The following is a 241,486-nucleotide window of genomic DNA, read 5'->3' as shown; positions in this document are numbered from 1 at the left end:
ACTCTCCCAGGATCGTGAGGGTCCAGACTGTCGTCTGGCATCACAATCTCGACTTCGAAAATGAGGCCGATTTTTTGAAAATTTAATGATGGTTACATCATGATTTTTTGCGAAAATCGTGAAGAAATGGATGTCCTTTTTTCCGATGGCAGTCAATTGGCAGGACTCTTCTGATCACGCAGAGACATGTCTCGCACAGATCGGCTTCCGTAATGCAGAGATATAGCGTATAAAAGAAACCAGTATTTTAACGAAATGCAAATCCAAGTCTTCGGAAGGCTATATCTTAGACAAATCGGGCCAGATCGTTGAAGGAACCACTCTCCCAGGATCGTGAGGGTCCAGACTGTCGTCTGGCATCACAATCTCGACTTCGAAAATGAGGCCGATTTTTTGAAAATTTAATGATGGTTACATCATGATTTTTTGCGAAAATCGTGAAGAAATGGATGTCCTTTTTTCCGATGGCAGTCAATTGGCAGGACTCTTCTGATCACGCAGAGACATGTCTCGCACAGATCGGCTTCCGTAATGCAGAGATATAGCGTATAAAAGAAACCAGTATTTTAACGAAATGCAAATCCAAGTCTTCGGAAGGCTATATCTTAGACAAATCGGGCCAGATCGGTGAAGGACCCACTCTCCCAGGATCGTGAGGGTCCAGACTGTCGTTCGGCATCACAATCTCGACTTCGAAAATGAGGCCGATTTCTTGAAAATTTAATGATGGTTACATCATGATTTTTTGCGAAAATCGTGAAAAAATGGATGTCCTTTTTTCCGATGGCAGTCGATTCGCAGGACTCTCCCAATCACGCAGAGACATGTCTCGCACAGATCGGCTTCCGTAATGCAGAGATATAGCGTGCAGAAGAAACCAGTATTTTAACGAAATGCAAATCCAAGTCTTCGGAAGGCTATATCTTAGACAAATCGGGCCAGATCGTTGAAGGAACCACTCTCCCAGGATCGTGAGGGTCCAGACTGTCGTCTGGCATCACAATCTCGACTTCGAAAATGAGGCCGATTTTTTGAAAATTTAATGATGGTTACATCATGATTTTTTGCGAAAATCGTGAAAAAATGGATGTCCTTTTTCCGATGGCAGTCGAATGGCAGGACTCTTCTGATCACGCAGAGACATGTCTCGCACAGATCGGCTTCCGTAATGCAGAGATATAGCGTGCAGAAGAAACCAGTATTTTAACGAAATGCAAATCCAAGTTTTCGGATGGCTCTATCTCAGAGAAATCGGGCCAGATCGGTGAAGGACCCACTCTCCCAGGATCGTGAGGGTCCAGACTGTCGACTGGCATCAAAATCTCGACTACGAAAATGAGGCCGATTTTTTGAAAATTTAATGATGGTTACATCATGATTTTTTGCGAAAATCGTGAAGAAATGGATGTCCTTTTTTCCGATGGCAGTCGATTGGCAGGACTCTCCCGATCACGCGGAGACATGCTGCGCCCAGATCGGGCTCTAAATTATCGAGATATAGCCAAAGAAAATATGAAAAAGTCGGCCATTTTTGTCGCAGGTTGAGGATTGTTGTTGTTCAACAACAAAAAACGCTGGAGAAAATTATTTTTTTCTAACTTTTGTTGTAGAGCAATTAACAACAACGACAGACTACAACAAACCATGTGGCCATGGCCCGATGTGATGACTTCCTGTGATCGAAAAAATGTACCCGACTTAATGGAGCCCTTATCAAGGATCCAGAATATTGTTCCCAATCAAACATATTAGTATTTATTTATTTATTTTATTGTTCGACAACGGAATCAAAATAGTCCTTAACTAACTTATTTCTATCTTAAAAATAACAAAAAACAAAGAATTACCAAATCATACATGAAATAGGAATAAGTCTATAATCGCAGTCTGATGGCTCCATTCCCCTGGCAGGAGTCGAATCGCATCCCAGCAGCGCATTCTGCTGGTGAAGAGTCCAACAGATGGGCTCATTACTGCCATAGTTGGTCTGGTGCAGATTAACCACAAAGTTGCATGGGTCGTTAGGCTCCTGGCAGGCGTACTCGAGGCAGTCCTACTAAGGGGTTACAGATAAAGATCTGAGCAGCAATGGTCCTTCCATCCTAGAGGGAGGAGAGCTGCACAAGGCGATATCTGCGAACATTCTGGATTAGATTCCCAGGCCCTTCGGCTCTGGCGTTCGGCTTTCGTCACGTCATCATGAGCCAAACGCCGAATCAAAGGAAAAGGGCTACAGCTTCGAAACGAGTAAGTGAATTAGAATACGATTGTGGACATATTTTAAAATATATCCTCCTTCACAGAGGACCTATGTACCCTACGCTTAGCCACAAACCGAGTTGTACCCGACTTCCTCCCGCCAAAAAGGAGTCCCATCCAAGCATTACCAAGGGGTATTCGAGACAGACCGAGTTCAATCCCAGCCAGACAGAACCGTATCCCAGCAGGACAGAAGCGCACCCCCTGCAAGATCCGAACCTAACAAGCCATCGCCATCCTTCGACCTGGCCATCGACAGCAAGGACTATGGCAACCAAGGGAGGAGCTACGCGGGCTGGACTCTAGATGATCTCGTTGTTGTTAGGTTTAAGGATATATATTAGATAGTCCATATATTTAGATAGTAGATACAAATGTTTTGCACTTGTTTGTTTATTTATCCTAGGCTAAGTTATGATGAATAAAACTATTGAAAAATAATCCTTGCTGTATCCTGTTTCGGGGAGACTATCCCGATTAAAAAAGGAGTGGCACACTCTGATCGGTTCGCAAATAGCGCAGAAAACTAAATATTTTTTATTGGGGAAAATGTCCTTGATCCTTGATAAGGACTCCATAAAATCAGGGATACTTTTGCGACCACAGGAAGCCGTCTCATGTCCAGATCGGCCAACAAATATCCGAGAAACTAAGTATTTAGGGTTGGGGTTATTGGAGTCCTTAGCGAAGGATCAAGGACATTTTTCTGATCATGGCAAGCCATGGCTCGCCACGATCGGGCCAAAAATAAGGAAGAAAAAGAGATGTATATGTCTGGAGAAAATATCCTTGATCCTTGGTCCTTGCATTCCAAGGAATGCATTAGATCAAGGAAACTATTTCGATTACAGGAAGCCATCGCACGTCCCGATCGGACAAGAAATGTCGGATTTATGCCATAAACAACAAATTACAACAACCACATCCAGTTATTACAACAACAACAACAACCACTAGCCATTTTGGGGCACTCAAAACCGAGATTTTTCGATTTTCGATCTGGGATACCAGGCGAACAGAAATCAGCAGAAGGTCGCTAGTTTTTTTAAAATTTCTTTAAATTTAGTTTTTCCCTTGTTGAGCCCCCAAAAGTATGCAACGTCTTTTTACATTTTCTTTGACCGCCGTTTTATTTTAAATTTTATTTTCTCCCAGTTCTCGTTTCTCGAACCCCTACAACATTTTTGCAATCGCTAAAGTTGCTTGCTGCTGACTTCTGTTCGCCTGGTATCCCAGATCTGAAATTCTCGAATTTCCCCATTTGAGCGGTCGCAGTTTACAAGTTGTTGTTGTACAACAACAAAAATTTGTTGTACAACAATTGACAACAACAACATTTGTTGTTTTATCCGTTCTTTGTGGCCCGAACTAGGCGTGCGACGGCTTCCTGTGATCGCAAAATTGTCCCTGATTCGATGGAGTCCTTATCAAGGAGAAAGGATCAAGGATATTTTTGCCAGAGATATACATCTTGTTTTCTCCCCTATTTGTGGCCCGATCGTGGCGAGCCATGGCTTGCCATGATCAGAAAAATGTCCTTGATCCTTCGCTAAGGACTCCAATAACCCCAACCCTAAATACTTAGTTTCTCGGATATTTGTTGGCCGATCTGGACATGAGACGGCTTCCTGGGGTCGTAAAAGTATCCCTGATTTTATGGAGTCCTTATCAAGGATCAAGGACATTTTCCCCAATAAAAAATATTTAGTTTTCTGCGCTATTTGCGAACCGATCAGAGTGTGCCACTCCTTTTTTAATCGGGATAGTCTCCCCGAAACAGGATACAGCAAGGATTATTTTTCAATAGTTTTATTCATCATAACTTAGCCTAGGATAAATAAACAAACAAGTGCAAAACATTTGTATCTACTATCTAAATATATGGACTATCTAATATATATCCTTAAACCTAACAACAACGAGATCATCTAGAGTCCAGCCCGCGTAGCTCCTCCCTTGGTTGCCATAGTCCTTGCTGTCGATGGCCAGGTCGAAGGATGGCGATGGCTTGTTAGGTTCGGATCTTGCAGGGGGTGCGCTTCTGTCCTGCTGGGATACGGTTCTGTCTGGCTGGGATTGGACTCGGTCTGTCTCGAATACCCCTTGGTAATGCTTGGATGGGACTCCTTTTTGGCGGGAGGAAGTCGGGTACAACTCGGTTTGTGGCTAAGCGTAGGGTACATAGGTCCTCTGTGAAGGAGGATATATTTTAAAATATGTCCACAATCGTATTCTAATTCACTTACTCGTTTCGAAGCTGTAGCCCATCCTTTGATTCGGCGTTTGGCCCATGATGACGTGACGAAAGCCGAACGCCAGAGCCGAAGGGCCTGGGAATCTAATCCAGAATGTTCGCAGATATCGCCTTGTGCAGCTCTCCTCCCTCTAGGATGGAAGGACCATTGCTGCTCAGATCTTTATCTGTAACCCCTTAGTAGGACTGCCTCGAGTACGCCTGCCAGGAGCCTAACGACCCATGCAACTTTGTGGTTAATCTGCACCAGACCAACTATGGCAGTAATGAGCCCATCTGTTTGACTCTTCACCAGCAGAATGCGCTGCTGGGATGCGATTCGACTCCTGCCAGGGGAATGGAGCCATCAGACTGTGATTATAGACTTATTCCTATTTCATGTATGATTTGGTAATTCTTTGTTTTTTGTTATTTTTAAGATAGAAATAAGTTAGTTAAGGACTATTTTGATTCCGTTGTCGAACAATAAAATAAATAAATAAATACTAATATGTTTGATTGGGAACAATATTCTGGATCCTTGATAAGGGCTCCATTAAGTCGGGTACATTTTTTCGATCACAGGAAGTCATCACATCGGGCCATGGCCACATGGCTTGTTGTAGTCTGTCGTTGTTGTTAATTGCTCTACAACAAAAGTTAGAAAAAAATAATTTTCTCCAGCGTTTTTTGTTGTTGAACAACAACAATCCTCAATCTGCGACAAAAATGGCCGACTTTTTCATATTTTCTTTGGCTATATCTCAACTATTTACAGACCGATCTGTGCGAGGCATGCCTCTGCGTGATCAGGAGAGTCCTGCCAATCGACAGCCATCGGAAAAAAGGACATCCATTTTTTCACGATTTTCCAGATTTTCGCCTTATTTCACATAAGGAAAACCAATTAAGAAAATACTTAAATAGTTGCTAGTTCTATGACAATTATTATACAAATTCTTTAATATTTCTTGCTCTATTACGACTAAACCAATCCCAAAAAAGAAGAAACTGAATAAAAAAAGTTGGAATCCTTCGAGCCGGATTTGAACCAGCGACCTATGGATGTCTACACTAGGAAACTCTCTCTACAGTCCACCGCTCTACCAACTGAGCTATCGAAGGTTTATATTCGGACGGCGCAAAACGAGTTCAAAAGCCAATTGGATTAATGGCGACTTATCAGTGAGAGAGGCAGCGAAGAAGAGCGGTGAGGCGATCGTTTTTGGGGTGCGGCCTGGAGTGGTGTTCGGGGAGATGAAAGGAAGGCGCCTAGTGTAAACAAAGAAGGTGCGCATCGGGGGCGACAATTAGTGCGGCCACCTAGGAAACGCCCGGCCGTGAGTCGTCGTCGTCCCCGGCGAGCGCAGCATCGCCTGTGGGCCAAAGTGAAACCCAGGTGATTCATGCCCGAGACGCGCACAAGACACGATCGGGCTTATCAGTCAAGTGGTGGGCTGCTAGGGTCCGCTTCTGAGCCTAGGAGCCGCAAACTACCGCAGCAGCATCTACGTCCCTGCCACGGACAAAGTGTGTTCCTGATAAGCCAAAGGGGCAATTTTTGACGGGTCCAAAAGGTGAAACGAGAGAAATACTTAACAAACCAATTAGGATGCCAAAAACGCGGAAAGTCATAAAAACACACACAACCGAATGCCGACCAATATCAGTTAATCTATATATGTATATAAATTAGGGATGGGAGCGTGATTCACGAAATCTCCAAGCCGTCTTGGCTTGGGCTAAAAGCTGTGGGAATAGCATATCTTAACATCTATTCGTGTCCGAGTATCGTTTCGTTCCCATCTCCAGAAAAAGGTTAGCCAAGAAGTGCATTGGATGAAGCGGAGCGAAAAAACTGACAGCTTACGGATAATTACCGACCAAAAACCCATCCAGCAGAGAGAGCGAGCGAGATGGAGAGATGTTGCGGCAGATGGGTTGGAGGAAATGAGGGACAGCTGAGATGGCGGTCCAAGCGCCATGAGCGGCAATTTGTTTGTGATCCATTGAGTAAGGTTAGAAGAGTGCCGTGCCGTGCCGGGTCCCTGTGTGCGTGTGCGTGTGGATCGATTGCTCAAAATGCCTTGTTAGATAACGAAAAATGATTCCCGCGGCGAGGGCCCGAGGTCCGAGTAACCTCTGGGTTAGTTATTTGTAATTTGCTCAGGTATGTTACAACAAATTCTCATAATTTTTAAGAATGACTCGAATCGTTTCTCCGCTTAGTTTCTTCTGGAATCACGTCGGGGTCACCAAATTTTATGTGGAGATAATGTTTTTTATCCCCAATCGGCCGACTAATTATTTCGAACTAAACAAAACTCGGCGCAGAAATAAAATTACGATATGTTCTTTAATGCGTGACATCCAAATTGCAAGTGTGGCTTGCCTGCCCTTTACATTGCCGCTCCGATCGCTAAGCGCAGCTTCGCTCGGCCGACGTCGGTAGGCAGACGCAAAGCGGAGATAGCGAAGAGCGAGCTGGCAGAGAGCGTTTAGCAGGGCAAGCAAGCGCAGAGCTTTAACAAACAAATGAGTGACATAGACATAAGTAACAAACAAAATAAGCGGCTGAGGGCCAAGAATTAGGTGCTATTTGGCAAGCAGCTAATCGGCTGGGTTCTGCTCCGAACAATAGACTTATTCCTATTTCATGTATGATTTGGTAATTCTTTGTTTTTTGTTATTTTTAAGATAGAAATAAGTTAGTTAAGGACTATTTTGATTCCGTTGTCGAACAATAAAATAAATAAATAAATACTAATATGTTTGATTGGGAACAATATTCTGGATCCTTGATAAGGGCTCCATTAAGTCGGGTACATTTTTTCGATCACAGGAAGTCATCACATCGGGCCATGGCCACATGGTTTGTTGTAGTCTGTCGTTGTTGTTAATTGCTCTACAACAAAAGTTAGAAAAAAATAATTTTCTCCAGCGTTTTTTGTTGTTGAACAACAACAATCCTCAACCTGCGACAAAAATGGCCGACTTTTTCATATTTTCTTTGGCTATATCTCGATAATTTAGAGCCCGATCTGTCTCCGCGTGATCGGGAGAGTCCTGCCAATCGACAGCCATCGGAAAAAAGGACATCCATTTTTTCACGATTTTCGCAAAAAATCATGATGTAACCATCATTAAATTTTCAAAAAATCGGCCTCATTTTCGTAGTCGAGATTTTGATGCCAGTCGATAGTCTGGACCCTCACGATCCTGGGAGAGTGGGTCCTTCACCGATCTGGCCCGATTTCTCTGAGATAGAGCCATCCGAAAACTTGGATTTGCATTTCGTTAAAATACTGGTTTCTTCTGCACGCTATATCTCTGCATTACGGAAGCCGATCTGTGCGAGACATGTCTCTGCGTGATCAGAAGAGTCCTGCCATTCGACTGCCATCGGAAAAAGGACATCCATTTTTTCACGATTTTCGCAAAAAATCATGATGTAACCATCATTAAATTTTCAAAAAATCGGCCTCATTTTCGAAGTCGAGATTGTGTTGCCGAACGACAGTCTGGACCCTCACGATCCTGGGAGAGTGGGTCCTTCACCGATCTGGCCCGATTTGTCTAAGATATAGCCTTCCGAAGACTTGGATTTGCATTTCGTTAAAATACTGGTTTCTTTTATACGCTATATCTCTGCATTACGGAAGCCGATCTGTGCGAGGCATGCCTCTGCGTGATCAGGAGAGTCCTGCCATTCGACTGCCTTCGGAAAAAAGGACATCCATTTTTTCACGATTTTCGCAAAAAATCATGATCATCATTAAATTTTCAAAAAATCGGCCTCATTTTCGTAGTCGAGATTTTGATGCCAGTCGACAGTCTGGACCCTCACGATCCTGGGAGAGTGGGTCCTTCACCGATCTGGCCCTATTTGTCTGAGATATAACCAATGAAAATTTACAAAATAAATCTGATGTAAAATGGTCAAACACGAGACATTTCAAAGTAGTTCTTGCATCTGTCCCACTGGTATACGATTCTGTCTGGCTGGAGTAGACCTAAATCTGTCTCGAATACGCCTCGGTAGTATTTGGCTAGGACTCCGTCAGTTTTTGGCAAAGCGTAGGGTATATAAGTACTCTGTGAAGGAAGATATATTTTAAAATAAATATATCTCCTCTCCTCTTCCAGTCCTATTCATACACCCATGTACCTCCAATGGGGCGATGTGGGAGCAGTGCATTGCTTGAGATTAACAGTTTTCATATACGGCTAGAAATGGATGCAATCGATATCCCGCAGAAGGAGTGCGTACTTACTAACTGACTCGACAAACGTAAATCTACCATTTAAATTAAAACCATTTATTTTCCCACGCTAGAACACACCACGAATAATTGTCCTTGTGAAAAACATATTGTTCTCAAATCTAATCTTGCCGCTCATGTATGAGGATGATGTTAATCTCTATGTCCAGTATACAGTATATTACAATCCGATCTCAATAGTTTTCAGTCATGCTGTTGTGGAAAATGATTACACTTTATTGTCTCGAAGTTCAAATTAATGTCATTTCATCGTTCCAGCCCCTTGTTGGCTTCTTACACCCTAGCGGTGCTCCCTTGGAGACAATTATCCTGGTTGATGATCTTCGTGTTAAATTAGACCCCAAGTTAAAGTTTTCTGAACACATTTCTTCAATGGTAAATAGGGCCATAAGCGTGCTTGGGTTTTATATAACGAAGACTCTCTATATTTCGCTAGCTCGTCCTATTTTTGAATGCGACTCTTGTGTATAGTTCCAGCAATACAAAGTACACCAGGACCGTATCGAATCATTCTAGAAAAACGTTGTGCTTTGCTCTCCGCGGCCTCAACTGGGATGCAAGTGGGAAATTTCCATCTTACCCAACTACATTGCTTTTAATAAACTTTCCATAAGAGCATATCAGCGTCCAAATGAATACAAAAAGAGGGGGAACGTTGTGATTCGCAGCTACGGCCACGGCTCTACAATTATACCCAATACTCAGTCAATATGACTCCCCTACCTCAGAGGGCGCACACTGCACGATGAAAGTGTGTGTGAGAGTTAGAAATAATGTATAAGCGAGTTGCTGAGAGTAGCGTATCGACTTCAAATTGATTTGATCATTCTGGCTATAATAATAAATCTGATCCATAATCTTGAGATTGAGATAATCTCAATGATTCTGCGTTTTCGCTTTTCACATATCTTCAAAATTGTGGATGCCACAGATTTTTGAAATACACTTTTAACAGTGCGATATCACAGGAGTCTGGACAGCTGCATCTCCATTTGGCCACAGATTCCGCACACTATTTCCTTCTTCGGGTTGACCTCTCTCTTGTTCAAGTTTCTTCTTTTAAGTTTTAAGAGAAACTGCCCTTTTGGCGCTGCTACTTTTTGATGGCCGCCTAAAGCCAGTGCAACTAAGTGACTTTTTAGTTATTTTTTATCAATTTTTGGTGTCTATTTTGGTATATTTTCTAAGGCTTCCGATATATCGAGTATCAATTCAGATTTATACAATTATTTCTTATGCAGCCAGCTCACTAAAGTGGTTTCTTTTAATGATTATTTTTCGGTTTGCAATGTACATAATACTCATGTCCTGAGATATCATCTATCGGCTTCAAACTGAGTTGATGGTAACATCTTTATATACTATTTTTATTTGCTTTCTGCAGTTTTATCAGTTGATCAGATTATCAGATCATCAGTAGTTTTGTAAGCTCATTCTTCACTAGACAAAATCAATAAACTCGTACGGTGATATATGGGTATTCCCTTGTAACTTGACAAAATCCATATAGGCTTAATTTTTGTCTACTCGGACTATTTTCCGTCAGTCAATTGGTTGTCTGATAGCATCAAAAAAATAGGTAAGCATGCCCAAGGATTCACATAAGGAAAGAAAAGATTCCGTCAGTTCCTCTTTAGTTCCTCTTTATTCTTCTTAAGGCTTACACTTACGCTTGCTCACCTACACTCCATAAAGCTCTAATTTAGGGCCTACTTCTTAATATTCATATTTACAGAAGCAACGAGGCGGTTCTAGCTCCTTACCTTATAGCCCTTACCTCAGCGCGTGATAGCAATCCATCTACGTCATTAAATATGCCTTTTAAATAGAGATTTATAGAAAGTATTTTGCATTTTGTTTTCAGCTTTTCATTTTTGATGAACAATGATAAAAACATTGAAAAACTTCTTAGCGAGGCCCTTAAGTTGCATACGAAATTCCTTAAGTAGTTCCATACAATACTTCCACATCCTGTTTGGTTTCTCCAGCGATGATGCCAAGAGCTCCCCGCACTCTTCTTAGGCCCAACCCAAGTGAAAGATAGTTATTACAGTTTTCTACCAGGCATTTAATTTTCAATTTCAATTATTTCCAGTTTTTTGCGGTACAGGAAACTACACACGAATGTAACCTCTTCGATACACACATCTGTAGTCTCCTATGCCGAATTTCGCAGGTCCTTTCCGATTCTCAAAGAAACACACACACACATTTCATATCAAATCAACATAATTGTTTCTTTGACAATCAGTAAGGACGTATAACGTTTCCAATATACATATATTTCTTATACAGAATAAATATCATTGTTTCTTTGCCAATCAGTAAGGACGTATAACGTTACCATTTCATTCGTTATTCCGTACAAGCAAAATATTGTTTTTTTTGAATATGTTTGGACGTATAACGGTTCTATATTCATTTCGTTATACAGAATAAACAAATTTTTCTTGTTGTATTTTTTCAGTTCAGACGTATAACGGTCTACAGAAGTAGTATATTCGTTATACAGAAAAAACATATTATATATTTTTTTTGGATGTGCTCAGACGTATAACGTTTCCATTTTTCACATATTTTTTTTTCGCGGGATTCTCTCGTCGCGTATAACGGTGCTTTTTTGACTTGCTTGTTTTTTTCTATGGAAATGCTTTTTTTGCTTAACACTTTTTGTATATATTTCTTTCTTTCATTTTTTTTTTTTTGTTTCTTTCTTTTTTTCGAATTTCGTATAACGATGCGGCAAGTCTTTCATTTGGCAATGTTTTTTTTCATTTCCATTTCGAATTTACGGCGCGCTCACGCTTAGCCGTTTTTTTTCTTTTTTTTTTTTTGTTATACGCAAATTCGAAATTTTCTGTTTCGGAAAACGATTCAAGACCACGAAACGCTTCGACGCGTTTTCCGAAACCCGAACGATTGTGTGTATGCGATAGTTTATCTGTGTGTTGATCAGTGTGGGGACTGTGGTGTGGGTGTCAGGAGTCTTGGGGCAGTGGAAACTAAAAAGGTGGAGGTACACATATTAATGGGAAAACTGGAAGCTTGGGCTTAAGTGGGAGCACACAATGGACGGGGGTTATCAAACAGACAAAACAAACAGAAACCGGTGTCCTCCAGGCAGAACCTGAAAGTTTTAAAAATGGTTTTTGGTTAGCGGACTCTTCTCTGAGATGTGGCAGAGCTTCTTGGCTGTGGCCGTGGTTGAGGGTGGACGGGATCGATGGTCCGGAATCCTTTGGCTCTGCTTCCATATCAAATTCAGGCGGGAGAACGGTCCCCCAAAGAAACCCTTCAGCTGCAGGACATTTCGCCTAAGAAATTGACTAGTTAACAAACAGAAATTTTGAAAATCACAAGGCTCAGCTCTAAGCAAGTCACCAATAAAGACTGCATTTTTTGTAAACGGGTTCTGATATTCAGTAGTTTTTTTCAGCGAATTTCGGGGGCAAACGTTTCGCCGGCCACCATCTAAAGTATTGCGTTGCCTCTGCGGTTATGTTCACACGATTTGTCATAAGTCATAAGTAGGTTTCTTCATTATCAGCATAGATTGTGACGGTTGCCTTGGCAAACCAACTGCAGGTCGAACGATTGACCAACAGAGGGTTTTTTATAATTTTGCTCACAATGAGATCTTTTATTAAAGATCGTAGAACGCTTCAATACATTTTGTATTATTTTTTCTTATGACAAATCGTATAGCGATTCAGCATTAATTTTTTTGCTTTTTATTTTATTTGTTTACTTGGCTTTCACTTTTTTTGTAGTTTGTTATATATTTTATTGGTTTATTGGCTGATCTGTAATCTTCTATGATGGGGGCCGGCTGGACGGTTGTCCAAGGATCGACTAGATGTTTCTAGACTGTGCTATGATTTAAATAGTTGGTGATTTTGGTGACTTAACTTGGCTTTTGAACTCTGCTGGAGGCGATCTAAGGGAATGTGTGGCTGATAATGTCCTGCAGCTGGGCGGAGAGCTCTGAGAGTTCCGAACTCCCTGTGAATCTATGCAGTGGCAGCTTCTTCTGGTCGACAGCAAAAGCCAGCGACTTGACTAGACTAGCACTAATTTGTAGGTATACCTGAAATATCTATAGTCCCCGCACCCTTGTCCGTTCCCTCTGGCTACCAGGCAGCAGCTCTTTCCGGGCGGAAAGAAATCATCGCTTGAGACCCGAGAGACTTAACTCTGACAATATTTAGATATAGGCCATGGATGCGGCTTGATGAGGTGAGGTTTGAACGTTACGATGAAACTTACTAGTTTATACGATTAATCTTGATCACTCTGTGAGGATGTTATGGTTAGAGCACCTGCCTGGGCAGATTTTTGCTCTTGTGCTTTATATTAGAAGCCTATCGCCCCTGGCAGCTATCCCGATCTCTACGTTTCGACAGACCGCCGTCGTGCCTGCGTGCGTGCGTGCATGCGGCGTGTACGTGTGTGGGGAGGTGAGCACGCCCACTGTTATACACATCAGGGATGCGTTAGCTTTCTTGTGGGATGTGGTTGTATTGCGTTACCGCTCTTATTCGGGCTATGCAAACCGCTCTGTGGCCGTCCTGCTCTGCCGCTTTCGATGGAATCGTTTGGCCGGCGCGACACGAGTGGCTATCCTTTTCATTCCCATGACCAGTCATGAAAGAGAGGAGCGTACTCTCTTGGTCCCTCTCACACATGTTGCTATCTCTGTCGCTTTCACGTAGTGCCACACGAGTGCTTGCACCGCTTTGGTAGAAGTATGTGGTTACGCTTCGTCCCGCACGATGTTCGCGTGTATCCCGTGTGGCACCAAGTGAACGCTTTTCATTCTTTATATTCGCCTCTCGCTCGCGTCGGTCAAACTCTTCCACCGCCAGCGGTACTCTTCGATTCTGTGGGCCCTTGCGGGCCCCCATCGCGGCCATAGATGCAGTTGCAAGCATTGGTTATGAGGCAGCGCCCACCAGCCGTCACACCGCCGGTGCGCACCACCCACGCCGCTGCGCTCCGACTCCTGCCGCGCCCGCAACTGCGAGTCGCCCGAGGACGCCGCTGTATTGAGCGCCACCAGGGATGGGCGCCAGAGACCCAGGGCCATGGCCTCCTCTGATCGATTAGGGGTTTTCTTGCTTGGTTTATCGGTTGATGGAGCAATGGGGTGATGCTAGTGAGTGGGTGATTCTGGCCATGGCCATAGGTGAATATTGCAGCACAAACAACACGAAAGATCTAGGCTGGGGGCCTGGAAAGTTCCACTGCCATGGCGTCACAACCGTCCCGTTGCGTAGGTCTCCTTCTGGTACAGTTGCACTAAGCTCACCAAATCCCCACTTAAAAATTTTCACAATAAAAAAAAAACGCACTGGTCCTCAGTCAGTCGAGGTCACTGGAAAAAAATGGAAAAAACAAAACGTTTCACTTTTCTGTATTCGTTTCTGGTGTCTGCAAAATTCCTTACAAAGGTTCCCTGGTGTTCTCCGCGTTCGCCATGTCGCTGGCTAGAGCACTTTCAATCGACTGATGCTCGACTCGGTGACGGACTCGGGCTGGTAGCCTCGGTCTCCTAGGACACGCCATTGTTGGGCCAGGTAGGTGCACATTCGCTTCGGATACCATCCCCTAAGCCGGTAGTCGGCTTGGGTTCCCAGGGGTTCGTCAGAGGCCTGTTTTCGGCGACCCTCCACCTCTTTTGTGCAGTTGCAGCTGCCTCGGGTCAGGGCCTTTTCTTTGCACTTAGGTAGTTTTCTTCGCCTTTATTTGAGGCCTGGCTCATTCGATTGCCTGAGAATTGGTTTTTTCTCTAATTTTTGTATAATTTTCGCTGCTGGCAATGCTGTGAAATTGCATCGTGACGTAGCGCTTACGAGACATATGTCTGTATAGCCACAAAACTATATTTTTCTTTCACCTTACAGCCCCCATGGAGCTAATTAACTTGCTCGTTGATTACCCACTTGGATTATGCCCAAAACTGCATTTTTTCGCAGATAATTTAACGCGTTCATAAATTTGTAAGACGCTCTCCTCACTGGCTTCACCTTTTCTGGGGATGATATGTGGATACATCGATAAATATACTTTGTAATAATATATTTTCAGGTTTATATATTTTTTGTTTGGCGAAAATATCAATAAGGACTTTTACCTGGCATATATTAACGGAATAGCTAGTTTTCTGAATAAAAAGAAACTCTACACTAATTTTTCACTTGTTTCATTATCCGCGACACGAGAAAGATTCCGTTCACATGAGCGACGATGAGCGAAGAGTCCCCAATATGCACGCAGTGGCGTTGCCAGATGGGGCCGCCCCACTGCAATTACAGAACAGAGTGTATTGATGCAAGGTGTCGCACAATGCCTGTCACTGCACAGTGGTATACATTTGTTGTATTTCAACCGATTATAGAACTTTAAATGAAGCCATCTTTAAACTCGAAAATCAAAGTAGCAAAGAAAGAAGCGTTTCTGACCCCATAAAGTATATGTGTATATTGTTGATCGTCCACAATATGGCGAAAATATATAAAATCATTTCTTCCATCTTAAATCAGCTCGGATGATCACCATATCCAGACTGAAGAGACCAAATACCAGTGGCTACACGGATATGCGGAATGTGCATATGGAAACAGCTAGAACATTTGTGATTAGGTGAAACAGGGACAGACAGAGGGAAGGAATATACTGGATACGTTACATGAATCATAACATAAACTGAGTGGCGGGTATTTAAGTGGCGACTGGTTTTGGATAGGTAAGAGAAGCAATAAATAAGTAAATATGACCAGCTGTGCATATTTTCAGTTTTAAATCCAATTCTTTTTAGAGTTTCTGTCAAAATGTTTGGCTTTTGAACCACTGTGCACTGCAAGGACATGCCACAGATATTGAGTTAGTAAGCGAGTGGCAAGCATATAAAGGCACTCAAATTATGGAAGTACCTTACCTTTGACAATTACACCTTGGAGCAGCACTTGTCGTGCGGCCCCATTTTGGCGAAGGACACTGTGCTGGCTGCAGCCTTCGGCGCCCTTCGGGGCCCAGAACTGGACAGCGCCCTCATCCAGGCTGCATCTGGGCTGCAGCACTTCCAGCAGATACACACTTTTCGGGAAACGACTGTCGATCGTGCGCACTAAACACCTATCATCCCTCATCCAGGCTGCATCCAGGATGCATCCAGGCCCCTGACCTGCAGCACTTCCAGCAGATACACACTTTGCGGGAAGCGAGTGTCGATCGTGCGCACTAAGCTAGTTTCTTCTCTTTTCAGCGAGGTGGCAGCACTGCGTATTAACATTAACATTAACATTAACAGTAACATTACAGACGCTCTAACAGTCAGTCCCAGCGGACGTTAAACTTAATTCAAATTTAAAACGTAAATGTGTTTATACAAAACAAAATAGGCACAATATAAAAGTACAGATTAAAAGCGTACATAACTACAGAAGACTATAAATACAATACAAAAAGTAAAATAAATACGAGAGCGCCTAAGACTAAATTCCATTGAGGATTCGCTGAGAATAGCATTGATTAAGTATCAGGCTGATGAGGAGTTCAGGCTTCCGAGATATCATTATCGTAGGCATTGTTGCGATAGGACCCATATCCCGGCTCATAATACATCCCACCCCCTTGTCGCAGATTGGACTGATCCTTGGACTGCGACGTGATCTCAGACGTTTGGGGCTTGCCTACAGACTTGTCATCGTCCGGGATCTCGCTTTCCTGCGCTTGGTCCTTGTACTGATAGTTGCGGGCCAGCCAAAGGAATAACACCATGTCCACCAGCATGAGGAAGGCGAAGAGGGTAAACTCGCCCGACTGCGAGCTGGCGAGCTTGAACTCTGCGATTACCACCACGATCAAGTTGCCAATAGCCACCGACAGGAGCCAGCAGGCCTGCAGCACGCTCTTCATGCTCTGCGGCGCTTGGGTGAATGAGAACTCCAGCCCCGTCACCGAGAACATTATCTCCGCCGTCGTCATGGCTATAATCTGCGGCAGCTGCCACAGTATGGATACCGCAGTCGGCGGCGGCACCACCTCCAGCAAGTTGTAAGCCTGCGAAAGAAAAATGTACACGAATATAGCAAGATTCATTCTGATCAATAGTAGATGGATGTGGCTTTTAAAAACATAGCCCGAGTTTCTGGCTGGGGTGTAAACTTCTTCGCGCAAATTTGTCTATACTCACATAGCCAAGCGCTGCATCGCCGTTCACTAACAGGCTGTAGAGTCCCCCGTTCTTGGGCTGAAAGCTGGCGGCCCGCTTCCCATTGATATTCAGTTCCCCAAAGCCAACTTTATGCAGCTCGGAGAGACTGCGGTTTTCCAGAGAGAGCGGCTGGAGCCAGTCGCCCGATCCTTTGAGCATGATGGGTCCCTCGTTCTTTGGCGTGTTGATGAGGGCCCGGAGCAGTGGTGGACTGTTGATGTTGGGAATACTGTTCAGACCGTCATCAAATTCGTGTAGCCCATTGTCGTCCAGGAAGTAGCTGGTAGCCTTGCCCGGACGCAGATGTAGCCGGCCTTGAATCTTGGCGCATTTGCCCGCCGGATCATGGGCCGTGAAGGTGTATTGTGTCGGCTCCTGTACGACCAGCGAAAGATCGGACCACATATGCAAGGGATCGATGCTTCGGGAGGATGGGTCTTGTGCAGATGTCCTGGGGCTCAGGTTGCTGATGAACTCGTAGCGACAGGGCATCCCATTGTACAGTCGCAAATGGGCAATTTGGGGACTGTTGGGCAATGCGCCACTGGCGGCCTGTTCCATCTTCATTTCAAGGGCAGCGGACATGAAGAAGCCCAGGGCGGCCAGCAGCAGGCCGACAGTGAGCTTCTGGAGTGGCCGCCGCAGGCCGACCTTGGCCAGCAGGGGATAGATAATGTAGTCAAAGAGTGGGATGAATGCCAGGATGAGCAGGGGATTGACCACTTGCATCTGATCGGGCTTGATCTGGAAGCCCAGTACCAGGCCATCCATGCGCGTGGCCTGGAAGGTCCAGCGGGATCCCTGCTGGTCGAACAGGGCCCAGAATATGGGGAATGGGAGGTAAAGTATGAGGATCCTGGCCAGGCTCTTGGTCTCGTGCACCATCTTGGCTCCCACCGAGTGTCGAGCGTAGTCGAGGAAGCTGGGCATCGGATCGGTCTTGCGGAACTTGCGCCAACCCTTAAATGCATCTATTATGCACTGCGAGACGCCGAAGATCATATTTCCCGCGGGCTCATTAATTTGGTAGCGCTTCTTCCCAGCCACAAAGATCACCACCGAGACGATCATAAGAATGGCAGGAATCCCGAAGGCCAGCGAGAAGCAGTCGCCCTCTCCGAAGCAGTGGACATCCGCTCGCAGGATTGGCGTCACCGTCGTCGAGATCATGGAGCCTGCGTTGATCGCAAAGTAGAACAGCGAAAAGAACTTGGCCAGCTGCATGGTCTGCTGAGGCAACACGAACTGATCGCCGCCAAAGGCCGACACGCAGGGCTTTATACCGCCCGTTCCTATGGCGATCAGTGTGAGGCCCAGAATGGTCACAGCTCTGGCGGGGTGGGAAAAAAGGATTCGATTATGTGATCTGCCATCGCTCGAAACTACTATACTCACTTGGTTGGCATGGCGCTTAGCGGAATGGCGCCAAAGGACACTATCAAAGTGCCAACACTGTACACCATCGAAAGATACAGTATCGTCTTGTACTTGCCCAACCAGCCGTCGGCGATGAGGGCTCCGATCAGTGGGAAGATGTACACCAGCATGGTGAAGATGTGGAAGAGCACCGTCGAGGTCTCCTCGTTGTAGCCCAGCTTGTTGGTGAGGTACAGCACCAGAATGGCTGCAGGCAGATAGACAATGATTTCGGTCAGAAGGATGTGCAGGACATATATCGTACTCGTACTAAGAGATGGTACTCACTGCGCATGCCATAGTAGTTGAAGCGTTCGCAGAACTCATTGCCAATGATGAAGCCCACCGACCTGGGATACGCTACCTGTTCCTATGAGTCCGGGAGAAAGGGAATTACAAAATCAGTTAACAACAGCAATAATCTCAATCTAATTACGAGTCACATTTTCTTTATCAGATCAGCCCTATCTCTGCAGAACCATTCCTTATCGATAAGAAAGTTTCGCCTCACTCGGTGACTGGGCTATTTCTGATCAAAGTACTCACACACACACACACACACACAAGTATACCCTCGGACTGGTCAAGTAGAAACAGTTATTGAACAGATTTTCTAGTTCTGGCTGAATGCTATTTGATATGGGTGTTCCGGCCTCTACCTCTATTGTTTCTGATTGTCAAAGCCCTTCAAACTTTCTAACCATTTATTGGAAATTTACAGCTTACAGCTTGGAGTTTTTACAAAGGCCAGGTCATGCGAGCATAGGTTGATCTTTAGGTGGGGTTCGCAGTGAAAGCCTCACAATTAATTCACTTAATAATTCACAAAATCACTTTGAAACTTAAAAACTAATTGAAAGTGGAGGAGCATTGATGGATCTGCTGTTACCACACACCCATAATATCCATTAGCCCTGCATTGGGGCCCATTTCTGCTAGGGTATTGCAGTGTCGGCCAGGTGTGGATCCCTCGACAGGCGTGTCTCTTTTGATGGCTTTTCTATGTTTATTCTCATGGTAATACGGCATTAAGTTGTCTCTCGTTTTTGCTAGCCATTTCGGTTTCGTTTGGCTTTCGATTCTGTTTTGGTTTTCGTTTGCCGCGTCTCTTGGCCAAGGTGAGCAACGGTGTGCAAACGGGTTATTTGTTTGGCCCATGGGGCTGTTGTTGGCTGTTGGTCCATTGATGGACGGATTAAGAATTCTGCTCACACCACGGCCTAGGCCAAGCAGCCAGTCCTCACTTGCTCTCCTTCTCTTTCTCTCTCTTTCTCTAGGTACCCCTCCCTCTGTAGCTAACTCACCTTTGCTGATTTGCAATTCTCTATGCCAACTGCATGGGTGATGAATGCCATAACAAACTTTATATAACGATCGCCAGTCAGAGTCGGAGATGCGTCTGGGGATTCCGTCTAGCGACTGCTTGATGGATGAACCGATGTTGGTCGTGTGCCGGGGATAGCGTTTGGAATCGAACTAAGAATGAGCTGATGCTGGCCTCGAGCTTTAAAGTTCGATTTGCCGGGCGCCTCCTCTCTGCCCCCCCCCCCCCCCCCCCCCCCCCCCCCCCCCCCCCCCCCACTCTCTGCTCAGAGGCAGCAACAGTTGTTAGGCGTTGAGTTGAGCAAATAAATTAACAAACAATAAAAAAAAGAAGCTGCTGGGCGGAGCTGGGGCTGGGGCTGAGCAGATGATGGTGACATCAAAGCTCCAGCGGATTACAATGTAATGAGCAGAAGCTTATCGACACTTCAAGCGATTGTCTGGGGTTTGCTTAAACCAGCAACACTCCAGGGGCGATGGCCCTAGGGGCCGGTGGTAAATGCATTGGCCCACGCGACGCAACTAAGTGGGTCAGCCTCATTGATACCCTCTACTGCACAGGTATGATCGTTTTTAGAGTGGCGAATCATTGTACATATAATAAGACTGACATATGAGTGGGTTGGTTGGAAGCAACACAACCTAACACCTAGGGACTGGAACTAACAGAATTTGAAAACTCGTGGTTAGGTTTAGGGTATTTCGGCGTCGAAACCGCTGAAGAAAACCCATCTCCCCGATTCTTGTTTTGATTTTCGCACTAGGCGATTGATTCAATCAATTTGCGGGCAATAAAAGGATCTCGATTCGGTTGACACACATTTTGAAGAACGGCCGCGGCCATTCAAGGTCGACTGCGGTCGCTGTTGCTCGGTTGCTCGACAACCTTGGAAGCAGAATCAGAAGCAGAAGCAGTGGGAAAGTCAAAGTCAATGGAACCACTTTGTAAGCAATCTGCTGCTTATTCTATATATAAAGTACTGGTAAATTGCATTACCATTACATACTTACATGTGTTCATACATATGTACGCGTGTTCAACTACATAAAAACGTGTATATAGCGTACTTTCTCAATTGACTATTGAAAGTGATAATCAGTGCATACATACATACATATGTAGATGGCACTGCCCTCCCCCATTTCTCTTGCGCTGTATATTTTCTCTCCTTCTCTCTCTCTGTCCTGCCCTTGGAGTGATTTCTTTTTATACCCTTCTAGAAGGTATTATTTAGTAAATTTCGCACTGTTTATATAATATACATATGTGCATAATAGCACATAGCTGTCAGTTGAGCGATCCCACAAGACTTTGTGTAAGAATATTTTGTATGTATAATCTAACCAAACTTATTAACAAAATCTTCGGCCCCCTAGGCTACCCGTCCTTCCTTGTCCTGTTTTCTATTTTCCCTCTTCCATGACTCGAATTTCTTGCGTTCCTTCTCCTGCTCTCTTCCGCCGAACTGTTTCGTCTTTTCTGCATTCCCGTCATTCGCTCTGCCACTTTCTTGACTCAATTTTCGTGCATTCCCTGATAACCGTAACGGTACTCCACTCCACTCACCCCACTTTCATCCAGTTTCTTTTGCTCAGTCTGAGCTTTTGCCTTCTCCTTGGCTGTTTTATCGTTGCCGCCTTCCTCTGCTCTTACTTCACAAGTATTGTTGCTCGCCATTACAAAAAAGGGCCTGTGCACATTACGGTACTCACAGAAACGAACACAGAAGCAGTAACACAGTCTTTTGGAATTTTATCAAAAGTCCGAAAATTCACGCACGTTCAATGATTATTTTGGACAACAATTAACAACCGGCGACACAGGTGCAATTAAGACGAGTTGGGTTGGTCGATAGTGACAAGACGATCACACAGCGAGCGGGAGAGCAGAGGCTGGGGTCGGGCCACGTTGATGCCTGCCGTAAATGAGCAGCACACAATTGCCAAACAATAAATGATGCTCTGCCCCCGTATAAGCTGCGCTTTTAAAGCGCAGAAAGACAACGGTGGAGAGGAAGCAACGGACAGTGGACAGCAGCAGCGCAGTCGGCAGCCAAAAAAAAGACGAACAAGAACAAAAATCAAACTAAATTTTTAGATAAACAGCTTGCACGGGGAGAGAGAGACAGCAGCAGAGCTGACTCAATTAACGGAGATCGGCAACGAAGCTTTGACACTGGCTTTGCTCTCGTATCAGATCGCTCTCTCTCTCTCTGTCTCTCTTTCTCTTAGAGCTTAGTGCAGCTGCGACGCAGCGCTGCAGCTGGCGTCAAGCTTCATTTGCACATCAGTCGTTAGTGACCCACTACACCCCCAGAGAGCTTTTGCAGTCAAGTTCAATGCTGATCAACAAAGCTGTACCCTTGATTCTTATTCCGTCTCTTTCTGCATCTGTATCTGCCTGAGCCCAGCGTGGGTGCAGCTATGACTCTCTTGCCTCAGGCAATATAGCGCTAAGTGTATTCCCCAAAGTAATCTATCTTGCCTGGAACCCCCCCTATAACATATACTATCTAAGGATCCCAGGGGTGTTAGAGGGCTGCTATCTTAGTTTGGTTTTCTTTACGGCTTTGAGTAACTTTGAGAGGGACTTTCCCAGGCAGCTATAAATCTACCCCGGTCGTAAAGATTTACGATGCGCATTAGTTATTGTTTCAAGATTGCTGTTTTTCGCGTGAATCGAATCTCATCGTTCCGAGCTGGGTAGGGAATCGGATAGTTCGGCTTCGACTCAACTGAGCCCAGAAAACTTCATCAGTAACGCTATATATGTACAAACAGTCGATTCGAATCGATTCTAGTGCATTTAAGGGGATAACACGAGCTCCCCAGAACCACATACTCACCTCAATCGGGAGAGATTTCTTGAGGTTGTCCATTGTATCTGTTGCATGGGGCATTTGGGGCAAATGACGGCTCGGCCTGAGCACTGCAAGAATGGAAAAGATTCTAGAATTGGGGAGGGTTTTAGTTGGAAGACTCACCCTTGCCGTCAGATTTGTTTAGCATCAACTCCAGATTGGAAGTCTGAAAGGTGTTCGCCGAGGACCGAGACCGAGACCGAGACGGGGACCGGGTCAAGGACCGGGACGCAGTGGTAGACGTCTGTCGTTTGTAAGTTCCCTTCTTCATAGTGACAATTTGATTTCCGATATTTCTGACAGCAGACACACGGCCTCTCACAATCAGGGACATAAGAGTAGTTCAAATTCAATTCATTGAGCAAACAGTTGATATCAGCTTCGATATCGATCTATGACGGGGTCGAGCAGTGCCTGCAACTCCTCCACTTGAGACATCGACTGTCCCAGTGCGAGTATCTGAACCAGGGACAACTCTTCAGTGTCTTCATCGACGAGTATATCTTTATCTGTATGTGTATCTGTATCTGTGGAGGCACTCCAACCTCGACAGTTTGCTTTCGCTTGAAATTGATAGCCCCGTTACCTCTCCATGCCTGGGGGCTAATCGCACTCCGATCCGATCTAATCGTCACCTGACCGATCGACCGATAAGACACCCGCTAAGGCTACTTGTTAGTGGTAGTACATTGTCATGCCCTAAGTTCTTGGCAGACAGCCGTTCAAGGGCACACAGGATTGCTCCACAGCTGAGGCAGTCGAAGATCGATCTGTCGATGCTTGTTGCATGCTGCAGATGCAGTTCCCCATTGAGCCTTACGTTCCGCTACCCATTAAAGTGATGGCTATCTCTGTGTGGTGTGTCAGCACGCAACCCGATCGACTGATACACATAACGTAGCCGTATCGTATGCGCATACTCTTAATGGCTTTAATTAAGTGTTACTCAATCGGGCGCATTGCATACCATAGACACCATGTAATCTCAAGCCGATCGGGCCTAGCCAGGCCGAATGACAATCGACAATAAAATCGAAAGCAAGAAGCACAACAACAAAGAGTTCACTTATCGCCCAGCCACCCCTCTCCGGCCCCGGCACCGGCCCCTCGAGTTACAAAGCAATAGTAATAACAACAACACTCGCACAATGAATGGCTTTTGGGCCATCAAGTATAGCCAATAGATGTTTATACTTGTTTCTGGGCATGGCTATAATGATAGCGAACAATAAATACTATTTGCAGTTATCGGCTCGGCGATTAAGTTCAGTTCATAAAACAAAACCGACACGAGCCCGGCCCGATTAGATGCCAATCGATGGGCGTAAGCGTCTCTGCTCTGAACTGAATCGAACTGAATTGTTTTCCCATCCATCCATCTCATCCATCATCATCCTAATGCCCTTAATCCTGGAACAGCACTTGTAATCGTAGTTTAGGTATTAGATTGTAGATTCGCCATCGGCCATTGGGGTAACGTGGGGATCCTTCATGCTGGTCCTGGATGTCGTCTGTTCTTTTTGTGCCCGTGGCTGTGGATAAGCCCTAATATAGTACGCAGCTTAATTATAATACTGGCACAATCCTATCTAATCCTATTTATAGATCGATATGATAACGGATATTAGCTCATGTTTTAGCCAAATATTCACGCAAGTAACTATGTTTCCATGATAGTATGCTTACAATACAATGAATGTGTTCTTCAGACCTGGTTTTAGTATTCTTGATCGATTAAGTACATAATAATGCTTGCAAGGGTAATCGATGAGGAGTATGTACTGTGGTAGCTCTCCATCCCTGAGAGCTCTCCATCCACACTCTCTCCCCATTTGGCAGATATGTGCAGATACGTGATAGAGAAACGAAAATACTATATTTAGTAAATGACTTGACTGGCTCTCCCGCCCACCTTCGAGTAGGTGGAAACAGACGAGGCGTGGCACTGAGATAAGTTACTGGCAGGGCAATCGAGATGTACTATGTGCGTATTTATGCACCTACGATACGATGATCTTGCGTCGTCATTGTCATTGTCATTGCTGTTGGAGCCGCGATGAACAGCGCTGAGAGACGGGTCATAAATAACAGGCGGGCACGGCGAATACCACCTCTCATTCATTACGGGGACACAAAAGAGCGAGGGCCGTAAATACTCGTACTTGCCACAGACTGTCGATAACACAACGATTAGGCTTATCGCAGCTAACGCTTTTGTCATCCTTCCAGTGCTCCAGCGACGTCGACAGAGGCAGCGGCAGCAGCAGCAGCAGCAGCACCAACAGCAGCAGCAGCACGCGCGCAGTCGCAGCGGGCAGCGGACAGAGCCAAGCAAAGCAGCGCAACAGTTAACGGCTTCTTAGCAAAGCTTGCAAGCAGTCGGCATCAGTCAGAGTCTGTTGATCGTCGCTTACGGACTTGGACCGTGCCACCACCACATCGATCGCACTGCACTGCAGCTTTTGTTTGTGCCCGTTTTTTTTGCAGTTGTTGTATATTTAGCTCAATGTTTTAATGTGAGTTACAGTGCGGAGCGGGCAATGCAATACGATAAATGTACAATACGTAAATCTAAAGAGACAAAAAATCTCAGACCAGAGAAAACACAAACACTTTCTTGTTGTAAAAACAAAATTTATGCACATTTTGCTACCTTTTTTTTATTGTTGTTCATTCTGACCGCTTTGTGTGCTAATTGAACTCTGAAATATTTCGGGCAAAGGATGTCATATATGTACTTTTATGAAGCACGTCTTGCGAGTCGCTTTTTCTCGTGTTCTTGATTGAATCAAAAAAGAAAGAAAGCGCGAGTTTATATCTTAATGTACATGCAACACTATAAAATTCGCGAGTACGAGTATATGTACATAAATAACAAATAAATACAAGTATTTCTATTCGATTTCAAGTGACGCGTAACGGATGCAAAGCGAACTCCAGCGGAATCCCCAGCACTAGCAGCACCAACATGACGGATAAAGAAAATGGTATTGTTAATTATTCTATAAATGTCCATAATTATACATGTGCATTGTACACTCGTAATTATATGATTTCCGATTCAAGTAAGGGCTACGGATTTTTGGTTAAGATTTCATTGGCTGATGCCTCGAATAATGGGTGGATTTCAATGGAAATACTTAGCAATTATTGGATGAATCAATGTGAATTAAGAGAGTACCAGAATTAATGGGGTTCTGTCTGAAATCCCTCCTTGAATTATTACAACAGTAACTCTAGAAATTAAACCGTGAAGGCTTGATCAGCCCCTATGTCCACTTCATCCTAGTACTCAGAGTATGAAGCTCTCCACTATCAGAGCTAAGAACCGTTGAGGCCCCCCCTGTGATAGCCTCCCACCTGGAGGCCCGTACATATGTAGGCCGTTGAGTAACGAGCAGAGCCATAAAGATTAACCTGTACAGTGTGCAGTGTACGATTATATTTATCTGTCAACACTTGAATCGGTATTAGTGGCAAACTGCAGACGGGCGTTCTTCAGCCTTTCCCCAGAACTCTGGGCCCTGTGTGCAGGCCTACAAAATCTAATCGGTCCGATAGGGGAGCCTGAAGTGCCGAAATTCGAAAGCTGCTCCCCTCCTCCGACTTGGCCCAGTCGTGTTTTACTGTCAATCACTGATTGGGCCCAAAAAAGAGCTGCCAAAATTGGTCAATCGGCACATGCCTGCCTCTCCCCGTTTGGCATTGGCGCAACCCCGTTTTGTGGTAGATATATAACGAATAAATATTCGTATGTACATATATATAGTGTATAATTATATTCAGTCCGATAGTGGTGCTTGGGCTAGTGCGCTTGCACTTCAATGCCAGCCTACAAATCGGGCTAACATCATTTGCATATTCCTAAACGTCGCGTCGAGGCGGGTGTGCGATGACTGCGACTGCGATTTAGCGTGGAATTCCCCTCCGACAAGCAATTGCTGACAAATCGCCGGGAATTGTGGGAGTTGTGTGCAATGCACGGAGTTTGCTTAAACCAATGGATACTGGCTTTTGTTTTCGCTATTTTATCTTACTGCCTTCGGCCCAATTAGTGAGCCGACTGGGCTGGTGCTGAGTGGTTTGAAGATTGTGTCATCAGTTGCTCAGCGCAGAACCTGGCCAAAGTAGCTACCAGATAGGTGGCTGGTCGGTAGTTGTACATATATGTCGGGGCCAGCAACAAGACAATCAGCGTTACGCTACCGAATATTGGCTGCCATATCTAACCAATACCGACACCGTTGCTTTGCTAGATGTTGCGACATCCCCCGCTTGCGCCCGCCAGCTTCAATCACACATTCCGGGAAGAGCAAACTGAAAAACACTCGAACATTGTAATTAAAATTGGTTCGATATCAGGTTGCTGCCTGCCCGTCCCGGGCCGCCTATCGCCTACTACCAGGCCGGGCCGGGCCGGGCCGGGCCGGGCCGGGCCATAAACCCGAACAAACAACTGATGGCCTAATCGCTTGTAAATCAGTTGCAATCGCTCCGATACATGACAAACAAGTGGATAAGAACAGCCGCCGCAGAGCTGTTTTATGGTTCTTTGGATCTTTGGTTCTATGGCTCTATGGCGATTGTACGCAGCTCATTCCGTGGCGCTGCTAAATTTACAACCGCTACGCCGGCCAATCGGCAAACAATAGCGAGAAATACGGCCGGAGCGATAGCAGGAGCGATAACAACGATGGTAGTACCGATACGCAGTGTATGTACATATATCCTCATTCCACATTCCATGTCAGCCATCCGCCGGGCCAGTCAATTGACTTCAGGCATGCACGTACGCTCTGAGAAAGATTTGTGTGTCTGAGATTTTGGATATGGGATTTGGGTGCATCCGCACTGTAGCGATAACATTTCCCATTCAGGAAACATCTGAAATGTTTTTCAGATAAGTGGACAAATGTTCGAAAAAACAATTTCTAGTGTTAATCATGTGATTTCCGATTAGGGTTCAACGTGGAGCAGCGCTGGATCCGCAGTAGAGTGACCTTCAAAAATAGTGACCCCATGCCGCTGGAATTTAAATGCAATTTGAAGAGCGTTACAGCTCCGAGTTCCTCTTACCGAATCCCTTTCTTTCCTCCATAAACTCCTGTGAGATGCACACTAGCCGTGGTGTCCCAACGGTGGCATTGACACACATCCAAATTACGCGCCAAACACGTACATATAGATGTATGTGGCATTTAGATACGACTACGAGTCTGAATGAATTGTCTGGCCGAGAGCCGAGGCTGAGAGTACTCGAGGAACAGGCATGATTGGCATGCGTGCCTGCCCGAATTCCCGCTCGACTTCAAACAACCACCGCAGCGGACTCTAAACGATAAGTAATTTTATGTTAATGGATGTTGGATCACTGTCGGGGTTGGAGTAGTGTGTACAGCATTGTTTCCATGGTTTATTGATGCCTCTAATGGCAGTCGTAAATGCTGATAAAGCATCGATCGATGTACCGTAGGGATTAGCCCCAGGCTGCCGTTCAATTCCAGACCCAGACCTAATAAAAATCATTCAGTCATTTCCGTCTGTTTGGATATTTTTGGAATTTCCTTACCGACTGGTAAATGAAAGAATTTCCTACCAAAAAACACTCGTACTCTCGCAACTACTCTCGATATTATGATTATTGATCTGGGCTGAATAGTACTCGTAACGCCATCGATAAGGGCATGCTCATTATCAGACCAGACTCTTCCTGGCTGCCCACTGCTCGGTGCACAGTGGGATTTGGGGCAGTCGCATCTGGTTATCTGTAGATGGACGGGCAAGTGCCCGCTTGTATTTACATGGACATGTATTTGTATGTCCATTGGGGGAGCCAGTATCATCAACATGCGGATCAACTAGAGCGTCATTGGGCGCGAGGCGAGACGAGACGAGACGAGGCGATTATGGCGTGGAAAGCCGTAGTCCAGGTGAGCGGTGAGAGAGCTATCAGTCGCGTTATCTGCCACGGCTGTGTTCAGTGTCTGTGGCAATGAGGGGCTATGGTTTTTATGGCTCTGCATCTAATGCGGGAAAATTTATGCCAAGCCACCGAATTCACACGCCCCAGGGTGGACGCACTCCCAATATAGACCTGCTAGATCTCTTATCTGTTGGATGGGTGTCAAGTACAAGGCTGTCTTTTCCATTCTGATGAAATTCTGACGAAGCCTGAGCCTCTAAGATCAGTAGCGATTCGCTGGCCAAAGTAGACAATTGGAATGGAATCCGCAGCGGAGATCGTGCCGCTCCTGGGTGGGATCGCTTGCTGGTTGTCAACTGATCTCCCTTGATTAATATACCTCTTCCTCCACAGAAATACTGCCAGCCGCTGAGCCCAGTGAGACAAGTGCCCCAGCCGCGGCTCCTGTAGTCCAAGCTGCCCCCACAACCCCACCCCCAACCGAGTCTACCCCGAGCGATGCTCCGCTCGAGGTCCCTGCCATTGAGGCACAGGCTGAAACTGCGGCAGCACCCACGGACGCAGAGCCAGTGTCCGAGTCCAAGGCTGAGACCAATGGCAAGGCGCTGGTGGAGGCCAAGAAGTTGCCCGAAAGCGAAACCCAGCCGGAGAAGAATGGCAAGGAATGGAAGGAGGACAACGACTTCAGCAATGTTGCCGAGGCCGAAGGACAGGTGAAGGTAGGATAATCCTTGCTACTTGCTAATCCCGCCCGCAGCTCCTCTTAAAATCCCCCCTTTCTTTCTGCCCATCCCCCAGAAACTTCCGTACCCCAAATCCGTGTTCTTCATCATCAGCAACGAGTTTTGTGAGCGCTTCAACTACTACGGAATGCGAAGTGAGTTGCCAGGATCCCCAGGATCCACATGCAGGTGCGGCCGACTAGTACTACCAATAATTGTGCTTCTTTGCAGCTGTGCTGGTGCTGTACCTGAGCCGTCAGCTGGGATATGCGGAGGACACGGCCACAGTGGTCTTCCACGTATTCACCATGTTCGTGTACTTCCTGTGCGTGTTCGGAGCCATCATCTCGGACTCATGGCTGGGCAAGTTTAAGACGATACTGTACCTGTCGATGGTGTACATCTGTGGATCGGTGCTGCTGACCCTGGGCGCCATCGGGCCGCTCAACCTGCCCGTGGAGACGTTTACGATGCTCGGACTGGCACTGATTGCGCTGGGCTCGGGCGGAATAAAGCCGTGCGTGTCGGCCTTCGGGGGGGACCAGTTCAAGGTGCCAGAGCAGGTCAAGCAGATTACCTCGTTCTTCTCTCTGTTCTACTTTTCGATCAACGCTGGCTCGCTGATCTCGACGACGGTGACCCCGATCCTGCGCGAAGATGTCTCCTGCTTCGACGACATCAACTGCTATCCACTGGCCTTCGGCGTGCCCGCCATCCTCATGATCGTCTCGGTTGTGATCTTCGTCCTGGGCCGCTCCCTCTACAAGATGAAGCCCCCGGCGGGCAACATGGTGGTTCTGGTTTCCAGCACCATCTGGACGGCCATCACCACCAAGTGCAAGGAGAAGAAGACCAACCCAAGGGAACACTGGCTGGACTACGCGGACAAGAAGTACGAGCGCCATCTGATCGACGACGTCAAGGTGCTAATGCGGGTCCTCTTCCTGTACATACCGCTGCCCATCTTCTGGGCACTGTTCGACCAGCAGGGCTCACGCTGGACCTTCCAGGCCACGCGCATGGACGGCGACATGGGCTCCTGGGACATCAAGCCCGACCAGCTGCAGGTGCTGAACCCGCTGCTCATCCTGGTCTTCATACCCCTCTACGACGTGGCCTTCTATCCGGCCCTGAGCCTCGTGGGCATCCGGCGACCGCTGCAGAAGCTGACAATGGGCGGCATCCTTGCCGGCATCGCCTTCATCATATCCGGCGTTGTGGAGCTCAATCTGGAGGTAAGTGCGATCCCCGATCGATCTCTGTTATGGCACCTGCACCTGCACCTGCACCAACACCTTCTATCTATCTATCACCGCTCTCTCCACCTTCTCTTTCGTTGCACGCTTCGCTGTCGCTGTTAGAAAACCTATCCCGACCTACCCTACAGCCAGAACATCCAGCTGCGCGTCTTTAACACCGAAAACTGTGCCTTGAGTTTCACCAGCAACCTGGCTGGAGCCGAGAGTTTTGAGGTGCCCGCTCTGGGAGCGTACACGAACAAGGACCTGTATGTGGAAGGCACCTGGAATTTCGACTACAGTATCAGCAGCACGGACCCCAACTGCCAGGACCCATTTGACACAGAAATTAAACAGCTGGCTGAAAAGAAGGCCTGGTCGTTGTTCATCAACTCGCAAAATGATACCCAGAAAATCTACTGGGAGGAGGACTTCGTGGACAAGCCCTCCGAGAGCCATCCGCTGGTACGGACCATAGCCAATGTGCCGTCTCAGAGCACGATCGTCTGGAAGAACGCCAACAGTGGTGATGTGGCCTACCAGCAGTACGCCAACGAGACGCTGCTCACACGGGTCTATTCCGCCAGCTACGCCGTGTCCATCGATGATAACCACTTGGGCTTCGTCGAAGTCCACGCCGGAGGAGTGTACACGCTGCTTGTCAGACAGACCGGCGCCAATTCGTACGATTACGAACTGATCGTGATCACGGAAGCCAACTCGATGAACATCCTCTGGCTGATACCACAGTACGTGGTAATGACCCTCGGCGAGGTGATGTTCTCCGTCACCGGACTGGAGTTCTCGTACGCCCAGGCTCCGCCCAGCATGAAGTCCGTGCTGCAGGCCTGCTGGCTGCTGACCGTCGCCTTTGGCAACGTCATTGTGGTGATCATAGCCGAGGCGGCGCTGTTCGATTCACAGGCCAGCGAGTTCTTCCTGTTCGCAGGCCTCATGTTCGGGGACATGTTGATCTTCATGGTGATGGCCTACTACTACCAGCCGAACAACCCTAACAAGGACGACGAAGTTCAGCCACTGACTGGCAATGCCAAGACCGAGATTCCGCCCCTCGAGGATGGTGTCGAGAACAAGGGCAAGGACATCAGCGAGTAGGCTCTCCTGCTGCTCCTGTGTTGTGTATTATATATGTATATGTGTATATGTCAATCCCTACGATTACGATGCGATCCATATAGCCTGTGTCCATTTCCAATCTAAGTGTAAGTGAAGCTCTGTCGGGCTGTTGTTGCATATGAGAAGACATTCATTTAGTTAATCTAATAAAAAGAAAACTGTTAGTAAGCCCCCGCCTCTTGCCTTTCCTCTGTACTCTGCTGTCTGCCCCCTGTGTCTGTGTATCTGTGCATATTTATGTGTGGTTCTATCTAATTTTATTGCATCTGAACTATAACCTGTATATACTGTACTTAGATGGGATAAAATATTTCATTGATCTAACAAATGCATCGAAGAAAATCTATTACGAGAAGCTATTTAATATGTGAATTAGTCACAACATAAATATATACTAGGGAGCAAGCTCACTGTAGCCCTGGCACCCTCGCTTCACTCGATCGCTCGAATATCGGACGACAACGACGATCCAAAACTTTTGTATTTAATAGGGGGATAAGTATACATCTATAACTACCGGTGGGATCGTTTCAAAGCAGAATCATCAATTAAATGATATGAAACTGGTTTCGAGTGGGAAATGCAGTGTTCTGATTCTGATGGAACTAGTTCCGTTAATTACCGTTAGAAAGTTCATGATTGTTCCGGGCTAAAACTATTTGCCTGAAGGTTCCCTTCAAAAATTGATTCTTTATCCCAACGAACTGGTCTCGAACTTTGCAGCAAACCTACCCTGTCATACCCAGCAGCGGGAATACCCAGTTACGGGTCTTCAGCGGCATTCCCGACTGCTCCTACCGCTTCAGCACCAATCTGAAGGCCCGCGAAAGCTTTACGCTGCAGGGGCTTGACATGTACTACTCGGGTAGCGTTGCCACCAGCAACGGCACCTTCACGCTCAGCTACACCATCGAGAGTCTTACAACAGGTGAGTCCCCCCCAGGAGTCCCAAGAAACTTCAACATAACACGCTTGATGACCTCCGAAAGATCAAAAAGCGATCATTTTGAGGAGGAATATATTATAGATATATTATCCACTAGTTTAAGTCGCATGGCCTAGATTCGAGTGGGAACTTAGGAAATCATAAAAAATATTTACGACTGGATTGAATATTGAACTTTAAAAGAATATATTTAGTAGGTATGCGAACAGGTGGTAAAGTATTTTTCATAAATACGCTTTGATCTTATTTATAAGGATCTCAGTGAATCGTTGGTTTTCTGAATGCAAAGAGAGGGTTTGGTTGTCATTGAAAACTTAAGAACAGATTTTAGGGGAAGTCAGATCAGAGTGACTCTTATTGATGCCGATCAATAATACGTACTCGCACTATTCAATATTCCACAGGCTGCACAGAACTGCAGGATGGCACCCAGGAGCTTTACGAGGCGACTGCACACACACTCTTCCTGCGACCGGCGCACGCCATCACCAAACACTGGTACGCGGACGACGTGCAGAAGTCCAACCGGTCGCAGTCCTTCGTCCGGACCCTGGCCAATTTGCTGGCTACCACACGTGTGGTGTGGACCGAAGAGGGCAGTGGCAACGTGGTCCTGGACATGCCCGCCCGCAACCATGACCTCTACGAGCTGGTGACCGGACACTACAATGTACAGGTGGGGGAGCAGCCACTGACCAATGTCAGTTTGAGAGCCGGCGGCGTCTACGCGCTGATCGTAGCCCAGAGCCGGGACACCTTTGTCTCCCGCATGTTTGAGGTCACGGAACCCAACTCGATGAACATCCTCTGGCTGGTACCACAGTACGTGGTTATGACCCTCGGCGAGGTGATGTTCTCGGTCACCGGACTAGAGTTCTCGTACGCCCAGTCCCCACCCAGCATGAAGTCCGTGCTGCAGGCCTGCTGGCTGCTGACCGTCGCCTTTGGCAACGTCATCGTGGTGGTTGTGGCGGAGCTAAAGATTTTCGATTCGCAGGCCAGCGAGTTTTTCCTCTTCGCGGGCCTCATGTTCGTGGATATGCTCATTTTTATGGTGATGGCATACTTTTATATACCCTACGACGAGCAAGAGGCAGTGCGACGCTGAGTGTCACTGGTAGTGGCCGTCCTTGTAAAATATCGGTTTCAAGTTAGTGAAGTTTTGGGAATCTAATAATATTCTTACTAAAATAATGAACATTTTAATAAATGCATTAATACATATTGACGAACTATGCAGGCGAAAATGTGGCTTGTTTTTTTGACACCCCCAGAGACATCTCCACGGAGAATTAAATACTATACAAAAAAAATACAAAATCAGATTTTGCACTTAATGATAGGAAAATCATAATTTTATATTTAAGAAGAGAAACTTCCATACGCAGTTTTTTTTTAATTTTTGCCCACAAATCGTACTAACAAGTATCATTTATTCCGATACATTGCATTAACATCCTTTTCGCTCATTCACTTTCAAACAATTTCTATCTGGCGCGCACCACACGTATCCAGTAGATAGTATCGATAACAAAACTTGAATCGGGTAAGGACCTCTTTTACCCGGTTGACAACAATGAGACTAATTCAATACACAATGTTGCGGGCAACATTAACTTGTAAACCGTGATTTAGTCAAAATATAATACTAACAAGCAATTTAAAGTTGTTAAAAATGTAGAAAATGTATTCATCGATGGGATAAAGCTAAGTGGGCAAATCTGAGAGCTCTAAATAGCTTGAAATATTCGACGGAAAATAAATTTGGCAATACCCGGTTCGCAACAAATGAATTCCATACGCAAACATGTTGCTAATTCCATGATCACATACCCTGGGGGAAGTGGATGATATAGAATTGCGGAAATGTGTGTCATCCCAAGCTCGTACTGATGCAGAAACTAGTCAGTCTCTGTTTTAAACAATATTTTGCAATTAGTGGTCTTCATGATTTATATACAAACACCTAATCAAATGAATGAATAGGCCTTAAATATGCAATCTTACACAAGGTCTTTATTGATTACGTTTGAAAGCAGCTTGGAAAACAGTATCTTAATATAATATTAACGAAATAGGGTATACAAACGCCCATACCCTGGTCGACAACAAATGAGTCTGCAAATACCAGCAACATAGCACTGCGACTTTTGAACATTTTTGTTGAAACCGTGTTATTGTCAAAATAAAAAACATGCAAGTACTTAAAAGTAGTTAATCCTGATCAAAATTAGTTCATCAGTCATATAAAATTATCTGGGCAAAACTCGGAAATCTATATAGCTGGGAATATTCGACGGAAGAAAGAATAACCAGGAATTAAATTTGGCAATAGCCGGTTGACAACAATGATTACCGGCAACATTAATTTTCATACCCTAGGGAAAAGGATGTTATAGAACTGAGAGAATGTTTGTCATCTAATCCACTATAAAGGCCAAAACTATTCAGTCTCTGTTTAAAAGTATTTCAACGATATTTTGAAGGTAGTGGTCTACTCACAGAAACCAAGAATGGGTATCGGGATCGAGATATATTTACAAGACCCTAATCATATGCATTAATATGTCCAAAACATAACAATCTGAGATAATTTCTTAACTAATTACGTTTGAAAACAGTTTCTTCATATTATATTAACCAAATAGGGTATACCTATGCCCAAACTTTGTCTTAAAGTATTTCAACGATATTTTGAAGGTAGTGGTCTACTCACAGAAACCAAGAATGGGTATCGGGATCGAGATATATTTACAAGACCCTAATCATATGCATTAATATGTCCAAAACATAACAATCTGAGATAATTTCTTAACTAATTACGTTTGAAAACAGTTTCTTCATATTATATTAACCAAATAGGGTATACCTATGCCCAAACTCCGGTTGACGTGACATTCCATACTCACTTACGTTGCCACTGTTTTTTTGTTGATTTTTTGTTTAAACCTTGTTTTCTACACTATACAATAAAAGAGAGTACTTAAAAGTAGTCAAACAGGTAGAACATTTTTTCATTAATGGCCTAAAACTATGTTGGTAGAGCTAAAGGTTTCAGCTAGACAGCATTATTCAACAGAATAAAGAAATTGAGCAATTGGAACGATTTTTCTCTTACGTTTTATTAGGGTTTATTTGTTTGACCTTTTTCGCTAAAACCTTTTTTTACGCAAAATGAAATAAAAGTAACTGTTTAAACAAAACTAGTCACTTAGAAAATAGATTCATTAATCGTATAAAACTATGTGGGCATGGCTAAATGTTCTATATAGCTGGGAATATTCGACAGAATATCAAAATTGATGAATATGTAAAATGGAACTTGAGCTTTTCAGTGTATTTACGGTATATTTTTAAAGTAAGATGGTATGTTTCGGTTTATTTCTGATGGTCGGACGTATATTTTATCGATAAGTCCACTGTTTATTGTTGTTGTTGAGGCACGTTGTATTATTCAGAAGAAATATTTTATTTTTTATAAAAATGTCAACGGTGGGCACTGCGAAAAATGCCAGCGTGGCCGAGGCTCGTTCGGAGGCGATTTTCCGGGAAATAAATGCCGATCAGACGGACGAAGTTGTCGAGATTGAGTCGGCCTGCATGAGCTGCTTTAAGAATGGCATCACCCGAGTGCTGCCCACCAAAATTCCCTTCTTTCGCGAGGTGGTGATCATGTCCTTTAAATGCGACAGTTGCGGCTACTCGAACAATGAGATGCAGTCCGCATCCGAGATCCAAAAGTCGGGCATACGCATCGAGCTGGAGGCAAAGACGGCAGCCGATCTTAATCGCCGGGTGGTGCGGTCGGACAACTCCAGTATCAAAATACCTGAGGTGGAGCTGGAGATTCCAGTGCAATCGCAGAAGGGAGAGGTGACCACGGTGGAGGGAATCATCGAGCGCACCATTGCCGGATTGTCGCAGGACCAGGAGAAGCGCCGCATCGACCATTCCACCGAGGCAGCATCTATTGATAACTACATCGACCGACTAAAGCAGCTCAAGGAAATGAAGAAACCATTTCGCCTGCTGCTGGAGGACATTTCCGGTAACAGCTTCATTGAGAACATTGTGGCACCAGCCACAGATCCACAGCTAAAGACAGCGTTCTTCACTCGGTCCAAGCAGCAAAACGAACAACTGGGTAAGTGTTAGGTGGGATTGTCTGTCTCCATGCCCTCAGCGTTCTCGTGGATAACTCCCACTTCTTCTCCCCACCAGGTCTTTACGAGCAGAATCACGATGATCATCTGCTGCAGCCCATCGCCGAGGACGAGTGGCCCATCGACAATCTGCAGGGCGAAGTTCTGCAGTTTGCCACTAACTGTCCCAACTGCCAGGCGCCGTGCGAGACGAACATGAAGCTGACTGAGATACCCCACTTCAAGGAAGTGGTCATCATGGCCACGGTTTGCGGCAGCTGCGGCCACAAGACGAACGAGGTGAAGTCGGGAGGCGGTGTCGAGAAGCAAGGTGTGCGCTTCAAGGTTAGCATTTCCTCAAAGGACGATCTCTCTCGAGATGTGCTCAAGTCCGAGACGTGCAGTCTTTCGATACCCGAACTTGATCTGGAGGTGGGACCCCATGCCCTCTGTGGACGCTTCACCACCATCGAGGGTCTACTGGTGGCCATGCGCGACCAGTTGGACGGCACCTTCTTCCATGACTCGGCCGATGACAAAACAAAATCGAAAATGGATACATTTCTTGAGACATTCGATGCCGTCATGAAACTGGAAAAGGTCCTCACATTGGTGCTGGAGGATCCGGCTGGCAATACCTATGTACAATCGCTGAGCGATGATGATAGAGAGGCGGACGACAAACTGATTGTGGAGAGATATGATCGCTCCTTCGACGACAATGAGCAGTTGGGTCTAAACGATATGAAGACCGAAAACTATGAGCAGGATGCGTGATAAACGATGTCGTGACGTTGCCCTACTCGTACACTAGGCATTTATCTTAAATCAAATACAAGTTAACTCTATTCAAGGCCACATCCAGTCGTTCATAAGAATATATTAAAAAAAGGTTATTTGCAAAAGATTTGTTTAGGGTCTTTTCCTTTTCTTAGTCACACACCTTGCAAAATGACATGTAGAACTCATGTAAAAACTGCCATATGGCAGCATTCCGATCACCATTTCTATCTATCGATAAATCGTATATTCAACATCATCCCTACGAGCAGCTGCTTGTTGTGTAACTGAAACGGCAATTTTGTAAATATTTAGGAAATATCCCTTGAAAATGCACTAAAACAACGTACTTTTACAGAGCACGAAGATGTCTGCACCCGCCGCCCGTGGCACAACGTCGCTGCTGAAGCGCGCCTGGAACGAGATACCTGACATCGTCGCCGGCTCTGCCCTGGCCATTTGTGGCATCGTGATGGCCGGAATCGGAGTGGCCAACTATTATGCCAAGGACGGCGACAACCGCCGCTACAAGCTGGGCTATGTCGTCTTCCGTCACGACGATCCCCGTGCCCAGAAGGTGCGCAACGATGAGGACGATTAAAGAAAAGCCAATACAAACTAGCGGAAAATGTCATTCTCACTGCACCTTTTTTTTGCTTTATGCTATAGCTAAGTAAAACAAACATTTAAACGTACACACAATGGAATGGAGTTGGAGTTATTGGCTTTACTATACCCCATGCACGAATCTGCAATGGAATCTACAGGCCTTTGTCGTGTGGAATCGCTCTTCGCAGAATCCGCACTTGATGCTTGTGCCATCCTTTGTCGGCGTGGCCTCCGTCAGCAACTCTAACGCTACATCTGTGGAAGATGGTGCTGCATGAGAGGTGGAAGATGCAAAAGTGTTGGATTACGTCATTTTGATAAGATCAGTATATGCGCTGCTACCAGTTTCAGGCTCTATTTTGAAGACCACCGTGCTGGGGGAATCATCAGTCTGATGAGCATCCTCGATCGCATCGCCTCTGGAGGGGTACGCCGGGTAGTCTACCTTGGGTTTCGCCTGTGTCCGGGTAGCCAGGCTGCGTTTTCGTCTCTGCTCGAATTTCAGTGCCACATTGAATTCCGCGTGGGCGGTTATCCAGGTATCGTGGAACTCGTAGGCCAGGATCACTTTCTTTACGCAGATGCGACAGATTAGCTTGGGGTAGTCATCGTCTTCATTTAAGGATGGCAGCGACGAGGGCAAACAGGTAGCAAGTATATCCAGTAGCGTCACTTTCTTATTAAGGACTGTGACCTTCTCCTCAAAGATGTTAAGGGCCTCCAGGCATTCGCTCCCGCAAGTCCGACAGCAGCTTTCGAATATTTCCATCATACTTTCTTGCCAGTCCTATCTCTTCTATTATCTATAAATATTCCTATAATATTGTTATGATGCTTCTTGGCTTGCGTCCATCATGGAAGCCGGGCGCTACATTTGGGGTGTTCAAGAAAATGTGGAACCCCTGATACGGTTCGATCTATTTTGAAAAAAATGAATGCTATATATGCATATTTGAAGATCAGACAGGTCATTATTTCTGTAAGTTATAATATCCATCTAATATCATTGGTAGGATAACAGTTGTAGTTCCCTAATAGTCGTGTACCATCACACTTCAAGTTAATGGGGAAAAGCATACTGTGTGCGTGAGAAATATATCCTATAGTTTTAATTTTAAGCCGTCTGAACGCAGCACAGCAGCAGAGATTATCGACTCTTATATTAGAAAATAACGTGTTGGAAAAAATAGTATGTATTATTATTAAATAATGCTAAGGAAAATTAATTTCAAGGATATTGGATTACCATATTCATATTGTCTTTAGTAGATCCATTGCAAGGATTTTCCGTTTGAATGATTGAAAGATTCCACACTATCGACAATACCCTTACTGAGCTCAATAAACAACGCGCAGTGAGAAAAGCACTAACGCGTAGCTGTCATCGTCGCGGCCATTTATAGTGGTTCTTTTTTTTTGTGACAAAAGCCGGTGCAGTGAAAAAAAGGTTGTCAAATATGTGGAAATATGCACTAATCGCCCTCCTGGCCATTTATAGTTGCAATGCAGTTTTGCAGACAGATGCCAATACACTGGTGCTGCTCGACAATCTGGCCATACGCGAGACACACTCGATTTTCTTCAAATCGCTGCAGGGTAAGAGTCACCGCGCCCGGCTTCGGCTTCCTAACCTATGACGTGTACAAATTTTGATTGGGGAAAAATTGATTCCATTGCAGATCGCGGGTTTAAGCTAACCTACAAGCTAGCGGACGACTCCAGCCTGCTGCTGTCGCGCTATGGCGAGTATCTCTACAAGAATGTGATCATCTTTGCGCCCAGTGTGGAGGAGTTCGGCGGCGACATCAGTGTGGAGCGTCTGGCCAAGTTTGTGGACGACGGTGGCAATGTTCTGGTGGCCGGCAGTGAAAAGTCCGGTGATGCGCTGCGGGAGCTCGCATCGGAGTGTGGTTTCGAGCTGGACGAGGAGAACGCTGCAGTCATCGATCATCTCAACTACGATGTCAGCGATGCTGGCGAGCACACCACCATCCTGACTTCGGCCAAGAACCTGATCCAGGCCGACACCATTGTTGGCAAGGAGAACAGCAAGGCTGACTCGGCACCACTTGTGTACCGAGGAACGGGCCTAATTGCCGACAAGGAGAACCCACTGGTCCTAAAGCTTCTCACCGCCGAGAGCAGCGCGTACAGTTACAATCCTCAGTCCAGTGTCACCGATTACCCGCATGCTGTGGGTCGCGGTACTCTGCTGATTGCCGCCCTCCAGGCACGCAACAATGCCCGCGTCGTCTTTTCTGGATCCCTTCTCTTCTTTTCGGACGAGAGCTTCACCACGGCTGTCCAGTATGCTCAGAGCGGTGTGTTCCACAAGCTCTCCGGCAATCGCGTCGTCGCTGAGTCCATCAGCCAGTGGGTCTTTGGCGAGACCGGCCGCCTACGCGTTGCCTCTGTGCAGCACCACAAGGAGGGCGAGCTGCTGCCCCCAGGGGAGGCGTACACCATCACCGATCCCGTGATCTACACCATTGCCATTGAGGAGCTGGTGGCTGGCAAGTGGCAGGCGTACAAGGCGAGTGACATCCAGCTGGAGTTTGTGCGCATCGATCCGTTCGTGAGGACCTTCCTGAAGCAGACCAAGACGGGCAGCTATGAGGCCAGGTTCAAGATACCCGATGTCTACGGCGTTTACCAGTTCAAGGTGGACTACAATCGTGTCGGCTACACCCATCTGTATAGCACCACCCAGGTGTCGGTGCGTCCGTTAGAACACACACAGTACGAGCGCTTCATTCCCAGCGCCTTCCCGTACTACACGAGTGCCTTCTCCATGATGATTGGCGTCTTTATCTTTTCGTTTGTGTTCCTTCACTTCAAGGACGAGCCCCTCGGCAAACCGCTCAGGGAGGACAAGAAGTCGCAATAAAATGAATATTTAATACTTTAAACCAGCGTGCTTGCATCTTTAATGCAATGCAATCAAAATTAAAATCATTTTACACTGCTTTTCACCACTAAGCCCCTTTTTTTGATATCATTGGGAGTCGCGGCACGCGTGCCGTTAGACTATTCTATCCGGTAGAATTATGTATAAATACTATCTTATACAATATGTTTCTTATAGATCTTTCCACCGAATATTCTAGATGTTTTCATACTTTTATATCTGTCTCACTTATCCTGGAGCCGGCGCTGGACGAGAAAGAGCGAGAGAGCTCTTGTCAAAGGTGTGGGGTGCGAAATCTATGTACTCAAAGGGGGGTTTTAGAACATTCGTTCCATAATTTGTACATGCTTGTCCCACCATTAATGGAAATTTTGTATATTCAGATTTGGAAGAAACATCGATGTTTCAATATCTTCAGTGCAATAGCCCGAGCCTATATTTATCTCGCTCACTCTGCCGGCTTCTCCCATAAGGTTCTTATTGGTAGTCTCACCGCCGTTCCAGTCAGTTCAAGTCAAGTTTAGTAGAATGGCTATAATTAATAATTTTGTAAGGAGCAGGGCTATCGAGCAGGATCTGCCCAGCTTAACCAAATGTCTTTTCAAAAGCTCTGGATATTGCAGAAGGTATAGCAATTTATACAACATTGTTGCAACTGATTTTAGTGCGCGCCAACTTAATGTAGAGACTGAAACAACATCGAAATAGGGTATAAAAAAGACCATACTACATGAAAATGTAGTTGATATATAGAAAATGTGTATATACCGTGTATTTATCATGTACAAATTTACATTTCTGTTAACCGTTTTTGTTTCAATTTTTTTTATAATAAATTCAATCAATCAAGGACTCCCTTTGTCCTTACAATTAGCCAATCTTGTTGAAAATTGATTCATCAATCAAATTATATGTTCAGAGATGAGGGTCACTGCTAGCTAGTTGTGTACATCAAACTAAATTTGACTTTCGATCATGGACAGAGAACAATTAACCCATTGTCGACCAGTGGGTACTAAAATACTTTCCACGAAATATATGAATCTTAAAGAATTTTAGCGCAGTTCAGGTGAAAGATATCAATGTTTTTTCGGTATATCGGTATATAATGGTATATTTTGTCAATTTCATCAATCTATTAAATTTAATTTTCAACGGTATATACAAATCCAATAAAAGCAAGTATTTAAAAAAAGCCAGTCAAGTAGAAAATTGATTCACTAATCGGATAAAATTATGTGGGCATGGCTGAGGGTTCTATCTAGCTAGTAATATTTGACGGAATATCAAAAACGAGGAACATGCTAAATAGAACTTGAATTCGTCAGTATATTTACTGTATATTTTTTAAGTGAGACCGTATATTTTGGTATGTTTGTGAGGGTCTGCTGGTCACATTGGGTCATTGTGAAATCGTTTTTCGTCGTGTGCGTTCTCTGTGAAGAAGTCTTGAAATTTATAGTTTGTTCAACTAATTAAACGGTGAGTACTAAGTTAAAATATATTTTCTGGCTTTAGATTAGCTTGCTAGTAGCTATGGGGGAATGATTTGTGAAAATAACATGCGGTAGAAATTTATGGGGATGTGTTTTGGTTTGCGTGACTCCGGCGGCCATCTAGCGGAGCCCCGTTTTTACATGTCTGCTTGCATATATATATTTGTACCTGGTTTTGGGGTGCTCCGCTGGCCAACCGTTGGAGCTCTAAATGTTAATTTTTCTCGTTTTCGGGGCTCTACTTGACGGCTGGCGGAGCCCCTAACTTTTGACGTCCGTCTGCGTGTTTTTATTTTTGTGGTTCCGGTGGAGGGTCAGCGGAGCGCTGATTTTTAGTGCCGCTTTACATATATTTTTTTTTTTCTTGGCCGACGGATACACACACAAATGCACGAAGACGACGTGAGAGGTGACTTCGTTTTGCACGATGGATGCATTGAAGTGGGGTACCGTTTGTTGTTGCTCGAATTTTCAAAATGGCTGCCAGCAGGAGAGTAGCAACAAAATAGTTCAAGTATTTGTTATAAAGTTTTGTGTGTGTATGGAAAGATTGGATCATCAAAAAGGGCGCCAAAAATATTTGTATATATTTTTTTGTAAGATAAAGTAATTTATTTATTGTTCAGGCGGTGTCTTTTTTGGTATGAATTTTTACACACATGCAAACACACACTCGAATGCATGTACGAAATAATGTTTTAAAAAGTGATCTATTTAAACAGTTCTGTGAGAATTTTCGAGACAGTTAGAAACGAAAACAGCGCATAAGAGAGCACTTAAAATTTCTATATATTTTAACAATATCTAAATTTGTATGGGCTTGTGCTTTTTGTATGGGTGTCTGTACCAACACATACACACATCCATATATACTCATGTGATTGTTTTATATTTTTGTTGAGTGCTGTACGAGCACACAGTTGTTCAAAGACATACATATATGTATATGTATATGTGGGCAACGAAAGTTAATAATCGGAGGCAATGAATACAGTTTTGTGCAATAAAAAAAGGCGCGCAAAGAATAAAATACACGTGCATATGCATATGTAGATATTAAGTGCAACTGCATATTTGTGTGACTAGTCATGCGCATTGGTCTTGGATCATGATTTGTGCTTCAAGAAGGTTCTCCACCCACCCCGCATTACAGTTAGTCTATTATAGTCCCCCCCACCCCCCTGCTTGCATCATTTTCTCTTTTGTCTTGAGTTTCGTTAGGATGTGCAGCTGTCACACACACACACATACAGACGGACCCGCACGCACACGAATTCACATGTAGGCTGAGAAACGACGCAATTTGTTGGCTGGCCTGGCCGCCACAACCACAGGCGCTCTCTTTCTAACGCCAATCGTAGTAATGCCATCCCTCTTTGTCTTGGCGCTTTTTAATGCTCGCCAACGCAATAATTTGTTTTGTTTGTTTACTTTTTTGGCGCTTCGTACAATTTTACGTTCACACGTACAAACCACCGCTCTGGAAAGTAAGTGTGTTTGTTCCATGCATATTTTTCCAAGCCAATGCAGATCGGGAAGAGGAAGACGATGAAGAATGTTGGGTAAAATTAACAGAAATAGAGGGAAATGTAAAACCACGAATCATTACTTCAACTTGATTGATTCCGCATAAAAAAAAAGAAATAAGTTGAAGAGGCGCGCAGCACGAAAAAAAAGAAAGGCCCAGCATGTCACGGGGGAAACGACTCACAAAAAATATGGAAAAAGATCGAATCATGTTGTTTGCTCATGGAAAAAGAAATATATGCACTCGCACAATGGCTCAAGAGCGCGCTGAAGAGGCACTCGAAGCGAAGCTGCTGCTTGCTGCCTCTGCCGCCGCCGGGGGCCACTGCCATAGCTACGACTGAGGCTGCAAGCCCAAGTCCAAGCCCACCAAGACACCAGACGTCGTACGTCGCCACACGAGTGGATGTTTCTCAAGTGTTACCCAGAAAGCGCCGAATGCCGGCAAAGGGAAAATGTAGAGGCAGCCGGCAGCAGCAGCTGGCCAAAGATTTCAACCCTCGCTGGGGTTTCCTCTGGGCCACAGCGGACTCATCGGCCACAGTTGGCTGCCAGTGCTCCGGCGCTGAGCATCGCCCGTTTGGGCTCTGCTCTTCTAAGTCTAGAAAGTGTAGAATAGGATCAAAGTCAGTGTTTATCCTGTTATTGAAGGAACTTCACTCAAATTCACAAAAATCATTTACTAGGTTAGGTTAGGTTGAGGCGGCTGCCGGGCTCGCTCGGAACCCGTCACACTTAGGCCGGTTTCGGCCCGTTGTGATTATCATTTACTAAAAGTCAATTCAATTCTTAACGATTTTGCAGTTTTTGATTTAAATAAAGAAGAAAAATGGCCCGTACTAAGCAGACCGCCCGTAAGTCAACTGGAGGCAAGGCTCCACGTAAGCAGCTGGCCACCAAGGCTGCTAGGAAGTCGGCCCCGTCCACCGGTGGTGTCAAGAAGCCACATCGTTATCGTCCCGGAACGGTTGCTCTTCGTGAAATCCGTCGTTACCAGAAGTCGACTGAGCTGCTTATCCGCAAATTGCCGTTCCAGCGTCTTGTTCGTGAGATTGCTCAAGATTTCAAGACCGATCTCCGTTTCCAGTCGGCTGCCATTGGTGCCCTTCAGGTGAGTCTCGTCTCATAACGTCCCCCTCACCCCCAGATGCTCCTCCACGAAAGAGAAAGAAAGAGTTTTCTAAAACTGCCGATGTCTGTACATTTTACAGGAAGCCTCTGAGGCCTATTTGGTGGGACTTTTCGAAGACACCAACTTGTGCGCTATCCACGCTAAGCGCGTCACTATTATGCCCAAGGACATTCAGTTGGCGCGCCGCATCCGAGGCGAGCGTGCTTAAGGAGGAGTATGGCCACAGTTGAGTGTAACAATTCCCTTTTCAATGCTCGCGATAGCGCTGTACTGCTCTCAACAACAACAACAAGCAGCACAAACATCATGCAAATGGTCACGCCGCATTGAAGGGGAAAACAAAAAAAAGTTGATTAATCATCCATTCATACACTTACATGTATACACTTACCATCTTTGTTTTCGAGCTAAGAATAGTTTAGGAAAAACAAGTTTTTTTAATTTAATCATTCTAACTGGCATTCGGGCACACGAACACACCCGGACGCCCGATTCGTATCAACATATGGTCCCTGAAGATCTAACTTAAACTTACATACACATATGCGTAACACATTATTATTATTGCTATTATTATTGTACATTAGTTTAAGTTTTTTTTTCTATATATACATTTATATTGTAAGCCACCGTCGTCGCTGCGTCGCACACTATGGCTCGCTCTCTCACCCATCAAAAAGGTATGACCTTCTGGCCCGCCGCTCTTGTCGTCTCGAACATCGCCACCACATCTCCAACTGCCGTGGACGTCGCGCTGTTTGCTGGCAGATCCCATAAACTAATTGCCCTGTGGAGTGGTCCCGAAAGAAGCTGCTGCATGGGGCATGCCGCGCCAATCACCAAGCGAGTGCGAATGGGGACTGCCGGCAACAGCAAGTGAGCGGCGTTTGCGTGTGGCAAGGCGACAGGACGGTATGCTCGGTTTGGCTATGCCGGGCGAGGGAGCGATGTCCATGTGAAACGGCGAGCGAACAGATGGTAGCCACACACCACACTTTAAAGACCCAACTTCAACAAAAACAACAACAACATGTGAAAATGGTATCCAACATAACACCGAAGACCGAATTGAGTACACTTATTTCTAAACATATATACATATACCACGTAAAAAAAATCATACATACATACATCTTGTAGACACTAGATATAAATATATATCTTGTTTTTCTTCCTTTCGTTAATCCCGCATACTCGCGTAACCGAACAGCGTTACAAGAATAGACGACACACATATACCATCCACCATCCTGTGTGTTGCGGCGAGAGTAGGGAGCGAAACGAACGGATTAAAACAGGTGGCCCCCGGCTCGCTCCGCTCTCTCTGTGTGGGGAGCGGGGACGAAGGTAGTTGATTAAATAAGTTTTAGAATTACATGCATTTTATACGTTTAGGCGAGAGAGAACGAACAGAAACAGAACGCTAACCCCTTGGATGGTTGAGGGTTGGGGGAATTCAAAAACACACATATTGCAGATACAAGCGTAAAATTTAACAACAAATTACCCAATATTATATACATATGCTATATACTAAAAACATACATTATATACATACAAACATACATAGAAATAGTTTACCACAAAATTCAGCAGAAATCTTTATCCTTAAGATTACATGAAAAGCGTATAAGAAGTATGAACCTATAGCATTCGATAACATCCAAAATTACCCAATAGATACAACTAACGAAAAAAAACAAACACCCAACAAATGGTTAAACAAATTGTAAACCCTAAAACTCTTTTAAACTACAAACAACAACAATCACACACAAAAAATAAACGGTTTTTTCTAGAGAAGAAACCAAAAAAAAAAAAATTCTTGAAAGTGTTTCATTTGTTGGGGTTGTGGGGAGGGGCGTAAAGAGCAAGCTTCATGGTACAGTTGCCTACAAAATATGAGCAACGTCATTTGCGCTGCTCTGTCGACGTGTTTGATAATCTCTGCGCAGCTGTATGTGTGTGTGTTTATGAAAGAGAGAGACTTCTAGTACGGCCTGTGTGTTGGTGTGTAGCGTGCAAGTGGGTGGATGGATTGGCGGCTGGTCGCGGACTAACTGGGCGCCATATGGCAACGGAGGTGTACAATTAAAAGATGACCTGATCTGACCCCGCCCCTCCACTGCTTTGCAATTTGCATAAGTTCATGTGCATGTACATATGTATATGTATGTACCATTTTTGACAAAGTTAACTGTTTCTTTCACATTAAAGCTTCTCGTTTAGTTCCAATTATGGCCACAGCTTAAGCTTAAGTTGGTGGCGCCACTGAGTTTGAATTTGGCGCGCTTGGACAACCGACTCGCCCTACCGCCAAGTGTAGTACCAAAAGCAGACACCACACCACAGCACCAGGATCATGGCGGGTCACTGGAGTCTAATAAATGCATTCCCTTGTATCATATCCGATCCGATCCATATTCTAATGCTGATTTTTGCAACGCTTAGCAGCAGAAACACCAGTATCGGGTTAGCTATATCATTTCTCTTAATTCTCTTTAAAAAAATATATAAAATCAACCATTACAAATTGTATGTTTAATCATCATTATACAAATATAACTCAGCAAAAGACATCCGTAATTCTTATTTAGCTCCCATAGGAGCAATCAATCTATCTTCCTTTCATTTTATATTTAATTTTTAATCGTATATTTCGTCGTAATCGTCTGGATACGACCCACAAAATATAATATTCAGAGCTCACAAAAAAAAAAGAGGGGGGGCAGGTGTATATTCCTCCACTTATTAAATAATGAAACTGTTGTGTCGTCCCACATGATCGGGTAGGGATGGAGAGATATGCGGGGGTCAATGTTAGGAGAGTCAGCATCTGGGAACAAGACGGGCGGGAGGGACAGCTATGTTACAGCACGGGGCGCGAGTCGGCGCGTATCAAATAGAGATGTATAAAATAATCTAAAAACTAAATCTAGGAGCTGATTGAGATGTGTCCTAGGCATGGGTATGGGTATGGGGTAGATGGTACAAGTCCCAGTTAGTCCGCCGTCTCATGCTTCTCCGCATCTCCAGCGTGCTTGCTGCCAGGTGGTGCCGCCGCTGTTACGGGTGTCGCTGCTGCATTCTCGCCGGTTGCCGCTCCGGATGGTGGTGGTGGTCCGCCTGCTGTCGCTGCCCCTGCTCCTGGTCCGACGCTGCTGGGAGGCGCTGTTTGCTGAGGTGGCGGCTGTTGGCCATAGACTCCCACTCCCACACTGGCTCCGGTGACTGCTCCTCCACTCGGCTCGTGCAGGTGTCCCGGAGGCGGTTGCTGCTGCTGCTGTTGTTGTTGCTGTTGCTGCTGCTGCTGTGGTGGCGGAGGTGGATTATTGCCGTGCTCGGGTGCATAGTGCACGCCCGGACCCGGATTGCCATTGTGCTGTGGCGGTGGACGCGGCGACATGTAGTGGGAGCCGGGCGGTGGTCCGTACGATTGCTGATAGGGGGAGAAGGGTGCATAGTAGGGCTGCGGCGTGGGATGGCCCCCGTACTGGGGCTGATAGTAGGGCGAACGTGTTGGACCGCCCGGCGGCGGTGGACCGTGCGGCGGTCCCCCGTAGTTGGCATAGCCCGTGTGAGGTGGTGGCGGCAGTCCCGGCATTCCTGGCGGCGGCTGATGCGGCGTCATATGGGGTGGCATGTGCGGATGGCCCGGTGGCGGATGGCCCGGATGTGGATGCATCTGCGGCATGCCTGGAGGAGGAGCCGCTTGCTGTTGCTGCTGCTGTGGTGCCTGCTGCTGTTGCTGTGGCGGCAGAGGTGCCTGTTGTTGTTGCTGTACACTTATTGGCGGTGGCGTTGGCGTCGTCGCTGCTGTTGGAACAGATCCCGGTACTCCTGGGTTAGCGCCCACTACCTCGCTGACAGCCATCGGCTGTGGCGGTGGTGTGGGCGTTGGCACGGGCGTCGGCGTTGGCACCTTGCTGGGTGGCAACACCTTCAGCACATCCTTGGGTGGTTCTCCTATCGTTACGGTCGACTGTGGTGGCAGTGCGGCGGCCATTTCCAGCTTCTCGGGCTTGATGGGTGGCGGAGGAACTGAGGGCTTTGGCGGTGGCTCAATATCCATGGGCTCTGGATCCGTCTTGCTGGCAGTTTCATGGACATGCACAACCGGGGGCGCAGGGGCTGGTATTGGCAGTGGATTAGGTTGCGGCGGCTTGACCGTGACCACTGACGTTTCTTTCGCTGGGGTCAAAGCTGGTCCCGGTGGCGCCTCCTGGGCTGGTGCTGGCGCCGGTGTTGCTGACGGCTGGCCGGGCTGCGTCGGTGGCTGCTGTTTGGAGGCCTCCTCGTTCCTACTGGCCACCGCAGTGGGACCACCACCGCCGGGCGCAGAAACGGGGCCCGTCAAGGAGCTGTTGTTGTTGGTACTGTTGGGCTCGTCAAGCCGCTGACGATCACGCTTGATGTCCTCGTACATGCGGTGCACCATCTTCTGGAAGGTGTCGTCATCGACGGCGGGCTTGCAGTGGCGCTTCAGCTCTTCCTGGAAAGCCTCACTAGACTCCACCATGCGTTGCTTCTTCGCCTCGAACTTCTCCTCCATCTGCTGCAGCTCCGCCTCCAGTTTGGTCTGGTGCATCGTCAGGGAGCTCACCTGCCGCTTGAGGACCTGCATCCGTGTGGTGGTGACCACGGATCGGACGTCCGGCACCACAGCCTCCGAGAAGATCTCATTGATCAGGCGATGATTGCGCAGATACCGAGCATAGGCTATATGCTTGGCCGTGTAGCCCTCATCCAGGTCATCTTCGTCCTCCGCTGGCTGGATGTCGATGCGACGCTCATGGGATTTGCTGCCACCGCCGCGGGACGGCGTCTCGTGCATATCCACATCTGATTTGAACTTGCTCTTGGCGGACATGTACGACTGATAGGCGGGCGTCTGGTGGTATGCCTTGAGCGCCTTCTCATACTCCACCTTCTCCGCCTCGTACTCGTCGATGAACTCCGTTTTCTCCTCATCGCTGAGCAGCTTCCACATGGCGCCGATCTTTTTGCCCAGCTCCCACAGCTTCAGCTCCGGGTTTTGGGCCTTTACCATGTCCCACACCCGCTTTGAGTACCGCATGTAGGGCAGTATGGGTTTTTCTGGCGGCTTCGGTGGCTTGGGCAGGCGTGATTCGTTCTGGTTCTTGCTGCTGGATGATTTCGTCACCTTTTGTGGTGTAAAAGCCGGATTACCATAGTTGCTGTGCGTGAAGATGGGCGTTTGGTCCTTGTTCCGGTCCCCACCGCCACCGCCGCCAGACGAACGAGACCGGCTGCCGCCTTGGAGCGGTGTTACCGGTCCGGGGCCCGTTGGCGCACCCACTGCTATCTGCTTGTAGTTGCTCGGCAACGCCATTATCATTCATTCACAATGTTTTAGTTATTTAACGGCAATTGCATCTAAACTATACACGATTCAATGGTTATTTCATCGACAACAACAGAAAAATTTTCATGTGGACGCCATTTTTCTCTGGTTTGCGTCGGTGTGAGGTATTAGGGATGGTTAAAAATACACTACTATATCAATATATCGATATCTTTGAATAATAATAATACACTTGGATTATTATGGATATTATGGATTGTGTTAGGGGATGATATATCATGGAGGGAACAGATCGACACTATTTTTCTGTTGTTTCACTGACTACTTGATGCTTAATTGGACCTTATTGGCAGAAATTTTGCATATCGAATATATCGATGGTTACGTCAATCGCTAGTTGCAAGTGTGACCGTACTAAGTGCTGCTCTGACAATCAGTTTTACCGAAGTTGGCAGCATCGTTCACGTTAATATTAGAATTATAAATAAACAAACCCAATGTTCACCAGGTGTGTAGTAGCTCGGCTCAGCCGCTTAAATACACGTTCTGCTACCGCTGCAGGCTATCACAGCTTATGCAGGCCAAACACAAACCAAAACCGAGTTCCTAGGGCAACGACGGCCTCTGAAGTCTTCAATCAAAACAATGGACCTTTGAGACGGCGGCTTTTTAGCAGCCAAATCGAGACGGAGAGCTCCCTGGATACGGCCACCTACGAGCGAGTGTGCTCCGAGACCCTTGACGGCCTGTGTGACTATTTTGAGGAGCTGACCGAGAACGCCACAGACCTCATTGGCACCGACGTGGCCTATGGCGTAAGTGTCTTCAGATTTTCCACCCAATGGTTACATCACGCTATATGGTGTTTATTTTTCGTTTGCGGCAGGATGGTGTGCTCACAGTGAATCTGGGCAAGAGCCACGGCACCTATGTGATCAACCGCCAGACGCCCAACAAGCAGATCTGGCTAAGTTCCCCCACCAGCGGTCCCAAGCGCTTCGATTACGTTGGCACACCCAAGGCCGGCAAGTGGATATACAGGCACACAGGCCAGTCGCTGCACCAGTTGTTGCAGCTCGAAATACCAAATATTGTAAAGTCCCAGACCGTGGACTTTATGCGGTTGCCCCACTGTAGTTAAGAATTTAGTTCCTTGATAACATAAAAAGAGTTGATCGATTACCGCTTTACATTTTCGCTCACTTTATTGGTTCTGCTAAAAATTGGGATGTTTTAAATGTATTTTTTATTACAAAACAAAATATTCTGTACACTTTGGAGCGCAGATTGAAAGGTCCGCCCAATCATGACATACATATGTATCTTTATTGCTCTGGCAAATAAGGGGACGGGACAGATTCTCACTGATTCATTTATTTGAACATTTTAAAGGTAAAAATAGGTTTTTTCTGCAACGTATCAATAGGCTTGTGACCGGTAACAGTACCGCAAAGATCTGGGCGCTTGATACAAACAATTTCTTGTACAAAAGTTTACACCTTTACGTATTACTTTTCAGTTTATTTGTTTTACCGAAAACAATGTGAAATTTTATTCTTATTACCTACTAAACAAACAAAAAAAAAATGATGTCGGCAAGACGTGACCTTTCTTTGACTTCAATGTGGTCGCTGTACGATCTTCCGAACCGTTCCGTTCCGTTGATATTAAGTCGGACTAGTGTCCTGAAAATGTTTCGCTCTTTATTTAATCTGCTGACGCATGTTCACTTTCGCGCATCCTAGAGTTACGTTTTACAAAAAAAAAAAAAAATTCCCATCTCGTGGCAGGAGCAAAACTGATGATCGATATCGAGGAGATGTCGCCAACAGTTGGATCCCGTTAATTCGAACCTCTTCTCTAGCAACTAAACTGCGCACACACTCATGCGAGTGTGCATGAGCGTACGCAGTATGCACATATGTGTGTATGTAGATTAAATCGCCTTAAGGTTAACTTAAACTAACCAAACATATTGTTGTACTGCTGCGATGGGTGGGGCGGCTGCTGGTGCTGTTGTTGCTGCTGCATGTTGTACGGCGGCAGCTGGGGGACGACACCATTGTTGGCCCAGGGATTGAGTGGTACACCGCCATAGCCGGGCATTTCCTGCCCAGGTCCCTGGTAGTTCGAGTAGCTGGGATAGGAGTAGCTGCCGTTATAAGTGGTGGCACCATGCATCTGCGGATCCTGACCAAAATGATGCGACTGCATATGGAATGCCGGATTGGCATCCTGCTGGTTATATCCCGACTGCTGCTGCTGCTGCTGCATCATGGGATTGGTATTGAGCCCACCCATTTTGTTGGATCCTTGTTGCTGCTGCAGCTTCTTTGCGGCGGCACGTGGAGACTTACCCGGAGTACTAGCACCAGTTAGATTTTCATGTTCACGATTCGCCTTCTGACCGCCACTGCCACCGCTGACGCTGCCTCTGCCTCCGCCCCCTTGCTTGGTGAGCGTGTCCATCAGATTGGCTATAATCGATTCAGTGTCCAGCGAAAACTTTGAAGCGGCGGCCGGTTTGAAAGCCAAAGCATTCGGCAAAGATGGAACCGGTACCACAGACGGGAGGCCGCTGCCGCTGCCGCCGCCGCCATTCGAGTCGCAGGCCTTCATCACCAAATCATCAAAATTGTAATCGTCGTCGTCATCATCGTCGGTGAGGAATTCTGGGGAAGAGCGTCCGAAGCGACGCTGCTTGGCGCCCTGCATCGCGGGCATCTCACGCTCAAAGCTACGACGACGGGTATTCTGCGAGGAGAGAGCAGCGGCCGACTTGGACGATGAAACAGTTGCCGCAACGGCAGCAGAGACGGATGAAGTATTTTCCGGATTGATGGTGCCAGCGACGCGTGAGAGAAAATCACTGCAGGACTCCCCGTCGCTGCTGAGCTCCGCCAGATTCACATACTTGCGTAGACATTCGACGCGCATCGGTTCCTGGACCTCAAGCTTGCGCAGATGCCCGATCAGATGGACCTGTTCCTCGCTGGAAAGGAACTTGAAGTTCTGTAGCAATGTCTGCAGATCGGAATCGGTGAGGGACTCCATGCCAGTGGAATCCGATTTGGACGCTACCACCGTTTCGACCTTCTCCTTCTTGTGCAGATGACTTTCCACCTCCTTCATCAGCTCGTCGATATCAATCTCAATGGGATCCGTCACAACCTTGTCCTTCGCCAGTCCCAGCAGATTGAGGACTTCGGAGAAATTAAATTTCTTGCCCGCCAGCCGACGGCTCTTCTCGATCTTTGCCAGCGTGGCATAGAAATGCAACAGCCTGTCCATATCCTCGCTGCTCATATCATAGTAGCCCTTGCCGACCAATGCGCTGGTCAGCTTCGCGCAGACAACATTCCGATCGAATGGCAGCTGTGCGGGCGATGGCGGTATGGGATTCGCCTTGCTTTTTCCGCCGTCTTTCTTGGCTAAAATGGTACGTGAATGCACCCATGGGAAACGGGCGAAAAAGAAGCACAACACAAAAACAAAAAAAAAAGGAAAAAGTTAATCGTCAATCAATCGTCATGTATTAAACACAAACGTGTGTGTGCGATTCAGTCCCCTTCAGAGGAGATCAAATCAATATCGAAATACAGTACAACAGAATTACTCGGAAATAAATTACATTTTATACTTATGGATGGTGTGGCGGCGGTGGTGGAAGGAATCTTGCTGCTCTCGCTTCCACAGGGCGTTGCGGGCGTTCATTTTACACTTTTTTTTTTACACTAACCAAAAAGGAAAGAAAGCTAAACTCGAACGCGAAAAGGGTCCGAACGAGCGACGGGTTCATTGTGGTGTTCATTTTCCATCAGGAATGGAAAAGCAGAAGTACAAAATGGTGTCCCAAAATGCGCGAGATACCGATACTGGACCGATTTAAGTCGAAAAAAAAACAAGGAAACTACCATGTGGTATGCATTTGTATATACACATTTATTGATCAAGTATTTGCTGAATAACGACCTTAGGCCTCGCGCACACTATAGCTGAAAGATAAGCCGAAAACGGAACTGAGCCAAAAGAAGCTTTCAATAGGTAGATATGAGCTTTCTTTTAGCACAGTGAAAGGCTGATCCGTTAGCTACATATATGTATGTACATATGGCTATATGTTTGCTGTTCCCTACTTTTCCTGCCCGCACTTTTCCCCGGCCTTTCCGTAACTTTCGATAACACAATTTTAATAGCCTCGAACACACCTTATCCCCTCAAATATCCCTTAAAATTATTGCTTAAAATATTTATCAATATGTGTATATTCTTTCCTTTTTTCTCTCTCCTATATTTCCCTTTACATTTAATATTAAAAGCAGGTAATTTTTTATTGCATTTTTTTTTTGGTCTGATAAATTTGCTTTAATATTAATTGAATTATTTTTTACTCTCCTATATTTAATAGGATTAATTGTTAATCAAATAAATATTCAAAATATTTGGATATTATGCCTGTACTTTGCGATCGCGCAAACAAAAACGAGTAAAACATTTCAAGAGAATAAAAACAAAGCGGAGCTTATCTAATTGAGCTTTTTAAGCTCTCAGCCTAGCGTATAGAAGCTTTTGCAACTGCGTTTGGCTCCGGTTTCGGCTATTTTGTGCGCGCGTCTGTCCCCTTAAAAAGAGAGTTTAAAGACTATTGTGGAGAAAGATGGACCCCCAGCATGTTGAAAACAAAAAGGTACAGATCAACGTTTTATTTCAATATCAACTTTGTTTCCGTTCGAATGTAATGTAATTTATTGAAAAATAATATATTATTCGTTTAGCCGAAAGATAAACTAAGTTTATGCCCCATTGCAACGGAATGACATAGGTTTTAAGAGTCTATCGATTGGTTTAAAGTCAATGCTTAAATACCTTTCTCATTCGATTACAAAGACACACACAAAATCGGTTTTCATTCGGGTTTTTAGCCAAAAAAAAAAAAAAAAGAAAAGAATAAAAAACTGAAGCCAGAGGATGCTTCAAACGCGACCGAGCTTCAAGGGAAGAATCGCGAGGGAGGCGCGAGATGCCGACGGACAAAACGAATGTTGAGTACTAGGACTAGGGGATCCTTTTACTTTACGGACTTCTCAACTGAGAACTGGAGACCAGAAACCTGGCGTAGAATGAACACTAAATACTTACCGCACACACACACGAATATCAAACGCGATAAAAGATAGGATATAAGGGGGATTTGTAGATGCTAGGCTTAGAGTACAAAATAAATGGGGGGTGTTTAACATACCTTTTTCTTTCACTTGAAAGATAATGGCCGCTATATTCGTGATCAACTTTTTCACAACGCGCACTTTTTGCGGATCATCCAGCACTTCGGCTATGAGGATGCCCTTCAGTTTCTCTTTGGTTGTCTCCAAGAACACACAATTATCTTCGTTCAGGAGCAGATCATCGGCAGCATTCGGCCGCACCATCTCCATGGCCAGAGCCTTGCTGAGCAGACTCAAAGCCTTTGGTCCGAGACTACCCAAATGATCCTCGACGGCTGATAGCATGCGCAGCACACTGACCACAGTGAGGGGTTCATCGTCGGCCACCGGGGACTCTGTATCCTTATCCGGCGATTTGGAGCGTGCCTTTTTGGGCAAACTATATTCGGGATAGAGACGCGAGTCCATCACACGGAATGTCTCCATGCGCTCATACGCCGCACGACCCGTACCTCGGCTAAAGCTGCCGCTGCGATAGAAATCTGCGTCACTGGTGCGTTCCCTTTCCCTGTCCCGCTCCCGATCGCCGCTGCGACGTTCCGCGTAGCCACCACCATCACGCGGTCGGCCATGATTTGATGACAAAACCTGATGATCCATAGGACGACGATGATAGTAGCCCGGAGAACGAGAGCGACGTCCCCGCTGAGGGCTGCGCGAATACGGGCTACGCGAACCGTTGTGTCTGCTGTAGTGGCTTCGCGACGAACGGCTGCGTGATCTGCGCCCTGTATGACGGCTTCCTCCTACCCCAAAGCTACGCTTCGGCGACTGCGTATGAGAGGGAGATCGTCTGTTATAATGGGCACGATTTCGCGATGATGGATTGGGTGTTTCGTCATCGCTAATGTCGATGACAGTTTCAGGAGCACCGCCACCTCGATTGTTGCGAAAATTCGGCTTACGGCGGACATGGGGCGGCCCCGACGAAGGGGCGGCTGATGCCTCACGCGGACTGGAGACACGTATCTTGTAACGTTCCATGAGATCCTTGGTCTTCTCCTCATCTTCGTCGGCCAGCTTGAATTTCGCCTTGAGTTCCTTTTTGATTTTGCCGACTGCAATATTAAAGAGCTCGACGCGTCTGTCCTTCCAGTAGCTAATCCATTCGGGCTTGTAGTCGTAGCTATTCGGATCGGTCTTCTTCTCCTCCTGCAGCTCCTTGTAGCGACGATTCCAGAACTGCTTCCACTCGTCCGGATAGTCGGGATGCTTCTCCGGAAACGATTCGTATGTCTCAGTCTCATCGCGCAGCTGCTTCAGCTGCAGCTCGAGCATGCAGCGAAATTTCTCCCATTTGTAGCGCTCCTGGGCAATGATCGAGGCCTGCATGGACAGCTCTTTGGGCGTGGGAAGCTGATGTTTGGGCAATTCACCGGGCGCCGGTGGCGAACGATTGGCCCCACGGCCACTCGGCGATTGTTCGTCGATGGGGCTTCCCTTTTGGTTTGTGCCAAAGCTTTCGTCATCACTCGAGATGGCATCAAGGGCAATGACGCTGCTGCTGTTGTTCTCTTTCGGCGCGATCTTGTCGCTGCTCTGCTCCTTCTGCATATCCTGCACCAGTTTGCGTGCCTCCTCCACGAAATCGGGGCCAGAGCACTCGTCGAAATGGAACTTGTCACGCACCTGGCTGCAAAATTTCGAACGATATTGACTAAATTGTGAGCTGGGAACCGACACAATACGACGCGCAAGTCCGCATTGTTTTTCAATCAATTGGCAAAGAATGCGGGTGGCAATGACCAGATCGCCGCCACCGTTGGGCGTGCGTTTCTGTATCTTTTGCAGGACCTCGTAGGCCTTTTGGAAATGTGTTTGCAAGTACTTGTTGCGATGGGACAGCGATGTCCAGTGTACAAACACCGTTCGCACATCGTTGTATTTGCTGCACAGGACACAATAGTAATTGGGCAACAGGCCCTCTTCGATCAGCTCGACGCAGTATTCGGTGCCAATTAATGGTCCGCGTGTGTAATCATCAAGTTGCTTTTGTATGATTGCCGGGCGGGACGAGGAGTCGTCTTCCTCGAAGCCGGGCGGCACTGGTTCGCCTTGCAAAACACTCATCGTTGCTGCCTATATGGGATCTGGGAAAACCGGCGCGCACAATCTCGAATCAATCTTTAAACACCGACAAAACCTGTCCGAATACGAAGCACATGGTAGTAAGAGAAATTAGGCCCGATCCCTACTTACCTTTTTTGGGTTTGTCCAAAACCAAATTTCGATCTGATTTCGGTTCCTTCTTGCTACCGCGTTCTCTCGGCTTCCGTCTTCTTTTTCTCTTTCTTTTCTTGTTTTTTGCAGCACTGTTTTTGGTTCACTCAACACACGCCGACGCACACACACACCTTTTCTGGAGCGGTTAGCGTCCGTAGATGTGGCTTCCCAGGTTAAATAGTGCTACTTACAATACTTGCGATTGACCTTTTGTGCCCTAAGTACAATGCAAAACACTGCAATATACGTTTCGCCTCCTTTTTCCTCGTTTTTAAAGCGGAAAAAAAAATTTTTTTACTTGTCTCGTACATCCACTGTGACCGCAGTCTTATCGATCAAATATACCGTCCGACCGTCAGAAATATATCGAAACATACCGTCTCATTTACCAAATATACCGTAAATATACTGAAGAATTCAAGCTCTATTTTACATATTACTCGTTTTTGATATTCCGTGGAATATTTCTAGCTATAAAGAACATTTAGCCATGCCATCATAATTTTATACGATTGATGAATCAATTTTCTATTTAGCTGGTGTATTCTTAATACTTGCTTTTATTGCATTTTGCGTAAAAAGGGGTTTTAGCAAAATTAGTCAAACAAAAAACAAGTAGCGAAATAGGTCAATCAAAACAAACGAATGTGGATAGTCGTTCATATTGCTCAATTTAGAGATTCCGTCGAATATTACTAGCTAGCTATTATCCTCAGCTCTCAACTCATAGTTTTATTCGTTTCTTAAATCGGTTTCCTACAAGACTGGCTAAATTTAAGTTTTCATCTTTATTAAGGTTTATTAAGGTTTAAACAAAAACAATTTCCAATGCATTTATTATGTTGTTACACGGTAATTACACGCAAACTACACATTTGCAACATATTACCTACATTTGTATGTAATTATCAAAAGCGACACCTGAAGGTCATTTCGAAACGATATTTACATTGGTGCATTGTTCGAGAGTGCGAAATATACGAATGATTAGCCCATTGTCGACCAAATGATTCTCTACGATAATGATAAATCTTCAATAAATATTTGGGGGGAACATTAATTAGGCTTCGTTTGTAAAAATCTATGGATAATTGGTTAACGCGTTGACCAAACCTTCTAGTGCAGGGTTTTACCGTTCATAGCCGTTCCGTACCTTCCCCAATGACAAGTTACCGTTAAAAAACTGTTACAAATAAAAAAGTTTGAATTTTTTTGTAAAAAAAAAAAAACGGTTCGAGAAAAGGACGAGAATCTGTCGCATCCACAACTTTGGAGATACGAAAACACAAAAAAGGTGAATTATTGAGAATTACCATATCTACCAGACTGCTGAATATGAATTAGATCGGATCATTATTATAGCCAGAAAGAACAAGTGAAATTTCAGTGACTACAAAATTACTGCAGTGTGTGCTCCTGGCGGAGGGAAGCGAGATAAAACGGCTGGTGTTAGTATGAGAACAGAAAAAAGAGACCGATGTAAATAAAAAATGTAAGCAAAAATCGAAACAGATAAAATCGAATATATATAGAAATCTATTAAACGGTCGGACTGATTTTTATGAAATTTTTTTTTCAAATTCTCAAATCGTCCCAAACCAAACGACATATCAAATATATTGCTTAAGTTACATAATTAAGCTCACTTTACTGACTGAGTACTTGGCTGAACTTGATTTAGGTACTTAAATTACGCCGTACAGAAATACACTTGCAGCCTTTCCAAATTGCCTCAAGTAGAAGGAGGAGGACAAAAAAAGGCATAAACAGTTTATTCAGAGACCCCATTACAAAATTATAAGAAATAATTATACAATGTGAATGATAAATATAGTAGCACGCCCCCATGGCCCCTACCATAATACGATTTTGAGCATATTTGGGTTATCTATAACTAAACAATCAATGATTGTGAGAAATGCCAGACACCCAGACGCAAGAATCCAAAATTAAATACAATATATATTAGCTAGTATCTGGGAAAAGTCAGAGATAAGAGCGGCGGAGCCCAAAGGGTGTTGCATTTTCATTGCACCCATTTCACGGGTACTCGCATATGGTCAATGCGGAGTAACAATTACGAATATTTGAATGACGAACATATGAATTACACATTTATGATGTATACTGTAGTCTAACGCTAAATATTAAAAATGGTGGTGTTTTTCTCACCAACTAAAAAAACGGCAATCACAACAATAAAAGCAAGAAATTGAAATCTGAATGGCTTAATGACACCCATAAGTCCCAATTTATGGCCAGTGATTCAGGAAAAACGCAACGGGAGCGGGGAAATTTTGACAGTATACGGTTGTACGGCCGTAATCAGTAGCGGCATTTCCAGTTTCAATTGTTTAATGTTCATCAACAGTAAGAAATAAAAAAACGTTCTATATTTTCTATATGCCCACAAACTCGTACAAAATCGAACTAAACAATGCACTCGAACAAAAAGAATAACCATTGAGATTATTAGAGAGGGAACTGACTTTCGATGGGGGTTGACGGAGGCCTGCTGTTTTCTCTTTGTTTGATTTTATACTCGTTTGTGGGTGTTTCTATTAATCTCTAGTAATTAAAAGGAATAATTACTTTAGTCTACGAGGGCCCCAGAATTCATAGGATGTTAACTGTTTTTGGGCATCTCACATACTTTAACATCATGGGGGTTTCGGAGTCTGATCCTTAAAACTTGTACATTTGGTACCGCCCTCAGCGGAGGTCTAGAATCCTATGAAATAATAAAGATAATCTCTTTCGGTGTGTATCCCTTTATCTGTAAAAGGTCACCACCTGTAAAGATCACAAGTTTCGAAACTGAATGATGGAAATAGTTTTTTTGGTGCCCCCTTTTGGGTCGTAGCTGGAATGCACCTGTCAAGAGGCAACAACCCCGCTTCCTGATAAGAGTTTGGGCTTTGGCCTACGGGTCTGCGGCCCGATAACGCCTATGTGCGACGGACAGACGACTGTCGACTGACGATGTTGCCTTTGTTGTGGCCCAAATCAGTTGGAAAAGCGACGCAGCCTGGACAACATGTCGAACACTAGACTGCAGCTCCTGGCATTGGTCCTGCTTGGAATCGGCGGGGCTCAGGCCAAATACGGGGACTTGGCCGGCAATTGGCTGGTGGATTACGGCCAGGCCGAGCTCCGTCTTCTCAGTGATGAAAGCGAGCAGCTTCAGCTACACATTTATGATGTCCATCCCCAGAATGCCACCTTGGACTACAGTTTTGTGGTACGCTCGAGGGACGATCGGAGGGCCATGGCGAACAAGACAGTGCCCGGCCAGGAATTTGATGCCGGCGGCAGTTGGCTGGGGACGGTGGACGTGACGGGCAAACGCTTCGGCTACAGCGATCTGCTGGTGGAACTGCACTCTGATGGCGGCGCAATCGAGGCGTTCCCTCAGCCACTGTCCATAGCGGTGTTGCGGGAACGCGTGATCGATGAGCGGATAACCACATATGTATCGGCGGCGCTGGCTTTGCTGATGTTCCTCAATCTGGGCACCGTGCTGGATCTGCAGCGCCTGCAGGACATCGTGTGCCGGCCCGTGGGTCCTGTGGTGGGCATCGTCAGTCGGTTCGTGGTAATGCCAGCCCTGGGCTTTGGCCTCGGCCGTGCCCTCTGGCCTGGTCAGCAGCCCCTCCAGCTGGCCCTATTTTACACGGCTCTGGCTCCCAGCGGCGGCCTGGCCAATGTGTGCGCCGTGTTCCTCAAGGGGAACATCAACCTGTCGATTGCCACAACCACCATCAACAGCCTGCTGGCGATAGCATTTATGCCGCTGTGGATCATGGTCCTGGGCCGCCTCGTCTACGACGATGATGAGCTGACGGTGCCCTTTGGCCAGCTATCGGGCGGCGCGGCGGCTCTGGTCGCCTGCCTGGCCGTTGGCCTCCTGCTGCGCCTCTGCGTGCCGAAGACGACGCGGTTTATCTTCCGCTTCCTTAAGCCGCTGTCGGTGTTGCTCAGTCTGTGCCTGGTGGGGCTGACGGTGGGGCTCAATTGGTTCGTCTTTGCCGAGTTCACCTGGCAGGTAAGTGATCTGCAATGTAAGTGTCTCGTGAGTTGGGGCTTCATTCTCTCTTTTGCAGGTGCTGGTGGCAGCTCTGTGCCTGCCCCTTGCCGGCTATTTGGCCACCTACTTGCTGTCCAAGCTGCTCTGCCGCTCGGCCACCGATGCCCTGACCCTGGCCATCGAAACCAGTGTGCTGAACATGACCATGCCCATTGTCCTACTGCAGGCCAGTCAGCTGGAGCAGCCGCAGCTGGATCTCATCCTGGTGGTGCCTATTACGGCATCACTACTCTCCCTAGTTCTCGTCATCGTCTTCTATGGGGTGCGCCGCTGTCTCGGATGGAATGTGCGCCAGGATGAGCATGCCTTCGATCACAAGCAGCTGATCGCCGAGCACGACGAGGCCGTCTATCAGCGACCTTGAGAGCGTCAGTTCCGCTCTGCCTGGTTTCCCCTTATTTTAATTCCTATGATAAGATATATTAAGATAAGTTGGTAAATAAATTAAATAGTTTCTTTCATTTTGCCTATTGTCTATCATGTCTATCATCTCTCTTCGCAGCAAATTAAGCAAAGTCTAATGTCATTATTATTGAGTTAATTAGAGGGGCAACCGAGGGAGGGGCTACGCGAACTACTAGACTTGTTTATTTATACTAAGCTAAGTTTTATTGAATAAAACTCTTGAAAAATCATCCTTGCAAAGAATCGGGGAAATATGACTGGCTGGGGTTGTTTTTGAGCCCTTACCAAAGGTTGAAGGTTATTTTTCCAATCACAGGGGAATATCCTTGCTTCTTAGTGCTTGATAAGGACTTCATCTGATCAAGGATGATATTTCAACAACCACTTTTAAGTTTGTGGCACTCAAAGCCGAGATTTTTCGATTTTCAGATTTTCTGGTACCAGGCGAACAGAAAAACGGCTATCGATACTATCGACTGGATAAGTCGAGTGTTGATAGATCTCTGATTAGTGCTGCAGTGTTGGCAAACAGCTAAAGACCGCGAAAAATTTGAATTCAAGAAAAATGAAAGCCTCGGTTTAAGTTTTTTTGTTTTTTCCGATGGAACACCACTCGAAATGCATAAAAGCTGGCTGTAAATTGTTCTGATGTGCTGGTGGCTGTTCGAAATGATGTGTTTTATAGCGGCTCAACACAAGCCAAGTGTTAAATGTGTTTTTAATGCACTCACTCGCTGGCTTAAATCAATCCCTGGCTTGTTTTTTTGCTGTTGTGTCGGGCAATGGCATTAATATCACGGGGGCCCCTCGAGGCCGACCACATGTGCAGTCACCCAGCCAGCCTGCCACCGAGGACAAATGTCAGCAAACGGAACGCATTCCCAAAACAATTTGTGCCGCAACCACCAAACCCACCCTCCCCACCAGCCAGCCAGCCAGGCTTGCCTGAGCCACCCCCTCTGCCATTTCGACGTGTCCTTTGTGATAGATGTAACACGTATCTGTAACTGGATGAAGAGCCGCATTAATCGCTACACGATGATGCTGACGATGGGCATGACGATAATGGTAATGGCAATACAAGCGACTTCACAATGAGCTGACCATATGCGCACATAGACAATAAAATACTGTAAAGCCGCCCTGTCCCCCCACCTCGGACCTAGCCACCCAAAACCATGATGCCCGAAGCTGGTGCATCTGACAGGAGTGGAGTAGCAGTGGCAGTAGGCAGTAGGCAGAAGGCAGTCGCAGTGGCAGTGGCAGTGGCAGAGGCAGTGGCAGTAGGCAGTAGGCTGAGTGGCAGTAACTGGACAAACGGTCGCACATTTAATGAACATGGTGACATGAGTTATGGCTCGTTTTCTCATATTTCTTCTCTGTATTCGTTGTTTTTTTTCATTTTTTTTTTTTCATTTCTGACATCGAAATATTGCGAATCCAGCACAGCTGTTGAGGTTTTCATTTTGCGATCTCTGCTGCTGCTGTTGCTGCTGCAACATGAATGCAAATGATATTCTGCATTAACTTTGAAGAGCCCTTGGGAAAACAGTTGGTGAAGGAAAGGGTGGGCTAGGGCAGGGAAGGGGGGATGGCGTCTCCCGTAATGATGAAGATGAGCGAATTCCGATTACTGAATCAGACTCGAAACGACAGACAGAATGGGGCGACACCACCACCAGCGATACCCCCTTGCCACTGTCCCATCGCGATTCGCAATTCTTGGTACTGCCGTTTCCCGGGTCGCGTGGTTCAGCCAGCCGGTGCGGTGCCCAAATATCACATCACATCAGAGAGAGATTTGAATGGCCAGAGGGGTTCATTTCGGTTGTGTTCTCGGTCGGCATATAATGTGTTTTAGACAAAGTGCCAAGTCAGACAAATGCAGACGTATCTCATTTACTATTCTATATTTTGTGTTCATCTTTTTATGGCCCGCCACCTCGAGTGGCATACAACAAGGGTATGTTGTGTTCCTGTAGACAGATGCAACAGCCATTAATACGTATCATAGCAGGAGCTTGAGAATGAGACTGTAATTTCTTCGACAATCATTAGTAGGAACTCTACGGGGTACACAGAGCACTTGTCCGAAGATAAAGTCACTTCTCTGGATAGATGGACATATCATAATGGTCTTAGATCTGGTAATGGACAAGATTTAAACCTAGATAAAAAAGTGTTGAATAGGTCATATAGGTCGCATGGCATTTCAGGATCTACAGTCGAAGTAGAGCCGTTAGGATCTCTGAGAATATAAGAGCTAGAGGTATCAACTGTTTCTGGTATATATCTAGATTTAATTTGTTTCAGTTCAGCGATGGACACGTTTTTTTTTTTTGGGACTTGAGAGCTGTTTAAATTTGTTTTTGGATTCGTGGGACCCCAGACCTCATAAACAAGAACTTGTCTTTTGTTTTTGGATGCAAAAACAACTATATCTGTATTAAGGAAGGTATTCACCTCAAAAGGTATCCCATAGTCGGGAGTAGTTATCTAAAACACTATAGCTTCAGGTTTTTTTGTGTGGTTTTTTTGTCTCTGGTTTGTTTGCTCGAAATATTTCTTGGCAAGTTGTGTGCAATTCATTAAAGCGAAATCTGCTCGAATGCGAATAATGTAAATTGCTCTATTTTCATTCACGTTGAATGGGGCGACGGCGACTGGGGGGACACGACACCAACTCCGACAGCAATTGCAACAATCTGCTTGAGTCGACGACAAATTTATTTGTGGCGCATGCATGCTACTTGCAACAGTGGCAGAAAACACACCAGACCAGACCAGGCCAGGCCAGGCCAGACCAGAGTCTCAAGGAAAACGGGGAGTAGGGGTACCCCGGTGGTGCCCTGATGCTGCAGAAGCATCAATGAAAATGCTGTTTAAGCAGTTGTCTCCGAGGCATTTGCACTAAAAGTTCAAAAATTCCATTAATTATTCTCAAGAAGTGGAGTTGTTTGCCTTGTTTCGCTTTCTTCCTTCACCCTATCCCCGCTTTTCGCTTTTGTTCTACTCTTTTTTTGGGTTGCTAATTTTTCAAGAATTTGAAATTTCTTAATGGGCTCTCGGCTGTTGCAATGGAAACCGATGATAGGGCAAGGGGTTGGGCAACGGAGGAAATGAAGCGGAGGGGGGGGCGGGCGAGTGACTGACTGACGGTCTGGCGCGGATCTAGAGGTTCGGTTAGGGCATCCACCCCACAGTAGCCATACCCCTATCCCGATACCGCGATTCCTATCACTATCCCTAGCAATATCCCTGACGAACCTCCCCGCCCCATCCCAGCCATCCTCCATCCTCCTCAGCTTTGGCCGGATGTGCTCATTGTGCTTCATTTTCATTTCTACTTACATATCTCCCCCTTTTTCATACCGCTCTCTGCTCTGCTCTGCTCTGCTCTGCTCAGCCGTAATGCTGCGCCGGAAGCACCCATTGCCCACCAGCTGCTTCTGCCGCTGCGGCTGGACTTTCCACTACGAAATGGGCAATGGCCAGGGTAGGGGAATGGAGTGGAATGGAGTGGAGTGGGTTCGCGGTCGGGGGGTACACCGATGATGGGTCGCACGGTAAAGTTTTTCCCCCAGTTTGGTCATGATTTCAAAAGTGCGTTACGCAGTGCGTAAATCAAAACTGAACTCAAGTTGAAACTAAAGCAAGAGTGCAATGCGGCAAATTACAGGGCTTGCTCTTACACTGCCAAAAAAAAACCAGGGAACAAAACGTTTTTTCATGTAGTAAAATATGTTGGAAAGTGTAGCTCGAACCGTTTCTAAACTTTTTCTAGTATCTTAAGAGCTTCCCATGATTTGAAACATTTCTTCTAGCTCTCATTTGCAGTTTGAACTAGTTCGAAATCGTGTTTTTGTGAGCTATTTTCATTCAAAGTGTAGATAAATAGTAAGAGGAGTAACGCCCATACATTTCAATGGTCATATGCCGCGAGAGTAGCGAGGAGGAGGTAGCTCCCAGTCGTACCTGAATGTAGTTAAGTGTTTCGGACCTCGCAGCGTAGTCCAGAAGTTTGGTGATGATGGATGTTGGTACGCCTAACCATTGGGTTTAAGTGCTCGGCTATTGGCAGGACGAGGCACCGGCGAGCATTAGTAGCGCGACTCCGAAACGGACCTCAGAGAAGACTACGGAAAAGACGATGTAGCCAAATTCCTCAAGCTAGAACGATATGTCAGATCGCGGTATGAATCTTCACATTATTATGTGGAAAATGGGAGCACCAAGTGTCCTTGTAGTCTATATCATCAATTTGTAGCTCAAGTACTTACAGGAAATTTCTGCATATATCTAAAGCACCAGTTCAACAGCTTGGGGAACCCTGATTCCATTAAGAGATCATATAGTAGCACTTTTAATACTGATGTTATTGGTATTGTGATAGAATGAATGAGGAACTTCTGCTATAACGGCTAAGCGCACAGGGCATCCAACTGTTCAGCTTGCTCTTCCCCTGGGTGCCCTTTTTGCGGTACACTGAGAAAAATGTATATCAAAGTGCGGAAGAAGCTCATTAGAAATGTGAAATGAAATGGTTCCTATTGAAGATGGGGAGGCCTTGAGCTAAGTTTTCTGCGTCACTTCCCTTTTATTCGTTTTGCACTGCCCTGCTCTCTCTCTCTCCCTTTGAGAAGAAGCAAGTGCACGGGGCCAGAGCTCTCTCTCTCTCGCTCGCACGATCGTTTGGGTTCACCGTTATGTTCGGCTTACTTCCGAATTGGTTTTTTGCTCCCGCTCTCCGTCTCCCTCCGCTTCCCACCTTTCCGGCCGCTCTCTTTTGCATCCCGTTTATTTATTGGATGGCGGCCACACGCAAACGACAAAGTCAATTGCGGCAGCCGCAAAATGAAAATGGAAATTCAAAGAGCAGCGGAATGAAATGGAAAAGGGCTTTTGGGCTCTGCGAACAGGGGTATGGGCTGCGGGCTGCGGGCTGTAGGGGCGCTGTGGCATGGCATGATGGCATGTGGGCCAGGGGGGGTGGGAGAGGGAATAGGCAAACGAGACTTGTTCAGAAAAAAGTTGGAGCACTGGCAAATGGCTCGCCATGGGCGCATAAATTTCGCAGCCATGGTGTATTTGCATAAAGGTGTGGAGCCATTTCCCGAGAGCTGTCTTACGGTAGTTGGCTATTTTGTATACGAGAATGGGAGAATGGGCATGGATGGCTCTACACCTTGTGTAAATACACCTTGTCCCTGGATACCATGTCCCTACTTCAAGGTATATCAAATGGGAGGTTAGGTGATTCCCCTACCGCATACAGGCCGCCCTCTAGCCATGCCCAACCTTGAGTTTATGGCACCTTGCACCAAGCCACCTTGTCCGTTAGTTGTCTATTTTTTCTTTTTGAGTTTTCGTTTTATTTTTCTTGCTTTTGTTGTTGTTTGTTCGCATTTCTTTTCATATTTTGTTTGTGAGTGTGTGGCGGTTTTTTTTTTTGGCAATTTCAAACATGCAACATGTTGCAATGGAGTTATAAACCAAGCCCCGAAAAATTCAAACTTTTCAGACACGGACGCTAAATGAGAAAAAATGTTTTTTTTTCCCCCCACTTTTTTGCGCTTCTCTCCGGCTGTAGCGGTGCCACCACACCCCCTCTCGCACTCTCTTCCTCTTCTCTAGCTTTATTAACGTTTTGATGGGTGATGGGGAGAGGGGGTAGGGTGTAGGGTGTATGGCGTTCGGGATATTGTTCGCTGGCAGCGCAGTCTGTAATATTTTTGCCGCATAAAAGTCAAAATATGCAAATAAACCTTCCCGAATGGTGGAGATTCACAGAGTATGAGTATGAGGGAATGTCGGGTGGGGAGAGTACGGAGGGTAGTGTTGGGGAGGGGGGCATCTTTATGCATTGAGGCAGCGGCAGCGGCTAATACGGGAAAACAGACATAGGAAAAGGGACATAGAGACAGGGACGACTGAAACAATGCGCATAGGGTGGTACGGGTAGGGGTAGGGGTATGGAGCACAGTCCAGTGTTCATAGGGACAGGCGGCTGTGGGGTGCGGTGCCCCCAGCAGCAGCATGGCTTAAATAATAAATGTAGTACACGCTTTGAAAGAATTTACTATACTTTGGCAAAATGGAGGTTATAAAAAGGCACACACACACATCCATACGATGTGGAACACACACACCACATACTCATACACACACACATGCTTGGCATATAAATAAACAATGCCCCTATGTAAGAGGGAAAGGGGTGGAGGTGAAGGGAAAGTCGAAAGGGGCCTGGACACAGAAGAGGAATGGCAAGAGGCAGGAGGCAGGAGAGGGAGCAGCATTTCCATATTGTTGCTATAATCAGCGGCCCGCTTTGATTCATCTGCATGCCTGCCTCGCACCAACCACCAGCAGAAGAAGCGGCAGGAGAGACAGGAGAGGCAGAGGCAGTGGCAGCAGCAGTGGCAACATGACGAGAGCAGCAAATACGAAGTCAAAGCCAAAGCCTGCTTGGTGCCTTGCTGCCATTGCCCGTTTTCCCGTTTGCCACCCCATTATCATCAAAGAGACGGAGCTCAGCTACCCCAACCCAACTGATTGCAACCTTAACCCCTCGAACCAAGCAACCAGCAACACAGCCAACCGACTAGCATATGTACCAGCCCGGCGCGATTTGCAGACTCCGCAACATCGAACTTCCAACTTCGAGCTCCTATCTTCGAGCTCCGAACCTTCTGGTTGCATCAGTGTTGACAAGCCAGAGCGAAGAAAAAACAAAACAACCAAAACACTTGAAGAACGATGGAAAAAGAGGTGTTCCAAACAATAGTTTGCAAAGCTCATTCAATCCCCATTGGTCGATAATAATAATACACCCGATCTTCCATTAAGCGAATCTCAAGGGAAATATTTTGCAGAATACAGAATTGCAGTGTTTTGGAAATAATTTTCTTTATATAGAAAACTTCGTTTTATGATAGTTCGTAATAGAGAAATGCGACTATAAAACATTTTTCGGATTGAAGACATGGAAAAAACGATGTAGCCAGGTTTCGGAAGTTAAGAGGTATGCATTTTCACATTATTGATGACCTCACTGTGGAAAACACACAGATGTCCTCCCAATTCACAATTTAAAGCTATTAGCTGAAGGAGAAAATGAGAGCCCAAAGGGTTTTTGTAGAAAAAAACTTGGAAGATGAGCACAGAAACTTTTTGCAGATACCTAAGGCACTAGTTCAACTGCTGATTTCATTAAAAAATCATATGGTAGCACTCTTAATACTCATGTTTTTGGTATTGTGGTCCGTAGATTCTGAACATTGTAATATAGCTTAGATCCAATGTGGCTAAGCGGACAACACTGCAGGGCATCCAACTGTTCAGTTGGCTTCGAGCATGTTCGAGTTTGACACCACTTTTGGATGAGACAAGCAGCGGTGTGCTGTGTGAGAGATGTTCGAGTAGGATTTGGCTGGTGGCCTTGCTGAAAAATAGCTTTAAAATAGCTAGATAAACAAAATGTGTTAGGGTATTAAATTAGATATACAGGAAATGGAAGGGTTTTTAATCAAAAATGGATAAAAGTAAGCAAATGTAGCAGAAATGTTTTATAGCTAAAAAAAAATTATTGTCACTAAATAATATTTTATAGCTCAATTTATCTATGGCTTGATGAAGCAGATGGATAAGATGCAAGAAACACTTACAAGACCATTAGGGATTTTCAGTGAGTACTTAAGAGGATGTCCTTGCTCAATATGTACCAATGGTTTTAGCTATAGCCATTTGGCCAGCACTGTCGCTAGCTCTGGTTTCCCGTTTCTGTGTTATCTCGCAGCCGCCCCGCCGTTCAGTTCTGCTTTCGACCTTGCGCCCGCTCTATCGTTGTTTTCATTTTACACTCAACGACGACGGTTGTTCGACTCCCGCGCGAACGACGACTGCTTCATCCTAGCGCAGCGCACATTTTTTTTAGAGAAAGACAGTTTTTGGTCTCTCGTGTTCAACGACGACGTCTTTTTTGCTGTTTGTTATAGTTGTTATTTATTGAAGTGTGACCGTGCTATATTGTTCTTGTTGAAGTTGTCTATTTTTTCACGTGTCTGCGTGTGAGTTATTGTGTTTTATGCGGTGCCAACTTACCTGAGAACCGAAACAGGAGCAAAAGCAGAGCAGCAGCCAAAAAGGATGAAAAAAACGGAGAAGGAAGGAAGGAAGGTGCTCAAATAACAAAGTCAAACAAACCCAACCTCTGCACGACCGACCCGGACCGCCCGGCCCGCCATTAGGCCGCAACGTCTCCACGCCCCAAAACAAATCCAAGCCTCAAAACCAAAGGCAACAGCAACAGTAACAGTAACAAAAAAAAAACGTAACAGTAACGAGGCAATTTTCGTTGGTGTCGCGCTGTTTCTCTGTGTATCATCATCCCATACTCGTGGGTCGTGTGTTGTTTTGCTCTCCGCCGCATGTGGAGTTACAGTTACACTTACGTTTACAGTTACAGTTACAGCCTCAAGTAGTTGTTGTTGTCCCCCCCCCATTCCACAAACATACTCTTGTTGTTGCTGTGTGACAATCGCCAAGGCAAATAAACGGTAATACGAGGAAGGAGTGAGAGAACGAGATTGTGAGAGCGAAAGCAGAGGCGTACATTGAGGGGAACTGCTCTGCTCCACTAAATGCATCCAAAAGCACGGGACGATTATGTCTCCACTTGATACCAAAAATAAACAAACAAAATCAATCAATTAATCAATCTGATTGAACAGATTGCTCCACGCCCACTCAACCCAAAACATACCTATACACACACGCACACGCACACAAACCCAAACACAAACTCACACTCACGAGCGCTCACACACGAGTCAACGCCCACACGTCCACACCCATTGATTGGAGTGGCGGTGGTGGGAGGAAGGAGAGAAGAGCAAGCAAGCAAGCAAAAAAAAAGGAGCCAACAAAGTGAGAGTGGGAGAGAGCAACAACAACAACAACAACAACAACAAGAATTGGAACAACAAGAACAAACATGTTCAATTCACTTGCTCTGATGCTCGCCTGCTGCGCACTTGCCGCCCTCTGTCTCGCCCACAAGGATGGAGGATCGACTGCAGATGGAACGGGAACAGCCACAGAACTGAGCTCATCCTCATCCCCATCCCCATCCTCATCATCATCATCATCTCCCTCCCCATCCGCATCGCCATCAATGCCGTTTGCGACGGGACCTGGGAGCAGCACCAGCAAGCAATTGAGCAGATGCCGTCAAAGCTGCTATCAGCAGGTAAGTCGCAGACGACAGACACCGAGAGAGCCTCGAAACTCAAACTCGGATCAGACTTTTTGGGCCGGGGAGATAAGACACCGATCCGATCCGATCCGATCCAAGCCAAAGCCGAAACATTTGATGGACAGTTGTATGCTCAACTGAGCAGCAGCAGCCGCATTGGCCAGGGGGCAGGGGAGAGGTAGGGGCAGGGGTAGGGCCTTCAAGGTTAGACATCGATGATGATGACAATGGTTCTTCGGCTCCGAAAGGTAAAGCGACGTAATTTTTTATGCCCTGCCCCGCTCTTGCTGTGCCTTTCTTTATCTTTGGGTTGACATCGCCCTGTCGCTCTGTCGTTTGTCGTTGTTGTCGCTGCTGCTGCTTCTGTTGCCGCTGCCGCTGCTGCTCAGGTAGCCACCGCTCAAAAGATGTCATCCGGGTGGTCGGCCAGTGTCATAGTGCTGCTAATAGAGATCGGCAGCGATCGGGGATTGAATTTGAATCGGCATAGAAAGAGAGAGGGGAGAGACAAAAGCCAAGCTTTTTCGAGAGCGACAAAGAGGTATTTCTTTTAGAGAGAGGCGAGCAAGAGTGACAGTTGGAACTGTTGGATGAATGTTCTGAAAGAGAAGCTGGAAGGAGCAGAGCACATACCTGGGTACAAAGGTGGAAGGAGCAAAGCAGCAGAACGTGAGGGGAAACAATGAAAGAGTTGAAATGGGAGTAAAAGCAGGAACAACATATGCGAGGGGAAATGGCTGCATGCCAGATGCAACACAAAGAAAAAAAAACTAAAGAAAAGTCAGAGTAAAAGAAATATTCACAAAGAAAAACACAAACAAATTAAAAACAAAAATCATAACCAAAACTCCTAATAGAAATAGCTTTAAAATGCGAAGCTCAAGTTTTGGAGTTGAACAAAAATTATGTTTTAAAGATATATGTTCGATATTCATAAACTATTAGAGAAACTTGATTCTTGGTCCCCTTTAATCCCCCTCTTTGTACAATTTATGTACAAATGTAACTGAAACCACATCGAAAAAAAGAAACAGAATTTTTGAATGCCCCAAAGGGGGGGGATTGAAATCAAGACGAAAAGATCTCGTTTGGAAAAGTTTTCCTCTCTATTGAAAGATTTCGAATTGTGATTGTCGTGTTATGGCGTGACTTCCTGGAACTGCGGATAAAAACCCCCAGAGAGCGCGTACCATGCCCTCCATTGTGCTGACACCTCAACGAAAATGTTAATAAATTTCAGTATCAAATGAAATCAACTCAAATTCAGAAATGTTCATATCAATTCCCGTACGGCCTGCAAGCGGTGCATAAATCAAGAGTCGTGTAAATATCATCTCCGATTTCCAAGTAAACCCGAGAGAGCCTCCCAGCTCGAGCGTTAAGGTGAGCTCTCGACCAATTGACATGAGGAGTGCATGAATCACTTGAGCAGGAAAGTGTTGTGGCATTTTCAAAGAAAATTCAATGAAATTTGAGAGGATGGCCGAACACAATGAACACTCTGGACTCGTAGAGTACCAGAATAGACAGAGCAGGGGAGTACAGAGGAGTGTTCTGTTGAGAAAATGGGAGCTTCCAAGTTGAACAGGGAAGTTCATGTAATTGAAACTCTGAATATAAATAATAATATGTATATGTATCTATAATTTAGATACAAGACAAACATTATTCTTGGTGTTGGGAAGCCCTCAGAAGCCGTGGGTAGGCTTTTTGAATTTTGGAGCAGTCTAAAAACCAAAAATAAGTTTATTAGCGAAACTGGAATTGTGCCGCATCATACACATGCCATATATGTTGTTTTTTTGCTCTCGAGTTCGAGTCCACCAATGTGCCGCGTCATGCGAGAGTGATGGGTGCAAATTAGAGCAAGGAATTTTGATCATCATCATCTTCAGCCGTACCATCATAATCATCATCATCATCATGAGCATTTGCCCTTTGAAGTCTATTCGTTGAAAGTCAAAAAGTTCTTAAGGGTTGAACGATGACAAAGCCCGTCGGTCTCGGTCTCGGACTCGGACTCGAGTCGAGCCGTGCGCGAAGCTAATTTCATGCCCAGTCGAAGGAATATACTGGAACTAATCCACCCATCCAGTCAGGCAGACAGAGCAGAGCCATACCATACCATCCATAGCATCCGAGGCATCCGTTCCATCCGTTCCATCCTTTATGAAGCCAACCCTTGATATCCCTGTAACCCCCGTCGAAAGCCGAATGCGTGGCTCAATCAGCGCCAAATTAACACCATGAAAGACTTTTCCGTCCCACCCACCAGTGGGTGGATAGTCTAGATGGGTGGCTGGGATATATGCACATGTGGGGGAGGTGGTTGTGGGAGACTCTAGCGATCTTGATGTGATATGCGAGGCACGTATTCTTTTGGCTGCTGCTGCTGCTTCTGCTGCTGGTGGTGGGAATCATCGAATATCTCCGTATGCGTACGTGTCTCATAAAAATTGCTTCTCCTCAAACAAAACAAAAAATAAGAGAAGTAGAGAAAAAGAAATGTGGAAAGAGAACGGGGGCAAAAATGAGTGAGTGACCCTCCCGTAAGTTTTTGTTTTTTTTTGTTTTGGGTAATTTATGTGGTCAGAGGAGGAGGAGGAGGGGGCACCGGCACTGGAACTATGGGTGTGAAAATGTCTGGGACAATTGCATGTAAAAGTTGTCGCTGCTGGCCTGCGTTTAATTTATATATGGCCCAAAACAGACGACACCCAGGGCCCAGGTAGAAGAAGTGGGAAAAGCGGCGGCGGCGGCAGAATGATTTGCCAGTTCAGCATTTTCATTGAGTCAAAGCCGTCTCTCATACCTCAATCTTCCCTCAGCCGTACCCTGGTTCATTCATTCTGGCATTCAGTCATTCATTCATTTGAACGCCTTATTGTTGTTACTTATCGCCCAAGTTGTTTCAGTCCGTCGTCTCCCTGCTATCCTCCTCCTCCTCCTCCTGCATCTTCAACTTTTGCGTCTCCTTCTTTTATTTATTTATTTTTTTTTTTGCAAAGAGAGGGCAAAAATTCAATTGAGCGGAAAATATGTTGTCTTTGCGATTTTCCTTTTCTGGAATTTGCCTCCTGCCCCTGCCCCTGCCCCTGCCCCTGCCACTGTCTTTCCCGTTCCCGTTTTTATCTGCCACAACTGCTGGGTTTTTCGACTGCCCTGCCCTGCTCTGCCCCGCCTCCTTATTGTGTAATGATGACAAAGTGCCGCCGCCCGTCGCCGCCGTCAATGTTGGGCCAAAAGGTGATGGCAGCCATTGTCCCCTGTCTGTCTCTCGGTGTGTGTGTGGAAGGATGTGAATCCTTAGAGATGGTCGTCTCCTTGATGGATGATCGCAGAATGCGTTTCAGGAAGTACTTAAAGGATTTCCACTGCTATGGGATTATCGCATAAGACAATCAATGGCAATTACTATCGTCAAATGTTTGAGGAAAGACTTTATGCAATGGGAATTGGAATTATTCTGAAAAGAGCACATTTATTGGGGCACTTTTTCTATTCTATATTTTAAATTATTTGAGGGGTATCTAAGGATTCGCATGGAATTTGTTTGATTTTCATAACTTGAAAGAGAAATGCCCAAAGGAAATCCTAAAAGAGTTTCAGTGAGGAAATTGATGGACAAAATTAATGAGTGTGTCCGTTCGCTTATGGTAAATTTGTACAGTAAATCAATGTCAGTCCCACAATGCGGACTGAATGTAGTGAAAATCTACAGTCCATGGAAAAACAACCCTGAGAAATCTATGGAAACCCTCAAGACATATGTGCCCATGCGAATATGTTAATTTGATTTAATTAAACGAAATATAGGGTGCATTTCTTTGTTGGAACTTTGGTACTTTCATTCTTATGCAGACATCTGCCCCGAGAGGAAGCTTTCTATTGTAGATTTGATGAAACGATCCAGTCACATCTGAGGTGTGTGTTGGGATCCAAAGGGGGCCTGAAATAAAAGATATATTATTAAATGAAATATTTTCGAAAGGTCCCCAAAAATGATTTTACATTTACTTAAAAAACTTTGTATTTTCGCGTTTAAAATTGATTAAAAATAATTAGAATGGTTTTATAAAATTTGTATTGGAGTATTTAAACCATTTAAAAGGATGCAAGGAATTATTCATTCAAGATTCTGGGTGTCCATAAAAAATACTGAGTGGCCCATAAAAAACAGCTGATTTTGTTACTTGCAAAGCAGTAAAATATTATTGCTCTTCAAATAGATAGAAATTGTACTCAAAACTCTTTAAAAAAACTCGTGAGTCCTTTCACTTATGAGACAATTTGTACAGCGAATCAAATTTGATTCAAGCGAGGCCTCCAGGAACTCCAGGGGTTGTTCATCGTCAATGAATCATTTAGTCAGTGCAACGAATTAAGTTGAAAAGTCAGGGCAAAAGATTGCACAAAATCCCCATGATGCCCATAAAGGCAATAAACATATATCAAGATGAAAAACAAAGATCAATGATGGGTTTTTTATTCGTTGGGGGATGGGGGGGGGGGGGGGGGGGGGGGGGGGGGGGGGGGGTTATTTAACCCTCGCACACGCAGACAGACAGCAGCGGACAGGGGGAGGACTGGACAGCAAAATGACATTGAATACACAAGGAGTTTAGATTTTTTAATATTGTAAAATTTCGGGGCAATAACAATTTGTCACGCAACCATCTCTAATCGTTTTTCTGTCGCAGTTTTTGCCATTCAATTGTGTGTCTGTCCGTCTGTCTGTCTGTCCCTCCATTCTGCCTGCTCATTCATAAAGACAGGACACGAATAGATATAGAAACAGAAATGGGAATCAGAGAAAGAGAAAGAGAGAGCGTCCCCTCCCGCTGTTCTGTTCAGCTGCGTTCTGTTTTGTCCTGTGCGTAAGGCGACAGTTGACAAAGGCTAAGCAGGCAGTCCAGTTTTGATCCCGATCTGTTCCGTGCCGTTTCGTGCCGTTCCGTCTTCCATCCTTATCCATTTGCCATGGCAATCCCCCTCATTATCCTCATTGCCAGGAGCGTGAAATTTTCAATTCTCCACAGGCCAACGTTTGTGGTCATTTATATATATCCTTTTACGTACATAGACTTTTAGATTTCTTTTTGCCTGCCTGCCTGCCTGCCTGTCTGTCTGTCTGACTGCCGGCTTTGCCTTTTATTACAAGTTACAAATTTGCGTCTATTGTTGAGGAGAAGCAAAGGACAGGACAGGCAGGACAGGCAGGACTCAGGACTATGGCTGTGAGGCAGGAACCAAGTCAAGGGATAGGACAAAACGAGATGAGGAGGATGACTCCTTGTTGTGTTTGTCCTCGCTGGCAGACCGCCTCGGGTCCTGTGCCTGATTACTTTTTCTTCTCGTAGCTTACTTAAAATTCGATTAGGCCACGCCCACTAACTAACTTTCGTCTCCTCTCTCTTCCCTTTACAGTTTTCGAGGGACTGGCATTATTGTACGGATTCCACTGATTGCAGAAATGTAAGTATCTACGCTCCCCCCCACCGCCCACCATCGCCACTCTACGCCTCTGGCATGTGACAGCCTCCTAACGATGTCATTAACCCATTAATGCTGGCTCTTGATAATCTTCCACTTGGAGAATGTCACATTTTTGTTTTTTGTATGTGTGTGTTTTATGGTTTTGATGGATGTGGGATAGATGTCTAATATTTTTTATGAATCCTAAAATGAAAGATAAAAGAGGGATGTGTAGTGCTGGTAATTCCACTGCAAGCTACTGCAAAAATAAAGTCAAAAAGTGATAGAAATTAAATGAACTTAAAACAGTTTTACATATTTATTTAACGAAATTTTGAAGGTATTTTCTTGCTTGAAATTGTTGAACTTTAATTAAATTCCGAAATCCCGTTTCGGGCCATACAATGGCTATACCTCAGGATATCCCAAGCAAAGCATGACCAATAAAATTGTTTCAAACCAAGAAAGAAAATGCGACTGTCCAGAGGGCCATAATGGGTTAAAACCGGGGGCAGGAGAATGAAAGATGAGCAGAATTTCATTGCCTACCTGAGGGCGCGCGACATAATTACAAACCCTAATTGACAAATAGCTAACTTTCCACTGTTTTTCCTCCGTTTTTGTCCCTCCCATCCAACCATCCATTACGCTTGCTGCCGTGCCGCGCCGTGCCGTGCCTTGCCTCGGGCCGCCACAGTGCTGGGAAAACTGTCAAAAGCAATTGTCGCCCTTCGAGCTGAGGATACACAGGGCCCAGCGACAGGGAGCACTCGTGCTCACCGACATTGGCTGGGACGAGATGATAGCCAATGCCTCGCGCCAGTGCCTGATCACCTGGGAGGTGTCTGGGGGCGGTCTGATAGGCAATCTTCTGACGGACACCTCTCGTGCCGAGCTCTCCCTGTGGCCGGACACGGTCTACAATATACAGGTCACGTGTAAGCATAAGGTGAGTCGTCGTCCCCCCTCCGTTGCAGCTCTGAGTGATCACTAATCCGTGGAACTCGGTATTTGTTTGCCATTTTCCGCAGCTTACTGGCATGATGCGACGCTCGAAGAAGCTCAATGTGGACACGCGCCAGTTGGTGGGCACCACCACAGAGAGCAACACCTCCACAACAACAACAACGGAGCGTGGACAGCCAAAGATGCATGCCCATCTGCATCCCACGGACCGGGTGTACATCATCAGTGCTTTGCCAACAACGAGCCAACTGAGTGGCGTTGTCTATCCGGCCTTTGGGGCGTTGGCCTTTTTCCTGTCGCTGTTGGTGATGTTCCTGTTTTTGCGTCCGCAGCGCAAGCGTTTCCTTCTAGATGCAGATGCCACGGAAGCGGACACGGCCACGCTGATCGGTGGACATCGGAGTTCGTCGAGGAATTCGCTGGACTCCTCGACGCTGCATGTCTAAAGCCGAGGACGACGAGGAGTGCCGAAAATTGACAACTTGTAGTCGTATATAGAATTATATGTCTGACTATGTGATATTCTGCACACACACACATAAAAACCCCCGCAAAACCTGTAAATACAACACTGCTATAGGCCCCCAAGCATTATCTCATGCATTTAATTATATCAAAACCAGATCCAGATACAAATCAAGAGATCGAAAGTCAAGCAAAGTGCTCGCTCAATTAAGTTTAAGTTTTACCTTTTACCGTTTACCACTTACCACTTACCTTTCTTAGATCCTAATGCCAAAATCAAGCGCAAGTCATACGAGTATATAGTATATGCTGCTAATATATAGAGTACATCGTTCATGCATTCAAAGAAAAAGAAAAAGAGGAAAACATAGCTATATATACAGATACCATACATTATATGCCATATACTATACATATACCATATACCTATATATACACTTACATACATATATCATATATCATAGTTATACAGCAGATACAGATACGGAATATACAACTATATTATACATATATACATATATATATACTAGTACTATAATGATAGTCCTAGGGGCCGATGGCCAACCACTACATACACCAAACTAAAATGCAACAAATTGCTACAAATTTTTGTCAATCGTCGTATCTCTCTCGCTTGCAAAATAACAAATAATTTGTTAATTAACTTAAGCAAACAAAAATTATAAAAATCACATTAAAAAACTAAAGAATTTTTTTTCTACATTTTTGTCTTAAAAAAAAAAACAAAAAACAAAAAGAATCCAAACCTAAAATCAAAAAAAACGAAATATTTTTCAAAATTTTTAAATGTTTATACCTAGACGAAAACAAACACTCAATTGAATTAAAAAAAAAAACAAAACAAATTGTAACAACAAAGTAAACTATTAATTAACTGACTTACACTGTACTTGAGAGCATAAGCAAAGAGAACGGAGAAGGCGTTAGAGCAGCCACTAACTAAACTAAACTAATCACTAAACTAAATGATTAATCAAAGGTCTAAAGCAAAGAGAGAGAGAGAGAGAGAAGAGAGAAAGCTTCGCTACGCAAAATGCCTGTACATATTTAAGCCCTAATTTATTTATATTTAATTGTTATTAATTTATTCTTTTTATTGCCCCTAAAAACACCCCCTAAAAGCCCTTTAAGGTAATGATCTCTGGTGAATCCTGTTTGGAATAATACCCCTTAAATTTTTCTCATAATGAAATCATTGACTCTACTATTTGAATCTGAGCGGAAGAAGGTCTAGGCTAGTTTACTGGGCCTTTCAAGATCCCTTAGGTGTGGTATCAAAAGATAGAGTCCACAATTTTCCCACAAATTCTGTTTGAAATCTTCATAGTTTATTTCAAAAACACCAGTATTCTAATTAAAACTTAAATAAAGCTGGAATTTGGAGTGTGTTTCGGTTTCTTGATCAAAATTTCGTTTATGCTCCCAACCAAAGGGAAGATTTCCTATCCAACTGGAAGTTACTTTGACTAAAAATGAAATGAAATTTCAGCTCAGCCCAACTCAAAATGGTTGATAAGTAATTATACATACTCGTGCATACATACTATATATTATATATATACTCGTACTGAAGTAAAGAGAGGCACCGCCTAGGAAAACTAAAGAAGAAAGCCGCTCCCATCTCCAAGGCGTTTTCCAAACTGGAAACCCAGTTGTCCTTCAAGAAACCATGCTATAAGCTATCTGCTATCCCCCCTACATATTGGAACAGCGGTGGACACGTGCAAGCGTCTGCTGTGCCACAAACAACATACATCTCGTGTGCATGATGCAGCGACTGCCCACCGCTGCATTTAGAATACAAGTTTGTTGAGTCTGAGCACCCATTGCCATAGAAATATGACTCATTTTCTAGTTATAACTTTTAGTTTTAGCCTTAGCTTGTATTGTAGTTAAACCAATGCATTCTGTCAAGGAGCGAAATCTCTTCCAGGTTCCCATGTTTTTTTTTCACAAGAATTTAAGACTAATTCGAAATGCCAATAATATTTTTAGATATATACCAATGTAGAAGAAAACAGTTGAATAATGGAAGGACGCGAAACCCTTCTAACCGAGGAAAATTTATCCCTTATTTGTTTATTATGTAAATACAATTTGATTTGTTATTGCAGCTCATTTTTGGCTACTTTTATTTGTTACTACGGGTTGGCATGGGAATACTACACCCTTGTTGGTGGGGGGGGGGGGGGGGGTAAAGGGCAGGGGAAGAAATTGGAATAATCAGAAAAACTAAGTCATCGATTTTCATGCCCCCCCCTTGTGGCCCACTCTTTGGTTCTCCGGGAGTCGTCCCTTTTGTCCGCCACTTATCATATAAATTAGAGTTGGGATATGCAAATGCATTCAAGACAAAAAAGGGGGGATGATTCCTACAAGGGATTGAACGAGCGGCTGGGGCAATGGCAGGGGATGTCGTGTCGATTATGAGAAACTTCTTTGAATAGATGAAATGGAAAAATTCCTTGGCAAGAGGGAACGACCAGGCTGACGGGGATGGGATGGGATGGGATGGGAGTGGGGTGGAGTGGAGTGGCGCGGCCCCGGAAAAGTATTCTCTTAAGAATTTCCGATTAAACTTTTTTCGTTTTCTTCATTTTCCGGCAACTCTCTCCACCTCACCCTTCAGCTGCTGTGCCCTTTCATAAATTTTTACGAAAACTTTTTCGTTTTTCTTTCATTATGTTTCTATATTATTATTTTTTTTTTTTTCTGTTTGGTTCCAAAAATTATTTAAATATTTTTTCAATTCAATTTGGCTTTTTTTTTTTTGGGGGATTAGCTGAGGGCCGAACGGGTTTTGGGTCCACCTCAGATGGATTTGGCGGCCACTTGGCTGCCATTAGCCCAAGCTTCAATCTGGCCCCATTCCACCTCTGGCCACTTGGCCCTTGCAACAACAGCATTCATCCAACCATCAATCCATCCCACACACACACACACCCGTCCCCTTTCAGCTGTTGTTCGCTGAGGCCACTTCAGGCCGCTTCAGCTCTCGTTGTTGGTCCATGTTCTCCGTCGTCCCATTCCACATTCTCAAGCACTTTTTATAAACCAAATTAAATTTATATGCCCCTACAGCCATCACCCGTCTGCCCCTGCCACCGGCCCTCGTCGGCCTCGTCCCTCGTCCCCACCCTATCCCAGTGTCCCATCCCTGCTGTCCCACCCTGTCCTCTCGGTTTTGTGGGGCAAGCCAATCCCAGGCTCTCGACGCTGTCAACTGCCAATTAGCTGAGCATTTTTCAACATTTTAAATTGTCTTCCCAGAGAGTGCGTGCGCGGGGGGGGGGGGGGCGCCCCCCTGCACCCGCTCTCTGGCTGCAGCACCCAGAAGAGATCAGGAGGGTGGTGGTTGTGGAGGAGAATGGGAATTAGGAGTGGATTGGGGGTATGCGATTGGTGCATTGCCTTCACTTGAGTGAGACGTCCGAGCGATTTTGCTTTTATAACCCCAATACCCATTAGGGGCAAGGGCATAAACGATGGACGAAACAAATCAAACTAGACAGACCCTTGAAATACCCTATAATGAATGAATACGAATATCGGGATTCAATAAAATCTTTATACACATGGCTGTACTGTTTTTTAAATCTATTTATGATCCATTAGATCGAAAGGGTTGGGCTTAAGAGGGTTTTTATAGAGAGAAGTCTTACGATTTTAGCACTACCTTCGCCTATATATCCCACAGCTTCCACCCCTTGGAATCGATTTCCTTTCCATACCCTTCGTTCCTTCCGAGCCTTTCCCACCCATCCAATAGAATGTGACTTCCAATCATGGTATTCCAAGAGATATCTTCTAGATCTAGATCTTCCAATCGTGTCTTCCAAAACTAAACTGATATTTGCTCAATTCCAGGGTAATCTCTGGTACGTTTATCGCGCCTTTAGGGGGGCTGGCATTCTTATAAGTTTGTTTTCGTTTTTTTATGCCTCTCCCTGGGATTTCCCCACCTTCTCCTACCAATACCCCTCCCCCCGCCAACCCTCCGCCGCCTTCTGTTTGTTTTAGTTGCTTTTGTTGGCTGTCAGTTGTGCAGCGCGTGCTTCATTTATCAAAAAGCAATTACAATGTTATTTCGATAAAGATGCTCCAATGCTCCCAATGGACACGCCCCCACACCCACACAAAGGCACAAAAAAACACACAAAGATAGAGAGGTGGGAGGCGAAAAGGAGAGAGATGGCTGAATGAAAGAGAAAAGAGTGGGGTAGAGTGAGAGTGAGAGGGTCGGTCGCCCACCTGCCAAATCATTTGCCAAATTCCAAAAAGCCCGTATGTCCCCCTCCCCCCCACCAGTCCCAGTCCCAGTCCCATCCATGCCCCTGGCTTTTTGATTTTTATTTTGTAATATAAATTATTAAAAACAACAACCAAAAAAAAAAAGCGTAAAAAAAGCAAAAGAAAACAAAAGAGAAGAACAAATTAAACAAAATAAAATATATAGAGTACCTCCAAAAAAAAAAAAAACATATTGTATTACAACAAAATGAATAAGAGGTTGGAAACGGAGAAGGAAAAAAAAAGGAATAAGATATGGAAACCGAGAAGAAAGAAAAGGAATAAGAAGTGCCCAGAGGATGGAGCAAAAGAGGAAAATATGAACAAAAAACAACAAAAATTATTAATTCTAAGTAGACAAAAGAAGAGCGAGAATATGGAGATGGAAATGTAGCAGACGAAGAAGTTGGAGGTGGAGATGGAAGAAGAGTAAGAAGCAGATGAAGCGACAAACAAAATAAAATTAGACTACGACTAAAAGGCAAAACGAGAGAAGATAACTTTGGCCCCCCCATAAAACTGGTGGGGCAGCTGGAGTGGGGCATGGGGCATGGGGAGCATGAAAAGCGAGCATGTGTTTGTGCCATAAAAGGTTTCTCATTACATTCTCAATATAGTACCCTTGCACGAGAGATGGAGCAAGGGCGAGAGACACAGAGGGTAGAGAGGGTATCACGACTTTGAACAGATGTTTGCCCTGCAGCGAATGATAGAATTTACGATCCTAGAAATTACACACATGCATATGTATATGCACATCTGCTTGATGAGATTATTAAATCAAAAACAGGTCCATTTTTGTATCTGAAACTTTTGCACAGACACAGTCCAGTATTTTTGAGGAAAATACCGACCAAACATAAGAGATTTCAGATTGTGACTCTGGCAGATTTCATAGCTCAAACAAATCAGATCATTATCGCAGTTCAAAAGTATGTTTTTAGAAGATATACTAACCAGCTTTCATTATCGTTGACATTTGGTTCTATGGATATCCAAGGGTATCTTAATCTTCGTCGCTGTCGATGTCCTTATTATTCTTGTTGTTCTTTCTGTAGCCACTGCTGCTGCCGTTGTTGTTTTTTTGTGTCGTTTTTGGCCAAGGGTCGTCGCATCGTTGCACAAAATTACTTTTTTCCTCCCAGAGTGCCAGGAGGCGCAAACAAGGGGGGGGGGAGTGGGCAAGTGGGAGTGAGGAGGCCCAGGGAATACAACAGCAGAGGCCACAGCAACAGCAGCAGCATCAGAAGCAGCATCAGAAGCAGCAGCCCGAAGGGCGATTGATGTACCGTACCATGGAGAGCAGTCATGCGGGGGCGTAGTGCCACGGGGGTTAACAGCAGGCAGCAGGCAGCAGGCAGCAGGCGGCAGGCGGCCTCGACTTGCAGCACAAAATTCATATCAATATTGAAACAAATTTTCCACAAATATCAAAAGATTAGAGCAACTTTTCAATTAAGAAATGGAAACTAATCTCAATCATTCTATAACAGCCCACCCCTTCGGGGCAGGCCCCGCACCGAGTCAAGTATTTTCACTACGCCCTTGACAGCAGCTGCTGAGGGAGGGGGCGGGGGGGAAGTGGCAGTGGCAGTGGCAGCCGTGGCATAGATATACATAGATGCTGATGCTGTTTATAGCCAAAGCCAACACAAGCCCGGATGCAGGGCAGCAGGGTGAGTGGATACAGGAGCACCACTGACAGTCATCGAACCGGGTTGCAAGCCAACACGTTCGAAGCGAACTTGTGCCGAGGCGGCCGTCGTCGTGGTCGTGGTCGAGTTGGATGCAAAGGATAAAAGCGTATCCATATCCATATCCCTCAATGCGTCGGCGCCTCTACACGTTGTCCCGCCTCGCCCCACACACACACAGAGAGAGAGAGAGAGAGAGACAAAGGGCAGGAAACGAGCTGCTGAGAACAAGGACGAGCTGCTACTGCTGTTTGGGCGTCGCATCTCTGTTTTGGCGTGGCACAATTCGCGGGTTCCGCTGTTCACATTTAACCTTACCAAAGGTTACCCCATACACCCACAAAATGAGAGAGTGGGAGCGGGCCCGATGAGGGCCGATGAGCCGTCGTGCTCTCGCCGGCCCCAAAAAAATCCTAGACACAGCTGTGGCCCGCTAGTCCTGCAATTGACAGCCGTGAGACATCCCGATATCCAGCGATGATTTCCATTATTCGCATTTTGTTACACTTTCCTGCTGCTGCTGCTGCTGCTGTGTGGGGATTTGGCCAAGGATTAGGATTACGATTACGTCTGTCGGGGGTACGGCAGGGTACGATGACGGTGGGACTTCCAAGTATTTATTCGTCTATCTTAGTGACTGACAGCCCGAGCGACTTGTGGCAGTGATTTACACGCCAGCCGCCACGTGGGACCATGGCTTTCCCTTTTTTCATAGTCTACTTTCCGGGGGCCGTTACTCAGAAGGATAGACAGAGAGAGAGAGAGCGTGGAGTAATCGGATCGCTTGTATGCGATTACTGGAGTGTATTCAGCATGCGATGGAATATTATGCTTGAAAGGAAGCCCAAAATAAAGATGAAACAAGTAAGAACGTTTTACTAGTAGCATAAAAATCAATTATTGTTACTCAAGATAGAAAAAGCATTCTTGATTTTTAGTACAATGTAGCCAATTTGAGTCACAAATCTTAAAAATTCTGTAAACCACAGGGTGTGCATTCATACATATGCATATCTATCGAGCATATCCAACCGAGGACAAGAGATCCTGTGTCGTCTTGTAAGATTATTCTCAGTTTAATATATTCTACCAGCTGCGTATTTTCTGCTCTTATGGGCCTTGTTTTGTCTCCTTTATTTGGTGTCTGTTATTCTGGTCCCTCGCCTATTTTATTGCTGTGGACCCAGTGGACCAAAAAACGATAGTAAAACGTAACTATCATAGAATGTTTGTTCGTAAACGGACTTACCAACGATACAAGTCCGAGCGAGCGATATGTGAAGTCTCGCTAAATGCTCGCAGACGGACTCAGAAAAGAGCATTTAGCGGGCAAAAGCCAAGCGACGACCGAACGCTCTGTCGCTGTGAGCCGTAGCTACGGCCGCGACTTTACATTTATACCCGATACTCAGTCAGTATGGCTCTCCTCCGCCAAAGCGTGCACACATTGCACGACGAAGAGTGTGTGTGAGAGAAGGAGTAAGCGCGTGGACGGCGTTTCCTAGCCACTACAAATTGATTTCTTCCTTTTGGTTATAATAATGACTTCACACCAAACACACGAGAGCAACATTCGTCCTATGCCGTGCGGCATCATATAAGGAGCCTATCCAATTTGACTATGAATATTTAATATATTAAATAATTTATAGGAGTTTGTTGATAACGAGTTGATACAGTCATGTCGGTATAGTGTCTTTATCTATTGAAAATAGTCGCTATGTTATGAAGAGCTTCTCAGGAATATGACGAATCAAACCAATCAATCGAACCAAGGTTCTATAGTAACAAAATATACAAATGTACATAGATGGCTGTGTGTCATAATCTCTGCCTAATTGCCTTTAGTTTTTAAGATATAGTTTTATTAGGTGTGTAATCTTCAAAGTTTTATTAACTTTAGCGCGCTTTCTTACTGGATCTTAATTTTGGCTTGCCACACGGGCAGCCCCATGTACGAAGTGCTTAAGAATTTATTAGGTGAAATTACTGCCAGGAGGTACTTCGAGCCAAGTGATTCCCATAGCTTTTGAGCGTCAAATGGCAGCATTCACCCACGACCTGAATTTTGTTAGTGCATACCTGGGCATTCTCTTTTCCACTAGTTTGTACGTGTCTCTGACGCCATCTGTCAAAGAGTAATTCTCGAAGCAAAAAAGGCATTTAGCTCCACTGAATTCTCACTGAATTTCCAGTATCAGTCGTTGATACCGACCAGAAGATAGTCTGGGGCTGTCGTGTCCTTCGATAAAACAAAATCGTTTTGTTTATTTCGACTCAAAAGGTTGATTGAATATATATATACTATATATGTGTTATATATATATATAAAAAATGATAATAATACAAAAATAATAATATATTGTACAATATGTTAATGTTATTATTATTTCTCTCTCTCTCATACAGCTGCATAATTCATTTATAATCATAATAATAATAGTAATAATAGTTAATGGATTTTCTTTGCTTTCCGATGCCCCCGATCATGCCCATCCCCTCCCATTCTCATTCCACAGCTCGCCTCCAGCCAGCCAAACTATTCAGTTATATGTATATATATATACATATATATATATATATAGTTATATGTATATATATATATACACATATATATATATATATGTAGGTTTAAGTGTTTTGTGTGTATATTTATTAAAGATAGTATCTAGTTTTTCCACAGTGCTTTTCTGGTTTCTTTCCTTCCTTTCTCCGTTTCAGCTCCTTTTATCGACTTTAAGTACGTGCTCACAGGAAATAACAATATACATATTTGTTTTTTGTGTGTACATGAATGTATATATCAGAGGCCTTATCCACTCGATGGATGCGCTGCTCCTGCTGGGGCTGGGGCTGAAGCTGAAACTCTTTCCCTGCAAGAACCTGATCTTCCGCTGTTCCTTTTCGACATTGTTCTATCAAAAAAAAAAAACAACAAAAACCATTTGGGGGCACAATTGCATTATAAATAGAATTAACAAAGTGCTTCTATGGATTCTTTATCAAATGGCCATTCAACATTTCATTTCATACCGCGTCTCGTTCCCATTTTCATTTCATTTAAAATGCTAAGCTTTTTCCCTTAAATGCCTTTTGCTACACAATTTCCGATACGTCTCTTCTTGTTGTCTGTCTGTTTTATGCTTTTTAATACAATTTCTCTTTAGTCGCCTGTTTACTTTAGTTTCTGGGGGGCTATTTATAAGGTTTGACTTTTATTGTCTTATAAATTAAAACTGAAAGTTGTCTTTTAAACACACACAAAAAACAAATTACACACGATACAGAATGCTCAAACACAAGAAAATAGGACAAGTTATTGGACAAAGAATGTGTGTGTTTTTTAAAATCTGACAAGAAATCTATGTAGTACAGTATATATATAAATAAATTAGCAAACAAATACGAAAGGGCTGGCCCGTTTTTGCTTGGGCGCTGGACTGGAGACAAAACAGTCTGGCAACGCTGGGCGCCAATCCGAAATCTAGTTTCGATTGTGTTTGTGTGTGTTAACTTAATTTACAATAAATGTGTGACAACCACAGTGTGTGTGTGTGTGTTAGCTTTTAGAATTGTTGCTCGTTTTTCCATAATTTCCTGCTGCTTCTGTTTCTGTTCTGTTCCTTCTTCTCTTTTGAGTTTTTCCGTTTCTTTGCGTTTGTTTTCCTTTTCTTTTTAGATATATTAGGCTAATTTTGCTTTAATACAAGTTACACTCTTTTATTCCGCTGTTCCTGGCTGCTGCTCTGGAAAGCCGCTGACCTCCGTCTGCTCCACGAGCTGCTGGCCATCGAGCGCATACTGAATACGTAAACGCATACGCAATACCGACTGGAAATTAGATTAAAGACAGTTAAATTATAGAGATAGCTCTTGGAGAACCGTGGAGACTCACATTTGATGTGGCCACAACGCGCATTTCCTGCGTGATAACACCGCCCGGCGGCAGCAGGTTACCCGAGGGCGTCAGCATTTGCAGCTGGAAACTCTTTTGAACGGCCGCCTGTTAACCAAAAAGAGAACGACTGAGTCAGAGAAAGAGACAGGGAGAGGGAGAGGAGGAGGAGGAGGAGGCATCGATCGTACCTTTAGCAAATATTGCTCTAATGTATTGTCTGAGCCGTTTGTGGTCGTCATATAGATCCGCATGCAATCATTGCCCGTAACCGGCACCAGTTGCACCAACAAACCGTTCTTGTCCAGCGCCGTCAGCTTGGGTCCCTGCGGTGGCTATCAAAAAAACAATTAATTAGCATTACAAATACGGTCAAAACTAAGAATATATAGGCACCACTGTCACATTGTTGGAGGCTGCTGTGGGATTTAGATCGCCCAGCAGACTGCTGCCATTGCCATCCGCTGCTGCTGCTGCTGGTGGTGCTGCGGCGGCGGCGGAAACAATACCCAGCATGCTGGCCACCAGATCATTGCCATTTATGGGTATGCTGCCAGAGCCATCAAGACCCCCAAAGCCACCCAGATCCAGGCCGCCCAGCATGGTATTCATGTTGGCCGCACTCGTATGGTGTTGATCCAGCATGATACCGCCCGCACCTGGCGCCGTCGCTGTGACAGTCGCAGGCGCCGTCATATCCAGGTCAAGTAAATCCAACAGATCCTGGTTATTGGACACGGCCACGCCAATGTCATTGGCATTCCGCGAGTTCTTTTTATGCACGGCATTGGACAGATCGGTGGCTGCCACCAGATCACTGGCGCCCGCCGACAGATCTGTGCTGCCCAATAGATCCAGCAGAATGTTCTGAAAGAAGAGAATATAATGGTTAAGAGATGGAATAGATGGAGGATAGATGGCATCCTTTACCGTATTGTCACCCAGCATATTCATATTGCTTTCGATAAGTGAATGTCCGACACCAACGTTGCCCCCTCCCTCCACACCATTCTCGATGACATCTGGACTGTTGTCATCGAAAGAGCCGCCGCTCTCGCCATTCTGCGAGCTTATGCGACTGATCTGCATGGCCGGCATCTTTTCGAGCAGCGCCGGACGCAGATGCTTATAGTGGCCAAAGAGTTGTGTGAATTCCACGCCTCGCTGCTGCAGATCCACATTGAGATGGCTGCCAAACGAGGTGATCAGAGCTTGGACTTCCCTAAGGACAGGCAAAGGATTAGAGAGGAGATCGTTGGGGACTAGAGGGCTACTTACTCCACGCATTGCTGCAGACGCGTGCTTAGCTTGGCTAGGGAGACCAGGGCATATTGCTTGCTTGTGGTCGAAACTTGAGCAGAGGTTAAAAACTTATGATACATGGCGATCAGATCGCTCTCAGAGGGACGTTCAAACTCTGAAAAAAAGACAAAGCAATTTGATAAATTAAATTCCAGCACAATCTACTGCTAATCATTCGAGATATCCACTCACCATCCTCATTTGAGCCATACATGAAGAGATCCCCGTACTCGCCTATGGCCCAGACGGCAACCTGCAACAATGGCTGCTTATCCTCGCAATGGTTTGCCACCTGCAGCGATTCCCAGAAACGATTCGTGATGTATGTCTGCTCCAACACAGGGCTGCTGGAGACCAGCTGTATAGTAGAGGATACCACATCGTCGCGCACATAATTCCCAGCGGCAATCAGGACACTCAGCTGTGTGTCCAAATGCCAGCGCGTATTGGGCGAATAGCGTTCGGCGGCCAAGATCATGCCAGAACTGCATTGAGCCTTAAACTCCGCATCGGCCTTCTCGAGGAACAGTAACAGCTCCTTGGTCATTGTACGTATATTTTGTGCATTGATCAGGGCAAACGACAATTCCATTGCCCGGCGACGAATGGACACATCGGGATCCTTGAGACACTCCAATATGGTGGTGCGATGCCGTTGCACAGCCGACGTGTCCGCATGGACAGTGCGGAGCAGCGTATTCAGTGCCACGTAGCGTATGTTCTTGTCCGAATTGAGTAGGAATCGTCCCAGTATATTCACAGCCAGGACACGTAGGCCACCCTCCGAGCTGCCCAAAGAGAGACATATAAGTATTTTGGAATCCATTAAAAGCAGCAAGCCTCACCGTATATCCATTATGGAGAGCACTGTCTCATAGAGTATGGTGTTGCCCACATTTTTGCTCGTCTCCGTGTTGGTCGCCACCTGTGCCAGTATATCGTTCATCGCCTCCGAAGCATCCGGATCATTGTGGCCCAATATGCGCAGCAAGCGCAGTATCTTCACCTGCAGGAACGGATCGCTCACACCGCTCACATCGTGCTCTGGCGAATAGCCGCCCAGAATAAGATTCTTCAGTATGCGCACTAGATTCGGGACGATCTGTTTGTGTAGAACGTATTAGTTTTCGGGGTTCAAAAGCGGTACACGCTATTCGACGGGAGAAATGCGGAAAGTACTCATACTAGTGTGTCTTTTTAAGAGTGTGCAAGAGCGAGAGCGTGTCTGGTGTGGTGTGGTGTGTGTGCGTGGGTCTTTGTAGGGTGCTTAAGGGAAAACAGAGAGGTGCAAACCAAACGGAGAGACCTCAAACCTTTCGGAGGTCCAAAAAAAACTCTATGTACAGGGGGTACGGGTACAGGTGTTGGTGGGGAGAGAGAGAGAGATTCCTACCAAACAACAAAAAATAGTAGATCTACAAAAAAACTGCTAAAAAGTGGAATTCTATTACATATGTATACGTCTTTTAATCGCTTAGAAATTACTTGTTTCGGAATATCAATCGTCCTTATTATACGTTCTGCTGGCAAAACGCGGACTGTGCGTGAAAGGATTACTGCCAAAATCACGATCAAAGAAAGCAGCGGTGGGGCTTTCTCAGGGATTCTCTTTTGCAGCATTCGCTTGTGCGTCTCGAGTCGAGCATCAATGTGCCACGCTCAAATAGACCCTTCGCAATGCCGTGTTCAAATATACTGTTGGCAAGGCTCGACTCGAAAGCACCTTGGCAATGCCACACTCAAACAGACGGATGGCAATGCCAGACGGATAAACCCTGCACGTGATACTGTCCGTAAGTCCGATCGCAGCCACAAAGCAGTACAAAGCATGAGTGATAATCGTTTCAAGCGTAATTAAATTTTGTTTCACATTTACCGCGACATTTATCAAGACATATACATAGGCAACAGACAAAAACTGGTTGAAAAAATATAGTTATAGGCGTATGTATAGAGAGAGACACATAGAGAGAGAGAGAGAGGGAGGCGTTTTATATAGGAATATTTCTAGTAGGCACAAACGATCATACCTCTCGATTTCCGCTATCCTGGCAAGCAAATTACAACAAATTTCATTTTGTGTTTGCGCGGTATTCGATCAAAAACAAACAAGCATTAAAATTGTAAGTATACAGGTTGTTTGATTCAAAAAACACAAGATCCGGGAACAGAAAAAAGGAATGTTTGTGTGTAATTTTGCAAATTAAAGAATAAAGATATATAGATATGGGGAGGGGCGATATATAGGGTTAGAGCTTGGCTTTATACAACTACAGCTATAAGGCCGCGCGACGGGCCACAAAACGATTCGACGCCAGCCCGTTTAGGGTGTTTATTTTCGAGCGCCACAAAAACAATTAATAAATTAAACAAAAGAGGGAAAAGAATATGACAAAAAACATAATACGAGTCATATGGAAGGTACCACGAGCAGCAGCTGCAGCATTAGTAGTAGTAGTAGTAGTATTAGGAGTAGGAGTAGTAGATGTAGCCTCTGCTGTGGGTCGGGCGGGGACACACGTTATTCCTGGGGCACACCTGGGGCTTACCTTCTTGAAGTGCATTAGCGTGTCGGAGCTGTTCTCGCACATTTCCGTGATGAGCGTTACGCCAGTGATCAAAATTCCTGCAAAACAGGGGGAGGGGGGATGGTTAGCATTGAGGATACGGGATATGTTTTGTTTGGGGACTTCACCATGATTCTTCTCGCTGAGCAGTGAACGCGTCGCCGGCAGGAATATCTCCATCAGCTCGGGCACCCGACGAATCACACGAAAGGCGCACAGCGTTGCCTTCTTTCGGATGTACGTATTCGGGGATTTCATCAGACGCTCCACTTCGCTGGCCAAATCTCGTGCCATCTCTGGCGAGGCAATGGCACCCAATGTGCACAGCGCCAGGCCGACCACAAACTGTGTCGAGCTGTTCAAGTCACTGAAAGATAAGTGGATTAAAATTGGGTTCGAATGTTTCAGAACTTCTGGAATTACTTCTTCAAACAATTCGTGATCAGCAGGTGTACATCTTGCCGCTCATCTAGCAGCAGCATGGCCCCCAGATAACCGATTCGCTTGTCTGTAAATCGCGTGCTGGCCGTCAGCTTAAGGCACTCCAGTTGTCCAAAGTGAGCCGGATAGCCGAGCATGTGTATGTACAGCAGCTTGGCAATGTTGCGACAGCTGCAAGTCCACAACGAAAGCAGTTATTAGCCGGTATGCAATTATGTATCATACTATATGTGAGGGGCAGACCTACCGCCAGACAGAGTCCTCTTCCCGGAATGTGCTCCGTATGTAGGCGCACTCTTTGTTGACAACGGCACGCTCCTCGGCCGCAGTGCGGGCGGCGCGAATCTGTCGGATGAGATCGCGCAGGCGTGTGGGCGTGGGCATTCTGACTGTGTGTGCGTGTGGGAGGTTGGATGATCAAGATAATTAATCGAATGCACTCCTCGTCCTCGTACTCGTACTCGTTCTCTTCACTTACCTCTCTCAACCGCCTCTGTAAATGCCTGCCGTATGGTGGCCATATTGAAGGCTGGATTGAATCTGTTTTTGGGGCGACAGAGGGATAGAGAATGGGATGTTAGAGAGAGGAGTAAGAGGTAACTGAAGCCGGTTGTGTAGGCCTACCCATGCTCGGAATTCATTGTGGAGGCAAAAACGTTGAATCACTTTTGGAGCTTTTTGCAGCAGCTTGCCTGCTCTGTTGGACCCCGCTGCACTTTCTGCTGACGCTGGCAGGCGCTCTCTTTTGATGTTGTTTGTTGTTGTTTCTTTGCTTTTGCTGTTTTTGCTGCTTTTGCCGGCCTACGCGTTTATGTACGCGTTATTGTCTGCTGGACTGTGTGGGCGGCCGTTTGGGCGTGTCGGCGAGGAGGCTGCGGCCGCGACAGCAACAATACAAAACAGTTTTTATATGCAGATCTTCACGCGACTCACACAACAGTACAGACATATGTCCATGCATACACAAGAAACAGCCGGCCGCTATTCCGTTATACTTTTGTTTCGCTCTCTTTGCTCTTCTGCTATAATGGGCAGCACACTCTGGTTACTCACTCGCTCGCTCGATCTTCTTCGCTCTTCACCCGTGTTACTAATCTACTGGAAAAGACCACTGGGTAAATGAGTGCGAGCAGTAGCAATTACTGCTGACGGCAGTAGATCAACGGTTGTTATGAAACTGGACATCTCTCATACGCGCGCGGGTGCGTGTGCTTCTCTCTGTGTTCGTGTGTGTGTTCGCTCAAACAAATGTACACATGATCTGGCCAAGGCAAAACAAGCAACATGAAATAGTAGTACTACCCTTCCCTCGATCTAGGGCTATCAGGTGTTAGCTCGGTTAAGAAGACACAATAGTCGAACGGACGGGGGGAATGCAAATTGATTAAGTGATTAATGCCTGAAACCGCACTTGAAGCATTGACACCAATACGCACGCACACTGTCGCACACAGGGGAAAAACACTTGCATATGCACTAAACTTAATTCCAATTGGAATGCTCGGAAAACCGCACACAGAACACAAAGGATGTACAAAATGTGGAACTAAACACAGAGATCTGTGCTTTTAATGGTTATCACTCGACTCGATCTACTTTTTGTCAAAACTAATGAATGGCCAGAAACCCATACAAATGGCCAAAACAGCTGCCGTCATCGATAGCAACACCAACATAAATATATCGATTGACAGAGAAATTAATAAGGCAGAATAACTAAAGGCAGATTTGTATACTATATGCGAATAGTTAACGAATTTTAACACGTATTGTTTGAGTAGACTTTGAGTTTTCTCTTGTTTTCTTTCCGTTTTTCCCTTGCTAATTTATGCCGTTCATTGGAAAGCCAACACACAGATACAACCACCACACATGCACACGCACACATGCATTCAGGCCCTATGGCTTAGCGTATGCTCCTTTTTAGAGAAGAAAATCCGTCACTTTTGTCGGTTGAATGCATTTAAGCTACTATTTAACACTTTGGAAACTATGTGCGCTCTTATTGGCTAAGCGTCATTCTGTTTCATTTAGTGTTAGGTTAACCACCTGCCCTCCGCCTCCGCGTCGACCAACTTCCAATGCGAAATTTTACAACGCGACAAAAAATTTCAACACAAGGGGACACGACACACTGGTGGCTTTTTATTGGCTGGAATGATTTCAATTTAGCGACAACTAGGTGGGCTACGCTCAACACATGTTCTCACTGCATTAGTTTATGCTATATTTTAATTTTAATGCCACAAAATCAACGTAACAAGTAAAAAAAATGTTCGTAGAGAATATGTTGATGATGAGCGCAACAGTAGTAGTGAGAGCGAGTGAGAGGGCAATATTTACAAGCAGCGCCAAAATACACTATCGCATTGATCCAAAAATACCCTAATTGGTTGAACCTAAACTCGAATGCATTCTAATTATACCTCGATATTAATGAAATAGAGTGAAATTAATATTTAAATTGCAGGCCAAGAGCATTAAATTCCGAGTGACTCAACGTTTTGCTCAACAATATACCAATATATACCAAAATATATCCATGAGCGCGAAGAATGTGCATACGGTCACACTGATCACCCATAACGTAATTTTTGAAAATCTAACATCATTTCCGAATATCCCTGTTCTTACCTGCGATTGTTTTCCGGTGGCAGCACGCTCCAATCCTGCTCATAATAGGGATACATGACTCGGCGTGCTCTGAGATCTGATTCTTTCGGGGGAGTAGCAGTAGTTGTTGGGGGTCTGGGATTGGGAGTAGCAGGCAGGAAGCATTAACTAACTTGCACACACAACACAACCCACGTACTTATAAACTGTCGCCGCACACTCTGTGCTCCAGTGACACTGGAATAATGATAAGCACGCCCTACTACAGTGCTCCACATAGGCGCACACACTGTCCGTGTTATCTAATGTACATTAACAGGTAATTCCGTACGCTCTTTTCTTTTATATATATAGGTATATTGATATATGAGTAAGTATATTCTGATGCTCTTGCTCTTTATTCGGTTGCTGCTCGTGTTAGCCACAGAGTCAGTGAAGGTTTAAGGCACTACTAGTTTAGGGGGATATCATTTCATTATTTTGTTGGGAAATCTAACGTTGTAAACGGAATGAAAAAAAACGGACTGGCCCGACCCGATGAAACTCCTGCAGAAGACTGAAATGGACTGCCTCATGGGGATTGGGCCCAGCATGAGCCTGGGCCCCAGCCCCCCTCCGTGACTGCAAGTGTTTGCAGTATTATATTGGTGGCACAGTCCGATAGAGGTGAAAACTACACACACTTATCTATTGGGAGCTGATAACACCACGCCGTGAGAACATATAACAATCTGCGTTGGGTGTTTTTTTTCTTTCTCTTTTGGATAAGCAAAGTCGTCATTGACAACCACCATTGAGGGACTGGAACATACACATACGTCTGGACACAGCGAGCGCGGAAGATAAAGCATTCAAAGCAGGGGCAGACTAGCGCTTGGGTTTTTGGAGCATTTATAACAAAATTATCTACAGCGCAGTTGGCCCCACACCACACCGCATTACACCACACACTATCCCGCCTACACGTAACCTCTGTACTTTTGGCCTTAAATATTAGAATATACATACGTTAATGCTATAACTATCTAAGGCTGCTGCCCGGCTATTGCAGCCGGCGTGTTTCGTTGCATCGTTCAATCGTTCTCTCGCGGCGGCCGTACTAAAGCATGCCGCTTGGTGGCCTCCACTAGCCATTTGATGCCCTCGTCCACACCCTCACCGGTTAGTGCTGAGACGGGTATGGTGAGGCAGTCACGGCGACCGATTAGGGCCCCCGCCTGCTGGAAGACTGGCTTAATCTCGCGCACTCCCATCACATCGGGCAGATCCTGCTTGTTAGCCAGTATGAGCAGTGGCACACCCGAGAGCAGCTCATTCTTTATCATTTTATCTGTTTGTGAGAGGGGGATCATATTTGGAAACGGATATTTAGATCGGATCTATGGACATACCAAAAATGACCTTTGACTCGTCCATGCGTTCCCGGTCATTCGAGTCTATCACATAGATGACGCCGTGCGACTCTTGATAGTATTTGTCCCACAGCGATTGCAGCTCTTGCTGGCCGCCCAGGTCCCAGAAGTTCAGACGGACAGACGCAACATCGATGGTGCCGATGTTAAGGCCAACTGTCGTTGTGATTTTCGTTGGATTGAGGCCCTTGTAGTTCTTTGTGAACTTGGTTTTGGCCGCCTCCAGGTACGTCTGTTGCATAGAAGAAGTTCATTTTGTAGGGAGAGTTTTGCAGACGTGTCTGTCGTTCTGTTTATGACGGCTGAGTGACATACCGTTTTGCCAGCATTGTCCAGGCCGAGGATCACAACACAGTACTCATCCTTTTGTGTGAAGTATTTGTAGAAGCCGTGTAGGAGTGTGTACATGGTAAATTTTTCTATTTATTTATTGTTGTTGACTTTGATTTTGTTGTCTCTGTCGTCACAGCTGCCTGCCTCTGTCGATAGTATCGATTAAATTGTTAGGCAACTTTAAGTGCGACAACCCTAAGCTTCTACATATGATTTTAAAGTTGTTTTTCTTCACTGCTATCTCTTTTTTCACTTGCATCGAACTTGAAATCCGGTGCGGTGGCTGTTCAAAGTGCATAATTAATGCAATATAGGGGCAATGCCAGGTTCTTGCCCTCCCGCTGCTTGTTTGCGCGTAATTTGCTAATTGTCGCTGCTGCTGCTGTCACAAGCCGCTCAGCCTTCGCCTCGACCACAACGTGCAAGCGGATCTTGTATTCCCCAACTAGAATGACAGACCAGCAGACTTGTGATTCATCATCGTACAGAGCCGGCAGCAGTTCGGTGGCCTTTGTGACCACTCCGGACAGGGAGTCTGCCAAGAAGTTGGCTCACGGCATCATTGACCGTAAAATAGCCGCCTGTGTCAACATTATACCAAAAATCGAGTCCATCTACATGTGGGAGGGCAAAGTCACCGAGGACGATGAGTATCTGATGATGATCAAGACGCGCACCGAGCGCATCGACGAGCTGAGCAAGTTCGTCCGCGAGAATCATCCCCACAGCGTCGCCGAGGTGATCTCCATTCCCATAGAAAACGGCAATTTGCCCTATTTGAATTGGATTGCACAGACAGTGCCGGAACTGGAGAAGAAAAAAGACTAAAATATACCCAAACATACAAATGTAATGAATATAATTCGAATAAAATAACCATCTCATCTGAAATATTATTTTGAAAAATTTGCAAACCCAATTTGCAGCCATTTATACATGGTGCTGCCAGATGGGTTATCAGAGTATCGATAAAAAAAAATGCGGCTACTATCGATACTTCCAACTCAACTGGCTGTGAGAAAGTGTGTGTGTGCGTGTTTTTTTTTTCTCCCAATATCTTTAATATTGTGCCACAATAATTAATCACAACGCAAAAAGGTGGTGTTCAATATCAGCAATAAGGAATACGCAAAGAAATCAAAGTAATGTCGCTGTCGAGTCTGCTGCCCACGCCGACCAATGCGGTTTGGGACCGAGAGGACGAGCGTCGCCTGGCAGCCAAGGGTGCTCCGCAAATCGGAGCCCTGGTCTCCGCCAAAATCGCAGCTCCCCCTTATGGCTGTCGCAAGGATTGGGTGCCCCGCACAGAGGCTGACTTTGGCGATGGTGGCGCATTCCCCGAAATTCATGTAGCACAATATCCACTGGGTGAGTTCTGGCGCTGACTCCACGCTTTCTCCAGGGCATTTTTCATTATTGGTTTTTTTGTTTTGTGCCGTTTTCTTAGGTCTTGGTGCCCCAGGGACTATGGGCAAGAAGTCCGATGCTTTGGCTGTACGGTTGGATGACAAAGGAAAAATCAAGTACGATGCGATAGCACGACAGGGACATGGCAAGGACAAAGTCGTCTACTCTTCCATCTCGCAGCTGCTGCCCGCCGAGGTGCTGGCCGAAGATGCCGACGAGCTGCAGCGTCCCGATGAGGAGAGCGTAGCCGAGACCACTGAGGAGACCCGCCTGGCCCTGGAGAAGTTGACCAACCAAAAGATAACCTCAGCACTGCCCGTCCGTCATGCCCAGAAGGCGGGACCAGCCCAATACATTCGCTATACACCGTCCCAGCAGGGCGATGCCTTCAATTCGGGGGCCAAGCAGCGTGTCATCCGGATGGTGGAGGCCCAGCTGGATCCCATGGAGCCGCCCAAGTTTCGCATCAATAAGAAAATCCCGCGAGGTCCGCCGTCGCCGCCGGCTCCAGTCCTGCACTCGCCGTCGCGCAAAGTCACGGTCAAGGAGCAAAAGGAATGGAAGATCCCGCCCTGCATATCCAACTGGAAGAACGCCAAAGGTGAGCATCCATATTAAAACCCCCCATTCCGATTGAAAACTAACGAAACTCTGCTTTAGGCTACACCATTCCGCTGGACAAGCGTTTGGCTGCCGATGGTCGGGGTCTGCAGCAGGTTCACATCAATGAGAAGTTCGCCAAGATGGCTGAGGCCCTGTACATAGCCGATCGCAAGGCCCGCGAGGCGGTGGAGGCACGCGCGCAGCTGGAGAAGAAGCTGGCCCAAAAGGAGAAAGAGAAGAAGGAGGACATGCTGCGGATGATGGCCCAGCGGGCGCGTGAAGAGCGTGCTGGCCTGCGAAACCCGGAAACAGCTAGCGATCCCATCGGAGGTGGAGCCAATGGGGTGGAGGCTCGCGAGCGCAACGATCTGCGAGCCGAGCGACAACGGGAGCGACAACGTGATAGAAATCTGCAGCGTGCAGCGCCCGAGAAGCGATCAAAGCTGCAGAAGGAGCGAGAGAGGGACATTTCCGAACAGATAGCCCTGGGCCTGCCCGCCAAGAGTGCCGGCAATGGCGAAACCCTCTTCGATCAACGTCTCTTCAACACCACCAAAGGCATGGACTCGGGCTACGGCGACGATGAGGTCTACAACGTGTACGACAAGCCATGGCGCGACGCTAACACCCTGGGTAACCACATCTACAGGCCCAGCAAGCAGGCGGACAGCGACAATTACGGCGGTGACTTGGATGCCATTGTGAATACCAAACGATTTGTCCCAGACAAGCAATTCTCGGGGGCATCACGTGAAACGGCCGGTGCCGTGCGCAGCGGGCCCGTCGAATTCGAGAAGGAGGAGGATCCCTTCGGTCTCGATCAGTTCTTAAACATGGCCAAGAAGGCGCCCAAACGTGCCGAGGAGAAGAGCGAGCGCAACAGCCAATCGGAACGCAAGCGCAGTCGTCGCGACTAGACATACAGCTGCATTAATAATAACCATCATCATTGATCATCATCCTCATAATTGATAATCGACATACACTTTGTGCAAATTGAATAATAATCACTCGATACTGACAAGAAAATAAGTCTCGACTTTAGCAAGGGGGTACTAGGGTAGATTCAGGCGGTAGCCTGGGGGAGTGATGAAACCCTCCCAAGCTCACTTGGAAGGGGGTACTATCTCTACTATCTAATTAATTGAACTTTTGTTGATCCATTTATGATATTAAGCAAAGGGTGACTGCCTTTCGTATCCTCCAAAACCTTGATAACGTATTCACATTTGAATTATTGAATTTTCGTGTCCCCCAAAGGCCAGACGAGGCTCAAGGAACAATCTGAGGAGTACCCCTCTGACAATTGAAGCGACAGAAGCTAAAGGTTAAACGTGGTTTGCTGCTTTAAGGCAGCTCTGTGCTTACAGGCTGTAGTTTCTTTCACAGAAATTAGTAAAGCTTCAGATGGAGATGCAGAATCGGAATGGGGTACGAGCTACAGATGGAGCAGATAAATCTCAAAGCTGTAATTGAAGCTCTCTACCTGATTCGTGTTCATGTTGGGCACCTCCATTTTTTTTAAAGATGGAATTTAAAATTTTCTTTTTGATACCTTTTCCGATAGGTATTTTTACTTATTTGATTGGTATTTTCTACTATTTATCGCTACTTAGCGTTATCCCGAACAGAAGTTCTATTGGTATTTTCTAGCCGTTCAACGATCTGCCTATCTATGGAAAAGGTAATATTTTTATTGTTTATTTGTAGTATTTTTTAAAAGCGATATGCGATATTATTTGTTGACCGTTTTTCTTTTAACCGTGTTTTATAATCAAACACAATAAAAGAGTACTTAAAATTGGATAATCTTGTAGAAAACTGCTTAGTCTATCGGATCAGTGCAGAGGATCCTAGCTAGATTTGCTAGCTAGGATCCTAGCCAAAATCGAGGAATTTGATATTCGACCATGAAAGAACGATTAGTAGTTCTTTTTTTTTTTGTTCGCTCATGAACGACCCATTACGATCTGCTCTGGTCACACTGCATGACATTGAGTTGACTTTTGGTTTGCTTTTTTTAATTACAATACATTTTATTTGCAAAGAACGGACAGAACATACATTGATATTGATTGTGGCATCTCGCGTTACTTCACATACGACTTCTCATCGAGAATGAGCTGGAGTGCAAGTGCTGACGACATTTCTAGCGGGTTCTAGAGGTTGAGGAAGCAGCGCGTGCAGTGGTCGGGACGGTCGGTCATCCTCTGCCTCTGTGTGAGGCACCTCTCACGGCCGTGAGACAACAATTGCATGCGTGCGTGCCTGCGCCACAGACAGACCACAACAAACGATTATAAATTATGTAAGTGATCATGTCAAGAGCAGCAGCACCCAACACACATTTGACGTGCTCTTTTTACATGTAGTTTAGTGACAACAGCACACACATATCCGAGATGCGTTCGCGTAGCAATTCGGGCGTCCGCTTGGACTACTATCAGCGGATTGTTCACCGTCTGATATTGGCGCACCAGGAGCCGGTGACCGGCCTGTTTCCTGCCTCCAATGTCAATTCGCACGCATGGATTCGCGACAATGTGTACTGCATCCTGGCCGTTTGGGGCCTGTCGATGGCCTACAAGAAGATCGCCGACCAGGACGAGGATCGTGCCAAATGCTATGAGCTGGAGCAAAGCTGTGTGAAGCTAATGCGCGGCCTGCTCATGGCCATGATGAATCAAAAAGACAAGGTCGAAAAGTTCAAGATGACCCAGAGCCCGTGCGACTCCCTGCATGCCAAGTACTCCAGCAAGAATGGCCTGCCCGTGGTCGGGGATAACGAGTGGGGTCATCTGCAGATCGATGCCGTATCCCTATATCTCCTGATCCTGGCCCAAATGACAGCCTCCGGCCTGCAGATTGTCTTCACCCTTGACGAAGTCTCGTTCATACAGAATCTGGTCTTTTACATTGAGTCGGCCTACTCCATACCCGACTATGGCATCTGGGAGCGTGGCGACAAGACAAATCATGGTGGGTATTCTCTCTCCTCCCCCTCCCTTTTGGTGCTCAATTCTACTCAAAATTCGATCTTTCAGGTGAGCCGGAACTGAATGCCAGCTCCATTGGCATGGCCAAGGCCGCCTTGGAGGCCATGAACGAGTTGGATTTGTTTGGCGCACGCGGCGGACCGGCCAGCGTCATTCATGTGCTGGCCGACGAAGCCCACAAATGCCAGGCCGTCCTGCAGTCGATGCTGCCACGTGAATCGAACAGCAAGGAGCTGGACTCGGGCCTCCTCTGTGTGATTGGCTTTCCAGCGTTCGCCGTGGACGATGCCCAGCTGATACACAACACCAAAGACGCGATTCTGTCCCGCCTTCAAGGCAAATACGGTTGCAAGCGTTTCCTGCGCGACGGCTATCGCACACCGAAAGAGGATCCCTCCAGGCTCTACTACGAGCGATGGGAGCTGCGCATGTTCGAGAACATCGAATGCGAATGGCCGCTCTTCTTCTGCTACCTCATCCTGTTCCATGCATTTCAAAACGACAAGCGCTCGGTGCAGGAGTATGCCGATCGTTTGGAAAAGATAATGGTCCGCTCAGAGGATGGCATACTGCTGGTGCCCGAAAGCTATGCTGTGCGCCAGGATCTGGTTGGACTAGAGTATCAAAAGCCCGGCTCACAGATACGCGAAGTTGTGGGCCGTTGCCCCTTCCTTTGGGGTCAATCGCTGTTCATTTTGGGCCGCCTACTGCAGGAGGTAAGTACATACATACATTTATATAATGGAGCCATTCTGGAGTTAAAAACTCTTTCATTTCTATTTCCCTAAAGGGCTTCCTGGCTGTGGGTGAATTGGATCCATTGAATCGTCGCCTGGGTGCCCAAAAGAAACCCGATGTGGTCGTCCAAGTGGTGATCATTGCCGAGGACAATGAGATACGCGACAAGCTGGCCGAGCATGATTTGCATGTCCAGACCATAGCCGAGGTGGCGCCCATTGAGGTGCAGCCGGCCCGTGTCCTTAGCCACCTGTACACGTATCTGGGGCGCAACCGCAAGCTGGGCCTCAGTGGCCGCAAGTCCCGGGATGTGGGCATACTCAGCACCAGCAAGCTCTACTCCCTAAAGGATCGTATATTTGCCTTCACCCCGCAGGTGAGTCCACAGCTTTGATCGTTTAATCGGAATCCCTGCTCCCAGCTCCCAGTTCCCAGTTCCCAGTACCCAGTACCTCTCTTTCCTCCTCTGTTTGCTCTGTTTAAGCTCTGTTCTAAGTATTATTTATTTTGATTTTGATTTTTTATTTGAAAACTATTTACTTTATATCATTATTATATTATCGTATGATGTGCATCAGTTTGCCGACTTGTCGCGCTTCTATATAGCCTCCGATAACGAACTCATGATCGACATCCTTAAGGGCGAAATCAATTTTCTCAAGTCCGCTTGGGATCTGCTGGGCCGGCCACTGGTCACCCTAGTGCTGAAGCGCATCCACTTAGGTCGGTTCCAAACACAGAACAAAACAAATATTTTTTCTGTTTTCTGTTTTCTATTTCTTCTTCATCAAATTATTCTGTATTTTAATTTTCTTTAATTGTTGTTTCATTTATTATGTAACTCTCTCTCTCTTTGTGTATGGTTCTACTCTCCCTACTATCTATTTTATCTGCTACTCTTTTATCTGTTTTTATTATTACGTTTTCTTTTTTTTAAATTGAAATTTATTTGCAAGGGTTTGCGTTTGGTATCTTTCTGTATTGTTTATAAATTAATTGACACACATGCACACAAACACACACACACACAAATACGCACTTGAATTTATTTATTTATTAGAGAACCATTTATGATATATGATTCCATTCGATTGCTGCCCCAAAGTCCGCAGCAAGTGCCTTCGTTTGCTCTCATCAAATGGCATCTTGATTGTCAAATGGGGGTTCAAGTGTACCCGACATCCAGTATCGTATGCTCGTATGTATGGTTCAATAGGTCCCCGCGATTTAATACAGAAAATACGCAAACTTTTGTATTGTTAAAATTTATACTGAATCTTAAGTAGTCCTTGGATGCGGCAGTTATGATTTATGTATATTAAGAGAGCTCAAAAAATAAGTAAAATATAATGCATTCATATATATAATTTCCAATAGAGCCCCACACTCACCCATTCAGTTCGTGCCTCTTCCTTCAAATGTATTGCGTACGAGTCTTAATTAAATTAAAGTAATTTGCAATCAGTTGTGCTTTTGCGACTAATCGGGGACTTATTGAACCAAGTGACATAGATAATCAATCGATTCTACTAGCTTTAATTATTATTTTACCTAAGTTCTTGGTTATGGTAGAACCTAACACTGAAATTAGTTGGAAAAACAAACACTTGATACTGTTATAATTTGTGTACATACATTTTTCTTAGTTTTTAGTTGTCATTTCCATTTGCTATACTTTTATGCTCTGATTGATCTTTCCTCTTTCCTCTTGAGTTGTATCCTCTTTGATTCCCTCCTTGAAAATTGGCCATAGAAAATCTATAAAAAAAAAACACACAATCAAAATACCTTTCTCTTGTTTATTTTATACGAAATGCAACCAACCAACCAACCAACAAAACAAACACTGAAAACAAACAAAAACAATCAATCAATCAATCAACAACAATAAAACACTTACACAGCATATCGACTATGAAGAATACTATACAACACGCGATCCCGATTTGCTTGCCAGCAATTTTACCACAAATTTAGCATTCTTGACCAACAATTGGCGTCACATGTTGGGCAGGCCGACAATCACACTAATGGCAACCCACTATATGCTAGGTAATTACTATTCCAAACCAAAAACCACAAAAAAAAACCCAATTCTGCATCCCCCCGAAACAAAACCCATATATTCCAGCAACCCTCCCCCCCCCCCCCCCCACACACACAAACACACACACACACACAACAAAACCAACAACAAATTGATATTCAACTCCAGTATTAATGGATCCTGTGATCTATGTATGATCTCTTTGCTTGTGTCTGCAATTAGCATTTCCTCTAGCTTTCTACTACTCCCCTTTAAGCTGCCTCTAAACTCTCCTGTAACCCATGTAAATATATGCAAATTTGTATGAACATTTATGGCTACTCTTTCTTATGTGTGCTCTCTATAAACCCTGTTCTGTGGTGGCTTTGTAATTGATTTTAGTTTACACCCCACCTATGCATCCCCTACACTTGACATAGAAATGCCAAAGTTATATTTCCTTCACCGTTCGCTTATGGGAAATTTAAACATTCTCATCAACAGTGGAATGTGCCCCCAGTGGAACCAGGGGTAGAATAGATCTCCCGTTTCAAAGATTTGAAAAACACACCCACGGATCTGTGCCAGAGTTCCATTACGATGACGCGTGAATGGCAATTTCCCTCACCGTTCGCTTATGGGAAATTTAAACAGCAATTCAATGGCATTCGAATCGACCTTTTTATAGATATATGTATACTATTAACCAGAGATCACAAGCAAGAGTCAGCTACACTGTTTTGTCGTGAGATATACTCCGTTTGTAGTATATCTCATATAAACTTTTATTACAAATTTAACAACAAATAGAATATACAACTCGAACAGTGATATGTATTTGTGATCTTTAAAGAGTATAAAAACACCTAAGTCTGAGACCATCAATCAGTTCTTAACGAACTGGCTGAGAATGCTTTCAGATGTCAGGTATTTGCTATATTTCCTTTTAGAACATACCAACGAAAAGTATTGAGGTGCAAAGAACCAAATATATATATCACTTTTCGATAGACTTATCTCCGTTCAACATAACACTTTTTTTTTGTATTAATTATGATTGTATGATTTTTATTATACAAATGTTAATCCCTACGATCCCTGGTATAAGAAAAATCTAAAATTAGAATGGTATTTATACCATAATATATATTTTTTTGAGATTTAAAAGCTCTATCTTCTATTAATTTGTTTAAAAATTGAGATTGGAATTTCTGTAATAAACAAAAATGTTTTGATAATTTGGCACCAAAAGAATCTTGAAATTTTTGAATGAACCCCCCCCTTTTGCTTGTGACGCGTCTCGTAGTTATTTTTTTTTGTATATTTTTTGTTTGCTTCATCCACCCACCTAGGCTCACGAAATTCTATATATTCTGTGTATCTATTATCCAAAAGTAGACCCCTAACTCCATCCCGTAACTCCCTTGGTGTGGCGGCAATGGCTGTGGCTAAACTTGTTCCTAGTTCCTAATGTTCCTAGTTAGTATTTTCGTTTCGCTTGGTTTGATTTGCGCACTCGACTAATCCCCGGAACCCCCTGAAGGTGCTGGAATTTTTGATATGGATATGATCCATGCTATATATCGGTTATTGTTGTATTTATTGTGTGACTAAACCATAGCTATAAGAAACAGCGCCCTAATAACGAACAGCAACCACAAAACACCATTCCATTCCACTCCGTTCAATCAATCAAAAAAACATGAGCCGCATACACATCGCAAATTTTGAAAACAGCACATTGAAGCAGAAGTTTAGCTAAAATTTTGTATCAATAATCGATCCAGACCAGGACAAGATACCGCTGGCCATGATCCAAACGATGAGGAAACTAAAGTCTGGCTACATCAACGGCACCCGCGTGATGTTGGGCAGCCTGAAGGACTTTCTGAACACGTCGGCCATCACGGACTTGAGCTTTCTGGGCAGCACCGAGGACGGTTATCCGGATCGTCTGCATTCCGATGTGCAGATGTATTTGGACGAGCACCTGCTGCGGTCCTTCAGCAATCGCAGTACCATGAACCTACGCGGCGGACAACTAAGGCCACGAACTCTACGCCGTCGCATGTCCTGCAAGGGAGCCATCAAGAAGACACGCTCCATAAATGTGGACTGTAAGTCTTTTCTTTTCCACATATATACATGGCTATAATTTGTTTTGTTTTGTTTTGCAGCCGATAACCTGGGAATGGAGGGACCCGCACCCCTCACCGAACGACGGCTGTCGTCGGTGGTACCGCCGCCCTGGCTCCAGCCCAACAAGCAGAGCCATGTCTCAGTGTTCGCCACCACGCCCGAGGAGGGGCCCAGCACCCCGAGTCTCCATCTGGGCAACGAGCTGGTCATACGCGAGAATATCTATCCCGTGGATCCCCACGGATCGAACCGCACGACCATCGATAGACGCAGCGAGTTTGTTCGCCAGCACGAGAGTTAGTTTCCCCTCCTGCATACCCCTGCATACCATTCGTTTCTTTTAATTCGAATTTAGTCTCCTAATTTGATATATTTTCGTTCTCTTTTCATTTGTGTTGTTGCAATATGATTTCTTTGGGGATTTGGTTCTGGAAAATATTGTAAATAATGCATAATAGTAACGGTGCCAAAAATTCTCATCCAACGCCATCGGGCGGAAACCAATTTTGCGGACACAGAGGTGGAGGAGCTGATTGCCATGTTGCGCGAGACGGAGAATCTCGAGGAGCAGGGCGACATACTGCAGTTCCTGGTCGATACCCAGGGCCTGGACTTTAATACGGGTGAGTGCGAGTGCCAGCGACAGCCATAATACCCGGTTTAGATCCGCTTAAAGCTTTTATACTCTTATGTTTTGCTGGGCGGAGGAAGGTTCTGTACAGATAGGACACGGAACACATACACTTTAACACGGCAACACGCAAAACGCACACACATGCCAAGCATACAAGCCCAAAAACACGACACGCATAAGCACACACACACACACACAAAGCCAGTAATACATGCAACACCACACATTTATCGGTCTGTCTGCTTTCGTGCCACATAATCTGCTCCTTCGGCTGGGGTATCTCCAGTTCCGTTACCCATGGATAGCCTTTGAACACTTTTGTCTAAGTATAAGTCTGATCCATTAGATTGGTGGCATCTAAACCTGACATTCAATTATTTTATATATGCGTCTATTGTTCTCATTGTTCTCTGTGGCACTTATGCCCCCACATTCTTGTACTTGTCCTGTGCATCGTTCCGTACCAACCGTTCTTCGTAATCTTCGTCCTCTTCTGTGTGGTCTACAACAGCTGGCCTGGGATTCAAGAATAAGTCGGATGATAATGCCTCTGCCGCTGCCGGAGCTGGAGGTAAGTTGTCTGCTCGATCCCAGATAGATGTCTATAGATGGTTGTAGATCGTTGCTACTGTTGATGGTATGGTCGTTGTTTGTAAGATCATCCAAATGGATGCCCAGACTGTCCTTTCCACTCCTTTTCCAACTTCCACTCTCCTACGATTTGTGTTTATAACCAGAGATTGTCAGATGATTCCTTAACTTTTCTGTTTAACTACTCGTATTTTCCCCTTAGCTATTCCCCCCTCCTTTGTCCAGATAATTCCTATAACTTGTTCTTTCTGCTAACTGTTTAGCCTTTTCCTTGACTATTTTTGTATCCCCTTTGCTATCCTTCCAGAGATTGGCAGAAACCTTCTTTATTCTTTCCGTTTAACCATTTCCCTCTCCCTTTGTATATATTTTTGTGTGATTTGTGTGTCAATTGTTTCATAAAAATCGCTTTGTAATATATACCAAATATTTAGCATAATTTTTCAACGCTTTCTGCTTTAAGTTATGGCTTTATTCGTTTATCTTTTGATGAATGCTTGCTAAAGTAAATTTTTGTATTTCTTTTACATTTTATTTTATATTCTGCACCACACATCACGAAACAAACAAACACACGACACGCACACATTCCACCCATGTTCTCTCTGTGTGCCCCATGGCCCATGCCGCATGTTGCATTAACCAAAAACCAAAAACCAACCAACATCCAACCGATTCTTCCCATACTATATGTTTCCTAACGCAACCCGAAACTAACCCAACCCAAAAAACCAAAAAAATAACCAACTAAAAGAGCTCGAGCAAGCATTCGTGGACGAGGTGGTGCTCGGACTGGCTGCTAGTGCTGCAGGTGGTGGTGGGACAGGTGCAGGTGCTGGTGGTGGTGCGGTTGCTTCTTCATCGGGGGACGGGAGCGAGGTCAACGCTAAGCCTAAGTCAACGGCAGGTGCTATCCTGCTGCCCACAGTGATCATCGATGATGCTGGTGCTTCAATTACAGCCACCCCGAAGGCCGCCACGGATAAGGCCAATGCCACCTCGACACCCAAGGCGACTTCGACTCCTGGAGGCGCCACCGCTGCCACCGCCAATAGCAGCAGCAGCAGCAGCAACAGCCACAACATCAGCAGCAGCAGCAACAGCAACAACAGCAGCAGCACCACTAACAACTGCAACAACAGCAGCCTGAATCTGAATGCGAATCCGTCTAACAACGATTCTTCTCACTCTGAAGGAATGCTGGAGGAGGGACGCGTTGTGACCGTTCGAGACCTGCTCAAAGGCCTCTACGAGAAGGCCTGCCAGCAGAAGCTCTGGGGACTGGTGCGCCACACGGCCGGGATGCTGGGCAAACGGGTGGAGGATCTGGCTAAGGCCGTCACCGATTTGCTGGTGCGCCAGAAGCAGGTCACCGTGGGCATGCCGCCGAACAATGAGCACACCATTACGGCACCCTTGCCCGAAGGCGAGCTGCGTCAACTGATACACGATGTGAGTGCCCAAGGACAGATGCCTTTGTCCCCCAATATTAATGTGTGTTGGGCGTGGGTTTTGTTTGTTGCCAGGCCTATGGAGACGATGAGAGCACATCAATGCTCACCCAGGAGCTGATGGTCTACCTGGCCATGTTCATACGCACCGAGCCGCAGTTGTTCCACGAAATGCTGCGTCTGCGCGTTGGCCTGATCATTCAGGTGATGGCCAAAGAGCTGTCGCGCACTTTGAACTGTGACGGTGAGGCGGCATCGGAGCATTTACTTAACCTCTCGCCCTTCGAAATGAAGAATCTCCTCTACCACATACTCAGCGGCAAGGAGTTTGCTGTCAGCAGTGGTATGTCCGGCCCATCCATTATGCATTATTTTCTCCTTCATTTTTCGAGTGTTTCCCATTTGCAGTGGCACGCGGCAATCTGTCGATTGTCAGCTGCAAGAGCAGTCGCGTCAGCAAGAAGAGCCAGATCGGTCTGGGCGATCCAGAGGGCGAGGATGCCCTGCTTGCCACCATCGATGATCGGCAGGGCCAGTGGCTGCGTCGCCGTCGCCTCGACGGCGCCCTTAATCGTGTGCCGCGTGATTTTTACTCGCGCGTCTGGACAGTGCTGGAGAAGTGTCAGGGCCTGGCCATCGAGGGACGGGTGCTGCAGCAGAGCCTCACCCAGGAGATGACGCCCGGCGAGCTGAAGTTTGCTCTCGAAGTGGAGACGGCCCTCAATCAGATACCACAGCCCGAGTACCGGCAACTGGTAGTCGAGGCCCTAATGGTGCTCACCCTGGTCACCGAGCACAATATGGTGCCCTCACTGGGGGGCATCATTTACGTGGAGCATCTGGTGCACAAGGCCAATCAGTTGTTCCTCGAGGATCAGCGCAAGGTGCAGGGCGATGCCACACTGTGTTGTGCCAAGATCAAGGATGGAAAGGAGCAGCAGCAGGCCGCTTCAGGGATGTTACTCTGCGGCGGTGCGGCCTATATTTGTCAGCATCTGTACGACAGGTAACGACGATCAGGATCCCCGTAATCAGCCTCAAAGCTAACTCTCTTCCTCTCTTTCTTTTTCATGTTGTGTGCTGCCCTCCCGCAGTGCTCCCAGTGGCAGCTATGGAACCATGACCTACTTGTCGCGTGCCGTGGCTCTCGTACTGGACTGTGTGCCCAAGCACGGCGAAATGGAGTGCGCCATCTCCTAAGGATCCGCAGAGGAAGGGATCTGCGCCCACTTAATGCCAATTTATGCAACTTTGGAAACGTCCTCTCTCTCAGTCACTCTCTCTCTCTCTTTTTCTCTACCGTTTTCTCTGTGTATGTCTAACCCCCCCGCCCCACTGTGTGTGTATTAAACCCAACGTTAATTTTAGTCCAGAGGCCGATTGTATATATTTTAAAGACCTCTAACCATCCCCTTTTTTTGAGATAATTTCGTTTGTGCGTGTTTTTGTGTTTGTTTTAACCCAAAAATTCAAAAAAAAAAATCGCTTAAAACGAGTTGTATAACTTTTAGACCCTAATGACGCGTATTACCATTCAAAATCTTATCCGTTATGGATATTATAATGCATAAGCCATTAAAAAAACAACACCACAAGCCGCTGCCGCTACAGATTTGTGTGTTTGTACGGACGCGCGAAACGACGAAACTTTTTCTAATTGTTGAAACTTTTCATTTTGAAAAATGCTCCAACGCCCCCATACCCCCACATTTTATACGTTTGGATTGTAATGAATGAACGCGAAAGATTTACAATAAAAATGTGTGTTTGCAATGTTTATGTGATGTTTGTTTTGACTTCTTGCCGAGCCAAGATCTGTCGGGAATTGGCCAGATACGATCGATGATCCGCTCCCATTGCAACGAGAATTATTCAACGACACAACAAACAAAATAAATTGCCTGAGTCTTTGCAACTTGGCGACCGTGACTCGAGGCCTAAGATAGGCTAAGGATGGGAAGCAATAGTAGTGTCTGGAAAATACATATATCGTTTGATTAGCTTCAACTTATATTCAAGGAGTCCCTTTTCCCTTTCCCTTTTCATGCACTAGACCCATGACAATCTACTGGGCATATGTTCAGGGGAGAAACCGTTTCAGATTTCAAAAAAACACTTGTAAGAGTATGAAATTTGGTTAGTCTCTGAGATCGAGGCGCTTATCGGGATGGACGCACCAGACAGCGATATCGACTCGGCTATTGATGCTAATCAAGGATATATATACTTTAAGGGGTCCGAAATGCTTCCCTCTGGTTATACCCGATACTCAAAATGAGCATAGGGGTATATTAGATTTGTGGTGAAAATGGATGTGTGTAACGTCCAGAAGGAATCGTTTCCGACCCCATAAAGTATATATATTCTTGATCAGCATCAATAGCCGAGTGCATTGAGCCCTGTCTGTCTGTCCGTCATCTAGTGACTGAGTACCGGGTATACAAGTAGAGCCGCGGCCTTTGCCGCAACTCACAACGGCACCGCTCGTCTTTGTTTGTATTTTGGCACTGTAGATAAAAATGATTAAAGTGCCCAAGGTCATCTCACCTCGGCTTTTATTTTGTTCGCATATTGCAGATTCTGAAAGATCTTTTAAAAGATCTGCTCAGACAGGACTACAACCCAATTATACCCTGTGGTCCCATTTCTGTTAAATGAATATTGAATATAAATCTTAGTCTATTGATTGATATCCATTGCAGCAACATGTATGTGGATGCCAGATGCCAAATCGACGCTGGAGCTAATCCATTGGACATGGCATGGGGCTGGGGTGCTGACACCTGACGATGCTGCTGTCGTTAACGCGACAAAGGAGGCAGCCGAATCCGCGTCCAATAAACGTTACTATGCAGAAATTCAATGCGGACGCAATTATGTTCTAATTTAGATTTCACTTGTTATGGCGGGGGGGACTGGCCCGTAAGCCGTAAACCCGTTTCGGGCCTCCCCCAAACACAGAACTGGCCTATAAAACGATCGAGCTAATTGCGAAACAACATCAGTCACTGACAAACTAACAAACCCAAACATATCAACATGAAGTTCCTCATTTGCCTGGCTCTCTGCTCTATCGCCTGCGCACAGGCTGGCTTCCTGGCTTCGCCGGTCACCACATATGCTGCTGCTCCATCGTATGCTGCTGCCACATATACTGCTGTTCCATCTTATGCTGCTGCGACATATGCTGCTGTTCCATCGTATGCTGCCACATATGCCGCTGCTCGTGTGCGATATACGGCTCCAGTGACCACATATGCTGCAGCTGCTGTTCCTGCTTACACATCCTATGCCGCAGCTGCTCCTGCCTATACCGCCTACGCAGCTCCGGCCATTGTTAGCCCCTTCCTGAAGAAGAAGTAAACACGCACGCTTCTTTTTGCATACCTTTTGATCCATTCAAACCCTATGAAAACTTAATAAATATTCAATATGAAGCGTATATGGCATTTCATTCTTAGAAAAGAAGAACTTTCAAGGATCTCTAAGTAGGGCACTCCTCAACATTTGCCTCCTCTAGGATTTGGAATATAACATACTTTGGACCACCAATGTGGAGGCCATTGAGCGCAAGCTTCAGCTTGTGGACAAGCTGTCCGTGTGGCATAAATCTGCTGATCATCAACGATCTGCAGACGTACGATCACGATGTGGCTTCAATCTAAAAGCTGTTGCTGGAGCGCATCCTCGATAAGGCAGTAAAGACAATCCATTATGCCGGATGCAAGGTCCTGCATTCACTTATTTGGCACAAAGTACTGAGGACCGTTGCCACTACTGTTCCCGCTGATTTGCGGCACTTCTTATATTACATGTCTGCATTATGCATCTCTATCCGAGCCTTAAAATCTGTAAAAATATACACTACACAATTTTCTTTTAGTTTTGTTAAGCATATAAATATTATCGTTTTATTTCCATTCTTTGTGGTCGGTCTTCCTTTTTGTGTGTTTAGTGTGGAATTCGCTTCGATGCACATTAAATGTTTACAAAAATTGTATTCATTTACAAGTTTGTGGTGTTGTTTTTTGTTTTTGTTGTTGTAAGTAGTGTAGTGTCTAGCCATTTTTGAAATGCTTATATTTGTTCGCTCTCCTTTGTCCTACGATCCTTCTGTTTCAGCCAGAGTCTGCCGTTTTTGAAAGCTGGGCTTTTGGTTTGTTGTTTGACAATAATTAAAGGGTGTATGTGTTGCGTGCTTGTGTTTATGTGTAAGAAATTATTGGGTTTTTTATAAACCAAAAACACGTAAAAATGTTAAACGAAGGTGGTGGAAAGGGGTGTTTTAAAAAAAAACATATGATCCTAGAACAAGAGAATACTTAAGAGTAGTCTAGCAGTAGCCACGATCGGGCACACGACGGCGTGGCGCACACTTGATGATGTTGTCCACTCGCAGTATCATTTCGGCAGCCTCCGAGGCAGACAGGAGCACCTGTCGCTTGACGGCAAACGACTCGGTGATGCCCAACTCCCGTACATTGGCCACCTTGCCCTCGTCCATGTCCAGGCCCAACTGGTTCTTGCCCTGGGCATGACCCGCGCGCAGCTCAGAGACCAGCTGAGCGGAATCGTAGCCAGCATTATCGGCAATGGCAGTGGGCAGCGACAGCAGAGCTCCTAGAAAAGAAAAGCAATCAATATCTATGCTAATCATTTCGAAAGAGATCTAGGGAAACTTACGTCCAAAGGCCTCAATGGCAATGGCTTCCTTGCCGGAGGTCAGAGCGGCCTTCTTGAACACAGCATTAGCCATGAGGGCCTCTGAGCAGCCGCCACCGTAAATGATGAGCGACTCCTTAACCGTGGCAGCCAGCACACAGAGAGCATCGTGCAGCGAACGATCGGCCTCATCCAGAATCTGTTGGGTGGCACCGCGGATGACAATCGTGCAGGCCTCGCCCAGCTTAACGCCACTGAAACGCAACAGTGTGTCTTCACCGATCATGATCTGTTCGATCACATCGCACTCGCCCAGCTTCACGAGCGATGGATTCTCAAAGGTGGAGGCAATCTCACCGCCAGTGCAGTAGGCCAGACGCTCGATGCCATCAAAATCGGCATGTTCGATGGCCATCACCTTGGCATCGGCGAAGAGCTGTTCGGGATAGTTGTAGATCAGCTGGCGATTGATGAACACATTGCATTTGTGCTTGAGAATCTTGTTGACTTTCTCCTTCATCTTCTCCTTTTCGGCCATCTCCAGGTCGGCGATTTTGGCCAACGAATCGACCTTAATGGTGCTGCCGAACACCTTGATCTTGTCCGTGTCCATGGGCGTATTGGCAATGAGAATTTTGGCATTTTCAATCTAAAGAGAGGTAGAGGGGGAACAATGCTAAAATATACACAACAAATCGGAATCAAAACACTACTACACGCGGTTTTCAACGGCATTTTATTCACACTTTTGAAATAATTGAATTTGTGTTTTCATTTACGGTTTCTTTGCAAAGTCACGCGCGTTCGTTTCGATTGTACAACACTGGAAAAGCTCCACTCTGCAATTGATGGAGTGGGACTGCACATCAAACTCGTCAAAATGGCTGTGATATGAGATCAAAAACACATAGCTCACAGTCATTTTGACGCGTAAATATGCAGCAGCAGTAGCAGCAGAATGAGAGCAGCATGGTTGGGTGGAGGTACAGGGGTTTCATTTATACTTACGCGCTGTGGCTGATGTACACCTGGCTTCTTGTCCAGCAGGAAACCATCATCCAGGAACGAATCATCCAAAGTGCCGCCAGACTTCTTTATTATCTGTATGGACTTGAGCTCGCCGGAGCCCTTCAGACGGAGGACAGCCTCAACGGCGAGATTCGCAAAGAACTCCTTGTGCTGGTGCAGGATCTTGGAGGACAGTGTGGTACGGGCAATGTTAAGTAGATCTGCCTTGAATGTCTCAACGTTGGCAGAGTTGTCCTGGGCAACGGCAGTCAGGGCCTCGAGGGCCACTTGGGTGGCCATGCGCCAGCCGGAGACAATGATCTGTGGGTGGAGCTTCTGTTCGACCAGCTTCTCGGCCTCGCGCAACAGTTCGGCGGCCAGTACAGTGACCGAGGTGGTGCCATCGCCAACCTCTTCGTCTTGCACACGCGACATGTCGACCAGAATCTTTGCTGCTGGATTGTCAACGCCCACAGCACGCAATATGGTGGCACCATCATTGGTCACCTCCACCTGGCCGGCATTACGGCCGTTGGCCACCAGAATTTTATCCATACCCTTGGGCCCCAGTGTGCTCTTCACCAGATCGCCGATAGCAATGGCGCCAATGAACGAGGAGAGACGAGCCATTTCGGCCTTCTCCTCCTGCGCCTCATTCTTGAGCACGCGCACGGGATTTAGAGACATCTCCTGTGTACGGGAAAAGTAAACATTTGTTGTTGAGTGTCTCAGCTAATTTCGTTCTCCCGTCTCATCGCCTCGACCTAACCCCTAAAATGGCGAGAGAGCGGCGAGTGATTCATCGCTCGAACATCTACAAAACGGCGTGGATTGCATCTAGAAAGTTCTACTCTTGCTCATTTTGTAATAATTGCATCTCATTTTAAAGAAAACCATTGTCATTCCGACAATATTAAGACCATTCTGGAAGGTAACGCGCTCGCTCACGTGCGGAGCGGCCGCCTGTCAAAATGGCTTGGGCTTGTGCGGAGCTCGAGTCATGGGCCCGACCACACACCCGGCAAATGAAAATGCCTAATTGTATGGAATTATCAATGAAAACTAACAAACTATACGCTCAACTTATCACTTGCACTGTAAACAATTAAATAAATATATCTGTTTGATTTCAATTTACCATTTTCTATGTTTAATTAATAAATTTTGATCACAGAATTCACGAATACCAACACGGCGCAACAAAGGAAAATGGCGGAATCAGTGTGACCGCGGACCTATCGATAAAATATGCCGTCCGACCGTCAGAAATATACCGAAACATACATCTCATTTAAAAAATATACCGCAAATATACTGACGAAGTCAAGTTCTGTTATACATATTCCTCGTTTTTGATATTCTGTCGAATATTCCCAGCTTTATAGAACATTTAGCCATGCCCACATAGTTTTATACGATTGATTAATCAATTTTCTACTTGATTGATTTAATTTAAATAATTGCTTTTATTGGATTTCTATTTAACGTTGAAAATGAAATTTAATAGATTGATGAAACTGGCAAAATATGCCATTACATACCGATATACCGTAAACATACCGTCGGTTCAATTTTGACCTAAAAAATACCGAAAAGTATTAAATATACCGTAAGCGGTCACCCTGGGCGGAATACAGTGTGATCTAGAGGTGGAGAACTATCGATGGCACTATCGACATGAGCTGCGCGCCAAAGTGAAATTGTTTGAATGAGTGACAATGATATGAATTCAATCGAGTGGAATAAGTGATGCACGGTAGTACGATTTGAGAGAGTGAAAATGCAAGATACCTGCGTATGGATGTTACTATACCCTATATTCGTTAATATACCTGTATTATATGCTATCAATTTATCGATATACATTTTTTTGTTGATAATATATTTGTAGAGCTGCCAACTTGTTGGTAGATTTTGGTAATAACTAGTAACAGCTCTGGCTGGTGTCATGGCAGACAGCTATTGGCCTTGCACTGGAGAATGGTGTCGATATTTGTATCGATTGTGGGCGCGAAGCTTGAATTGCTTGTTACTCCATAATTGTGGAACATTGTTGTCTTCTGCTGACCAGAATGCCCTTAAACACAAATGCAAAAAGTTTTAATATTAATTGTGGTCAGCGCGGTTGGGCTTGTTGCTTATCATTAAAAGTTTCTTGGGCAACAATGGATATTATTTTTACATCAGCCGCATGCGATAAGGACCGGTCGCGGACAGACCCCCCACCGCGGCTCTTGAAACTATAGTAAACTTAGGTTAAGTTGTGTAAAGTTAAGCACGAGTAATGCGGGGCTGGCGATAATCTCAAGTTTGCAATTGCACTGGCAATTTGTTTGTTATCTCGTTTTTATACATACACTGCTCTCTCTAACGCTCTCCCTCTCTCTCTCTCTCTCTCTCCCTCTCTCTGTGGAGTTCTTGTGGGAAAGTTTTCCCTCAGCATGAGCTATGTATTTGCATAGGCATAGGGCACAGGGATGGATCGCGACGGTCGGTTGGTCGGTTGGGTGGGGGGTGTCGATATGAGTGGAAACTGCGTTGGCCTTCCATTTGGCATGCACTCATTTGGGTTATCTGCTCGGGCACTTAATAAACTTCACTTAATGACTCTCCAAACATTCGCCTTGGAATCGCTTTGCTTGAAAATTCGCCTAAAAGCTCTCTCTCTCTCTCTCTCGCTCGACTCCCCTCCGCAGATGATAAGCTCAGTCCATCTCTTCCTCTCTCCAGGACGCATTTGGAGCCTTGGCGCCTAGATTTTACTTTGGGCAGCCACGTTGTCATTGGCAGCGAAAGGGCAGGGGGAAAAGGTAGGGAAGCGGGAAAGGCACTTTGAAGCCGCCAAAAAGAGGAAAACGAGAAATCCGCGTAAAAGCGCTTCAAAGGTTTTCGGGTCGACTGCATCAAAGTTATAATTAGTTGGGGGTTAGGTTTTTTGGGCTACGTAGCTGCTCCACCAAGAACGTGGCACGCATGCTCTGGTGCGGTGCGGTGCGGCGCGGCAAGTGTAATCCGCAATTAGGCTTCACCGAAAAAAACTCCCACAAAGTTTTTGTTTTTTGGCGAAAAAAAAAACAGTAAGAAAGCTGGCTGCCCGGCTGTGCTTCGATTTTTAAATGCCCTTGAAGTTTGAAGACCAATAAATCTAGATCTTTCAATGCTCTGTACTTCAAGAGACCGCACCATCTCATTCACTCTCTCTGCAGTGAGACGCAAGAAAGGGAGAGAGAGAGATACACCAGAGGCACATATTTGGTTCACATATATTGTGCCTATTGGATGCTAACTGCTTTGGGAACCCTGGTATATGTACATTCTTTTGCTTATAAGTAGGACGAAAGGACACATCATTCAGTCCACGAAACTGCTTTCAGAGGTATTTATTATCTGTGTCGTAAAAATAGTGTTCGCACATTCCCTCGTGAAGGACACAGTAGCGAGGGGTTACGGCATCCGCGTGGATGCCACGGTCGACGAGACGATCCCGATAACGATAGAAGCGGCGCTCTATCAGCTCAGGCGCTTCCTTTGGATTCGACCAGAGCCGCTCGGCGGCGGCCCCAGCTCGCGGCCAGATGCGTGACTCCAACGAGTTTTGATCGACTGATTCGCTCCACATGCACACCTCGCCGCCAAGGACCTGCCGCCGATCGCGACTTTTCGGCAGCTTGTTATTGTATACGGTCCGCCAGGTGTGGTACTCGGTGCTACCGTAGAAGCCATGGTCCAGATACCAGGCATCCCTGGTGGAGACAATGATGCGGTAGCCTCGGGACAGCAGCATCTTGTTTAGCGGCTCGTGAGAGTCGACCCAGGTCTGGATGATGAACCGATTCTTGGGCAGGTAGTTCTCGATGGCGAGGGGATCCGTCAGGGGGCTGGACCAGAGAATGACCGGCTTGGGCTCTGGAATGCCGGGATACATGCGCTGGTTGATCTCCTCCCAGGCCAGGAGATTGCGCTGATGGAACTGCGCCCAGAGGCGGAAGAAGCTCTTCTCACTGAGATCGTAGCCCTCGTCCAGCATCTTGTCTCGGATCTGCTTTGTGGTGTTCCAGCACGACAAGTACACCTCGTCGCCGCCCATGTGTATGGTTTCCTCCGGTGCCCCCATCTCTGCCACCTGGTGGAAGATCTCCTTCAGCACCGTGTACATGTTTTCGTTCATGGGATTCAGTTGGCCGCAAGGTGGAGCCGCGCAGTAGGACTCCCAGCGAATCCTGTTCAGGCACACGGACAAGTGACCCAGCCCCTCCTCTGGGCCCCACTGCCAGCCGCTGTGGGCGTGCGCAGGCCCATCGATCTCTATGATGATGCGGATGCCCCTGAGGCGGGCGTACTTCATCAGCTGGACGACTTCCTTGTGGGAGTAGGTCTGCGAGCTGGAATAGGCTCCGTAGATCCGCATCTGGGGCACTCGGGTGATCTCCAGCGGGAAGCTGTGAGCGTCCACCACGTGCCAGTGGAGCACATTCATCTTGGAGGCGGCCATGCCGTCGATGGTTTTCCGCACATACGACAGGGGTATGAAGTTCCGTGAAGTGTCCAGCATCAAGCCGCGATGTGCGTAGACTGGACGGTCGGAGATGATGACATCGCTGACCAGCAGCAGGCCACTGGCCGCGCTGCCCGTTACCAGATTGCTCACCGTCTCGAAGGCATGCCTCGCTCCGTACACCGTCGTGGCCTGGATGTTCACAACGGTGCCCGTGGCCTTCGTTGTGTTGATGACCAGCTTATAGTTCTCGTGCGTGCGCCAGTCAAGGACCAGGCTTTCGCTGATCACGTTGGCCTTGACCACGATCTTCGCGCTGCTGGCCAGCTTGCAGTCGCGGCGGCACTCTTTGCGCAGATTACCCAAGAACAGGCGTCGTGCCTCGTCCAGGAACTGACTGGTCGCCTTACTGGGCGCCCTCACATCGAAGTGTATCTTCTGGGGATCGAAGTGCACTCGATTATGAGACAGACTGACCTTCGCCGTCGGCATTGGCCAAACGGAGCCGTACTTGCCGCAGGACAGCCGGCAGTCCCGCTGGCTCTCGAAGCGCTCGCTTTTGTAGTTTTCCCCTTCCACCATCTCACTCTCGGTCGTACAGAAGGTTGTCTGGCTGCAGAGCCATTTTGTGCCGCCACCGCTGCCCCGCGCCAACCCAACGCCAAGGACTACGAAAATCCAGAGAGCGAACATCATTGTATACGTGCGAATGTATGCGCGAAAAGCGCGATAGAAATAGCCGAACAAATTGTAAATAAAAATAAGTTTATTTTATATTCCAAAAATTTTGAGATTTCAATAGCCCCTTGTATTAGGTATTTGACTTTAAAATAGACCTAGCCTTCTGTTTTCTCTTTCCGATGTCGATGAGTGGGATCGAGTGCGATATGGGAATTAAGTAGAGCTGATGCTAAAGCCGAAGAGTAAATATGCGCTCTAGAAAGAAGAATCCGGTCCGAAATGGAAAAAAACGGAATCAAATTATAGTTTGGAGTTGGTTGGAGATGAAGAAGATATTGAAATCAACTTTACAATCTACGAGTAAAAATGATTCGAAAATTACCTGGAGGTGGTCGGAAAACATCAGAAAGTGGCCGACAACCTTGATGGTTTAAGGTTCCTGGCAAGGGGATGGCTTCTGGCTGCTTACCTGGCTAGGGACAACCGTGTATATTAAATTTTGGCAAGGATAATGAAATAAACAGAAAAAGCACTGAAAATCACTGAACATTTCTTTATTTCAACTGGATGGGCCTGGAAACCCCGCAAAAAATGTAACAGAATTTTAGTGGGGGAGGGGGGTTCCACTTAATGCAAATAAAATGTATCGCAGCGTTGACAAGCCTCTCGCAAGCACAAGAAAAAGAACTGCAGAAATGGGAATGTCAGGAATCGAGTGTAAAAAGCTCGAATGAAACATTTAAGTGAAATCGCGTTCGTCTGTGAATGCGTGTTAAATACAGAAAAACTAATGAATGAGAATTTATTCAATCAAAGTCGTAAAAACATATCGAAATCACGATTATAAACCAAATTGTTGAACGGGCATTTCCATGATGTCGCACACGACGGTCGTATGAATAAATAAAACGGATACTAGCTCTTAATTAGACCTGTAATTGGGCACTTTTCGTTATCAAGATACGCATTCGCACATGGCAAAAAAGTGTGACATTCGCACGGAAAAAAAAACAGAAGGGGATTTTACGGCCAACGGCAGAACCTGAGGCAATCCTTCGATGAGACTAATTTCAGAAAGTTGTGCCAATGTTGGTTTACGCAGCCCAATATTAGCCAATTAATCTTTGGATCCAGTCCCATCAGCTATGTTGTAATCAATTTGAAAATGATACCGGAACAGAGTTCCATGCAAATGTTGGGTGTGGCCCTAGCAGAGGCTCAAAATATTTGTTAAATTCGTGAAACTCGATTTTTAAAATTGCCCAAATTGATATAAATCAATATAAAATCTAATATATTTTCAGGAGATTTTTTTTTATCTATTTCGTTAATACTTGATGGAGGATTCGTTGGTCGTTGATGTCCCTATTGGCTTTGCTTTGCTGGATCCGACATCTGACAGTGTGGGGACGGATGTAAAATATTTGATTGCCTTGTTCTTCACTCATAATATGTTTGCCACCATACAGTGGGGCTACAATGGGGCTAAATTGAGGCCACAGTGGGGCCACAGTGAGGCCACAGTGAGGCCACAGTGAGGCCACAGTGAGGCCACAGTGAGGACACAGTGAGGCCACAGTGAGGCCACAGTGAGGCCACAGTGAGGCCACAGAGTCGCCACAGTTTGCCAAGAAGGTTTTTCCAGTTTTTCCAAAAATAGCTCCAATGTCGACTGTTTTCGACATTGCTTATTTCATCTTTTAAGGTGTGGTCCTTTATTTTTGTGGATAATCTTCTTGGCCCTCCGACCACACTGTGCACGGGAAAGACAGTGAGAAAGCATGTGTTGCAAGTACGAGCAGCCACTCATGTGGTTGCATGTACTCTTACTCGTAGTTTGCGGTGGTGCGGGAGGCGGTTCGTTTCAGATTCATCCATGTTTTGCAGGTTGTACGAAATGCCGCAACATTTTATTACGGTTAAGCATGCATTCATTATGTCTACTTGTAGCTCTGGCTGCCCTGTCCGCCTCCCTGCCACTGTGTCATTCTGCCCCATGCCACGGAGACAAATGAGTGGCAGGCGAGGCTGGACTCCAGCTGGTGGAGAGGGAGAGGAGAGACCGAAATACGTGATGGGCAAGTCATTCTTGTCCGGACCGTCCAGCTCATTTGGTGCTCGACTAATCGCAAATAACACACATCGATTACAGGAACAATCCTCGGAAGGCGTTGTCGGCGAGGAGAGAGGTGGAGGTGGAGGTGGAGGGGGATAAAGCCAAGACTGGAACAGAAACAGAAACAATTAGCACGGACCCGGACATAATTGGCGTGCAGTTACAGAGGCTGATTAAAGAAGCAATCATAAAATTAAGACCCATAATCCCGTGCAATTTGGACAAACACACGCAAACGGAATGGAACTAGGACTTGGACTGGGACTTGGACTGGGCACTGGCCAACGGGCACTGGAGACCACGAACGGACAAAGTGGTGGAAGAAAGAGAATAGGAATACGAAGCCCAGTGGAAGGAAGCTAATAACCAAAGCCAGCAGCAGCAGAAGGAAAAGCAGAGGGACCACACAAAAATCACTTTACACGCTCCAAATACAAAACAAGCAATAAAGTTACAATCTATATTCCGACCCTGGAATACCCGATAAATTTCAACAAATATAGCCATCGCAAGAGAGGAGAGATATCTGAAAAAGTATCTTTAAAGTGTGAATGCCAGAGCTTGGAATGCCAGATACATTCAAATATATACCAGCTTTAAGAGCTTATGGCCCAGAGTATATATTCTTCGCGTTGCATACAATCTCACGGTGCCAATATACCCCTGAACTCTGCAAGTACTGGGTACTGCACGGAATGTGTGTGCGTGAGCGTGTGCGTGTGTCTGGACTGCATTCCGTTAAGGAGTAGGGGAAGGAGAAGCGGCGTGAGGAAGAGAAGTTAAGCTTCTGGTACGTGCGGCGATTTGTGTGCTCGGGTAGTGCCATGCCACAAGAGGTGGCAGTGGCAGTGGCAGGGGCAGGGACATAAGGAATAGCTGGCAGAACAACACAAGAGCAATATGAAACCTTCATTAGCGAGAGGCGGTGGGAAGGATGGGCAGGGCACTATTGCACTGGGCCCCCAGCCACAACGGATTGAAAATGCTTCCGGCCATACAAATTGTACATGAAACGTGAGAAATTAATTTTCAAGGTGGCCACGCAGCAGCAGCATCACAGTCCTGGTCCTGGTCGTGGTCCTCCCCTCCGCGTGACCTGTGAGCCCCAAGGTGCTGACCAGGAATTGCCTAACTTTTAGCCTAGACGTCGAAACCGAAACGGAAACCAAGAAGTTTATCAGTCTGTTGAGCTTTTTGGCACAAGATCGAGGCAGCATCGAAACCGAAACGGAACCCAAGAAGTTCATCAGCCTGTTGGGGCACTACTCATCGTTCGGGAGTTCCTGGGGAGTCATGGTGGGGTTTTTCGCTCTCTCTCGCTCTCTATATCTTGATATATGTACATATGTATGCAAAGCAATGTCAAAATTCAATTTAATGCTGCCGAAACGAAAATCTGTCAGCTTGCAGCACAAATAATGTCAAAGCCAAGCGCACACAGACACCCGCAAGCTCACACACACACTCGCACACACACAGGAATAGAAAAGGAGTTGGAGACAGCCACAAAGTGACGCTCACACACACAGAGGATATATGGATACCTCCTGTGACAAGACACACACAAAAGCCAAAGCAGGATGCTTGCGCCTGTCAGCGGCAATTGTGGCTGATTTGCGCTTTTTATACCCTATCAGAGAGGACTACGATTCGATCAGGATGTTCGCTTCTAGTAACTAGTCCTTCCCTTTTCTGCAAAAAGTGCCACAATATCAGAGGAATAATTCAATTAATCTTTAACAATTTGTACATATGTTACCTGCTGACCCTTAAAACCATTTGCCCCAGTATTGAGAACTATTTATATTGCTCCGAGCGAATTGAATGTGCGAATAGACTTCAGGAACAGGTTCGATGGTTAATGGTTCTGATGGTGTCTCAATTTCAGGTATTTGCGTAGTTTCCGATGCACAACACATACAATCAAACTCATGTTTGAATTTGTGCGCATGAGAAAAGGGACTTTCTTTGGCCAAAGCACCGATCAGCTCTTTCGGAAGAGCGGAATATTAAATATTTGGCTCGTACTCAAATGCGAAACGAAGAAACGGAGCGGATACAAATGTACGATGTTCTTCTTGGCATTGTCTGACATTTTGTCGTAGAGTGTCACTTACGTACCGGCCCTCTTGTTTCCGTTCTAATTGTCATTGTTGATTTCGTTCTTCTTGTGGCTCTTATGATTGAGATTTGCGCGACATGCTCACACGCCCATTTTCGTTATCTTGTTGGATTCCTTCCTCTGTTTCTTCTGCTCGTCTATTGTAAATGGATCAAAAAATGAAAATGAGAAACTATGGATTATCAAGAGTATTTAAGGTTCGGCTTGTTCTCAGATGCTTGTCTTTCCTTCTTGTTCTTGAATGGGACAGGACGAGAAATAGTGTGTGAGAGAGAGAAAGAGTGGGGGCAAAGATAAACGCAACGGCAAGCGATGTGGGTGTGGATGTAGGAGAAGTAGGAGGCACACATCGCATAACATTCCAAAGCATTTGATAAACGGCGACGCTTTCCAGTATGTCCTTTAAGTGTCCGTGTGTGAGGCATTGTTGAAAGGGTCGTCCGCAGTTCGTATCCGTTGCGCTGTGACGTTGACAAGTCAGACGATTTCTCAAAAGATGCATTCACGCAAGCCGGCAAAAAATTAAGCAGAGAAATCGCACTGCCTTGAGAAATGTGCGGATAAGTCTGTGGCTTCCACTCCATACTCGACTCTAGCTGCGGCATGCACCTGCTGCACCATTCGCATTCCATTGGCAGCTGTCAACATCATTGGATTCCACAGGAGATTATCCACAATGGAGGCTCAAAATTCCGCCATGATCGTTGGTCGACAACACTTGCATTTGACAGAGTTGTTTTCAGAGGTCTTAATAACTATTAGCGATTTATTTTGAACAAATTTGTTGTTGTATTTGTTGAATGTGCAGCGGAAAAACATGCAAATTAAAAAATCATGCAAAAACTTTTTATTTACGATTTTTTTAAACCCTCGTTTTTGAATACAAATTCGGCATTTCAGTGAATTGGGAATTATTCAGTGAAGCGTAAGCTTTAAATAACAAATAAGTGCTGTTCGAGAGCCAAGATGACAAGCGAATGAACTCTTTCGAGTACTCTGATTAAAGCCAAGTACTCAGACAACATTCTCGTTTGGGAAACGATGAGAAATGTATAGAATTTTTCTGAGTATAAAAGATATACAAAATACTGGTATTTCTTTGGGCATGAGCGAAATATATAAATATTCTGTAAATATAAAGTACAAAATGGTGGGAGGCAAGCGACTAAGGCAGTTAGAAAAATTTCAATAATGCAGAAAAATGGCAATATATAGAATTTGTGATAAATGGAATAGACGAAATAGACATATGGAAGTTCTCAAAGAACTTTTTTCATATCATTTACTGTGAAAATACTGGGAACAGATGGAATATTCAAAATGGTATAAGGGCTTGTCAATTAAGCCAATAGTCCAACAGATATGGAACAAAATGATGCAAAAATTCTATATATCAAATATCAAATAATCTAGTTACGACGAAATACTTAAAATTAGCCGAAGTTGTGTTAAAATGAGAACTCCCAATACCAAGAGAAATGGAATAGGTAATGCATGTGGTTATTACAAGAATAAAGATCGAAAATTTAAAATTTAAGCTTAAATAATTGAAAAATTACACTGACGTTATAATGGAATCACGATGTGCGTCCTAAAAAGTGCTCACATATGTATTCAAGCGAATTCAAAAATAGCCAGCTCTATTTGAGGGAAAACTGAGACTGGGTCCCTTTGTTAACGCTTTGATTGTTCTTCGCGGGTCGAAATGTATGTTTCCTTCATCCTCCATTCATCTGTATGAATATATGCATGTCTCTCTTTTAATTGAGCTGACAGGAGCGTGGGCGGGGGCGGAACAGGGCCGTTTATCCGGCTGTTATTTGGCGAGACCCACCACCCCCTCGAATCCGAGTGTTTTGACTTTGTCGAATTAGCCATTGTGATAACATTTATGCCCCGCTCTGCTGGTGCTTCATCGCACTTAATTGGGCAAACGATTGCCTGACTTGCTTACAAATGTGCCTCTAACGTCAGAACGGCAGACAGGCTGGCAGGCTGGCAGGCATGAGGACCCAACAGCCCTTCCATTCCACCCGAAAAAAAAGTGAAACTCAAACAAGCGGCACGCACTTGAGGACCCGACCCACGCACGTATTGAGCATGTGTGTGGCACTGCGAGTGCGAGTGCGAGTGCGTGTGAATATTGCATGCGATAAATTATTTTAAAGCGCCCCAAGTTCCGCCTTCGAGCAGACATCTATTTAATATACCGCAACGCATCACTTTTAATATTGTTACGATTTTATTTACGCGCATGAAAATTTATAAACGTTTATGACATGTCAAGCATTGTTCTTGCACCTCACATCTTTCTCTCCCCCTCTCTACACGCTCCGTACAGTATCTGCCCTGGATATAACCCCTACTCGAAGGCGACAACAGATGTACTCGTATTTTTTTACAGCCAGAATTAAGCGTTTTGTAGTAGATGTAAACCATTCACATTCGGATTTCATAGAATCAAATACTATGTTAAACTCTTTTATGCAATCCAATAATAAAGAAAACGCTGTGGGATTTACCATTACATGGTATAAATGGTGGTCCTATTTGAAAAAGATGTTAGAAATTGTCTTTGCTAGCACTATGCTCTATTTTCTCCTCAATGTGAGCTTTCTTGGACTTCATGTAATTTCTTCATCTGAATGCCAATATTCGAGCTCAAAATAGCTGTATGGCGTTACTCATCTTACTATGTTTTAATGTATATTGTCTGTGGCAGAACAAACATCTTTGTAGGTTTGTCACAGTGACCTGGCTGCCACATAATCCAAACTATTCCCGGGCCAATTCGGGTCCGCCTGCTATAATTCTCGCATCTAAATCACCCCCTTCGCCTTGCGCGGCTAATAAACTAAAATCCATATAATATAATCCAAAAATTTGTGTAATCATTTCAAAAAGTTCTCGAGTCACGTGCAGCATGTGGAACATCACATCAACTATGGGTAGTATACAACAAATGGCCCCCAGTGGGTGAATGCTGGGTATCCCATTGTCGGGATACTGGGTATCTGACTTGAACTTCCTCGTTATTCGTTATCGACTCTTTCAATAAATGTTGTTATTACGATGCTATAGTTTTTGTTGCTGCCTTTTCTTGGCCTTCGAAAGGGATGACAACTACTCAAATAAAATTTATTGCTTCTGATTTTTCTTTAGTCATTATTATTACGCATATTTATTATGTATTTATTAATTTCTTTTGCTATGCTTTTTTCCCCAACTCTCCCAAATATACCACCCACACAAACACACATAAACACCCACACTAGCACCCATCCACCCAGAGAAATACACACATATCAATGGACGACAGGCAGGTTAAACATTTTCGTTTGATTTGTTATCAGGCATCGTTTGTAATGCCATTGAAGAGGGTCCTACCATTCTGACCAGATGCTTGCACAACGCACAAAAAAAGGCAACATCAGCACCAAGAGTCGAGGCCCTTAGTTTTAAATATCTCTGGCTGAAACTCGAATGAAAATATTCCAAATTCCTTCGGTATTCTGCAGGCAGAATATGTTTTTTGTGTGTAGATTGAAAACGGCAAGATCGGGTGTTCGTTCCCATGGATGAAAAAGAAGACATTCTTTAATCTGTAGTTTTATTTGAGTCATCATAGCTCGACCGACTTGTGGCTCAATTGGATCTCAATTTAATTCATGGTTCTGTGAGGGTATTAAAAGCATCGGGCTATCATATAAGTATTCTTGTTGGTGTTATTACTGGCGTTGTTTTTGATATAATTGTTGGTGTTTTTTTTGTTTGTTTTTTTTTTGTTTTTTGGTTGTGGCTGCCGCTGCCGCTGCCGCTGCCGTCGCTGTCGCTGTGGCTGCTACTGCTGTCGGGGCTCGTTGACGGCGTTTGTAATTTCATTTTCGGCATTATGTAATTTATTAACTTTTCATTGAAAGTTATGTGCAAACGCACGTTGACGACATCTTTAATTAATTACATTTTAACATGATAATTAATAGTGCCGCGTGCGTTGACAGGCAGCAAAGCCGAATGCCACAAAAGCGAAACCAATCGATGGCCACATCACCAGTAGCGCCTCATGTCTATCGATAAGCGTCTTAAAGCCCAATTGTGTACCAATTACCGCCTACTAATTCAGTGTTAACCTCTGAACATCCCAGGCATTAAGTGGGGTCACCAATGAGGTAAATGTAAGGACTATAACTCCCAGTCCGTGAATTTAAGGCCTGAAATCTGCAGCCAACGAAATACAATACAATTATTTGATTCCGGTCTGAGTTGATTATTTTGTAAAGGAAGAGCAACGGCTGGTTGCTTCTAGTTTACCAAGATCGTACTTAGAGTTATCCAATGATTATATAAAGCTTGTGGCACTAGTCCCTGAGCTGATTTCTTTTTAAAGGAAATTTGGAAATTAGAAATTGTAGAAACACTCCCTTCCATTTTTGAGATCGAATTATTGCTTGAAAGAAACGATTAGACTTATAATATCCCTCTACCATATTATATCAACCTCTAATTACCTTCCTCTTCTTTAATTACTAATATTTACTCACATACTTTTCTCGTAATTAGTATTTGTATCTTTCCTGCATGTCGTCGAACGGATCGGCTATCGCGACGCGCGTCATACGGCAGCGCCCCTCCGTCGGAGGGCTTCGTAACGGTGGTGTCGCCACTTGACAGGCAAGATGATGTAAGATGTGCAGTCGAATACGATCTGTGAGTCAATTGGAATCCAATTTCGACAGGATATCAGAGGAAAAATACTTCTGTTGGAGCTCTGGCACTGGGCTATGCGATACCCAGTAATTTGGCTTTAACGCGTAACCAATTCATTGAAGCATGTTGCATCGATGGCCATAATAATAATAATAATAATAATAATAGTATCAGGCGCAGGAACAGGCACAGACATGCACACAAACCAAAACAGAGACCGGAATCGTGGACACTGATGATGACCATAATGATACACAAACAATTGCCAAGGAATTTCAATTCAATTCCATTCCTTTTTTTGTTTTTGTTTTCAATTCTGTTTTCTGTTTTGCCGCATCTTCTATGCCTCCACATCCACATCCGCTTCCCCTTCGTATGAGTGTGTGTGTGTGTGTGTGTGTGTGTGTGTGTGTTGCGTGTTTTGGGTCTTGTGTTTCTATCATTCCGTCTTGGTCACGGATCTCTGGTTTCTCCTACCCCTGGCCTTGGTCCCGGTACTGGTTCTGGGCCGGGGACATCCTCCCCTTAACAAAAAAAAGTTGTTTTGACAGTAGCCAAGATTGAGTTCTTATTCAATTTGTACGGATTTGTTGTACGCTGGCCCTTTTACGGTCCGTTTTCCCTCTCGCCCCGAGACTCAAGACTCAAGACACAACCACCACTCCACGCCACTCCTCTCCACTCAACCCATTCTTCAGATTCTCTATTGGAATTTATTTCATATTGTTGTCCCTTCCGGACTCCCACCCCACTCCATTCCATTCTATATCGTTTTGTTCCGTTCCGTTCCGTTCCCCTTTCCAGCAAGCTGGTAGAACTTGGCTTTGTTTTTGGGGCGCGCTGGCAAAAGTTCTGCTTGCTGTGGCCTCAGCTGCAGTCAATTTGAGTTACCCTCCTTGACCGGGCACTCCGTGGCCGTGCCCGTGCCCGTGCCCGTGCCCCACCTCGATTTGGCTGCAGGCCTGCAGATGGATCAAGTTAGCTGCTAGTTGACTCTTGCTGCCAGTCGGTGGAGGGGTGTGGACTGGAGTAGCCCGGCCAATCAATGTGCCCGCAAAAGTATGCTACGGCAAAGTTGTAGCCGGCAAACAGGACAGCAGCCAGCAAACCATGTAAATGTCCTTGCCGGCCAAACACACACACTCACACGCACACGCACACAAACGCATTCGAACACAGTCCGTGACTCAATGCAGACCAGCGGATTTCTTGGTATAAGCTTAATAATACGAGAAGTACGAGTACGAGTATATCCAAAACAGTGGCCATAAGTTTTTGGCTAACTTGTTATTTTTGTAATTGGCACTTCTCAGTTTTATCAAAGATCGGTAGGGGGAGTCCGGGCCGAGTCCAGGGACTGCCACTGCCACTGCCATTGCCACCAAACCCGAAGGTTCTGTTCTGTTCATTTGACTTTTGTGTGTGGATCAAATTTAATCAAGTTTGTTTTAGTTTCGTGTACTGCCGTGGGTTATTTATGAACTGTGTGCAGGTGTTATGACCAATGTCCCTCTTCTGGAGTGGACCCACTCATGCCACCCACCCGTCAGCCCATCAGGCCACCAGCCCTTCAGCCCATCCCCCATCCCCCATCCCCTATCCATAACCATGGACACAGCTCCAGCTCAATCCGGAACTGAAGTGGCCAACGCTAACCACTTTAGAGATGAGCTGCCCTTAGCTGTTGTTCTTATACTTGCCGTTCCGTTGCCTCCTCTGGCATTACTTTGCCCCACATTCTGCTGGTTGAATACCCTTACTCAGGACGTTGCAACATACTTTTCAGTGGGGTTTGCCAAAATAACGCAACAAAGCTGCAACTTATTATTATTATAATTAATGTATTAGTTTATGAAAATCGACTCCTTAGACTTTTGCTCCCTTTTCCGATCCTAGAACAACCTCTAAATCAAAGAAGAGCTAACTTCATCCTTCAGTCTTTTGTTCTTGTTCGAAAGAGTATCCACATATCGCTCGATCGTGGTTCTTCATTCCGTCGAGTTTTTTCCTTGCTTCGCCTCGCGCGACTTCAAATTGCCAACTTAGTTGTTATTTGTTGGCTGTCTGGCTAAAGACAGGAGGGGGCACAGGCACAGGCACACCCGACCCGACCCGACTCGACTAGGCCAGGCCAGACCAGACTCGACCCGACACCCGACCAGGCCGGGGCAGGACAGGGCAATATTCGTGGATGAAGCACTCTGATGGCTCTCACGTCACCACTTCTGAAAATTGCGGCAATAATGCAACAAAGGTTTCTTGGGAAACACACACCAATGTGCATAAGCCAGCCATGGGGCAGGGGCACAACGTTTGGGCTGGCGTGTGGGCCAGGAAAGGGATAGGGGCAAGGTGGGTGTGACGGAAGGCTGTGGATGGATGTACTTGGCGACTGAAAGACGCCGTCAGTCACTTGGCCGCCGCCGCGTCCTTCAGCCACGACGATCTATTCCTCGTCCTCCAGCTCCTGCTCCTTCTCCGTCTTTTTCTGCTGCCAGCTCCAGCTCCTTGGCTTGCTGCTTCGTCCGTCCTTCTCCCTGCTGCATTTCATTTTCAATTTGATTTTTTTCCATCTTCTTCTTTGCTCATTTTCCCCCTCGCCATCGCTTTCTTTTTGTTTCTGTTTACATTTTCGTTCACCGTTGCGGTTTTCGCTTTGGCTTCCCAAGCTCGTGCCGCATCCCCATCCACATTTCCGTTTCCGTTTTCGTTTTCGTTTCCATGTTGCAAGGCAACATTTTTGTTTGTAATTTACTTGGGAATGCAGGCGCCTTCCACCCACCGCCTTGTGCTGCGGTTTTCTAAGAAAAATCTTTTGTGTGCTCGCCACCACTGGCTCTACCGCCAGCGCCCTCCACCCCTACTGGATGGGCTCTAAGCCCCGCCGTTTGGGGCGTGGCGCTTTAGTAATTGCAGTGGTCCCTAACTGTGACCGCTGACAGGCAAATCAAGTGTCACCCAAATGCCCCAGATGCGGGCCTTTGCACCGCTGCAAGTCGTCGAGTGGCACAGGGCCAAAGCAATCCGCATACGCCGCGTGTGACGAAATGGAAATGGTGTGGGTGTGGATTTACATGGGGGTGTTGGGTGCTGGGTGCTGGGTGCTGGGTGTGGGCGTGGGTCTTGGGGGACATTGCAATGCGGGTGGTCGTTTAAAGTCTGCCTTCAGGTCTCTTCTCTCATTTACGGCAATAAATTTCATTCGGCACTTGATCCCAGTTTAACATGGAAATGGACTGCTACTCGTAGAGCGAGTATTTCCCACCAAGTGGTTGTTGCTGTTGTTGTTGGCTCTGCATAACGGCCAACAATGAGCGAAATATTCGACAAGAGTGGGGCATACCCTAAGCCGGAATCGGAAAACAATAGAAACGGAAATCGGTTTAGGGTAAGTGATCGGTTCGCCAGAATATTTGTTCATTTGGTTATGATGAACAAGCAGGAAGACCCATTGTTTGACCCATTAAGGAATGCCCTTTACTTTCTTTTGTTTGAGTATACCCCCCAATTGTTGCTTTTGGGGTTTTGCCTGCGCACAGAGCATCATGAAGAGGAGTGCCACAGAAGCAACACAATGGAAGTGCCCCGTATACACATGTCCTTTAATACTCGTACACTCGTTCACTCGTACATTCACAAGGCCTACAACAATGACGGCATATACTCATATGTAGACACCGATTTTACCCACCCGCAGGCGGACCTGAACATAACAGAACAGAACAGAACAGACAGATATACAACTGCAGCAACAATGGGAGCACCGGGAGGTGGTTCACTGCCACGGATCGACGTTTCAAATACCTTTGGATATTAGCCAAACAGCACTTTTCTATATGATAATAAGGTCATATTTTGATTTCAAATTGTTAAAGCTTCTCCTACGAAAGTAGCTCCAATGATCGAAACTTTCGCCAAACCAAAATCGTTCGGGAGTTATACTTCCCGATCATACGAATATCCATATGCAATATGCACGTAACGTAGAGACTTTAACAGTCGATGGATATATTTTCCTGGGATCATAAAGATACATCTATGAAACGGTTAGCCTTAGGTCTTAGGTACAATACTCAAACGGAGAGTACAGATCGGTTATGGGGTATGGACATCAAGGACAGCGAATTGATGGTGCCGCATGGCAGGTTGGAACGAAATCGAGTCAGCCTTTAAGGATCAATTCAGTAGCATTTTCTCCCTATCTCTTATTTCTCTCTTTCTGTCTCTATCACTATCTCTGTGCATTTGCTTTGAGGCGAGACAGCCGCAACCACAACGGAATGGGGCCATTAGGGGAATGCCCAAAAAAGCTAATCGCCAGGTGTCGGCTATTGCCTCGTTCTTTCATTTTTGCTCACTAGTTTTTTGTGGGTGTTTGTTCCAAACAATTGGCGCTGCGCTTTTAGCCCGGCTCCACACCTGCCACTCCTGCGACTCACTCACTTATTCATTTCCATTCAGCGCCAGAGTCCTTGGCTCCTGGTTCCAGTGCTGGGCACGCTTGGGCTCATTTCCATTCCCACTCCTGCATTGTTGTTTGTCGGTTGATTCCTGTTGCTAATTTCTGTTGTCCATTGAATCTCTTGCTGCACGTGGAGGTGGAGTGTGGGCTGAGTGGGGAGCAGGATTTGGCTGGCCACTGGGGCACCTTTTACAAAGATCAGCGTGGCGACCAGGCTTCCAGCATGTGGTGGGGGTGGGGGTGGGTGTGGGAGTGGAGGTGGCAAATGTGTTGGGCCATCCTTTGCCCCGACGCTTTTGTGTGCGCACAGGGACAAAAGAAAGCCACAGGCAGCACCACCCAGCATACAGCATCCAGCACACAGCATGAAGCATCGGCCAATATCCAGTGCCATTATGAACGGATGATTCCTGCCTCGCCCAGGCGTGGGTCAGAAGTGGAGCCCACCCGTCCTAGCCTCGGCTGCTTCCTTGGAGGTCGGCCTGATTCTCCGGTTGCCATCGCACCGCACCGCGGCGATTGCAATTAATTCTGTGTATTCGCATCACGTTCCGGATCCCATCACCAAACAATTTCATACGTATTAAATGCAATGTCGAAAGTGAAAACACAATCTCCGTTTCGTTTCGTTCCGGTCCGGTCCGCTCCGCTCCGCCCTCCCAGTGGGAGATTCAGCCTCCGATTCAGACCTCCTTCGGGAGCAAGGCGATTACCAGCTCGCGTCGAACTTTGAGTGCCCTAACCGTTAAGAAGATTGAGTTAAGTGGTTCTTGCCCCTCAGCTTTCCCTCAATGTTCTCTCCAGCTTCACGTAATCCCGCCTTTGTTTACAATACAATTTCTTGATCAGCCTCCACAGTCCATATGGTATATAAGTAGTCCGAAACACGATCCTGCCTTCTACTGTATTTCAAAATAGTAACAAAACGCGAATGATTTTTGGTTTAATTTACTTATATATGTGGTTATGTCTGACAGCGTATTGAGTTATTTTCCACACTACGATAGAGGTAGAGTTCTACGCGTTTTTTTTTTTATCATGGTAGCGCCAGTGGGCCTACTCCACATTTCAAAGCAAAATAGGTATCAAAGAATGGTCCAAATACATTTCCGAGTCCGCATCGATTTTGTCCTGCAAATGACAACCCAAAAAGTGACAGAATCGAACAAATTACAGTGGAGAATGACTTACTTACCGACCATTGTGTATGTCTTCTAGAGTCTGTAGAGTCAACTATCCAGCATTCAGTTTGGAAAAAATAGTCTGTAATTGTGTTTTATTCCAGTTTGAGAACCCACGTGTTTTGACCCAAGAAATCTTGCATTTGATAGACCTTTTGATACCAGCGATTAAATTAAAAAAGTGACTAAAAATATAGCATAATGTCAAGTGGGATACATACCATAGACATGTCCATCTGATGAGTATATGTAGGTACATATGTAGTGTATTTGTAGTGCGACGAGTGTAGTAGTAGTATTTATAGAAGTGTAGGTGATCGTCCTTACTGTTTCGTAGACCGTTGCATATCAGCGAATAAATTTAAAACAAGAGTCGAGTCTGTGATGAGTATATTGTATGTGTAACCCTCAAGAATCTCTAAAATCTCTCCAAAAAATCAATCCAAAAGAACAACTTTACAGGAAACAGAAAAATTTAAGAATTGTTCACAATTTTGATGCGGAACTGATGAGGACAGGTGTCTTGAGGGCCCCGACCCCGGGGCGGGAGACCGAACAATCCGCAGGCCGCTATTGAGTTTTCACTTCACTTTCGGTTTCACTTAAACGTTCGGTCTATCCGGAGGAAAAAATATTTACAAAATTTCTAATTTGTATACATTTTTTGTTTACACTCACACGTTTAATACTATGTTTTCTGAGGGAACTTATCGACAAGACTGAATTCTTTTGATTTGAACCCCGACCTAGCACTTGACAGCTCGAAGCGATTGAAAAGTAAGGACTACTATATCGGGTATTTTCGAGAGAGAGAAAGCATGTGGAAATGTTCGACTGAGATACCAATTCGGCCGCCTACGTATACAATATATAGCATAAATTAAAAAAATGATAGGTACCAGGTGCAAAAGTAGAGCCGCGGCCGTTGTCACGGCTTACAACGTACCGCTCGTATAATTTTTTTGCCATGGTTCCATTTGTAAAAGGCTGTTCTTTCCGTACATCTGCTCTTCATCTTTTTCCATCTCATATTCGCTTAACATATTCTTTCATTTATATCTTTTAATATATCTTTCGCACCTTGTATTTCTATTAATCATTTCTTTCTTTAATTCAATTTCAATACGAGGTAAGTTCACGGCAACTTTCTCCGCCTTGCTTCTTCCTATCTCCCAGACTTTCTCTCGATTTCTCCCCATTCCCCAATCCTACACGGGGAAATTTGCTGTGAGACCTGCAGGGAGTGAACCTCTCTTCTTTGCTCTGAAAGCCATCAAATGAAGACGATTTAATTTCATTAATTTGCACACGCCTCCCCTCTGTAGGTGAGTGACTGGGTGCAGGGGGTGTCCCGCCATGTTCACACCCCTCTCATTCTGCCAGTGTCCAGGACCTTGGCCACTTGTGTCGTCTGCCGTGCGCAGCGGACCCCCATTGGACGGACCCTCCGGTCCCATACATTTCATCCACAAAAATGGTCTCTTAATTTTTGTAATTTGTTGTCTTGCTGGGCAGAGCAGTGGAGGTGGATGTGGATGTGGATCAGCCAGGAGGTGTGCCACCAGGATGATGGTCAGAGGTGGGGCAAGGTACCAGAGTAATGGTTTTAATGGCCATCTGGATATCAGCCGCAGCTTGTGGTCTCTGCAATGCGTTTGAGGGAAATGAGATTTGCATATTGTCGAAATGATGCCATCAAATAGGGATTCGAGTGGAAGAATAAATGGAATTGGGAGCAGGAGGTGGTATATACCGGTACATTCCCCCATCCATTGCCTGTCTCCGTGATGATGTGGAAGAAATCCATCCTTTCCAAACGCCGGCGATGACTGACCAAAAAACCAACACAAAAAACACTCAAAACGAAACCAAAGCAAAAAAAAAAATCAAATCTAATGTAAAAGTTACCTCTGCTGATCCCCAACCCTATGCAACGCCACACTGTTGGATGGATTTGGGGCTGAAATCGAGCCCGTGTCTGGAGGGTTGGATGGTAGTCTCAGCTTACCATGAAAGCCTGTCAAAATAATACCAGCGAAATTAATTTTGACATATGCCACAATGAGTGAAGGCTTCCCACCACTACAACCACACATCAGATACGAGGCCAGGTGGCAGGAAGCTATTTTATATTTGCAGTGGTCTCTTGACTAAATCTAATTTATATAACATCCCTCGTATGTAAAAACGAATTGATATTTAATCCGAATTGCGATATATATACACACATATGTATGTATATGTGAGTGGGATCAGCTCTTTAAACGGTTTTAGACAAAATTTAGACTGTTTAACAGCGAATCTATAATAGCATCGCGAATTGCTAATTTTTTGAATTGCTGAAAAGCCCACGGTCCTTGCCTACCGTGATTAAAACGAAAAATCAATGGATTTCGGCTTCGTGCCAAGCCCCGATAAAAGTTATACTAACATACAAGTTCCTATCGATAAATGATGACAAGGTATTTTACACTGGATTCCAAATTTCCCTGCGTCCAACTTGTAAGCCGAGAAGTTGGCTGTGTGTTGTTGAAAATATATTCAGTCAGTTACTTACTAAAAATCGGAATCCGTTGGAAATCGTATAAAAATTTTTTTGCTCTCAATTCTATAAAGCCGCAACTAGCTGTTTGGACCGGAACAGCTCCATCATCACGATTTCCAGGTCCGAGCGGAGCCGCTCCCCCCTTTGGACATTGCCGTTCAGATGGATTTCTCTGCGCTTCGCTTTCTCCTGCAGCTTGCTGCGGATTTGCAATAGATTTGCACTTAACTCTGGGCCAAAGCAGCTTCGGAGTATTTTGCTCGTGTTCGTGGTGCACGCCAATAAGCTGCAGAAGATTATGAACCTAAGGCTTCAATTCGCTGACGATCTGATCATTCCCCACAACGACTTGATGGTTGTCCTTTACATCTGGGCGCTTCTGTTGCTGGTCTATTATGAGCTACCGTCCCCCATGCAGCTACCATGCAGGTAATTATAGAGCCCCTTTGTGGACTTTTTTTTTGGCTGGAACTAAACAAAAACATCACCCTAGCCCGAAACCAAGCAACACAGGCATTAACTGTCAGAGCACACACTATCGAACACTCCGTGTTTGTACAAAAATTATTAAGTGGTTATTTTTTGGTCTTCAATACAAATGAAATTCTGTTTTTCGCTCAAAACATTGTACGCATGCAGTGAAGTGATTACCGGTATCCAGAATGTATACTTATCCAAGATACGTCCGACGTGAGTTATCTGCTCCCTGGCATCTATGAACCTGCCTAGCTTCCATCCTCACCGTCTCCCCGATCTTTTACAGCCACCAAAGCCAGTAATTTGAGGGCATTAGCCAACAACTTCAGGGTGAGTTCAGTCGATACAAGAGGTAGGATGCTGACCAATCTGATAAGGAATATTTTCCAGGCTTCGAACGACCCCGCTCCCATCATGCGTAGGTCACGCTCACAAGCACCCGTCCGATTAGGTGCATCGTGTAGAACTTATTCGGTCCTTAACATTGCGGGTTGCAGTAAGAGCGTTTTCTCCATGCCAAATCAAAAATTATTCTCGGAGTCGACCTGGGGGTCTCTGCCTGAGAGGTCGACGGAGTCAGAGAAGCGCCAATCCACGATGTCGCAGCCAGCCCAACGGCAACTGAGTCTCGTAAAGACGGATGATACTTCCGCCGTCGAGACACGTAAGTTTACCCTCCATCTTTCCATTTCCATCCGGTACTATTTTCAACCCAATTGCCCAAAACCAGGAAAATCCCTCCAGGGGATCGATGAGCAAAATCGACTGCTTACCGTCGAGACGCAGTACCAAAAGCTGCAATGCCTTCAATCGGATTTCGTAGAGTCATTGAGATCATTAGACCTGGAGCAGTCCAAGCTGCTTGGAACGTACAGCTTTGTGACCCTTGTCGTCAACGACGATAGCAAGTTGATTGTCAACAAGGAAGACTCGAGCAGTTTGGTCAAAAATTTGCGTGAGTTTCCATGGATTCCATTCCGAACTCTAGGAACACAGCTGAGGCTTTCTTTTTGCAGCGGCCGATAGTGTGCAAGATCTGAAGGAACGATGTCAGGCTGCCGTCGATTCGGGATTCATGATGCTCTACGATCACCTGGAGCCCATCCAGATGGCCAAGGACGAGTTCGAGGCGTGCAGTCGGAAAGAGCAGCTGAAAGATAAGCTGAAGGAGCTTCTGGTATGACTGAATGAGCAAACCTTCGCCCTCTGCTCTAGTGCAGGACTCTCCATATATCTCTCTGCCATCTATCCGTAGAACCGCAAGATGGAGAGCATTGTCGAGAATATCGAGCAGGTGTGTGTGACAACTGTCGGCCAAGAGGTTTCGCCCAACACTTGTCTGTACCGCGACATAGACAAGCTGCGGAGCCAGAAACAGCTCTTGGAGGCCCGGCTCTTGCAGATCAATAAGGATCACAATGAACAGATGAACAGACTCAAGGCGGACCTCGAGGGAAAGCTGAAGGCTGGGGAGGAAAACTGGCAGCAGACCTTGGGCGACCTAAATGAGAGGCTGCGACGCAGCGAGGCACAAAGAAACGAAAACGCAAACCAGCTGGCCATACAGAACGCGGCCATAAAAAACAGCACCATCGCGGCGGCGAAGGCTGATATGGACAATCTAGTCGCTCGGTGAGTAGAGCAGGACTCGGATGAACTGTCCCTAAGTTATCTTGACTTGTCCTTGAACAGCAATCAGGAGCTGAATCAGCTATTGAAGGAGTCGGATGGTGCACTGGTCTGGACACGGAAGGAACTCGCGAAGAGCAGCGAGCATGTAGGTCACCTGGAGGCGGAGCTGCATAAGGGACGGGAGCTCATAAACCAACAACAGAAGCGCCTAGATGTATTGGACATCCAACACACTGGTGTGGAGAAAGATCAGACGATAGGTGATTTGAGGCTTAAGGTACAGAATCTCCTGCAGCTTATTGACCTGCACCACGAGCAAGAGCAAAATTCTCTGAGGCTGCGTACGAGGAACAATGAGCTGGAAACGATGATCAGGTGAGGCCCCACCGAGCTTTGAAAATTTTAGTAACTTTTGCGCCAGAGTTAAGTGCCTGCATACGAGTATTTTCATTGCAAAATCCCCAGTGAGCTGCAGGAGAAGTTGAAGCTCACAGAAATCCAGCTGGACGCCAATGACCAAAGGGAGGAGCAGTTGCACTCGGATCTGGAAATCGTGAAGATGGAGCTGTTCCGGTCCGAGCAGCTGGTGGTCAAGTTGCGGGAGCACGCGAGTCGCGACTGCAAGACGATATCCGCGCGCGCCGACGAAATCAACGAGCTGAATCACAAAATAGAACAACTGTACTTAGAAACTGGCGAGAAGGACACGCAGATAAATCAGGTCCGTTGTCGATACGTTGTGGAAACGAAACGACACGATATCTGATACGATAGGCCGCCTACGGCAATAATCTTACTCGTTGCAGGTGACGAACCAGCTCTGCTCGCAGGAGGAGCATCTAGGCCGCGTTTTTGAAACACTAAATCGCCAGGAGGAGAAGCTCAGGCGCCTGGAGGAGCTTACAGACGTGAGCTCAAATGACAATGCTCGCCTCTTGAAGTTGCGGGATAGGCAGCACGAGAAGAACATCCAAATGGACTGGGAGATTTCTCAACTAAAGGACACCGTGTAGGTACCGGAGCAGTCAGCCAGCGCACTATAAGTGGCTTCCTAGAGTTGGTAGGAAAGAAATTGTAATACTATTTCAAACGATTTCAAATTCCGATTTCAGTAAGGAACTGAGAGATTATATTTTCAACAATACACAGCCAGCGGCTGAAGTTCTTGGCTTCCAAGCTGGCGGCTACTCCATGCATCCAGAATATCTGAATTTACAGCCGCAGGCGGAGACGCAGGGAAATTTGGAATCCACTGTTACATACCTCGAGCCGCTGAACGGTCATTTTGTCCATCAGCACGATTTGAGCAACCATCAGCCACAGCAGCGCCACCAGTAAGCAGACCACCGATAGCGATTCCTGCAGAAATCAGCGTCATATCAATCACATCTCCTTATAGTTTTTCCACCATCGGCTACCAGGACCACTGAGCACTGAGATCACCATTAGCATCACCAGCGTTATCCGCCACCGGAAGCAGACCAGACAATACGAAAAACACTCTGAACACTCATCGGCAAAATTTATTGTGAACTTTTTAGTCAATACTGTAGAATAAATTCGCGTTGTACTTATACTTTTACATTATACTTATTGGCTGAGAATGTGGGCCTGGTAATTGAATAATTGGCAGCTTGAGGGCCGAGTGGCAGTAATTACTGCTTGTTTGATGAATTAATGATACTCCCAAGAATGAATAGCTCTTCGAGAGCCTATGCATACTAAGGTTTTTCAAGGGTTTACTTCTTTTTTTTATGGTATTTGAATTTTCATACATTTCAATAGCCAAAACAAAAAAATACATGGTTCATTCACATTTCAAATTTTTCAAAATTACAGCAACAAAAATGCACTCCAAGTGCTAAATTGGCTCAATAGCAAAAAGAGAAAATAAATTTATATAAATTTGAAATTTGTTATTCCATATCGTAATGGACAATCTACAAATGATTGATAAAATCGATGAATTGCTGGTCAAAATTCCCTGGAGGCTCAATCGACGTAAGTCGATTTTCAAATAAAATCGAGTCTTGCCGCATCTTGAATCTCAATTCCTGGTGAGGATTGTCCTTGTTGCCCATCTTAAGGCTGATCTCCTCGAGAATCTTATGCAGTTTCTGGAGGCGATCGTGTATGTTGAATTGGCTCTCCTGCTAGGAAAGGGAAAGACCATCACGGGCATGAATCTTCAATCGGCAGGCTACTCACACTCATCACTTTGGCACAGGACACCACTTCTATTGGTCGACACACGAGGCCACGCTCATTGGAGTTGGCGATGGCAAGCTGATCGATGTCTGCCAAATAGCTCTGCATGAGCCATAAGGGCGCAGAATTATTCCGGCGGCCCACTTTGTCAACCCTCAGCGAAGCCAGCTGGCATTTCTTTAGCACCTCCGGATCGTTTCTATGGAACACATACAAGCACGATATATGTAATTATGTATACACATACATATTTATGTATATGCAACAGAGGATGACGTACAGATCGCCAAGTGGTTCCTTGTTCGACACGCCACTAACTTCTGCCGAGTAGAGCAGGCGAAAGCTTCCCAGTTTGGCCGAGAACATTCCATACACTTGCTTCCGCTCATCCACTGGGGCATCGGTGTTCGGCAGCGCGCCCGGAGAACCTGGTCGGTCAATATTGTGACGGTTATTAGCGATTATCAACGATGATGCTGATGCTGGGTGCAGCTACTTACGGGTGAAAACGTACTGGCGTGCCTTGAAGGTATAGGTTTTAGCCAAGTATGGAACTGTGTACCGCTCATCGTGATCTTCCCATAATGACCGCACATAGATGCAGCCCTTGAAGCGACAGGCTGCAAAGTTCGTTTGTTTACCGTAAGTCCCATCGCCCATGAATTTCAGCATTGTTCCGCGATTGAGAAAGAAGTCTATCTGTTCGAGCACCTGGCGCGGCTTCGGCAGATGCATCACATGGTGCTGGACCAGGCCGAAGGCGCGTAGAAAGTTTCCATTTCGAGGGATGTACCGTCTATAGCCCTTGTTTAGGTCCAGCGGATATTCAGTGGCCCTCGGCTGGCGATAGTACAGAATCTGAGGGTTTCCCCTCAAACTCTTCGTATCAGGGTCGTACTCCCACAAATTCTCCAGTTTTAGGTCCACCAGATCCATTTTGTCCGTTTGCGATTCCGTATTAATGTATAAGCTATATTTTCTCGATATCGAAATCAAGCCGCATCAAAATTATACTGAAAATAAAGTGTATCTCTTGACTAGAGACAGCTGGCTGTGTGTGTTGGAAAACGTCCGTGCCCCATTTATTAGACTGATAGCCGGGACACATTTTTAGAGACGGCTACGAACACTAATTTTCTCTGTCTTGACAGCAAAATTAGCGAAGCTTGAGCAAAGGTTGTACAATAAGTTCTGCACTGATTGAGCTGAAATTTTGACATATCATAAAATTTAGTCCCAGGATTGTAAGTCCCGAAGACCTCTCGCACAAGTTGGCGCATGCATTTTGCAGAAACTATATACATACATATATAGATATACCACTACTCCTAATTTGCACTATTCTTAATACCCAAAAAAGTACATCCATATATACGAGTATCATAGAGGAATAGAGATAAGAAAACATGTAAACCAAAATAGGTTAGCTATTTACTAATTCGGTCGAAAACTACAGTGGCTAGGAGAGTCCTCAGTTCCAATTCATTCGAGGCATGAACTAAGAACATTTCTGCCTTGATAATTGAATGACCGAGACGGCTGTGGGGAAACCAGGTCCCTAAGAATAATCTCGATAAATTGCAGAAACATAGGTTTCCTAAAATTCGGGCCTGAAATAAAATAAATAACTCAGACATTCAAATACTTACGGACTGCTTCCGCTGCTCGAATATGTCAAATTTCGGTAGATGTATTTTTCGCTAATCCTTGGCTAGGATGTGCCATGGTGGCGAGTCCAGGAACAAGGCCAGTTGTGGATGTGTCCATTTCCTTCAGATTGGTATCGTGTCCAGCACTTCCAATGGGAATGCTCGCAATATGACGATCACTTCTGTTTTTTAATGTTTGTTAAAAGCAGCACAAATAACGTGTTTTGGAAAAATGTAGTAAAGAAATCGAATTCTTTTTAGAGCATAGCTTTATCTTTCATAATCTGTGACAATCATTTTAATCGAATCATTCATCTACACGAGCTGTAACAAAAAACTCAACAGACCTCGATCAATGTCTGCAATAAGAAATATTCAGTATTCTTGCGTGTACTCATGTGCATTTATCCTATATATGTAGATACAATAACCGTAATAGAGCAAATAATGGGTTTGGCTGCGTCGAGGCGACTGTCTGCCGCCGAGAAGGCCGCGATCCAGGCGGAGTCGGGATTCTCGATATTCCGTATTGGCTACCTGTTTGACATGTACGAGTCCCTGAGGAAGAAAAACGGAGTGGTGCAGAAGAAGGATCTAATGCACTGCCCCCCACTGGCCGGTCATCCTTTCGCCAATGCGATTTTGGACAGCAGGCTTAACCCCTCGAACGGTTTCCGGCACTTCATCAATACACTGGAGCCCTTCCAACGGAGGACGCCGGTGGAGCGGAAGCTGTTGGCCCTACTGCGCCTATTCGATAGCAACGCGGACGACAAGCTCTCATCCGAAGAGTGCTTGGATCTGCTCCTGCGATTGCCGTGCACGCGGCGGGAAATTCGGGACATGCAGCGGAAGCTCAACCAGATGCTGGTGGAGAAGGCGAAAGAGTGTGCCAGGCAAATGGTTCGTCAGCAGGCTGAGAGGCATGCCGAGAGAATGGTTAATGAGGAGGCTTTTAAGCTGGTTCCGGAGCGGGATCAAAAGGTAGGTAGGAAGCTGTCTCTGAATGCATAAAATAAATAAAAATATAAAATATAAATAAGCAGAATAAGAAGAAGTCGAAGATGAAGGCACAAAAGAAGCCGCAGAAGCAGTTTGAGGAAGAGGACGATCTGATATCTACTTTCGATCAAATCCATCTCGAGGACCTTATCTACATTACAAGGGACATGGACCTGCAGGACTCTCTCTCGCTGCGCTTCCCCCAAGCCACAGAGCCGACATGCCCACACGCCCACTGGCAGTGGGAGTGAATTGCATATCCTTTCGCCGCTCTCATAACATCACGTTGCAAAAGTTTTCACATAAACGCAAAAGTTAAGTCATTCCTGAAAATTGTTTCTTGAATTTACTCGCGCCTTGAGCAGAACCAAGCAGGAGGGGGAATGGTGGTTGCAACTACGGAGCGGAGAAGGAAAAACATGAGCACTTTTCTTCAATGGCACTTGAGTACTCGTCCTCGTCCTCGTCCTCGTCCTCGTACTCGTACTTGTAATTCTTCCCATGCCAGTCGCCGACTTTTGTGTGTGTCCCTTAACCCGCCTCCAGTTTGTGCTCCTGCTCCTCCTTCACTCAGCCCCGCTCGTTTCACTACGAGTATTTACTTACTTTTCCAAGACCAAGTTCTGGTTTCGGTCTCGTACCCGACAGATTGCTCATTTGCTTCACTTGAGGGTCACCTGTTACGGCACGTCTGTCCCTCCTACTCGCTTACCATTCGTATGGTCATCCGTCATAAATATTGAGTAATTGGGAAAGCATTTTCTTGGGAACAGACGCACTCGTTCCGCCTAAGTTTGATTCGATTATGTACATGACGAAACCGATAGATTATGCCTGGGAGAGTTGTATTATTAGCCGAAAAGAATCTCCTAAAAGTTGATAGTCAATATTAGTAGGTCCTCCCTGCTTGGCCTACATAAGTCTGGTTTATTTTAATTTAACTCTATCAATATCCCCTTCGAATCCATCAAATCCTTAGCCATTTCACACATTCTCATAGATAACCATTTTATAATTAGCCTGGATCAAATTCACTTCTTCCTTTGCGTTGACAAATCGCATTGTAAGTGGGATTTCAAGGGGGATTTTGCGGAGATTTTGCGGGTGACAGATAGTTTGTGCGGTTGGTCTTTGGTGTGGGAATGGGGACTATAGCCAGACTATTGCCAGCTCTACGCTCTGTCCGTTTCACTTTGCTGGTTTTTGCGACTGATTGCATTTTTATCCCTTTTATACACAAAAGCCATGAAATATGCACACTAACTCATGCGTATTTTATAATAATAAAAGCGCACCGTACTCGTAAAGTGCCAAGAGATAGTTGGGGAAAATCGGGTCGTTTTTTTCCCCAACTCTCCAATTCCCGGAACCACCAATCCGTCCCGTCCCGTCCCGTCCCATCCCGTCCCGTCCCATCGCAAACGAACCCAAGCCCGAATGCAAAGACAAAAGATGCAACACAGTGGAGCTGAGTGGGCGGACGGACAGAAGAGGACAGAAGACAGACAGCTGAAATTCACTGGGAACCCTGACAGGTGGCACTCCGCCCTACCCTACCTGCCCCACCTACCAGTAAATCTCTTCACACGTGCCCTGGTGGGCAACTTGTTAACGCTGCAGAGCTCCAGCTCCAGCTCCAGCTCCAGCCTCAGCTTCTGCTTCATCCACCTGACATATGGCAAATCGGATATGCCACCATCAGCGGCATCCGTGGAGGATGTGGCGTGTGTAACAAGGTTAGCTTAGCGGCTTACTCGGTCAAGACATCGACGGGTGTTTGCGCTCGGATGGCATACTCCTCTATTGGTAAATATTTAAGGGCACTATCTTCGAATACCAGCACCCGTCTGGCGGCTTAAAGTGCAGCCTAAGCCGTCGAGTGAGAGGATCAACCGGTTAGTTGGGTGCACTGCCGCAAAGAGGTCAGAGGTGCAGCCGAGGAGGGGTTGAACACACTTGGGGATCAATTTACGGAATTGTTTTAAGGCAAAGGCATAGTTAAATGGAAAGCCCACTGTAATACCTACTAGGAAACTAAGACGTAAGTTAGGTTTAATATTTCTCAATGCTATAAATATTTCATACTCGTACAGATATTGTTCTGAAATTGGTTATATCGGTATAGTACAATTTAATTGGTTAAGTCTGGGTGTAAGAAGTATCCGTCTGTATCCGTCTTCTGCAGTGGCAAGGAGAAAGCTATGTTGTTTGAGAGATGATCTACTGAACGGGGTCAAGAGGGGTATTCGGTAGGCGGACCGAACCTTCTACCCTCCTCGTCCTTTGAGCTCCCTTCGCCTGTCTACGCCACTGGTGTCTGTAGTGGGAAATTTACATGCCAAGCAGCTGCCGGAGGGGTCGAAGCTTGTCAGAGAGGCGTTGATTGCCTCGCTGATCAATTGAGGCATCGCCAATCAACCGCAGAGTCATCCCGGATTCTAGATTCCTGGGTGGCTAGGCCAACTGGGCCGATAGGCGTAATTCAATCGAATCCTGTTTCGGTTCCCGTCCTTATCCCGTCCCTGCCCCGTTCCATAACTTCCCTTGCAATTTGCCATATTTTGTGTCACGCTTTGTCCTCGTTGCAGTTTTTATGCCACGCGGATGGGATTGCTGCTGCTAACGGGCAGTGGTGTTGCATGTGCAAGCTTCTTTTCTTGCCCCTTTGTCCCCCTTTCTTATGCCACACCACTCTTATTCTTTTTTATGCTCCTGCCGCTGCTTAAACGTGTTTCAAATACGCGATTTCGCACCCACCCAAAAATTTGGCAAGCGAATTTGCATCGTCTCAGAGAGGGATAAAGAGAGCTGGGAGGAGTGGGGCAGAGAAGTGGAGCAGAGTGAAGGAACCATCTGGAGCTGGTTGGAATACGAATGTAAAAATTTTCGCGCTCCATTTTATTAGACATCATATAAACATTTTGTACCACTATCGGGCTAGTCTGGGGTTCCACTCCCTTTATATCCGCTGCTTGAGACATCTTGCTGTTCCAGAGATCGGACAGCCTTGTGGAGCGAGAGAGCGAGAACGAACTATCGCCGTGCCTTTCATTGGGCTCACCCTTGTTTCTCAAGCATATTTATTATCATGTCGAAGTGTTATCCTCGTTGGCCTCGAACACAGACCTCGAACAGGACCTGGACCTGTGGATGGAGCTGTTGGAGCTGTTGGAGTTGTTGGAGCTGTTGGTGTTGTTGTAACTGTTGTTACTCTTCATGTTAACATGTGTTCGAATCGTTAAGGCGAGAACTTTGTGCAAAATTATTTGCTACAAAACACTCGATGTGTTTGCGCCTGGCTGCCAGCCTCCCCTTCACGTACATACATATGTACGTATGTACGTATGTATGTCTATCCCTATCACTGTCTATACATGTATGCATCTATGGCTGTCTCTTTCTCTGCTTCTTTGTGTTACTGTGTTAGCACTGTGGGCCAGAGAGAGCCTGGGACTGGGCGCCAAATAACACCAACAACAGCTCATTGAGTTTTAGAAAAGTTGTTAACATGAACATTTGATGTCACAACATTGCCCGACGCCTCTTCACTTCCACATCCACTTCCCCTGACTGCGACTACGACTACGACTACGGTCATGTGTGTGCTGGAGTCAGTGACTGTGTGTGTGCGGGCAACATCCTTGAAAATTCGTAGTACACAGTACAGGAGTGGATCCAGTAAGAGGCAGCTACAGAGTCGGACCAAGCGTATCCATTATTGCGCCAAAAGCACCAAAAATTCACCAAACCCGTTAACAAAAGTTGGACAACCCACCCCACCCAGCCGCACCCCCTCTCCCATTCCCATTCCCGTCCCCCTTCTCCACTCTTCTCCTTACTTGTTTCCAGGCAAAGTGGCAGCAGACAAAAAACAAAACAACAACAAAAATAGAAAGAAAAACAAAGAGTGGACACAGAAAAATGACAACAACGACAGGGAAAGCAAAAACTTTTACACTTAACAGACAAAATTGTCTACAAATTTAGTTAATTTATGTTATTTATTTAGTAAGTTATAGCTTTGTGCTTGTTGCTGATGGGGTGGTGGTGGGGGTGGGGTTTGGGGTCGTCCTATGTCCCGCTTTTAGGCGGGGGGGGGGGGGGAATGATGTTGGAACTCGCATGATCCTCAACGGCAAAGCTTTGAGCTCAATGTTTAAGCTATAAATTGTATTAATACCCAATATAACCTTACATACATACATACATTTTATATTTATATGTACCTACTACATATGTACATATGTGTCGCATCCTAATATTATTCTCAGTGTATTCTGAGATGTACATCACGAGATTGCTCGCAGTGTTCCTTTTCGTTGCCTTCTTTACAAAATAACGTTTGTTATTGTTCACTGTCAGTACCATTGCTAGTGAGAGGGTGCGTGGGCGGGAGACGACTCTTCCAGAGAGGATCACGAGGGACAAGATGAAGAGAGCGCTCGTTTGTGGGTTAAGAAGAAAAAGAGCGTCGCAGACAATGATGAAATTATACTGGGTGGTCCGCTCAGTCTCTTTCGGGTCTTATTTTACGCTCAGCAACACTGAGAGCGCTTTGACGCGAAAGAGAGATAGAAGAGCAAGCAAAATGAGACCCGAAAAGAGTGGGTTATGGATATGGTCTGGCACATGATGAAATTATACATTTATTTCATTAATTTTTAGGAAGTACATTTAATTTAAATATGAGGGTCAGGGCGTTCATCTCTGGGTGTAGTAACTAATCCGGCATGTCTTATATACATATGTATTTCCCCTACATGTATGGGACAAAGAACGACTGTATTCCTTATATCCCCTGTATTAATCTCATCTCAAGACCGTATGGTAATGCTAATCCTCTACGTACTTCCTCTATACATATTCATATTGTTGCAATACATTCAAAACTTTCCCCTGTATCCTTTTTATTTTCCGTCATATTACCCATGTTTTCTTTAAATCCTCCATTTACAATATGCTCGTGACCCATAAATCCTATCCATACAGTTCCAATATATACATAAGTACTATGAACATATGCACATATGTACATACATATGTAATCCCATCTAACAGTTAGCTGCATCCTGCCATTCCCCCCAAACCTGTGCGCTGCTTTAACCAGCAGTTGGTTAAACTGCAGAAAAATTGAGACCTTGTGGTCACCACAAAAAAAAAGAACAAAAAATCGACCGGAAATGCAACAAGGGACAGACGGATGGCCATAAGAAGTAGAAGAGCGCCAAAACCGTTAAATCAACAAGCACGCGATGATGGAGGAGCGGGAGAGGAGGGGAAGGAGGGGGGCTTGGAGTGCTGCAGAGTGGTGTAGTGGGGTGTGGGATGCTATGTTAGGGCTATATGCTAGGGTCATAAATGGAATGTGTGAAGCGCTTATGGCGTTGAGACCAATTGTCTCGATTGAGACGCACACGCAATACATTCAAGCAAAATACACACAAACACACAAAAACATATACACAAAAACAGAGAGAGAGCGAGAGAGAGAGAGCGAAAGGCAAACAGAAGTCGCGTATTACACAGGACAACAAAGATGAGCGTTTTGTGTTTGTGTGTGTGTGTGTGTGTGTGTGTGTAGGGGCAACGTCAACAGCCAGCGTTTGGTGCGTTGTTATTGCCGCTTCACTGAAGGTGCCCCTCTTTTCGATATACCCTCGCAGATGGTACGCTTCAACGATAAGAGAATGTGCCCAGGGAAGCGCCCTTAGCCTTCTATCCATCTACCTTTTTTTTGTTTTCAATCTAGTCCCCCAAACTCCACCCATATCTGCTTGCAGTGCATATGCACGGTCTGGACCTCCAAGATTAGAGCACTATATACTATATAGTACTATATCATATGGTATACATACCTATCATTCGAAGGGTATCTAGAGCATCGGCTCGCTGAAGCTAGCTTTCATTTCTTGTTGTTGCTGGACGCTTTATTGGTCTGGTCTGAAAAAGAAGAGGCCCAAACGCTAGACGGATGGCTCCGAGGGGGTGGAGCCAGGCAGACAGACGCAGGGAACTGCCGACAAGCCAAAATGATTGCAGACAAATATTGGCAGAGAAATCCGCGTTTATTGTACACTTCAGACACACACACACACACATTTGGAGAGGGTGAAGGGAGTGGAGTGAAGAGTAGGCTAAGAGCGGGTGAACAGAGGAGGGAGCAGAAGTCAGCAGTAAAGTGCGCAGCTTTAATGCAAACAACAAAAATGAGTACACAAAAAAACCATCAATAAAGAAAATATAGGTCCGGAGGCCGATGATTTGTACACCCTTTCTGCCCAATCTTTGCAGTTACCGCTATATGATACACATATTGATCCGATCTTACCGGCAGCGATTTAGATACTACGTGCAGCAAAAAGAGGGCTCTGTAGACGGAATGAACTTGCTAAAAATAATCCTAGTTTTGGTTCCCTTGAACGAAAACAATATACCCTGACAATGACAAGAAATGCTATATGGGTGAGCGGTTGGGGGTGGGGAGAGGGCGTAGATAGAAGGAGAGGGTATAGCGAATGCAAAGTGGCAGGCAAAAATCATCGAAAGCCCAAAACAACCGGAAAAATCAAAGAGTGGGAAAGAGAGGAGAGGGAGCAGACAGCTATAGACAGTTGCCGACACAGTTATCCCTTGGCTGGGTGTCTGTGTGTGTGTGAGTATGGAATGTGAGTGTGTGTTTGTGTGCGAGCCAGTGCAGACATTTATTTATGTATTTATGCATATTTCGTGCAGAAAATACCGGCAAAATTTTCGCACATTTTCATCACCCGATACCCGAGAGCCTGAGGTTCGGTATTCAGTATTCAGTGATTGGTATTTGGCCTGTCGAGGCACACGCCAACAAAGCAGTTGACCTTTGGCCACTGACCACTGATCTTCTGGGGGACCGATGAACGGGGACTTTAACCCTGACAAGGATGACAATACAGCGGGGCCAGAGTACTCAAACTAATGGGCAAAAAGTGGGGAGCATTTGATGCGTGAATCTCAGACGATGTCATTGATATTATAGTTATTTTAAGTAATTTGATGGCTCCTTTTTGAGTAAGGGACAGCCGTAGGCGTTCTGGGATCTTTCCTCTAGGATATTTGGCAGCTCCTCTGGTTCTCCGGCTAAAAGGGTGGCACCCAAGTCGCATAACTCGTGGATTCTGATGTAGCATTTTATGGAGACTTTCCCTAAAAGAAAGACAGATGGGTAGGAAACTTCTTTTGATTTTATAGCTTACCTGTACAGCAGATTCATGGGGAAAAACTGGAAAAACTATTAAGTTACTGGACAACAAAATATTTAGCGACGTGGACGAGATCTTAGCCGCGAAGACGCGGCCGACAAGTACTTTGTCATTGTTCCCATCAACGAGAGGAAACATTGATCCGAAACTATCATCTGTTTCCCGAACATCAAGGGCCCAATGACACCAGCCCCTGATCCTCGTCTTTGACACGTTGGCCTGGCCATCGCGCAGTTCCCTGATGCCGAGTAAAAATGCACCAAATCGCGGTTTTTTTAACACAAAGAATAGATCTACTCTTCAGGCTTATAACCTAGATTTTGTATAAGATGACCGTCGCTCAGTGTAATCGATAATTTTACTTTGAATAAATAACGATTATGAGGCGATAAATCGTTCACAAATACAAGCCTCCACAGATGAAATTAAAAGTCAGGTAAGTCAGTTCCTTACGAGATATATATTTTGTCGGATACCTTAAATAAATGTCCAACAGATGGAGTTGCGTCCAAGAATGTACCCAAAAACCAAAAACGATCGCAACCAATCGGAACCCATCGAAGGCTGAGATCTGGGCGGGAGTGGGAGTGGGTCTTAGTTATCGTTCTCCTGAATAACCCGGTCCAGCTCTTTCATCACTTCGTCTATCTTGCGCTGCTCCTCCTCGGTGATGGACCATTTGGCGCAAAGTGGCACAGCTGCAAAAACCGCTACTTCGGCGATGGGTTTCCTCTCCGATTTGGCATTTGGCTCTTGGCAGGGACTGGTAAGGCCACACTTGTGCCTCGGCTTGGCCAGATAACGATGATAGATAGAAACTACCGACCGGCAGATGTCCTGGGGAAGCTGCTTAAGTATCATCGCAATGCAACTCGTCCTGATGGAAATTTTAAAACGATATATAAACACTTTTTGAATTTGGAATCTTCTGGATTTTTTTTTCTTTATGGGAGATTTTCTTTTGAACTATGAACATTTTATAAGACATGCCACATGATGTCAAACGATCTAGAGGTACAAATCGCCAGGGCTAGCTTAGATTCGGATTCGGATTGGGATACGGGAATCGAGCTAGTTCCCCCATTTTTTTCTAGCTAACATAGCATAGTTATTCCACATTCAGAGCGTGCTGCACTTTAATTAAATTTCTTAATTATGTTGGATTAATACAAACAGAGGGCGCCGGCAAGGGAGCACACTGAAACTGCGACTGAGACTGAGACTGAAACTGAGACACACACGCACACACAGTTCCATAGTTTCCTATTCTCCTCTTAAGTTTAATCAACATACGCAGCCAGGGAGGGCGGTAAGGACCAGGGCCACATCCTATCCGTTGTCGACGGCTGAGGCCCTGCCCAAGTAATTGAGAAAACTCGGCACAAGTGTCGGGGTTCGTTCTTGACAGCTGCCACACGTTTATGCGTTGCCAAAGATTATAATCAAATATAAGAATCTAAGAAAATCTTCCAGAACCAAAAATAATTATCAGGAAATTAAGATAAAACTGTATTAGATGCTTCAAGTGAGAGCTTAGGAAAGGGTTCAGTTGTAGGGAATTTATTCCCTAAGGAAGAACATAGCTCTTCAAAAACTAGGTGTGCCAATACCTTTGTAGGACAGATTTTAGACCTTTTCTTGTTAAAAAAACGGTACAAAATAATGTAATAAAGTTACGCGTATAACAATTAGCCAATCATATAGAAAATTGATTCCTTGATCGGAGATAATTTTTCCTTTAAAAATCGCGTTGGAAAAGCTCTTAAAACAGCAATAAACTGGAAAGTAATGCCAACGATTAAGTCTGGCACTGTATTTGTGTGTAGATCACTTAGACCTAGATCTCGACTTCTATATTTCAAGCACTCGGTTGCAAGGGGGCTCCAAGCCATCGCATAAACGAAGGCTTGCCAGGGAAGGGCAAAGCCATGTCTGCAAATGAGCTGGTTAGCTGACTGTCCTCCCACTTCGACTCGCACTCGCACTGGCTCTGCCAATCCTCTCCAGCTTCGGCTGCTCGAGTGCATACACAGTTAGTTACTTTGGCATTTACCTTTGCCAGCCAGCGACGAACCTCCTGACATGCCCCATGCCCCACGGAACCTTCTCATCTGTTGCCATTGGAATCTGCTGGGCTGGGACTGGGGCTGCGGCTGGGGCTGGGGCTGGGGCTGGAGGGCGGTGATGGGGATTACTTGCAGCACGTGACTGAAATTCCAAGCGTTGCTAGTGTGGCAGGAGCCGGCTGTGGAACACAGAACGTAGTGGGGAGGCAAGTGCTTACTAAAAATTAAAACACATGTAAAGAAATAATTAAGATATTATGCCACGAACCCCATTCTATCCTTCCATCCTATCCTCCCTTCGTTTCCCTCTCTGCTGCTGGCCACGTCTGTCCATGTCTCTGGCCCACTGGCGGGCAGCGGGTGCTCCATATTCCGAGCACTGTGCAGCGGGGCGTAAACCAAGCACGATAAGAGCAAACTGTCACTCTGAATAGGCCACTAAATGCAGCAAGCAAAGAGTTTAAGCGCAAGCGGAAAAATAACAAGGGGATAGGAGAGCCCAGAGCCCAGAGATGGTGATAAATTATCGCAGTTGTACGGATTTTTTGTTTAAGCAGCTATACAAAAACCATAATTGTTTAATATCAATATCATATATCAGAAGAAAGAGCAGGTCTTGTTTTGCTTAAATTTATTTTAGTGCAAATTTCGGTTATTGCTGTACCGATATAAACGCCGTTTTTGTCGATAGACTATTGATAATATCATAGCATGGAGCGAGCTCCCTTAGGCGACGTCCCTGGTCAGGCATCCCCTTGGAACGGGGGTCGAACCCAGTAGGTGGTGGGCCATGCCTTGCGATTTGTTTCGCCACTTTTTGTGCCTCATTAAAATGTTCTTTCCCAGCTACTGCTGTTGTTCTTGTGCTCCTCCTCCATGTATCATTAATATATGTGTTTTTGTTTCGTTTTTTGGTATTGTGTGTGTGGGAGTTGGAGACTAGGCCTTGTCCTGAATAGTTGCCCCATAGCCGAGTTATTTCTCCGTTTGCACTTCTTTCTGCCTTCCAGTGCTCGACAGTTATAATTTCTGCTTGTTTTATTTACGGTACTTACGCGCACTTGCACCGTGAGGTGCCCCTGAGGATAAGCATCAGGGCTGGCGGGGTCTGGAAGACATTCAGAGGCGACTCTGGGACGGAGGAAGATAAGGTTCGTGCTTAAAACGTTTTTACATTTCATTGACTAAGGGAGCAGTGGGGCAGAGCTAGTGGGTAGACAGGGAGGACACACATACACACATGCAATACACACACACACACTTGGGATACAGAGAGAGAGAGAGAGAGAGAGAGTGAGTGAGAACAACGAGTGTCGGCAACGTTGGAACAATTAAATTTAATTGCATTCCCAATTTGTATAATTATGCCTTGGTCTAAATAAATTTTTCATTTACTTCATAACGAAGACACAAGAAACGAAGACACCGGATGGAATGGGATGCGATGGGATGGCATGAGATGCGGATAGAGCCAAAGATCTGGCCCTGTCCCAAAACGATGACCGTGCCGATGCTGATATGCTGATGCAGCAAGATGACGATGACACCCACACTGCCAACGTTTCCAGCTCCTTCGTTGTGGTGCCTGGAGGGCTTCCGGGCTCTAGACTCTGGCCACCTTTGCCCCGTCCATTCGAATCTGCTCGGCTGTTGTGGTCGGAGAAGGAGGTGCGATTATTCTTGGCTATTGGATAGCTATTGGACACACTCCCGTTATTCCGAGCTTACAAATTGGATGGGTGTTGACTGTTGATTTCCAAATTTGCTTGTCCTTCGAGGAATAGTCTTTGATGATAAAGTATTGAAATGTTTCTAGTATAGGGTATGTTGGTAATTACAGTAGACCATGCCGTGGAGGAAGTGTGGACTGTTTTATTCACTCCTTGGCTTCGCACTGATTCCATCGAGTGGTTCTTCAGCCCAGTTCTTCAGTTCTTGAGCTACTTTTTCGCTACTTGGCCTACTCTTGGTTGGTCTTGCAAATTGATTCAGTTTCTCTTTCAGTTAGTGATTCCATCTTCTGGTCCTAATCCTTGGCCACAACCATTTTCCATGTCAAAGTTGTCAGCCGTTGCATAATTTCAATTATCGACAGAACCCATCAACACTGCCTTCTAACTTCTCCTCCATCATGCCCCCCTTCCCCCATTAGCATCCACATCCACAGCCACTCCACTCCACATCATCATCACCGAATGGCAGCCTAATCAAAATTGATGGCTAGATTGCATCGGCCTCGGCATCGGCATTGTCATCCGGCCGTTGACAGCTGTCATCGTTGGCCAGAAATTTGCCAATTTTGACGATTAGCAGGGAATTCGAGGAATCACTTCTATTCCAAAAGAGACTGTGGTGAAGTGGCCTGGGCAGGGGGGCTGGGGAAGGCGAATAATTAGCATTACTTCCTCCCACACCCCCACTCCACATTCAAGGCCCAATCACGAACGGCCCTCTGTCTGTCTTTCATCACAAATAGATATTCTATGCCACGATTAATCCAATAAGTTTCTATTACTTTGATTAGGTGTTGATTATGTGTCCCTGATTCTCTCAGTTTCAGTTTCAGTTTCAGCCTTTCTCTCTCTCTCTCTCTCTCTCTCTCTCCCTCTGTCCTTCTTCATCTTTGTGAATGGGGGCGGTGTGTGTGAGGAATAAAGTTTCTTCCTGCCGACAGGTGGCGACCGGGTGCTCCAGGGAACTTTTCAAGCTGCTTGCTAATAAAGTCATGAAAATACACTCAGACCCACACACAAGCGCATAAATGCTGCCGTTTGGCGAGCAACAAAGGCCAAGGAGCGGCGCCTCTGACGACTCCTTCAGCCAGGGGTTCTTCTCCCTTTTCCCTTCTCCAAACAAAAAAAAAAAAAAAAAAAAAAAAGGAAAAACTATGCGAAAGATGCTGGGGAAAAGCGAGAAAGATTTTTGCAATTTATTTAAGTCACGTGCCATATTCTCTCTGCCTTCTCACCTTAGGCAGCAGCACAGGCTCTTCAAGGTGGCATGGTCTTGGGGTTGGGGCAACTTGATTTGGAACTCAAAGTGACTTGTCCCGCCACTGACTGACTAACTGACAGAGCCGTACAAGGAGACGCACCCGTAGCCGTAGCCGTAGCCAGATTCGGAGTCGGAGTCAGAGTCGGGGCAAAGTTATGCCAGCCAGCCAGCAAATGTAACATAAATTATATGAAGCAAAGGCGAAAGAAGTTGATGCCTGAAGGAGACCCAGGGAGAGCAGTTGCAGGTATTGGAGAAGCCTCCTTTTCGACACCATCATATGCTGCTCCTCTTTTTGAGCACAGGACCTGTCAGTGGCAGTGGAAATGGGAGTGGCACTGGCAGTGCTCATCATGAGGCAACTTACTTTACTTAGTTGGCAGCGCTTAATTAGTGTACGCGAATTTTGAGCACGTGAGATTTCATAAGTGTGTGAAGGAGAGGGGGTGGAGGACGAATAAAGATGGCGAGAGAGACAGAACAGAAGATGAATAATGGGAGGGAAACAGGGGACAATCCCCAGACAGTGGGCAAGCCTTGAGTGAAGAGTTCACTTCATTAAATCGAGATGATTGGATATGTATTATCTTATAAGAAGAATAGTGGTGCATGAGTGCTCCATATTTAGGCTCTTTATCAAATTCTATTTCAACAACCCCTTCCAGCTTCTCTCTCAGCTTCTTCTAACTGCAGTCTACCTTCCACTAAAGTGGATCTTCCACTTTCGGCAAGGGACTCTCCTCCTTCTTCAGTAACCTCTTTCTTATAAGCATCTCTTGAAGCTTCCAATAGGCATTTCCCTTCATTGCAGACATTGGCCTCCTCCAAAACTTTAAGTTGGTTTAATGAAGTTATCGATAATACAACATGAACATTTATCATGTCTACTCGTATCTGCACTCCTCTGACTCTACTCTGCTCTACTCTAATCAACGACCAATCATTTCAGCCTCATCCATCGCCAGCATCCATTTCGCACCCACTGTGCCGGCGGACCCGCAGTCCGCGCTGGCAGCACCCGCTTTCCTTTTCGCTTTCATTTACGTCGCGCTCTCTCACTTTGAAACAGTTTGATTAAGTTTAATTGATGTAATTACACTCTCAAATTGGATTGGATTTGTGAATACAAAGCGTGGCAACGAGAATGAGAACGCGAACGCGAACGAGGACAAGGACCGGAGACAGAGCGACAGGACAAGAGATGGAGTGAGTGGCAGGGACTGAGACAGGGACAGGGACCCGCCGAATGCTTTTCCAATCGATCCCATTAACAACTTCAAAGTCGAGATCTCGTCATGGATTTTGTGGCCAGCCTCACACACACACACACACACAAAAACACTCCTCCACACGCAACTTTCATCAATTTCGAAAATGAATTTGAAAGTGTTGCCATTGTTGGTGTTTTTGTTGTTGTTGTTGTCTCCATGTGGCAGAGTGGCAAGGGATGAGAAGGACTCCTCGACACGGCTCTGTCCCAGCAGCAGCAACAGCAGCAGCTCGAATGATGTGGCGCGCATATTTTGCATAATTTAAGCAATTTGTGCAACGGCAGCGGCAGCGGCAGCGGCAGAGGGCCATGCCTGGACACCGCTGAGCAGTAGGATGCGGCCCGTAGATGACAACGACAAGAACGACAGCGATGTGAATGACGGGTCCGTACCGGCAAGGTGTTGAAATTGCACCCACATTATTACATTTGACTCCCTTCCAGCCTCGCCTGGCCAACGGCCAACGGCGAACAGAAAACAGCTAACAGCAGAGCCGGCAGAGCTGGAAGAGCTGGAAGAGCTGGCAGAGCTGGGCCGTCGGCCAGAGCCGACGCAGTCCTGGCCAGATAATGAAGCAGCAACATTTTAACCAGGCAAATGCGCAAACACATTGGGGTAGGGTTGGCTGAGAGGCGAGGCAGCCAAATGGGACCGTAGTCGTCCTCCTGTCCAGGAGGAAGAGGCAGTTGGGGCAGATGCGGGACAGAGTCGGATGGAAGGGTGAGGTAGATGCGGTAGAGGCGAATAGGAGACAGGCCAAAGTGGCAGGAGAGAGCGAGAGTGAGTCGGTGTTGATTGCCGACTGCCAAAACTGTCTGTCTGTTTGTCCGTCCGTCCGTCCATCTTTCCTACTGTCCGTTCCACTGTCCGCTGTACTGTCCGCTCCATCGTCCGTCTGTCAGGCAGAGTGACTAACTGACTTGGTCCCTGCTACTGATTCATGAACTGGCAACGAGCCCTGGCCACCAAACCTGAACCTGAACCTGAGCAGCCTCCAGTGGCAGCAAAATGTTCGGACATCCGTATGCAACACCAGCATACACCCATATAGCAATACACGCACACGCACAGGCACACACACACACACACACATACATATATATGTATGTCAGGGACTGGTGCTCATATTTCGTTTTCCCACAGTCGTGGCCAGGACATGCTCTCATGCTGATGCTGATGCTGATGCTGATGCCCATGGATGCTGTTTTTGTCCATTGCGTTGCCATGACAGTGGATTTTACAGAGACTTAAGTGCTGTGTGCACGCGTGTGCAAGTGTGTGTGTGTGTGGCGGTGTGGCAGTGTGCGTATGCGTGATATATGCAGCTGACTCATTCTGCTGACGCTTCAAATTCAAACGCAAACACTGTTGCATACTTTTGAGAGCACGAGTGAGAGAGAGAGAGAGGGATGGGGGTATACAGACAGAGCCAGAAATGTGCGAAAGAGAGAAAGAGAGAGAGAGCGCTACTGCTACGGACACATATTTTCTGATAAATTATTGCATTGTTGATTTATTTTTGGCTTTTCGCTGTCTGCGGCTTAAGATTAATTTCCTTGCGTTGTTGAATTCACACTTATGCAACTCCCCCTTGCCCTTGCCCTTCCCCTTTCCAATCGCATCCTTTCCTGACAGTGCCACTGCCACCACCCCTCCCTCGCAATGGTCGGACTCTGTCCCTGGCAATCCTTTTGTGTTTCCCCTGTCGTTAAATGGCTTTTTAAAAGCGCCAATAAAAATTAAATCAAATAAATATAATTTTTAATTAAAATGCCCTTTAATCTCTTCACAATTATTGCCAGCACAATGGGCAGCAGCAACAATTGCATCAATCGGATGGGCATTTTTTATTAAGAACCGATAAGCATACACTGGGAGAAACAAAGAGAGTGAGAGAGAAACACAGATCGTTTTCTCAAGAATATTTACCTGGAATATTTTATAGACTCCTAGAGTTGGTGTCATTTGACGAGGAATCTGATTTACCCGTGTATAATTTATTATCAAAGTCTGTAGAGTATGACGACACTTCTTTGCTAGACTTAAATAATTCTGAGGGTAACCCTTAAAGTTACAATTTCGGACAACCTTTATTTGCTGACAGTGCGGTTAAATATCCTTCTTCTGACAAAACTTTTAAGGAGACACCAGTTCTGTTCGATAAATACCCGATCTGCGATTTGCGATTGACTTGAAGTTAGCTAGTCATCGGCTAGCTGTGGATCGATATCTATATTCTATTTTGTATACACCATTCTATTTAATATTGTTTGCAGGGTGTAGGGTGGGCCTCACGAGTGGCCTGTAGTCTACGTCCATACACACATATATATATGCCTTGTCGTTGCCAAGTCTAATCTGTAGACAAAAGTCGCTGGCTAAGCCGCTCCTGAGTGGCCTTTGATTGGCCTCTGCCTCTATCCTCTGTCCTCTGTCCTCTCTCTTCTTTATCCCTTTCTCTGGGCGGCCATATGCGTGTGTGGTTGCCTCAAGGCTTTGGTCGAGCGGTGGGGTGGCTGCGTGGCTGGGTCTCTGTGGCGGCGGGTTGTATCACAGCCACACATATTAAACCCGGGGAACGTAAATATTTAACGAATACTTTATCTTGCAACCAGAGACACAAGGAATCTCTTTTTTCCATGTGATACTTAGCTTGGAAAACTTTTGTCGGGTTTCAGAGGGGATGCAGAGAGGCAGTTGCGGTGCATGCAACATGTGTGTGGTAAACAGAGGGATACTGTATCGATTTCATTTACCCACTCGGCCAAAAGGGAAGTTTAATAAGTCAGACCTGGACCTGGCACAGGCTCCCTAGAAATCACATGGGGACCATGGGCCGGGAGGTTGAAATAATGACCTATCCAGACCCTGGGGCACCTAGTCACCTCTACGTTTTAGCATCCCCCACTCATTCCTATCAGCACAGGTTTCCTTGCCAACAAAAAGCCCCCTCCCTTTTCTCGCCCCCCATTTTTTGGGCACAGAAAGTAACACAAAAATGTCATTTAATTGTTGCCAAAATAGTTGCTCTCTCTCTCGTTTTTCCTCCCGTTGCCATGCGTGATCTATGTGGGGTGGGCAGGGTGGTTTGGGTTTGGGTTTGGGGTATCTGCTCTTACAAATTGCAGCGTTAATTGCATACAAAGAACAAGAAAAGTGCCCAAGAAAATTGTAACAAAAGGTCCTTTTCCGTTCCCCATTTTCATTTCCATTCCCATTCCCATTCCCGTGCCCATTTGCCCTCCCCTACAAGGAGAGGGGGCACTGCCTCACATAGTTGACAATTGACACATTTGCAATTCAACACTCGAGCTGAGCGGAGCTGGAGCGTTGCACAATCAGCGTCCTCGCGTTTCACGTTGCACGTCGCACGCTTTCGCAGCCGCTGCCCCACCATCCAGACATCGTTTAGGCATTTGCATTTTGATGCCACACAGTCGTCACATAGCGAGAAAGAGAGAAAGAGAGAGACAGCGAACGGGAACGGAAACGGGACAGAGATGGAGGCAGGGAGCGACATAAATATTTGCAGTGTTTGATGTGGCAGCTTTGGGTTTGACTTCGAATTGGGTTTGGGTGACTCAAACGCGGCCCGACCAAGCCTCGACTACACTGTGAGAAACTGCAACTGCAACGGCAGTAATTGCAACTCAAATCGAATGCCCCGAAAGTTCTCAAGTGAAAGATTCGAAACTTTCAATTGAATCTCCCAACTTTGGGTTGAACTGAATAAACTCTGTCTGTTGTTGGATACAGTACCCAGTGGAGCCCAAGGGTATATTCCATTTGTACAGGTGTACGTAACAGGCAATGTCTCGGATCAGTATGGCACATTATAATTCGTTATGAGATTCGGGAGAATTAAGAGAACGCTTTTCTTCATCTTCTGAAGCTACAAGAAAAGGGCTTAACATTATAAAGGGAACAAATTCCATTAGGGTTTCCCCTTTGTATATATTCTTCTTTCTCTCTTCCAGACTAGATTTGAAAGGTATCTGGTGGTCGAAACACGTAGCACATGGGGTTTGTTCTACCGGGCTCTGTTGTTCCGAGTGTAGCGATGGTGGCTTCCCGGATTCATTAAGTCGAGCAGCAGTGGAATTTGTGTGCCAGGATGTGTGGCTCTGGTGTGTGTATGTGTGTGGGTGTGTGCATCTTGCGATTCCTGGAGGCGCACTTGCCTTAATTATTGCCTGCTGCATGCTGCTCAAGGCATGAGGAAGTGGGGGGAAATCGAGGAAATGGGAAACGGAGTGTCAACAGTTTATGAAGTGGACTCGGGACTCCACGCCCACACGCTCCTCCGCCCATTGGGGGCATAATCAAACGGTAATTGGTGCGGGCAACGATTTTGCAAATTGAAAGAAAGCATAGACCAACAGACATAGACACAGACACAGACAGAGGCAGACACAAACATGGAGGGAGAGAAATGGAGAGAGAGAAGACCAAGAGACACTGATTCAGGTTCGGAGTGGAGTGGAGAAGGCAGACGGAGACAATTTTCTATAAAAACTAAATTTGAAATTGTGTTGACTTAACGTTGGCGCATAAAGCGGCAACCAAAATGGCAAATGCACTCACACGAGCAGATGGACATGCTAAGAGGACATCATGGTAAGGGACACAGACACACACACACACACCAGCAAACGAGCACATAGAAGGTTGCTGCTTGCATGCTTCGGGTGCAGCACTTTGTGCAATGTCTCGCCTCATAGTCGTCATGTTGGTGGAAATTTATTTTCATTGCTGCCGCAGGCAATGGCAATATCAACAGACAGAGAGAGATAGAGAGAGAGAGAGAGAGTGTGCCGGAAGCGGTGTGAGTGGGACAGAAAAGAAAGGGTTGGACAGAGGAGGAGGAGCGGGAGGGAAAGTATGTGCGGGAGTATCTACATTTCCATCGAAAGTCGCCTGACCTTTGGCACAGCCATTGACGAGCTTTTTCCGAAAGAAAGGAGAGAGAGAGAGAGAGAGAGAGAGTGTTATCCTTTTTTTGTGACCAACTTAATTAAGAAATGGAACTTTAGGAACTAAGGAACCCTTCTATGACTACTACAGTAGTACTGAATACCATCAGAAATCTAGTAACAACTGTGTCAAAACAGAAGAGCAAAAGCTTGATGTCAGGAATACCCATAAATGGCCAGATTTCGAACCGCAAATGGGACTGCTTTCATTTAAGGATGTGATGTCATTTGAAGCTGGAAATTACCGCTTTGCCTCACTATGGTTTATAATTAATCTTGGCGATCTGTTCCACTTTCAATAAGAAATGATATTCCTTCCATCCCTTCCTTCCTTTCTATCTACTAAAGGATGAATTTCCTGGCATCCTAGGTGCGTGCTGCTACCTTTCTTTTACCTTTTCGCCTGCACCTTCTAGCTCCCTTCCCCTTATCGACCTTTCAACCACACCGCCTGAATATCTTTGTCCATTCGGGTTTAAAGTTGTTTCGTCCTTAGCTGTCTCTTTGAATATGTTGCACGATTTGTTTGTTAGCAGATTCTTTTTTTTTCACGTTTGTGTTGGCCCTTTTTTTCGGCAGTCCGCTCTACCCCGCTCATGACACCTCCTGACAGGCAGCCAGCGAGCTGGCCATTGCCCTCCATCTCCATCACCATCTCCATCTCTATGGCAGCAATGAAAGTTGCAGCTTAGCGGCAGCAGCAGCAGCGGCAGCAACAACGACGACGACGACGGCGACGCGTTCAAGTGAAAAGTCCGCAGCTGCTGCCCGCACTTCATGTGCTTGTATGGATGGATGTATGGGTGTATATCTGTGTGAGTGAGTGGTAAGCTTTTGCTGGACGCTTTGTTTTACTGCTTAGCTTTGGTCAAGTCCAGTCTGGGGATGCGCTTCTGCTGATGCTTCTTCTGCTCCGCTTTGCTCTGCTCTGCCCCTTTTAGCCCTAGCTCCAATTCCACAATTCCGGTTCATTGTGAGTCTAGAGACGTGACTGGCCACTGGCCACACGCTTGGCGAGATTCCCAACACTTGCGAGACGACCCTAAAGGGGCCGGCACCATCTCCCGAGCAGTCGGGTTCAGGTTCAGTGGCGACCCTCGCGAATTGCTCCCACTTCCCTGCCACAGCGCCCTCGTGCCTCGTTCGCCATGATAGCTGTAATCGAGAAAATCCCATAAGAGACGATTTAATCCCATATTTCAAAGTTATTCAAGTGCAAAAATGCCAAAAAGGAATGCAAACATAAGCACTGCCAGGACACGGACACGGACCCGGACATGGACGGAGGAGTGGCTGCCATTCTCAAAGACAGAAAGGGGAAGTGGGAAGAGTCTCAGTGCTAGTGCCACTGCCAGTGCCAGTGATAAGCAAGTGGTAGCGGGAGCCGACTCCTTTTGGGAACTGGGCCACCTGGCGCAACCTTCTTCTGACCGCACACTTTACCACACTTTGTTGCATTGAATCAATTTTGAAGCAGAAGCAAAAGCAAAAGCGCAGCGCGTCCCGCAGAGTTTCCATCATCATCATCAGCTCAGCTTAGCTCGGGGTTGGGGTCGGCGTTGGGGTCGGCGTTGGCGTCGGGGGTCGGATTTGGTGTTTCTTCTCTTAGCTCTGTTGCTGCTTCTGGTTTTTGGCGGATTTGAAGTACATTTTCATCATTTCTATGCCAATTCCATTTCGTTTCATTTAGTTTTAAGCGATAATTCCCCCATGCCCCAAGTGCCTGCCTGTCTGTCTCCCACTCACTCTGTGTTTCTTCCCCCCCACACACTTAGTTTTGGTAATCCCCAACAATTAGCCAGAGATTTGAGCGATAATTGGGGAATCACACTCTCCCAAATGAGGAGCACAGCCATCTGCACATCCATTCCCATTCACATATGTACATGCAGTACATATCGTTCTCCTCTTTCCCATCCGTTGACTCTCGCTCTATCTGCCACTGACACTGCCACTGCCACTGCAACTGCAGTTGAAGTTGGCAATTAATTGCATTTCAGATACAGTTTATAAATATGGCGCAGCTTTAAATTGGCTCATTAAATTTCATTTGTGCACGGGCCCCACACATCAATTGACACCGCAAACGCAAAGTGAGTCTAGGCCCCGTACAGGGTGCCGCATGCCGCATGCCGCATGCCGCTGGCTGATGTTGCAACTAACAAGCGAGCAATGTGAAAGTTGAAGCCTCACAGTTAAGCTCCTTATTTTATTAACACAATTTGAGACTTTGTCCATCGCTGTCCAGAAAGGTGCGTCACATAACTGGACAATACCCTGTCATGTCACAAGATTTTTGTGCTTTTGATGATGGAATAGTTGAATTCTTTTATTCTATATAATCTATATGCAATGATATATGAGAGAAAAAAGGATATATGCTTCTTGCCCTGCTTCTATTGGAGGTCCCTGCCCTACAGACTACAGGGTATTAGTATTCGTCATAGCCACCTTGTCACCTTACAGCCATGTGGCTAGTTCTGGACATCGTCTCCCGTACACTACACAAGATTCCAGGTAGAAGTTGGGGCTGGTTCTGGATGCCTGAGTCCAAGGCAAGCCACGGGCCATCCATCATCAACACGATGCGCAACAAGTACGCGGTCAAGATATTCCACGACCCGAAGTTCTTCCATTAAACAATCTCGATCTGAATATGAATAAGAGAAATCTTTCCACATGTGTATATGTGTCTGTAAGTAGGAGAGGGCCAGCTGGCCCTTTGAAGGAGCAGCGGTTAGCGACGGGCAACGGCAGAGCAAAATGAACGGCAGCAACAGCACTAACAGCAGAGCGAGACAGCAACAGCACTAACAGCAGAGCGACACGGCAACAGCAATAACAGCAGAGCGAGACAGCAACAGCACTAACAGCAGAGCGAGACAGCAACAGCACTAACAGCAGAGTGACACGGCAACAGCAATAACAGCAGAGCGAGACAGCAACAGCAACAGCAACAGCAGAACGACAGCCCAGCAGAGAAGAAGGGGAACAGCGGACAGTCGTAACGGGACAATCGCAGCAGAAATCACCCGAGATCGTGTCGTGCCGTTTAAATTAATTGTTCTTATACTTTACTTGTCCGCTGCTGGATTTTCGCCCGGTGAGCAGCACCCTGTTAGCGCAACGTACCGCAATCGGGATGCTCCACATTTGGCGCATGATGCTCGCCAGAGCAATTTACTCGTACGCTGTTTTTTTTCTTTGCTGTTTTGCTGCTGCCGTACGCCCCCCACTTCGTGAATTTTGCGCTCTCTTCGTTTTCTTTTCTGTTTTGCTGCGGGGTTTTTTTTAATTCTGTCATTGTTTTTGTTTTCGTTATTCTGCCGCTGTTGTTGCTGTTATTTCTTTTTCCGTTTCTTTTCTTTTCTTTAAATCCGTTTGATACCCTGGCAGACAGTATTGAGTTTTTGATTGAATGTTTGTAACGCCGAGAAGAAAGAGTTTTCAGTACATACCTGCATTCATAATAAGCTTCAACATTGACTTCTATTGTGGCGTCGATTTAATTTCTCTTAAATAACTTTATTCCTTATTGCACGTCTATACATGTCGATCGAGAGAGAGTTCGCTGTTCAGCAATAGCCCGCTTTTATCGCACCAGAGTATCGATGGGAAAGACAGAGTATCGGTTGAGGGTACTATTGGATAGGTTAGGGTGCTCAGAACTTGCACTATCTACACATGTCGATCTCTTTGTACGCTGGCTAATCCCCATCTTATTGAACCATTGCACCGAACCACCCGATGGGAACGATCTCTACATATATGCACTGCATCGTAAAATTACACCGGATATAACGTATACGTACGTGATACGTGACATATTTTAAAGAGTGTCAAGCCCTCGACGCCCAAAACTAGCTTTTCTTTCATATTTGCGTCTCTTTCGCTGTGGCTGTTGCTTCACACAGTTTGCCGGATGGTTTTGTCCTCTCGTTACACCCAATATTCCCACATCCCACAGTCAGACCCAGACCCAGACCCACATGCTGCTCCCCCACTTACACTTACACTCACACTCAAACGTTCCTCTGTCCCCTGGACAAGGTGTATTTAAGTAGGGTGGGAGGAATCTGCTGGGCTCTCTCTTTTTGGATTTCAAACATAAATATAAAATATATATGCAACTCTCTCTCTCTCTATCTATCTGGGAATGCTTCACCTTGCTTAAATGCAACTTGTTTCCGGTCCTGCCCCTGGCCACTCCTTCTGGTTTGCTATTCATACGTTCTGCCTGCCCCTGCCACTGCTGCTGCTGCTGCCACGGCATCTGTCTGCCTCTATTTTCACACGCTTTTTATATACTCTTACTTACGTTGGCTTTTACCTCGAAACCACCCACCGCCTCACACACCCGTTGTCATCGCAATCGCCGTCGCCGCGACTCCTCTGCCGCATGCCGCATGCCGCATACCACCTCCACCTCCACCTCTACCTATACCCCTAGCTCTCCCGCCTGCAGTCGCCGTGTGCACATCCATTTGTAGTAATCGCTTTAAAATGATGGCAACAGATTTATGGTGGTTTATCTCTGTGCATTCGCCTGTGCAGAGCACAGTGGTGGGCGAGGGCGGGCCGGGGCCCAGGCGGCTGCGGGGGCGGGGGCGGGCAGAGTGCATAGGTGCTAGAGGTGGTTAGCGAGCGAGCGTTTAGTCCAGGCCAAACCAATCGCTGGAAGGTGGAAACTGGATAGCAGAGTTTGGGAGTGGAAACATGGGAGGTGCAAGAAGCAGGCGCCAAAGTGACAATCGCCAGCACCAGAGCAGCGCCGGGCAGCCGTGCTTTTGCCGAGTGGCGGCGGGGGTCACCCTGTTCAGAAAATTTAAGGGTTATCCCCTGACGATCTTATGCTTGACTAAACAACAGTTCAGAGTTCGATGTGGTTCGACAGGGCCCCTGACTGGGTCGGGAGTGGAGGTCGTTATTATCGCCGGCCCTGGCCAATCCCCGTGCCAAGGCCCCAAGTCTGTCACGTGATTGATGATGTGGCTGGCTCCGGTCTGGTCTGGTCTGGCTTGGTCTGGTCAGACTTCGGGTCAGACATTGACTTTAAGGGTAGCGGTAGCGGAACCACTTAAAGAGATCAGAGCACAGATCTGTACAGGGAGACCCGAACCCGAACCCGAACCCGAAACCGAAACCGAACCCAAGCCCGACTGGCGGCTGCCTGTGACTTTCTTTGCATCAGCAGTTGTCCATCCTGTGGTCAGCCCTCCACCACTCACCACACCTCTCCCTTGCGGGTCTGGTTTGGCAGTTAAACATTTATGTCTGCCAAACAAACAGAATGGTCAGAAGGAGAGTGGCAGTGGGGTAGAGGGTCGGTATATGGCCGGCGGACTGGACAAACAAATCCAGAAGGCGGTAGAGCAGGGATGGGAGGAGCCTAAAACGAGCATCCTGCAACACAGAAATCCACACGAGCCGCAGACGTTGCCACTGTCACTCCGTTACCGCTCCAGCTCCATCTCTTTTTCCCCCAAATGCAGTCTTGCCTCCAATAAAACAGCACAGGACGGATAACTTCTGGGGCAGAAGACTAAGATACTCTTCCAGACCGATTTTATATACCCTTCTGGATATTTACATGACGTAAAGTATTATGGTAATTGTGATCAAATAGTTTTGCTGATTTAAATATATCAAATGATGCAAATATTGAAATTTAATACAAAATGTATTAAGAACAAATCATAATAATTCAATAATCACCATATATTTATAGAAAAGGTAATATTATTGAATATATAATTAATTTAAAACAATTAACTTCCAATAATTATAATTTGTTCATACCTTCCACACTTTTGCCCCTTCATATGCAGGCTGGATTCTTTAGCCCTAAGTCATCCTCTCTCAAATGATTGATTTTTAACTCTAGGACTCCAATGTTGATGCTGATAATGGGTGTAAATAATAATGCTTTCTGCTTTTGGAAGTCGTAATGCCATATTCAAGGGTATATGGTATACAACATAGTAGGAGCACGAAGAGCTGGAGCCGGAACTGGGCCTTGGAGTGGGCCTGGGCCTGGGTATGGGTATGGGCATGGGCTGGGGCCTGGGACTGAGATTGAAGCTGGAGAAGCAGACGACGACAACGACGACATTTACTGTTTACCTTGATTATTTCATCAAAGTTTGAAAATATTTACATTGGCATTCCGGCCCTGGAACGTGATGTAGATATTTATACATGCTGTAGCTGTAGCCCCTGTCCGTGTGGCCCGTGCCGTAGTTCCATCTCCAGTCGTAGTCTACAACTGTAACTGTAACCCCAGCCAGATCTGGGCCCCTGCTCCCGCTCCTGTTACTGCTCTGTGCTCCCCATACTGCTGGAGCTTCTTTACATTGTTTGTCTCTGATGCTGGTTCTTTTTGGGGGAAAGGAGTCGGGCAGGATGCCAGAAGAATAAGTTTATTTTGATACACAAAATTAATACGTTGTTGGCATCAACTCATGCATCCACCTAGTCAGTCCGTCACTCAGTCACTCCGTCAATCCGTTCCTCCTTCTATCCGTCCCTGCGTCCGTCAGGGAGTCTGTCAGAGAGTCAGCCAGCGTCGACACTTGCCACTTGTAAACGACATTTTATTAGTAAAGTTTATTTAAATTTGTTATAGATGTGGATGTGTGTATGTCTGCCTCTCTGCCTGGGTCTTTGTGATGGTGCTGCCATTTTTGGGGGCAACGCGGATGCCGCATTCGTATTCAAAAGATCAACATATTGCGTTACGTGGTGTATTTTAAATTCAAAATTGACTTTCGAGCACTTACAGTCGAGAGTCGGGAGTCAGGAGTCAGGAGTCAGGAGTTGGCAGCATTGAGGAGCTGACTCCAACGACCTCCTTATCGCATTGCCAAAATCCAGGGGTGGCACTGATTTGCCAGTGAATGGCGGGGTGCCGGTCTTAGGAGATGGTATGGGCTTGGGGACTGGCCTGAATGCCAACACGAAGTCATTTTGTTGCCCTCGAACCAAAACTATGACCCAAAGAGATCAAGTATTTATAGTCGCTAGGCACTGGGTTGGCTTTTCGTTGATGGAATCTATGCCTTGTAATCACTTTTACTAAGTGAATTTCCCCCGAACACGGCTTGAGAGGGAAAAGAAAATTTAGGGGGGAAGGGAATACAGACGTGCATTCATTACGGAATTTTTTTGGTATTTATATGTTGGAATTTCACACATAAGTAAAAGATTTTCAATCATTCACTAAGGTTAATTTTTATACACATATGTATATGGAGACTTACTCAAAATAATCCAACAACTGTTCATGGTAAACACTCGTATATCACTTAAAATGCATTCACATGTTTAGGTTTCATTCAAAAGAATTGTATTTTACTATTTTCAATTGAACAAAAAACTTCCCAATCTGGCCACGTGTGAGTAATGTATCCATTTGAGTGCATATTTGCTAAATTTGTCTGGCAAAAGTGACGTTAGCTGAATGGACTGGAGGCTCCCTTTATATGCACCATTTTTACACACAGGACAGGAATAAAAAAAAGGAAATATGCTTGTATTCGAGTGGGTTTTTACCAAAGGTAAAGTGGGTCTTCAATCGACTTCTTGTGCTGGGAGCTGGAGAGCTGGAAAAATAATCACAATATTAGCTAAGACTATATTTCAGTTGGTCTAAGTTTAGGGCTATACCTGACCCCACTTTTCCCATCTCTGCTGGTTAAATCTCTTCATCCGAAATCTGCTGTTCCAATCGTAACAACGAGAGAAAAAAATCAATTTTCAATACTTCAAAGTACTGCACTTCTCAGAACCGATTCTAACCGATATCAATGGCAAACAGTTTCCAAGTCTGAGTTCCCGCTGCGCTGTGATCCGAGTTGCTTCAACCCGTTCTGCGGAAAAAATTGAATCGTGCTCAAAGCGTTTTCCTGACAGTTACCCACCACCCCCAAACCCAACCCCAATCCCATAGCCATACCCATACCCATACCCATACCCATTTCCATTGCCTCTTCCTCAACCCTTCAATCTGTAGGGAATAGTTTTGAGAACAGCAAATCTGAAAGCGGAAACTCAAAGCTGAGGCTGAAGCATAAGATGCAGCAGAAGATGAAGCAGAGGCTGAAGCTGAAGCTGATGCTGATGCAGAATGAAGAAAGAAACTGGGCAAGGAATAAATACATAACTGAATATGACACGTTCGCCGCAAAGTACAGCAAAAACTAAACAAAAAACAATACGACAAAGTGTCATAAAAGTTGTACACAAAACTTAAAAGTATCTGCAACAGCAACAGAAATAGCAAGGCAGCGCCAACAACAATTACCCACTGAGAGGCGGCTAGAACAAGGACAGGAATCAAGTCGAAGCAGGGCTGGAGCTGCATCTGAAGCTGAAGCTGAGGCTGAGGCCGAGGCCGAGGCCACTAAGCACTTGGAAAATGACATAGGCAACTGCAATTGTTGCAACTTGTTGTGCTGTGCAAAAATAATAAGGAAGTGAACTTAAAATGATTACACGACAAAGTTTTACCCTGCAATTTGCAGGCGAGGTAAGAACCGGAGCCGAAACGGCAACGGCAAAAACAAAAGCAAAAGCAACCGTAAAAGCAGCAACAAGCCACGAGATTTACGGCTACAATCTGCAGTTGTTGAACTTTGCATTTAAAGCTGCATGTGGGGATTGGAATTGATTGCTCAACTCCCTCGCAACCTCTCTTCCTCACCCCACACACCCAATCTCCCTCTGCCGCTGCCTCTGCCTCTGCCGCTCCCTCTCTGTATGCCAACCCGCTGCGCTCGACCATGGACATCCTTTCATTTGTATTCAATATGATTTTGGCAGGCCATAAAAAAACGTTTAACAAAGAGCAGGCAGGGAAGGCAGTGTGCGGGGGCCATCGCAATGAATTCTCCGGCAAGTGGCAAGTGAGTCAAGTGCGGGAGGTCGAATGGCGGGCGAGTGTTGAGGGCCGAGATTTTCATTTCATATATTGCCCACAGCAGCTGCTGGGTGGCCATAATCATCATCATAATGGATATGGCGGGGAACAAAGGGTCCAAAGCTTTGAAGCGGACAGGGCAGGACCCTTGCTGTTTCAGTTTTCAGCCCTCATAAATATACGCCATATATGACCCATACCATCAACTATATCGGGTCAATGTTTATGCTAAATGCCAACTATTTAATGCCTATTCCACTTGATTTTGGGGCCATCCCTTCTGATGAGGCAGCAGGCAAAGTGTTGCCTGCTAATGAGGGAAGGCCATCAATTAGATGGAATGGACAAGGGGACGGAACCATTTTCGTAATGTCTGATAAATGTTTATGCCGCGATTATTACTATTTCGCTTGATCTGAACATCCCTTTGAAATGGCGGAACGTTTTGGCAAAAAAGTGTTGCCTACATTTCGGGGCAGCACATTTAATAGTCAGAAAGGAAAGTGAGAGTGAAAGAGGTGTTGCTATCGAGCTTCTGCAAATTATCGAATGATAAACATTATTATTCCTAATATAAAGACATAAGATAATCCTTGATTGTTGTTAAGTTAGAGTCAAAATGTTGCTTGCCATGTCTGAACTTGTTGTATGCTAAATTTCCATTAGTTCGAATTCGGAATTGGATAAAATTCAGTGCCAGCTAATAAGTTGAAGCCTGCCGAGAGGCTTTAAGCGACGCCTGCTGCGTGCTCAAGATAATATTCGACACGTCTTGAATTTGCACCCGCAGGCGTATACGTATTATAAAGTCAAGTGAGAGCTTGCCACATGTTATCCGAGTGCGATTGTATAAACACAAAAGGAGGTGAGGCATTCCATTGAAGGCATTTCAAGTCGGTACGAGTTGGTGTTGGTGTTGGTGTTGGGGTTTGCGGGGTTGCAGGAGTGGTCTTGTGTTTGTGCATCATTTGATTAACGTAATCGAATGACACGCCATATGCCAGTCACCCAGTCATCCAGTCAGGCAGGCAGGCTGGCAGGCAGGCAGTCACTCAGCGACAGGCGACTCATCTACATTCCCATTCTCCTGTGGGAGAGTTAAACGAAGTAAGTCAGTAAAAAGTCACCAAGGCGTACATGTGAAAGTCACTCGGGCTCTCGTATGTCTCTGTTTGATAAACAATTGACACATATACGGCAAGAATGGGAATACAGGGAATGGGTCTGGAGCTGGGTCCGGAGGTGGAGGCAAAGTCGTTGCTGAGGCCGGAGATGATGCTGTAGCTGGAGCTGGGGCTGGGGCCGGAGCTGAAGGCGGAGACAACGCATGTAGCAAAATCAATTTTCACCTTTTCACTTGATCAATTTCTTAACGGCAATGAAAAGTTTTCTGCGAAGTAAGCTGAGAGCACGATTGCGGAATGTCAAGCAGACCCGGGAATTGGAGGGATGGTATGGAAGGAATGGCTGAAGATTCAGGCAGAAAAGCATGTTGGCTGGCAGGCAGGCAGGCCAGGACCAGGACCAGGACACAGGCAGGATGAACAAGCACGAGCACGGTCACAGATAGCATCATTTGCATTTCCACGCACACATCCAGAGAGCCAGGACACGACACACACGACACACACGCACACACGCCAGTCCAGAAGCCGTTAACAGTTAGTTGGCGTGGAATGTGAGGAGGGGCGGCGGAAAGGTGCTGCGGATGGGCCTGAGGATGAGTACCCGTACGAGAATGCCAATGCAGCTTTCTCGCCTTACGTCTCGTTGCGTCCCATTAAAAATTATGTTGAGAAGAAAAGCAGACGGAGGCGGAGCCGAAAAGAGACCAAGAAGCAGAAATAACACACGGACATGGTCACGGATGCGGCGGATACGGATTCGTTATAGTGTGGGTGGAGGAGTACGATGAGGAGAGCGGACAGAGAGCTCTGTCCTTCTGCCGGAAGCAGCAAATTTTCATTTTATTTATTTTATAAAGTGCTCGACAACCGCCGAGCGAGCAGCTTTGGGTAAGGATGGTGGCAAAGGATGGGTGGCGGCTGTGGGGGAAACGGGAAGAGACACCGACGTGTCACGACTGTGACATGACTCGTGACACGGTGCGCCGCCTGTAACCTGTGACCTGTAACCTGTAACCTGTAACCGGTCGGATCAAGTTTGCTTCATTGGCTCAGCATAATTGTTTCCTGCTCGGCTCTCTGACTCCTGGTGAAATTTACATGCCAACTGGGGCGAGTGGCAAGTCGAACAGTGGACAATGGAGAATGCGACACGTAAGGCGAGGAGGAGGAGAAGCAGAGGCAACAGCTGGAGCAGGAGTCCGGGCTGCATGACATGTCCTGACTGGCGTCGACAGGCGATAATGATGCCCGGTAAAGATCATCGAAGGTGGGACTCGGGACTCGGGCTTCAACCGGCTCTGGCCGAGGTTCTGGCGGTGGTCCACTAATTGATTGACCTGCCCAATTTTATGGCCTGTCAGTGCCACTGATTGACTGACTGACTGGCTGCTAGGCTGACTGATTGACAGTGGCATGAGCCGTGACCATGACTGCCAATCCAGTCCAGTCCAGTCCAGTTCAGTCCTTCCACCCCGCCATCGCTGTAACTTTTAGTGCACGGCGTTGACCTCGAGATTGGTTCTGCAGCTCTTAAATGGATTCGCCTGCAGCAGCCCTGCCGCATGGGTCACATTTAATTGACCAATAAACCGGGCCAAATGACCAAATGAAAGACGAACAACAGTTTAATGAGTAGCTTTTGTTGTACGTATGCGCTTTCTGGGTGAAAAGCCCAACATCCTTACCAAGAGTGGGAGCAAAAAACCAAAAAAAAAAAAAGATACTATACAAAGATGGTAGCAGGGGAGCGGGGCAGCAGGGCTATTGGAAGGGACGGATGTGCGTTAAAGGATTCACGCGCTATTGCCAATTTTGTTTGCTTGCCTTCTTGGCTCGTCTCTTCCCTGTAGCTATTCTTATTAGCAATTGATGTGCATACAAAATACAAATTAATTTTGTCATCCGCAGACATCCGCACACACATACACACACACAAACGTACGTTGCCTGTTTCCGTTGCATACGTACGTTTGCCTATCCTTTTGGCTCTTTTGTGCGATGCAGAAAAAAAAAAATTGCCACGCAGACATAATGGCAACGTTAGAATGGAGTCCTATGCCAAATGTCACCCAGACGCTGCCATTCTATGACTCATTCTCGCACACACACACTGGCAGTGGGATCTCCCATGCATACGAGAGGTATCCAGGCAGTCAGTCAGTCTGCTGGTCTGTCAGCCAGTCAGTCAATGGGAGACATTTTGCAAACGTGAATTCGCGAACGAGTGGGCGAAAAGGATGGTCTAGGGATGGGCCGGGAGTATGGTATGGGTATGGGTATGGGCATGAGTTCGGGGGAAACGATATTCTCAACGATATTCCCCATTACAAATTCAATTACATGCTTAGCTACACTTTAGAGAAATTGAATTTTTATGTGCATTTATATTTAGTATATTTTCACATGCCCCCAACCCATTTCGCTGCCACCTGTCAGGAGGATTGGGAGAGGGGGTGGAGAAGGAGGTGCTGGAGCCAGGCCCAACGCTCTGCGGTTAGCTCAGGGATTCCATCAGCCATTTTCATAGTCGCATCGACTCGACAGCTTAATCTCCGAGCAGTGCATAAGTGGAATTGAAACTGGCCCCCATGGCCAGGACACTTCTCTGAACCTGAGCTCCACCCAGCAATGAACCATGTGCCATGAGCCGGGTGCCGGGTGCCTGGTGCCTGGTGCCATGTGCATTATGCATTCAAAGGAGTAGACAATTTGGAAATGGATCGCTTCGGTTTGTCTAAGTGAGGCGACACCTTAATTATGGCATTTGCTTGACAACAAAAAAAAAACACCCAGAATAGGATGCATCTAGTGCTCAACTGCATCCATCCCATCCAGTCACCCCACTATTCTAGCCGAAGAAGGAGCAGCAACAAGGATGCGTGACTGACAAGAGTAGAAGCCATTGTCTTTCCAACTCGAGCTCCAGCTCTGGCTCTGCCTCGTCCCTCCTGACGAACTAAATTAGATTTTGGTTTGGTGAATGCCTGGGCATGAGCCTGGGCGCAGGACCTGGACCCGCAGCTGGAGGGATTCGCTGTGCCCTGCTCTGCTCTGCTCTGCTCTGGCATTGCCATTAATGTCGCCGGCTCCTTCAACTTTGCGGCACGATCCGCACATGTTCAGCGCACGCACAATGTGTGTTTCCTTGCCCCACCAGCACCATGTGCAGTGCTGGGGGTGACAGAGCGGAGTGCATTGTAGACGACTGGCTTCCCTCTGGTGGCAGCCACGCCCGCTCCCTTGCTGCCCCCCCCTGGGGGACAGGGTACACGATTATCTCTGGCTCCTCAGCTCGGCTCCGGGGTCGGCCTTTAATGTTGAGAACAAAATAGCGAAATAACATGAAAGGCCACCTCCAACCCCCCTCCCCACCAGAGATAGAGATAGAGCACAACGGAGCGGAGAAGTGCGAAGGGGGTGGGCGGGATAAGGACGGGCGTAAGTGAAACAATGCTCGAAATTATTATACCTCCCCCACTGCCACTTTCCCTTTGTCCTCGTCACCCTCCTTGGACTTCTCTTTAGCTGCAACATAATTTTTCGACTCCCTTACGGTATTTAAGGGTCCCACGAAGTTTTGCTCCATCCTGGCTTCAGGACAATTATAGATAATTTTTTTTTTCAAAATTATTTCCTTCAAATCAGGCTATTAGGCGATTAGAAAGAAGCCTGTCTTTGGTTAGGGTATTCACTCTTCTGCTTTGTGGCACACAGTTCGGGCTCCTTGGCCTTCTTTCTTTTCGGTTGTCTGCTGTCGCCTCTTCGGACTGGCATTCCGTTTCAATTTGTTGCAGTTACTTTAAACAATTACCAAGGCACACGAATAGCTGCAACATAGGAGAGCATCAGGAGGAGTCCGTGGAGGTGGACGCGGACGTGGAGGAGCACGGGTGACCCAAGTGCCACTGGTGACCGAAACAGGTCGAGTTTTGTTCTTTTCGACAATGCTCGACCATAATTTAATGATGAGCCGAGCCGAGCCGAGCCGGCACTAGTGCTATCCAGTGTCCGCCTGGGCATCTATAGTACATATACTATGTGTTAATCTGTATAATTTATGCGACAATTGAGGCAAAAATGAAATTTGTGCCAACCGAAAAAGGAGAAGGAAGCGCTTTGGCTCTCTGTGGTTGAGGTCGGGTTTGATGATTTGATGAGGCTGCATATCAGACACATGCTCCTGACATCCGCTCCACACATTCTCATGTTTCTCTCTCTCTCTCTCTCTCTATCTCTGGCTCTGTCTATATATCCTAAAACCAATACTCGGCCTCAGGCCTCGCCGCCTGCTTCCCTTTCAGCCCCTCGGGGGAGGGGGGGCAGGCTCCTTTCCTACGTAAACGTGGCATACAAATTGCACTCATTTTAGTTTCTCACGTTTGTTGCATGTTGTACATGACTGCAACGCGCACGCACACAAATTGACACTCACTCACACATAGACACACACACACACAGACGCGCTTGTACGGTGGGGTAGGCCTCCGCCTCTGCTATGCCTCTTTTGGGTCCTTCCTACACCCTGAAGTCTGACATGGTATCCAGCCGCCTGCCACGCCGCCGCTTCCCTTGTCAGTGCCCCTGCCCCTGCCCCTGACCCTGCCCCGTTCCGCTCGGATCCCAGCCAGCAGCTTTGCCTGCTGCTGCTCTCTTTTCCTGTCGCTTCATCGGCATGCGACAAACGGAAATGTTGCTTTTATGCTTTAAATATGGCAACTTTGTGGTGTCGACATACACATACTCATGCACACACATACATACACACAGCTATAGATTCAGACCTACACATGGACACATGCCATTGACGGTCGTGTCGATTGCACGTCTTGCTTTTCCCTCATCCCAAAGCAAAGCTGCTTGCTCTTTTCCCTGTCTATGCATAAGCTCTCTATCCCCCATCTCTATGCCTTTCTCTTTCTCTTTTTGTGTAGCTATTTCTTTCTGTGTATGCGTGTGTCTGTCGAAGCGATCGACCATGAAGCCTTCATTATTGCATTTCATGATTTTGCGGTTCTTTATGCCCGTTCCTTCACACTCACATCCAGAGAGCAAAAAGAGCAAGAAGGGGAAGAGGGGAATCGCATGGTCACCAGGACAGGGACAGGGACAGGGACAGGGACAGTGGACGAGAAGCGTCTGCCATGTGCCATTTGCCATGTGTTTGGCCTGGCCGGGACTGGTGTCGACACTTTCACAACATACCCGAACCATACCCAAAACTATCTTCATCTTCATTCCCAGCCATATTCAGCCAACGATAGTGACAAAGACATCACAGTCACAGCCTCAGATGCAGCCACGGCAGAGGCAACGGCTACGGATTTCACTCACTCTTCATTCCGCCTCAGATGTGCTGATGGCTGCACGGGTAACGGGTATACGGGTTACGGGTAACGGGTACGAGTATGTGTGCTCCTCCATTCAAATTTTCAATATTTTCTGTGTGTCGCTGGTCGTTATCACGCATTTCCTGCCATTTGCATCTCCACTGCCATTGGCATTGGAATGGGCACAGGAAAGGGAATTAGAATCGAAGTCCCGCAAGAAGGACTGGCAACCGGCAACCGGCAACCGGCAACCGACAACCGACTCGACCAATTTGCCGCTTTTGCGGTTCCAGTCTGCCCCGTAGCCCCGTAGAGCGCATTATGACGCACGGAACTCCCAATGAATGGAAAACCGATCATGGAGGCCTGTCCAGGAAAGGCGATTATAGCTTGGTCTGAATAGGGGAAGGGCGGAATAACCGACCAGCAAACGGCATAAAAGAGGTGCGCAAACATAAAGCTGCAGGGAAAGAACAGTCTGATGAGAAGCTGAACTGCAAAATGAGTATTCCATATATGGACGAGACAAAGAAAGCGAGAGGTTACAGATATGATCACGGATGACTTAAGTTTAAGGACATGAACAGACTTTAATTTATCTTTCCATCAAGAAAAGTCTTTAATCGTTAAGAGGCTCAGCATCTCTGGCCGTCAAGACTCAATATAAGACCCCATACAAGACCAATTCTTTGAGACCAGCCTCACAAATACTAATGAAGTGGATGTTAAGAATGGCTCCAGCATGAGGAGCAGTCCACAATCTACGCCGCCGGAAATGGAAATGAAATGGAAACGCCGCCCAACTTGTGTCCTCAATTCCTGAAAGCATCTTCGAGCTCGTAATCTCACACAAAATATCAGAGGAGATGAAGCAACAGACTTAAACAAAATTTGAAGAAAAATGGAGACAGATAAAATATTCTACTATATAATTCTACTCAATTAGGCTATAAGGTGTTAAGAGGATAAACGGAGTGTAACAATTGACTTTAGAACATAACAAATAGCTCTCTTTCTCTGTGGTTTTCCCATCTCAAATGAAAGCTTCGAGTAAAAATGAGAGAGATCGCGGAAATGTCTCTTATAGGAACAGCGATAACAAAAAAGAGAGAGATAATACCAACTCCGGCACTCTGAAACTCTGACTATTTGGCGTATAATTACGTATAAAATATACTTAAGAAATTACATTATTCATAAGCTCACATATATACTGACGGGTAATCGGCTATACAAGTAGAGCCGCTGTCCTTGCCGCAGTTCACAACGTTCCCGCTCGTTGAGATTGTAGAAATGTAAGTTTTTCGCTTGGCGATGAGTAGCAGGAGGAAACTGTTGAAGCCATCGAATATGACATGCCCGATTGTATGATCCAGCTGTAAATTGAGATTTGTATATTATAAAACAAGTGTTCCCACACCCCAGAAAATAAAATGCGTCGCTAAAGGTGATCTTCTTCAAGCGTAGAGCAGTGTTTAGAAATCGCATTCACGAACGAGATCCGATCATATATCCGTCGATCGATTGATTGTGATTGTGGTTAAGATCTGTCCATATATGAACCATAATTAAGCACAAGTGGTACACTCGACTTGCCCCCCCATTTCTGATTGCCACAACTACCTTTCATCCATTATGGGGCACTTTCAATGATCAGAGACTCCTCCCACGTGGCTGAAATGTCCGTAATCCGAGAGAGTTTCCGCTGGGGTGCCGTTCCCCCGCATTCAGCTGTTAATGCCACTGATTGCTAATAAATTGACAACCATTTCAGCATTTTCCAGAGCCCCAAGGCAAATGGGCAGTCCTGAATATACACACGCACACACACATAAGGATCAGCAAATCGAATCACAGCCAGGAGTCCGTGGTCCGTAGTCCATAGTCCGTAGTCCATAGTCCGTAGTCCGAAGTCCTTAGTCCCTTCAATGAATATGCAAAAATAAGGTAAACAGTGAATAAAATCAAAATAAAAACTCATTTATCAACACGCATGCCACACGGACACATCCAGAGGCACTGAAAGACAGACACAGACAGACAGACAAACAGAGTCTATCCATCTCCATCGATAAAAAAGAACAGACAAATGTGAATCAGTGTGGAGCTGAGTCGATGGCGGCCCACGGCGCTGGTTGCTGGTTGCCCACGTGTTGGCCAAGGGAAAAGGTCACAAAAGCAGGTTAAGCTGCTTTTTAAATAATACGCACAACACGTTAATACACACAGGGACACAATCCATCCTTCCTTCCTTCCGTCCATTCTTCCATCCTTCCACAGGGGCACTCACTCGCCCATTCAAACAGAAAACAGAAAGTGCCAGCGCTCGAGTGGAAGACAGAGACGGAGCCAATGCAGTTGTGCCGGGTGCCACGTGCGAGCAACTCCACGGGCGACCAACGACTGCGGGACTCGGCTACAAGGACGACAAGAGACGAGCGGCGACGAATGTCCACGAACCTGTCCACGAACCCAATTCACAAACTCGTGGCGCATCGCGATGTGCCGAGGGCTGGAGCCGAGCGCTGGCAGGCGGCCCCGATTGGCGATGCCGCCGACTGGGGCCCCGTAGAACGTACCCGTGGACGTTGAAGTTGTCCGTAATCCGTTCGCTGGATTTTTTGAATTAGTTGCGTGTGGTAGCTTGTTGACATCAGTACCGGGTACCGGATGCGGATGTGGACACGTGCGTGGCTCGCAAATCTCTCGCCAAATCTCGACTTGACGCGACTCTAGTGCAGGGCATTCCCGGTGATCCCACGTCCGGTTCGCTGCACTTCAAAAACATATATCCCCAACACGAAATTTGCAACATTTTTTTTTTTTCGCGGCATCACGTGTGTGTGTGTGTGGTGTGTCCTGGTGTGTGTCTCGAGTGTGTGGTGAGTGATTTCTGTTTATTTCTCCATTTTCATTTTATGTTCTTTTCGCCTCCGCAACAGTTGCAATTGCTTAACCCTGATTCACACAGAGCACCAGCTCTAGCTCCAGCCGGTCCAAGCCAAAGCAAACCGTAACAAACCAAACCAAACCGAACCGAACCGAACGGAACAAAAATCCGCTAAAGGCCGACCCCGACATGACCTGCGGTCGTCGATTGCCGGTCGCCGGTCGCCGGTCAATGGTCGTCCGTTTAGCTAGTTTTGTGGTCGCTTTGACGCGGTCGCGGGCAATTGGAAAGCCAACACCGAAACGCCGATTACGTTAAGTGCAGCGTGGAGTGAGAATCGGCAACTGCCACGGGGGAGTGGGGGAATCCCTTTGGATCATCATCATCATCATGGCCATCTTCCCCATCATCAGCATACCACATATCTCGCATAACGAAAACCATTTCGCATTCGCTTTGGTTTTGACGCTGTTTTTCATTTGCCGCATCTCTTTCTCTTCCTTTGTCGTTGTTTTAGTTGCATGCAACTGCAGTTGCCCCGTTTTCCAGTTAGCAGTTCGCAATTAAAGACTCGCCAGCTCTTTGCAACTGACCAGCAGAGAGGCTAGGCTCTTGGTGAGAGAGACTGGCACAGAAAAAAGCAGAGAAATACAAAATTACATCAGTAAATGATAGCCGCTGCGAATGTGGGAGCATCTCGGCCCGCCTGTTGCCTACGCCTTTCAGTGTTTGGTTGAATGCAGCAGCATCTCCGTCATCATCACCAGCCATCATCAGCCATCATAAGCTTCTTCGAGTGCGAACAGGTGAGTTTGGACCATGAAAGATATCTGATCTTCAGTGTGTGAACTGATTGATTACACGATATGGAGTGAGATTTATGGGATTTTGCTCGATTGTGATATGTGGGGATTGGAATCTTTGTGGGCCCAGAATGGATATCCAATGATTGCGTTCTAAGTCTTTTTCTGAATGGTCTTGAATAATGTGGAAAAGTAATGAGATTCAACATTAAGTGTGGTGGATGTGGTTGTTTTTCGGGGTCACCAATTCGTGGATAGATTATGGGTCACCAATTGCCAAGCGAAACAAAGATTCAATGATCTCCAATGCTTGCATTCCTAGTTTTCCTAGTGAGAAAAAAGCATTTGTACTGTATGTTTATAATTATGTATCTTATTAAGTAACTAATAATTTTTAGACACTTGTAATAGTAATTTTGTGGTTCTCCCAATGTTGATTTACATGACCATTTTGGGAACAAATATATCAATAAATTACAAAATCAATCCAGGAATATTTGGCAACAGGAACCCAGCCGAGCTCATCGAACATTGACCCAAGATCAGTTCTGTCCTTTTCGCGGGGAACATTTACTCAGAAAAAATGTTGATTGCCATCGTTTCCATTTATGTTGAATATAACACCCTTTATGGCCCCATGAAAGCCCGCTGCATGCCCCTTATTGTGCTTCTTCAGCTCGACATCCTGCTCCACATCTTCATCGTTATCCATAAGCTGGTAGGGATTGTGCAAGCCATATTCTAAGCTGCCGTCCAGCTTTTGGCACTCCTTGATCAGATAGTAGTCTGATATCTGATGATCGTTCTCCGACTCCGAGTCAGGGCCGCTGTCGGGACAGCAGAGCATCTCGTGGGCCAACAGCGCCATGGATTCTTCGGAGGTGATCCCGACTTCGTTGTCAGTCTCCTCCTTCACATCGCCAAAAAGCAGACTGTAAGCGAGGCCATCGTCTTCGGGATCCGCAACCTCGTCTGCGACTTAATTGGATTAAATTATGAGCTGCAGAAGGATGCAGAACGGAGCTCACCTTCACTGGTATCGCTTTTGGTGTCACCGATGCGGGCCGACAGGGCGATATTATCTCCCACCAAAGTGGCGTCCCCCGTGGCATCCACCGTTTCCATTTCCCATTGTAGCTGGCTCGTGGAGGCGCTGTCCCGCTCGGAATTGGCAGCGTCTCCTGCCATATACGAATGAGTATTTTCCTCACTGCTGATTTCCAACGAGCTACCGACACTTCGACCTCCCATTGAGATTCCGAATTTGTTTCGATGCGTATTTGAAATGCTTCTCCTCGACAACTGCGATTGGGATTGGGATAGAGAGCAGGAACAGCTATGCCTGGCACGTAATCTCCTGAGCTCTTCCTCCCAAGGCAGCGAATTAAATTTTATGCCAACTGCATTTCCCTTAAAGGCGTCCAGAGGAGACCCAGAAAGCGACACAGACGGAGATGGAGACGGAGACGGAGACGGAGACGAAGACCGTGTCAGCAGAGTTGCAAAAGATGGAGTCACAATCGTAGTCGGTCCTGGCCATAGTCCTAGTCGCTGTTGCAGTTGCATTTGCAGTTGGAGTTGGAGTTGGAGTTGGCGTCCGAATCGTGCCATTTTGCCCTGTTAACTGCAGACTCGTCACAGGCCGCAAGCCGCGTTCCACACTCAGATACACACAACACACACACACAGCACACATGTGTAGATAAAGACACACACACACACACAGCGAAATTCAGACATATGTACATGAACAGGCCACCGCAGCAAAGTTACATTGGAAATTTTATTTCCTTGGTCGGGGCAGAAATGCAACAAATAAAAACCGAGCCACGAAGTTTCCTCCGACTAGGTCCCCGGTCCCCGGTCCCCCCGGTCCCCAGTCCCCATTCCGGGAGTGCAACTACCGTCGTTATCATTGTATCACTCTCATCTGGGGCAAGCGACCCGCTACGCTGCTACCCTGCCACCCTTTCCACACCTCACGCAAATGACTGTAGCATCCCCCCGCTAACGGGAGTAACAAAACGCAGATATCCACTGGGGGATACGACCGTGGCATACCCAATCCTGCAGCCGGTACGATGCACTAGCAATAGACGTCTTGGCACTGCTAGCCCTGACTTGTGCTTTTCTATCCGTAAGCTACTTATATCTCATATATATTCTTTCTTCCGCCATGCATGTTTTTCCGTTTGCAATAACCAACACTTATTCCCAGTCGAAGAGTCCTAGGGAGAAAAGTGAATTTACAAAGAGAATCTGAATGACAGAAGCTCCTATCTTAAGGGTCGTCAATACCTGTAAGTCCAGGATCCAGGAAAGTAAGCGAAACCCCACTCCCAGCGTCTCGATCCTCACAACTAATATACCACATTGTGGTCTTCAGCGAAGGGAAACCACTTTGGAGTACAACGTTTCCCACGTTCCCATTTCCATTTTGCTTTCGCCAGTCCCATTCCCTTGACCCAGGGACTAGCCAGTACTAGGCCAGAACCGCTCTGGTGCACCACAATTTCATTTCGCCTTGCCCTGCCGTTTAGCCTGTTTTGGTTTCGGTGCAGTTTCCCTTGGCTTCCCTTCCCTTCTCTTATTTTGTTGTGTTAGCTGTTCGCTTTCTTCTTTTTGCTGGCATTGCCGCTGCCACTGCCGCTGTTGTGTCTGAAGCCTTCCGGTCGTCAGACCAAGTCGCTTTGTGGTGCGTCTTTCGGTCAGCATTGTGTCGCCTAACCTTCACTGTAGCCCATGTACCCCATGCATACATCCAGCCGGCTGCTCCTGCCTCTCTACCAAGCCCAAATCTGTTCCTCCTTCTTGGTTGCCGCATAGCGCCCTTTCAGATGCGATGGAACTCGCTCGCTGCGTTAACGAACATAATAACCCTTTTCTCTCTAATTACACACCAAATTTACTACAAACGAGCAATAAAAATCATCCAAGCAAAATCTCTGTCCCAGCCACACCTCCTGCTCCAGCTTCTGCTCCAGCTCCTGCCAGGATCTCCGCCTCCGCCCCATCTTGCTGCCGAGTTGCGGCATCCGCCGACGTTTAAATGCAAATGCTTTTTTCTCACGCACAGCACAAAAAACATTAACAACAATGACAATAAATGAAAGACATTAATGCTAAGCGATCCGCATCCCTATCCTTCCCTCAATGGAGGAGGAGCAGGAGCGGGAGCAGAAGCAGGAGCGTCCCTACCCTCAAAAAGAAGCAGAAGACGACACGACGTTGACAACGATTGGACCAAGAGTGACAGGCTTACCAGTCGACAGCGTCAGTCCTCGAAATTCAATGAAATAAAATTTAAACAATTATGAAAAAAGGGCTCAAAGGAAGACATGAGAATGAGCTGGAGAGGAAAGGTATATGGCTGAGGATAATAATAAGCATACAGAAGGTGGAGTACACTAGTAAGAGGACAGGAACAGGCAAGTCTCCCCCCCTCTTAACCTGACACGTGAGAGCATACCCGTCCGGGCCAAGTCTGTCTCGGGCTAATCCATTGTCAGTAGGGATTTTGCACAAAAACCCAAGCCCAGGCTCAGGCCAGACCCAGACTAGACTCCGACTCCGCCTTGGCCTTAGCCTTAGCATGTCATAATTTAAATAAATTTGTTTGTTCTGTCGAGAGTCAAAAAGAGAGTATTCCGGGCACGTTGCCCTCTTGCCCTCCACCATGCTCTGAGGTCTGTGACAGTACGAGTACAACCAAATATGTATAATTATTTGATGTGTTGCTATATCTCTCAGCTCCCACACCATCCGATTTATGTGGCTGTCCCCCTCTTCTCTCTCGCTCCCACTCTCTAGATAACTTCCACTTAAACCTCACTCACTCACTCACTCACAGAGGAGCAAATTTTACGCGACGTAATCGTAATATGATTATCGTGCTACATAATCCCCCTTTCCGACCTATGGTCCCTAACCCTCACATTTGTGTGTGTGTGTGTGTGTGTGTGGGGATGTGTTAAATAACTTCCTTCCGGTGGCGACAACATCACCAGCCATCACCAGTCCACAGTCGGCCGTTCCGTTCCGTTCCGTTCCGTTCCATTCCGTCCCTTCCGCCTACTAACCCGTGCAGTCGTGTCGAGCCATACTCGTGTATCCGCTTCCGTCGAATGATGCCGCAGAAATGTTCTAAATCTCATATCATCATTTACGCAGTAATTTTTAGAAGCCAACTGGATGATGAGACGCCTCCCCACGCGCCATGCTCCATGCTCCATCCACCCACCAGAATATGCACGGTAGCGGTAGCGGTAGCGGGTGTGGTAGCGGGAGTCATCCTTCCCATCCACAGGACACTTTGGCCTTAGTCAAAGGCAAACCTCATCACCCATCACCCATTCCTATTCCGAGTCCCAATCCCATTTCCATTGCCAGTCTCATTCCCGTAATAAACAAAGCTTCAGCTCGCAACTCATGCGAGTCAACTCTCAGCGACGACGACGAGGACGAGAACGAGAACGAGGAGGGGGGAGAGGACGACTCCGACAACTCCGACGACTGTGATGACTGTGTTGGGGGCACGTCCATCCGGATGTGGGCAAAGGGCATGACTGAGGGGACTTTTGGGGTCTGGGTCTGGGTCTGGGTCTGGGCCTGGGACGGAGTCTGGGGGCTTTTCCTACTCTCGGAGTGTCCTTATTTTAATCTCGAAACAAGTTAACAGCATTGTTGGCAGCCGCGTGCCATCCGTGAGCTTTGCCCGGCAACAACTCCTCATTTCTCCCTCACCGTCACATCAACATAATGCGCCCAGCTCGGCATTCATCCTAACCACAGCCCCTTCGCTGCCCCTTCCTTGTCATCCATTGACTTGGGCTTGCCTCTCAGCCTTAGTTTCAGTTTCAGTTTCAGTTACTGCCTTCCGCACTCCGCACTCCGCCCCTGCCATCCACATCCTTGTCATTAGCAGTTAGCATTCAGACGGCATCGTCCTCGTCCTCATCCTCGTCGCTGTCGTCGCCGTCGCCGTTTCCTTCGTGGCTGCCTGTCGCCTGCCGTTCATAATGTTATGATGGCTAAAAGCTAATTGCGTTTGTCTGTGTAAGTTGGTGACATTTGCCCTGCCCTGCCCTGCCCTGCATTGCCCTTCTCGTTCTTGCTCCCAGCTCTGCACTGCTCCCAGAGCCAGCGCCAACGTCAACGTGGCGGCATTAAGTGTCACTGGAGTGCGTGATCCTTGTAAGTCGTCTAGTTACACATGTTTTTATAACCTGTTTTCATCACTACCCTCTGTGACAGCAGACAGTCGAAGGGTGGCTTAGTCCTCCAGCCAAGTTTGCGCCAAGAGGGAGCGAGTGTTGTTTTGAAAGATTACAGCCACCTCGACGGCCAGATAAGCGTCATTTCAGGCCACACAAAGCTTTACCATAGCCAGGCTTTCGGTCTGAAGAAGAATGTCGGGTCCCAACTAAAACAAGAAGCTTGATGTCGGATCTAAATGTTTTAATTCTCATGGAAGTATAGAGCGATTGGATCGTATCTCTCCATCCCACTCCATTGTTGGACATTTGTTGATGACACACTGGGTATCATTAGGTCGTATTTAGCAAAACGCAATTCTCCAGCGTCATCGCCATCGTAGTCCTTGTCCTTGTCAGAATTACGCCTACAGCATCTAGTACTTCCAGCTATCGCCTCAGCCAGCTTCAACTCCGCATCGTGGCCGCAGCGTGTCCTTGATCAACTTATTGTTGTGTCATCCAGCCGGCGGGCTGGCAAACTTTACTTTAACAGCCAGTTCGGAGCACTTAATCAGACATGGACCCATTGACCGACCAAAGCCCCTCATGACTTCACCTGTCAAGATTCCCGAGATGCAGTGGGATGGGGTTGGGTTACTGGGTACCACTGCCCATCAGTGACAAATCACCAAGCGACGCCACTGAGTTGACAACAAGAAGTGTCATCATTAACGAACATCGGCCCGGCAAACATTTATCATTGGCAAACAGACAGAGGGACAAGCAAACGGACCAGCCAGCAGGCAAACAAATGATGAGGCCAAAAACGAAGGCGTCAAGAACTTTGGCAAATTAAATCGCAGCTTCAAATATCCCGACTGGGATTGGAAAGGGACCAGGGTAAGGGCTGTTGCTGTGGCTGTGTCTGGATATGGGCTTGAGGTCTGAGTATGGGATAGAATGTGGCAGAGTGGGCTTGGGTGTAACCGCAGTTGGGGCTGTGAATGTGAATCCCCCTGGGGTCGCCCCACAAAACAGTTTTGTTTCCCCATCAACCCACAAAATCAAGCAAATCGTATTAAATAACAGTTAATTACAAATACACACAACCACGGCCAAGGATCCGGGGACGAGGACCCGAGCAGCCAGACTGCTTACCCATCCATCCCTTGGCCAACAGCAGCCCCTGCTGGAAAAGTGTTTTTCGTCGAAAGTGGGCGACAAGTTTGGGGTCAAAGCTAAATGGTTGATGCTGAATTAATTAATGATTCACTTGAATGATTGATTATTTGACTAAATGATTGAATTATGCGATCGACCCTGCACCCAGTTTTCGTATGTCGACCCACATGCTCCTGCTCCTCCTCCTCCTTTACCTCCTCCCCCTTGTGCCAGGAGCACCCTTTTCAATCCCACTCGACCGCAACGAAAGAAGCAAAACGAATGCAACCTTTGACCTTTTGGCCAATAACTCAAGCAGGGAAACCAATAAACACGCTTCAGAATCCCAACCCACACCCCACACAAGCCCAGGGATTCCATTCGTGGCAAGAAAATATGCCAAAAAGCCGATATGTGGAACGCTCCTTTGGGGTAAGACGCCAAGACAAATTGATCAAAGTCATCGTAGTTCGATGGAATCCGAATGTTCCAAGGACGATGGCACCGGCGGATAAGAAAAATTCAGATTCAATCAGCCAGAATCTCTGTTGCCCTGTCTAGACCGAATCTCCCCTCCTAGAGAGATCTTTGCAAAGCGCTTTCCCTTCGTCACAGCCACAAGAAACCCTTCTGGTTTGATAATTTAACCCAAATATTGTCTGGGATAATAACGGAGCGTCTTTAAGTAAATCCTCTAGTGAAGATAATTGACAGAAAGCAAGGACAAAAAAAAACAATAAAAATGCAAAATCATATAGTACTCCTTAGAGGCCCACGACATAATCTGAAGTAAGACTTACTTATCGATAGTAATGTAAGAAGCACGAGTGTATTCTACATATTAATAATGGTCCATTCTAAATCTGACGATCCAAAAGGAAAGACATAATTAAACCGAGATGAATATTTAACAATGTAATATCAAGGTTAATAGGGGGACTCCTTACTTCATCGAGGAAATAAATAAGTTAGGCGATTCTATATTCCTATTCTATAAAATATATGAAACTATAAAGAATATTGGAAGAGTCGAGTCTTTTCTTCAGTACTCATTGGGACGTGGGTGGCATTGCCGCTTAGCGAATCGATTAATGATTCCAAACTAAGGGGAAGTCCAGTTCCCAAAGGGTGTTGTTTCTTCCACCCATTGCTGTATGAAGGCCTCAATTGCATCTACCCAATCCTGCAAGGTCCGAGCGCGGATCCCCTCCTCTGTCGGCCCAGGCTTTACACGAACTGTTTGTTCTGCTCCATCATTTGCTGTAATGTAATTAGGCAGAGTCCCAGAGTCCACACAAATGTGTGAAGAACCGGGCCCTTATCGGCCACATAGAGATCAAGAGAGAGAGCGAGTGACCAGAGCATGAAAGCATACGCAAAAGGTAATGAAAAAGATTTTTGTTCTGTACTCAGCCGGAGCCTGTTGATACATGGCTATTCATTAAAATTTGTTCAGCACACTGATGACATTTCAAAGAAATCACAAGTCAGGGAATAATTGATCCGAGGAAAAATTTAACTACGATGAACCCTCCTCATACAGACAAGGGGGTCCCTTAACGTACGAGTACATCCCCTCCTCCATTAAGAAAAAGTTAAAATCTTTGGACAAAGACCTCCATTGCTGGGGCCAATGACATTATCGTTGACAGCCAAAGCTTTTGACTCTGGCCTGCCCCAGAGCGGTCTGAGCCAACGCCACAAAGGCTGTCTGTCTGAGACGGGACTTGGGGAAGGGGATTCTCTTTCTCTTCCCACACATTCTGTCTATTTTAGCATACATCTGTTTCATGTTTCATGGACATGCCTCTCTTTAAAGGAGACGTAATCATCTTTGTTCTGTCTGAAAATATCAGGTGATATGTAATTAAGTGGAATTCTAGACTCAATATTTGAGTGGGTTTCTGCTCTGCGCCTTTCTGTCCAGTCGGACAGGGGACCAGGAGGCTGGAAGGCTAGGAAGCTAGGAGTCCGGTGTCGGATCCCCACTCAAGGCCCTGCCTTATCAATCTGGCCATCATCATTGCTCGCTCATTGCTGCTGTCCCTGGTCGCAGCTGCCGGGTCTCGGTTAACAAACATTTCATTATTTGATTAGTGACATTCTGCACAGGCATTTGGGTGAAAAGATAAGGAATGCACACACCCATGGAGCGGACAAACAGGAACCGGGCTGGACTGGACCGCACTGGACTGGACTGGACTGGACCGGACCTGGATCGAACCCTCTGCTGTGCTGGCCACTGGCAAATGGCCAAAGTTGCAATTAAATTAAGGGATGGGTTCCTTGCAACAGCAGCAGGAGGACCATCCGATGCAGGACCAGGTGCAGTTCTAGTTCCAGTTCCAGTGCGAGTCTATCATTAATGAAGTTCCCTTTAGCCAGGACATTGAAATTTAAAGAGCTGCCACCGCCCAGCTTCCAGCTCTAATGCACCAGCACCACTGTTTCCCGTTCCCCCTAGTCCCCCGGTCCAGATTGACTGATGATCCACCACCCCCAGCCGCCCCAACGAGTCGGAGTAGGAGTGTGCGTGTGTTCTTTCTGTGGTTTAAGAAATTATCTTCTGGCTTGGCAAACGGGGTCCATGGGCAGGTGCCAGCCCCTCTATCCGGCAATTGAATGCGTCCCGGCCCCTATTCAACCGACGACAAACCCCAGACAATGTCTGCCCGTAGTCCCTGGTCCCTGGCCCCTGGCCCCTGTCCCCTGGATCTTGCTGTTCCCTGTGTGTCCTGCATGGCAAAATAATTATATTTACTGGCTCCTTTATATCACTTATCCGTTTAGAGATACGAGTATTTGTTTTGTTTTATTTTATTCGTTCTGTTATTTCTTTGCCATTCATTTTCCGCAACATCTTGTTGGAACTGCCGTGATTTCGCTATAGTTAACATTAAAGGCTTAAGTATCTCAAACACAACAGAATCGAATGCTGACGAATTCCAAAGTACTATTGCTCAATAAAATTGAGTTAATTCCACACCCGTCATCCGTCTATAGATGATGGCCACAACCACACGATGCCCGACAATATTATTTAAAAATCTAAACAAAATTAAATGGCAGTTACCAGAGAAGAGGACAACTATCGAAAAAGCCACATTTTCATGCATATTCCCATTGCTCCAATGCTGTTGCCAGCATTCATGCAACATTGATATTGAATTTATTTATTTTCATTTTTTATTGTTTTTATTTCCATGTTTGTTTTTCTTTTATGTGTCTTTAATTTTTCGAGCACTCAGTTTTTTTTCCTTCTTTCATGAGCGTCCTCTTGCTCAAGGCATAGGCATTGACCCAGTCTCTGACAGGATACGAGCATGTATGTACCTATATATAAACCATATTTATTCTTGATATCCATCAACAGCAGAAGCGATATGGGCAGAAAATATATATGTGTATGTATTGCGGTATTTATTGCCGATAAATACATATGGATGTATTTGCGATGAGGTTTTTTAAGAGACCGAAGTCTGCTGTTCTCCGACTCTGCTGTTTCCCTCTTTTTTTTTCCTTTTTTTTGCCCTCTTTTCTTTTCAGTTTTCCTCATCTTTTCCTTGCTGTTCCAATTTGTTTCTTTGTTTCTATTGCTCCGTCTTGCCAACAAATTCATCCTCTTAATTGGCTCTAATAAGGGCTTAAAGGATTGCACACAAGTCAAAACAGACCCGGAAAATAAGCCACCCAATGCCCATACCAGTACTGATGTATCCGAGTACGTATTAGAGGCAATCGTATCGTTTGGTTATTTTGGAATCTGGGTCTTGCCTTTTGTCCGGCTGGGCTTGGGTTTCGGTTTGGGTGCTCCCTGTGTTAATTCAATAAAATGCTTAATAAAATTGATTGATTAGCTGCGAAGGGCGATGCCCCGCCGGATAGGGACTATCCCACATGTTTATACGAAGCCAATGATGCCCGGCTTCTGCCTCAAGTGGATGCTAAGCCCAGCCAGACACACATGCTGTGCCCGTTGGTTACATCTCTGTGTCGTTCTCTCTTTCTCTCCCGTGCCACATTTGGGATTCCTTTTGGCATTGTCCTGATTCCCCCAAACACTCACATTTTGAAATCATGTGTAGGACACATGTCCTAGTCCTGGTCCTGGTCCTGGTCCTAGTGCTGGTCGGGTCTGGCTGGTAGGGCTTGGAGCTCTTGTTGCTTACACAATTGTCTGTGCATTATTTGAGTTTGTGCCGGCATTTGTTATTTTGCTTTTATCCCTTTTAGATGGAGGGAACGGGAACGGGAACAAGAACGTAAGTAATGCGATTGCATGGGGCATACTCGCAGTCGGAGCCAGGAATCTACTCGCAGACTGTGAGCGATTCGCGAATTCTTATCCGACTGACAAGTGCCATGTGCCACCTATCTACTTCACTGATTTCTGCATTGCTGCTGTGTCTCTATCTCTGTCTGTTTAACCTATTTCTGTCTCTGTCAAAGCATCCCTCTATCTGTCTCTTTTTCAAGGATATTTGCCAAAATCCCCAACTGTTTCGGGCTACTCTCCTGCTTAGGCCCTGTCAAACAAATGCATTTCTGCATTGCATTAGCCTCTCGCACTATCTCTCTCTCTCGCTCGTTCTGGTACTGGGAATTGTGTCCTGGGTCCTGGGTCCTGGACCCACATATAGCCTGTTCCCTGCTTTGTTGGTTTCCAATTATAATGTCACGCATTTATGCCTGCGCTTATTTACGAGTATTATTGTGCTGATGCGGATGCGGCTCCCCTCTTCCACCCAACCTGAAGGCAATATCCAGGCAGCAGCAGCAAAAGCTCTGGCCGCTCCTTTCTGCCTTCCTCGGTGTCCAATTAAGCGCCGAAGCTGCTGGCAAGGATTTAGACATGGATCGGTGGCAGGGGCTGGCAGGAGAGTGGGATATACATAGCTTCTATAACATCAGGTGCTATGCCGTTCTGGCCAGCTTCGAGTTCGGACTGCTTGCATATTTGATTTGTGCATTTAAACATTTCAAACAAGCTGTGTCAACTCTGTTCACTTTCCTCAGCCCTATCGTATAACCTCCCCTCACCATCCCCATCACCGTCCCCCTTCGACAGCCCCCTCACCATCCCACTCTCCGTCATCACGCTGTGCATCATCTCCATCTGGCAGTGGCAAGTGCTAGCGACATTGCCTCATTGGAAATTCTCTTTAGAGTAATTTTAGTTATTATATTGCTTTGGCTTTGTTCATCCTTGTTGCTGTTGCTGCCGCTGCTGCTGCTGCTGCTGCTGCTTTCGGGCATGATGTTGCTGCAGCTGCAGCTGCAACTTAACTTCTACCTGAGCATTATTTATTATAAATGATTAACAAGCAGCTATTTGGAGAGAACAGACAGAAGGCCTCACAGTCAAGAGCAGAGTGGAGAGGGGCTGAACCCGGAGACAGACCTGAAGCCGGAGGCAGAGCCAGAGCTAGAGCCAAAACCAAAGCCAGATCCGGAGACAGAACCGAAGGCGGCAGCTGAGTCGAGGCTCAATGCCGTCTCTCTTTCAGCATCTGAATGCGGCCCGAGGCCGGGCTTCGAATGGGCCTCTCTCTGTGGCCCTCGCCCTCTTGTGTCACTCCGGTTACCGGTCTTAGTCTGGATATAAATGTTGGATATGTCGAAGGCTTTAAATAGAAATGGCCGGAAAGGAAAGGCAAGGCAAGGAAAGAAAAGGCAAAGGCTCTCAGCATAGAGAAGTGAAATCAAATGCCAACTGCAGCTGGGTACAGTAAGTCCTCCAAAGTGGGATGAACAAACACAGAACACACATTTTAAAGTGGTATCAAAAACGTTATCCACTAGATACAGTAGTCCTTGAGCGCACATGGCTTCGGTATTTGTATTCATCTTAAGAGAGACGGTTCCACGAGCAAATACATAAAGTGTGCCCTAAGCCCAGTAAAGCTTCGTTCCCAAGAGTAATCTCATAATAAGGGCTACAAAGAATTAAAAAGCCTTGTTTTTGATGATTAAATCTGTATAAATGGCCTGAATTTCACGTTCGGTTGGTAACGGTATAACGGTATATCATTGTCCGCCTATAATGGATTCTGCTACGATCGTAGGTATAGCTATCAAAAGTCGGCATAGATAGGTCTTATGCTGTTAGTAAAGTTATGCATTTAAAGCAGGTAAATGCATGTTTAAGTTGGCAATTGTTTTGTACAACCAAAGCGAGGGCTTACTGTACTCATCCACACATATGTACATATATATGTATTATCGCATATAGTAGTATATAAATATATCCCTGGCTATTGTAGTCCCGTTTAGTTCGAGTAAGTCATAACTTTTAAGTGTCGCACTGCTTCAATCGCAGACGACTCGAGCCCCAAAAAATTGCGATACCTACCAGCTGCCCCTTTCTCACTCTATCTCTCTCTTTCTCTCACTTTTTCTCTTCCGCAGTTATCGGCACGCCACACCCCTAGAACGCCTAGCAACGGCAGCTGAAGAGAGCGCAAGGAGAAGCGTAAATAAATATGATTAAGCTTAAGAATATATAATAATAAAAAAAAACGGCGAAGCAGACGCAGGAGAAGAGGGAAAGTTCAAATGAAATAACGCAATATAAAAACATAAATAACGAAGAAGAGTACAAAAAAGAAGACGAAGTAGAAGCAGCAACAGAAGCAGAAGCAGAATCAGAAGAGCAGAAGAAAGCACGCAACAAGGAGAAGAAGAAGGAAACGGAAGGTGCGGCAGGCAAGGCGCAAAGGCGAAGGCGAAGGCGAAAAAGGTGAAGCATACATTTGGCCTGCTGCAAGACGAGAAGAAACAAAAAAAAGGAGAAGGGGCAGTAGCAGTAGCCAAAGCAACAAGAAGACGGTGCAGCAGCAGCAGAAGCAGCAGCAGACGAAACAGGAGAAGGAAGAACCAGAAATAGAAGAGCAGCAGCCCGACAAGAGAGAATCGAGCTCAATTACGCCGCCAAACTGTCGTGTCAGCAAGAACGTGAAATGTGCAATTCCTGGCTGCTGCTCATAATTGCGCTCTCCGTCGTCGTCTGCCTGTGGAACTCGCAATACACCGAAACATCCAAATCATGCCCAGCCGAGTGCATCTGCTTGTCCCAGACTCAAGTAAGCTTAACAATCTACTTGTACTGCAGTGGTGCGCGCAGACTTCTGCGGCGGAGGGGGGGGGGGTGCGCCACCACCGCACAGTGGTTCATGAATATAATTTGGGAACAGTTTCGTATAGTTTCCTTTGAAAGCTTCCCCATATTAAGTAATCAATCCCTACTTTTCCATATAGAACAACAGCCTGTTGTTGCCACTTCTGAAGGAAAATAGCTTACAGCAATAGTTAAAGCAATTTTGAAATATCTATGCCACAAAATGATATATCGTTGGTTTACCGAAAGATTAAACTCTAAAGGAAATTCCTGAGCAGTTCCTGCACCCGAAAGCTCCTCTCGATGGAGCTCAATTTATCAAGATTTAACGTGCATAAATTTCGACATGGTCTGACATTTATATCTGGGAGCCCAACGCAAGATTCGCATTCTAGTTTCAAATAGTTAAAGTTTCCTATATCAATTAATTAGCTAGTATACTCCATATGCCATATAGCTCCAATGGAATCTAGTTTCAATATCAGATATTGATTAGTTACTTAAACATCTAGAAATTTGGTTTATGTATCTCCTTCGAAGAAGTGTTCTTTTAAAATATTCGTGTACTAGCCTTTCTTGTTGGTTTCCGTCACAGAACTAAGTCGACGATAATAGATCGTTCCATCTCAGTATCTCAAGATCTCTTGATTCTGGTACTCTGGTGCTTATATTCTCAAATTAAGAGGGAAATACGTCATAGAACTCTGTGTTTTGTATTCCACCAGTGTTGGCAAACGCACATTGCACCACTGTTAAGTCGGAGGAGTGAGGTTAGGTTAGTTGTGCAGTTGTATGCAGAACCATCATCATCAGCGGCATTCGACTCAAAGACAGGGACGGACAGAGACAGAGAAATAGAAGCAGAGGCAGGAGCTGCAAAGAATGAGGATCTCTGGGGAGCCGGTGGTCAGGCAATGGCCACAGCTGCTCCGGCTCGGCTTGGCTCGGCTCGGCACGGCCCAGCCCGACCCAGTGATGAGCACAAAAATTAAATCGAAAATGCAGGGAAATGGTTATTTTTCCTTTGTTTCTTCGAGTGCCAGCATACCACCATACCCATTCCCGGTCTGCCCCTGCTACTCATCCCTGGCAGCTGTGTGGATTTGGAATGCCGTGCCTCGTCACACGCCTCCTCCACTTGTTACATTCGCATTCCCATGCCCCGGCACCACTGCCATTCCCATTCCCATGCCCAAGCTTCATTCCCATTTCCCATTCCCCTGCCTTTGTGTCTGCGCCTCTGCCGTGGCAGTATTCAATTGTGTCCCTCGAGGGCTTGGAGCACGCTTAATGCGCATCCTTATTACCAGTGGGAACTTGCCATCGTCATTTTTACCAAATTGAGAACTTAAGTGATTTCATTATTCCAGATTATGGACAATGCAATGATTTACTCAGCTCTTCCTCTCTCTGCCTCTTCACTCGGAGCCCTCTCAGGCGCGTAGAAGGCAGAAATGAGTTCAGGCCAGAGGTCTCTGTATCCTTTCGCTACAGTTAACTGTATTTAAGAAGCGAAATTAGTTCAGGTCTTTCCCTCATCGCACCTCACACAAAAAAAAAAAATAAATAAATAGATTGCAACAAAATTGTAGCATACTTTTTTGGGTCAGTCCCAGTCCCGCTGCCCGCTCAAGTCCCAGTTAAAGTTCTGCGAACAATAGACTTTTTAACCGTGTCGCTCGGATTCGCAACTGTAAATGCATGGAAATGAAATTTCATTAAATCGAACAACGCAACCGAAACAGAACCAGACTCAGACCCAGTCCCAGAACCCGAACCAGAACCAGAGGGGAGCCCAGAACAGAATCTGAATCTGAAAAGAACAGATGAAAACCAGAGGACCATACCAGAATAGAACCGGTAAACGACTAGAACCAGAACCGGAACAGCCATGGACAGAACCTTAAGAATCCCTGAAAAGAGCAGGACTCAAAACCAACAGAACCAAAGCCAGAACCAGAACGTAATGAAACAGTAGCAACAATACAAAAAAAAAATAAAGAAGAAACATCGAGGGAAAGGGAAAGAGGGAGAAGGGTATAAAGGGGTAGAGTGAGAGAGCGAGAGAGTCAGAGTCGCAGAAGTCAGTCGCAGAAGTGAAAAGCGAAAGGAAGAAAGGAAACTTTTAATTCGTTCATTTAAAAAGGTGAAGCGTATGAAAATTGTGTAAACGTCGCGCAAGAAGTGCAGCCAAGTGGGGGGCATGCGGCATGCGGCATGCGGCAAGGGCAGGTGAGTCTTATTACCGAAGAGCTGGGGAGAGCTGGGGAGCGTGAAGAGAGGAGTGTGGACCGAGGTTATCTGAGGTAAGCCAAGACTGGCAGGGGGATGATGTAAGAACAGGTAAAGCACTCGTAAGGCCATCAGGGGACTGAGCAACGTGACAAGCGATAGACAGTTATGCACTATTTCCCAAGATGGGGTCTCAGACAGAGACGGTGATGATGGCGGAGACGTTGACGGTGGGGGACCCTCCGGTCTTGGGAGGACAGTCTGGCAACAGACGCACAAAGCGGAAGACTGACATCGATGGAAGGACAGGCGGCAGTGCCTGGCAGGGAAACGCACACATCAGCACATAATAGTTATAAAAAATGAAGGCCCAAAGCGGAATGGCCAAGAACAAGAAAATGGGCGACAAAACAATGCTAGACAGTCGCTCCCTCCGCCGACGAAGAAAAAAGAATTCGATTTAATTTTATTTTCAGCAATAAAGCCACAAATTCAATTTTCGCGCCACCCATCAAACGCAACATCTCCCTCCCTGCATCCCCTCCATCTCTCCCTGATCCCATGGACTGGCCCCGAAATGGCGTCTGATCTGATTGCCCCACTGTTGACAGACTGTTGCCCGTTGGCCAAGTTGCCATGTCGGGGGGTATCAATGTGCCCTCAGATGGGGCGGTGGACATGTCATAAAGCAAGCCAAAAACTGATTAAGAACGAAAACCTTTGATGAGTCCGACGGACATAGTAGAGATAGGGCGAGGGTCACCTTACAGGACAGAGTTTAGATGAATAAATGCCACATCAAAACAGGAGAAAAATAAACAAAAAAGACAGACCATGAGCTCAGAGATAGGACAAGGACGGGAAACCGATGTAGGTTACACCAGAAATTCATTCAACTAATCAAATTTTTTGCATAAAGGAATATAGCAAAGAAATTTAATATAAACAACGATAACAACACACTGAAAACTACTAAGTGCTAGCTATTCCTCAAGGTATTATTTCCCTCTTGAGAGTCGCCAAAAGTCCTGATTAAACACTTCCTAATTGATGATAAGATACAAACTACCAATCCCCGCCATCGAATGCTCCTTTTAGCTGTTGAGAAACATAAGCCAAAGAAGCATTAAGAAAGAAAATATATAAAATAAGACAGGCCAAACTTAGCAAGAGATTCCCATGAATTAAGGTAGCAATCCCTTAAAGCAGAAAACGAGAAACAGAACAAATAATCTGAGATGTAGAGCAAATAATAAAAGCTCGGAAAACTATTGAAAAATCTAATAATTCAATACAATTCCCTGGGCAACGTCTTTTAAAAGAGGTTGTCTTAAAATCTGCTGAAACCCCTCCAAAGAATACCCGCCAGAAAAAGTGTATAGACATAAACGAGTATTAGAAAGCCATCCAAAGGAGTTCTTAAATTCCAAGAAGGTCTAAAAGTTGATTAGTTGACACTCAAACACGTAACAAATGCATATCGAAGAATCTCCCTCAACTTTTAACTACATAGAGGCTCTCTTTGCATTCCCTTTTCCAGGTGCTGTGTAACACGGGCGGCCTCGAACAGATCCCGCTGCGCCAGCTGCCGGCGACAGTGGAGAACCTGGCGCTGACCAAGAACAACTTTCCGATCATCAAGCCGGACTCGTTCGCCGGGCTGAGGGCGCTGAAGAAGCTGTCGCTTGACGGCAACAACATAACACGGATCAAGCAGTTCGCCTTCCGGGGACTGCCGCGGCTCAAGGAGCTCTCCATCCAGTATACGCCACTCCAGACGGTGGCACAGTTCGCATTTGCTGGACTGCAAAACCTGTCGACCATTCTGCTCAGCCACAACCAGATCCAGCGGATCGAGGGCAATGCCTTCGCGGGGACGTCAAACATTAAGCTGATACTCCTGACAAACAACCCGCTGATCCGCATCGACAGCTCGGCCTTCTCCAGCCTGACGAATGTGGGACACCTGATCCTGCCGTCGGGCATTCGGAGCATCGAGCAGGATGCCTTCTTCGGTATGGATGCAGTGGGGCTGTTGAAGTTGGCCTACATGGACCTCAAGGAGATCGCGCCCTTCACCTTTCGTGGCCTGTCCAACGTTCTGCTGCTGACATTGCAGGAGTCCGACTTGGGCGTGATCTGTGCAGACGCTTTCACGGGCCTCACCCAGGTGGACACTCTGCAGATCCTCAACAATAAGATCGACTCTATCGAGGAGCTTAACTTCACCAGTACGGCGGCCATCAAGCACCTCAAGTTCCACGGCAATCACGTGCTGGAGACACCCGACCCGAACGCCATCATCGTGGACGGGGTGGATCATCTGCAGCTGATGAACAACCACTTCCCCTGCGGCTGTCACATCCACACCCTGCTGGACGGGCCCCTGGCCGAGGGGGCCTACAACCTGAGCGACTTCCTCCAGAAGAACTACTGCATCTCGCCGCTGGAGGTGAACGGACGCGTGATGAGCGAGCTGGACATCGACTCGATTGGCCGCTGCTCCGACCAGCTGACCAAGGGCAATCTGGGCAGCTCCGCCGCCTCGCTGGCCCTCAGCATCAACTCCATGTTCCTCATAGCCGCCGCCAGTTGCGTGGAGTGGCGCCATGTCCGGTTCCTGGCCACGCGGCTCGTCCAGCTCCTCGGTCATGTGGCCTGGCGACGGCGACGGAAACGGCGGAAGGGCAACTAGGTCGCGCCCAGAGTCACGCTCTCACTCGTACTCCTCCTCCGCCTGTTAGGTCTGCCCACGACCAAGGTAGGTAGCCCCAACCCACGGCTTTGTGTAGTCTGTAAGTCATGTGACACCTGCTTAGTTCCCTGAATCTACCGTACGGAGCAGCAGCAGCAGCAGAAACAGAAGTAGCCCCAGCCACATCAGCAATGTCAGTATTTTTCCCACTATTTTCAATTCCTGTTGTCAGCTGGCAAATGGAAAATGGTTTCAATGGTCTCTCATCTTTAAATGCAATAGCAAATACAACCGGCAGACCCGGCGGCCGTCAAAGTGTTTAGTCATCATCATAAGTATTAAACGCAGTGCAATCCCATTCCCCAACCCCATCCCACCCCAACCCCAGCTCGAATCCAATCCCAAACTCATTCCCTTTCCTTTCGTTTTTTGGTCGAAACCAATTGAACGGCTTGAAGGCCAACGCTGCAGTGCAGCAAACATCAGTTTTCGGATACAGTTTCATTGTGGAGCGCTTTAAGTGTGTGGCTACAGGGCGTCCAGCTGGAGAGGGGGAGGGGGAGGGGGATGGGGTCAGTGGGTAGGTTAGCATACAAAACGAAAACGGAAATTACAAATTCTATTCACTCGCCCCGACTGTGGCACTCTAATTCGTAGCCAGACCGGACCGGACCGGGCCGGACCTCCCATTCCATTCTGTGCTCCGCAAACCCCTCCGGCAACCCATTTAGCCTTGCAGCAGACGGAGCAACTTTGATGGAGACGTCCGGGATGGAGATGGGGCTGGCGATGGGGATGAGGATGGGGTAAAGCAGATTAGGGTAAGGGGGTGCGGGGCTAGGCTATTCTTTAGCCGCTTATCGCAAAGGATTTAGATTTATCTAACTTGATTATGATGCCGAGCATTGCTGGACCTGGACCTGCCCCCAACGACAACGACTCCTTCTCTGAGTCCTGTGAGGCTTCTGTTTCTGATTCAGATCCTCCTCGAGTTAAAACAAATGCCCAGAGAAATCATTGAAGGAAATTAAAACTTTGTTTACTTTCAAGTCCCTCCTCAACAGAGAAAGCAAAAGGAAGCAAAGGAAAAAAAAATTCGTCGGGATTAGGACATTTTCGGGATGTTCTTTTTTGTCTTTTTTCTTTTTTTTGTTGGCTCCGGTTGCTTCGCTTTCCGTTTGCATTTGCATTGGCTCTTCCTTTTGGCCACATTAGATGGCCTATTCACTTAATCAGTTTTTTGGCTAATTGAAGGACAGCCTGCAGCAGGATGGCGATGCGGATGAGTCCACTTAAAGACTTAAAGCCACTCCAGGAGCACGACCCCGAACGGGCGAGGCCCGGATGATGCTCGGAATGAGGATGAGGAGGTGCAAGCGGACGTGCAATTGTCGCCAACGTTCAGTTCGTGTCCAGTGGCCAGCTCTGCGATGTGGCCAGCTTAACACGTTCCCAGGACCCACTCGCACTCGCACTCGCACCACCAGGCCCACTCCCACTCCCACTTCCATTTCCATTGCCAGGAACCACTTGAAGGCCGGCCCCACTCCTAAGTTGACCATGTTGTAGGCGCACTTTGCTCTTTGCCGCTTTGGCTCTCGTCCGCAGATCGTTAACTTAATTGTTCCGCTTGAAATCCGAAAACTGCCATCGCCATTGTTGCGACTGATAGTCGTGAATGGGTATGGACACGCCCCCGTAACCCAAAGCAGACGCCTAGGGCAAAAAACAGAAACAGTACTCTAGAACCGTAGACCACTGGAATACCAGAACACCAGAATGCCAGAACACGAGCCAGGAACAGGAACAGAAACAGGAACAGGAATGCAATAAAATTGGCGTGACTAACTCGGCTCTGGAAGCGATGCGAGCGAGCATTGCAGATGAGCTGAGCCTCGAGCTGGTGCCCCAGGAGGTGATGGCGGATGTCGAGGAGGATGTGGCTGCCAGAGAAGGGCGCAAGTCGTGCGTGCCTCTGCCAACGTTGACGCTGTCATGCAATCAGCAAATAGGCGACCGCAGCAAAAGTCGCGTAATTAACGCGAGGCCAACATGACCAGAGGAGTTTGGCATTGGGCATTGGACGGTGGGCAGTGGGTGCCCCCATCCTGTTGGCAGTTCCGTTCCCATCTCAAATTGTAGTCCCCAATCATCGTCCGCCTGCCCCTGTAGCTCACCCACCCTGCCCGACAGTACGCCTGTCTGTCCCCGAGCTGTGATAAATGTTCAGTCCAAGGTCCGGCGTGAGGCAAGAGCATGGGAAAGTGAAGGGCGATAAATAAAATCAGCGACGACGGGAAATAAAAACGTAGAGCGAAAAGTGAAATGCAATTGGGAGACAGTTGCAAATTGAAAAGACTAGATTAGAGGAGGTTCCACAAAAAAGAATATATAAGAGCTTTGAATCGCTGGAAGGCGTTTGATGAGATTATCCGCAATGAGTATCTCCTTTCTCTATTGGGTCTTACATACTGGTTTATTAACTTTGTTGTTTCAAAATGAGTCCATTAGGTCGAAATGCATGTCACTCTCCTGACTATTTGGAATGGGTGGTTAAACTCATATTTAAAAGCGCCAATCAGCAGCTTTGGATGAGCGGAATATTCCATATTTGACTCGTTCTTGAATGATCTTTGACATTTTGTGAGTATCGATTTTACGCTTCTTAAAATATAAAAGTATATCCTTTTTAGTTTTCTTAGTTCTCTCTTTGGACAACCTCATCATCGTCTCCGCCTTATGGTCACGTCTTAAGTATCGTCCCAACAAAATCCTCTTTGAAGCCGTAAAAGTTTCCATCCCAATCAGCAGTAACATATTTAAAGTAGCTTCTGACAGCTGGCCTCCGTGGAGTACATAACTATAACTAGCAACCCTTTCGGAGTACACCCTGCCATCCTCCATTACCCGAGTCCATTGTTCAGTTTTCCTTCGTTTCCCTAATCTCTTGAGCCGTAATGGGATAAGCCTAGCAGCTAATCGCTGGGACGCCATATGGATCATTGCTCGCTCGTCATATGCAAACATTCATTCAGACTATCCTATCCTATCCTATTCTATCTGTCCCACATACAGCCCACATCCCTGCTGCCCTGCCTCCCTGCTTCATATAGCAATCTCTGGCAAATTACCAGCGACATAAATTATAGCCAAACCACAATGGCTACAAGGTTCCCGGGTGTGTCTGAGAGTGTCTGAGTGTGCCTGAAATATGACAACGGCCAGTGGCGGGTTAAGCGACGTCCATTTGCGTGTCGCAGGGCATTTTTTATACTTCTTTGCTCCATTGCAAATTTATTGAGCTAATACAAAATTTAATCAGCCTCCCAGAACATTCTCCCTCTCTCTTTTTCACTCTCTTTCCCTTTCTCTCTGCTCGCTTTGCTCTTTCTGTGTATTATCAGACTCGACTCGACCATAAATAACTGAAAGTAAGGTCCAGATCCAAGTCTGGGTACAAGGTCGGGGTCGGTGCCGATGCCGATGCCGGTGCCGGTCCCGTTGTTGCTGTGTGGAGTTTGGGGCAACAGCTGGCGGCAGAAAAGGATTGCCAATGGTCCTTACACTTCATTTAAAGTCAAGGAGTCGCACATAAATTTCCATGCACATAATTAAACTACCAAATGACAAAGCAAAATCGTTAAATCGAGGTCAAAATGAGGCGACAATGAAGGAGGCCATGGGCCGTGGGCCAAAAGTCAGGGGGAGTAGGATAGGGTAGGGTATGAGAGTGGGAGTGGTATGCAGAGGGCCAGCAGTCGCCAGCAGATTCGAGGTAGAGGCAACCCCCGGGTTAAATACAATTCTAATAAAATATGCAACCAGATGACCCCGCACCAAATTAACCGACCCCAGCTGCTAATTTTCTTCTCGTGTGTGTTTATCTAATAACAAAAATTATGAAAATCTATGTGGGTGTCCTGTCAATTAACGTCGAAAGGCAATGACTCGACGGACACACAGCCAGAGCATATGAACAATGGGGGACTACAGACACAGACACACGGGCGGTATGAGCAATGACAGATGGACGCACTAGGCGTATGAGCAATGCGGGCCAATAGAACATTTGCAAGGAAAGGGAGGGAACAATGATAGGACACTGAAGATATGCTTGGCAACAGCTGCGGAAAGGGCACCAATCTGCATTAAAAACTCAACCGATTTCGAATTGAACTCTATTCATTAACTCAATGGAGCTAGTATGTTGTTTCAACAATCACATGTGTTTCAATCATTTTAATTGTTACGTGTTTTTGAAGGGAATATCCCTTATAAACCTGTTTCAAATCTTAATTTGGCATTTAGATTCAGGGGTTGTGCTTTAAAATCGTCTGTCAAGACATTCCTTGGGTTGAAATGACTCAAGTCAAGTTGTTTGATTGGGAGACAAGGATGCCTAAATTGGCTTTGATAGGGAGCTATCAAAATTGGGAAACCAACCTTTAAGATATTCCGATTCTGATCTCAATCTAATTGAATAAATACTTATTCAAGCCTTTTAATAGAATGTTGCCTTTGGAAAAGAAGAAACCAATCGATATTACGAGAACTTCGTTTAGCAATTCAATTCAGCTAATTGCTGCCAGTGGAAGAGGGCTAATCACTCCAAGATCCCGAACTGTCTGGGCACGAGAGTGGCAGAGCTGGGGGTTGGGGTTTGGGGGTTGAGGGTGGAGGGTTGGCACAGGGTTAAGTGCGAGAGAATGGAGAACTTTATCGACGCGATTTTGGCCGCTGACTGGGACTGAGATTGCGACTGACATCGAAGGCCGAGGCCGGGGCAAAAATGCTTAAGTAAGCTTAGGGAGTTGAGAAGCACACACACACACACACAGACAGCCATACTCTTAGCCAACCACCAACACACACGCGCAGGGTAACCTTCCCCCCTCCCTTCCCACCCGCCTATAAAACATTTCCACACATGTGCGCACTTTTGTATGCTACACTGAACCTCCATAAGAGTGCAAGAAAAGGGAGTATCAGAGGCTGAAGGGGACGGGGACGGGAACTGGGATGGGTACGGGTACGGGGACTGGGGCCTGAAGGCAGAGCCTCGCCAGAAGGAAGAACCTTGCCAGAAGGATGAATCCGAGACAGAAGGAGTACGAAATTGAGCGTAGGGGTTCAGGAAGGTAACATGGGCCGAGCTCAACAATTTAAAAGTTAAAAACTTTCTTGCTGCCTTTAAAGCCTTTAAGTATTTTAATTATGTAGGATTTCAGTTCCTGTTCAGTTCTGTTTCACTTTCCTGTTGAGCCCATAGCCTAAAGCCCACCAAAATTTGTAGATGTCAGTGCAGAATGGGGCACCAAGATGGGCCGGGGAATCGGGAGGCTGGCTGCCAACTAATTGAAAAATCGCCTATGCCCGGAGCTCGACTTTGTCTCAGTTGCGGAAGTTTTGCGTTAGGTTCAGGACACCCATCCGCCCCTCCACTTTGGGGCCAGGAGCAGGGGAAGTGCGTGCGTGTTGAATGGAGTGCTCGGAGATGAAGATGTGAGAGACTTGTCACCAAAAACTGATGTGACACATGCAAATCATATGAGCCTGCCGACTAGATGGAAGCGGACAGGACACGGAGACGGACCCTGACGATGACAGGAGCTCTGACTAAGTGCTTTGGCTGTCAGTTATGTCGAGGCGAGTCAATCTCTAATCCAGTCCGATCAGCAACCACCTCTCGCAGCAACTTGTCGACACGCATGGCAATGGGAGATGGAGATCATCATAATCGTCATCAGGATAGGATAGACCCTTGCCCCAACAGAAGTTCAAGCCCATTTCCATTTCCATTTTCATTCCCATCCACATCAACAACATCTTCATGCTCTTCAGTCGGCAATATAAATCAAATCAAAAGCACAAACAAGCCGCGAGTGTGTACACAATTCCAGTAAACTCCATGGAGAGATTGTCATGGCCGAAAATTTCAGAGAAAGCACCGACACAGACAACAGACAAAACAGGACTCGGTCCAAGACATGCGGACGGACAGGCATTCGACTGGGACATAAATCAAGGCGCCGCCAACTTTGCACTGCACTTGCAGGACCAGGACCAGGATTCACTCGGGACAACGGCAACGGCAAAGGCAACGGCAACATACAGATGTCAGGGGAGTCATGCACACACGAGTACACATATCTCTCTATATAGATGTACGATATATACGATAGATAGGCATGTAAGTGCACTCGAATGTTGCTTTTTGCGATGATGACATCGTCATCCTCCTAGCCCTAGTCTGCAGGACGTCCACATTCTCATCCTCATGCTCCTCTCCAACCTTGTTCCTTATCCTCATCCTCATCCTCACCCTTTTCAAGGCTCTTAGCTCGTGTTTTGGGTGGTGGAAAATGTTGTATGGAACATCAATCTGCTTGAGCTATGACAACGAAGCGTTTTATTGTCGTAAGCATACACATACTCAGAGAAGGAAAGAGATGTAGAAATAGGGAGCGGAACCGGAAGTGGGGAAGCCCAACAAATAAAAATTTCGAGTCCCTGTTGAAGAGCTCAACTAGTTGAGACCCTGTGAATTGTCCTGTCCGACCAAGAAGCAAAACGACCTCACCTTTCCATCCCAGCAAAGAAATAATATGGCTTGAAACGGATAAGAGCCCTAAAAAGAACCTTAGAAGTCGAACTGCTCAATATCAAACTTATATAAGTTCATATATTTAATCTCCAATAAAGATAAATAGTTTCTTATTTAGAGAGAGATACCTTCTAGATAATTGTTATTTCTCATTTGAAAACCTTTCGAATGTTTCGATCTTGTACACCAGAAAATAAACACAATTTTGGATGATTCCTTCCGTTTAAATATTCGTTTTAAATACTCCCAAAAATATGTTTTGAGCTCGGTGTTCGTTTCGAAATTCTTGGTTTTATTGATGCTCTAAATTTGTGGTCTAAATCAATCTTTTGCTTGTTTCCCAAACAAGAATTCTGAAAGCTTGCTTTTAAAGTGGGTCTTTTTTACTTGGAAAAATCTCAACATGCACTCGCCTGTTCCTGGGTATCTGCCTTGTACATCTTTATTGTATATAGAGATACAAAAAACCCGTATATATGTACGTACGAGTACGGGTATATATAGTAAAAAGCTACAAATTGTCAAATGTAAAACGCTGCATTTTTGTTATCAACATGAAAAATCTGAAGGAATCTAAGGCTGAGGTGGAAGCTGAGGCTGCTGCTGCTGCTGTTGCTCCTGATGTTGCTCCCCTTTCCTGTGAACTCTGCCGAAAAATGCTGAACCCTGGGCTAATCCTGCATCCAGGATGCGCCATCCTGCAAATACTGGGCCCCGGGGCCTGTTACGTTACGTTTGTTTGTTAGTTGTTGCTTTCTCTGTTCCTGTTCCTGTTTTTTGTTTTTGTTTTTGTTTCTGTTTGCGCTAAATGCGAAAAGCAAAATGCGGATGGCGGATTGCGGATTGCGGATCGAACACTGAATTATTATTATATCGAATTTCGAGCTGAATGTGTGTAAATCATGGGAGAACACATATGGACGGCGACATAGACAAAAACCGATTTAAGCGTATTTTAGCATATGTATTTGTACATGTAGCCGTATATATGTAAGCATATTCATATAATTATATATATATATATAAATATATATAAAGAAGCAAGTTTTTTTTTTATCATAGTCGATTTTTCATAAATAACTGGGAAATTTATTGGCCAATTAATAAAGATGCGATTTATATATACATCTCTATAAATACTATATGGATAAGCGAACAAGCATCTGCATTACCTAGCCACATAGACATATACATATACATACATTGATATGTTGGTGTATATGTATATGTTTACATAGCGAGTCTAGTCAATTAAGGCCACAATACTCGTATCTTGTGTATCTCTGTATCTGTATCTACGATAGCCAACTTAATGCTAACTGAAAACAAAGACACCCAAATAAAACACAATTTGTACTTATTTTATATGTAAATCATGCGAAAAGATACACAAAACATGAATGGTACACACTATTACTATTATATGGATAAATATGTGATAAAATGTTTGCAGTGCCACCAACACGGAGGGTGTAAGTCCCACTCGCATTGCAAGCTGTACATATCAAGAAGGAAAACTCTTATCAATTACCCCTTTGCTTAGCTAACTTAATGAACCTCCCTACCCCCTCCCCCCCTCCACCCACAGAGAAACAATGTACATTTGATGGCAAAACGAAAAACACCCAGCCTAATCCAACTAAAAATAACTGTATCTTTAAGTGAGATTGAAAGTCTATCGAAATTAAATGTAAATTTAAGCAAATTGTCCAAACAATTCTGCCACAAATCGAATGAAACAAACAAACAACAATTTGTACAAGCTAAATTGTTTTTCAGCAAACCATTTTCGACTTGTGTGTGTGTGTGTAAGTGGGCTTTAGTGTGTGTGTGTGTGTGTGTGTGTGCGTGTGTGTGGCTGCGTGTCTGATTCCATTTGCTGAAGCCCAGGCGCATTGTTATTTCAATTAGGCGTGTTAGCTAAGAAACCTACAGCGAAGTGAACAAATACATAGGGTACATACTAGTACATAATATATAACATATAACATACATATAACACCATAGATATCCAAAGTTATTTTTTTTTTTGTAACCCAGTATTATGTATAAGAAACATTTCCCTCTTAAGCTGCTAGCAAAATGTAACTCTAACTCGAAAAAGTTTCTAAAAGTCGAGCCAGTCGGCTGTTTCCACAGCGATACAAATTTCGATTGTATGTAAAATAGGATAATTGTGTGACCCTAGGCTAAGATCCCCCCATCATCAAGATAAGTCCGGAGAATAGGGATAAGATCAAAGTGGTGTTCCTGTAAATGTATTTGATTTGATTTTGGTTTAAAAGAATCCACTGATATAATTCTAAACAGGTGCCCAGAATGTCAACAGAAAATGATTCGAAAAGAGCTAAATATTCGGAGATGATTCGGTTTTGATACAGACCCAGACTGACCCATATATCGACCCGGGCGATATTCGATGCCAGAATCGAGTTCATCTTAAATTCAAATCAGTACAGGAGTTTGCAAGAATACCACTAACGATGAAGCAGGGGAGAGGGAAAGATAGCAGAAATATATATGTACTATCTTGGGCATAATGCATTATAATACTACTACATGTAATGTTAAATGTAGGTTAAATATGAGATATACAGGTGCATAACGATAACGATAACGATAAAGTTAACGATAACGATACATAGCTGCAAAGAACTAAACTAAATGGAACTAACAACTTAAAGAAACCCATGAAAAATTAATAATATATAATAATAATCAAACCTACTATCGATGAAGAAGCCAAAAAAAAAACATAAAAATAAAAAAAAAACCAAGATGAGGAATCGAAAACAAAGACAAACATAATAAATTCAAAAGCCAAGCCAAAGGATTATTTATTTCTGGGGGGCGAAGCGAGGTTGTGGGAGGATGGTTGGACGACAACGACAACAGGGCCCCCCTGTTCGCAGTAAGTAGGCGTGGCCGTTGGTTGGATGGCGAGGGGTCGGCCTCGGCGACGAGACTAATAAATCAAGGATTGGCGCATCCCAGATGCTCTCCTGCTTCTTGCCCTCCGCTCTCCATCGTCTGGCCAGAGCGTTGGGTCCCCTACTTCCCTGCATTGACCCCGACCCGACCCACTGTCTCGCTGAACATCTTCTTCTGCTTACGCTCCTTCTTCATGATACTCTTCGAGAGTATATTCTACTCTGCACCAGATGTTTGCAACGCAGAGAAGGAGAAGTATCTGCTATACCAAAATCCAGTCTTTATAGGATTGTTCCTTACAGGGAGAAATGGAAATAGCATATGGAAACAATGGACTCCAGGGTATGTAAAGCTTCGGCGTTTGAAGGTAGGTCCGACTTTTCTTCTTGTTTTTTATGTTTTCTTGTTCCGCTTTGCTAGTTTTTTATTTATATGCCGCAAAAGCTTTAAATGCGTCACCAGCACCAGGAGCAGGAGCAGGAGCACCAGGAGCAGCAGCAGTAGCAAAAGGACAAACGAAGAAGAAAGAATGGAGAAAGCAGACCAGAGCAGAGCAGAGCAGAGGAGAAAGCGAGAGTGGAAAGAGGAGCGCTCTCCCAGGGTGAGGATACACAGCAATTTCAGCAACAATAATAAATATCGCGAGTCAACCGCAGCTCCACAGCAAAATGCAAAAAAAAAAACAATAAAAAAAAAAAAAAAAAAAAAACAAGACCGAAAAGCGAAAAGAAAAAACGACAAAAAACAACAACAGTGCAGAGCACACACTCTGCTTGGTCCTGCGCCCGCTGGCCCCCTTGTTGTGCCCTTTTGCGAAGACAAATGTATGCATAAGTCGCCAGCCAGTATCTGCGGGAATGATTTCGCCCAGTTGCTGCCTGCGCCACGGTCCAAGGCTGGCCACAGTCACTGCCAACAGTTGGCGGACGCCCACCGATAGCCGGCGGAGGAGACAATGACTGCGGCGGGAGAAACTATTTCATCATGAATCATGATGAATGCCACGATAGTACGATGGTACAGTTTCTGGCTTCTCGCTTCGGTTGATGGCACTCCTTTGGCCAATTACTTTTGCCAGCACCTGTATCACACATATAGCAGCATGCAGATGCATAGTTAGCCCTTCGACTGCTGCTTCTGCCACTGCCTCTGCCTCTGCCACTGTGGTATGCGAAATATGAGCCGCATTAAAAATTAGTCCAAAGTATTGCTAAGTGCGGAAGCCACCGCGGCAAACTATCAACGACAGCAGCTACAGCATCAGCAACAGCGGGAGCTATCGGACAGAGAAGGGCAGAGAAGGTGGACACGAATCGACCACTTGATACCCAAAACACTTTGTGGAACAGGGTAGAAGGATGGGTATTATTTTTGTCAGGTTTTCCCACGGCTCTCTCTGAATATCCAAACCTAAAAAACCTTTAAAAAAACATATACCATGGAAATTGTCACAACCTGAAAAAAAGAGCTAATTAATAATTAAAATTTCCACTGTTTTGATTGGTCTCTAATTTTTCCGCTCAAATATGATAGAGATAGAGAATTTTAAATTACACAAAAAATCAGCAGCTATATCAAAACCAATAGTGGGACCCGGTTTTTAATAGGTATAATTGTTATTATGTATTTTTCGATATTTCTTGGAGAGCTCGACGTTATACGAGTAGCATATGTAGTAGAGTACTACACTTGAATCTATAGTATTCATAAAATCATAGCTATGCCTCTTTAATATTTCCGATCATTACGAATCTTCAGTCAACCTTCCGTCAGATTCGGATCACTCCGAAAACCGCAAAACATTCTCTTGCCATACCTGAAATTCATTTGTTTATTTATAGTATAAATGTTATACCCATTAGTGAAGTAAATCCACATGTAAAGCCATTTCTTATGAGGATTAACCAAATCCAAAACTAGTCAGCAATGAGCCCCCAAAGAAATATCTAATCAGATCAACAAACAAAATACAATCAACTGATTAACCGACAAATGTAATATCAAATGTTTGAAAAAAAGAGAGCACACAAATGTGCAACACAAATATGTTTTCAAATAATGTAGCCTAATAGTGAAGGACCAACAAAATATTGCTTTTCAAAATATTCCCCACTTGTGCATCCGCAGAAACCAACATTCCAAACACTTTTTCGACTACTCTGAAACGAGTGTTTTGGGGGCAAATGCCAACTTATGCTGTATATCACGAGGAAAATTCTTCTTGACGACGACTTTTTATGTAACTTTGAATGCCCTTTAATGCCCAAAGATGCCTTTATCTCATGGTATGACCATATTGGATTAGCCAATCCCGCTCAGCATCCCTTTTCCGTTTAGTGCTACTTCCATTTTTCTCCAAAGATGAGTCTTTCGTTTATAGTTAAAGGATTTATTTGGCCGAAAAATGCTAAACTTTTTAATGGAAGTGTCGATTTTGACCTGGTCTTACCAAAAGCCTACGTATTCTATCCCTGCAGTACTGGGAGAGAACGAACTCACCAAAGGTAAGTATACCAGTTCGTTGATACCCTTGCTACCCTACACATACATACCTACCTACATATATGAACTGCCACAAAGCCTCACCACTCACACACAGGCAGCAGCTCAGAGATGGCCAGCTTCTGTGTGCCATATTTTTAGTGTCCAGCTAGCAGTTGTGTATGTCTCCCCCGCCCGTTTTCACTGTCTCCTCGTGCCCCTCTCGGGCATGGTTAGCTTTTGCTCTGCTGTTGGCTGCCGTTCTTGTTGCAGAGGGTACTATGACTTTGGTACCTGGAACGCAGAGAATATTGCAATTTCGAATCAATAAACTGTATTGATCAGCATTCACGGCTGCCAAGGTCCAACCATTTTGCTACCCGTCGAACAAACTGTGTTTCTACAGATAATTTAGCAGAACTCAATTTGCTGAAGCGGCATCTATTTCTCTATAGTTCAAAATCGAGTGACTTTATCCATTAGCAATTATAGAAAACTTAAATCTGAAGGGTATCAAATACTTCGGACCCTTAAAACTGTCCTTGTTGTTCCCTTTGCTGGCAGTTTTGTTGGTCGAAAATTTTAATGCCGCATTTAGCACTGGCGACAATGCTGACGTTGGCTCTCCTCTGGCTCTGAAGCTCCCTCTCATCTCATCCCTCCCCCCCGCCCCACTCACTCATCCTTCGGACATCCCTAAGCTCAGCGAGGCTTTAAAACGTCCCGAAAAATATGCAATTCTTTTTTTCCTCTGTTTTATTCTGTTTTGTATAGAACAGCCAATACCCAACCCCCCACAACATGGGAAACAGACGACATTGGCATATGCCGCACGAATATGAGCAGTAGTTGCATCCAAATGGGGCAGAGAATTGGGGGACAGTGCAGTCCATTGGCCATAGAACGAGCATAATTGGCAAGTTGTATCTATTTGGTAATGGCAGCCGTGGGTTGATGTGGGTAGACGTGGGGTGGGCATGGAATCAGAAGAGTGCTTCTGCTATTTTTGGGGGGGCGACAGCTCTAAGCGAGCATATGTACGGCTAGAACGGTGGAAGGGTGAAGGGTGCGATGGTGGCGGAGTGGCGGAGTGGAGGGGTACTCAAATGGAGAATACAAAACGAAAATCGCTTAAACTGTGCAAACCAATAAATTTAAAGCAGCTTAAGCGACGAACATGAAACAAAATAAAAACAGTGTGGCCAGGAGCAGACAGAAAAAGCGATGCAACGAAATAGAGGCAGAGTCACAGTAATAGTGTGACAGTGTGGGTGTGGGTGTGGGTGTTGGAATGTGACCGAGAGTGAGAGTCCGATTCCGAGTGGGAGTGGGAGTGAGAAGGTGGGACTTCACACAAAAAGCCACTTTATAAGCATGGCTGTATTGGTGGGGTATTCCCAAAAAATGTCACATAGACAGGAGTCACAGCCAGGGTGTGAGATCGCGGGAGTGGCATCATGGAATAGGCTACTTTGGTGGCGTGTGTTTTGGTGTGGGGGCTCTAAAAAAAAATCGCTGCAATTAAATCGAAATCACATGCATAGATGCAGCCACTAAAGAGAGGTAGAGGTTGGGCAACGGGGGAGTAATACGTTCACAGGGTAGCAGGGTGTGATTGAGACCCAACTTGAACTTCCTGTTGTTCCTACGGCCAGCTGCTTGTTTAGTTTAGTCAGTCGTGCATCATTCTCATAGCCGTCATCATTATCCTCCACAAATGCACATATGTAGGTAAACAAAACACATCAGCAGCGGCAAGAGCACTCACCTTTGTATATAACCGCCACATACATATGTCTCCTTCCACAGATAGTACACCGACTATAAGCACATACTCGTATGTTTCTCCCTCTTTTCGTGCACTGAGAAAGAAAATGTTACAAAATAGAGAATATGTCAATCCTAGGATACAATCTTTAACCAAAATTTAAGGACGGATCTTATTGAAAGATCAGAAAGTACTTGGAGTCGTGAACTATTCGTATGAACGCAAGGATCTCAAATACCCTTAGAGCCCCAAAGGAAGATAAGCTGGAGAAACCTTATATCAAGATCTGTCAACAATAATTGGACGCTCTTCCCCATTTCTTACCCGTTTTCTCAGTGTATGCCGATGATTATCTGTGCCAGATGACCCTCTACGAGTATTTCGGCTACGGTCTGTCTGGACGGGTCCCCACACGCCACTGGGCGCATCTCGCTCTCTCTCTCGCTCTGTTTTCACTTGCTGCACAAACACAAACACAACACACACCAATTCAACTGCAATTGGATGCAATGCATTTTGCATTTTGGATGCCCCAGACAAACACTCATCGACGGCTGAGAGTGGGGGCCAGAAGACCGGGAGAGCCGGGAGAGCCGGGAGAGCCGGGAGAGTCGGGCATCTGCTGGCCATGAAATAATCCTTAAAAGACCACAAAACGATTTTATTCAATTAAAATGTCAAAAACGGTGTTTGTTTTCGTTATTTAATGCTACAAATATTTGTGCACTTTTCTATATGCCGCTCCACTCGCCATCCGATGAGAGGCGGGTCGGCTGCATCCATGAATGGCTGAAAGGGAAAGCGAAAGCTTTTCACTCCAACTAGAACTCGATCTGTATTTACACACTCGACTGCTCGAAATGATTGAGAATTAGAAGTAGTTACAAAGGCAAATGGATAAAGCCAATGGGAGTGGTAGTGGCAGTACAACAGAATTTGGAACTCTGAAATAAAAGTTTGAGAGTAAAACTCAGTCCTAGAACATGTTGGGAATTCCAAAAAAAACAATGTACAGAGTACAAGGAAGAAAATCAAAGAAATAATACAATCTGAAATCGTCGCGAATAAGCTGATTCTGATGGGGAAAGATGCAATGGCCGCTGCGTGGGTTGCCACAAGTTGCCACTACCACTCAGATTGTTCCACTTCGTGTGGCATAAACATTGCTTACATAATAATTATGATTATCAAATTGAATGGTGGAGGGTATAAAGGCTCTTTCCCGCTTTCTGCCTAAAAGAAGATGCAGGCAGGGCCGAGACGAGTCGAGCTTGGCAGGGCCGGGCCGGGCCGGGCCGATAATTTGTTGTTGCTGCTAGCTGAACAATTTTTGGCTTATTGCAAATTTTGGGCACGTACAACTCGTAAAGACTATTTACGATTCTAATAAAAAGTGTGCCCCTGAACCGAATAGCCCAACCACCGGCTGGAAGGCCCTCTGGAACCGAACCACCTACTGGCCGTGTCATCGTCATCCCTTTTCGAAGGAGTAACCAAAGTTGAAGTTCTACTGAAGGTCCTTATAATAACGAGCGGGGTCTACTTCTGGCGTGAGCCCCCCCCCCCCCCCCCCCCCCCCCCCCCCCCCCCCCCCAAGCCCCCTCTGCCCAGTGTCTGTGTATGGAAATTGTTGAATTTGCTGCTAATTAAATTGCCGACGCTCCTTGAAATTTGCATTCGCTTTTAATAAACTTTGTCGAGAGGGAACTGGAAGAAAGAAGAAAGAAGAAGGCAGAAGGAAGAGGTAGAAGGTATCTTTATTAGGGGACAAATATCCCTGACAAGACACTGACAGAGACATTTTAGTTTCTTTGTCAAACACGCAGGGAAAAGCTGATCAAACTCTTGGGCAAAACCCTAGAGGGCACCGTTTTTTTGGCAACTCCCTTCGCCCCGCAGAAGCAACACGGTACCCACAGATCGTACCCACCGTTGGTAGTCCACAATTCGTTTTATATTTGCCATTCAATTGTTTTTTATTTGCTAGTATTGCTTTCTTACTTTGCTCTCTTTTTGCCCCTCCTCGCTGGCAATCTGTTTTCTTCGTCTCTTTCTGCACTGGTTGCATTTTTAAATCTCTCTCGCTCTTGTCGAGGGGTAAGGTAAATGCTGGGAAACTTGGGACCTGCTGGCACTAGTCAAAGGACACCATAAGAACAAGTTGGTGGAATATATCCTTCCATTCAGAGGGGTACAGACGGTGACTCGGTGTCGATTTCAATCATAACAATCGAATGCGAAAGGAGATTTAGAGTTATTGCATCCCCTTGTAATATGTGTAGGCCATGACTAATATGTAGAGTGCCAACCTCCTGCCACGGCATCCATCTAGTCGATCAGTCGATGGCAGATGTCCTAGCACTTCTTACGTGCCTCGTTCGGTTGCATTGATTGCCACCTGGCAGTGCCAATGCAGTGGCGCTTCTGGCTACTGCCTCTTGCCTCCTGGCTTCTGTGTCCTGCCTGCTACCACCTGCCTTCCGGCGCCTGCCTCCTGGCTTCTGTGTCCTGCCTGCTGCCTCCATGAATGTTGGCTCCCGGCGGCCCGCTCCGGCTCCGGCTCCGGCTGCTGGTTCTCGTTTTAAATCAATACAACAAATTTCGCGGATCGCCATGGACTGTTGGTCTGGCTGCCACCACACTCTATACCAAACCAAACCACACCACGCCACTCCACCCACGCACTACCCCTCGCTGACTCCACCCCAATTTCCGTGGCGACTGCCCCTATGGACTCCCTCTTGGCCATCTGCTTCTTGTGCCGTTTAAAATGTTCTGAGTAATTAACACGCCGCGTGTGTAACCCCAAATGGTCATTCCAGGCGTGGCTGGGGTGGCAAGTGCCACCGTGCAAATGTGCAACGTAAGCGCAGCAGCGGCAGCAGCAGTCGCTGGATGGGGTACATGAACTGTGGGATGGGATGTGGTGGGTGGGGGAGGGGAGGGGGAGGGACCCCACGCACATGGCCAAAAAGTTACACGTCCCCTTTCGATATAGTATGCTTTCTGTGTGTAACTTTTATTTATTGATTTAATACTTTTTCAATTTACTGCAAATGGCCAAAGAGTTTCCCATGTGTATGTGTCAGTGTGCGTGTGTGTGTGTGAGCCATAACTAGCGACAGTAAGTGAAAGGGGAAAGCGGTGGAGAGGTGGTGGGGCATTGAGAGCACATTAAAGAAATGTTAGACCATTCCCAATACGACTGCGATGCCAGGGCATTAACGGCAATGTCCCCAGTCCCCAGTCCACAGTACCAGTCCCCAGTTCCATGTCCTGCGTCCTCGCTGCCTGTCGGTGTAATCGCTGTCAGCTGGCTCTAACCCTGTACGAGTATTCCCCGGATAATGATGCTACAGAGAGAGAGAGAGAGGGAGAGAGAGAGTATGAAACAACGTTTCGATTCGCTCTTAATTCAAAATTTAATTTCACAGTTAGTTGCTCAATGAACAAAGGCTGCTGGATCTGAGTTCTTTGCTTGTTTTAATAAGCACAATTTAATACAATTAGGGATAAATACATGTAGTATAGAGACAGCAGTATGTTTCTCTGATGGCAGATCACAGATCTAGTCCGTATAATCCTCTTAAGACACTTAAGCTTGCCCTTGGAAACCGGCACTAAAGGGAGTGAAACACTTTTAAAGCTGGTAACCAACCCGTATGCAAGTGAGGTCGCAGATCTCTATAATTACGGCATTTAAGGGCAGCAATTCATTCAAGCAAAACCGCGCTCTCTGTCCGGTTTCCCCTGCCCGGTGTCCCCTGTCCGGTGTCCGCTGTCCCCTATCCTCTCGCTCTCTATGTCTAAGCAAACTCAAGAGTCTCGGCGGAAATGAAGGTGCAAGGGAAGAGCAGACCCGTAACCGATGTTCAACCGTGACGCCGACACGTCCTTGCCCTTGTCCTTCGCGGACCCATCCCTTTTTGGAGTAGGAGTCCGGAAAATGCGCGTGAAAAGCAACAGCAACAACAGCAGCGTCCGGGAGGAAAGTATCTGAGAATGGTAAAAATTCAATGAAGCGAAATTGATTTGATTCAATTCGAAAGCTGAAAGCGCACTCGCAACGATAACAACAAAAAACGAACAATAAAAAAATAAGGAGCCCCGAATCGAACAGAAATCATCAGAGAACGGGGTAAAGGAACCAAACAAAAAATAATTGATTCATTTATGGAAAAACGAATGAGGTGCAGGACTCGCGGTTGGCCAATTGTTTACACTGTGATTGCCTCGCATTGTGTTGCAAAATGAAGGTGCAACTTATAGATACAGATACGCACGCACACACGCACAGATATGAGTGCCGTGCGCCAATCCCCACAGGCCGACAGCCAAGGACAATGGGAATGCAACGGTCAGGACAGGAAAACAGCGAAAGTGATAATTAAAAGGGGGAAAGGGGGTGCTGCGAATCAGGAAATACAGAAAATAAAGGGTACAGTGCGGAACCAGTGTATATATAGGTTATATGCAGGGAAGATTGTTCTAAGGATTCTATGGTCTTCTTATAAGATAGGAAGAGTTACACCTAATTATAACGATTTCCACTACACAAACATATATCAGAATAATACTTAGAAAACATATTAGCCTATGAGAAACAAAATGAAACAAAATATGGGCCTTTGAACCGATCGTTGTCATGGCATCATATTCTATTCTCTATGATATTCCTGTTTTTATACTGCGTGCCGCAAAACGAACGGTGTATGTAAAATTATAGTCGTAGTAGTTTGCATAGAAACCAGACAGACAGACAAACACACAGACAGTAGGACAGACCTTCGGCAAGGATAGAATAATTATTTTTTACGAGTACTTTATACAAATCCCCATGGTCTATGCGAAAACAGTTCGCTACCCTTTTAATCGCCTTAAATACGAAATATTTCGTTAATTTTAGCTCTGCTTAAAAGTTTGTTTTGAAAAGCAGCGTAGAAAAATAATTTTTGTTCCAATTAGTTTTTGCCAAAGCACTGTTTAATTTTGGAATAAAATATTTACGGTGCAAATTAGTTATGAGCTCCCCACCTGGTCGAGTCTCGGCATTGCCGTGGATACATTTCGTTACAATAAATGAACACAAGCTGTTTACACTTTATACACTTACTCGTATGCCTCCAATTGCAAATAGAAAATTTATAGGGATAAGGAGATTGTAAACAATTTAGGATTGAAGTTATTTAAATTTAATTATTCAGTAGAGATGTTTTAACCTTAACAAGTGTCAAAGGAAAACAGAAGGAGGAATTCTGTTCATTGAAAGCTTATAATTCATGAAAGAAACTGGGATTCCTCTACGAAATACTAACTGAATCTTTTCCAATGCGATTTATAGAGAAAAAATATTGTCATGTAATATAAATTAATAAATTTACAAATCTTGTGACCCAGTGTTTGTGGTTAAGTTCCTCTCAAACGGCTCTACCGATTTTTATGAATAGGCTTCGTTTCTTCATCTTACATTCGAGTACTCGCCAAGTATTGAATATTCCGCTCATCCGAAAGTGCTGATTGGTGCTTTGGCCGTCATTCCATTCTCATGCGCTCCAATTTTAGTATTATAATTAAAATGATGATGGATTAGCACAGAATATCCCCGTCATTCATCGGTTACACATCTGAAAAATGGTGTCACTGTATAATGAAGTATAATTTTACTCGACCTTCAAACTTTTAACGGGCATATGGGGCAAACTTGTTTGCTTTTCTGTTTCAAATAACTTAAGCAAAGTTTCATCAATTTGGAGGTATCCAATAATTACCTCACGGTAATAAGTTGCTCTTTTCAAAGCGATTACTTACTGTAGGCGCCAGCGAAATGACAGGTCATGCCAATACACTCACAGCCAAAGCCACCACTACCGGGTGACGTCCCATCAATTGCGTGGCCAATAGCGGACTTAAGGGTAGATAGACCTTAAGGGTGGACGGCGGGTAGTGAAAGCAGACACCAACAATGAACGACACCTGCACATACCTGAATGGGAGTTCAATTGAAATGCCTTAACCTTGTATGTACATATGCAGATGTGAGTTCTCCCTCTTCTCGCCCAACTCCTGTGTGCTCTTCATCCTTGTCAACGCCATCTTCTGAGGTCAATGGTGGCGATAGGGGGGTGGATAGAATGAAGATTCATAGAACCCTTTTTTAAAGAACCTTCGAAGGCCTCAACTAAGAGTTCGCCTTTGATCAAACGTGTACGACTGTCGGTCCTTGTGAACCCCTTTGTTGACCCAATTTATGCGCGCTCTTCGGTGATCTTCGGTGATGTTCCTCTTGTTTTGTGTAGACTGCTGTCTTGATCCTGCATATCATATGAGAACCCCGTCACTCTACGCCACTCATCATACTGGTATGTGGCTATATATGTATGTGGTTTTGAGTGTGTTTGTCGGTCATATTTCACTTGACCATTATCCGTTGTTCTGAACAGATGCAGACAATTTTGGCCAGGGGGTGAGGAGTGTAGTGGAGTGCAGTACAGTGGCTCCCAGAGAGGGAGAAAGGGAGGGGGACAGCCAGGTAGCGTTAACATAAATCAAAGCTTGAAGCTCAAAAGCGAGCGACAGGCGCAGAGAGACACACACACACACAGACAGAGAGAAGCAGAAAGACACGGGTGGGGAAGCAGAGCGCCATCATTCTGACGTCCACCGCTGGGGATGTGCAATGTGCGGAGAGGCTATAGAGACATGAGAGGGAAAATGCACTGTGAAAAAACATACGTTCTCAGATGAAGGCCACATCGATTGAAAATTGAAAGGAATTCATTGAGAATGGTTCTTAAAACAAATTTCTAAGCCGGATGGCTCCGAAACTATCTTCTATCTCCTGAGGAACCAAATTCAGGGTTCCATTTATCTATTACGCAGGTCTGATTCCGTGGTTTTATTCTGCTTTCCCACAAGAGTTGCGCATTTGGTTTGGATTTCGCTTAAGTTGTTTGTTGGCGTATTTTCGTCAAGTGTATAGAATATGCAACGGAAATGCCGCCTGACACACTTCCAGCTGCATTTCGGCACGTGCACTTGAAAAGCGACGCCAAGCCAAGCCAAGCCATGGCAAAGGATGGGAATGGGGATGAGGAGCCCAAGAACTCAAGAACTCCCGGGTTGTCACAGTTCTCTCGGCTTTGTGCGAAATTAGACAGAGCATATCCAGAAGCGTCACCAGAACGGGGACAGGAGGGTGTAGGAGATATAGGGAATGCCTCGCGTCATTGCCAGTCATATCCTGCGGGGATAAGCGCACTTTATGCAAAACGCACAACCTTTTTTCTCGCTTCTCGCCAGAGTTCTCCCCATCTATCTATAGGGGCGAGAAAAGTGTGAAAAGCTTCAGCAACAGCTCCAGCTTGGGCTTGGGTTTGGGCTTGTCCTTGTTATGTCGTTGACAATGCCTCCAAGTTGATGGCTTTCAACGGAGATTTGCCACCGGAACGACGGAAGACGGTAAAAGGCACAAAGGCGACGCACAGCAACGCACAACAACGGTAAAAGCGATGGGAATTGATTGAAAAGAAAATCGCAAGAAAGCAGCGAAGAAAGCAGGAAACCGAATAGAGGAAGCAGCTGAAACACTTAACTAGAGAATTAAGATATACGAGCAAGAGCAAGAGGACGAGCAGTCCTATATGTAACATATATGTCCTCATACTCGAATAACTGGCAGCTGCCGCGCCCCCGGCCGATTTGATTATGCTAATGAAATAACAAGCCTATAAAACTGAAAAAAAGTGTCACTAGGGTAGGACCCGGAGAGCACAGGGAAATGGGAAATGGAAGCTCAAGCTGAAGCTGAAGAAGGAAAGCGAGAGAAAACTATGCCAATGTCAATGCCAATTCCCATTCACACGCACGCATATTTCGTTGGAGGAGGTGTGAGAGGAGGTGTGTAAGGAGGTCTGGGAGGAGTTGTGGAAGGAGGTCTGGGAGGACGTGTGGGAGGAGATCTGGAGGTGATGAAAATGACACGGTTCCGCATATTTGGACCATTGAAAAGGATGACGGAAAATGGGAATGGGAAATGGAAATGGATATGGCAACGGATTAGGAGGAGATTCGAGCGACTGACTTAGATTGGAGAACATTGAATACCCTCTTACTTTGACATCTCATTTATTCTCTTTCTTTACTGGGGTCATATATCGGAACAGAAAATCATCTGTTGAAGCTCTATTTGTGAATCGAATCATAGGAATCACGCAGCTCTTAATGATGAACCATTTCTGAAAACACATGTGGATATATTATCGGATAAGTGTGGACCACAGCTGGAAGCAATGGGAATATCAAATATCATTGTTGGGAAATATGGATGCCCAGAAAAATACCAGCGCCGAAGGTCTATTTCCAATTAAAACAATCGAGCACATGCCAACGCGAATTCCAGCTCAGATCAAATGACAGTGCGTGGAAAATATTTATGAAACACAGTGCCATGTGGCATGTGCACTAACAGATATCATTTCTCAAAAAAAACAACATGTAAGACGAGCAAATATACCCCAGAATGAAATAAATCAATCACATCAAGCGTCAGTCAAAGATCAGGAAATGTGAATTTAGGAGATTCAACTGATGAAGAACCCAAGTAAGTATCAAACAAATTAAGCACACCCTGTTGTGTAGGGCAGCATAAAAAAGCGATTCGGGATGGTCCAATAAACGGAGTCGCTGAAGGAACTGCAGCGACACCTCAAAAGAACGCTTACAGGAACGGCAGGAACGACGCGACGGCAGGAAGGATGGAAGTAAGTGTGCAAGCATGGAAGTGTGCAGGACGCAGGAAAGGAAGGAAGGAAGGAAGCTGGTAACGATGCAAGCAATTGTGCTTTGGGGCATCTTCATTCGATGGCCGGCCTGCCTCACTTATGGGCCACTCCAGCAACTGCCAAAGGAAAGCTGCTCCTCTTTGCCTCGTTGTCCCGCTCTTTCACACGGTTTTTTTTCCACAGCATTTTTGCATATTTATTGTATAGTTTTGTAGTTTTATCAAGTTAGCTAGTTAAAAGTCAAGATGCCACCAAGTGGCGGGGGTGGCTCGTGGAGCCTGCTGCAGGTGGATGAGCACGTGCACGGCGCCATGTCGGCGGCATCCAGCTTCCAGCCTCCGACGTACCTCATACTCCACTCCCCCATCTTCTTTCATGGCCTGGCTTTTATTAGCTACGTGCAACGGTCACGAAGGGTGGAGCCCGGCCATGAGGCGGGTTGTTAGGGAGGGTCAGCCGGAGGGGGGGGGCTGGGGAAGTGACGCCAGTTAGGTGGGTGGCAGAACTTGCCACGGCGCCGCGGCGATAAGATGAGCGTGCTAAAGTTTTATTGCCGCATATTTAAGCTATTAAAAAATTCATGCATAAAATGACACACACACTATCACACACAGATACACACGAACACATGCTGAGGCGCACACACACACACTCACAGATGCATAGATACAAACGCAGCTCAAGGAGGAAACAAAATTAAAAACGCAGTCGAAAAGGAGCAGCAGTCGGAGTACAGAGAAAGAGTAGGTATCGGAGTCGGAGTACGGATCAGAAATCGGAGTCGGAGTTGGAGTCGGAGTCCAGAGGAGCAGCCAGAGAAAACTGCAGAAAATAAAAATAAGGAGCAACAGCAACCGGAGTCAGAGCCGGAAGAAAACCGAGAGCAGCAAGTGTTAAGTTGAAGCTTAAGTGTGCTCCGGAATGACTACGGATATCCACAGTGGAGGATAATGACTGTCAAGCAGCTAAGGATACGGCATCTAATGCGAATATTCAGTCAGCTACAAATTCGAATACACTTGATTATAAAATCTGATAGGACTTCGATTCCAGAGGATATTCTCGCGCTTGAAAGCTATAAATGAGGCTTCCAAAACTGATTTTAAATGTGGATACAATTGGGGATAGAAAGATGGATAGCAAAGCAAATATAGTACAGGAATTATGCCTTAAATGGGAAGTACAGAAGGATCCATATGTGTAATAGAGCCCTCCTGCATATTCGGCATCTCAGCTTTCTCCTTACACCATCATTACAGAATTTTTGTTCGGAATCGGCCAGATCTGACCACTTTCCTAAATATACATATATATATACGGATATACATAAATAAAAACACCTGACTGAACATCACTCAATATGGATAAAAACGAGCAGAGCACCTGCTGAGGGAGAGTGGCCCTAGAATTTAAAGGCTAACAATCCCAGACGATAAAAAAAAGAAGTGCAGAACAGAGCTATGAATAGGATGAGCAGGGGCAGGAGGGGTATGGGGAGACAGGCAGGGCAATAAGCAAAACGTTTTATGTTAAATACCGCATCGTTATCTCCTCTGTGCCGTGGTCGAGCAGAGCAGAGCAGGGCGGGGCGGGGCGGGGCGGGGTAGGGTCGGGTCGAGTAGAGTCGAGTTGAGTTCCGTCGCGTCGCGTTGAATTGTCCGGCTCTGGCCCGAGGCACCTACAATGCTGCAACAACCGCGCTGCAGATCCCACTGCAGCTTGCAGTGAAGTCGTCACCCCTGCCCAGACGAACCCCCCGAGCCCTGCACAATAATAACTATAATAATCAACATGGCGGCCGCACACACACACACACACAGAGTAGCGGACGTGTCCATGTTGCTGTTATACCCTAAAAAAGGGTACCATCATTTTGACCAGATACAACATAATGTATTATATACGCAGAGTTCATATGAAAGACAAGTGTTTTCGGGGAAAGACTCTTTGACGGGTTTGAAGATATTGAAAGCAATCGTTAAATACTGTATTTCCATATCACCATATTATGTATATAGTTGTCATAGGAATGACCGATCTTGGAGGGTATCCGTGGCCTCGAAGCTCTTACCTAACATTTGCCTTCCTTTTTTTTGTGGATTTTCTTCATTTCATTTTCTTAATTTTATACACACGTTTGTTTTCATTCTGCTGCCTTTTTGTTGTGGCTTCCTTATGCCCTTCCCTGCAGTGCAGGGCAGTGCAGTGTGGTATTTATTGCAAAACGCCCCACACACAACCTCTAGCAGCACTCTCAATACATCCCCGGCACGGGTTGGCGCCCCCATTCCCCCTAGAACTTGTCTCTTCTCTGGCAGCTTTTTAGTATTCATTAAACTGCATAATTATACAATAAGTGCAATGGCTCCGACTTTGCTGTGTCCTTTCACCCAGCCCCAGCCCCACCCCCAAACCACACGCACTCCTTTGCCGCCCACTGCGGCCACGCCCCCGCCGACACACACTGCTGCCACTCCACGCCCTACGGTGACTGCATATGTACTCCGAGTATAGGAGTATATCCTAAATGGGGTATGGAGAATGCGTGGGGCCAAAAGATACATTTCCTGCTTTCCTGGAAGCAAACCAATTTCAGCGGACAATTTCAAAGAATTTTTCATCATATTCTAATCAAATCTATGAAACAAAAGACCTAAGAAAACGAATCTAGAGAACTCACAAGTTAATCGCAGAGGAATAACAAGTACCAGTAAGCATTGGCAGCAGCTTCGAATAACTCTTATGATACTTCTATCATCTCTTATATTAACGTCTATCCGAGTTCTGTTAATTAATCTGTTGTCGACCATCCACGCTCTCCCGGCTCTCAGAGAGGCAGGCACTAGAAAGAGATAGCAAACGTTTTGCTTCCATACTGATAAAAGGATGGTCCTCGAAAGAGGACCTGTCAGAGGAATCTGTCAGATTCCTAAGAACTGCGACTGTTAACCAAAGAAGGCATTTAGTAGGTGGCCTTCTTACCGCCGTGCACATTCGCATCCACAGTCACAGTCACATTAAACACTTGTCCCAGAAATGAGGATAATTTATTTAACTTCCCTTGACCTCCCCGGTAATGGCCAAAACAAGAAAGGGTCGAACAGGGGCTGCCAGAAGGATGCTGGAGTATGGGACATGGGATTATTAAGCAGGATTATGAATAGATGGGCTCATTCAGCCAGGCCGTTCTCGCTCAGGCCACTCATTGTTTTTATGTTTCGAGAAACTTTTGCCAATTTCAAATGGACAAAACGGAAGCGGGGCAAAATATGGCCAGCCACCTGAACAACTCGCAGTCCCGGTCTGGTCCGGTTGAGATCTGGGACAGTCCTCTGCAGGACACGACAGACCAGGACAGGCCAGGGCCAGGGCCAGGGCCAGCCCAGGCCAAGCCCAGGCTCATAAACAAATCCCTTAAACGTTTTAAATGCCGGAGCCCAGCTGCATGCGGCCACGCCTCCAATCCACCATCCAACACCTCCTACGCCCCCACATAAGTTGGTGGCAAACGCAACGAAAACCGAACCAAAAAAAAAAAACAATTGAAAATAGACAAAGCGAAAGAGGAAGCATTGAAAGGGGGAGACTCCGTACTATGCGAAGTCTGAATACCCTGCATTTCATTAGGGGACTTCTGTATTGGTTTTCACCTGAGAACTGGACTGGGTCGTACAATGATGAGCTGATTTAAGGGTCATTTTTAACGACTATAAGGTAGGTGAGAAAATAATAGCTTTCAATGTATAGCAGAAGCCATGTTTCCATTCAGTCTATGAAAAAGCGAAAGTCTTTCGCCAAAGACTCAGCCTCCATGGCAATGGGAAAAGCCTCAACCTAGGGTATAGGGAAAGGCAATGGGGAAGAGTGGACATTGGACGCACTTGGAGCATGTGTGCGGACCATTTCATGCTCGAAAATAGTTTTTGGCCAGCGATTGGGCAAGGCATTGGGTGTTAGGAGCTATAGCTGTAGCTGTAGCTGTAGCTGGATATGGAGCAGTCCGGACAGGATATGAGATGGGGCCAAGGAGCGTGGACCAACCAAGCATCGCCCTCTGGTGCATCGTAAAAAATAAGCAGCAGCAAATTGTATTTTTATGAGCTGAAACTGTTTTGGGGCCACATTTCAATGTCGATAAAAACAACGACGGTCCGCTTGTCGATGCTGCAAAGGGGGCAGGAAATACGGGGCGTTCTTTGGGGCAGGCTAAGGAGTGTGAACAGTATGTGAGCCCGTGTGTGTGAGTGTGTGTGTGTGTGGGGCAACTGGAAAACCGAGAGCCGAGAACCGACAACCGGCAACCGGCAGCCGGACACCGACAACCGACAACAACAATAAAAACTGAAACAAAAACTTACAACAAATTACAAATAACGAGGCAAAAACCTTCGTCTAGCACTGGACAGGCGGCAAAGCGGAATAGATTGCGGCAGGGATACTGTGGACTGTGTACAGTGGACTGTGGACTGGGGTGTACTAATAGAAAATCATGTGGGAAAATTGCATTGCGGGCCGCCGGCTCCACCTCCAAAAAAGTGGCAGAGGAAACAGAAGACGAGCCCCTGTCAGCTGAACATTCATTAGAACTAATTAAACGTGATCATAAAGCTGGTCCGTACCCATAGCTACAGTCGAAGACAGAGCCGGAGTGAGTTCGGTCCGGACCTAACTAGCCGGGAGAACGAATCGAATTTGAACCCTCTACAGAGCACTGGCCGGGGTATGTTTTTGTCCCGGTCATGGCTGTGTCTATGGCTAGTTAACTAAGCAAACATGCAACTGGTCGACTGGGGTAAATTGATATCCCAGACCCCCACATAATGAACACAGGGAATGGCTAACCACCAGTATCGCACGAAATGTCCGGTCTAGCTGCCAATGGGTGCGAACGGGAACGGGAACGGGGTTACAGAAAGTGGAGGCCAATTCTCATCTGGTTTCAAATACAATATGTACAAATGATGGGCAGAGAAAGAAATCAAAGACAAATTGTTGCATGAAAAACATTAAATATTGACTTAAGTGGTCTTCCTATCAATTTACTCCTATTTCGATCTCTCTTTTCCAATCATCGTCTTATTCATGTGCATTAATCTATCTTTTTCTGTTGATTTTGTATCTAAATATTAAGCTTAATCTATTTTCTTTTCAATAACTTATTTCCTTTGTCTTTAGCTTTTGTGTTTCAACAAATGTATTTGCACAGCAATTGTGGAAATGTCTTTTATTAAGTTACACTATTTAATCTTTTAAAACTCACATGAGCCGAATTTTGCTTGATACTTACTGGATGTGTCCGTTCAGTGAGCGATTTGTACCATCGATTGCAGCATTTGTAGAAACCTTGAACCTGGACAAGAGGTGCTTGTTCCGGCTTCCGTCTCATCGGCAAGAAATGGGTTCTACACTTTTGACTGGGTGCGAAAAAAGGCATAAGTAAGAAAGTTTTGAGCGCTATATGTACTAATTAATTATTAATATGTTACTTATTAATATTAATATTCATTGCGATAGATATAGCCGATATTAAGTGCATCAATATCGATATTTTTTTATCACACCCATCCCTAAGCCTACGTACTTTTTTCAACCCTAAATTGGTGATGTGTTCAAAAATACCCTTTTCGCATTATAAGAACATTTTTAGGATGGGCGATGAGTACGAGTTTACTATATATATCCCAAATTAATATTGTGCCCAAACCCTCTTTTTGCCCACGAATAATTCTGCTTAGCGTTTACCAATGCTTCATTAAAATCGCTGTATATATGCACAACCCCTGCCCTAACTCATCACCAAATCATAGAATCGCTCAATCGCCTGCTCGTCGAAGCGAACAAGCTTAATCGACAATCTAAGACGACCACAGCCACATCTCTGGTTGGTCACTCGGAGCCGCATCTCTTTGTCGATGAGTTCATCTCCATTGTTAGCAATATCACATCAAATATGTTCCTCATGCGCCACCGTTTGATTGCTACTGGGATTCTAATATTAATTAAAGGCTCAAGTCGGTGGCCCCACAAGCTGCTGTCTACCCTCTAGTTATATGGTCCTCCCTGTCACTTTGTGTCCCTGTGTCTGTGTGCACGCCCAGTAAATAAATATAATTAGCTGGGAGAATCATTCCCTCTTCGGTCGCCCCGTTCTGTATTTGGTTCGGTTTTGGCCCCGTTCTGTTCCATCCTGTGACTGTGCCTGTGCCTGTGCCTGTGTTGTGTGGCACGCAAAATGAGATGACACTAAATCAAAGTTATTCAACTCACGTCGTGAAGTCATTAATCGAACAATGCACGGCGAGAACATGCTGGGATACATTCGCCCACACACTCGAAACATATGCTGATATCGTCTTTGCCGTCGCCGTCGCCGTCGCCGATGCCTTCGCCTTTGGCTTTTGTCTTTGCGTCACGTTGACGGCCATGTTGGCACATAATAACGGGTCCAGCCCCTTGACGACGATGATGATGATGATGATGATGTGGCCTCAGAGGTAACTAGCGTCATCGCGGGAGCCATCATCACACTCTTCGGACTCTCCCAACTCCGATGCATTATTAAACGCATAAATTTCAAGCCAAGTGGCAAGTGGCAGCGACGCGACCTGAAATGCCAGAGACAGACACGCGTATGGGTACCCAGTGACAGGCCCTTGCTGGAAACCCTTTCCCGAGTGTTGATGGTCAGTGGTCGCGAACAGTGTCGCGGGACTGCTCCAAGAGCACTGCCTTGCGGTGGTACAGCAAGGAGCAGTCCAAGCCTTCCAAGTGCTTTTGACAAGAGTTCAGGCTGTGGCGAGACAGGTTGTCAGAGTGGAGTGGACCCGGCATACAGCCAACCGCAGATCTGCTCTCCGAATTCAGTCATAATTTATACACGATCCATTCAATTTATATTCCCTTTTGTAGATTGCTTGGCTTGACCATGGTTTTTTCAACGAAAAGAAGTCGCATCAAACAAGTAAGTAACTCAAGAAGTTCCTCCTTAAAACTGAGTCAAAACCAAGGCTTCGTAGATATAGAAAACCATCATTAGATTGCAACCATATAAGTACAATTCATTTAATCTGTATCTCCATATTTCATATGGCAACAAGCCCGAATATCGAAAAACAAAACTTCAGAACTTGCCACCAGAGGTTACCAACAGTGTAATTTACGGGTAAAAGCATTGCCAATTATGGTAATGGAAATAAACCTCGTTAATTATTGGGAAATCGTACCAAAGTTTAACAAAGTTTGACCGATTTTCGCATCAAATAATCGAATCCAATCGAATCGAGTCGAGCTGGGGAAAACGCAAACTAAACCCTGGTCCACAGACAGAGCAGAGGAAGAATGGGCTGTTCTGGGCTGGCTGGCAGCTGCTTTGGCAGATTTATGCGGAAAAGTAAACCACCATCGACCATCCAGCAATCCAGCAATCCACGAGTACAGCATCCTTCAGCGGCCAACGTTTGACCATACAGCAGTTACCGCATTCAGGAGTTACAGCGCAGAAAGGGATCGGCATGGGCATCGGCATCGGCATCGGCATCGGCATCGTAGCATCGGGAATGGAAATGGAAATGGGATATTGGGATATGCGAATGGGAGTCGTCAACGGGCAGGGCAACTGTCGGCCGGAGAATGGAGAATGGCCCGGTAATAGGATTATGCCTGGGCTCCATCAAAGCCAAAACAACCGCAACCACGCATAATTGTTCAATTTATTTATTTAAGCACGAAATGCGTGGCCATAGCCCAACACAATGCCCACACACACACACACATAGCCATCGAAAAAGTGGGGAGTCGGGGGAAAAAGATCCTGCCATCCATCCTTTCAGCCATTCATCCTTTCACCCATCCATGGCTGGACACCCTTGGCCAGACCCCCGCACCCAGTACCGGCCACGCCAGTCCCCAGCCAGAAAAGAGCTGGGGCCGGGACTGGGGCTGGGGCCGGGGCCGGGGTCGGCAGCAAACGTTTTTCGGTTTTTGTGGTCAATGAAAAATCGCTTTAAATAATGAATTTCATTTAAATAAATATTTAAAAAGCTGTCAGCGAACTTTTATGGGCTTTTATGGGTGGTGTTTCGCATTGGTAGCCCAGCAAGCGGATCATCACCTGGCTGTGATTGGGGCGACTGTGGGCGGCTGCCAAGAAATTAGTATCTATTTAATGCGGTTATTTGGATTATGGTTCGTTAAATGTATTCCATCACGAGGAATAAGCACTGCAGATCAAACCCAGCTCTGCTGAGGAAGATTTTGTGATATCTATCGATTATTTTCACACTTCCAAGAGACAGCATCCCATTTCAGAGTTGCACTTCAATCGATTGCAAAGTTTCAAGTTCCGGAACAACCAGGTCCTTCATACTGCCTTTTTTCTAAAATTCTTGCGTGAAAGAATCATTTTTGCTGCTGCATAATTATGATTATGAATTTGTTTTGTGGTACGAAAACAATTAACACAAAACCGTTGAGAGATGCGCCGATTGGAACTCGGTACCTCTCTTTGTAATTTCCTCAATCTCTGCTTAAAATTGTTCTTTGGTTGATTTTCCTCTAAGGCTAAGAAACGGTAGAATGAAAGTTTGCTTTGGTTCGTTTTTGGGGCCGTCTGATGGAAATTATAATACCCTCTACAAGGGTATGGCAACGTTGTGACTTCTTCATTTAACGTAATTTCAATTCATATTTCATTCTCATTCCTATTTTATGGCCAAACAATCAGCGCAGGGGCTGGAGGTGAACGGATAAGGGATAGGGCAATTGGTAGACACGAGAAATTATAATTATAATTTTTGCAGCCCGGGTATATACGGCACCAGGCCAGGACTAATTAGTCTCCTGAGCGTGTTCTTTGATTCCCGATTTCTGATTATTGTAAATCTCTGGTCACGCACAAACGAAACAATTCATAAATTTAATTTTTGTGGCCCTGGCAATAGCAGAGGGAGGGAAAGGGGGAGAGATGAAGAGATGGATGTACAGCGAACGGAGGCCGGGAGTGTGCCCTGGGTGAAGGCTGTGAAGGTGGTGGGGCAACTGATGCTGGATGCTGGAGTCGCCACTCGACACGTTCCAGTCAACGAATTCCCACAATAAACATTTGCACGGGGCCATCCGGCAGCGAGGATGATAATGTGGATGACGATGTAGTTGCTGCTTCCACTCCCACTCCCAATGATGATGATGATGATGACGATGAGGACGATGTGGGTAATGACGCTGATGACGACACACCGTTGGGAATTATTTGTATATGCAGTCATGTAGCATCGATTAATCATTTTATTATTATTGCCATTCGTTGCCGTTCCCATAGCTCGTGATCCTCATACATACGAGTACGACTGCGAGGATGAAAAGTCTGCGTGAGTGGACACCCGGGGCAGGGGTCCTAGTTGCGGTGCTTAGGTGCGGATTGATGATGGGTGATAGGCGATGGCTGATGGAATTTAAAACGCTGTTCATAGTCGCTTCGAGCAAAGTTTACCCAATTGATGGGTTAACAAATCAAGTGCAAATACCACGTACTCGTGTCCAAGCTGGCAATGCTGAAAAAAGAGCATCAAGCGTGCTATTGCCAAAGTCTAGGGGTCTCTAGTGCTCTAAAGACCATAAATATAGAGAATAGTTGCATTTAATTAAGCTCGAACGATTAAATCGGCACTTACTTTTATCACTGTCCATTATGATTAGCTTTGATGCGATCTGGCAATGCCCAATGTTGGCAATGCTCCACAAATTAAATTTGTACTAAATTTTGCAACACTTGACACCACACAGAATGCATTTCTATCGGAAATCAACTGCAAACAAGACTATACGAGTATCTGAAGTGGATCTAAGCTGGAGTTTTTTTCATTGGCATCCACTACCCTCCACTGCCTTCCAATGAAGCAAACGTTGATTTTATCGATACTTATCGATGATTTTCATCACTAATGAATGTATTTTTGTATAATCCGAATCCGATAATTATCTTCACAATATTAATTGGAAGATAATGGTGGCAACTCAGTTCCTATTTGCACTTCAGTGCTGGCAACACTGCACAAAGTTAATCGGCTCTACAATCAACAAGAAATGAGAGAGACTTGTCAGATTTTGTTGTAAACAAAAAAAACCTATTTCTGGAAAGTTCTTCCTGCGGCAAGCGGTAAGCGGAGTCCTGGACCAAAAGACAAACACAAAAATAAATAAACTAAAAGTTCCTTAAGATTTTGGCCATGTACGCGGCAGTGAAGCCTCTTTCAAAGTACCTGCGCCAGAAGACGGTGCGCATATACGACCCGATATTCACACTGCACTCCAAGTGCACCATCGTGATCCTGCTGACCTGCACGATCCTGCTGTCGGCCAAGCAGTACTTCGGAGAGCCCATCCTGTGCATCAGCACCAGCAGCCACACGGAGTACATACAGTCCTACTGCTGGACAATGGGCACCTATATCCTGCCCACCGAGAGCAACAGCAGCGCCGGCCTCTTCTACCGCGGACTGGCCCCCGCGGACTTCAATCGGAGCGATCTGCGCGGACTGATGGCCAGAGATCAGCAGTTCGTTCGCATCATTTCGATAGCCGAGGGCGTGGGTCCCGAGAAGCGGGGCGTTACGAAGCGCCTCTATCTGCGGTATTATCAGTGGGTGTTCATGATTCTGCTGTTCCAGTCGCTGCTCTTCTACTTGCCCTCGTATCTGTGGAAGGTGTGGGAGGGGCATCGCATGGCGCAGCTGTGCTGCGAAGTGGGTGGCGCCATCATCTTGGAGGACACCTACCGTACCCGGCTCCAGATGCTCACCAAGTACTTTCGGTCGAGATTCTCCAGCATCCACTGCTGCTATGCCATCAAGTATACCTTCTGCGAGATGCTCAACCTGCTGATCAGCGTAAGTATACGCCTAGTAAGCCCGTCGCTTAGGCTCCTCTCTAATCTATAAAGCATTCCAGCAGATACTGAACTTTTGGCTTATGGATGTGGTTTTCAATGGGTTCTGGCACAAGTACATACACGCCCTGGCCGCCATACCCGTGTACGATTGGCAACTGTGGAACATGATGACCTCGCGAGTTTTTCCCAAGGTGGCCAAGTGCGAGATGTTTGTGTATGGGCCCAGCGGGAGTCCGAATGTGCTCGACATCCTCTGCGTCCTGCCGCTGAACATACTCAACGAGAAGATCTTCGCCGTGCTGTATGTGTGGTTCCTGTTCATCGCCATGCTATCAGCCCTGAACATCCTGTACCGCCTCGTTCTCGTCTTCTGCTCCCACTTGCGACTCCAGCTGCTGCGCACCCATCTGCGCGGCATGCCCAAGTCGCATGTCCGCGAGGTGCTGTCCACCGCCGGATACGGTGACTGGTTCGTCCTCATGGGCGTCAGCATCAACGTGAATCCCACGCTCTTCCGTGAACTGGTCGAGCAGCTCTACGCGGAGCTGATGGAGGAGCGTGCCGGGCTGCACGCATCCTCATCCAAAAGGCAATTGTCATCTCCTCACTACACGACCAACAACAATCCACAGGAGCATCGTTCGATTGGTGCGCTGAGCCCCACTCATGCCGAGAGGAATCCATCTGTTCCCACCCTGACTCTGATGGCCCCCACCCTGAATCTGATGGGCTCCAACAATGAAATCGTCAGCATTGATCGCTTCTGCGATGAGAGTCAAGCCTGAGATCTTTCAAACGTTCACGTAACTGCATTTCATCTCTTCTTTTGAGTTTAATTGGTTTTCAAATATGTAATTGTATCAATATTGTTTAGAGTCTGTATTTTACGCACACTTTCTATCTTTCATTCAGTGGAATGATGCAAGATGTATGCGCACACACACAGAGAGTGTTTTATTTCTTCAATGGCTTGATCATTTTTCAACAACTGCTATGGAAAGGTCCGTCCGGTTCGCAGAAATGGACTGTGTAAAAGTAAAAGGTGTACAATCATACGTTAAACGAAAAGCTAGTCATACCTTTCCTGGGCTCGAATGTAAACATGATACATATCGGTGGTGCCACGCCAAACGTTAGGGCTCTGCCAGCTGTGCGGAGTCTATAAAAGGCCCATGTACCCTCTGGCTGATGCACAGTTTTCAGTTAATACCTGATCGAAATGCCATCTATGGGGAAATCGTTTGTGTGCATATCATTCATCCTGCTTCTGGGTGCCACCATCCACTTTCAGGACTACTGGCACCGTGAGTTTCCGTTCATCTCTCTTCCCAATTAAATATTGATTGTATTTATGGTCTTATGCCTTCCCAGCTCACTGCTCGAAGCCCTTTGTGAACATCGGTGGACGATGCTATTTCTTCTCCTCCAACAAGGTCGTACGTAAGCCCTCCGTATGCCGGGGATTCTCTCTAATGATTCCCTTTTTGTAGCCCACTTACGAGTACTACAAGGTCACCTTCAAGACTCGAGTTCTCAGTGTGCCCGTCGTAGTGAGTATTTGTATTTGAATCCGCCACAAGGGCCCGAATTATTCCAGTCTCATCGAATTTAGATGGGTTGGCTTCATGCGAACCTTGGCTGCGAGGCTATTGATGACAAGTCCCGGCTGGTAACTGTTCGAACGGTCGAGGAAATGAAACAAATTGCCTACTACTTGAAGTACAAGGCACACGCCGCAACCCATGCGGTCTTCTGGTGCGGCGGACATCGCGGACGCCTGTCCAATCCGGACGATGTTGATCACAAAACACTTTACGACTTCTACTGGCACAATGACGCCCTGCCCATGAACTATACCAACTTTGTGAAGAAGGAGCCACCAAAGAAACGCTTCGGCGATGGCTACTGTGTCTATATGGAGTTTACGGGCACAGAACTGGTCATGGGTGTGGAAAAGTGTGATAAGAAGTTGGCCTTCGTCTGTGAGTGGGACCCAAATTTACCCACACCACCCAATCCATTCGCACCGCAACGCGACACCACTCTGTAGAGTATTGCACAAGTACATAATTTCATGTAATATATTGGCAATTGGGACACTAAAAGCTGCCTATCATCTAATCGCTCCCAAAAAAATTTCTTCGTTAAGTAAAAAAACATTTGATCTTTGTCATAGATATTGTTCGAATAAATTCCCATAAAATAAGGAAATATTTATACAAATACGTTTATAAGAAACCTGATTCATCGTCTGGTATTTAAGAATGATAGCGAAATCTAAGGCATCGTCCCAAGACTCCTTGTTGGATTGAGTGCCCAGAAGTTTGTACTTATCATAGAGACTCTCAGGAAGTATAATTTTTGCTGTGAGAATCCCCTTCGCCTTAAGTTAATCCATTCATATATATTTTTCAAATAAACGAATTGCATTAAAATGCTAATAAAATCCACTAATCATAATGAGTGTGGCGGGGGGCGCGGTGGGTGGTGGGTTAATGGGTTGGTATGGTACCAGCAGGAATAACGCACAAACTTGAACAAACTGGCAAAAGTTACACAAGCCCTGAGAAAGCGGAAGATGATGGCGATGATTGCAGAACACTTCTTCTTCTTCCGACCTGTCTGTCTCTCTGTCCGTCCGTCTGCCAACAGGTAGGTATAGTGGGGGGTGCATGTGGCTAGGATGGTGGCGATGACAACACAAATGGCGGCAATTACATGCAGCTACTCATACAGCAACAACAGCCCCCACAAACAGCCTCCACAACTGCATCAGCAACAAAGAGGGATCAAAAAAAGAAGGGGCCGAAGCCGACCGTTTGACACCCTTGCAGATCCGACGTTCGTTATCAAATTTTCATCAAAACTTGCCATAAGCGAACAGAAAAAAGCCTTGAGGCTCGAAAAGTCTCTATGATAGAAGGAAGATATTCTAATGGAAACGATTTCACTTACCTTTTGATCTAAACATATTTCATATTTAAATTAATTATTTGCATATTTAAATTGAATATATTGCCTTAAAATTTAACATATTACATTTATTCAAAGTGTTTTATATTTAGATTAAAGACTTCTTAATACATTTATTGTATATTTAAATCAAAGCTATTTTTGTACATTAAAATCAAAGTCAAATATAAATTTAATTTCATAAATTTTGTATTTAAGAACCGAATATTTAATTGAAAGTGAACGAACTATATATTAGAATATATAATAGCTATATGATACAAGAAAATATTATTAGAAAAAATCAATATTTACTGAGAAAAACTTGCTTGGTAACTAATCGTTCCTAGCTCTCTAAGGAAATATAATTATAGGCCTAAATATATATTTTATATACTGATAATACTCGTAAATATACTGATCCGAACTTGGCGGCATGTATTATCGGTTGCAGATCGGAAATATATGTATTGAAATATATTTAAGGCTTTGAAAGGCTCCCTTGCTTTGTTTCAAACATCTGCCGGAAATCATAATACCTTCTGCAAGGGGTATAAAAAGAAAGACGGTGAGGAGAGCAAGACTACAAGAGAGCGGGAGAGCAGGAGAGCGGGCAGAGTAAACATTACTGTGTCTGAGGCAGCCAAAGAGAGTGCAGGCGAGAGAGCATTGGGCGGGGGGAGGGGGGCATTTGGCGTGAGGAAAAGCGTAAAATAAACAAAGTTAATTTTAATTAAAAACCGCAGGAAACCGAAAAAACAACAAAATGCTAAATAAAATGGGCGTGAACAAGACAGGAGGCCACTCTCAACGATGACGATGACGATGACGATAACGATGGCGATGTTGAAGTCTTGCATATGCAAGTGTAATGCAATGAGTGGCTTAAGGGGTGGGATGGGTGGTGTGGAACAACAAGGCAAAGAGTGGAGGCAAATAAACGGGAAAGAGGCAGCCAGAGAGACAGCCAGAGCGCCTGCCAGACTGCTGGCTGCTGCCTGCTGGCTGCTGACTGAGTGAGAAAGAGAAAACATGCCTCCAGCTGTAGCCGAGCAGCTGTAGCCGGTTGTAGGCCCACTAACACTAAACCAACACTGGCGCCCCACACCCCACGGCCCCACCCCCTAAGCCCGCGCCGAAGCGCCCTCGGAAAACCCACCAATGGATAACTGTAACAAAGACACATGTAAACAATTTCGTTTGTCTTCATCACTGCCTTTACCGTTACTCGCCTGCCCCCAGCTTTAATTATACAAAGGGAAAACTTTTCCCGCACTACCCCCTCGCACCGCACCGCACCGCACCGCACAGCACTCGTTTCCAAGAAGAAAGTTGAAAGTGAGCAACGGTGAAACGATTTCTAACCTACCCCCACCCTCAATACACATTCCCCACCTCAGACCGACCGGCAATCGCCAAAAGTACAAAATGTGCATTGTACGTCTCCGCTCCCCATTATCCGGGGAACAAGGGAACAAAATGCAGTCCCATAAGGAAATGATTGGGAATAGCCAAGTTGAGAGTCTGTTGGAAAGGAAAGAGGTCACAGGTTGAACAAGAACCTCTTTTACTTATTTTAGTAACGAAAAGCCCCGTTTGATTCTCTAAATTAGCAAAATATATGTTACGTATACGGTCAAAGAGGAGAGGTACAAAACGACAAATGAACCAACCTGAAAATATGTCAATACTGTAATAATTTGTAACAGAAAATCAAAACAGTCTAGAAGAAAATAGAAGTCCTCCGAAAAATTAATGAAAGTTCACAAAAAAACAGCAAAAAAACGTTCGAAACGTGATGAGCAACGGCAAGGTCCGCGGCTCTACATTTATGCCCGATACTCAGTCGGTAGGAGGACTCACAGGATTTTACACACACAATTTGATTGCTCTAGTTCTTATAGACAGATACAAAGGGCTTTAGCGACTTTTCTATTGAGGCTAATCAAGGATATATATACTTTATGGGGTCGGAAACGCTACCTTCCAAGTGTAATACACGAAAAAAATTAAAGAAAATCCAAGGATTTCATCCCTACAACCATTAAAAGATACAACCCAATTAACCCCTAAGCGATGAAGAAGGAGAAAGGCACTCTGAAACTCTTATTAAATCTTGAAAGCAGAGAAATATATGTATATCAAAAGAAAGAGGAAGGCCACAGAATGGCTTGGCTGATCAGAAACAAAGTTAAGCAAAAATGAACTTCCGATCAGAAAGGGTGACAGAAAAAGGGTACTTTTGGAAGGAAGGCGAAAAATGGCAACTGTCTTTAAATAAGTGCTGAATATTGAGGCAAAGGAAAATTCAACCCAAGAAGAATTAAAAAAGAGAACATCGACATCTGAGGCACCCTCAAGAACCCATGGCCATAATCAAAGACAGCCAAAAAAAAACAAAAAAGAACCCGATACCAACCATACCATACCAACCAGGCTGGGTTACCATCGTTCCCGGTCGAGTTGTTGGTTGTTGTCACTGGCGCCACGAACAAAGAAAATGGCAAATAAATTAACAAGTTAATTGAGTTTCGTGTTTAGGCAGCGGCGAAACGAACCCAACAAACCCCAAAACCTTATGGCCAATAATCGAGTGGAGTTAGGGCTCCAGGTGGGCGAATGGCCTCCTCTTCGTCTCTCTCTCTCACTCTCACTCTCCCTGGGCGGATGGTGTCGGGCTTGTTGCGGTTTGTCAGGTGCGTTAAACTGTGCGGTCCTCGCTGCGGCCGCTCTTCGGTTATTAACAATTAACAATTAATGCTAAATCAATAGGCCAAAGCGAGTAGAACTTGTTTGAAAGGAGACGCATCACCTTCCCTCCCCTCCCCACCCCTTCTCCTACATGCCAGCACACTTTTATCTCTGACTGAGAGGACAATGTCATTTATATGCTAATTAGGATAGCTCAAGGAAGGCTTTTGGCCCCATGGTCTTGGAGATCTTTCAGCAGGACACAATTCTCGACGAATTAATTAAAAATTGTTGCGTCCCCCCCCCCCCAACGAAATTACCAAAAAGCAACGCCACGTTTCGACAGCAAATGCAATCCGGATCCGGATACGGGTCCTCATCAACAGCTCCGAGCCCGAGCCTAGTCCCTGCCCATGGCTCTGGCTCTGGCTCTGCCGTGGCTTCGGCTTGGGCTCCCCATGCCTATGCAACGGGCGGACATGTGTAACAAAATCATTTTTCAATTACATTTTCGGGTTTTCGTGTGTGGTCCCAGTTTGGTCCGTTAGAATCCAGCCACGACCACATACCAGGGCCTCGTCCCCGGCCCGACATACTAGCTGGGAGGGAGGGACGAGGAGGCGATAGATAGTCAGGAAGGGGCCACGCCCGGCCTGGACCGGCCTACCACCCGCGGTGGTGCATATTGAAAATTTGCTGCAAAATTGATTCCACGACATTTTTGCGGACACGGCCATAGCGATGCGCTTTTTGTGACCACCGATCGGATGAGCAGAGCTGAGATCCTGAAACAAGCGGGAGGACAAAGCGAGGATGAAACAAGAGAAATCCATATAAAGGACAGCTTAAAATGAGAGCTGATAAAAGCGAACGAGACTTTGATTGGGAGTATGGGCAAGATGAGACAACGACTAGACATGACCACGTAACTGAAGAGCCTTAGCTCTCATGGAATCAATCACATATGTTCTTTTTGAACTCTAATCTAATTATGCTTTTAAAAGAAATAAGCCAAAATATGACCTGAAGTGGCTTTCGGGATTGAGTATTAAAAACCTCTCCGGTTTTTTCCATATAAAGCCGCGTACGTTACTGGCATTACGTTGCCAAATTCCAGAGTAAAAAAAGTTACAAACTATTCCTTTAGACGAGATTGGGCCAATTTACTGGTGATTTTTTTAGATAGTTCAATATGTTAGGGAGGCGTTGAGGAAAAACTTTGATCAAGAATCATCCTTCTTATAGGAGATAACATGGCTATAAAAATAGCGAAAAAATGGAGCATTCGCTTATTTTAATATGTTTTAAGATCAAAGTTAAGGAAATGCCCATATGCTCATACTCTAAAATCGAAACAAATTTTTAGAGAGCCATAAGAAATAGCCTTCCGATAATTAAGACAGATGCTACACATATATAATTTTTGAGCCCTTGATCCTCTCTTCTCTACTTTTCATTGCAATTTTAGGTAGGGCTTTGTAAAATCCCTTAAGTTCTCAAAATTTAATAAATACCTACATATGCTGCAATTTGTATGGCATTTATGTAGGTTCAAATGGTTCTGTTAAACGTTTAAACACATAGGTACTCGTATGGCATTTGTATGCTGTTTCTGTTATGGTCATTCTGGATCTGTTGATCGGGGGCATAGCACCGAAACCGATGCCCAAACCAAATCCAATAAGGTGGCATTATCTGTAACCGAAACCGTTT

General features: G+C 45.8%; 28 protein-coding genes, 2 long non-coding RNA genes and 1 other non-coding gene across 66 annotated transcripts; 18 read left to right on the top strand and 13 right to left on the bottom strand.

The window, feature by feature from the left end:
• Positions 1-5,523: 5,523 nt before the first annotated feature.
• Trnay-gua lies at positions 5,524-5,617 on the bottom strand. Its single transcript has 2 exons — positions 5,581-5,617; positions 5,524-5,559 (listed from the first exon to the last, which is right to left on the bottom strand). It is a non-coding gene; the product is annotated as a tRNA-Tyr (tRNA).
• Positions 5,618-11,367: 5,750 nt separating this feature from the next.
• On the bottom strand, positions 11,368-15,043 carry LOC108157837. The gene is made up of 3 exons (XR_001775217.2): positions 14,909-15,043; positions 14,222-14,806; positions 11,368-14,149 (listed from the first exon to the last, which is right to left on the bottom strand). It is a non-coding gene; the product is annotated as an uncharacterized LOC108157837 (long non-coding RNA).
• A 1,090-nt stretch (positions 15,044-16,133) lies between these two features.
• Positions 16,134-22,876, bottom strand: LOC108157827 (peptide transporter family 1). 3 transcript variants are annotated; one of them, XM_033389610.1, is made up of 6 exons: positions 22,714-22,876; positions 22,576-22,658; positions 18,695-18,776; positions 18,386-18,614; positions 16,970-18,320; positions 16,134-16,836 (listed from the first exon to the last, which is right to left on the bottom strand). In XM_033389610.1, exons 1-6 carry the CDS (start codon positions 22,859-22,861, stop codon positions 16,330-16,332), a joined length of 2,400 nt encoding a protein of 799 aa, XP_033245501.1. In that variant the 5' UTR covers positions 22,862-22,876; the 3' UTR covers positions 16,134-16,329. The 3 variants fall into 3 exon arrangements, with proteins under 3 accessions (XP_033245501.1, XP_033245545.1, XP_017145521.1); XM_033389654.1 differs by lacking the exons at positions 22,576-22,658; positions 22,714-22,876 and adding an exon at positions 19,711-19,776; XM_017290032.2 differs by lacking the exons at positions 22,576-22,658; positions 22,714-22,876 and adding an exon at positions 21,297-21,696 and having other exon boundaries at positions 16,140-16,836.
• LOC117187342 (transcription activator MSS11-like) lies at positions 20,099-24,966 on the top strand. The gene is made up of 2 exons (XM_033389794.1): positions 20,099-20,290; positions 24,820-24,966. The coding sequence occupies exons 1-2, from the start codon at positions 20,206-20,208 to the stop codon at positions 24,951-24,953; spliced, it is 219 nt and encodes a 72-aa protein (XP_033245685.1). The 5' UTR covers positions 20,099-20,205; the 3' UTR covers positions 24,954-24,966.
• Positions 24,967-24,972: 6 nt separating this feature from the next.
• Positions 24,973-33,679, top strand: LOC108157800 (peptide transporter family 1). 4 transcript variants are annotated; one of them, XM_017290020.2, is made up of 7 exons: positions 24,973-25,106; positions 25,500-25,577; positions 28,907-29,232; positions 29,312-29,390; positions 29,467-30,470; positions 32,334-32,538; positions 32,961-33,679. In XM_017290020.2, exons 2-7 carry the CDS (start codon positions 25,559-25,561, stop codon positions 33,662-33,664), a joined length of 2,337 nt encoding a protein of 778 aa, XP_017145509.1. In that variant the 5' UTR covers positions 24,973-25,106; positions 25,500-25,558; the 3' UTR covers positions 33,665-33,679. The 4 variants fall into 4 exon arrangements, with proteins under 4 accessions (XP_017145509.1, XP_017145494.1, XP_017145502.1 ...); XM_017290005.2 differs by lacking the exons at positions 32,334-32,538; positions 32,961-33,679 and adding an exon at positions 30,597-31,779 and having other exon boundaries at positions 24,984-25,106; XM_017290013.2 differs by lacking the exons at positions 24,973-25,106; positions 25,500-25,577 and adding an exon at positions 28,746-28,845.
• Positions 33,680-35,970: 2,291 nt separating this feature from the next.
• On the top strand, positions 35,971-37,603 carry LOC108164543 (zinc finger protein ZPR1). Its single transcript, XM_017300352.2, has 2 exons — positions 35,971-36,700; positions 36,778-37,603. Exons 1-2 carry the CDS (start codon positions 36,040-36,042, stop codon positions 37,473-37,475), a joined length of 1,359 nt encoding a protein of 452 aa, XP_017155841.1. The 5' UTR covers positions 35,971-36,039; the 3' UTR covers positions 37,476-37,603.
• A 79-nt stretch (positions 37,604-37,682) lies between these two features.
• On the top strand, positions 37,683-38,173 carry LOC108164546. The gene is made up of 2 exons (XM_017300355.2): positions 37,683-37,781; positions 37,837-38,173. The coding sequence occupies exon 2, from the start codon at positions 37,846-37,848 to the stop codon at positions 38,077-38,079; it is 234 nt and encodes a 77-aa protein (XP_017155844.1). The 5' UTR covers positions 37,683-37,781; positions 37,837-37,845; the 3' UTR covers positions 38,080-38,173.
• On the bottom strand, positions 38,108-38,966 carry LOC108164545. The gene is made up of 2 exons (XM_017300354.2): positions 38,430-38,966; positions 38,108-38,357 (listed from the first exon to the last, which is right to left on the bottom strand). Exons 1-2 carry the CDS (start codon positions 38,857-38,859, stop codon positions 38,209-38,211), a joined length of 579 nt encoding a protein of 192 aa, XP_017155843.1. The 5' UTR covers positions 38,860-38,966; the 3' UTR covers positions 38,108-38,208.
• Positions 38,967-39,475: 509 nt separating this feature from the next.
• On the top strand, positions 39,476-41,066 carry LOC108157718 (dolichyl-diphosphooligosaccharide--protein glycosyltransferase 48 kDa subunit). Its single transcript, XM_017289890.2, has 2 exons — positions 39,476-39,683; positions 39,767-41,066. Exons 1-2 carry the CDS (start codon positions 39,545-39,547, stop codon positions 40,972-40,974), a joined length of 1,347 nt encoding a protein of 448 aa, XP_017145379.1. The 5' UTR covers positions 39,476-39,544; the 3' UTR covers positions 40,975-41,066.
• Positions 41,067-42,379: 1,313 nt separating this feature from the next.
• On the top strand, positions 42,380-46,850 carry LOC108157728 (histone H3.3A). Its single transcript, XM_017289902.2, has 3 exons — positions 42,380-42,477; positions 44,823-45,129; positions 45,230-46,850. The coding sequence occupies exons 2-3, from the start codon at positions 44,848-44,850 to the stop codon at positions 45,356-45,358; spliced, it is 411 nt and encodes a 136-aa protein (XP_017145391.1). The 5' UTR covers positions 42,380-42,477; positions 44,823-44,847; the 3' UTR covers positions 45,359-46,850.
• An 814-nt stretch (positions 46,851-47,664) lies between these two features.
• LOC108157707 (basic proline-rich protein) lies at positions 47,665-50,646 on the bottom strand. The gene has a single exon (XM_017289880.2). The coding sequence runs from the start codon at positions 50,507-50,509 to the stop codon at positions 48,152-48,154; it is 2,358 nt and encodes a 785-aa protein (XP_017145369.1). The 5' UTR covers positions 50,510-50,646; the 3' UTR covers positions 47,665-48,151.
• A 265-nt stretch (positions 50,647-50,911) lies between these two features.
• Positions 50,912-51,666, top strand: LOC108160293 (frataxin homolog, mitochondrial). Its single transcript, XM_017294203.2, has 2 exons — positions 50,912-51,291; positions 51,363-51,666. Exons 1-2 carry the CDS (start codon positions 50,974-50,976, stop codon positions 51,615-51,617), a joined length of 573 nt encoding a protein of 190 aa, XP_017149692.1. The 5' UTR covers positions 50,912-50,973; the 3' UTR covers positions 51,618-51,666.
• Positions 51,667-51,750: 84 nt separating this feature from the next.
• LOC108160292 (uncharacterized protein CG7065) lies at positions 51,751-58,267 on the bottom strand. The gene is made up of 3 exons (XM_017294189.2): positions 57,901-58,267; positions 55,719-57,844; positions 51,751-53,907 (listed from the first exon to the last, which is right to left on the bottom strand). The coding sequence occupies exons 2-3, from the start codon at positions 57,769-57,771 to the stop codon at positions 52,439-52,441; spliced, it is 3,522 nt and encodes a 1,173-aa protein (XP_017149678.1). The 5' UTR covers positions 57,772-57,844; positions 57,901-58,267; the 3' UTR covers positions 51,751-52,438.
• A 2,648-nt stretch (positions 58,268-60,915) lies between these two features.
• Positions 60,916-62,472, top strand: LOC108165020 (probable sodium/metabolite cotransporter BASS5, chloroplastic). Its single transcript, XM_017301057.2, has 2 exons — positions 60,916-61,969; positions 62,028-62,472. Exons 1-2 carry the CDS (start codon positions 60,962-60,964, stop codon positions 62,373-62,375), a joined length of 1,356 nt encoding a protein of 451 aa, XP_017156546.1. The 5' UTR covers positions 60,916-60,961; the 3' UTR covers positions 62,376-62,472.
• Positions 62,473-70,223: 7,751 nt separating this feature from the next.
• LOC108163914 (transmembrane protein fend) lies at positions 70,224-78,924 on the top strand. Its single transcript, XM_017299445.1, has 4 exons — positions 70,224-71,666; positions 77,100-77,147; positions 77,845-78,096; positions 78,179-78,924. Exons 1-4 carry the CDS (start codon positions 71,412-71,414, stop codon positions 78,557-78,559), a joined length of 936 nt encoding a protein of 311 aa, XP_017154934.1. The 5' UTR covers positions 70,224-71,411; the 3' UTR covers positions 78,560-78,924.
• An 8,551-nt stretch (positions 78,925-87,475) lies between these two features.
• On the bottom strand, positions 87,476-95,506 carry LOC108157735 (AP-1 complex subunit gamma-1). Of its 7 annotated transcripts, none has more exons than XM_033391118.1 (16): positions 94,838-95,110; positions 93,413-93,883; positions 93,267-93,328; positions 93,036-93,177; positions 92,771-92,959; positions 92,476-92,714; positions 92,330-92,406; positions 91,811-91,828; positions 90,626-90,882; positions 89,973-90,568; positions 89,757-89,895; positions 89,409-89,700; positions 88,875-89,345; positions 88,670-88,813; positions 88,479-88,586; positions 87,476-88,414 (listed from the first exon to the last, which is right to left on the bottom strand). In XM_033391118.1, the coding sequence occupies exons 2-16, from the start codon at positions 93,427-93,429 to the stop codon at positions 88,304-88,306; spliced, it is 2,862 nt and encodes a 953-aa protein (XP_033247009.1). In that variant the 5' UTR covers positions 93,430-93,883; positions 94,838-95,110; the 3' UTR covers positions 87,476-88,303. The 7 variants fall into 7 exon arrangements, with proteins under 7 accessions (XP_033247009.1, XP_033247046.1, XP_033247072.1 ...); XM_033391155.1 differs by having other exon boundaries at positions 93,413-93,810; XM_033391088.1 differs by having other exon boundaries at positions 87,702-88,414; positions 93,413-93,886; positions 94,838-95,089.
• Positions 95,447-97,312, bottom strand: LOC108157753 (ADP-ribosylation factor-related protein 1). 2 transcript variants are annotated; one of them, XR_004472448.1, is made up of 4 exons: positions 97,129-97,312; positions 96,793-97,045; positions 96,410-96,731; positions 95,447-95,536 (listed from the first exon to the last, which is right to left on the bottom strand). XR_004472448.1 is itself a non-coding variant. In XM_017289937.2 (3 exons), exons 1-3 carry the CDS (start codon positions 97,219-97,221, stop codon positions 96,475-96,477), a joined length of 603 nt encoding a protein of 200 aa, XP_017145426.1. In that variant the 5' UTR covers positions 97,222-97,312; the 3' UTR covers positions 95,767-96,474. The 2 variants fall into 2 exon arrangements, 1 of the variants encoding a protein (XP_017145426.1); XM_017289937.2 differs by lacking the exon at positions 95,447-95,536 and having other exon boundaries at positions 95,767-96,731.
• A 49-nt stretch (positions 97,313-97,361) lies between these two features.
• LOC108157763 (protein CutA homolog) lies at positions 97,362-98,037 on the top strand. Its single transcript, XM_017289949.1, has one exon. The coding sequence runs from the start codon at positions 97,450-97,452 to the stop codon at positions 97,972-97,974; it is 525 nt and encodes a 174-aa protein (XP_017145438.1). The 5' UTR covers positions 97,362-97,449; the 3' UTR covers positions 97,975-98,037.
• Positions 98,038-98,144: 107 nt separating this feature from the next.
• LOC108157743 (puff-specific protein Bx42) lies at positions 98,145-100,188 on the top strand. Its single transcript, XM_017289926.2, has 3 exons — positions 98,145-98,514; positions 98,594-99,154; positions 99,214-100,188. Exons 1-3 carry the CDS (start codon positions 98,292-98,294, stop codon positions 100,071-100,073), a joined length of 1,644 nt encoding a protein of 547 aa, XP_017145415.1. The 5' UTR covers positions 98,145-98,291; the 3' UTR covers positions 100,074-100,188.
• Positions 100,189-101,130: 942 nt separating this feature from the next.
• Positions 101,131-111,510, top strand: LOC108160901 (probable phosphorylase b kinase regulatory subunit alpha). Of its 12 annotated transcripts, none has more exons than XM_017295192.2 (13): positions 101,131-101,464; positions 101,529-102,135; positions 102,201-102,868; positions 102,943-103,266; positions 103,469-103,613; positions 106,704-107,033; positions 107,094-107,351; positions 107,514-107,678; positions 108,201-108,260; positions 109,035-109,732; positions 109,807-110,074; positions 110,140-110,737; positions 110,826-111,510. In XM_017295192.2, exons 2-13 carry the CDS (start codon positions 101,559-101,561, stop codon positions 110,929-110,931), a joined length of 4,197 nt encoding a protein of 1,398 aa, XP_017150681.1. In that variant the 5' UTR covers positions 101,131-101,464; positions 101,529-101,558; the 3' UTR covers positions 110,932-111,510. The 12 variants fall into 12 exon arrangements, with proteins under 12 accessions (XP_017150681.1, XP_017150665.1, XP_017150719.1 ...); XM_017295176.2 differs by lacking the exon at positions 103,469-103,613 and adding an exon at positions 104,795-104,942 and having other exon boundaries at positions 110,826-110,931; XM_017295230.2 differs by having other exon boundaries at positions 101,132-101,464; positions 109,476-109,732.
• Positions 111,511-112,275: 765 nt separating this feature from the next.
• Positions 112,276-113,173, top strand: LOC108164627 (cuticle protein 16.5-like). The gene has a single exon (XM_017300472.2). It carries the CDS (start codon positions 112,771-112,773, stop codon positions 113,092-113,094), a length of 324 nt encoding a protein of 107 aa, XP_017155961.1. The 5' UTR covers positions 112,276-112,770; the 3' UTR covers positions 113,095-113,173.
• Positions 113,174-113,613: 440 nt separating this feature from the next.
• Positions 113,614-116,636, bottom strand: LOC108164626 (T-complex protein 1 subunit beta). Its single transcript, XM_017300471.2, has 4 exons — positions 116,540-116,636; positions 115,402-116,091; positions 114,415-115,042; positions 113,614-114,351 (listed from the first exon to the last, which is right to left on the bottom strand). Exons 1-4 carry the CDS (start codon positions 116,540-116,542, stop codon positions 114,065-114,067), a joined length of 1,608 nt encoding a protein of 535 aa, XP_017155960.1. The 5' UTR covers positions 116,543-116,636; the 3' UTR covers positions 113,614-114,064.
• Positions 116,637-118,767: 2,131 nt separating this feature from the next.
• Positions 118,768-120,714, bottom strand: LOC108165174 (chitooligosaccharidolytic beta-N-acetylglucosaminidase-like). Its single transcript, XM_017301246.2, has one exon. It carries the CDS (start codon positions 120,590-120,592, stop codon positions 118,772-118,774), a length of 1,821 nt encoding a protein of 606 aa, XP_017156735.1. The 5' UTR covers positions 120,593-120,714; the 3' UTR covers positions 118,768-118,771.
• Positions 120,715-134,916: 14,202 nt separating this feature from the next.
• On the bottom strand, positions 134,917-135,916 carry LOC108151693. Of its 4 annotated transcripts, none has more exons than XR_004473270.1 (4): positions 135,838-135,916; positions 135,387-135,780; positions 135,180-135,317; positions 134,917-135,115 (listed from the first exon to the last, which is right to left on the bottom strand). It is a non-coding gene; the product is annotated as an uncharacterized LOC108151693 (long non-coding RNA). The 4 variants fall into 4 exon arrangements; XR_001774749.2 differs by having other exon boundaries at positions 135,844-135,896; XR_004473271.1 differs by having other exon boundaries at positions 135,176-135,317; positions 135,387-135,882.
• Positions 135,917-137,728: 1,812 nt separating this feature from the next.
• LOC108164985 (golgin subfamily A member 6-like protein 6) lies at positions 137,729-141,395 on the top strand. 4 transcript variants are annotated; one of them, XM_033396321.1, is made up of 12 exons: positions 137,731-138,139; positions 138,204-138,400; positions 138,474-138,517; positions 138,578-138,851; positions 138,918-139,142; positions 139,204-139,364; positions 139,443-139,819; positions 139,880-140,194; positions 140,285-140,540; positions 140,626-140,828; positions 140,932-141,153; positions 141,219-141,395. In XM_033396321.1, exons 2-12 carry the CDS (start codon positions 138,373-138,375, stop codon positions 141,247-141,249), a joined length of 2,136 nt encoding a protein of 711 aa, XP_033252212.1. In that variant the 5' UTR covers positions 137,731-138,139; positions 138,204-138,372; the 3' UTR covers positions 141,250-141,395. The 4 variants fall into 4 exon arrangements, with proteins under 4 accessions (XP_017156499.1, XP_017156498.1, XP_033252212.1 ...); XM_033396325.1 differs by having other exon boundaries at positions 137,732-138,139; positions 138,565-138,851; XM_017301009.2 differs by lacking the exon at positions 141,219-141,395 and having other exon boundaries at positions 137,730-138,139; positions 140,626-140,879; positions 140,932-141,024.
• A 96-nt stretch (positions 141,396-141,491) lies between these two features.
• Positions 141,492-143,091, bottom strand: LOC108151052. Of its 2 annotated transcripts, none has more exons than XM_033396342.1 (4): positions 142,528-143,091; positions 142,308-142,455; positions 142,028-142,226; positions 141,492-141,972 (listed from the first exon to the last, which is right to left on the bottom strand). In XM_033396342.1, exons 1-4 carry the CDS (start codon positions 142,961-142,963, stop codon positions 141,760-141,762), a joined length of 996 nt encoding a protein of 331 aa, XP_033252233.1. In that variant the 5' UTR covers positions 142,964-143,091; the 3' UTR covers positions 141,492-141,759. The 2 variants fall into 2 exon arrangements, with proteins under 2 accessions (XP_033252233.1, XP_017134919.2); XM_017279430.2 differs by having other exon boundaries at positions 141,492-141,969; positions 142,528-143,086.
• Positions 143,092-143,930: 839 nt separating this feature from the next.
• LOC108151439 lies at positions 143,931-145,011 on the top strand. 3 transcript variants are annotated; one of them, XM_033396354.1, is made up of 3 exons: positions 143,931-144,033; positions 144,098-144,660; positions 144,723-145,011. In XM_033396354.1, exons 2-3 carry the CDS (start codon positions 144,124-144,126, stop codon positions 144,927-144,929), a joined length of 744 nt encoding a protein of 247 aa, XP_033252245.1. In that variant the 5' UTR covers positions 143,931-144,033; positions 144,098-144,123; the 3' UTR covers positions 144,930-145,011. The 3 variants fall into 3 exon arrangements, with proteins under 3 accessions (XP_033252245.1, XP_017135550.1, XP_017135541.1); XM_017280061.2 differs by having other exon boundaries at positions 143,972-144,664; positions 144,723-144,815; XM_017280052.2 differs by having other exon boundaries at positions 143,976-144,660.
• Positions 145,012-182,640: 37,629 nt separating this feature from the next.
• Positions 182,641-183,587, bottom strand: LOC108151308. Of its 2 annotated transcripts, none has more exons than XM_017279849.2 (2): positions 183,310-183,587; positions 182,641-183,259 (listed from the first exon to the last, which is right to left on the bottom strand). In XM_017279849.2, the coding sequence occupies exons 1-2, from the start codon at positions 183,530-183,532 to the stop codon at positions 182,856-182,858; spliced, it is 627 nt and encodes a 208-aa protein (XP_017135338.1). In that variant the 5' UTR covers positions 183,533-183,587; the 3' UTR covers positions 182,641-182,855. The 2 variants fall into 2 exon arrangements, with proteins under 2 accessions (XP_017135338.1, XP_017135345.1); XM_017279856.2 differs by having other exon boundaries at positions 182,643-183,253; positions 183,310-183,585.
• Positions 183,588-198,171: 14,584 nt separating this feature from the next.
• Positions 198,172-200,681, top strand: LOC108152303 (chondroadherin). Its single transcript, XM_033389403.1, has 2 exons — positions 198,172-198,216; positions 199,527-200,681. Exons 1-2 carry the CDS (start codon positions 198,172-198,174, stop codon positions 200,679-200,681), a joined length of 1,200 nt encoding a protein of 399 aa, XP_033245294.1.
• Positions 200,682-233,294: 32,613 nt separating this feature from the next.
• On the top strand, positions 233,295-235,182 carry LOC108165119 (innexin inx6). 3 transcript variants are annotated; one of them, XM_033386009.1, is made up of 3 exons: positions 233,295-233,398; positions 233,460-234,128; positions 234,190-235,182. In XM_033386009.1, exons 2-3 carry the CDS (start codon positions 233,469-233,471, stop codon positions 234,913-234,915), a joined length of 1,386 nt encoding a protein of 461 aa, XP_033241900.1. In that variant the 5' UTR covers positions 233,295-233,398; positions 233,460-233,468; the 3' UTR covers positions 234,916-235,182. The 3 variants fall into 3 exon arrangements, with proteins under 3 accessions (XP_033241900.1, XP_033241899.1, XP_017156669.1); XM_033386008.1 differs by having other exon boundaries at positions 233,451-234,128; XM_017301180.2 differs by having other exon boundaries at positions 233,451-234,128; positions 234,193-235,180.
• A 149-nt stretch (positions 235,183-235,331) lies between these two features.
• Positions 235,332-236,575, top strand: LOC108165120. Its single transcript, XM_017301182.2, has 4 exons — positions 235,332-235,434; positions 235,502-235,566; positions 235,621-235,680; positions 235,743-236,575. Exons 1-4 carry the CDS (start codon positions 235,350-235,352, stop codon positions 236,178-236,180), a joined length of 648 nt encoding a protein of 215 aa, XP_017156671.1. The 5' UTR covers positions 235,332-235,349; the 3' UTR covers positions 236,181-236,575.
• Positions 236,576-241,486: the final 4,911 nt, after the last annotated feature.

The sequence above is a fragment of the Drosophila miranda genome, chromosome XL, assembly GCF_003369915.1.
Source record: "Drosophila miranda strain MSH22 chromosome XL, D.miranda_PacBio2.1, whole genome shotgun sequence".
Lineage (NCBI taxonomy): Eukaryota > Metazoa > Arthropoda > Insecta > Diptera > Drosophilidae > Drosophila > Drosophila miranda.
This window is presented reverse-complemented; position numbering and strand designations above follow the sequence as displayed.

Coding starts and splice junctions, on each gene's coding strand:
- LOC108164627 (XM_017300472.2), top strand. CDS start 112,771: ATGAAGTTCCTCATTTGCCTGGCTCTCTGCTCTATCGCCTGCGCACAG.
- LOC108157707 (XM_017289880.2), bottom strand. CDS start 50,509: ATGATAATGGCGTTGCCGAGCAACTACAAGCAGATAGCAGTGGGTGCG.
- LOC108165174 (XM_017301246.2), bottom strand. CDS start 120,592: ATGATGTTCGCTCTCTGGATTTTCGTAGTCCTTGGCGTTGGGTTGGCG.
- LOC108157735 (XM_017289914.2), bottom strand. CDS start 95,478: ATGTATCCCTATTATGAGCAGGATTGGAGCGTGCTGCCACCGGAAAAC. Junction 93,329..95,422: donor CCACCGGAAAACAATCGCAG/GTAAGAACAGGG, acceptor CCCCAAAAACAG/ATTCAATCCAGCCTTCAATA. Junction 88,814..88,874: donor CCTCCAACAATGTGACAGTG/GTGCCTATATAT, acceptor TTTTTTTGATAG/CCACCGCAGGGACCCAAGCT.
- LOC108163914 (XM_017299445.1), top strand. CDS start 71,412: ATGTTCAATTCACTTGCTCTGATGCTCGCCTGCTGCGCACTTGCCGCC. Junction 71,667..77,099: donor GTCAAAGCTGCTATCAGCAG/GTAAGTCGCAGA, acceptor TTCCCTTTACAG/TTTTCGAGGGACTGGCATTA. Junction 77,148..77,844: donor ATTCCACTGATTGCAGAAAT/GTAAGTATCTAC, acceptor GGGCCGCCACAG/TGCTGGGAAAACTGTCAAAA.
- LOC108157728 (XM_017289902.2), top strand. CDS start 44,848: ATGGCCCGTACTAAGCAGACCGCCCGTAAGTCAACTGGAGGCAAGGCT. Junction 45,130..45,229: donor CTGCCATTGGTGCCCTTCAG/GTGAGTCTCGTC, acceptor TACATTTTACAG/GAAGCCTCTGAGGCCTATTT.
- LOC108157753 (XM_017289937.2), bottom strand. CDS start 97,221: ATGTACACACTCCTACACGGCTTCTACAAATACTTCACACAAAAGGAT. Junction 97,046..97,128: donor TGGACAATGCTGGCAAAACG/GTATGTCACTCA, acceptor TCTATGCAACAG/ACGTACCTGGAGGCGGCCAA. Junction 96,732..96,792: donor CGAGTCAAAGGTCATTTTTG/GTATGTCCATAG, acceptor TCTCACAAACAG/ATAAAATGATAAAGAATGAG.
- LOC108165120 (XM_017301182.2), top strand. CDS start 235,350: ATGCCATCTATGGGGAAATCGTTTGTGTGCATATCATTCATCCTGCTT. Junction 235,567..235,620: donor TCTTCTCCTCCAACAAGGTC/GTACGTAAGCCC, acceptor CCCTTTTTGTAG/CCCACTTACGAGTACTACAA. Junction 235,681..235,742: donor TTCTCAGTGTGCCCGTCGTA/GTGAGTATTTGT, acceptor CATCGAATTTAG/ATGGGTTGGCTTCATGCGAA.
- LOC117187342 (XM_033389794.1), top strand. CDS start 20,206: ATGGCCCTAGGGGCCGGTGGTAAATGCATTGGCCCACGCGACGCAACT. Junction 20,291..24,819: donor TGATACCCTCTACTGCACAG/GTATGATCGTTT, acceptor TCATCCTTCCAG/TGCTCCAGCGACGTCGACAG.
- LOC108164543 (XM_017300352.2), top strand. CDS start 36,040: ATGTCAACGGTGGGCACTGCGAAAAATGCCAGCGTGGCCGAGGCTCGT. Junction 36,701..36,777: donor GCAGCAAAACGAACAACTGG/GTAAGTGTTAGG, acceptor TCTCCCCACCAG/GTCTTTACGAGCAGAATCAC.
- LOC108165020 (XM_017301057.2), top strand. CDS start 60,962: ATGTCGAACACTAGACTGCAGCTCCTGGCATTGGTCCTGCTTGGAATC. Junction 61,970..62,027: donor TTGCCGAGTTCACCTGGCAG/GTAAGTGATCTG, acceptor TCTCTTTTGCAG/GTGCTGGTGGCAGCTCTGTG.
- LOC108151439 (XM_017280052.2), top strand. CDS start 144,073: ATGTGCATTTATCCTATATATGTAGATACAATAACCGTAATAGAGCAA. Junction 144,661..144,722: donor TTCCGGAGCGGGATCAAAAG/GTAGGTAGGAAG, acceptor ATAAATAAGCAG/AATAAGAAGAAGTCGAAGAT.
- LOC108164985 (XM_033396321.1), top strand. CDS start 138,373: ATGTATACTTATCCAAGATACGTCCGAC. Junction 139,820..139,879: donor ATGGACAATCTAGTCGCTCG/GTGAGTAGAGCA, acceptor GTCCTTGAACAG/CAATCAGGAGCTGAATCAGC. Junction 140,195..140,284: donor GAGCTGGAAACGATGATCAG/GTGAGGCCCCAC, acceptor CAAAATCCCCAG/TGAGCTGCAGGAGAAGTTGA.
- LOC108157743 (XM_017289926.2), top strand. CDS start 98,292: ATGTCGCTGTCGAGTCTGCTGCCCACGCCGACCAATGCGGTTTGGGAC. Junction 98,515..98,593: donor TGTAGCACAATATCCACTGG/GTGAGTTCTGGC, acceptor CCGTTTTCTTAG/GTCTTGGTGCCCCAGGGACT. Junction 99,155..99,213: donor CAACTGGAAGAACGCCAAAG/GTGAGCATCCAT, acceptor ACTCTGCTTTAG/GCTACACCATTCCGCTGGAC.
- LOC108157800 (XM_017289996.2), top strand. CDS start 28,812: ATGGAATCCGCAGCGGAGATCGTGCCGCTCCTGG. Junction 28,846..28,906: donor GGAGATCGTGCCGCTCCTGG/GTGGGATCGCTT, acceptor CTTCCTCCACAG/AAATACTGCCAGCCGCTGAG. Junction 29,233..29,311: donor AGGCCGAAGGACAGGTGAAG/GTAGGATAATCC, acceptor CCCATCCCCCAG/AAACTTCCGTACCCCAAATC.
- LOC108157763 (XM_017289949.1), top strand. CDS start 97,450: ATGCAATATAGGGGCAATGCCAGGTTCTTGCCCTCCCGCTGCTTGTTT.
- LOC108160901 (XM_017295184.2), top strand. CDS start 101,559: ATGCGTTCGCGTAGCAATTCGGGCGTCCGCTTGGACTACTATCAGCGG. Junction 103,267..104,794: donor TATTTGCCTTCACCCCGCAG/GTGAGTCCACAG, acceptor ACACTTACACAG/CATATCGACTATGAAGAATA. Junction 107,352..107,513: donor GTTTGTTCGCCAGCACGAGA/GTTAGTTTCCCC, acceptor AATGCATAATAG/TAACGGTGCCAAAAATTCTC.
- LOC108157718 (XM_017289890.2), top strand. CDS start 39,545: ATGTGGAAATATGCACTAATCGCCCTCCTGGCCATTTATAGTTGCAAT. Junction 39,684..39,766: donor TTTCTTCAAATCGCTGCAGG/GTAAGAGTCACC, acceptor ATTCCATTGCAG/ATCGCGGGTTTAAGCTAACC.
- LOC108164546 (XM_017300355.2), top strand. CDS start 37,846: ATGTCTGCACCCGCCGCCCGTGGCACAACGTCGCTGCTGAAGCGCGCC.
- LOC108160293 (XM_017294203.2), top strand. CDS start 50,974: ATGTTCACCAGGTGTGTAGTAGCTCGGCTCAGCCGCTTAAATACACGT. Junction 51,292..51,362: donor GCACCGACGTGGCCTATGGC/GTAAGTGTCTTC, acceptor CGTTTGCGGCAG/GATGGTGTGCTCACAGTGAA.
- LOC108160292 (XM_017294189.2), bottom strand. CDS start 57,771: ATGAGTGTTTTGCAAGGCGAACCAGTGCCGCCCGGCTTCGAGGAAGAC. Junction 53,908..55,718: donor CTTTCAAGTGAAAGAAAAAG/GTATGTTAAACA, acceptor GTACCATTTTAG/CCAAGAAAGACGGCGGAAAA.
- LOC108151052 (XM_033396342.1), bottom strand. CDS start 142,963: ATGGATCTGGTGGACCTAAAACTGGAGAATTTGTGGGAGTACGACCCT. Junction 142,456..142,527: donor ACGCCAGTACGTTTTCACCC/GTAAGTAGCTGC, acceptor TTGACCGACCAG/GTTCTCCGGGCGCGCTGCCG. Junction 142,227..142,307: donor AAGGAACCACTTGGCGATCT/GTACGTCATCCT, acceptor TGTGTTCCATAG/AAACGATCCGGAGGTGCTAA.
- LOC108164545 (XM_017300354.2), bottom strand. CDS start 38,859: ATGATGGAAATATTCGAAAGCTGCTGTCGGACTTGCGGGAGCGAATGC. Junction 38,358..38,429: donor CAAAATAGAGCCTGAAACTG/GTAGCAGCGCAT, acceptor CCTCTCATGCAG/CACCATCTTCCACAGATGTA.
- LOC108157827 (XM_033389610.1), bottom strand. CDS start 22,861: ATGAAGAAGGGAACTTACAAACGACAGACGTCTACCACTGCGTCCCGG. Junction 22,659..22,713: donor AAACAAATCTGACGGCAAGG/GTGAGTCTTCCA, acceptor CCATTCTTGCAG/TGCTCAGGCCGAGCCGTCAT. Junction 18,777..22,575: donor AGAAATCTCTCCCGATTGAG/GTGAGTATGTGG, acceptor CCGGACTCATAG/GAACAGGTAGCGTATCCCAG.
- LOC108152303 (XM_033389403.1), top strand. CDS start 198,172: ATGGGGTCTCAGACAGAGACGGTGATGATGGCGGAGACGTTGACG. Junction 198,217..199,526: donor TGATGGCGGAGACGTTGACG/GTGGGGGACCCT, acceptor TCCCTTTTCCAG/GTGCTGTGTAACACGGGCGG.
- LOC108164626 (XM_017300471.2), bottom strand. Junction 115,043..115,401: donor GTGTACATCAGCCACAGCGC/GTAAGTATAAAT, acceptor ACCTCTCTTTAG/ATTGAAAATGCCAAAATTCT. Junction 114,352..114,414: donor TGCCATTGAGGCCTTTGGAC/GTAAGTTTCCCT, acceptor TTTCTTTTCTAG/GAGCTCTGCTGTCGCTGCCC.
- LOC108151308 (XM_017279849.2), bottom strand. CDS start 183,532: ATGGGAGGTCGAAGTGTCGGTAGCTCGTTGGAAATCAGCAGTGAGGAA. Junction 183,260..183,309: donor CAAAAGCGATACCAGTGAAG/GTGAGCTCCGTT, acceptor AATCCAATTAAG/TCGCAGACGAGGTTGCGGAT.
- LOC108165119 (XM_033386009.1), top strand. CDS start 233,469: ATGTACGCGGCAGTGAAGCCTCTTTCAAAGTACCTGCGCCAGAAGACG. Junction 234,129..234,189: donor TGCTCAACCTGCTGATCAGC/GTAAGTATACGC, acceptor AAAGCATTCCAG/CAGATACTGAACTTTTGGCT.